The sequence below is a fragment of the Schistocerca cancellata genome, chromosome 5 (assembly GCF_023864275.1).
Source record: "Schistocerca cancellata isolate TAMUIC-IGC-003103 chromosome 5, iqSchCanc2.1, whole genome shotgun sequence".
NCBI lineage: Eukaryota > Metazoa > Arthropoda > Insecta > Orthoptera > Acrididae > Schistocerca > Schistocerca cancellata.
The window spans coordinates 125,763,532-126,051,889 of NC_064630.1; the positions used below are offsets into that span (position 1 = coordinate 125,763,532).

At 40.5% G+C, this 288,358-nt stretch overlaps 1 protein-coding gene and 1 non-coding gene across 8 annotated transcripts; one reads left to right on the forward strand and one right to left on the reverse strand.

Moving 5' to 3' along the window:
* Positions 1-995: 995 nt before the first annotated feature.
* LOC126187795 (glycerol kinase) lies at positions 996-229,503 on the reverse strand. Of its 7 annotated transcripts, none has more exons than XM_049929072.1 (11): positions 229,204-229,503; positions 171,128-171,204; positions 133,114-133,372; positions 99,600-99,817; positions 95,412-95,521; positions 69,789-69,891; positions 69,526-69,636; positions 51,596-51,852; positions 30,514-30,719; positions 3,662-3,799; positions 996-2,092 (listed from the first exon to the last, which is right to left on the reverse strand). In XM_049929072.1, the coding sequence occupies exons 1-11, from the start codon at positions 229,211-229,213 to the stop codon at positions 2,007-2,009; spliced, it is 1,575 nt and encodes a 524-aa protein (XP_049785029.1). In that variant the 5' UTR covers positions 229,214-229,503; the 3' UTR covers positions 996-2,006. The 7 variants fall into 7 exon arrangements, with proteins under 7 accessions (XP_049785029.1, XP_049785030.1, XP_049785031.1 ...); XM_049929073.1 differs by lacking the exon at positions 229,204-229,503 and adding an exon at positions 229,020-229,183; XM_049929074.1 differs by lacking the exon at positions 229,204-229,503 and adding an exon at positions 228,963-229,183.
* On the forward strand, positions 44,909-44,983 carry Trnas-cga (transfer RNA serine (anticodon CGA)). The gene has a single exon. It is a non-coding gene; the product is annotated as a tRNA-Ser (tRNA).
* Positions 229,504-288,358: the final 58,855 nt, after the last annotated feature.

Consider the following 288,358-nt stretch of genomic DNA (forward strand, 5'->3'; position numbering starts at 1 on the left):
TGACTGTACATATGAATAATATGTAACTAAAAGACACTGCATGTTACACACTGGTGATAGGATTATAAGGGCATAACATGCTGATGATGACTTTCTGTTTGCAAGTGCCTTCGTGCTGATGACTTTCTGTTTGCAAGTACCTTCGTGTGTTCACACCATTTCAACTGAGAATCAATATTCATTCCTAGAAATTTTGGATTTGTTTATAGAGGTGCCACCTACATTTAACTTAACATTGTCGTTTTTCCTCTTCAAACTGAAATTCATGGCATCATTTTTCTTTATGTTTAATGTCACTTTATTGCTTATTGACCAATCATAAATTTCCCTGAGAGTTTCATTTGCTTTCTCTGCAAGGAGTTCTCTTGTTTTCTCAGTGACTATAATATTGCTGTTATCAGCGAAGAGAATTTTTTCACCATAAGTAACACTACTGGGAAAGTCATTGATGTATATCAGGAATAGTATTCGTCCTAATATGCTACCTTGCGGAACCCCTATATTAATGTATTCTGGTTCTGGTAAGTGTTTTACTAAATGTTTAGGTCTATTTGAAGTACGTGTTATCTCTACTCATTGTACCCTATCTGCTAGGTATGATCAAAACCAGTCATGTTAAGTTTTTGTTCATATAATTAAGATCTCTAGCAGTGGAGAGCACAAAGTCCAAAGGATGTACTTCAGCTTGAAAAAGATTTAATATTTACACAAAGTTGTGGTCATTGTGCACTAAGAAATATTTTTCTCATTGGTTAAATGTTTGTAACTATATGAATTTGAATCATATGTCAGAGTAGAAGTGTAATGCAGCTATAAATGTTTGCACAGCAAAGAACTGCAATTTCTTCATAGTCAACTACCATAGTACTGTCGAGTTTGAGAGACATACTGCTGCATGAAGAACACCACCATTTTAGATTAATAATCAGAGTAAACACCAGTTTTCTTTGATCTGATAATACAGTTATAACCAAAAATAAGGCTATAACACACAGTTCTTTCCAACATTTTTATTAATCTGTACATCTGTACAAAAATCAAAGCTCTATGCAGTATAGTGTACATTTGTGCAAAAAATCAAAGCTCTATGCGTTATAAATCTGTATATGAGGACTGAAGCATAATTCAAGGAAATAAAATTTTTGCCTCAAATGTAAGTAATGTTAGCTCATTATCATATAATCTCTTGAAAGCTTTACTTGGGCACACGCAACATCATCTGACAGCTAAGTAATTCATGATTATCACGTGGGGGGTACAGATATGACAATGGTCAACCAAGTGTTGGATGGATATTAGACTTTGTGAACTCAGGGAGGCTGGTTGTTTAATATCTTCCACATACTTCACAGCCATTCTGCATGATGGTAAAAAAATCTGTGAGTTTAATCTCTGTACCTCTTATACTTTTATACTGCCAGTTTAACTTTGTCACTGATCCATCTGTAATACTTTTTCCATTTTTTTTTTTCCATTACAGTGCTCAAATGTTACACACACCATACACTACCCCATTCCATTAGATATTATTAATTTTCTCCCTGTTTCACATAATTGTAAATAAAGTCAGTAATTGGACTTGGGTGTCCGATGGCTATAAGAATGAAAGTAGGACTGAAAAACAACATATAGCAAAAACAAACACAGACCAAATTGAAATATAGAAACTATCATGTGTGTCTAGCACTAGATGTTGCTGTAGCTGATAATGAGAATTCGCATCATTAGATTCTATTCTTGCTGATTAATTCGCTTCTTATGAATACATTTCCTCTGATACCTAGAGACCTTTAAACTCAGTCGTCATATATGAAAAGGACACAGTATAAATCAGACCCTGAGAAACTACTACTTCTTCTTCTTCTTCTTCTTCTTCTTCTTTACTCGTTGACATTTAGTGATAGTTGCAAAAAACTTCAGCTGAAAACTACAGGTATCTCATGGCCTATAAAAGATTCACAAGCATATTAGGCCACATTAAACAATCCCATCTACCATTTTGATATCTATATTTCATCATTTGAGTCTGCCACTTGCCAACCAAGGCTTCTTTCTACTGCCATTTTCCATTTTGAATATCGAAGATTTCGTTCTGTAAACGAAAGTTTGTAATATTACAATATCTGTATTAAATATTGAAAATGAGTATATTAAACAAGAATATCAGGAAGACAATATTTCTTGAAATGAAACTATGATCACATGTAGACAAATGCTAGCTTTTGATATCAGAACTTCTAATGTCATTCCTGTCGTTTTAACACTTTTTCAAAACTTTCTTAATTTTTGTTTTTCATTACCTGTTGTCGGTTGATGTGTGCTTAAATTTTGTCTGTCTTTCACTTATCTCGGACTTCTCAATTTCCCTCCCTACCGTTATCTGTCATCAACAGTTCATTGTTGATTTTATTCTTGTCCTTTCCTGCTGAGTCTTGGGAGTATAGAATCTTTCTGTAATTTATAAATGGTTTCATTCACCAAATACTTTCATTTTTTCAGCAGAAAGAAGGAACCTCTGATTACAAAATCTAGCATTTGTGGCATCTTCTGTTTATGTCTGTTGTGTCACACCAGAAAAGTTTTGTACCTGTATTAGATTACTGTCTTTGATATTAATTAAATGCATAAAAAATAATTATGAGGAAGTCGATAAACTACTGAGCCTTTTGTAGAAATCAGCTGAAAAATAAATTAATTAATTAACCTAAAAAATATGTACTGGAAGAAATGGACTATACAAGAAAGTTATAAGAGAGTCATGCAGGTCAAATCTGCAGGGAGCATTCACTGTAACAACACTTCCTTACTGATAAATGTGAACACTTAACCAGGACTTAAACTAGGCAGTTTGCTTTCGTGATCAATCATCTTATTGACTTAATGTAATTGGATAGATAAAAAATCTACTCACCAAGTGGTGGAAGGAGAACACACATATAAAAAAAGGTTTTACTTATGCAAGCTTTCAGAGCCAGTGGCTCTTTCTTCTGGCAGAAGGGTGGAAGGGGAAGGAAGAGGGTGTGAAGGGAAAGGAACTGGAGAGCTTTAGGAAAAGGGGTAGAGTTCAGAAAATTCACCCAGAACTTCGGGTCAGTGGAGACTTACTGGATGGGATGAGAAAGAAAGATTTCCTTCTCATCCCATTCAGTAAGTCTCCCCTGACCTGGGATTCTGGGTGACTCCCCCCCCCCCCCCCTTTCCTAAAGCTCTCCAGTTTCTTTCCCTTCACCCCTCCTCCTTCCCCTTCAACCCTTCTGCCTGAAGAAGGAGCCACTGGTTGTGAAAATTTGCATAAGTAAAACCTATTTTTAAATGTGTGTTCTCCTGCTGACACTTGGTGCAGGGAAGCCCCTGAGAGAATTTGGAAAGTGGGGAGGTGTACTTGTTGAGGGGAGGAGTGATGAAAAGAGGGAACGAGAGTAAAGGATAGGCTAAAAGAATTGATGTAGGGTAGTGCACAGCTTTGTTTATGTAGTGCACATGCATGAAAATGAAAAAATTGTTTCCACTGGCTGAGAAAAGTAATATTTCAGAAGCTTTGTCTTTCTTAAGTCGTTCATAATTTTGATCCAATAAAAGGAATGAAATACCTATTTTCAAAATAACATTTTATCAAATATTTTAGTTAAACTTTTTTTTGAAAGTTATTCAAAATAGTTACCTTCGTTACTTATAGCAGGCTTAAATTCATCACAGAGCGTTGGATGAAGCTCTGTGGTGTCCCAGACCTCTATTCCTTCCGCACTGCCAGCAGCCATAGCTGCACCTAAGGCAGTTGTTTCACTCATCACTGGTCGTTCTGCAGAGATAAAAGAAAATGTTAAGCAGTTTCTTGCACAGCAACACATGAAATAAAGTATCGGTTTGTGAAATTGAGCACCATGAGCTTAAAAATATTTTATTGTGTTAATCGTTTGTCAATGGAGAGGGCTTGGCTTATGATATATTCTAAAGCAAATCATTGATCAGTATCCTCATTAGCTTAGAAACTTGGTTTTTGTTAAATAGGTTGACTCTAAACATATCTAAGTCTTACATGATGCAGTTCAACAGAGAACAGTCGAAATATGAGCACGTTAACATTATTCACAACAACCAAGATATAGAAGAAAATGATGACTGTCAAGTTCTTAGGATAAAATTTGCATAAAAATTTGAGCTGGCTGGCATATATCAAGTACCCAGCTAACAAACTGAGCAGTTTTTCATTTGCAGTTCAAATATTATCAAGTCCAGCTGGCCTGGACATGTAAAAAGTAGCATATACTTGAATACTTTATTATGTATGGTATTGTTTTTTGGTGAAACTTGGCTTATGTGGTATCAATACTCAAGATACAAAAATAAATATCATTAGGAATAGGTGCACTGTAGATCAGAAACAACCATGTTGCCTGTTATTTAGAAGCCTACAAATATTAGTTCTCCCACCCCTATATGTTTATGAAATTATTATCATTAGGAATAGGTGCACTGTGGATCAGAAACAACCATGTTGCCTGTTATTTAGAAGCCTACAAATATTAGTTCTCCCACCCCTATATGTTTATGAAATTATTATAGCAACTAATCAAACAGGAATTATTTCAAGGAAATTACTTTGTTCTTACATATGACGCAAGACACAAACAAAAACTGTTGCTTCCCATTAACTGTCACAAGCTGTATGCCTGTGCTCCTCAATACAAAGGAATCAAAATTTATCACAAATTAACAGGGATCAAATTAATGGATATGAAGTTAGGTCCACTGAAAAGAAAGCTATACAAGGCACTGATAGTGAAATGCAATTGCTCAGTGGACAAAGTAATGAAGGATGAACTTGTGACAATATGAGGTGCACTGACCCTCGTTGCACGAGCAAGTCTCTGGTAATGTCACAAACTGTTAGACTGAATTGGATGCAACTTGTTACATACCCTACTAAGTGTGTACAGCTGCTCACAGAAATATAATTTTAGTGTTATATTGTCATTTATTAGTGTAAAAATTATTGTTACTATAATGTACGTTTCTGACATGCCTCCTGTGCAAAAGACAAACAGAATGAAAATTTATATCATGAACTGAATAACATGCAATCCAAATCCACCCCCCCCCCTCCCCAAAAAAAGAAAAGAAATAAAAAGAGGGAGGAGGAGGAGGAGGAGGAGGAGGAGATGGAGAAGAAGAAGAGGATGAAGAAGAAGGAAATTGCTGCCCACGGATGACAACTAACCTCTGAGTTTGAGCTCTGACATGGCACCCAGTTTTAACTTAGCACTAATGGGAAAGAGTTAGACATTAGCAATCATAACATGGGGTAAAACAAATATCACAGAATTTAAATAATTAAACAAAGGGAAGTTCAGAATGGAATAATAAAAATATTATGAAAAGGATAGATTAATACTTGCCATATAGAGGAGACACTGAGTTGCAGACAGACACAATGAAAAAGCTGTTATACATTTAAGCTTACCGTATTTACTCGAATCTAAGCTGCACTTTTTTTCCGGTTTTTGTAATCCAAAAAACCGCCTCCGGCTTAGAATCGAGTGCAAAGTAAGCGGAAGTTCTGAAAAATGTTGGTGGGTGCCGCCACAGCTTACTTCTGCCGTCGAATATATGTAGTGCCACACAGGCATGCTTTGTAGGCACAAAGATAAATACTGGCGCCAAAACCTCTGCGTCAGGAAATAAATTAAAAAAAAAAAGGTGGAAGACGAGCTTTTTTCTCCGCCCCGAGTTTCGACCACTGCATTTTCATACATTATCCAACGAAGTATATACAAATTCCGTATTGTTCATCTTCGAATGTAGCAGCATTTCAGTGTACTACGAAAATCCGACTGGCAAGACTGTTTGGGCTGTTTGTCAATATGGCCAACTCTACGTTCTGAATTTTTTTCCTATCTGTGAGACGAGTTGGTTGCTAATAGGAACTTTTACAAATTGTGAATCACATGCAGTATTCTCGTCACCATAAGAATAATACGAATATAAACATTTTGCCATGTATTGTTTCATGTTGGCTGCTATCTCATTTAAGTCCTGTCTGCCTAATAAACTACGAAACTAGAGTGAGACAACAGCAAACGCGGAGGAATATACATATCATGTCATGTTTATATTCGTATTATTCTTATGCTTAATAGTGATACAGTCAGAAATGAAGCACGGCAATTGACTAGATTTTTAAATCTACGATGACTAATTTCTATGTAGAATGTAATGTACTAAAGAGGCGCCTGCAAAGATTTTCAAACGGAGAAAAATTTTCGCTAAACTCTCGTTCAGAACATCTTCTGTCATACGCAGTCTATTATTTGGTTCTTGTTGATCATTATCAAAGAAAGCAGCAGTGTAAGTAACAACAAACAGCAGTTTCTTGCCATTGTTTCGCTAATGAGACGATTCCTCTCTTTTTTTTTTTTTATTGTAAGCGGCGGTAGCGCGCACAAAAGCAAGCCATGCCGCGAGCGGCGACAGGCCGTAAACACGCACTATCAGAATGCGACAAACAATGCATGACATAGTACAGTAATGCATTTTCAGCTTAGAGTGATGTAAACATCTATAACAAAGAAAACTGCGCTTAACAGATCGAAAAAGAAATAAGCAATCAATTCAAACAAGACGAGGCACGTGGAAAAGGAAGGGTACCCGTATAAATATGGACGGAGTGCCTGACGCATAGCAATGGCTACCTGGTAAAGCTTAACTGCTAAGCTTACGACTCGAACCAAACTACTGTAGCTGTATCGTCATTCATTCGACCTAAATTGTGTCTCATATTACAATGGACCAACTTTGTTTCGATTTGGAGATGCGGCCTATAACTTCTCTCTCCCCTTGAATTTCGAGTCTCAAATTTCAGGTGCGGCTTAGATTCGGGAAAATTTATTTCCTTGATTTCGAGTCTCATTTTTCAGGTGCGGCTTAGATTCGAGTGCGGCTTAGATTCGAGTAAATACGGTATCCCTTTTCATAATATTAACTTAAATGATTAATATTCATCCATTTCTGTATGAGCTAGATTATTACTGACAAAATACTGCATTACTAAGTACTACAAAGTGATGTTTTTGTATGAAAAAATTTAAACACTTCACAGAGAGTATTAAGTATTAGACTTTAAAAGAAAAATTGTCATTGTAATTGGTCACAAATGGTTTTGCAAATAATGTATTATGCACTTCTAGGCTTTAATGATCATCTTTAGGTAGTTATGACCTAGATTTGATCTCTAGCACCTATGGTGGTGTCTATCTGGTGATATGATTACATCTAACACACCATCCAAAATCTACTGAGGACCTGTAATAACAAGCTGGCCATTTCCTGTGTGTGTGTGTATGTGCGTGTGTGTGTGTGTGTGTGAGAGAGAGAGAGAGAGGGGTGGGGTGGAACCTTAGATACTTCTTCAGGAGATGAAGAAAGAAACAAGTGTTTGTGGGGTAACAGGACAGAAAACAATGAACAATTGACACTGAATCCAGGACACAGAACTGGACAGAAAGGAGGAGGGCAGCTCAGGGAATTTGGTCAGAGCTGGCTGGATAAAGATTTGGCAAGCCACGGGTTCCAGCTATGGGTGTTAAAACACTGGCAGTCTTCTAGAAATATAAACAGTGGTTATTGTGTCAACTTCCAACTTGAGCTAAAGAGGTTGCCTCCTATCAAGCACAATTTGGTGACTGATGGACACATCTGCAAACCAGAGGCAACGCAGCACAATCTACAGGCAGCAAGAGCAGTTTGTAATGTAATGCAATGCACTGGACATAATCAGGAGTGCAGCAGTGATTCAAGTAACACTTTATGAAGTAATTCAGGCCATATCTTAAGTGACACTAACTACAGCACTATTTGGGTTTGCCTGCCATGTGTTTGGCATTCAGATTCTGATCTAGCATTATTGTGAATATTAATTTCATGTTTCATGGAAGTGCTGTGAAAGTAAATAGTGAATGTGGAGCACTACAACCATGTGTATGCTTCAGTTAGTGCTCTTTGGCACAATGGTGGAACAATGCATACCCTGACATGGGGGAAACTTGTCTTGAACTACCTGGATGGGGAGGATGGTACATGGCTAAGGAAGAAACCGCTATAACCCTGTACATAATACTTAGATATGCACCAAGGCCACCAGTGCACTACACTTAGAATATTCTGCCAAAGGCATCTGCTCAAGCTGGCCACAAGAGGTGATGTGCAGGGGCCACATGACTTGTGTGCATGGCATGGCATCCCCCACTCCATCTACTGGAGCCTTCCTCTTTATAACTGCTATGCAGCAGGCACTCGCTCTCATCATATGTTCTTACCTATTGTCAGTGCTTGTATCAGTACTTGGATTGTTTCTGTGTGTGTGGCTATTCCTCAACTGTTATTCGCTAGTATATAGAAGAATAAACTGCTTCATTGTGGCTATACTGTTGTTTGTGTCTTACATTACAACACAATTAGTGATGAGTGTGGCGTTCACTTCTGTGTGCTCAGTCTATTGGTTATTCGTTTGTTTCTTCTGGCCATGGAGGCAGTGCTCCAGTCTCTCCTTGAGCAGCAGCAGGCTCTTATGGCAGCTATCATGAACTTGTCAGCCACAGTGACTATGCGGGCTCCATACCTTCAGCTTACTTACCATCCTTTCCCCCTTATGAAGACTGAGAGGCTTATGAGAAGTGGCTTCTGCAACACTTCCTCGCCTTTGGCATCACTGATGTGAACATGTGTAAGGCTTTGTTCCTTTCTTGGATTCCTCCTCAGACCTACCAGCTGTCGGGCAAGTTAGTCCTGCTCTTTGCATCACTTTCAAAGAAATGTGTACATTGTTGTCAAATTATCACCATAAATGTGTGCATGTCATTGCTGTGCATATAGAGTTCTATCATTGTCAAAAAAATTCCCACCAGAACTCCACAGCCTGTCACAAATGACAGTTTCTTGCTGACATAAAGATATGGAAAGTAGTCAAGATGGTATTGATCAGATGATAAAAATGAGCCAGAAGTGGTAGTAATTGTAACTTGCGTGACAGGAAAGTCAGGAAAGGTATTCAGAGTAAATATTATAAATGGTGGTTTCATGAAAACTGTTGCAAAATAACCATAAAATTGGTGACTGTGGACTACTTATGACCATATGATGGCTGTGCAACTGAAACTGTGAAAAAGATATAGAAACATTATTAGAGACAAGGATTCAATAATTCAAGTTTTGCAAAGTGATATTGAAGCATTACAGATGAAATGCGCTGCTTTAGAACACAGATGGAAATTCTGGGGAACAGCAATAGTTTAAAAGTGGACAAAAATAAGTGTTTCGAAACATTTAGCTCCCTTGTCCTGCTTAAAATTATGTGCAAAAGTTGACTATCAAAAACTGATATGAAATCTGCGAAGAACAGTTCTACAGCAACACAAAAAAAGCAACATGGAATAAAAGTCAAAATATTTGGAGATAGCCATGCACACAATGTTTCAAACTTGGTATCAGACTCTACAAAAGAAAATGCAAGTGCCTCAGGTTTTATTAAGCCTGGAGCGAAGTTCGAAAATGTGATTACAGTGTCGAACAAGAATGTGCCATTTCTACTAAAACTGTGATCTCATGGAGGGATCAAACAATGTTTAGTACAATGAGGCCAATGCATTTCTAAAAAAAAAGATCCTTATCTTGCAGTTTTATTAAGCAGACTGGTCTTGCGTAAATAGTGAATTTTGACAAATGAATGAAAAACTTCCGTTTGAAGTTTAAAAATGTGTAACTTCTTGATGTCAACAATTATGAAAAATTTAGTTCTACAACACATGGACAACACTACAATTGATCTGGTACGAAGAGATTAGCATCAGATATAAACAAGGCTGTTGACAAAATAATGCATGAAAACAGCTGCAAAAGCAAATAAGGCTTAAGTGCCTGGAAGTGGGGAAACTAGTGAAAGGGGCCAAACCCAGTCGGATTTGGCCCACCTCTAACAATACAGAAGAAGTGCTCAATACATAGGTAGAAGTTCCTTTACCATGTAAACAAACTAATTTTAAAGTTGCTTTACCTGATAATTTATGCAATAGCAATTTCATTATGCATTTGAACATTGGAGGTCTGTCTGAAGGAATGATCAGCAAGCTCTATGATATGCAAATTCTGTTATAAAGTGTGAAACAACCAGTAAAGGTAATATGTCTAAATTATTATTAGCTTAAAACTGAAAATATCAACCATCTCAACAAACTTCCAGGCTACAAATTTGCCACAAGCTTTTGTAGAACTAAAGGGTATGGAGACTCTTGCATATTAGTTCATTCCTCAGTAAACAGTGAAATCAGACAGAATTTTAGCCATCTCAATGAAGAACTTGAAAGTAGTTGTATACAAAACTTAAGAGTGTAACGTGTTAATCATCAGTATATAATGCATCCCTGGGGTTCATATAAGCTGTATGTTCTTAGTTAATTTAAAACTCTGTTACATAAATTAAAAACTGAAAAACTGCATAAGAAACTACACATATGAAAAAAAGTTTTGCATCACCCTGGTTCCCAGAATTCCTGAAGATAGACGTTGACTGTGGATATTGTACCACAGACACAGTCCCTCTGACTGTTCAGAGATGCCACTAAACCCGCCGAAAGATGTAAACAACCATGCATGAGCAGCACCTATTAGATGGAGGGGGTCCGACAGCTGATCACTTCCAATCAGTCCATCAGCAAGGAGGTACACGGCTCATGTTGTCTGTAGTTCAACCATGCCTAGATGGTCAATACCACAGTTCGATTGCGTCCACATTGTTACTTTGCTCCAGGAAGAGCTCTTAACAAGGGAAGTGTCCAGGCATCTCGGAGTGAACCAAAGCGATGTTGTTTGGACATGGAAGAGATACAGAGAGACAGGAACTGTTGATGACATGCCTCGCTCAGGCTGCCCAAGGGCTATTATTGTAGTGGATCACCGCTACCCACGGATTATGGCTGAGGAACCCTGACAGCAACGCCACCATGTTGAATGATGTTTCGTGCAGCCACAGGATGTCGTGTTATGACTCAAACTGTGCATAATAGGCTGCATGATATGCAACTTCACTCCTGACGTCCATGGTAAGGTTCATCTTTGCAACCACGACACCATGCAGCGCGGTACAGATGGGCCCAACAACATGCCGAATGGACCGCTCAGGATTGGCATTACATTCTCTTCACCAATGAGTGTCACATAAGCCTTCAACCAGACAATCGTCAGAGATGTGTTAGGAGGCAACCTAGTCAGGCTGAACGCCTTATACACACTGTCCAGCGAGTGCAGCAAGGTGGAGTTTCCCTGCTGTTTTGCGGTGGCATTACGTGGGGCCGAAGTACGCCGCTGGTGGTCATGGAAGGTGCTGTAATGGCTGTGCAATATGTGAATGCCATCCTCTGACCGATAGTGCAACAATATCGGAAGCACATTGGCAAGGCATTCGTCTTCAAAGACAACAATCCTTGTCCCCATCGTGCACATCTTGTGAATGACATCCTTCAGGATAATGGCATCACTTGACTAGAGTGGCCAGCATGTTCTTCAGACATGACCCTATCGAACATGCCTGGGATAGATTGAAAAGGGCTGTTTATGGATGACGTGACCCATCAACCACTCTGAGGGACCTACACCGAATCGTCGTTGAGGAGTGGGACAATCTGGACGAACAGTGCCTTGATGAACTTGTGGATAGTATGCCACAATGAATACAGGCATGCATCAATGCAAGAGAATGTGCTACTGGGTATTAGAGGTACAGGTGTGTACTGCAATCTGGACCACCACCACTACAGGTCTAGCTGTATGGTAGTCCAACATGCAATGTGTGGTTTTCATGAGCAATAAAAAGGACGGAAATGATGTTTATGTTGATCTCTATTCCAATTTTGTGTACAGCTTCTGGCGCTCTCGGAACCAAGGTGATGCAAAACTTTTTTTGACGTGTGTATTTGTATGTGCTGACTTCAACACAGATGGAAGAACTGAAGACAAATTTGCTTCAAATTTAAAGAATCTGATAGCCACAAATGGACTAAATCTAAATTTTGACCAACACACAAGAGTTGCAGAAACTACTTCAACATATACTGATAATATTGTAAGTAGTTATAACTACAATGCCAAAGAAAAATGTATTTTAGATTTAGGAGGAGCAGACTATGCAGCACTATTTGAATCACTATCAAACTTAAATTTATGTAGCACAACAAATAGATGTAGGAACTTCAGCCAAGTTAATGTGGAAATATTTATTAAAAAACTAAGCCTCACCATATGGTCAGTCAACAAACACACTAAAACAAATGACAACTATAATAACTCTTTTCAACCAAATTCATGAGCTATTCAATGAATGCTTCCCTTTTGTAACAGTATGGACTGAATCTCATAAAAGTAGATCATGGGTAACAAAAGGAAGCACAGTGTCTAGCATTAAGAAGAGGAAGCTGCATCTGGAGGCAAAAGTTAATTGAAATCCTGAATTTCTTAAATATGTAAGCACATACCAAAAAAATGACAAAGTAGTTAAACTAACAAATTGACTGCAAACAAGACATTATTTTAAATGCAATAGAAGAAGTGGGGTTTGCAGTGAAATGGAGAGAAAAATGTCTCTCTAAAATAATGATTAATGGGAGGACCGTTACAGATCCCAGTGCCATATGTGAATACTTCAAATGTTTCTTTATTAGTTGTAACAAAATTGGTGACTGCTTGCCAGCTAGTACAATTCCTAGTATGACAGAGAGAAGTTGTTTGGGTTTTAAATTTTTGCCTGTTTAAAGCTCTGACGTCATTAGAATCATAATGTCCTTAAAATAATATAAACTCAATTGGTTGGGTTGAGGTTTCCATTAGAATAATGAGATCAATATGTTAATAGTATTGCATATTCCCTCTCCCTCATAATCAACTAATCTTTCAGAGAGGGATGTTTTCCAAGTTGGTTAAAATATGCCATTTCATAAAAAGGCCAAACATGAAACAGGAAACAATAGGCCAATCTCATTGTTACCAATTTTTTCAAAAAATATTTGAATGAGCTGCATGTGACCAGATAGAAAATTATAATTCATCCCATGACATTATTTTAAGCAATTAGTATGGTTTCAGGAAATGCTGCAACACAACCCATGCAATAAATGAATTTGTCACAAAAATTAGCTGTTGATTTGATAAAAGAATGTGTGTACCAGTGATCTTCTGCAATCTTACCAAAGCCTTCGAAGCTGTAAACCTAGACCGGCATCTTCAAAAACTGACTAGCTATGGTTGGTTGGATATCACCACACTTGATAAACAGAAAACGACGAGTGCTTATTAATAACAGTGGCTAGATATTCTTTTCTGCATGGATACACATACAATTAGGTGTCCCACAAGGCTCAATATTAAGGCCACTACTGTTTTTGTATTACATTAATGATATGCCATGCCAGGTTGAGATAGATATCATCCTTTATGCAGATGATTTAACAGCTGCTGTAAAATCAATTAAGACTTAATGTGCCATATTAACCAGACACTTGGGGAAGTGGGGTAAAAAGCAATAATTTGATATTACACTTTGCAAAAACAGAAATTGTTCATTTCACCATGAAACGATTAACATGATGTATAAATGAAATTAGCTATATGGAAAAAGAATTGGACACTGCAAGCTATGTCAAATCCCTTGGTGTATTAATAAATAAAAATATGTTGTAGAATGATTATGTAGATAGCATTCTTAGTCGACTGAACGGTCTTGTGAATATCTTCTCTAGTATCACTGATGTAGCATTGAAAAACTGTGTATTAATCACATTCTTTCAGTAAGTAAGTATAGTATAATTTTCTGGGGGTCTGAGAAAATTAATGCGCTCAAAGCCTTTAAACTACAAAAGAAGATCACCCGAGCAATGGTGGGAGCTAAAAAGAATCAACACTGCAAACCTCTATTTGAAAAACTGGACCTAGAGTCCATTCCAAGCATGTAATAGATGAGATTCTCATTTTCACTGAGAGAAACCTACAACTTTCTGAGGACAACTGCTTCCCACCAGTATGAGACTAGATATGGGGCAAGTTACATGCTACCTATCCACAGACTCAAACTACACTCCTGGAAATTGAAATAAGAACACCATGAATTCATTGTCCCAGGAAGGGGAAACTTTATTGACACATTCCTGGGGTCAGATACATCACATGATCACACTGACAGAACCACAGGCACATAGACACAGGCAACAGCGCATGCACAATGTCGGCACTAGTACAGTGTATATCCACCTTTCGCAGCAATGCAGGCTGCTATTCTCCCATGGAGACGATCGTAGAGATGCTGGATGTAGTCCTGTGGAACGGCTTGCCATGCCATTTCCACCTGGCGCCTCAGTTGGACCAGCGTTCGTGCTGGACGTGCAGACCGCGTGAGACGACGCTTCATCCAGTCCCAAACATGCTCAATGGGGGACAGATCCGGAGATCTTGCTGGCCAGGGTAGTTGACTTATGCCTTCTAGATCACGTTGGATGGCACGGGATACATGCGGACGTGCATTGTCCTGTTGGAACAGCAAGTTCCCTTGCCGGTCTAGGAATGGTAGAACGATGGGTTCGATGATGGTTTGGATGTACCGTGCACTTTCAGTGTCCCCTCGACGATCACCAGTGGTGTACGGGCAGTGTAGGAGATCGCTCCCCACACCATGATGCCGGGTGTTGGCCCTATGTGCCTCGGTCGTATGCAGTCCTGATTGTGGCGCTCACCTGCACGGCGCCAAACATGCATACGACCATCATTGGCACCAAGGCAGAAGCGATCTCATCGCTGAAGACGACACGTCTCCATTCGTCCCTCCATTCATGCCTGTCGCGACACCACTGGAGGTGGGCTGCACGATGTTGGGGCGTGAGCGGAAGACGGCCTAACGGTGTGCGGGACCGTAGCCCAGCTTCATGGAGACGGTTGCGAATGGTCCTCGCCGATACCCCAGGAGCAACAGTGTCCCTAATTTGCTGGGAAGTGGCGGTGCGGTCCCCTACGGCATTGCGTAGGATCCTACGGTCTTGGCGTGCATCCGTGCGTCGCTGCGGTCCGGTCCCAGGTCGACGGGCACGTGCACCTTCCGCCGACCACTGGCGACAACATCGATGTACTGTGGAGACCTCACGCCCCACATGTTGAGCAATTCGGCGGTACGTCCACCCGGCCTCCCGCATGCCCACTATACGCCATCGCTCAAAGTCCGTCAACTGCACATACGGTTCACGTCCACGCTGTCGCGGCATGCTACCAGTGTTAAAGACTGCGATGGAGCTCCGTATGCCACGGCAAACTGGCTGACACTGACGGCGGCGGTGCACAAATGCTGCACAGCTAGCGCCATTCGACGGCCAACACCGCGGTTCCTGGTGTGTCCGCTGTGCCGTGCGTGTGATCATTGCTTGTACAGCCCTCTCGCAGTGTCCGGAGCAAGTATGGTGGGTCTGACACACCGGTGTCAATGTGTTCTTTTTTCCATTTCCAGGAGTGTATATGAAAAAACTCCACAGTACATAGCCATGAAATTTGTACATAAAATCTGTAAAGGGAAAAGTGATCCAGATATAAAAAAAATATTAAAGGAGACGCAGAAAAATATTTTAAAAGTAAATTCTACTGTAGAATGAGATTTTCACTCTGCAGCGGAGTTTATTGAAGTGTGAGTGATGGACAAAGTGCACAGACTACAAGTGCACATGGGTGCAACCATGACTTTATTGAAGTCACAAACAAGTGTGGATTTGGAATCTATGGCATTATTTCCGGTTACTCGATGTTTTATGACTTACAATAAGCAGCATATTACAATTTTTGGACCCTTTATACTGCCACTGTGTATAAAGCTGTGGTTTGCTCCCCGACTTTTTTAGTAGGGGATGATGATGACACTAAAAATTTGTTCATCTGAATGTTTTCAATGATTTTGGTTTTTCCATTTCACATATGCTGATCTCATTTCTGACCAGATACCTTAGCAGCAGTTAGATACTCTTATGTTCTGAGTTCCCATTTCTTTTCCCAGATTGTGCCATTAATTTTGAGGCCCACACTACCTGGAAATGGCCACGTTTTTTCTGTGAGCACCCTAATGCAGTGGCTTTGTGTCATAAAATGAAATTAGAATTGGACAGGTTGACACTGTTGGTGGTCACATAGCCTGTTATATCGCGTGAGTGGTCTACACCTGCTTGTGACTGTAAAAAAGCCAACTGGTCAGCTTCGCTTCTGTGGCAACTCAAAAGTTTTATTTAATGCTCAATCTATCATTGACACCTACCCTTTCGATCCAGATGAGTTATTAGCTAAACTTGACAGGGAACAGTTTTTCTCCAAAATTGATTTATATGAAGCCTGTTGACAGGTCGTGCTGGATGAGGATTCTAAATGACTCCTTGTGGTTAACACACCCTTCGGGCTGTACCAATATCAGCACCTACTATTTGGTCTAGCGCACCAGCGATTTTTCAGCATTTTATGGAACAACTGATGATGTCCATTCTGGGGTGCATCGACTATCGTGATGATGTTGTCATGATAGGTGCATCCATGTAACAGCAATTACATAACTTACATACCTTGTTCACAGTCTTACATACGGCAGGGTTGAAATGCAACTTCGCCAAGTAACACTTTTTTCAGCCATTCATTGTGTCTTAAGGGTATCAGGTTTCTCAGGATAATGTTAAGTCTTTATGTCATCATGTTGCTGTGGTCACAGGTCTGTCTTGTCCGACAAATGATAAAGAACTTCAAGCATTTTAGGTGAAATTGCTTACTGTCACAAATTTATTCTGGATGTGGCCACATTGGCCCATCCCCTCCATAAGTTGCTCCCTAAGAATGTTCCTTTTCAGTGTACACTGGCCATCGAGTGAGTTCACGCTTTTGAATTCTAAATTACATTCTACTCCTTGTTTGGCTACTTTCCACCCTGGTGACCACACAATTTTGACTACAGACACCTCTTAGTATGGACTCAGGGCCGTTCTCGCACATCGACATGAGGATGGTCCAAATATCAGATAGCTTATGCATCAAAAACACTCAACTCTGCTCAGCAGCACTACTCCTGATTTGTAAAGAAAGTGCTAGCTATTGTAGACATCCTCAAAAAGTTTAATGTATTCTTGTATGGGTCTAAGTTCCGCTTCATTACTGATCACAAACTCTTGGTTTCATTGTTTAATCCTTCTGCTTCATTGATCGACAAAGCAGCACTTTACCTCCAGCACTGGGCCTTGTCTCTGCCTCGCTGCAACATTTTCAGTCTATCCCACAGCATGCCAATGCAGATGCACTGTCATAGCATCTGATGGGGCTGGATCCTACTTTTGATCAGGATAAACTCCTTTGTTTTCACTTAGATGTTAGTTGTTGTTGTTGTGGTCTTCAGTCCTGAGACTGGTTTGATGCAGCTCTCCCTGCTACTCTATCCTGTGCAAGCTTCTTCATCTCCCAGTACCTACTGCAACCTACATCCTTCTGAATCTGCTTAGTGTATTCATCTCTTGGTCTCCCCCTACGATTTTTACCCTCCACGCTGCCCTCCAATACTAAATTGGTGATCCCTTTATGCCTCAGAACATGTCCTACCAACCGATCCCTTCTTCTGGTCAAGTTGTGCCACAAAATTCTCTTCTCCCCAATCCTATTCAATACTTCCTCATTAGTTATGTGATCTACCCATCTAATCTTCAGCATTCTTCTGTAGCACCGCATTTCGAAAGCTTCTATTCTCTTCTTGTCTAAACTATTTACCGTGCATGTATCACTTCCATACATGGCTACACTCCATACAAATACTTTCAGAAATGACTTCCTGACACTTAAATCTATACTCGATGTTAGCAAATTTCTGTTCTTCAGAAACGCTTTCCTTCCCATTGCCAGTCTACATTTTATATCCTCTCTACTTCGACCATCATCAGTTATTTTGCTCCCCAAATAGCAAAACTCCTTTACTACTTTAAGTGCCTCATTTCCTAATCTAATACCCTCAACATCACCTGACTTAATTTGACTACATTCCATTATCCTCGTTTTGCTTTTGTTGATGTTCATCTTATATCCTCCCTTCAAGACACTATCCATTCCGTTCAACTGCTCTTCCAAGTCCTTTGCTGTCTCCGACAGAATTACAATGTCATCGGCGAACCTTAAAGTTTTTATTTCTTCTCCATAGATTTTAATACCTACTCCAAATTTTTCTTTTGTTTCCTTTACTGCTTGCTCAATATACAGATTGAATAACATCGGGGAGAGGCTACAACCCTGTCTTACTCCCTTCCCAACCACTGCTTCCCTTTCATGTCCCTCGACTCTTATAACTGCCATCTGCTTTCTGTACAAATTGTAAATGGCCTTTCGCTCCCTGTATTTTACCCCTTGCCACCTTCAGAATTTGAAAGAGAGTATTCCAGTCAACATTGTCAAAAGCTTTCTCTAAGTCTACAAATGCTAGAAACGTAGGTTTGCCTTTCCTTAATCTTTCTTCTAAGATAAGTCGTAAGGTCAGTATTGCCTCACGTGTTCCAGTATTTCTACAGAATCCAAACTGATCTTCCCCGAGGTCGGCTTCTACTAGCTTTTCAATTCGTCCGTAAAGAATTCGTTTTAGTATTTTGCAGCTGTGGCTTATTAAACTGATTGTTCGGTAATTTTCACATCTGTCAACACCTGCTTTCTTTGGGATTGGAATTATTATATTCTTCTTGAAGTCTGATGGTATTTTGCCTGTTTCATACATCTTGCTCACCAGATGGTAGAGTTTTGTCAGGACTGGCTCTCCCAAGGCCGTCAGTAGTTCCAATGGAATGTTGTCTACTCCGGGGGCCTTGTTTCGACTCAGGACTTTCAGTGCTCTGTCAAACTCTTCACGCAATATCGTATCTTCCATTTCATCTTCATCTACATCCTCTTCCATTTCCATAATATTGTCCTCAAGTACACCGCCCTTGTATAGACACTCTATATACTCCTTCCACCTTTCTGCTTTCCCTTCTTTGCTTAGAACTGGGTTTCCATCTGAACTCTTGATGTTCATACAAGTGGTTCTCTTATCTCCAAAGGTCTCTTTAATTTTCCTGTAGGCAGTATCTATCTTACCCCTAGTGAGATAAGCCTCTACATCCTTACATTTGTCCTCTAGCCATCCCTGCTTAGCCATTTTGCACTTCCTGTCGATCTCATTTTTGAGACGTTTGTATTCCTTTTTGCCTGCTTCATTTACTGCATTTTTATATTTTCTCCTTTCATCAATTAAATTCAATATTTCTTCTGTTACCCAAGGATTTCTGCTAGCCCTCGTCTTTTTACCTACTTGATCCTCTGCTGCCTTCACTACTTCATCCCTCAAAGCTACCCATTCTTCTTCTACTGTATTTCTTTCCCCCGTTCCTGTCAATTGTTTCCTTATGCTCTCCCTGAAACTCTCTACAACCTCTGGTTCTTTCAGTTTATCCAGGTCCCATCTCCTTGAATTCCCACCTTTTTGCAGTTTCTTCAGTTTTAATCTACAGGTCATAACCAATAGATTGTGGTCAGAATCCACATCTGCCCCTGGAAATGTCTTACAATTTAAAACCTGGTTCCTAAATCTCTGTCTTACCATTATATAATCTATCTGATACCTTTTAGTGTCTCCAGGGTTCTTCCATGTATACAACCTTCTATCATGATTCTTAAACCAAGTGTTAGCTATTATTAAGTTGTGCTCTGTGCAAAATTCTACCAGGCGGCTTCCTCTTTCATTTCTTAGCCCCAATCCATATTCACCTACTATGTTTCCTTCTCTCCCTTTTACTACACTCGAATTCCAGTCACCCATGACTATTAAATTTTCGTCTCCCTTCACTATCTGAATAATTTCTTTTATTTCATCATACATTTCTTCAATTTCTTCGTCATCTGCAGAGCTAGTTGGCATATAAACTTGTACTACTGTAGTAGGTGTGGGCTTCGTATCTATCTTGGCCACAATAATGCGTTCACTATGCTGTTTGTAGTAGCTTACCCGCATTCCTATTTTCCTATTCCTTATTAAACCTACTCCTGCATTACCCCTATTTGACTTTGTGTTTATAGCCCTGTAGTCACCTGACCAGAAGTCTTGTTCCTCCTGCCACCGAACTTCACTAATTCCCACTATATCTAACTTTAACCTATCCATTTCCCTTTTTAAATTTTCTAACCTACCTGCCCGATTAAGGGATATGACATTCCACGCTCCGATCCGTAGAACGCCAGTTTTCTTTCTCCTGATAACAACATCCTCTTGAGTAGTCCCCGCCCGGAGATCCAAATGGGGGACTATTTTACCTCCGGAATATTTTACCCAAGAGGACGCCATCATCATTTAATCATACAGTAAAGCTGCATGCCCTCGGGAAAAATTACGGCCATAGTTTCCCCTTGCTTTCAGCCGTTCGCAGTACCAGCACAGCAAGGCCGTTTTGGTTATTGTTACAAGGCCAGATCAGTCAATCATCCAGACTGTTGCCCTTGCAACTACTGAAAAGGCTGCGCCCCTCTTCAGGAACCACATGTTTGTCTGGCCTCTCAACAGATACCCCTCCGTTGTGGTTGTACCTACGGTACGGCTATCTGTATCGCTGAGGCATGCAAGCCTCCCCACCAACGGCAAGGTCCATGGTTCATGGGGGGCTTAGATGTTAAAGCACAACATACAGTGGAAGGGTTACCTATTACTGGTATCTGGATCACAGGTAGTGTCACTGCCAATCCGGTTTTACATCAAGTTGTTCACCTCGGTTCAGTATGGTTGGCCAGACAGGCCTTTGGGCAGGGCCTCTGATCCTCTAAGTAACTATTTTGCTCTCTACCACCACCTTTCTGTTTTTGATGGTGTTGTTCTCCCAGCTAAGGACAGGCTGTCACCTAGTGTTGTGATCCCAATGTGCTTCAGATCCAACATCAAGGACATTTCGGGGGGGGGGGGGGGGGGGGGGGTGTCTCGCATACTAAGTTGCTGGTCCATTAGCAGGTGTCTTGGCCTGGCACCAACAGTGCCATTGTCCGTATTCTTGCGGCCTGCTCTCAGTGTGCTGTACAATGTGTGGTGCTGTGGGCAACACTCTCTGTGTGGACTGCACCACGGCATCTGTGAGAATGTGATCATGCTGATTTTGTGGGACCCTTCCTACATTCTTAGTGGTTGTTGGCAGTCAATGCTTTCTCCACATTTCCATATGTTTCCACTGTCCCTTGACATCAGCTGCGGCTACAATCCAGGCGAGCTCCAAAGTTTTTTCTAGTGAAGGATAAAGGTCCACAGTTTGTGTCTCAGACCTTCCATGATTTCTGCGACTGTCAAGGTGCTATATGACTGCTTCAAATTTTCACACCAATCTAATGGTGAGGCAGAATGTCTCATTCGCACATTCAAGGTTCAAATGTAGAAGAACATCATGGACTCCTCCATAGACAATGTCTTAACACACTTCTTGAGTTTATACTGGTTTACACCAGTGGGGGATTGGACTCTGGCTAAGACACTCCATTGTCACCAGCCTCACACTCTCTTGGATCTGCTTATGCCACCCCACCAATGCCTGTAGGGTGCAGCCCTCATTGTGGCTGGCTCCTGATTTTGGCATTTGGGCTCGGGGGTTTGGATGCCCACTGAAATGGATTCTTCCCATGGTCCACAGCTGCTGTGGCTGCTGCCTCTGCGTGGCATGCACTAGTGATGGGCTGGTAGCATTTCAGCATAACTACCTGCATCCTTGCGCCATGGCGAGGGCCAGAATTCTCACTGTCGATGCTTCCACCACCTCCCTCAGTGCTTGTACCAGCCACATGGGATGCCCCTGCTGCCCTCCTTGTGGATTTCACTGCCTCGTGCCTCTTCTTGGGGTCCAGCCCGCCAGCACCAATGTTCAGTGTCCCTGGCACCCTCGATTGAGTTGCTAGCACCTTTGCCGTCAACACAGTTCTGTCACTTGTCCTCTCTCATGGTAGCTTGTGGGGGAGCAGCCACTGTGCATGTGTCCATGGCAGCACACCTTCCACCCCTACTCACTGGTTCTGGCCGGAATCTCCATCTGTCATCTCTGTCCTTCCCTGCGACATCCACCACAGAGGCCACAGATGCATAAACAGTTGCCCCCATGTGTACATTATTGGAGTGCCATTTCCACAAGGCGGAGGAGTGCTGTAAACCTTTATGTAATACTTGTCCACATGCCATGGCACCAGGCTGCCAGCATGCTACACTTAGAATATTCCACCTACGGCACCTTTACAGGCCGGTCATCAGAGGCTGCCTGCAGTAGTCCACAAGACTCGTGCACAAAGTACGGCATCTGCTGCTCCATCTACCTGAGCCTTCCTCTTTATAAGTGCTGTACAGCAGCCAATTGCTCTCATATTTTATTGTTACTTATTGTCAGCAAGTGCTTGTATCAGTATCTGTATTGTTTCTTTGTTGTATTTATGTTGATGTTCTCAACTGTTGTTCACTTGTATGTGGAAGAAGAATAAACTTTGGTTCATTGTGGCCAAACCGTTGTTTGTGTCTTACATTATGACAGACACCTCAGACTATGGTGACCGAAATGTGATATGATCAGGAATGTCTTTGACAACTGGCCACTTGGCCGAGGTGTTGATAGCAGGTCACCAAATGTAAACAGTAGGACTACAACAAGAGGATGGACAAAAGAGATGGTGCAGTGGAATAACAAGTCAGTAACTAACATTGACAACCTAAGACATAGCGAGTTCAGTCCCAAGGCAATGATATGCAACAAGATCAACACCAGAGTACAATGAAGTCACAACTGACTGACAGTCTGACTGACTGAGCTGCTGTGCTACTGGCAATAAAGCACAACTTTGAGTGCTAATAGGCTCACCAGATGGGCATGGCTCTATAGCTAGTGTTGCAGCTGCAACAGTATTGCTTGCAGCTTGAAGCAGTGTTACCTAAAGGTTGGCCTTGCCTTAGTGTGGGATTTCAAACTCCCTGAGCTGGGATACCAGACACTCTCAAGGTGATTGCATATCAGGGAATGTATAACAGTTGATGTGAAATACTCACTGGCAGGTCACCACTGGTACACCTACTGAACTCCACTTTTTTTTAGACTTGCCCAGATGAGCTGAGACAAAAGTGCAAAGCGTGTTGTTTAAATTAAATGACAGAGTAATGCCTAAAAGACAGTTCGTATGTTTGTGACCAATGGAGCATGTTAAACAAACACTTTCAAATTTCACATTCCCACACATTCTAATAATAAATCTAGAGGAAATAAATACTAAAAATGAAAGTATTGAAGAAAATAGTGAAAGTATTATCTGGGAATGTAAACATCCTAACTAAAAGAGATAATAATAGAGGATTAACTGAAAAAGAGACAATAATAATAAGAAAACTAGCTGAACACAAGAATACTAACTAGCTTTCTGGAGGCAAAATTGGTAGGAATTACTTCAGCTAACTAATGATAGGAAAAGTCTTACAGAAACAGTAGAAGACTTGAATAGTTAACATGAAACTGCTGTCTTGTCTGGGTTCTTGAATCCAGGCAGTTCCTTACTTGTTTATATAATGGGTTCATGTATCATTCCTTCACTGATAAAACTGACACTGCTAGAGGCAGCAATCTTGATATATCGATGATACATTGGAGGCTCAGTTTTCTTAGGCAGCTATATCAATGGAACCTCTATAGGGATTTACCCATCTACATATGGTTCTTCTAAGTCTGTTGGACTATTTCATATATAAGAACAGTGTTCCTCTTTGCCACCATCTTTGTCAGTGTTATTAATATCAGTACTTCCACTGTTAAGAGCCATTACATTGCTCATTATACACAGATAATATTATTGTATTTTGCTGTTCTTCCAATCCTGCAGACAGGCTGCATCAGTTGCAGCTACGAGGTTGGAGAAGTGGGCAGTTCATGACTTCTAGTTCTTGATGAAGAAGGATTTGTGGTCCTATTACAACCATGTTGACATATCTTCTTCTATTTGCCTGTTCTGTGACTGAGACACACCATTCTGAGGATGACAAGATTCAGTGATGTTTCTGGGTCTGTTCTCCAACCATAAACTTATATGGTTACCACCCCTCAGAGAGTAAAAGCTAGACGCTCTATAACATTTAATGTTGTGCTTAAGCCAAAGTATCAGAGGGCAGATTATATTTGCTCAAATTCCACAATACTTTCATGCAATTTGGACTAGGTTATCAGTGCCATCTACACTCCTGGAAATTGAAATAAGGACACTGTGAATTCATTGTCCCAGGAAGGGGGATTTTATTTATTTATTGACACATTCCTGGGGTCAGATACATCACATGATCACACTGACAGAACCACAGGCACATAGACACAGGCAACAGAGCATGCACAATGTCGGCACTAGTACAGTGTATATCCACCTTTCGCAGCAATGCAGGCTGCTATTCTCCCATGGAGACGATCGTAGAGATGCTGGATGTAGTCCTGTGGAACGGCTTGCCATGCCATTTCCACCTGGCGCCTCAGTTGGACCAGCGTTCGTGCTGGACGTGCAGACCACGTGAGACGACGCTTCATCCAGTCCCAAACATGCTCAATGGGGGACAGATCCGGAGATCTTGCTGGCCAGGGTAGTTGACTTACACCTTCTAGAGCACGTTGGGTGGCACGGGATACATGCGGACGTGCATTGTCCTGTTGGAACAGCAAGTTCCCTTGCCTGTCTAGGAATGGTAGAACGATGGTTTCGATGACGGTTTGGATGTACCGTGCACTATTCAGTGTCCCCTCGACAATCACCAGTGGTGTACGGCCAGTGTAGGAGATCGCTCCCCACACCATGATGCCGGGTGTTGGCCCTGTGTGCCTCGGTCGTATGCAGTCCTGATTGTGGCGCTCACCTGCACGGCGCCAAACACACATACGACCATCATTGGCACCAAGGCAGAAGCGAAGACGACACGTCTCCATTCGTCCCTCCATTCATGCCTGTCGCGACACCACTGGAGGCGGGCTGCACGATGTTGGGGCGTGAGCGGAAGACGGCCTAATGGTGTGCGGGACCGTAGCCCAGCTTCATGGAGGCAGTTGCGAATGGTCCTCGCCGATACCCCAGGAGCAACAGTGTCCCTAATTTGCTGGGAAGTGGCGGTGCGGTCCCCTACGGCACTGCATAGGATCCTACGGTCTTGGCGTGCATCCGTGCGTCGCTGCGGTCCGTTCCCAGGTCGACGGGCACTTGCACCTTCCGCCGACCACTGGCGGCAACATCGATGTACTGTGGAGACCTCACGCCCCACGTGTTGAGCAATTCGGCGGTACGTCCACCCGGCCTCCCGCATGCCCACTATACGCCCTCACTCAAAGTCCGTCAACTGCACATACGGTTCACGTCCACGCTGTCGCGGCATGCTACCAGTGTTAAAGACTGCGATGGAGCTCCGTATGTCACGGCAAACTGGCTGACACTGACGGCGGCGGTGCACAAATGCTGCACAGCTAGCGCCATTCGACGGCCAACACCGCAGTTCCTGGTGTGTCCGCTGTGCCGTGCGTGTGATCATTGCTTGTACAGCCCTCTCACAGTGTCCGGAGCAAGTATGGTGGGTCTGACACACCGGTGTCAATGTGTTCTTATTTCCATTTCCAGGAGTGTATATGGGTCAACTACACTTATATGCCTATCATCATCCCACTACCCATAATGAAACAATTAGCTGACCACAGGGGCCTCTAGTATCAGTCCTATAGCCAGTTTCTATGCTGAAGCTAGTGAGTTGCTTCGGTACTGCAGAGGGCACTTAATTTCCTCTCAATTTCTTGTCTTACCCATGGTGATCAGTGGGCCACCTGCTTAATCACTGACCCATGCAAGGGTATTTAATAACCCACCTGAATACCACAAAGCCATTCAGAAATTGCATGAAGCATCGCCTTGTGGCACAATGTAAGGACCAACTGCCAGTTATTACTCTGGGGTAGAATCAAATGCCTCCTTTGATGCTGGACAGGGACAGCAGAACAATACTCTTGCACACACTTCTTGCAATTCTGTATGCATGCTACAAGGCATTTTTAACACCCTTGTTGAGCATGCTCATCAAAACTGTCCCACAATAAGCTTGTGCGGCACCTGATGGGACATCCTCTAGTCTGCTCTCTTTACCCACAGTGGTAACAGTTGGAAGTAGTATAGGGCTACCATTGTACACCAATCATCCCATTTTGTTGCTGAATAACAGAAACTCATAACAAACAATCATAACATAACAAACTGGCTTTCTTCATTGCAAATAAGCATGAATTCCACAAACACTAATCATACAAAATGCAACTCAGGCTCTTCATTCATGGTATACTAAGAATCATAGGTTGAGGTAACCAAGTGGTGGCATGAATAAGGGGTTCTTAAATTCTGCTTTATACAAAACACAATGTATTTCTTTTTCTATTTCCAGACATGTTTCAGCACTTATATGTCATCATCTGTGGGTCTTGATTCGAACACACAAAGTTCATGGCTGTTTTCTGACTTTGAGCCTAAAAACTATAACATGTGCATTTTATTTTATTTTACTTCAATTGTGCACTTGAAACTACAGTACCTGTGGAAGTGAATTTCTACAGGCTGGGTTGTTTATATGCCTTTTATCATTTGACAGCACGTCACCTGCAAAGTAGCTGTGAAGATGGCATGCTGCCAAACAGTAAAGGGCAAATAAACAAACCACCTGTAGAACTCCATTTCCACAAGTAAAATAGTTTCAGGTTAGTCACCATTGTAGAAATGTCCCCAAACATAAATCCACAAGATGACCATAAGAGAAAGAAACAGACCTTAGAAATGAAATTTAGAATTACTGAAAAATGCAGACATGGTATGAGCGCTTCTGATTTAGCACACACATACAATTTGTCTACATCAACTATTTGCGCTGTCCTCAAGAACAAGGAAAAGATGAAGGAGATAGATAGAGTACAGCGAAGCTGCCAGCTCCAACACAAGGCAGCAGAGAACTTCATCAGCTACTTCAGGATGCTTGTAAATTCTGAGGATTATCTGCCACAATAGGTTTTTAATTGTGATGAAATGGGTCTATTTTGGAAAAAGATGCCGAAGTGTACCTTTATAAAAGTAGAGGAGAATACTTTGCCCGATCACAAGCCAATGAATGACCATCTACCACTGCTGTTCTGTGCCAATGCAAGTGGTGATTTGAAAATTAAACTGCTGCTTGTTTACCATTCAGAATCTCCATGAGCCTTCAAGAAGTGAACAGTCCAGAAGAACAGGTTGAATGTGCTGTGGAGGTCCAACAACAAGGCTTGGTGACATGTGACCTTTTTTGTGATTTGATCAATTAAGTGTCTGGTCCTTTGGTGACAAAATATTTGCTTCAGATGAATCTGCCACTCCATGTCTTGCTTGTTATAGACAATGCTGCTGTCCATTCTCCAAGACTACAAGACCACTTCCTAGAAGAATTTCAGTTCATCAAGATCCAATTTCTGCCTCCCAATACCACTCTGTTACTCCAGCCTATGGACCAACAGATTATTTCTAGCTTTAAGAAGCTCTACACAAAAGGACTCTTTCAGCATTGCCTTCAGTTGACTGAAGTTACTCGCAGAGAGTTTTGGAAATATCACTTCAACATTGTTGCCTGCATCCAGATGGTCAGAAAGGCATGGGAAGGGGTTACCAAGAGAACTCTCATTTCTGCCTCAAAGAAGCTCTGACTGGAGTGCATTGTGGAATGTGACTCTCTGGCATTTGAGTCAGTACCTGTGGTGCCTGCAGTCAATGAGATTGTCTCCTTGGCCAAGAGCATGGAACTAGAAGTGGATAGCAATGACTTCGCTGAGCTTATGGAAATCATAGCCAATAAATGACCACCGAAGAGCTTATGGAGCTATAGTGTGTTTCACGGCAGGAAGTTGTGGAGAGTTCTTCGGAGGAGGAGGAGGAGGAGGAGGAGGAGGCTGTAACAACAAAGTAGCAATCTTCTGATGCAATAAGAGAAATTATGAAAGCATGGTAATAGGTTGCATCATACATTGTAAATCATCACCCTAATGAAGCAGTGGCTATGTGTGCTACAAATTTATTTGACAGTAACTTAACAATGGAAAATCCAGGAAGGAATGTACAATATTATGAAAAGGATAGTTCCTACTCACCATATAGTAGAGATGCTGAGTTGCAGATAGGCACAACAAAAAGACGTCACAAAATAAGCTTTCAGCCATAGACAAGACACACACACACACACACACACACACACACACACACACACACACACACACACAGACAGACAGACACACACAACTCACACACATATGACTGCAGTCTCTGGCAGCTGACAGAGACTAAAGTCATTTGGTGTGAATTGTGTTTGCACTCGCGCACAAACACCCTGGTGTGTGTGTGTGTGTGTGTGTGTGTGTGTGTGTGTGTGTGTGGCGCGCGCACGCATGCGCGCGTGTGTGAGCTATTTTTGCCAAAGGCCTTGCTGTATCGCATTTTTGCCAAGTGTCAAAGCATTGGCAGAAACAAATGACTATAGACAGCATCCTAGTAAAAAAGAATTAGTTATGTATCATGAATAATAAAGTACATAATAAGGTATGTATTATTTTCTTTGAGTAAATGGCATGAATAAGATAAACTTTTAGAACTTTTGCTGCATGGAATGCATTATTGTATTTTACATTAATTTATATGGGATAAATTATTTCATTTAATGAGTGTTTCACATTACAATTAAGATTCTGGAATGAATTATGCTAATTGTCAAAGTTCCACTGTACTGCTATATGTTTATTTTTAATCCCTTTTCTGCTTGCAGTAGAGGACTCAGGTTGCCATGTAAATACACTCCTGGAAATGGAAAAAAGAACACATTGACACCAGTGTGTCAGACCCACCATACTTGCTCCGGACACTGCGAGAGGGCTGTACAAGCAATGATCCCACGCACGGCACAGCGGACACACCAGGAACCGCGGTGTTGGCCGTCGAATGGCGCTAGCTGCGCAGCATTTGTGCACCGCCGCCGTCAGTGTCAGCCAGTTTGCCATGGCATACGGAGCTCCATCGCAGTCTTTAACACTGGTAGCATGCCGCGACAGCGTGGACGTGAACCGTATGTGCAGTTGACGGACTTTGAGCGAGGGCGTATAGTGGGCATGCGGGAGGCCGGGTGGACGTACCGCCGAATTGCTCAACACATGGGGCGTGAGGTCTCCACAGTACATCGATGTTGTCGCCAGTGGTCGGCGGAAGGTGCACGTGCCCGTCGACCTGGGACTGGACCGCAGCAACGCACGGATGCACGCCAAGACCGTAGGATCCTACGCAGTGCCGTAGGGGACCGCACCGCCACTTCCCAGCAAATTAGGGACACTGTTACTCCTGGGGTATCAGCGAGGACCATTTGCAACCGTCTCCATGAAGCTGGGCTACGGTCCCACACACCGTTAGGCCGTCTTCCGCTCACACCCCAACATCGTGCAGCCCACCTCCAGTGGTGTCGCGACAGGCGTGAATGGAGGGACGAATGGAGACGTGTCGTCTTCAGCGATGAGAGTCGCTTCTGCCTTGGTGCCAATGATGGTCGTATGCGTGTTTGGCGCCGTGCAGGTGAGCGCCACAATCAGGACTGCATACGACCGAGGCACACAGGGCCAACACCCGGCATCATGGTGTGGGGAGCGATCTCCTACACTGGCCGTACACCACTGGTGATCGTCGAGGGGACACTGAATAGTGCACGGTACATCCAAACCGTCATCGAACCCATCGTTCTACCATTCCTAGACCGGCAAGGGAACTTGCTGTTCCAACAGGACAATGCACGTCCGCATGTATCCCGTGCCACCCAACGTGCTCTAGAAGGTGTAAGTCAACTACCCTGGCCAGCAAGATCTCCGGATCTGTCCCCCATTGAGCATGTTTGGGACTGGATGAAGCGTCGTCTCACGCGGTCTGCACGTCCAGCACGAACGCTGGTCCAACTGAGGCGCCAGGTGGAAATGGCATGGCAAGCCGTTCCACAGGACTACATCCAGCATCTCTACGATCGTCTCCATGGGAGAATAGCAGCCTGCATTGCTGCGAAAGGTGGATATACACTGTACTAGTGCCGACATTGTGCATGCTCTGTTGCCTGTGTCTATGTGCCTGTGGTTCTGTCAGTGTGATCATGTGATGTATCTGACCCCAGGAATGTGTCAATAAAGTTTCCCCTTCCTGGGACAATGAATTCACGGTGTTCGTATTTCAATTTCCAGGAGTGTATTTCTCCATATCATTTCTAATGTTCCAATACCTGTTTGAAAAAAAAAAAAAAAAAAAAAAAAAAAAAAAAAAAAAAAAAAAAAAAAAAAAAAAAAAAATAGTTACCGCACAGTGTACTATTGTACTTCAGAAATATCAAGCAGTTGCAAAATCATGTACAGCCTCAAAGCAGTAACTTACTGACAGGAATCCCTGTCAAATCAGCTTGCAGTTGCATTAATAAGTTGTTAGAAGTCATGCCACCATCTACTTGTAGCTTCTGTAGAGGAATTCCACAATCTTTGTTCATAGCTTCAAGGATGTCTCTTATCTGGAAACAGACGGCTTCAAGTGCAGCACGAATTATGTGCCTTTGTGTTGTATCTTCACTAATGCCACATATTGTTCTGTAACAAGGATAAAAATGATTGATATAGCCCATATGTGAATAAACTATTGCACAATAGTTGCCTATGTAGCATCACCTTTATTTGGAATTCTAATAAAAATAATGAAGAAGTATCCAACCTAAACTAAATTTAATTAGAAAAAAAAACATAAATTTTTTGTGAGGCAATAACAATGGGTATGACAATTATAACTGGAATTAGGTGTATTAATGTATGTAAAGATTTTCTTCAACCTGAAAATATTGGTTGGGAATAGTTATCAGACTGCACATAATCTTTCTGTCCCCTAATTCAGTATTTGGTGAAGAATCAAACTCTCTTGATTTTATCAAATGCAGATCAGCTTCAGCTGATTTTGCACAGCTTATGAAAATATCTAGGATACATTACAAAGACATAATCTTTGTTTTCTGCCAGAACAGGACATGAAATTGGGTCACAGTAAAGAGCTTTTAAACCATTTCTGAATGTCAAACACAATGATTCTGTAAAACTTATAGGAAATCCATCGTCATTTACAAGTCCAGTCCCTGATCAACTTTTTTATGCATGTACTGACTTGTATATTTAGTACTGATAAGGACGGGAAAAGCCACAAACAAAATCCAACAATGCAATGAAAACATTAAGCAGCATATACTGTGGATCTACTAAAACAAAAACTTACTCCCACAAATGAAATTTTATTCAAAAGTCTACAACATAAATAAAGTTTTCCAAAGAACATGCTTAATATAATATGTAACAGTATGCACCTTACATTTACAATAATAACATGTAGATGTGAAGAAACACAGTCACATGAAAAATTTGATGGAACCCTTAGTTTATAGAATCAAAAGCTCTCACTTCAAGTTATAAATAATCAGTGGATGTAAATAGCAGCAAGAAAAAGAAGGGAAAGACATAACTAACTTAAGCAGAACTTTAGGTAGAAGATGGTTTTACTGCAATCTCAATATCACAGTCATGTTTCTTTTGGCTGGTGTTCTAAAAGGCTTGTAGTTTCCATTACTATACAGGGTGAGGCAGCAAAGATACGCCACCACAAATATATCCAGAATGAGTAAGTATATTGAGGTGCATAATTTGCTAAGCTATACTAGACAGTGTATTGAATTTTCTTATGTACACTGATCAGCCAGAGCATTATGACCACTGACCCACTATTGATATAAACCCATCCAGGTGATAGCAGCGTCATCTGGTGAGAAATGACTGCTAGTGAGACACAAGCAAGGTACATGTAATATCAATGAAAGTTATTCATGTGTAGAATGGGAAAGGCACGCCATCTAGCTGAGTCTGACTGGTCCATCCTCACTCAAGAGTGGGTGGCAGACAGTGGTGGGTTCACATGTCACTGGGCGGAAGGCACCAGCTCCCTACGCCTCAGCAACAGGTATGAGTTGCTACCCACTGTTGGTGGTAAGCCTGAGCCAGCACGGGATGCCTCCCCCATTGGGCCATTAGCCGATTTTCCTGCCCAGTCCAGACAAATGCAGTAGATGGGTGTGCTTGTCACTGGGAGCTCCAATGTTAAGAGGGTGATGGAGCTCCTCAGGGAAATAGAAGGCAAGGTATGAAAGAATGCCAGTGTGCACTCAGTATGATTGGTTGGGATCTCGTCTGTGATGTGGAGGAGGCCCTGTCAGTGGCTATTGAGCACACTGGGTGCAACCGGCTGCGTATAGTGGCACATGTTGGCATGAATGATGCCTATCGCCTGGCTTTGAGAGCATCCTTGGCTCCTTTCAGTAGATGGCTGATTTGGTGAAAGCAACTGGCATCGCACGCAAGATGCAGGCTAAACTGTCTGTTTGTAGCATCATACCCAAGGTTGATTGCAGTCCTCTAGTTTGGAGCAGAGTGGAAAGTCTAAACCAGTGGCTCATATGACTCTGTCACAGTACTGGATGTGAATTTCTTGACCTCCACTATTGGGTGCAGAATTGTAGGGTTCCTCCTTAATATTTCAGGCATGCACTACACTTGGGAATCAGCTACTAGGGTAGCGGAGTACATGTGGCATGCATCTGGGGCTTTTTTAGGTTACAGAAATCCTCTCTTGGGATCAAAGACAATTTGCTGATAAATTAGCCACAATGTCCTCAGAGAATGTTTGTTGCTACAGATCATAGATAGAAAAGATTAATATGATTTTAATAAACTGCAGGAGTATCCCAGGAAAGGTCCCAGAATTAGTATCACTTACTGAAGGTTATAATGAACAGATAGTGTTAGGAACAGAAATCTGGTTGAAGCCGGACATTAATGACAATGAAATCCTAAGTTCAGATTGGAATGTTTGTCATAAGGATTGATTAGTCGCCAGTGTGTAGCGGTTCCACCTGCTTTATCTCTTCATTTGTTGATAGTTGTCCTCAGTGTTCGGGGGCTGATAACCTCACTGTTGTGCGCCCTAAAACACTAATCATCATCATCATCATCCTCAGTGTCAAAGTACTGCATTGCTACACTGGCTGAAAACTGGGTTGTGGATCCCAACACTAACTACTGAAAATTATGTTGCTGACAGGTGCACAGTTGTGTTTCATAGTACTTTAATTTCACTGTTCACAACCCGCCAATAATACACTGTTATATGGCCAGTGCACTATTGTTTAACTAGCGATAAGCCTCATTAATAGTTTGCAGGCAAAATTCCACATACTGCAACAATAGTTTACTGTTGAACATCTACAAGCAGTAAAAACATAAACACAAAGTCCACAGTTCTTGAAGAATAATCAGGTATGTATGGAGCAGTCACTGTCATTGGTTTTTACACACGGACTAATTGTTTAACAATTATTTCACAGTTAAATTGAAGCATTGTTGTTGTTCTAACCAGCACAAGTTACTTGTCTGAAACTCGGCTGTGGACTGACTGACTTGTGACCCAAAATTGGGCCCTTGTATATCATCACAAAAATAGGTGCCGAAATTACACATTGTTCTAAGTTTAATTTGCACTAATTACAATTACAACTTAACTCATTCGATTAACTGAATACATCAAAAAATTGGTTCTTTTTAACAGTTTCTTCTACTGCAAGAGTTCAGGTGAATTATTTGTTTAAATTGTGAAATTAACAAGTATAGGTATGCAAACAATACTTTTGACAAAACTGTTAATTGCTTTGGAATTAATGAAGGGCTGGTTTTGCTAACATGTTTTTTAATAGAGCCAAATAAATACTTTAAGATTACTAGTATTTCGTCTTCCAAATGTTTATAATTATTACAGAATTTATATTTGTTTATACATCAACAATATAATTTAAGTTATGAAACAATTACTGATTTTGTCCTATAATAAAAGATACTAACAAGGTATAATTGAAATAAATTAGAAAATCAATTACATACATAAAACTAAGCACAAATTTAGATCTGGTGTTATATTCCTTAAAACTGAGGGCCAGCCTTTCTCTTTTATGAAAATGCAGATTCTATTCACGTATGTTAATGGTAATCAGTTAAAATTGAAAGAAAAAAAAATTAGGGAGACAGATGGCAAAACAAGAGGGGAATTAAATTTATCCCAGCTTGCTTCATCACAAATGGTGGCAAAATATTTATTGTAGTAAAGAATCCAATAAAATGTAGTGAGGTTATCATGGATTCTGATTGTGAATTAATCAGGGTGAAGTTAAGTATCAAAGATTGATCAAAAATTGTAACTGAATGCTTTTATAGACCGCCTGGGTCAGGAGCTCTAGTGGTACAGCACTTCAGACAGAACTTGCAGAATACCATTAATAATTTTTATTTTCTTGCCACTGTAATAGGGGGTGTCTTCAACTTGCCAGGAATAGATTGGGAGTGTCATGCTATCAAAACTTGTGCCACAGACAGGAAGTCATGTAAGATTGTTCTGGATGTCTTGACCAAAAATTACTTTGAGCAGACAGTGAATCCTACTCATGAGGGTAATGTCATAGATCTTCTGGCAACAGACAGACTTGTAATTATTGAATCAGTTAATATAGAGGAAGGTATCAGTGATCCTAAGGCTGTGATAGCAACAATGACAATGAGTATTAGAAAGAATGTTAAGAAAAGTAGGAAGATTTTTTGCTTAGCAAGTGTGACAGGATAAAAATTTCGGAGTATCTGAGCAGTCAGCATCAAATATTCAGTGATGAGGACAAAGATGTGGAGAACAAATGGAAAAAGTTCAAAGGCATATGCAATATGCCTTAGACAAGTATGTTCTGAGTAAGGTCTTAAGGGACAGGAAAGACCCACCACTATTTAACAGCTTGTCAGAAAACTGCTACATAAATAAAGAGAACTTCATCTCTGATTCAAGAGAATTACAAACATAGATGACAAACAAAAGCTGAATGAAATGAAAATGAGCATAAGGAGAGCAATGAGAGAAGCGTTCAATAACTTTGAAAGTAAAATTTTGTCAACCATCCTAGTAAAAACTCTAAGAGATTTTGGTTGTATGTAAAATCAGTAAGCAGGTCAAAATCACCTATTCATTGACTCAGTGATGATCCTGGCACCGAAACGGAAGATAACAGAGAGAAGGCTGAAACAGTGATATTGGTTTTCCAAAACTGTTTCACCATAGAAGATCGTAACATTGTCCCTCATTTCAATTACTGTACAAATGTCAAAATGGCAGATATTGAGATAACCGATCATGGAATAGAAAAATAACTACAATCGCTTAGTAGTGGAAAGGCATCAGGACCAGATGAGATATCTGTAAGAGTCTACAAAGATCAAGCAAAAACCTTGCTCGCCTTCTAGTAGTAATTTATCATATATCGTTTAAGCAATGAAGGGCACCTAGCGAGTAGAAGAAAGTGCAGATCACTCCTGTTTTCAAGAAGGGCTGTAGGACAGATGCACACAATTATAGACCTATGTTGTTGATGTCAATCTGTTGTAGAGTTATGAAACATTTTTATGCTCAAGAATTATGAAGTTTTTGGAGAGTGAAAATCTCCTCTATAAAAATCAATGTGGATTCCACACACAGATATGCTGCGAAAATCAGCTCTCTCTGTTCCTCCATGAGATCCACTGTGCCATAGACAACAGTGCTCACGTTGATGCCACATTCCTTGATGTCAGGAAGGCATTTGAAACTGTCCTGCACTGCCATTTAGTGAAATAAATATGAGCTTATTGAGCATTGGAGCAGATTTGTGACTGGATTCAAGACTTCCTTGCAGATAGAACTCAACTCATCACTCTTAATGGAACAAAATCTACAGATGTAAAGGTAATTTGTGGAGTACCCCAAGGAAGTGTGATTGGACCATTACTGTTTACAATGTATATAAACGATCTAGAACAAAAGCACTGGATGCTCTTTAAGGCTGTTTGCAGATGATCCAGTTGTCTATAACATAGTAGCAATGCCAAAGATAGTAATGCTTTCCAGAATGACCTCCAGAGAATTGATGAATGGTGCAGGCTCTGGCAGCTGATACTGAATGTAAATAAATGCAACATATTGTGCATACCTAGGAAAAGAAATCAACTACTGTACAGCTACACAATTGATACAAACTGCTGGAAACAGTGTCTAACGTAAAATATCTAGGAGTATCTATCCAGAGTGACCTTAAGTGGAATGACTACATAAAACAATTAGTGGGAAAATCAGATGCCAGACTCATCTTCATAGAAAGAATCTTAAGGAAATGCAACTCATCCACGAAGGAAGTGGCTTATAAGGTGCTTGTTTGACCGATTCTTGAGTATTGTTCACATATCTGGGATCTCTAACAGATAGGAATGATAGAAGAGATAGAGAACATCCAATGAAGAGTGGCAAAAACTTTGTCACAGGACATTTAGCAGCCCGAGAGTGTTACAGAGACGCTCAACAAACTCAATTGGCAGGCGTTACAAGAGAGGTGCTGTGCATCACAGAGAGATTTACTGTTGAAATTTTGAGACAGCACTTTCCAGAGTCATACAACATATTATTTCCCCTCACATACATCTCGTTTGACAACCATGAGGAAAAAATTTGAGAAATTAGAGCCACTACATAGGCTTACCAGCACTCATTTTTTCCACACGCTATCTGTGAGTGGAACAGGGTTTGAAGGCTCAGTTAGTGGCACAAAAAGTACCCTCTGCAACGCACTATTAGGTGGTTTGTGGAGTTTGATGTGGATGTAGATGTAGATGTAGTTTGACTGAGGGCAGATTGTGAAGACCTGGAGGCTCGGTACAAGCATTTCAGAAACTGCTCGATTTGCTGGGGGTTCGAGGAGTACTGTGGCGTGAGTGTCTTCAATATACGGAAAAACCAAGGTGAAATCACTTCCAGACAAAATGGGATTGGGGAGCCACCCCTCATTATAGATGTCAGATGTCATAGGCTGGACAGACTAATAAAGCAGGACAGGCATTGAACTGTGGTGGGACTAACATCAGACAATGCTAACACAATGACACTGGCAACTATGACTGATATGGTCATATGACCATCAGCACTGGACATTGGCACAGTGGCAGAGAGTTGCATGGTCTGATGAATACTGATACCTTCTTCATCATACTGATGGGAGGGCACGAATCAATCGTCCCCCAGGGCAACAGCTCCTTGACACCTGTACTTGTGGTACACTTCATGTGCCACATAAAACAGCCTTTTCTCTGAGAAGACTATAGTGTTTGTAACCATAAAATATATTGTGTGCAGAAAAATACAAGTGGTGTTGCACAGTGGCTCAATAATCCAGTCTGCAACCTGTGGTTGTTGTGGACCGGCAGGAATGAGAATGAGTTTTACAGCTGACAATGATCAAATGGGGAGGTCTGTTTGTTTGTGTTAGCAACAAGGTACATTAACTGTACTGTGCAGCTATGACATTGAATACAATGAAATGACTAGATACTTATGGCATGATACTCTGACATACGTGTCTGTAGAAAATGTAGTGCAACAAAAAGCTGTTAATGTTCAAGACTGGATGTACGATCTTCTAGGTGATGATATTTGAATTCAGAATGACTTAACAATATAAAACTGAAAACTATGAGTACAAATGTGAAGATTAAGGATGAATTTATTAATGGAGTTAAATTTTAACATCAGGATAGAGTAAAAAGTGACATAATAATTTCTGTAATAGGAGAAGACATAAAACAAATTCACAAATTTTAATCTGACATTTTAAATAATTAATCAAGTTGTCAATGTATTCACAGTAACAGACATCAGAAGCAACACATGGGTGGGTAACATTAGATACTCAGAAGAAAGTGAGACATGAAACATGAAAGTGTTATTAGAGAAGCACATACCTTTCTACATAAATGTTGAAGAGTGTAGGGGTGTTGTAGTTATGATGGAAAATCCAGAACACATACATACTGAAATTCCCCCAACCACATCAGAGTGGATTCAAATACCAGAAAACCTGCACCACTACAACTGCAACTTGTTGCTTCAATAAAAGAGATTGAACATGAAACTGTGACACACATAATAGTCATTAGCCCTAATTATGTCCAACAAGGTTATCGGTTGGTAGGACATGTTTTGAGGCATCAAGGGATCACAAATCTAGCATTGGAGGGCAGTGTGGAGGGTAAAAATCGTAGGGGGAGACCAAGAGATGAATACACTAAGCTGATTCAGAAGGATGTAGGTTGCAGTAGATACTGGGAGATGAAGAAGCTTGCACAGGATAGAGTAGCATGGAGAGCTGCATCAAACCAGTCTCAGGACTGAAGACCACAACAACAAGATTAACAACCAGAAAACGATAAAAAAGTGTCCCAGAATGAACACACAGAAGTAAAAACTCATGGTCTAGGATATCATACACCAGTGAATGCAAAGTAATCTGGTATACATATGAGATCAATAATGAACAAACAAAAGACAAAAAGTACAGGATGCAAATGATACAAGAACAAAACACAAATGAACTGAATAGAGGGCCATGTAGAATTCTAGAAAAAGACAAACAATAGATGTGACAACCAAAGGCACAGAAAACACACAAAAATTAATCATTTAAGATAAAATTGTTACAAGAGTGGACCGTAACATTCAAGAAGAGGCCAATAATACAGACAATTTGGAAGAGGTAAAAGAAGAAATGGAGAAATGAAAGAGGGTTACAATACATGTCATGACAAGTCACTCAGATGGAACCAAACATTGGAAAATAATATATTGACACAATTACTGGTAATCAAAGATGTAAATCTGACAAAATGGTCATCAGTCTACAACAGGTATTAGCAACACAACTATCGAGGAGCCCATATCAATTTGGTTGGTCTCATTACAAGATGCATGCAATCAGGTGGATGAAAAATTGGGCTAGGTCACTTTAGATCAGGCAATTATAGAGAAGCTCTTTCCACATCCCAGAGACTCCTCACCAAGGGATCCATGGAAAATGATAAATGTAATGTAATGTCCATCTTTTCACATTTCATTAATTCAAAAGTTTGCAACTACAATACAATACAAGTCTAAGGATCTGTGCCTGAGAAACTGACATCAGATTGTCACAAGAAGTGCATACTGATAAAATAATCACTCTTCATGGATATACTGCAGTGTTCAACATTACAGACAGGGCATGTATAGCAGCTGTTTTGAAGGCTGAAATAAAGAATCATCTTACATGAATTACACAGAACAGGAGAGGTGTCAGGTGTGATATAGATGGTATCAGGTGTGATATAGATGTTACAGTAATAATAAACATGTAAGTGCCTTCAAGCTCAAATACTAATGATGCTAAACAAACCTTTTAGGGAGACAAAGTGATACAAATACAAATAGCAATTATGTGCAAATGGTCCCGTGTATAAGAAGGGGAAAAGAACAGACCCACAAAATTACAGTCCAGTATCTTCCAGTATCTTCTGCTGCAGAATTCTCAGGGATTTTCTAAGTTCAAATCTAATAAATTTCCTTGAGCAAAAAAAGTGTCTATCCTCAAATCATACTTTTTCACTCAAAATTCTGCAAACCATGGATGAAGGGTAACAGAAAGATTTTTGGAAAGTGTTTGAAATAGTGCTACACTGCAGATTATTAATGAGTATATGTAATAGATTCTCTGCTATGTGAGTGGCTCTAAGACTTTCTTTGTATACTGTGTACTGTCCTCGACAGGAAGTGTTCATCGGAGGCAAAGATATTATCGGAATTGCCCCAGGAAAATGTGACAGAACTCCTCTTTCCTCAGTATGATCTGACAAAAAGTGTGAGTAGCAAAACGTGATTTTGCTAATGACACTGTAGTGTATGGGGAAATGTCATTGTTGAGTAACTGGGAGCATACAGTACAAAATTTCTATTTGCTCTGATGAATGGCGGGAAAATTATAAGTTGATAGAGATGAGCAGGAAAAACAATCCTCTGCTGTTTCAATACTGTATTGCTGCTTTACATATTTACATCTATTAAATGCCTACGCATAACACAGAAAAGCAACACAAAATGAAGTAAGCACATACGGTCAGTTGTAAAGAATACAAAATCAGTTTATTGGGTGAAGTCCAGGAAAATATAGGTCATCTAAAAAGGAGACCACATACAGGACAATTGTATGACTCACTCTTGAGTACTGCTTACGTGTGTCTGAAATTAAAGGAAGACATTAAAGCAATTCAGAGGCATGATGCTGAAGTGGTTATCAGTAGCTTCAATCAACACATGAGTATTACAGAAATGCTTCACAACTCAAATGGATACGTGGAAGAAAGAAGCTCTGTCTATTAAACACTACTGATAAAATTTAGAGAACTGGCATTTGTGACAGACTACAGACCAACATATATCTTGTGTAAGGATAATGAAGAGAAGATAAGAGAAATCAGGGCTAGTATGGAGGCGTATAGATTGTCGTTTTTCCCTTGCTCCATTTGCTGTTGGAACAGGAAAGAAAATGACTGGCAATGGCAGGAGGTATACTCTGCGTTCACCCTATGAAGGCTTGCAAAGTATGTATTTAAATATAAATGATTATGGTGTCTAACTGAACACACTACTAAGTGGGATTTAGAGACTAAATACAGCATGTATTTACAGAAAAAATTATAACAAATGACAACAGAAACATGTAAACTGAGCCCAAAGCAACAAGTATAGGCCTGTACTGGACTTGTGGATGAATTGTTTGAAAAATAAAATAAGGAAAGTTCTTATAAAACATCCAAGACATGAAGATCACTGTAAAAAAACAGAATTCCTGTATTTCCATATAATTTGAGATTAAACAGTCGAAACAATAAATGAAACAGCAACGGGAAGTGTCTGAAGACATCGTTCCACTATGCTGTATTTTAAAACTGTATTTTATTCAGCACTATTAGTTTCAGGCATTTTCAAGTGCATCTATAACAGATATGGATACATTGCCCCGACGAACCATGGACCATGCCGTTGGTGGGGACACTTGCGTGCCTCTGCGATACGGATAGCCATACTGTAAGTGCAACCACAATGGAGGGGTATCTGTTGAGAGGCCAGACAAATGTATGGTTCCTGAAGAGGGGAAGCAGCCTTTTCAGTAGTTGCAGGGGCAACAGTCTGGATGATTGACTGCTTTGGCCTTTTAACACTAATCAAAACAGCCTTGTTGTGCTGGTACTGCGAACAGCTGAAAGCAAGGGGAAACTACAGCTGTAATTTATCCCGAGAGCATGCAGCTTTACTGTATGGTTAAATGATGATGGTGGCCTCTTGGGTAAAATATTCCGGAGGTAAAATAGCCCCCATTCAGATCTCCGGGTGGGAACTACTCAGAAGGACGTTGTTATCAGGAGAAACAAAATTGGCTTTCTATGGATCGGAGCGTGGAATGTCAGATCCATTAATGAGGCAGGTACGTCAGAAAATTTAAAGAGGGAAATGGATAGGTTACAGTTAGATATAGTGGGAATTAGTGAAGTTCGGTGGCAGAAGGAACAAGACTTCTGGTCAGGTGAAAACAGGGTTATAAATACAAAATCAAATAGGGGTAACGGAGGCGTAGGTTTGATAATGAATTTAAAAAAAATTAGGAATGCGGGTAAGCTACTACAAACAGCATAATGAATGCATTATTGTGGCCAAGACAGATACGAAGCCCACACCTACCACAGCAGTACAAGTTTATATGCCAACTAGCTCCGCAAATGACGAAGAGATACATGAAATGTATGATGAGATAAAAGAAATTATTCAGATAGTGAAGGGAGACGAAAATTTATTAGTCATGGGTGACTGGAATTCGATAGAAGAAAAGGAAGAGAAGGAATCGTAGTAGGTGAATATGGAATCGGGTAAGAAATGAAAAAGTAAGCCGCCTGGAAGAATTTTGTACAGAGCATAACTTAATCATAGCTAACACTTGGTTCAAGAACCATGAAAGAAGGTTGTATACGTGGAAGAGGCTCGGAGATACTGGAAGGTTTCAGACAGATTATATAATGGTAAGAAATAGATTTAGGAACCAGGTTTTAAATTGTAAGACATTTCTAGGGGCAGGTGTGGACTCTGACCACAATCTATTGGTTATGAACTGTAGATTAAAACTGAAGAAACTGCAAAAAGGTGGGAATTTAAGGAGATGGGACCTGGATAAACTGACAGAACCAGAGGTTGTACAGAGTTTCAGTGAGAGCATAAGGGAACAATTGAGAGGAATGGGAGAAAGAAATACAGCAGAAAAAGAATGGGTAGCTCTGGGGGATGAAGTAGTGAAGGCAGCAGAGGATCAAGTAGGTAAAAAGTCGAGGGATAGTATAAATCCTTGGGTAACAGAAGATGTATTGAATTTAACTGATGAAAGGAGAAAATATAAAAATGCAGTAAATGAAGCAGGCAGAAAGGAATACAAACGTCTCAAAAAGGAGATCGACAGGAAGTACAAAATGGCTAAGCAGGGATGTAGTGGCATATATCACTAGGGGTAAGATAGATATACTGCCTACAGGAAAATTAAAGAGACCTTTGGAGAAAAGAGAACCCCGTGAATGAATATCAAGAGCTCAGATGGAAACCCAGTTCTAAGCAAAGAAGCGAAAACAGAAAGATGGAAGGAGTATATAGAGGGTCTATACAAGGGCGATGATCTTGAGGACAATATTATGGAAATGGAAGAGGATGTAGATGAAGATGAAATGGGAGATATGATACTGCGTGAAGAATTTGACAGAGCACTGAAAGACCTAAGTTGAAACAAGGCCCCGGGATTAGACAACATTCCATTAGAGCTACTGATAGCCTTGGGAGAGCCAGTCCTGACAAAACTTTACCATATGGTTATCAAGATGTATGAGACAGATGAAATACCCTCAGACTTCAAGAAGAATATAATAATTCCATTCCCAAAGAAAGCAAGTGTTGACAGATGTGAAAATTACCAGAGTATCTGTTTGATAAGGCAGAGCTCCAAAATACAAACATGAATTCTTTACAGATGAATGGAGAAACTGGTAGAAGCTGACCTTGGGGAAGATCAGTTTGGATTCCATAGAAATGTTGGAACACATGAGGCAATACTGTCCCTATGACTTATCTTAGAAGATAGATTAAGGAAATGCAAATCTACATTTCTAGCTTTTGACAACGTTGCCTGGAGTACTATCTTTCACATTCTTAAGGTGGCAGGGGTAAAATACAGGGAGCAAAAGGCTATTTACAACTTGTACAGAAACCAGATGGCAGTTATAAGAGTCGAGGGGCATGAAAGGGAAGCAGTGGTTGGGAAGGGAGTGTGACAGGGTTGTAGCCTATCCCCGATGTTATTCAATCTGTATATTGAGCGAGTAGTAAAGGAAACAAAATAAAAATTCAGAGTAGGAATTAAAATCCATAGAGAAGAAATAAAAACTTTAAGGTTCGCCGGTGATATTGTAATTCTGTCAGAGACAGCAAAGGACCTGGATGAGCAGTTGAATGGAATGGACAGTGTCTTGAAAGGAGGATATAAAATGTAGACTGGCAATGGCAAGGAAAGCGTTTCTGAAGAAGAGAAGTTTGCTAACATCGCATATGGATTTAAGTGTCAGGAAGTCATTTCTGGAAGTATTTGTATGGAGTGTAGCCATGCATGGAAGTGAAACCTGGATGATAAACAGTTTAGACAAGAAGAGGATAGAAGCTTTCGAAATGTGGTGCTACAGAAGAATGCTGAAGATTAGATGGGTAGATCACATAACTAATAAGAAGGTGTTGAATAAAATTGGGGAGAAGAGAAATTTGTGGCGCAACTTGACTACAAGAAGGGATCGGTTGGTAGGACATGTTCTGAGGCATCAAGGGAACACCAATTTAGTACTGGAGGGTAGCGTGGAAGGTAAAAATTGTAGAGGGAAACCAAGATATGAAGACACTAAACAGATTCAGAAGGATATAGGTTGCAGTAGGTACTGGGAGATGAAGAAGCTTGCACAGGACAGAGTAGCATGGAGAGCTGCATCAAACCAGTTCCTGGACTGAAGACCACCACCACCACCACAACAACAATCATACAAAAATCACAATCCACACATAACTGTACATAGACAGTTGTCAAAAGTGAATGAGTGACCTCGGAGAATTGAATTTGAGAATTCACCTTTGGAGAAATAATTTTAATTTTTCTGTTTTTGTGGAAACATCAATTATTTGTGAGTCACTTTGTAACATTTTTGACACCAATTTAAAACATGAAGTAGACGTACAAACTTCACACTTCTTTTATACGAGGTGACTTACTTGAAATTCGCAGCCGATCTTCTTTGCTGGCTAGCTGGCTACTGGAAAACTCTCTTGACTTCTTCTCCGTAGAATGATGCCAGGTACAGGAATATTTTAGCCTCTCTCTCTACTTGTGAAATAAGTAGATACGCGAACTTTACTTTTCGTCAACCAACGGTATATTTGAACTCCATACAGATAAAATTTTCACTTTCCACATACGTATATGACTTCTAGTAAGTCACTTGCTCCGTCCAACATCAGAAACAAATTTAACTACATTTATAAAAGAGATGGCTTATAAGCATGACCCTACTTCACATGAATCATAAAATAGGTCTTGCCTCTAATAAGGCTGGATTACGAGTTCACAAGATTACTTTTTCAACTGTTCTTCTTTCACATAACTTTAGTCATGGACACAATAGGCACAGAGCTGCATATAGATTCCATGGTTCTTCTATACACACTCACTAACACATCTATGGATCTGGGTCATGAGTTGTGCTTGGGTAGCTCAGTTGGTAGAGCACTTGCCCTCGAAAGGCAAGGGTCCCGAGTTCGAGTCTCGGTCTGGTACACAGTTTTAATCTGCCAATAAGTTTAGTATCAGTGCACATTCCACTGCAGAGTGAAAATTTCACTCTGGAAACATCCCCTAGGCTGTGGCTAAGACATGTCTCTGCGATATCCTTTCTTCCAGGAGTGCTAGTTCTGCAACGTGTATGCTGGAGAGCTTCTGTGAAGTTTGGAAGGTAGGAGATGAGGTACTGGCGGATTTAAAGCTGTGAGGATGGGTCATGAGTCATGCTTGGGTAGCTCAGTTGGTAGAGCACTTGCCCGCGAAAGGCAAAGTTCCTGACTTTGAGTCTCGGTCCGGTACACAGTTTTAATCTGCCAGGAAGTTTCATTTATGTTTTGTCTGACAGGTACTTGTCGATGCTGTTTGACCGCCGCATCTACTTTCTTCTCATGAATGACTTTAAACTTCACACACAAACATGTGACACGCAGTGGGTAGGATTCTACCATCCCACACTCCTATTTAGAATATCGTGTGTTTGAGATGGTAGAAGGCTGAGTGGTTGTAGAATTTATACAGAAATTCTCGAATCACTTCATGTACACCCCCCCCCCCCCCCCAATTGAACACACAATATTTTATACATAATCATTATGCAACTAATATCACACATAATAACATTTTATATTTCAACAGTATACATTTATTTCCTTTCAATAATCATTAACAATGTTTCGCTTACTGTTTTGCTATTCATTCTTATTTTACTATGACATTAAGACATGAGCATTCACTCAAGGTTTTAGTCAGCTTTACTAATATTTAGGAATTGTGAGGACTTTTCTTTTTCTTTATTTTCTTTATCGATCGAAAACTTCAGGTGTTTATGACACACGAGTAATCTATTTTCTATTCTTAACTTTTTGTACTATCTTTTTCCTAGTATGTACTATTTTTATTAGTTGTAGCTTGGAGGTACTCTGGGCGAAATAAAAGTGTTCTTTTGGGTACTCATTTATTTACACGAAACTTAATATTGCTAGTCTTCCATAGATTCACCCTTTCCAAAATAATTCCTATAAAATTTGTGACTTTTGTCACAATACTGTCCCCTTCTCCTAGGATCAGTACCTATACCTTGCTTGTGGGTTGACCTTATGAGAGCACTTCCTCTTTCCATTCTGGTAGGTATGCCCCTTGTAAAACATCCCTATATTTTAGGCCACAGGTTATCCTATCTCCATGTAGGTATGCCTGAGCTTTATACTTAGTGAATGCTGGGTACGCCCCCCTTATCCTTTCTGAGTAGGCCTCATGGTTCATTACCCTAGTATACATTTCTGTGTGTAACATAATTAAGTATTTTCTGGTAAAGATATAAATCTATCTTAAGCTTGACATTTATTCTTTAATACATCATTTACTCCCTAGAGTCCTCCTCTACTTATCAACTTCTATACTTTCAAAAGATGTTATGTCAACATATATTATTCATGTCCCACTATCATTCACTTCATTAGAGTATTTATTATACTGACATTTATTATTGATCAGCATGATTAAAGTTCTCTCCTGCTTTCATTTTCTCTTTTTGCTCATGCCTCTTTTTTAGTTTATATATACCTTTTCTCGTGTATATCCAGTGTAGAACCATCATAGCTTCCTATATATGTGTACATATTTCTAGATGTACCCACATTTTCCCCTACAACACTTGGCGGTTCTCACATTGTGACAGGCTTTCTAGTCTGTAACTGTATGTTTGTGTCTAAGTGTATATGTGGATGTGTGTTTGTGTAGTCTGATTCTTCAGCCTTCGTATCTAAAGATAACATGTAGGTTATGAGAAACCATGGAAAAAAGGAAGGACTTCAGTGATAGAATTTTATGAATATGGAAAGAGGAAAAAAATAGACAGGTCCTCAAATGAGAAGTAAGAAAGGAAAAAATAGATGTGGATGCTAGGATCAAAGAAGAGAAAGAAGATAGCCCCAAAGACAGGAAACCCTTCCCACCCCCCTTCCCCAGGATCCCTACCTCTCAGGTACTTGAGTGAGATGCTGGAGGAGGTTTGGTGTTAAATCATCTCCTACAGAACGGACTTGTCCCACCTTCATCCTTTGAGGTCCCTGAAGGAAATCCTAGCAACCCTATGTAAACGGCAAATGATGAAGAATCAGGCACACTTGTTTGTGAGGGTTGTTTGAAAGATGTGCACTGTGTTTTGGGTTAGTCATGATTTAACTGTTCCTGTAAATCATGCTCTTATCTACAATACCCACCCCTTTCAAAATTTATACAAACCCTCCCATCTGTATCACATCTCATAAGGGATATAAAATATTCTATACAAAGAAGATAATCTATAAACTATGGTATCGCAGTTGTTTACCTAATCACATCTTATTACATTTTCCACAAATATAATCCTCTATACAGTTTATTTCGTTTGGATATCACTTTATTTCTGTGATTCTCTTAAGTTGTTCTCTATTTTATAGTCATATCCAGTTTTCTAAGCAATAAGACTCCAGGATAGTTCTAGATTTTAAAGGATTGATGACTGAATAGTTTAAGATTTCAAAGGAATTCAGTGCGGGAAGACTATTTTAGGAGAAACACCGAAAACAACTCGAGATCCGACGGTTGTCACTCCACCTGTTAACTCAGAATGTTAACATCCCTGGGGGGTAGATGACACTGCCCGGGTCCCATGGATCTGATATCAACTTTTCTTGGGCACTGGCAGACCAGTATTTCTCTTTAAATCTCCTTCGAAAGTCCTCCCAAGAGGAAAAATTCTCAATATTTACCATTCCCCATTCTGAGGCTTTCCCTAGAAGGTACCCCACAGCAAATTCAATTTTCTTAGAATCTTCCCAATTTTTGGCAATGCTTGGTTAAACCCTATTAAGAAATGGGTCAGAAGTACATCTCTGTCTGGCTTAAATTTAGGGAATCCCACACTCATATCTAGAATATCGTGTGTTCGAGATGGTAGAAGGCTGAGTGGTTCTAGAATTTACACAGAAATTCTCAGATCACTACAACTTCAAGTTAAAACTAAATATATTTCCATTTCTTTGAATTTAATTGTGCTCTAGAAACCATTCCATACCTATCTCTCTTAGGAAAAAAATCTCCTGAACACAAAGCCAATTTTATATCTTATTCACTATTATGAATCTGGACCTTTTACTCCTGTGCATTCAACAATATAATAGAAAATTTAAAAATAAAATCTTCTCCACATTTTAACCTTCTAAAATGTACACAAACATAATAATTTCTGAGGATTATTATACCCAAATCCAGTAAAATTTCTGAAGAAACCAAAAGACAGTGAGCTCGATTCACCTACATGGTCTTCTCACACTTTGTTTCTAACTAGAGTGAGTAAGAGTCTTTGGGAGAAATGGGGTGTAGCCTCCATTTCCAGAAAGTCTACTCCATGAGCAGAGCTAATTCAGACTTTCAGAAAATATATGACAGTTAGGACAGTGGAAATGGTTTCCATGTATGGCAAATGACATCAAACTGTTAGAACAGTGGTGCTGTTGCACACTGAAATGTACCTGCCCTCATAAACTCCAAACATAACAGAGTGTGTTATAGTTGATCCTAACCCTACGGTAATTATTTACCCAAGTCATTAATATCATTAGCAGGGTCCATATCCTAAGAACTAAGTATCATGTTGTGAAAAGAGAAATACTTTAATATAAAAATGATTAATATGCCAGAAAGGAAAGCTGAATTTTTCTCTTATATTGAAGAGCCATTTTTGCTAGTTAATCAATAAATTATTACATAAATCTTGTACTACAACAATATTAATTAACCTTTGAAAGCTTATTACATTTTGAAATTATTTAATCTGGCAAATGATTTAAAGTTTTTATATTCGTATTCACATTTGTTACTCAATTTTATGTGCTACCCACATGAACTGTACCTCAGTCACATGTTTGCTTACATTTAGTACAATAGGGCAATTGTTTGGGAGACTTCTTCTTCTGACCTAGAGACAGTGTTTTGTGGCACTGTTACCTTTTTACTATTTGCTCAAGTTCTGCATGCATTATATCACTCAAGATCCCTAGAAAGGTTCTTTCCAGTTTCATAAAAAAAATTAGTTTCACTATTTGGCATTACTTGTGTACATTAGAAAATTTGCCTCATCATCTGCCATAATCTAGTGAAAATCACACCTCAATGTATTTACTCATTCTGAATACCTTTTGGGTGGTCTGTTTCAGATGCCTCACCCTGTATACCGTATTTTATGGACTACAAGACGCACTTTTTTCTTTGAAAATTGCCTCAAAAATTGAGGTGCATCTTATACTTGAAATTAATATAAAAATGTCCAGTGTTTGGTTTAAAATTCCCACCATTCTTAAACATGACCATGTATTTGATGCCACAGGAAACCTATCTCTATCTGGCAACATTAGATTCAACTGGCAGCAGCAGTGGATCAATGCGATGCACATGAGTTGTGGGGATTCACAAACTTGCTAACACGCTCTCCCTCCCACCCCACCATCACAAAGCTGGAACATTGTCTAGCTTATGATGTGTCATTACAGTCAACAGTGCCAGTGAACTTGAATTAAAAGTGATTTGCATTATCGGTAATAGTACAATATTTTTGTTAGTAGCTAGTTTCAAAATGGAAAAGAATAAAAGGTGTTCATATGATGCAGACTATAAATTGAAAGTAATAGCATATGCAGAGGAACTAGAAACAGAGCATCTGAGTATCATTTTGGTCTCCACCAACAGAAAAACCATTCATGATTGGTGGGCTACTATAGAAGAACTGAAAAAAATGAGCAAGTCTAAATGTGCAAACAGAGGACTGATTGCAGAATGGCCAAAACTAGTAGATGATGTACTGAAATGGATTCACAGACACTGTCAAAATGGCATTGGAATTAATACAAAAATGATTCAAACACATGCTTGTAAGCTAGTGCTGCAGTGGGGTTATAAGGGGGGAGTTGGTTGGTTCTACAGGTTTATGTAGCATCATGGACTTGGCATGCAAACCAAAACCAAAATATCTCAGAAAATACCACAAGAGAATAAAGAGAAAATATTATCTTTCCATTGCTTTCATATTCCACATTGATAGAAAACCAGATGTGGAACCAAGCCAACTAGTGAACATGGATAAAACTCATCAGATTTGATGTGCTGAGTAACAGAACTGTTGCCATGAGAGGTGCTAAAACTGTAACTATAAAAACATACCTAAAAACAAAGATGATGTGACTTACCAAATGAAGGTGCTGGCAGGTCGACAGACACACAAACGAACACAAACATACACACAAAGTTCAAGCTTTCGCAACAAACTGTTGCCTCATCAGAAAAGAGGGAAGGAGAGGGAAAGACGAAAGTATGTGGGTTTTAAGGGAGAGGGTAAGGAATCATTCCAGTCCCGGGAGTGGAAAGACTTACCTTAGGGGGAAAAAAGGACGGGTATACACTCGAACACACACACATGTCCATCCACACATATACAGACACAAGCAGACATATTTTCAAAACATAAAAACAAGTGGACATGCAAAAATGCACTAAGCTGTTGTCCTTTCATGTTGTGCTGACAGTATTAAACTCAATCCAATGATCATTTTTAAGCACAAAACAATGCCAAAACCTCCTGAAATACTGCCAGGTGTTGTTCATGTACATGAAAATGGTGGGATGAAATTATGGATGAATGGAGTGTGGGAGAGAAAGAAAGATGCTTTATTGAAGATGAGTTCACTTCTTGTGCTGTATCAGTTTAGTAGTCATTTGAAAAATTCTGTGAAAGACAAATTGAGACAGGGAAATACAGAGCTTGCTGCCATTCTGGGAGGACTTACTTCACAACTGCAACCCCTTGATGTCTCAATAAATAAACCATTTAAAGTGTACATGAGAGAGGAACAGAACAAATAGATGATGGATGAAACCCAACAACATGAATTAATGCTGACGGGAGCTTTAAAAAACCTACAATCAAATAAGTGCGTCAGTGGATAAAACAGTCATGGCCTAAGAATGAAAGAAGACATTATTGTTAAATTTTTGAAGAAGTGTGGCATAAGTAATGCTCCTGATGGCAATGAAGACCATCTTATATATGAAGAGGACAATGATGATGATGAAGAGGAAGAAGAAGAAGAAGAAGAAGAAGAAGAAGAAGAAATTCAGATGACAATTTTCACGGGTTTAAAAGTCAGTACGGTTTTATAAACTAAGATTTTTTTTAGTCTGGCTTTGCAATCTAATAATAAAAATGGTAAAAACATTAGAAAAATGCTTGAAAATTAAGATGCATCTCATAGTCCATAGGAGCTTACAGTCTGTAAAATACAGTATACGTCTGGAGACACTCACCAATTGCTATATTCATTTTATTCTTTTTGGATTCCAGATAGGAACCATCTGTTCTACGACTTTAGCACTCTTAATAACATTTACAGCACTTTTTTCTGTGCTTCAGTTTATTTCCTTCATATGGACAGTTATGAAATCTGCATTTAAAGGAATTTCAGCCTCATGTTTGGTCTCTTTTTCTGGTCCAGTGCTATATGTATGTACGATACATTTCGGAAACTTATAGGAACACATAATAATGCAATAAACAGTAACAATAAAGGTTTTTACCCTCTCGCATCCTTCTGCCAATGTGGAGCATAGAGCCCTGAGAAGGCAGGAACAAAATAGACATCATTGGTGTCTTTCACAGTACTAGCAAGACTTTCAGTCTCTGACACGTCATGCAAGAGACAGACATTGTCACGCAACCAACTTAATGCAGCTCCTGCTACAGCGACGGACCCCTCCAAGGCATATACTGGTGCACGTGAACTGCCCATCTGGTATGCCACAGTTGTCACAAGGCCATGAGTTGACTCGACCAGCTCAAAAAGAGCAAAATTTTATTGTATTAATTCATTGTTACACAGCTGAATTAGTCTGTAATAAATGAGAAACAGAATGTGGATCTGTATAAAAGCACACTGAATAAAGATCACAAAAAAATTATATGGGCTATGTGAAATATACCATGCAGGACTATGATCCAATATTAGCCATTATTCTATATTTTAATGAAATATTTACACTTGGAGATATAAATTCTAGTTAACGCTAACATTCACACTGAACATAAATCCTAATTTTCTAGTAAACTGAAAGATCGTAATGTTTATGCTTTGTTTAAAGTATTAGGTAAAAGTGGTAGATGTGTAAAATGACAGGAAAAGCAGCATTTTTTAAATGTTAGGCACTGTAATAATAAATTAATTAGGAAGCAATTATTATATTTATCCATGTGAGCAGATCAGCACTAATTGTAGTTTGTTGTTAGTATACTTTACAGAAATAATCTGCAGAGGGCACTTCTACCAATTAATTTTTACTAATTCTGCACTTCCGAATGCTGTTCTTTAAGATGGGTTTTATGGTAGACAATACATGAAAGACTGAACAAATAATAAATTATGAGACACAACTGTTGGCTATTTCTTACCATCAGGAGACAAAACTTTCAGCACTGACAGAGACATATAAAATTAAAAGTTACACACTGCCTAACTTTCAGAACTAATGGTGCTTTCCTTATTGAGGAAAGAGGGATAGGTTGGAGAGCATTACAGATGATGGGCTGGTCATTCAGACACCAGGACAAGAGTGAATCACCTATAGTGTGGACAAGAGTAGACAAAGAAGGCATCAGATAAAGTATGTCAGAGATAGTATGTCGGCAAATAGTTTGACAAATTCAGTCTAGGAATGATAAGAACAGAGTGAGAAGTAAAGACAAATCAGGGGAAGAGAAATAAATACAGCAACTGAGAACAGGAAGGGAAAAATGAGCAAAAGGGGGGAGGGGGCGGGGTGAACATAAAAAATAACAACAACACAGAAAATAAATGAATCATAACAAATAAAAAAGTATAATGGAGAAACAGAGAGACAATTGTATTTATAGTGATTAAATCTTGGAGGCCATTAGGACAAAATGATGTGTTACAGGACTAGTTCCCATCTCCGGAGTTCAGAGAAACCAGTGTTAGGTGAGAGGATCCAAATAGCCCATGAGGTGTAGCAAGCACTTGTGTCTCTTGATCATGCTGTAGAACAGTTTTTCTATGCACATTCATGTGTTCTGCCAGTCTGGTAATGGTCATACCTATACACAGCGCTGTGGACATAAGTTAGCAGATTAACAATGAGTGATTTTGCAGGTTACTCTACCTCTGATATTGTTTGATTTACCAGTGGTGGACAGGAGTAGGTTGTAATGGATGGGTGCACCCAGCTGGTTCCACAGTGGGAACATTGCATATGTAGGGATCTTGGAATAGAAATAATGGTTTGGGGAAGTCATTAAGTTTAAACGGGACGTTACAGATTAGGAAGAGACAGACAGTGACAGTGGGTGACAGCCTCTCTGATTTGTTTGTACACCTGGGCCTCAAAAGTGAAGTAGTTAGGGATAAGAATGAAGACAGCTAAGGTGCCAATAAACAATGTTTTAGGGAGACAACACAGAATAATCTTGCATTAAATAAGTTCAGCATAGCATGTTTCAATGATAAAGTAAAACAGGCAACTGAATGAACGAGATAATCTACTAGTTACACAGACATTTATTCTGAATTTTAGAAATTTCTCACAACACACACAAAACAAAACATAAAGAACCATGACAAGATTACAAATGAACATTTTGCACACATCATATCAAATAATGACTTAGGGTAGTACTAAGAAGTGACTTGAAATGATCATGTAAACTCAGTATTACGGGAGACAAATGGAAGACAGATTTATTGGAAGGATTCCAGAAAAGTGCACTGAATATGGTACAGAAATTGCATACAAGACTAGTGTGATCAGTTCTAGAACACTGTTCTAGCATTTGGAGTCCTTATCAAATAGGTGTACAACAGATACTGCATGAATTCAGAGATGCACTGCTAGGATCATAACAGGACAATATGATTCACATGAAAGTGTAACAGAACACACAGGAAAATTAAACGGGAGTACTTGGAAGAAAGATGACATAATTCTTATGAAGCCCCATTGAATAAATTTAGAGAATCTATAGGGTGATTATAATTAAAGTTAAACTTTCAAACAGCTGTAGAAATAACACCACTGGTCAGAATTATGTTAACTGCAATGGCATATTATCAGAGAAGGGGGAAAATGTATGGCAGAAGAAAAATAAATAGTAACAAAATGCAGCAATGGCTGGCGGTGTAAGCATCATAATTTAATAGTGGTCGACTACAAATGAATAATACAACAACGCCTCAGGTGTATGTTTGACATTAAACAAACTGTACTACTCAATGTGCATGGGTGTACAGGTGTGATACTGTTAGTTACGTAAGCCCATCCACCATGGCAAGGTCATATCACATCGGATGCGAAAAATTGATTTTTAATCATCCTGAGGCCAAAACCACATAAAAAGCACCAATCACAGAGGTTTTTAATGGTCCTGAGGCTGAAAACCACGTAAAAAGCATCAATCACAGATTTTTAATTGTCCTGAGGCCAAAAAACACATAAAAAGTATCAATCACATTGGTTTTCAACTGTCTTGAGGCCAAAAACTGCATATAGAGGATCAACCAAAATCAAATTGGATTATTAATTTCTGTGTGACTGGCACAAAACATGTTCAATATGCTTTCCACCATTTTGTGGAACAACTGAAATCAAGAAACAGCATGTTCCACAACCGATAGAAGTATTTCCGGGGTCACATTCAGAACATGTTGCGCAATGCATGCCTTCAATGCAGCTAAGTCTGCAATTGGAACACTGAACACATGTTTCAGATAGACCCACAACCAGAAGACACATGGATTAAGATCAGGTGATTGGGACAGCCAGCCTGTAGGGAAATGGTGGCTGATAATTCTAGCATTTCTGAAATAGTGCTTCAGCAGCTGCTTAACTATATTTGCAATGTGTGGAGGTGCGCCATCTTGCATAAAAATGATCCCATCCACACATCCATGTTGTTGGAGAACTGGAATGACATGGTTGCACAAAAGACACTCATAGTGCTTACCAGTGATGGTACAGGTAATAGGACCAGAAGCACCAGTCTCTTCAAAAAAATATGGCCCTATGATAAATGATGCCCTAAACCCACACCACACAGTGACCTTATCAGGATGAAGGGGTACTGGTTGATTTGCATGTGGATTTTCTGTTGCCCAAATTTGACAATTCTGTGTACTGACATATCCTGTCAGATGGAAGTGGGCTTCATCTGTCCACAAAATCTTCCACAGCCAATCATTGTCCACTTCCATGCGAGCAAGAAATTCTAAAGTAAATGTCTCTCTTGGTGGCAGGTCAACAGGTAGAACTCGTGCACATGGATAATTTTGAATGGATACAAAGAAGGATGTTTCAGATGATTTTATGCACTGTGCTCACGGGTATGCCCAATGTTTGGGCAATTCTCCGTGCACTACACATTTGCACACCACCAATCGTCTCCTCCTGCACTGCTGTGGCCACTGCTTCCTCTGATGTTGAATTAATTTGTTTCCTCCCTCTACCAGGTTGCACACCAAAAGGAACCCATCTTTTTGAATTTCTGAATTATTTTCTCCACACCCACGGCAGGCATTGGACCAATGCCTTTTTTCATACCCTGCAGTGTCTGGAACTTCTGGAGAGTGATGTGTGCCCAGTCATCATTCTTGTAATACAGCTTTACAAGCAGAGCGCGATCCTGCATTGAGACAGTCATGGTGAACATCGCAGATGCAAAAGGAGGAAAAGCCGTGTACCCGACATGTTTATACCAACTTCAGTGGGTCATGCGCATGACAGGTGTTTTCATTTATGTATTCTGACACATACAGTGCCATCTATTGATCAATTTTCACACATTTTTTTTTCTTCTGCCATACATTTTTCCCCTTCTCCGATAATATTCCATTGCAATTTGACGTCATCCTGACCAGTTACCATTTTTCACCAAAATATTCTGGGATTGAAGAATAAAGTAAATGAGCTCCTGGTTTGTTTAGATGACACTGAATCTGATAATGTAATAGATATACTATGCCTGTCTGATCATCACATTGTGTCTGATATGGAAAAGGTAAATATCAGTGGTTATAAACTAACTGCACATATGAGTAGAGAGAATAAGGTGAGAGGAGGAGTTGCCATATATGTCAGAAGTTATCACTGTGTAAAAAGCTTAGATACAAAAAAGTTTTGTCTAGAGCAACATATAGAAGCATGTGCCTGTCAACTTAAACTGAAGGAGGGCTCTTTTAGAATTTTAACAGTATATAGGTCCCTTTCAGGAAACTTTCATTTATTCCTGGAAAACTTGGATGCCTTGTTGTGGTGGTGGTGGTGGTTAGTGTTTTACGTCCCGTCGACAACGAGGTCATTAGAGACGGAGCGCAAGCTCGGGTTAGGGAAGGATTGGGAAGGAAATCGGCCGTGCCCTTTCAAAGGAACCATCCCGGCATTTGCCTGAAACGATTTAGGGAAATCACGGAAAACCTAAATCAGGATGGCCGGAGACGGGATTGAACCGTCGTCCTCCCGAATGCGAGTCCAGTGTGCCTTGTTGTGCTATCTGTCAGATACGGGAAAGAAAATTATTATTTGTGGGGACTTCAATGTTGATTCACTGAAAGAGGGTAATAAGAAGAATGGCCTGGAAGTCTTGCGCGGTTCTTTCAATTTGACATCTGTCATTAATTTTCCTCCTTGGGTAGTAAAGGACAGTAGCACATTGATAGATAACACTTTTATAGACCAAATTAAGTTTAAAGACATAAATTCTTGTCCTGTTGAGAATGGCATTTCTGATCATGGTGCTCAGCTAGTTACAGTATATGACATAGCTCCATTCAGTAATTCAAAACTACCCTCCAAAGTTGTGCATTCAATTAATGACTCAACAATTAGAAATTTCAGAGAAAATCTTCAGCAGTTAGAATGGGATGAGGTGTACAAGGAACTTGATACCATGCTAATTTAAAATATAACTTATTTCATGATACACTTGTAAGAGAATTTGAAAACTGTTTCCCCAAGAAAGTAGTTAACTCTAATTATAAGAAACCACGCAAAAAACCTTGGCTTACTAAAGGAATAAAAATATCTTGAACCACGAAAGGGAACTGTATCTAACAACAAGAAAGAGGAATGACCCAGAAACAGCCAAATATTATAAAAAATACTGTGCTTCATTAAGAAAGGTTATTAAAAAGTCCAGAAGCATGTGCATCATGTCCGAGATTAATACCTCTGATAACAAAATCAAACCAATTTGGAATATTATTACAAGGGAGGCAGGGCAACCAAGAGTACAGGATGACGGCATTACCATCAAAGTGAATGGAAACTTGACAAACAACAAGCCGGAAGTCGGAAACATTTTGAATAATCATTTTTTAAATGTTGTTGAGAAAATAGGAACTAAATGTTCATTAGAAGAAGCAAGGCAGTTAATGGAAGAGGCCTTACCCATACCATTTGATTCAACTGAAATTCCACCCACCTCTCCTTCTGAAATTAGGAAGATAATAAACTCTCTCAAGAATAAAAGCTTACATGGAATTAATGGCATTTCTAGCAGGATAATAAAAGCTTGTTCCCAAGAAATAAGTGGGATTCTTAGCCACATATGTAATAGTTCTCTGAAGCAGGGTATTTTCCCAGATAGACTGAAGTATGCCATTGTTAAACCACTGCATAAAAAAGGGGATATGTTTGATGTCAACAACTACCGCCCAATCTCTCTTCTGACTGCCTTATCCAAAATTCTTCAAAAATTAATGTATTGTAGAGTAGCTTCACACCTTTGTAAAAATTAAGTTTTAACAAAATGTCAGTTTGGTTTCCAGAAAGGTTTTTTAATGTAAAATGCTATATATACTTTCACTAATGAAATATTAAATGCTCTGAGTAACCGGAAGTCACCCATTGGGATTTTTTGTGACCTCTCAAAGGCTTTTGAGTGTGTAAATCATGGAATACTTCTAGATAAGCTCAATACTTCTAGATAAGCTCAAGTACTGTGGTATTAATGGGACAGTGTTCAAATGTTTTAAATCATACCTAACTGGAAGAGTGCAGAAAGTTGAAATAAGCAGTTCGCATAAAATTGGCGATTTCTCAAACTGAGGAACGATCGAGAATGAGGTGCCACAAGGTTCGGTCTTGGGTCCTCTGCTGTTCTTAATATATACTAATGAATTGCCATTCTATATTCACGAAGATGCAAAGCTGGTACTTTTTGCCAATGATACAAGTATGGCTATCACACCCAACAGACAAGAATTAAGTGGTGAAATTGTAAATGATATTTTTCAGAAAATCATTAAGTGGTTCTCTGCAAATGGGCTCTCATTAAACTTTGACAAAACACAGTACATACAGTTCCACACAGTAAATGGAATGACACCATTAATAAATATAGACTTCGATCAGAAATTGGTAGCTAAGGTAGAATATTAAAAATTTCTAGGTGTATTCATTGATGAGGGGTTGAACTGGAAAAAACACACTGAAGATCTGAAACGTTTGAGTTCAGGTACTTATGCTATTAGGGTCATTGCAAATTTTGGCGATATACATCTCAGTAAATTAGCTTACCATGCCTATTTTCACTCTCTGCTTTTGTATGGCATCATATTCTGGGGTAACTCATCATTGAGTAAAAGAGTGTTCATTGCAGGAAAGTGTGTAATCAGAATAATTGCTGGAGCTCATCCAAGATCATCCTGCAGACACTTATTTAAAGACGTAGAGATCTTCACTGTAGCCTCACAATATATATATTCACTTATGAAATTTGTTATTAACAATCTGAACGAATTCAAAAGTAATAGCAGTGTACATGGCTACAACACTAGGAGAAAGGATGCTCTTCACTACTCAAGGTTAAATCTAACTTTGGCTCAGAAGGGGGTAAATTATGCTGCCACAAAAGTCTTTGGTCACTTACCCAATAGCATCAAAAGTCTGATAGATAGCCATACAGCTTTTAAAAGGAAATTAAAAGAATTTCTTAATGGCAACTCCTTCTAAGCATTAGATGAATTTTTGATATAGTAAGTGGGGGACACTGAATAGTGCACGGTACATCCAAACCGTCATCGAACCCATCGTTCTACCATTCCTAGACCGGCAAGGGAACTTGCTGTTCCAACAGGACAATGCACGTCCGCTTGTATCCCGTTCCACCCAACGTGCTCTAGAAGGTGTAAGTCAACTACCCTGGCCAGCAAGATCTCCGGATCTGTCCCCCATTGAGCATGTTTGGGACTGGAAGAAGCGTCGTCTCACGCGGTCTGCACGTCCAGCACGAACGCTGGTCCAACTGAGGCGCCAGGTGGAAATGGCATGGCAAGCCGTTCCACAGGACTACATCCAGCATCTCTACAATCGTCTCCATGGGAGAATAGCAGCCTGCATTGCTGCGAAAGGTGGATATACACTGTACTAGTGCCGACATTGTGCATGCTCTGTTGCCTGTGTCTATGTGCCTGTGGTTCTGTCAGTGTGATCATGTGATGTATCTGACCCCAGGAATGTGTCAATAAAGTTTCCCCTTCCTGGGACAATGAATTCACGGTGTTCTTATTTCAATTTCCAGGAGTGTATTTTGTCGTCTTTAATATTATTGGGTAAAGTACAATTCAACTGAAACAGATTTTTACTATCATGAAAATAGATCAAATATAAACAAGCATTTTGTTATTTTTTTTTATTAAGCAAAATTTATTCAAATTTAATTACCTGTAATTTTTCTACCGACCCATCCAACTTATTAACACAGTTTTTCCATTGGTTACAAAAATTTTAATGCTATTTTCAAAACAATTATGAGGATGTGACTGAAACCAGTAGTGAAGTAACTGTTGCACCTTTGTGTTGGCCATGAAGCACACTCTACCAGGAACTTACTTGAGTGACCTAAACATATGGAAGTCACATGGTGACAAATCAGTGGCTGCAGTCTAGATGTTCAAGGGCGGTACAATTGGATATTGGTCAAAAATTATTGAGATTGTCATGGTGTGAGTTGTAGCATTGCATTGAAGCACCAACACATCTGAATCAGATGCTGTGGCTTTTCCAGTGGTATGCAGCTCAAACTTGGCAAAGAAAACTGCATCAGGGGGCAGAATAAATGAGCCAGCATTCTTGCAGGAAAGTTATGAACAGAACAATTTTGCCTGTAGACAACTAAACTACCATCAATGTCCTATCACTGTTCTGCTCCCACACCATCCCATACTGGCCTTCTTCAATTCGGTGGTACAATAATAGACCAAGTCTCTTGATATGTGACAGTTTTTATCAAAAAAGCATCACCTTCTTCCTCATACATTGTGAAAAATGTGCAAGAAATAGTAACATGTGCAGCTCAAAATTCAGTAAATTAATGATTATGCAATCATTCTGAATGATAAAGACTGGATACTTCCATAACTGATTTCCATATCTGAGATATTTCAGGTTCAGATAAACGTCACTTTTTACAAGTTCACAAATAACCTTGATGTTTTACAGTGGGATGCTGGGACAGTGATGGTACAAGTGATCCATATTTTCAACACTGTCTCATTTTTTCCCAAACTTCTTATGTGCTTCATATGTGGCCATGAAAACATTCTTCCCCCAAACTGTGAGTGTAAATGGTGACAAAATACATCACTTTTAATGTTCTTGTTTGTGAGAAAATGTATTAGGCCATGTTGCACAGTGTACAACTTTCTCTTGTTTGCTGGTGCACCTGCAGGCAGAGCAAAGTGTAACAGGATCAATGATCCCCTCCAGACAACCCTTCGGACATAACTATAGATGCTACAGGTCACACACCCAGTAGGTACATAATTTAAATATGATCATTTACATGTGATTTCTCTCCTAGCAATCAATATCCAAAGTTTAATACATGCACAAAGTACTGAATAAAGCAAAAATTGTAGGGGAAGACCAAGATTAGACATACGCAACAAATAACTGAGTAAAGTATTCAAGTAAAGTACATAACCAGTTTTAATCAACTATTATTTCTAGGCCCCTCAGTTCTTTTCTACAGGTACAGACTTCACATTGTAACAGTTCCAAGAAGAACGAATGAATTAGTTGCTCTCTTATTTTAAAAATGCTAAATCTCTAAGATTCCGTATCTTCCTCAATAAGTCTGGCTGTACAATATGCATGTTCTTGTTTTCATTACTGCCAGCCTTTGTGATCCAGTAGGGAGAGTTAAGAAGAAATACACTTTCATTTCTGATTATGAGAATAAAATCTGAAGATACATCAGAACTAATAATACTGTAGTTGTCTTTGCTCATTTAGCTGGGAAGTAATCTAACTCAATTGATATTTTACTAATATGCTTATATAGATTATTTGAGCTTTTATTGCTCTACAAGAAGATGCAAATGACAGGGGATTTTATTTCATACTTTCTTTATTTTTCTGGTATATTTCTCCTGAGTTATAAAGTAGAGTCATTCTATGATGTAACTCTGATTGTTCTGTAATTGGTTTGATAATATTGATTTTTCTTGCATTAACAGTTAAGCATTTCAATAATATGAGAGTCCCACATTAGGAATGTTGGGGGAAAGATACAGCTTCATCAGTCACCTGAAGTATCTAAGAAAACCATATTAAACCCAAGTCTGGATAGCAGCTGTGGGAAGACTAAAACCAATTTGACTCTTTTAAGAATCGAGTGATTCATCTTGTGCAATCTTAAAGCAGTGTCCTGCCGATTCAACTAGACTTTACTCTGATGGAAGGGGAGTAGTTCATACAACTTTAATTAGGCACAGCACAGTGAGTGAATTATTTGTCTGATGACAGGTTTGACATGGCCCGACACAATTTTCTCCCTTCTGTTAATCTCTTCATCTTAGAGTAGCACATACAACAAATGTCCTAAATTATTTGTTGCCTATGTTCTAACCTCTGTCTTCCCCTACAATTTTTTCTTTCCAAAGCTCCCTCTAGCTTCATAGACATTAATACCTGAAGTCTTTACACATGTCCTGCAACCTATCTCTTCTCTTAGTTGGTGTTTACCATATATAATAGGCGAGGGCAAGATGGCAGCCAAGTGATAAACATGATTATAGTGCTTGTCAAAACATAAGTTTTGATCATATTTTCTGATTGTATTTTTGTTCTTTTCTGTCTGTTTTACTTTCTAAATACCTTCTGCAGTATATTTAGTGGGTATTATATTGAAGGTTTTCTCTTATATTGAAGTTCCGATAGTTGTTTTCTGTGTCTACTTTGGTTTACATACTAAACTCAATGCTTGTAATGAACTCTGTACAGTCACATGTATTGCACATATTTTTATAAAAAAAATCTTTGCTGTGAATAGCTGCACTAGTGTCTTTTTTTTCTTGTCACACAATGGGAGATTTGGCATCTCTGTGTTAGACTTATGAAACATCTCAAGTTGTTTTAAATTTCTATTAGAATCTACTTCTGTCAAATGTTTGTGTATGTACGTTTAACCTTATAGAACAACCTTGCGTCTGAATTACTGAACTTGCACTAGGTTACATTCTCTTCATTGTGAAATAAATGCAATAGATGTCACAATATTGCTTTAATATTTCAAATTTAAATTTCTTTTTCTTCACTATAGATATTATTTGACCATAAATGGAGACTGTGGGAGCTATAGTAATGGTTTCACTGGAGGGCAGCGGAATGTAGTGGAGAGGACTGTGGGAAGGTCGCAGAGGCCCTCTTCTGAAATTGTAAAATATGTAGCAGGAATTGGTTAATAGAGGAGCAAGAAGGGAAGATCTGTGCTTTTCATGCACAGTTGGATTGAGCTAGGATAGAACTAGGGAAGATCAGGAAAGATAGAAGTGAAGGGTATGGTTTGGAACTGGCAGTTTGTAGGAGGAGTAAACAGTCATACAGTTTTGTTCTGATGACCAGCAACAGGTTCCAGCTGCCTGAGCTGAGTGGAGAAAACCTTTGAGATGGTGATGGAGTGGGATATGTGCAGTAGACTCTGCCCATTAGTAGTAAGGATAGGAAAGGCACAAATATTAAAAAAAAACAAGACTACTACTGCTAGGCAGCAGTCATGGCAGAGATGTAGGCCGTCCATCACAGGAGAAATTAGGGGAGTAGTATCAGGTCACCAGCATTTTCAAGCCGAGTGCTAGGCTGGATCATGTAATAGAGGGTAGGCAGCCTTTGTGTAATGATTTTACAAAAGATGACCAGGTAGCGATAGTGGGTGGGGCAGGGACCAGATTGGACAGATGTAAGGTGTACAACGTAGATGGTGACCTGCATAAGATTGCTTACTTAAATGAAGGCACCGAGCTGTGGATAGGCAATGGGCAATGCAAAGCAGTTCAAGAGATCAGAAGCCTTGAAGCGGACTAGAAGGAAACAGCTTATCTCAAATCTCCAGAGTCTGATGAGAAGCTATGGAGAGAGCACATGACTGATTGATTGAAAGTGATCAGGAGGTGAGGAATATGTGGATTATGCAAAAGAAGAAGAAAAAGGAAAGACAAGCTGCAGAGACGAGGAGGAAGGATAAGCTGAAAGAGAGAGGAGTGGGCTTGTAAGTAGTTCATTTGTTCCTGCAGGATGGCAGACTACCATTAACATAGTCAAACTGGCCAGTCCTGGGAAGAGTCGGGAAGAATGTCACAGAGGAGAGGATGACCTTTTGAGTGGGGAGACTGAATTACTTGTAGATGATATCATAGTATAAGTTCCTGAGAATTTAAACTAGGCACAGAGTAATGACATTGTTGAAGTTAAGGTGAAAACTGTAGAAGTACCAGCTGTGATATCAAGTGAACTCATGGAGTTTGAAGCAGCCAGAACTAGTGTGGGCTGTAGCAAAGTGATTAAATGTGGGGATTGCAACATGAGTGATTTAAGTGCAGCAGTATGAGCCCCAGTGGGATTTAACAGATGCTGTGTTGAAGCCGGAGAGCTTGGGCCAGATGCACAAGAGAGTGCATTGTCAGTGATTTTTGCATCTTGCAGGGTGTTGTTTTAGATACTAAAGGGAATGTACAAGAAGTTGTTGATAGTTGGGAAGATGTGTCAGAAATGGTACAAGCCCACGTATTTCCTCAGAAGCAATTTGAATGGAGGTAAAAGAAGAGGTGATGAGTTAGTAGAGTGGACAATCTATTTGACAGGGCTGAATCTGTTAAAGAGTGTCAGCCAGAGATTCAGAAGATAGCATGAGTGCAAGTACTGGGTCACAGCCATTCAGGGCAAGCAGATGATGTGGACAGCAAGCTGTTTACAGCACAGTCACTGTCTGATACATGCAAGGAGTATGCAGTGGGTGAATGGTAAAATGCAAGTCTGAAAATAAACATTCTGACTGAATATCATGCCAGATTTAGCATTTGATGACAGAAAGCTGTTGCCAGTGAAGAGCTGTCACAAGGAGCGTCTGTTGTACAAGACAAACCAGTTATACCATGTACAAATGAAGTAAGGCACAATTGGTGTGGCATAGTGCCACCAGCCACCAGGAAGTTATTTTGGGTGAGCAGGAATACCAGAAAACCAATTCACTTTGTGATGAGCACTACAGTGGGAGAGATAAGTAGAACTACCTGTCAATGTGTTGTGAATGGTAGCTGTGTATGTGATTCTCTTGTGAGAATAGTTTTGGGAATATGGTTCCTTGGGAGGTATAGGGGAAAACTGTTCCCATAAGGGAAACGTTCCAAAGGTTACTAAAAAAGGGTTAAAAATTACAGTTAAAAAACTAAAGGATAAACAGACAAGATGCCAAGTGTAAGAGTTTAATCAAGCCAGTCCATGTTTTATTGAGGTGAAACATTAAGGTAATTTGTTAAGAAAGAAAGAATGTCATTTTTGCTTTGTAAGTGTGGAAGGGACAGTTAAAGGCTGGTTGTGCATAAGCACGGCAAGAGGTCTAGCAATGAAATATCCCTTGCAGTATCTGAGTTAATGAGCAGGGCAAAAGACCCTTGAGTGATGTGAGATTTAGCAATACAAGGAAAGATTCCAAAGTGATGATAGTCAAAGTAAATGTGTGAGAATTGTAATAGCACAAATACATAAAAAGAAGAATTTCAAGTGCTTGAGGAAGATGGAGTGCAGCCATAAAGGTCAATGCATTAAGTTTACAGCATTTAAGAATAACCAGTCTAGTAGCATGTGCTGATTTTATAGGTCAAGGGTGGACATAGTTATGAAATAGAACCAGTCCTGATTAAGTCCCAGACAGCTGGGTCTTCCCCATGGAGGAGGGCAGTGTAGTATCACTACCCACTTTTTGAAATTAGTAATACAGATAGGAAAGTCACCACAAAGTATTGTGGTACCAACCACAGGCCAGGAAGTGCAGTGTGGTGACATGTGGGTCAGAATAACCTGTGTGCAAAAGGATCCTGTATCAGGCTAGCCATACTCAGTGGAAACTTGCACTACGCAACAGTAATAGCCAAAGGAGGGACAGCGATGTCACCACACCAGAACAAGACCCTTGTTGTGAGTTATGTGACCAGGTGCCAGATCATAATGCAATGAAGGCACTTCATAGCCATTTAAATAGGTTCAAGTTTTGAGGCAGATTGATTCAGGGTACAGCAGCACCACCATGAGTCCAGGACCACTTCAGACGGCAAGAAGACTGGGCACTGCCAGCTGCCACCATTGATTCAATGACAGGATGGGCCAGCCATCACCAGCACAAGGTATCTTTGTAGGAGTTGATGCCACAGCACCACTGAACTGCTGTCCATGCATGTCATTGCCAGACTACCGCCAGAGGGCAGAGGTTGTGCCCTGTCCATAGCAGCCTCCACCATCCTCTGCAGTGGGCACGTGTGCGGGGCCTGAGTCAGTGAAAGCAGCAAAAGCAGAGGGAGGCTGCTGTTGTCAACTTCATGGCCTATTGCCAGGCCACCAGTCATCACTTGGTCTGATATCACCATAGCAAGGTGCCTCAGCTGGGCGGAAGCAACTGTCCATGACCCAGTGCTGGATGGGGTCGCTGGAGTGACATGTGTTTTCTTACTAATGATGTAATGTGTATTCAAAATTAATAAAACATTTCTCTTGGTCAGCAGTGTGTCTTTAGGGCCATTGGGCAATCACCACCACCAATAACTCCGCCAAGTGCCATGTGCACTCTAGACCATTTTCAAACTGTGTCATGTGCTGGTAATACTGTCTTACACAACTATGTGGCATCTCCCCATCCTTTACAGTGATCACTCAACATCTGATGCCATTCACAGTCCTCATATCTGCTTACAGGCTTGATACCATCACTAAACACAAACAATACTACTGCACTCTATTGGTCATTTTGTTTGTCACAGAGAATTGCAACTGTAATCATTTACATACCTGCCAATGGTGTGTCCATGTACCTGCTCATAATTTTCTCATTTATGAATTTACACTGACATCTGACCATGTCCTCTGTATGCTTCACTTTTTTGTTAGGCAGCAAATATAACACACTATCATCTGCAGCAACCAACTGATGTCCACTGCTGTATAAAAGCCTCCTCCAGACATTTTCATGCATTACAGTGTTCAGGACATGAATCAATGTTACTTTTGCCTGTCTTCTAATGTCATCTACCTACTGTCCGAAAGTTTGTACTCTAGGTATTTTCCCATTTCTTGGAACTCAGGAAAGATATTCCTTTGGCAACCTACTGTACAAGTTCCTGAGTACTGTCCAGCCAACTTCCACTTTTTTAATCATTATGATAGTTGTCTCTCATTCTAATCTGTTCCCTAATCCATTTATTTTCATTCCTGTCTCTCCTAATAATTTGCAACATGTTTTTTCCATAAGTCAAAGAGCCACCATCAAATTTTGGATAATCTTTGTTTTAAAAGATCATGTTTCACTGTTATGAGTCACAACAGTTAATATGAAGTTCTTGTTAAATGTTCAGTTTCATTACAATAAAAGCTTCATTTTGAATATTAATTTACCAACAGCACTCAGGGTCAGCTTTACTTTTTATTGTTTTTGTGTCCATCCAGTGATAGTAACCACTTGCCAGTATGAAATTCCAATAGTAACAGCCTGTCACCAACACATCTGTGGTGACAAGCAGTCCCTCTTGAAGTATACCAAGGGTCTCACTGAAGTTTTCACAGACCTTAATTACCCTCCCAACATAGTACAGAAACAGATCTCCTGTACCTTATATACTCTCACGTCAACCCCCACCTCCCAAAGTTCCACTGTCCAGCCAAAGAGGAGCATTGCTGTCATGACTCAGTACCACCCAGGACTGGAACAAATGAATCACATTCTCCACCAGAGTTTTGACTATCTCTTGCACAACCTGAAATGAGGAATGTCGTACCCACTATCCTTCCCACCTCTCGCACAGTACTATTCCACTGCCCACCAAACCTACACAATATCCTTGACCATCCCTACACAACCCTTGCTCCAAACCCCTTGCTTCATGGCTCATATCCCATAATACACCTGGATGCAAGACCTGTCCCATACATCCTCCCACCACCACCTACTCCAGTCTGGCCACAATCATCACTTATACCATCAGAGGCAGAGCTACCCATGAAACCAGTCATCTGATCTATAAGCTAAGCTACAACCACTGTGCTGAGTTCTACATGAGCATGACAACCAACAAGTTGTCTGTCAGCATGAATGGCCACTGACAAATTATGGTTAAGAAACAGCTGCACCACCCATCTACTGAGCCCACTGCCCAACACCTAACCCTCTTAGCCTCAACCTTTGTCAGACATTGTCCTACACCCACCTATCCCATTCCTTGTTCCCACTACATCCATACACATGCCTCTATTTCACCAAGGCACCCACAGTTTCTTTACTTCTCTCCTTTTCCCCTGCCCCCCCCCCCTTCCCCCTTGCCATCTGTCTAACCTCCCAACTGCACCTAGTTGCCCTACCCTCTCTCCACCTCACCCCTGTAGGCTCCCACAGGCAGCACTTTACCATACCCTGCTATCTATCCTCCTTGCCTCCACCACCCAGTTCCTTCTCCCATCATGTGCTGCTGCTTGCAATATGGCCTCCCAGAGACAGTGGTCATGTGTGTGTGTGTGTGTGTGTGTGTGTGTGTGTGTGTGTGTGAGAGAGAGAGAGAGAGAGAGAGAGAGAGAGAGAGAAAGAGAGAGAGAGAGAGAGACGTTTGCATGTCTGCATGTGTGAGACAGCATCTCCACTATATGGTGAGTAGCAACTATCTTTTTCATAATATTGACATTATTCCATCCTGGGTTTCTCATTGTCAGGTATAAAAGTTGATCATATAGAGCAAGTCCATTAAAATTGCTTGGAGGGGCACTGCATACTGCACCAGCAGACATCAGGTTTGCCACTTTAGCTGTTAGAGAGATCACAAAAACCATTGCTTTTGTGAAACATATGGCATAATTGCCAGTTCATAGAAAATTGTGACTAAAAAGATTATTTTTTTCTTTTATTATAACTAAGAACAATTACTGATTTTATTTTTACAATGACAGGTGTCATCTGTTTTATAAAGCTTCTGACGCAACACTGCTCTGCAGATGGCTGTAGAGCACATAAAAATCCAGTCATTACTAAAATAAACCTATGACTCTATCCAGATATAATACAAGAAGAAAAAATCATTAGCTCATTGAAGAGCAGTAGCTCTTCTGACTATGATGGTGTTTCAGCCAAAGCACTGAAATATTGTGCCAACTTTATAGTGTCCTACTTGAGTTACCTTTGTAGTCAGTTAATGTAAATTTCCTGGGGCCTGAAATATGTAGTGGTGAGACCTATTTATTAAAGTTGAGCTATGCAAGTAACCTATAATTATAGACCAACTTCAATCTTGCCATATTCTTATATTCCAAGACATTTAATTCCTAATGGTCTTTAAGTTAATAATTAATAAGAATGAAATTAAGAACAATTGTAAAATTCACAGCTACAAAGCTACAGGTATAAATGATTCCCATACAGACTTTGCAGCCCTGTGTAAGATTCAGAATGGAATATCATATTCTGGTGCAAAAGTCTTAAACAGAAATCAGGAAGGATATTTATGTTTCCAGGTATTCAAACATGATGTGTAATACTGTCCTTCTATGACTAAACCAAATATTTGAGTTTCCCTAAAATAGTTATATAAAAGTAATGTAGAAGGGTTATTTTCATAATTATCAATATGACTGAGTTGCCTGTAGTCACTGCTGATTGTTAGTATACTTTACACGTACAGGCTGCCAAGGCTGCTTCTGCCTGTTAATCTATAACTAGATATATTTCTCATCCTTTACAGGACATGATGAGAATGAACAAGTGTGAGTGTGAGTGTGTGTGTGTGTGTGTGTGTGTGTGTGTGTGTGTAAGAGAGAGAGAGAGAGAGAGAGAGAGAGAGACTAGTAAGTGATTAAACTTATTCTTATCCAACAATTCCAAATCAAGACCTTCTAGTGCATATCTTTAGTTTGAAAGAGTTTGTTGCATTTTTTGACAGTTCCTACACTACAATATTTATTTTTGTGAGGATGTTTACCTTAGTCCCAGTGTTATACAGAAGAAAACACCCAGTACCATAAGTGCATTTTGCTTGTCCTTCTTTTAGACACATCTGACCAAGCAATGCAGACTGTTGATCACCTAGACACTACAGAAAAATAGAAACCAATGGTTATAAAAAGGAATGTTCTGATCTTACCAAAATAATACCTTAGCTAAAATATAAAAGAAAAATAAATTACCATTTCTTGACTATTATAATTTAACATATGAAACATGCATGTAATATTAGCTACCCACTCCAGATATTGGTGTTCCTTTTAGTGGTCCATCAGATATGTGTCCATAAATTTCTGAAGAACTGTGTATTGCAGGTAAAAGGTTTATTGGTATGTTGAAAAATCTGAAATCAATTGAAACATTCTTAATTTCCAGTAATTAAATGTGTTTGTGTGTGTTTGAGGAGATTATTAAACCTAAACTGAAGAAATTAAGAGGGAACAAGTGTTAATGAAAAATATTTGAACCACCTTTCTTTAACACATGGCATTGTGCCATTAGCATCAGGTGCAGATAAAATTTAACACTTACTGGAAAAAATTACCAAAACAGTTTGAAGGTAGGCTTAAAAATCAATTTCAATATGACTAAAATACTGTATAATCAATATATGAAAAATATTAGTAGCACAAAAAAAGCAATCAATGACTTTTTGTATAAAACCAACTGAAGACAATATCTAAACGAACAGAAAAAAAATATGAGCAGAAGAGTATAAATAGTCTGCAGTGCAGTGGGTAAATCAAAAACCAGAAAGTGACGTTAAAATCAATTTGATTGACATACTACCAGATAGCGATACTGTTGGGAATGCAGGAGGATGGCGTAGGTTGTTTTTTATCAGAAAGATTCCCAACAATTAGTAGTAAAATGATATTTATTAAATGTAAAGAAATACTCAACTTAAATGATGCTGCTTCATGTGAAATGTCCAGAAATTGATGTTTGAAATTATTACAAGTTCTCTAAAATATTAAAGTCCTGTCACTGTGCCTCTGAGAGATGCCTATGTAGTTTGCATGGCTGGCCTATGATGCCTACAGAGCTTAAGTCTCAAAGACAGCGGACAAACAATGCAGCTTGTAGACTCAGTGGTAACTGGAGACTGTAAACAGCTTAGTGTACTATTTGCAGTAGCTCAGTGCTCCAGTATTTAAAACGGCATCAAGCAATCACTATCCACACACAAGATGGCCATTGGTTGGCAGCTGCTGCCCCTGGCGGACTTCGATACAGTTCGTACTGCCAACCCATGCAGCTGCCACGTTATGAGTGTTTCAAGTGCAGCTTATCGACTGTGGTGTGGTACTCTCTAAAGTCATGCGTACTGTCACCACAGATACCAAGATACATAGCCCTGATGATATTATGCAGAGCAGACACTTACTGATATGGAATTACACAGGCTGAGGCCACTACAAGGGAGTACAATGTGTACTCCCACTGACAAGCATAATGTAGAAAGGCAGCCAACTCCAACATTCCACACTTGGTTTATAGCGTCTTATGAAGCCAGTAATAACCTCCATTCAGTTTTCTATGATTATGATGCTGCTGTGTTCATAGCTGTGTTCTTGTTCGCAATTGGACTGTTAATGAGTGGACTATAATGACTGGGCTAATGATTCATTTAAGAGTGGTTTACAGGCTATGTATTTTTGCTTATTTGTGACACCCCTGTATGAAATAAATTTCATTTTATTCATAGTTTAACTAAACTCAGTGACCCAGTGATTAAAAATGATTAAAGCTGTATCATGATTAATGACTGTGTCCAGTGACATAATATAATGGAAAGCCAGTCAAAGACAATGTGTAGTTCAGTTAGAAATGGGGAGATGCATATTTGTCACTAATAGCAAATACAGGAAACAAGCAAATTGAACAGGGAGCAGACTAGAGTAACAGACATAATTCTTACTGTGACAAAAACAAAACTGATGTGGGAGGAACATGTAGCCAGGTGTTAATTCATTCATACATGCATCGTGCTCTGTAGGTCCCATTAAGATGCAGAACCTTAGAGGATGTAGAGTGAGTCAAGGTATATATTAAAACAAGTAAATCACAAAGGCTTAACCTATACACTCTGATAATTAGAAAAATCACTAAACTATACTGCTTAATAATATTCATGCTATGCCACTTCAATTTAAAAGAAAGCTGCTGTTGCCAGTTATATTAAATATCAGCTCAGTATCTTCCAAAGGTAGCTTAGCAGAAATAGTTATCTGTATCCATAAATACAGAAGTCTTTATACACTCCTGCTTGTAAACAGTGAAACACTCAGAAGCAGAGATATGCAACATGCCACAATAAGGAGATGTGCAGGACAGCAGAACCATAATAAGTGATTTAAATGGCAGAGAGATGGTGAGACATACATCCAACAGCATCCTCATTTATGTGACCAGACAGGGTCAGTTGGGGTAGAGCCACTGTACAAAGTGGAAACACGTAACCAAGTGCCAATATGCCTCACTGACATCACAGGGTGGAATAGAATGATTGGTATCCAGGAGGTGGGGCTGTCATTCCATGACGCTGCGGCTTGTACAGGGCATGCTGCTTCAGTAGTGAGGCTTGTGTGGAACCTGTGGAGTGAAGAAGGTTGTTCACAGTCCCAACAGGATACCGGATGACATAATGTGACAACAGCTTGAAATGACTGCCATCTTGTCCGCTTGGCTCTAATAGACAGAACAGCTCCAGCCAGAGTGCTGGCGCAATGTTGGAGCACTGCAACAGGTGTGAACATGTCTGGATTGATGGTTTGATGCCATCTTCTGCAGGCTGGACAGGTGGCACACTGGCCATTCAATTGACCAGAACCCACTAACGTCACAGACGGCAATGGGCATGTGAACACCTACACTGACATGCTGAGAGGAAAAATGTAGTGTTTTTGGATGAGTTGCACTTTAACTTGTCCTACAGTGATAGCCACATACGCGTTTTACACCACCGTGGTGAACACAATTGAGCAAACTATGTTGTTGAGCAGTATAGTGGACAAATGTCAAGTGTGATGGTTTGAGACACATTGCCTATAACGTGCAATCTCGCCTCCCACATCCAGGGGGTAATTTGAACAGCTACCATACATCAGGGAGGTTTTATAGCCCAAGGCACTGCACCTCCTGCAGGCCATTCCACATGCCACATTTCAGCAGAACACCACCTGGCTGCATGTAGCAAGGAGTGTGCAAACCCTGTTCATAGAATGACAGTATCACTGCTTCCCTGGCATGCCCATTCACTGACATGTCACTCAACAAACATGTGTAGGATATGGTCAGTCAGCAACTTGTTCATTCATGTCCTCCTGGAGCCACAGTTGATGCTTTGTGGATGCTTCCCCAGCAGCATATTCAGGTGCTCTTTGAGTCTGTGCCACAATGCCTAGTGGCTCTGATTGCAACATGCGGTGATGCTACTCGGTACTGAATTTCCACAGTCACAGTGCATATATAGGTCTATAACGGTAACCATTTGTGTAGTGCCATGTCCCTTTTGGTGAAATAAATTTCTCTGTGATCACATCTCTCAGTTTTGGTGTATCACTTTTTCGAAGTGTAGTGTATAGTACAATATACTTGCAACACAATTTTACAATGAGCACTGCTATTTTGCACGTAGCTAACGAAACTTTTCACTTCTTGAATCTATTCAAATAATCTGTATCTGTAACTCCAAATTTCTTGCTTTCTGTTAGATGGGAATTTGTTGAATATGTCTGCAACCACAGTATATAATTCCACTCTGAACCTTAGAAAAGGAGGAAAAACTTGAGTAGAAGGTATTTGTGTGTCATGTATTGTAGATCACATGTGTCATGTATTGTAGATCACAGCTCAACTGAAACTTGTTTTTACTGTCAGCAATATAAACTACTGAGAAGTAAATATACTGGGAAGTGACAGTACAAACTGCAAGACGTTCGATACAGTTCCCCACAGTCGTTTAATGAACAAAGTAAGAGCATATGGACTATCAGACCAATTGTGTGATTGGATTGAAGAGTTCCTACATAACAGAACGCAGCATGTCATTCTCAACGGAGAGAAGTCTTCCGAAGTAAGAGTGATGTCGGGTGTGCCGCAGGGGAGTGTCATAGGACCGTTTCTATTCACAATAAACATAAATGACCTCGTGGATGACATTGGAAGTTCACTGAGGCTTTTTGCAGATGATGCTGTGGTGTATCGAGAGGTTGTAACAATGGAAAATTGTACTGAAATGCAGGAGCATCTGCAGCGAATTGACGCATGGTTTAGGGAATGGCAATTGAATCTCAATGTAGACAAGTGTAATATGCTGCAAATACATAGAAAGATAGATCCCTTATCATTTACCTACAAAATAGCAGGTCAGCAACTGGAAGCAGTTAATTCCATAAAGTGTCTAGGAGTACGCATTAGGAGTGATTTAAAATGGAATGATCATATAAAGTTGATCGTCGGTAAAGCAGATGCCAGACTGAGATTCATTGGAAGAATCCTAAGGAAATGCAATCCAAAAACAAAGGAAGTAGGTTACAGTATGCTTGTTCGCCCACTGCTTGAATACTGCTCAGCAGTGTGGGATCCATACCAGATAGGGTTGATAGAAGAGGTAGAGAAGATCCAACGGAGAGCAGCGCGCTTCATTACAGGATCATTTACTAATCGCGAAAGCGTTACGCAGATGATAGATAAACTCCAGTGGAAGACTCTGCAGGAGAGACGCTCAGTAGCTTGGTACGGGCTTTTGTTAAAGTTTCGAGAACATACCTTCACCGAAGAGTCAAGTAGTATATTGCTCCCTCCTACGTATATCTCGCGAAGAGACAATGAGGATAAAATCAGAGAGATTAGAGCCCACGCAGAAGCATACCGACAATCCTTCTTTCCACGAACAATACGAGACTGGAATAGAAGGGAGAACTGATAGAGGTACTCAGGGTACCCTCTGTCACACACCGTTAAGTGGCTTGCGGAGTATGGATGTGGATGTAGATGTAGATGTAGATGTAGACCAATGAAAAGTCTTTTGGAAGAAGTGTTGTTATCTACTAATATATCCATTTTAATTTTTAAAATACACTCCATTTAAAATAATACATTGAAAACCTTTCGCTCCACAGTCAAACTAAAAGCAGTTATGACTTTTGTGATTTCATCAAACATAACCTCAGTCATGAGGCAGGATGTAACATCATTGAGTCTTCATCGACCCTTTTATGCCCACTTGGAACAGTGTATCCCAAGTTACAAGCCTGTCTCAAGTTATCAATTAAACTCATAAACTTTTATATATTTTCTTTACTGAATTTCTGAAAGGACACATTGTACATAAATTTTATTCTTAATTTCATTGCAGAAAAAATTGATAAATTACCACACTCTGTACCTGTTGGTACCTGGACTTACAATGATTTTATGGATGAAAATTTGGAAAAAGCAATGGCACTTGTAAAAGCTGGATCACATTATAGGAAAGGAGCTGATAAATATGATATTAATAAGCCAAGAACTGAAAGACACATAAAAGGAAAAAAGACCAGAAATTTGACTTAGCTTATGATTTAATCGAAGAAGACAAAAATATACTGATAGAGTACATCAATGTATCTTCAGATTGGGGTTTTCCTTTCACATAAATTGACATTCATTTGATAGTAAAGCCTTTTCCTGGCCAAAAGGTTGTAGTAAAGAAATGATTCAAGAATAATATGCCTGGAAAAGCATGGGTTCTTGGGTTCCTCAAACAGAAGATAAGATTTACCGAATCCCTGTGTTGAAACATCAAGTGTCCCAGAGCAGAAGTATTGAATGCAAACATAGATGAATATTTTAAATTAGAAACTTCTTTGCCTGGTGTCTTTCCAGAACTGACAGTGAACTATAACAAAATGAATACCACTGATAAAATTATAACCATACAAGGATGTCATCATTCAGAGGAGATAATTGACCATTGTCAGACTAGTTTGTGTGTCTCCACCACATATAGCATATCAAGCAGAAAACATGTGGAATTTATGGACTGTAAGGAGACCCAAAGGTATGCCATAAAACTGAAAAAAAATGAATGGTTCAATTTTTACTCTCTTTTGTTCCCTTTTTTTGTTTAGGTCTTTACTCTCTTTTGCTCCCTTTTTTTGTTTAGGTCTTGGCGCTTTGCCAGAATTAATGAGACTTTTTTTTCCCCAGGACATTAAAAATGAAGTGGGTTGAAGTTTGAAATCAATGGAAATCCAAACATGGAGGAACAATGCCTCAAGATAAAATTCCTATATTGCTCAAGGTGTATCCTGATGGCTTAGGACAGGCTCGTACAAACTGTACCCCTGGGGCGCTAGTGCCCCGGGCGAATTCTTGTGTTGTCACAGCTGGCTGTGTTGTCGTTTAGCTGGCTGTGTGGACCGCCCACCGAGCCTCACTATGCCCCTGTATGCGCATTTCTTACGGATGACAGACCGTCGCAACAGCAGTGGTCAAAAGCATTGATACGAAACAATGCCGTTACTCAACAGACGTAAGGCTACAGTGGATTGAGATGGATGGTCAACAGCAGCAGACGAAAAGAAAGAGGAGCGGTGCGTCCACACTATTTAAAACTGAGTGGGAAATTAATTTCCTTTGTACTGCTGTCGAAAATCATGCCAAATATTTAGTATGTCATCAGAACCTCATGTATTTAAAAAAGTATTCGATTGAACAGCACTTTAATACCTGTCACAAATATCAGTTCGAAAATTTGTTGCAAAGAGGAACGCCAGTGAAAGCTTGAAGAACTTACTGTATCTCATTGCTACCTATCAGAACCCCTCGGAGAGCATCAAAGATAAACACCAGTCCTAATTGCTCAATTGTAAAGTGACCTGTTTCCAAATTACATTAAAAAAAAACACTATTTCAGTATACATATAATTCGAAAATGATGCTTTGCTGATTAACATTGTTCTTATGTGAGAAACACAATATAAATGTGAAATTAATACTGTAACTAATCAAAAGAAATAGAGCACATGGTCAGGATGTACCAGTAAACCTATCATTATAAAATTACTACAGCAAATTAAATAGAACATATAAATAAAGCACATTAATTGAATCTCCGATATATGTTAGCACTAAACTTCAGGCACTAGTTGATTTGTTATAAACAAATTTAGAAATGTAATTGTTACCTGTAACATAATTAGTCAGAAAATGTTATATTAACTCGTAACTAAGTTGAAAATAGGTTCACCTTGTTCAGCACTGAGATTGTAAATTTTTAGCAATGTGTAGCTCATATTCGGTTTAACTTTTAATTGTGATTTTACATACAATTGTAATTTTCATTGTAGGTAATTGTTAACAAAAGTATAAATAGAGGTCACACAGGCGCCTTGGGGCACTCGTTTTTTTGGCTAGGGTTGCGAGCAAATGTATTGTAGGCTCACTCGTTTGTTGATTGTTGTGAACTCTGTGTCGTTTGATGTCAACTTTGGGTACACATGATGTAACCGGTACAGTTCACCAGGCTCAGACACCAGAGTCCTGGAAATATATTGGTATTAAAACTGCACTGTACTTTGGAATTTATTTGGGAGTCTTCCGCAATCCTTTTCATAAGCTGCACAGCGACGAGACATGAATCCAGGAATTTTACAAAACCCCGAGAACTAAACAACCCTCAATGTTGGTAGAATTGACGTGAAAACAACAGCGCAGTGACTGGGCATTTCACTCAAAACATTTGCAATGCGGAGGTGGGAAAATTTAAACATCTCAACGTGGTGGCGGAGCTGGGATCAAGTGGAAGACTGTGCAGAGAACAACTCGCAAGAATTCCATGTACAAGAGGCAGGAACCATAATCTTGTACGTTGCAGATTTCGCCACGGATGTCGCCAGGAGCAAAAGTGAAATTCTGGAATGACACCAAAAATGAATCAGATAAGTACCCTTTTTAATTGTTTTTATTTCAGTCGCAGACAGTGTCCTACAATTTTCTGTTCTTGTTTCATTGTGTGCGTGTGACAATTTCACCTGATAGGCAGGAAAGTGTTTTGTCTAGTGTTTAGCCTCTTTGATCAAAATGAGCGAAACTCAGTTAAATCAAATAGGCATGACCACGCGGTCAGGCCGTCAATTTCATGCTTCTACTCCAAATGTACACTTAAACAGTGAAGCAAATTCCGCGAGCAGTAGTTGTTCGCCTTTTCATTGTTTTTTGGGAGCAAATCAGCAACCGAATTTAATTGATCAGATATCTCAATTGTTGAATGATAAACTAGAACAACTGGTAACTCAAAATAACCAATTAGGTAGAGGTCACAGAAAAGCTGGACCAAAATTTGAAATCATTGAGAGAAGAAATCAATGCAACAAATAACAAAGTACAAATTGTTGCATGGGACATAGAAAGGGTAGAAACCAAAGTTGACTGTTTGGAGGCTTGCACAATCTCCGAATTTAAAGAAACAAACAAAAGCATTGAATTAGTTAACGAATGTGTCAAAAACACGGAAGTAGTCATTTTAAATGAATTAGTGAACCGAAAAGATGAGTTATAAATGTTGCAGGAACTCTTTGTTTCAGAAAAACAATTCATAGGGGAAAGATTGAAATTAATTTCTGAAGTTGTTTCTGATAAGATCTCTCGTATTGACGAGAAAGTAGAAAGTGTAACAATAGAACTGCAAACAGTCAGCTCTGAAGTTTCAAAATTGCAAAATAATATAATGTCCAATTTTGATTCAAACCAGATGTTTGTGCATAGTTGTAACAATGTTAGTTTGAAATGTTACCCAGGTGATGTGAAATTGCATCCAGTTGACTTAGTGCATTAGTGCAGAGACAGTTTCCAACCTAACCGCCACACACCGTTGGGTGGCTTGCGGAGTATAAATGTAGATGTAAATGTAGATGTAGATGAATATGCCAGAGTCTGCTAAAGTTAAATTTGCGAAACGTGTTTTGGATGGTGAAGCCCTTACATGGGCGAACCAAAACATTAATACAAATACTACGTCTTTTGCCAATTTTGAACGCCAATTCTTGGCTAAGTTTTGGTCAGAAAACAAACAGGCAAGAATAAAATCTGAATTTCTTAATGGTAGCAAATATCACACAGGTCTTGCAATCAGCATGCGAGAATTTTGTGAAAAACAGTTAAAGACATTGTCACATTTGAGCAAACCTTTGGACGAACTGATACAGATTGACACTCTGAAACGGCGCCTACCACACCGTTTTCAGTGGGGACTTGTATATGGACCAGATGACAGTGCTGACGAATTTTTACGTTATGTAGACAAAATTGACCGTGCATGGCAGAATGATGACAGACAGTACAATCAAAACCTCAGAAACACTCACAATAGGAATGGGGGGTCACAACAATATAATGGACACAGAAATAATAACTGGCATGGTAACCAAAACAGTAGTTACAACAGACACAAAACCATCAAGAACAGAGAAACAGTAACCAGTTTCACAACAGCAATTCCAACCAGGAAAACAGGTAACTACCTCGTTGGGAGCCTGTCAATTCAAGATGAATAATTATGGCACAAACCAGGCAAATAGGAGGTTAAAGAGACCGAAACATAGAAGCAATCATAAATGTAGTGTAAATAGGGACTACTACTTAGATGATACTAATTATAAGCAAACCTTTCGGGATCACATGTTGAGTGAATTGAATAATGCACATACTCAAGCATGACCACAGTTTGAACTTAATGAACATGACTTAGCATTAATTGATGACACATTAACACTTGATGTAGACAGAACTTATGATATGTATGGTATCACTAGCTTGTTTTCTGATGAAGGTAAGGATAATGAGGTATCTATATTAGTAGAAATTGGTAGCCAAAATCAGGAAATAACACCTGACTCTGATAATGAAACAGGTAGCGATTTCAGTAGTGTAACTTCAGATGTTGAACACTTAGTAGTTAAGGCAGATGTGCATGCAGAGGCATCACCCACACATTATTTTGATGATGATTTTGGTAAAGGTAGACCTGTGAAGGATGATGTATTTGATGATATATGTACACAAGAGGGATTAGATGGCATTATTTACGCTGAAGTTATTGATAATGGTGTTGCAGCTGAAAGTAACTCTGAATGCGAAATTGGTTCATGTGAAAATGTTAAGAGTGCAAACAATGTATTGGTACCAATTTGTATAAAAGAAATCTTAAGTAAATCTACTAATAAGAAGGAACAAGCTAAGTTAATAGGTGAGAAGATTTTGGAATCTATTATCAGTGAAAATGAAGTTTGTTTAGAAAATAATAAGGAAAGTGAAGTCATCAAATCAGATCCATCCATGAAAGATAATTTTAAGTATAATGAAAGAAAGTTATCTGTCTCATGTGTATTTAATTCCAGTCATAATGACACTCAATCTTGTGTTGATTCTGACATTGAAACTTGTAGTGAAGAAGTATGTAACAACATTGATACAACTGAATTAGAAAGTGACTTGTTGGCAGAGAATGTGAATAGTGACCCAAACATTACCTTAGGTAGCCCTTATGTAGAAATAAGCATTAACGATTGGTCAGGACTTTGTTTGATTGACAGTGGCAGTCCTATTAGTAGTATCTCAGCCAAGTTGAGGAACAGGATAAAAGACACTGAAGTTACATCGAATTTCCCATCACAGGTGTACAGATTGAAGGTGCCACTGGCAAGTTTAGTAAGTTAATAAATAAACAAGCTTTAATTAAATTTTCTGTTGGCAACATTAATTTTGAACATGGTTGTTTAGGTATTCCTGACCTTAATGAGCAAATGATTTTAGGGATGGACTGGTAGTTAAAGCAAATGTGAGTTTTGATTGGCAAAATTCAGAATTACTGTTCACTGAACCAAAGGCCAGTATTCAAGGAAAAGTAGTGATCCAGTTAAATTCAAGTACAAAAAGTAGTAACCATATTAGGGAAATAATTTATCCAGAGTGTAGCCATTACATGGAGGAAGAGGAAAATAGGGATCACAATAACCAGAATTTGGTTGATGATAGTTACTCCCTAACCATATCAGAAAATGTAAAAGAAGTAAATGACTTGACTGAGTCTGAAAAGCAGGAATTAGAAAATTTTCTCTGGGAAAACTGTAATATTTTTAGTAGTCAACCTGGTAGGGTCAAAGATTATGAATGTCATTTGAAGTTAAAGCCACACGAACCCTTTTTCATTAAGCCTTATGGGGTATCCATCTGTGAAAGGAAAAAAGTGGAGAGGGAACTCCAGAAAATGCAAAAATGGAGAATAATAGAGAGAAGTCAAAGTCCATATAACAGCCCGATGGTCTGTATTTCAAAAAAGGATGGTGGTGTTAGGCTGGTATTGGATTCATGTCACCTGAATAATTTTTTGTAGAAAGAGAAACAGATCATCCTGAATCCATGGAGGAACTCCTGTACAAATTAAATGACACAAAATATTTTTCTAGCCTGGATTTGACCTCAGGTTTTCATCAAATCACATTAGCACAGGATTCAAGGCAGTACACAGCCTTTTTATATAATGGTAAATGTTTTCATTATTGTGTTGTTCCGTTTGGGCTGAATGTGTCTGTAGCCGAGTTTATTCGAACTTTGGATCACGTGATTGGAAGTGAACTGCTATCTAAACTATTTACGTGGATGATATATTAATAACCAGCAAAACTTGGGAGGAACACCTTGATACTTTGTACAAATTAGCCAATGAGTTCAGGCACGGCGGAATGACCCTTAAATTAAGTAAATGCAAATTTGGAGTATCAGACTTGAAGTTTTTAGGCCATATAATTAACAGAGAAGGCATTCTACCTGACAGTGATAAAATTTCTGCAATTGTCCAGTTTCCATGTCCAAAGAACAAGAAACAGCTGAGGTCATTTTATGGTCTATGTAATTTTTATCGTAAGTATGTCAGCACCCAAGCTTTAAATGCACCGTGTTTGAGAGAGCTATTAAAAAAGAACACCATATGGTGTTCTTTTTTTGGAATGGACAGATCAATGTCAAGCAGCATTCGATGAGATCAAACAACAACTAAATAACAGTCAATTACTCCACAGACCTGACCTTTCACGACCATTTTGCCTAATGACAGATAGTTCAGATTACGGATTGGGTGTACATCTGTTTCAACAGAAGGAAATTAATGGAAAAATAGAACATCTTTCAATCAGTTTTGCCAGCCGAGGTCTGCAGAAACATCAACGTAATTACACGGTGACAGAAGGAACTACTCGCCATTGTATGGGGTTTCACTAAATACAGGAACTATCTAGCACGCCATAAAATCATAGTTTTCACGGATCACAAAGCTCTATGTTATATTCAAGACTGTAAACTTTTCAGAAGTAGATTAACCAGGTGGGCCATATTTTTGCAACAATTTGATTATAGCATTCAGTATATAAAAGGGGATCAGAATGTAATTGCTGATGCGTTGTCTAGATCACCTGTGGGGGGTGGTCAGGAAGAAGAACTATTGGATAACAAAGTGTTTAAAATAATGTATATGAGAGGGATTAAGGGTGAAAAGGGAAATTACTAACATTTGCAGTCAGCTTAGGAGATACCAGAACCAGGCTGATGATTTGAAACTTGTGAAAAGCCTTATTGGAAAAAAGGGTTATGAAAAGGTTGGCATGTATTATCAAAACTTTAAAGGTATTTTATTCAGGAGACATAACACTGACTCTGACATCTGGAAGGTTTGTTGGCCTAGACAATGTGTTGACGTTTTAATTACATACACACATGAGAGCTATGGACACTGTGGAATCATGAAATGCACTGACAAACTTAAGGAAAATGTCTATTTTAATAATATGTTTAGAAGAGTGAGACAGGTTATACAAAAATGTGATCAATGTCAAAGAGTAAAAGTCACAAATCAGAAATACCAAGGTTATTTACATAGTATTGTGCCAAAAGGCAAATTGGAACTGATAGGAATTGATTTGTTTGGCCAATTGCCGAGAACTAAAGAGGGTTATACATATTTGTTTGACGTTGTTGACTTATTCACTAAACTAGTAAAATTGTATCCACTAAAGATGGCAACAAGCAGGAAAATTTTAAACTGTTTCTGTAATGATTACTTCACACAGATTGGAAAACCAAAAGCCATTCTTTCAGACAGTGGGAGCCAATTTACATCTAACATTTGGAAAGATTTCATGAAAGATGAAGACATACACACGTTCTTATTTCTGTTTATTCTCCATCTTGTAACCCAACTGAGCGCTATATGTGTGAAATAGGCAGGCTTTGTAGAACTTACTGCTCTAAAGATCACACAAATTGGTCAAGTTAAATATGTGATTTTGAAGATGTTTTGAACACCTTACAACATACAACAACTGGCTTTATGCCTTATGAAGTCCATTTTAACAAACACCCACAAAACATCTTGTATGAATTGATCAATTTCCCTGTCTGTAATGATTTAACACCGGACGAGATAATGGAAATAGTAAAGAAAAATATTGAAACACACTGTGCCAAGAGAAAGCTTAAAGATGATTCAAAAGGAAAGTTTACACAGTACAATGTAGGTGATTTAGTCTTAACCAAAAGTTATAAGAAATCCAAGGCAATCAACAGAGAGATCAAGAAATTTTTCGATATTTACATTGGTCCATTTGAAGTTTATGAGAAACCACAACCAAATGCCTATCTACCCCAAATCAAAAAAGCTATTTGGTTTAAGAAATGTCACTCAGTTGAAACCTTATGTGCAATAATTGCAATCCCTCAGGGGGGTACACAATCTTCGTGTACTATGCATGTGGCTTGCACAAGGTACCCTAGATAATATGACATCTACTTCTCAGAAACACTAATGTCATGTTCAGCAACACTCTTCTAACACACAACTATGAAACACACACACACACACACACACACACACACACACACACACACACACACACACACGCACACGCACACAAATACACTATAAGTTATTTTTTTTGGATTGGTCATGGCTGACAATGTAATATCTTTAAGCTTCCTCATGTGGTAATTTAGGTAGAAATCCTCAGGGGAGTATACAATCTTTGTGTACTATGCTTATGCAAGGTGCCCCAGCTAATGTGACATTTTCTTCTCGAAAACACTGATGCCACATTCTACGATACTTTTCTGACATACAAACTTCCAACAATACGTATGTTAATTTTTTGTACCTACGTTTGCTTATATTTGTTATGTAAGATATTTTCGTGTGATTTAATTTGTAGTATAAGATACATTTTGTTTTGATCTGCATCATCAGATGTATTGATAATTTGACATTTACATCCTACTGATTGTGACTATTACTGATATGTGAGGACTATGATTTGAACTTGCGTTGCCAGGAAAAACCTATATGTATTTTCTAGTGAGGAATAGTTACACATCTTTACAGACAACAGACCATACTCTATTTATATCAGCTTATCCAGAAATGAAAGGTGAATTGTGTGAAAATACACTAAGCTTATTAATACATACTTACAGATTTTATGGTACATTTGTGCAGTTAAGAAGAACTATATACATCTTTTCACTGTTTTTATCTTACATATATTATTCACATGGAAGGAATTACTATGTTTTGCTTCTCATGCCATTATGCGATTGACAACTGAATTTGTGTGTTACTATATATAAGAACGCATGAGATGTTGAAAGACGTTGTGATTTATGAAAGGGCTGAAGTGATTTATGCTGTTAAGAAGGGACTATCGCCATGATATACTATATACTTGTTTCACTCAGTTATGTACACACGAGAGAGATGTTGAAATTGCTGAATTGTTGAGGATTGTCTTGAAATAAGGTAAGTGATGTTGTGATTTGCATTTGTATTAAGGATTTGAGGTTGCATACTCATTCCTGTTCCTGATTCACATGAATTGATGTTTACGGTTTATTGATGGAAGATGGTTTGTTTTGGCTTGCATTTTCGTAGGGGTATTTGAATGATGATGATGATGATGGTGATGATGATGATGATAGGTTTAGGTTATATGATATGCAATGCTGCTGAGGTGGTTTGGTGGTATTCAACCCTCATTTATTAATGGTTTTGATGATTTGTGTAATTGAGATGATTATGATGGTGATGATAGTACTGTGCAGTCACACATAACGGAACTTATGAATCATTTGAATCGAATGAAATTGAACTCTTATACATTTTGATTGAAGGAAATGATGATGTGAAATTAAACTTGAGAGTTATTTTGAACAACTACGACAACACATAGCACACAAATCACTTTGAAAAACTATTATTTTACATTACCCACATCTCACAAGACACAATCTGGAGACTAGTTTGGTATTGAGGGGTAGGAAATGACAACTTTAATAGACAGACTGAGGACTTTGACGAAATGAAATATAATATGCCATGTGACAAAGTTCTGGATTTTTGTTTTTACAGAATCTCCTTACTGCAAGGTTGCTAACTATAGCACAATTACATTTTCACTTACTTAAGTGTATCTTGCCACTTTCAGGAATTTTATTAACGTAATACTTATTTTGTCACAAGTTATAAAATCTTGCAGCTGTTTCTCAGTGTTAATATGATCTGACTTTCTGGATGTCTGGTAAACATTTTGAAACGTTATTGCATTTGATGTACAAAGCCAAGAAATATTCACTATACATAGTATATTCAGATACTTGTGACAACTACCCAGATTGGATATAAATGAACAGTTTTTATACTGTCACAATATAAATATACAAATATAATTTTGAATATTCATGTTTTATAAGATTTGTAAAATATTTTATGGTATTGCAAACTGTTATAAATTTTATTCTTCTGTCTTTTATATGATAATATTATTCTAGAACATGTCATATGGACACTTCAAAAGTGCAACGTAATCAATCCAATCAAATTTGTGATTTGTTATCTTAGTTGTGTTTGAGTGTTTGAAGGAGGGAAAATTAATGGATGCTCTAGAAGTGACAAAAACAAGAACGCACTAGAAGTGATAGTTTTGGAAAAACATTCATTCAGAAAATTTGATGTAAATATTGATTTTGTAAAAGTTTGGAAATTTCTTTGTAATCTCATATTTCCACTTCTTGTTTTCTTGATGTATATATTTGTAGCTATTTGGAAAAATTATCTATATGTAAAGTTTCATGATCCAATTTTGTACCTTTTAAGATATATGCAGTTTATGTTATTTTGTCCAACTAGTACTGCATCACATCAATCACACTAATATTTCTGTGAGAAGAGTTTCGTCTATCAGGCTAGGCAAAACTCTTTGGGGGGTATTGAAATATTACTGTATCTCATTGCTACCTATCAGAACCCCTCGGAGAGCATTAAAGATAAACACCAGTCCTAATTGTTCAATTGTAAAGTGACCTGTTTCCAAATTACATTAAAAAAAACAAAACACTATTTCAGTATACATATAATTCGAAAATGATGCTTTGCTGATTAACATTGTTCTTATGTGAGAAACACAATATAAATGTGAAATTAATACTGTAACTAATCAAAAGAAATAGAGCACATGGTCAGGATGTACCAGTAAACCTATCATTATAAAATTACTACAGCAAATTAAAATAGAACATATACATAAAGCACGTTAATTGAATCTCCGATATATGCTAGTACTAAAATTCAGGCACTAGTTGATTTGTTATAAACAAATTTAGAAATGTAATTGTTACCTGTAACATAATTAGTCAGAAAATGTTATATTAACTCGTAGCTAAGTTGAAAATAGGTTCACCTTGTTCAGCACTGAGACTGTAAATTTTTAGCAATGTGTAGCTCATATTTGGTTTAACTTTTAATTGTGATTTTACATACAATTGTAATTTTCATTGTAGGTAATTGTTAACAAAAGTATAAATAGAGGTCACACAGGCGCCTTGGGGCACTTGTTTTTTGGCTAGGGTTGCGAGCAAATGTATTGTAGGCTCACTCATTTGTTGATTGTTGTGAACTCTGTGTCGTTTGATGTCAACTTTGGGTACATGTGATGTAACCGGTACAGTTCACCAGGCTCAGACACCAGAGTCCTAGAAATATATTGGTATTAAAACTGCACTGTACTTTGGAATTTATTTGGGAGTCTTCCGCAATCCTTTTCATAAGCTGCACAGCGACGAGACATGAATCCAGGAATTTTACAAAACCCCGAGAACTTAACAACTCTCAATGTTGATAGAATTGATGTGAAAACAACAGCGCATCGACTGGGCATTTCACTCAAAACATTTGCAATGCGGAGGTGGGAAAATTTAAACATCTCAAATTGAAATAATATTTCAAGCAGCATCACTGTGAACTAAGTGTTTCCTATCGTATGATTCTTTATTATTTATAAAGATGACAAATAAAACTATATTTTATAATCTGATATGTCACTTAGCAATGTGCCAGTAATCGAATATCAGATTGTCAGCAACAAGGAAGATTTCTTTTCGGTTAATTTTTATATTTGGTTTGCATTAAATCGCGTCGCACAGACGTAAGAAGTTTCAGGTGCATTATTTTTTGCCACTTTCTGAAAACCCTTCACAAACACTCTCTCAGGCAGCAAAGTGTCATTAAGAGTCATTCTTTGTTTTTGTATATTTGTGTTTTTGTGGATAGGAAAACATATGTTGTAGTTTCATCTATGTTTTAAATTAATTAAAATGCAAATATTCCAATAGATAAAAATTTATTTTGCAACCACATTTCGCCAGCGTCTAAGGCCACTTTTCAGAGGAACTGGGGGAAAACGCACCTAAAACCAATTTTTTTTGTTAGTTTTTATTTGAGTTTCAATGAATGAAACAATTAATTGTTAAAATGATAAAAGTGTTTTAAAAAACAGCATTGTACAAAATTAATTGTATGTTCTTTTTTGCTGTGGTAGGAGCAGGAAACAGGTGGGCAATGTTTGCGTGCAAGCTACAAATGCTGGCTGAGAATTGCAAACCCTTTGCGGCTGGGAATCTCATCAAGGATTCCCTGGTCAACTCGGCAGCTTATATTTGTCCAGCAGACCTCATGGAAAAATTTGAAGAAATAGCTCTTTCGCCTCAAACTGTTGCTCACCGAGTTAAAAATATGGCCTCAGATATGGAGCAGCAATTAATGGAGAGAGCGGTGCACTTCATTTCATTTTCCATCACCCTTGACAAGTCTGCAGACGTTGCAGACACATCTCAGTTCGTCATATTCATTCGAAGTGTCGACGACAATCTGCATGTCACAGAAGAATTTCTTGACCTTATGCCATTAAAAGACACAACCATGAGTTTGGATATTTTTCTAGCTGTAGAAAACGTATTAGAGTCAATGGGTTTAAAATGCGAACGCCTGACCAGCGGATGGAACCCTTGTGCTACGAGGGATACACACTGTATTTCTGAGTTTCGTCAGGTCAAAAATGGCTGAAGTTGGCTGTTCCTAATTCATGGCAATCCATTGTCTGATAACCCACCAGGCACTTTGTGCGAAGATTGTCAACATAAAAAATGTTATGGGCACAGATCTTCAAACGGTTATTTATCTGTGATCGCGTGGACTCACACATCGCCAATTTAAAGAATTTCTGGCTGATATCGAAGCGGAATACCCGGACATACCGTCCCACACTGAAGTAGATGGCTGAGCAGAGAAAAGGTGCTCTATCGGTGTTTCTCCTTGAGGGGCGAAATAAATACCTTTTTGGAAATGAAAGGACATCCAGAAGAATTACTTTGTGATCCTAAGTGGGTCGTGAATTTGGCTTTTTTGAGTGACCTTACTGGTCATTAAAATACTTTGAACATTTCACTCCAAGGCGAGAATCACTCTGTTGTTGATTTAGTGTAGACGATTCAAGCATTAAAAAAAACTTATTTGGTGGGATAAACAGTTGCGAGAGAAGAATTGTGGGCACTCTCCTGCACTAGACAGCATTGAAGAAGATGTGGATTTTTCAGATTATGATCAAAACATTTGCGAATTACAAGAACAGTTTGAAAACAGATTTTTGGAGATAAGTGAGCTTCAACTGTCCTTAGATATATTTGTTCGCCCATTTTGAACTTCCGGCAGAGGACGTCTCACAAGTGCTTCAGCTAGAGCTGATTGACCTGCAGTGCGATATCCGCCTGAAGGACCGCTTCCTTACGTGTAAAACTTTGGATGACTTCTATAGCTGTCTTCCATTAGAGAAATATCCTCTTTTGCACAAGCACGCGGCTAAAGTTCTCTCACTGTTTGGCTCCACGTATATTTGAGAGCGCTTTTTCTCTCTTTTAAAGCTTGCTAAAACTACGAACCGTTCATTAGTTGGCGATAAAAATTTGACTAATTCATTGAGGTTAGCAGTCTCACAGAATGTTGTTCCAAGCCTAGTCAAAATCGTTTCCTCGAAAAAGAAAAACGTGTAAAATGTTAACTGTCTTCTTTAACAAAAATGACTGTAAGAATTAAAGAGCTTTATAACCTTAATTCTATCTTTAATAAGTTTTCAAACACGGTCAGTGAAAATTATTACATACAAAACAGCAAACTAAGCATCCGATTTCTAAACTCTGAAAAGGGATACAAAAAGCTGTAGCATGAAGTACAACAAAAAATATTGTACATATGACGAGTGTGCTTGTGCAGTAGTAATAGAATCAACCTGGGGGTCAGAAAACTACTAAGCTATTCTTCGATTCTTGTTTTGGATATTGTTTCCTAAAGCTTTGCGCAGTAATTCTGCCACATGAACATTAGTTGTTGCCTAGACAGTAAATGGTTTGCTTGTTTTACCGCTCATTGACCTCTTTTACAGGGGTGCGCCTCCTCTGTTATTTTGTTTACGTTGGATATGACCGCGGGACAGTCCAGAGCAGTACTGTGCTGTCTCACTCGCTCCGCAGCTCTCTCTCTCTCTCTGTCTCTCTCTGTCTCTCTCTCTCTCTCTCTCTCTCTCTCTCTCTCTCTCTCTCTCTCCCCCTCTCTCTCACTCCTATGGCGACACCAGCAACACACAATTGTGGACGGGGTGCTGAACTACACTGCCTTGTGCCCGCAGGGCGCGGGCGCACCCGCCGGGCACAATTCTTGGATGAGCCTGGCTTAGGAACTGCTCAAGGCAGCAATTGATCTATAGAAGAAAACATCAAAGGTGGTTTTGGAGGAATTGGAATTTATTATCTCTATAAAACTGATGTGCTGAAGAGAATACTGACTACTGAAACGCAACATGAAGTTGGACGTCCACAAACTTGGAAAAAAGCCTCCACCAACTACCTGCAGGATTGTGTGCAATAGAAACTCAACCTCTGAAGAAAAGGAAGAAGAAACTTAACATCTTACCTGTCAAAAGCACTGATTCTTTTATTCTCTCTGATGATTAGCAAGAGGAATTCAATCTCAGAGAATAAGAAAAGGCATCTGAACGTTATATGGTTATAATGAACGTGAATGGGTCATTTCATTGCATGATCAGAGTTCTGGGTTGGATGACTGCTTGTCAGATAGTGAACTAGAAGACATTGGAACATCTGTACAACTACTCAAGAAGCCAAATGATGACACAGATAAAGCTTTTAGAATAGAAAGTTTATTTATTGATTCTTTTGCTGTTGCAAAATTTGAATGCCAAAACATAAGTGCAAGAAAAAAAGGCAGCTATGGGTAGTAGAATCAAAAAGCTCACCAATCAAGTGATGCCATCCCTAGTGAATTTGGCCTCATCAGTGAACAACACATAAGTGGGGCATGCATGTCTGTCACTTTATTGTAGAAACCACTTTGCGAAACACAAGTGCGCAGGATATTCATCGGTGCTGTAACTGCATCCTTTGGAGATGGAAGGCATGTAAGGGCTCAGTGCTCAAAGCACGCTGGACACTGCTATGAAACATTCTTAAGTCTGAGACAGTGTCACATATGCTGGTGCTTAGATTAGTTCAATGGCATCCAACACATCTTCTCCCTAATTACTGAATGCACCAATCATAGCATGCCCTCAATAGCCCTGCCACTTCTTAATGACACATATTTGCACAAATTTTGATACAAACAAACTGTGGTGTGGTTGATGTATATCTTGGAAGCATTCTCAATAAATGCGTCCTCCAGCTTGTCCACTGCACTCAGATATTCCATACATTAGATGCATGTCTGTAAGCTCACAATTCATATTCCATTCCATGCTCCTCATATGCTGGCTAGTGCTTGACTGAGGAAATCCTCTGTTCCCGATGAGTACTCTCATCTACAGCACCATATAGCAGCTTTCCCCTCCAGTACCCTCATATATAGCACCACCTAGTGGTGTTCCCTTCCAGTGCTTTCATATACTGCACCCACGAGGAGCATTCCCCTCCAGTACTTTCGTGTACAGGATCATCTAGAGGCATACAACAACGTTTGCAGCTTTGGGTTGCTATGCAATTCTCAATCCTTATGACATGACCCACCTCCCCTACAAATTTGTCACATTGTATTTGGGATACCTCGTATATACAATGAGAAGTCCACGCCGGAATAACAACATATTAAAAGGATAGATTGTTATTTGCCAGTAGAGAAGTCATTGAATTTCCAGGCAGACAGAATGAAAAGACTGCTAAACTTTTAACTTTCAGATGAAGTTCTCCTTCAAAAGCAGAAAAAACACATTACTCTCATAACAGTATGATATACACATGCATGGTTAATGTCTATACCAACTTGGGTCCTATGTGAGCTGCATGTACATCTGCTGAGAGCAGCAATCTGGCATGGATGGTGGGGGTAATGAGGAGGCATGTGGCAGAAAGGGGGAGGGTTAGCAGGGTAGGGGGAGGATGACAATGTGCTACTGTGGGAGTGAGCAGGGACATGATGGGGACAGGATAGGGCTGCTAGTAGAAGATTTGGGAGGCAGTCCGGGGGAGAGGGAAGTGGAGAGGTATAGAGAAAGGAAATGACTAGTAGGTGTATTGGTGGAATACAAGGCATGTGTATTGTTGGAGTGAGAGTAGGGAAGGGGAGTGGGTAGATGGACAGTGACTAATGAAAGTTGAAGCCAGAAGGGTTACCGGTACATAGGATATACTGCAGAGAGAGTTGTCACCTGTGCAATTCAGGAAAGCCAGTGTTGGTAGGAAGGTTCCAGATGGCAAAGACTGTGAAGCAAACACTGAAGTCAAGCACATCATGTTGGACATAATGTTCAGTAAATGGATCATCCAGCTGTTTCTTGGGCACAGTTCAGTGGTGGCCAAGACAGTTTGTTGTTAGTTGTCATGACCCCTTAGAAAGCTGCACAGTTGTAGCTTAGATCACAGGGCTGCCTTCACAGGTAGTCTTGCCTTCGATGAAATAAGAGATGCCTGTGACAGGACTGGTGTAGGTGGTAGTGGGAGGATGTAAGGGACAGATTTTGCATCTAGGTTCTATCATAGGGATATGAGCTTTAAGGTCAGAAGTTGGGAATAGGTGTGAAGTAGGGCTGGACTAGGATATTGTATAGGTTCATTGGGTGGCAGAACACCACAGCGAGAAGGGTGAGGAGGGGGGGGGGAGGGGGGGAGGCAGTGGGTAAGGTATTCCTCATTTCAGGCCACAACGAGAGGCAACCGAAACCTTGCTGAAGAATGTGATTCAGTTGCTCCAGTACTGGATGGTACTTGGTCATGAGAGGAGTGCTTCTTTATGGTCAGACAATGGGCATGTGGGAAGCGGTAGGTGACTGGAGAGGCAAGACATGGGAGATGTGTTTTTGGACAGAGTGGGAAGATAATTTTTGTCTGTGAAGACCTCAGTGAGACCTCTGGCATATTTGGAGAGTGACTGCTCATCACTACAGATGTGAAGGCCATGAGTAGTTAGATTGTATTTTCATGGTATGAAATGGGTGGCAGCTGTCATGTTGGAGCTATTGTTGGTGGTTGGTAGATTTGATGTGCACAGAGGTATTGACGCAGCCATCCTTGAGGTGGAGGTTAACGTCAAAAATTGTTGGGTTGATGGGTTGAGTTCATGATCTGGATCGAGGGTGAGGACACCCTATCTGCATTCCTTCTACCCCTTTCACTTCATATAGAGAGAGAAAACATAGTGTCTTTGTGGAGAATACCCAGCATATAGGAGGATAACGAGAAAGGGAAAAGGTTCCCTAGGCTCTTCAAAGCATTTCAGTTAAGATTAATGTCAACATACTTCCAGAAACTGCCAAGAAAAGCAAAGACTTGGATATCTCAAAATGCCAACTTAGAAGACTTCCAACTGGGCCATGTGACAATAACCAGGACAAGTACCAGAGGGATAATCACTGTCAAGATGATCAGAAATTTTGGATTCAATTCAGACCAGTACCTTAAAAAAAATTCAGAGAATAAATCTGTACCACTGGCCAACCCTGGCAATGCCTTAGCATAAGGATTAACAAAGTTGCAAAGAAGGAACTCAGGCTAGCAAAGAAGAAATGAGCAATCTGATGGAATGCGGAATATGAGGACATACTTGTGAAGAGATCAGAGCAATGCAATGAAAAGAAGGAAATGTTCTGGAAAGATGGAACATCTGGAACAATTTAAACAACAAAGAAATAAATGTCCCAGATACTTCCAAGAATACAATTAACATTTGAAAAACTGCAGTTTCAAATCTCCAGAAGAACTTTACCAAAAACAATTCCAGTGATTTCTTCCACGCTGTTAAGAACAAATTTTGAGGGTATCAAGTGTCAAATGTTAGTTTCAGAAATGAGTGGAGCAAAATGAGACTGCACAACCAAGAAAAAACTAAGAGATCCTTGTCACATATTTTTCATAATCTCCTCAACTGCCCAACTCCAAACTCCAAACTGAATCTTTGGGCACCACAGGAGAATCCAAGAGATGATATACTGCCAAAGAAGGAAGAAGTTAAAGGAGCCATTGACAGCCTTAAAAACAAGTTTCAACAATGGCAGAAATGTTGAAATGGGCAGAACCAAAAATTCTAGATGACCTACAATGAATCTTTGAGACACTATGGGAGATCAAGAAAATACCAGAAGAACAGAAAATAGTACTTATTGTCCTGCTTCATAAGACATGGAACAAACATGACACTGACAACTATAGAGGTGTATCTCTCCTCCTGGTCACCTATTAAATCCATCAGAAATACTTCTCAATAGAAAAGAGGTGACTATCTAAACACCTAGAAGAGTAGGGAAAAATCTGAAGGAATTAAAGGCAACTGCCTGGTCTTTTCAGACAACATTGCAATGCTCTAGGAAAGTCCAGAAGAAGTGAACACCCAAATCAACCTCCTGAAAGGGAATGCCGGCAGAATGGGGCTGAGGATCTCGATAGAAAAGACCGCATGCATAATGAATGAGAGATATAAGCTGAACTTCCTTGAAACAGACATAGGTCAAATTAGGAGGATTAAGGAGTTCAAGTACCTCAGTGAAATCATACAAGAAAATGTAATAGAAACAGCTGCAATAGGCAATCAGATCTCAAGAATGGAGAGAGCAAAAGGGCTAACTAAACAAGTTGGAGGCATTGAAAAGCAGAATCCTACCAAAAAATCATAGGTATAACAAGACTTATGTTAGGTGGAAACTGAGGAGCAACAAGGAAGTGGAAAGAAGCAGAGAGTATCTCGCAGAATATGAGGAAAAGGCGGCTGGTATTTCTGGACACCTGTAGAGAATGGACAAAAATAGACTGTCCAAATAAATATCTGATTGCCTCTGGAACTAGAAGACAACCAACACATGGATTGAAAAAGCTCAGAGAGACCTTGAGAGGTCCAACACCCCAGAATCCCTCCCTCGTTTTAGAATGGGAGATGTTTTGAAAAAGAAAACAAAGTTGGAAGTATCTCAAGTTGAAAGAAGAACTATAAAGACCAGAAGAACATGGACAGAATAACAAGATCAATCAAAGCTACCATACAAAGGAACATTGTAAACACACAAAATTCTGGACAAAGAGAACATAATGAGATGTAGTGTGATCTTAAATGGCAAAATTCACCAATTAAAAATAAATAAAAGACAGGAATTTTTCTAATAGCTGACAGATTTCTAATGCACACTTTTGAGAGGTGTAAAAAATTAATTTTTATAATACCTGTGGCTTTGAGAATTGGAATGTTTGTGTTGTTGAGTGGCGCTAAACGAAATATGTTTGCCGTTTTAATTCTCTAACCTAGATGATGATGATATTTAGTTTGTGGGGTACTCAACTGCGAAGTTATCAGTGCACATACAAATTACCAATCGTTTCACTGTCCTGTCTCATTACTTTCCTAAATAATGATGAAATGATGAGGACAACACAAACACAAGTATCTGGGTGGACAAAATCCCTGACCTGGCCAGGAATCGCTGTGACCCAGAGGCAGCAATGCTAGCCACTATACCATGAGCTTTGGACACTCTAATTACGTTAGCATATTCAAAGCAGTTTTTACGCTCTTGCCATGGAGGGTGGAGCTGTGTGGAAGCATTGACTTCAGATTAAGATGCAAACTTGATTTTATTTGTTCACTGGATTGCAGGCACATCTTACTGCTGTATCTTACTGCTGTTATTTTTACTCTTTGTTTTTATGTTTGAAAAGTTCCTTGCTCGGTTGAGTTTTTAACAAGTCTGTAAACTGCACAAAATAAAATAATGAAATTTAATATTGCTGACTCACTGAACTAGTATTATCAAATAATGGAACATGACTACAAAGTCTTATGTATTAATATTTTCTGTAACTCTAAATGGTATTACAATAATTTGTAAAAAAAAAAAAAGTAATTTTTTTCATTATTTAAGCAACCTTTTCATTTAAAACTTCAAATGCAGGCTGAACTGCACATCAAATGACTTAACAATATTACATCACAAGAAAATACATTTTATTCACTTTACACACCTGCTTAATTCAGGATCCCACTTTAATGTAGCTATGTTCATTAACATTGTCCGGGAGGCATTTGTGACATCAGTTAGATGCAGACCACCATTACTACCACCAGTGAGATTCTGAAATTATTTAGATAGTACTTCTCAACTGAATCAAAGACTTCTTACTGAACAATAATGAATACAACATGTCAGGCAATGTTCTAAGTTTTAAATTTAGGAGATATAAGTGAACAAATAAAAAATCATTTTACATGAGGAGTGGGCATGAGAAAGTCTTGAATAGGAAATTCATTAAAATGAGGGACTTAGCATCCATCATCACTTTATTTTATGGTACAGGCCACCAGAAAAAGTTTAGGATTACTGTGTGACATGGACTGGGCAGGTACACAATTATTGAAATATCTAGTAAAATCATTCAGTCTGGAGATCTCTAGATGAATCCTGTTATCTTTAGCTGAGTGTATGCTGTAATGGAATTTCTTGACAGATTAAGAACTGTATGTCAGACAAGGAGTTGAACCAGGACTCTCATATTTTGTAGACCATCCCCTAGTTAGCTATACAAGTCTAATGACCAAACTCAAAGCTTCAATGCGTCAGTAATTCCTCTTCTTTTTCCCACAGTCCATGGAGGTTAGGCTGCCGAAAGTAACTAAGCCAATGATGTAGGAATTATTTTGAGAACGAATCAATAACTTTTACAGAGGAACGTATTCTCCATGCTAACTTCCTGACAGATTAAAGCTGTGTGTTGGACAGAGACTTCAATCCAGGCCTTTGAATTTTGTGGCAAATTCCCATACCAGATGAGTTATGTAAGTGAGTCTAAGAACCTGACTGCAACATCTAAACTGCCAGTACCTATCCACTACTTAGCATTTACGATAGAAGAAACTAAATCAACAGCAGATGCTGCATTAATCAATCATTAATTTCCTTAATTATAAAATCTATAAACCATGTAACATAATTATGAAGAAATGAAAGTAATACAAGTACCTGTTTTGTCTTGATCCCTTTTTAACTACAAATGTCTCAGATAGTTGGCAAATGAGTATCTGATTCTCATGACATCATTTTTTTTTCTAACAACAGGAACATAGTTACATAAAGACCCTATTATTGTCAGCAGTGCATTCACAAGAAATGGAACAATAGATCAGTTTTGAAAAGAATGGGAGAGGAACTGGCAGTATCTTTCATGGAGCAGCTATACTGGCACTCCTGTAAATACCCTAAGAAAGCATAAAATACATACATGAATAACGGTAGGCTGCAAAATATATCTGACTTTGGTCAACAAATTCTGTTAAATTATTTTTACTTTGCCCCTGCTGTATCACAATGGCAGAGCATAGTGTTTTGTGGAGCAGGCCAGCCCGCACAATGGATGATAATGATAAACTGTAGTGGAATTAGAATTTACATTAGAGCATCCTTCTCTGAATCAGCACCCAGACTGGTGGCAGAGCAATGTGTGTCCTTGGGACTTGCTGGCACTGTTTCAGCAATCTCTGGAGGATGTTATCCTGGGGTGTCTGGCTCATGTAATCACAGTGTCTGGCTGGCAGCAGTTTGAGCTGGCAATTGGCGTAGACAGTACAACGGGCCTTGCTTCCCAAGATGGAGAGTGCATTTTTATCAGAGAGCTCAAGTAGACACTGAAGGGGTGTGCTCACGTAATCTCTCAGCAACTCTGCACAGTGTGAAGATGAGCAGCACCAAAGTCTTTCCACCAAGGAAGGGCAGAAATGTCGATGACTACTTACAGGCACTAGCTGGGCACAGCAGCGGTTAGCGCACCTCCCAAATTCTGTGACAGGTGGACAGTGCATCAGACACCATCAGTTTGGCTCAGAAAGCCAGAGGCAGAACTCTTCAAGTCCTCTCATCGGTGGTTGCGAGATCAGCAGCTCACATCAGCCACGTAAGGCAGACCAGACAAGCAGCAGTCTCAAAGATGGACGTCATCTTGGCAAATGGTAACAGCACATCACAGGTTCAGCTTCATAGGCAGTGTAATGCAAGGTAAAAGATGGAGACCAAACTCGAAAGAATGAATATTTATTACTGCTTATCTGATGCAACGACATTACGTCTGGCTGACAATGACCAAGTGTAACGTCCTCCCTGGGACTCGTCAGTGCTCTTCACCAGCCCTCTATTTTGCAAGAAAGGGTTTGAGGGCTTCAGCTTGTTACCTTTCAAGCAGCGGGCTGATACGTGCTCTTGTGGAACTTTTACTCTCTCTTACAAAACCGAGCTGTGCTGTTAGAATGACATGATGCCTTCTGCTCACTGGAGTCATGTTGCTGGTCCCTCTTGCTCATGTGAGCTGAGGCTATATTTTCTGGGTTTGTCCTGCTTTCCACAATATTGGCTTTCCTCACTTGGCTTAGTTTGGTGTTTGTTGGAGAAGACTCAGAAAATTTTACATTTGCCCATAATACATTTCTGTTGTGTAACACTTCCTACATAAATTAGGTAACAGTTCTTTTTATTTCTCACAATTTATATTTTCTATCAGGAAGCCTGATTTCCACTCTTAATGCTGATTGTTCTTCACATATAAGTGTGTGTATTTTTTCCTGTCAAATGTAAAATGTCATTTTGCTGTTTCCATACCCAGCATTAGTTCATATCACATCATTTTCCCTCTCTCTAGCCTGAAAGTGACTTCCATTATTCCATTCCCCTTTCTTATTGAAAGCTTTTTTCTGCCATTATCAAACTGTTTTCTTACTTATTTTTCACTTATTTTTCTTATTATTAAAAAAATCACCTACTGTAAGCAGGCAATTACTTTGCTATTCATATGTACCCTTGGCAGTAATGTTCGATATGTATCTTTATACTGTCATCACTATCTTTGTTGTCATCTTGGAGAAATTGTTTCCGTTGAGAAGCCTGTTACCATTTCTTCATTGTTGTATATATCTTTTATGAGTATTACCTTTTACTTGCCAGTTCTTAAAAACACACACACACACACACACACACACACACACACACACACACACAATAAATAAAAAAACACTGTTTGTGTGTGTGTGTAGGGAGGAGGGTGTATGAATGCATGTACACTCTGTTAAAGCTTGTGATGTAAGTGACATATTAGGAAATAATGTGCTGACTGATACCGATATATAATGAACTATTTGATACCTGCAAATGTGTGATTGAAATATTGTCTTTCTATTATGTCAAATAATAAATATCATTAATAATTTAATTGGACAGATACAAAATCTACTCACCAAGTGGCGGCAGAATATACATATAGAAATTTTTTATCTATACAATTAAATTTTTTATTTATCCAATTAAATTATTTTGTCAATGATTGATTGTTTTCGTTGTAATAAATATCATTAGATAGTTATCGTTTAGTAGCTTAGTTTCAATCTAAAACACATTTTCATAATAAACGTAGCAGTTAATGCTGTATTCATAATGTGAAGATCACTGTTTAAAACAATGATGTTCTGTATGCTTTATGATAATAATCACACGGTTTGGCAAAATAATTTTGCAGCTGTACAAAACATTTTGAATAATTCTAGCTTTTATGTGGACAGATCTTGAATACCAATACCGGGTATTAAATCAATACTGGAATGGATGTATATATAAAAAATAAATAAATAAATCAGCAGTAAAAGTACAATTTGCAATATGAACAATCAAGTAAAATTTTTGTTGAATAGCACAACCAGTCTGCACATTCTTTCTTTTGTCTTTATTGAATAAATGGAATTTACCAGAAGTGGCAAGTTATTCATTCAAGTGTAATAACCCAGATGAATAAATCTTGCAGTCAAGATACATAGGGGTTATATACCCAGAAATTCAATTTTTAGAATTTAACATTGCTATTATCATTGCTGGAATGTGGTGTTCTATTTTAGGTCTGATGTTATTATTTCTTTTCTTGGATATATTACATGGGCCAGGTATGTGAGAAACTGAACCAAGATATCTGATTAAAAACATGCATACACAGAAGAAATAATTACTGCATACACATATCACTGGTGGGTAAATGAATTATCTATCTGAAGGTCTATATGCCATTCAGAAGTTGAAATATTCATAATAATATCTCACATCATCTTTACAGGGAAAAAGTAAAAAAGAGAAATCTGAACATCAGATATAGTTTATAAGTAGTATCTAAAGCAAAGGTCCATACCCATATAAGCCATGAATCTATGGTTCCAAAACAACATCGATTGCCTTTTACTGCATCTTTAACTTCTTGGATATTTTCCATAAGCCATCTCATTTTCAAAGCACTGAAATAAGGACTTAGTGGCAGACCACATAACTGTTTTAGGCAATTCTTATTCTTCTTGGGTACTTTGGATAATAATTCATCTACTGTGGAAGTTGTGCGCATGTCTAACCATACTGTAAAATCAAATAATAATTATATAACATTAACAGAGCTGGAGACATTTCATTACATCTGTTCAGGTAAAAAGTTTATACAGATATGTTCAAAAATGCCTGATATAAATGCATGGTATAATACTGATACCACAGAGTGACAGTTTTAATTTAAATAAATGCACATAAAATGCAGAGAAGTAATACGTAAAAGTAATTATCTATGAGTCAAAAAGCAGAAAATAGGGTCAAACATGTACAATAACACACATAAAAAAGAAAAACAATTGCTTACTGGCTTTTATGAGAACAAGTTAAAAATAAAAGTCAATGCTTTTAAAAGAAACTTTTTATTGGCAAAACAACATTATATGTAACATAATTTCTCTATATGATTTCTGCCATTCTCTATGAATTTGGTTCATCCCTTGACAAGTGTCATAATTTCATCCTGTAAGTAGCTTTGTGGTACAATTCATGCCAATTCTTGCACTGTCTACACACTTCATCATCTGACAAAGCCTGAGATTCACACAGGTAATTCTTCATCAGATCAAATTGGTGAAAATCACTTGAAGGTAGGGCAGTACTGTATGGTGAGTACCCAAGCAGCTCAAACCAATATTTCTGAATGCATTACATTGTTTTCCCAGCTGTATGAGAACAGGCATTATCCACAAGCAAAATCACACATTTTGAAAGCTTTTCTGTCCTCCTTGGTTTGAATTTGAGTTTCAGATATTGCAGTAGCTCACAGGAGCTACTGTTATTAACTGTCTGACCCTCCAGAGTGTAACAAATCACTAGTGAACCTTACATACCCCAAAACATTGCCATCATCAACTTTCCTGAAAAAGCTTGGCTTTTAACTATTTCTGTAAGTGCAGATGCCTTTTCTCACAACATGCTCTCTTGCTTACTCTGTGGTTCATAGTGATGAATCCACATCTCATAAATGGTTACTATACAGCTGAGAAAGTATTCACCTTTCTCTTCAAAATACCTTAAATGTGGTTTTGATATTACCATATGTATATACCTGGCGTCTGTTCTTTTGGACTTGTCCGAAAGAGCAGGCACAATTTTTTTATCCAGCATCCATTACTAATTAAGACACAAAGGAATTACAGACCTTTGCTGCAATTGGGCATTGATTGAAATCAATGGGGAAAGTTGAAAATTTATGCTGGACCGGGGTTTGAATCTGGATCTCCTGCTTACTAGGCAGATGCTCTGACCACTGAGCCATCCATACACAGTGGTCATTGCAACTGGACAGACTGCTCTAGCTCACTCCCCATCAGACCCAAATTCTCAACTTATCCAAACACTATGAATGTACCGAGCGAGGTGGCGCAGTGGTAGGCACACTGGACTCGCATTCGAGAGGATGAGAGTTCAATCCCGTGTCCTGACATCCTGATTTAGGTTTTCGGTGATTTCCCTAAATCGCTCCAGGCAAATGCCGGGATGGTTCCTTTCAAAGGGCACGACCGAATTCCTTCCCCATCCTTCCCTAATCCGATGCGACCGATGACCTCGCTGTTTGGTCTCTTCCCTAAAAACTACAACACTATGAATGTAATACCCCTTGCCCATTATCCTCATTACTTGTGGCATTTTGCTGTTTCCTGCAAGAGTTCAAGCCTTGTGTGCACCTGCACTGGTCAGGTCGATAGACACACAAACAAACACAAACATACACACAAAATTCAAGCTTTCGCAACAAACGGTTGCTTCGTCAGGAAAGAGGGAAGGAGAGGGAAAGACGAAAGGATGTGGGCTTTAAGGGAGAGGGTAAGGAGTCATTCCAATCCCGGGAGCGGAAAGACTTACCTTAGGGGGAAAAAAGGACAGGTATACACTCGCGCGCACACACACACACACACACACACACACACATATCCATCCGCATATACACAGACACAAGCAGACATTTCGTTTTAGATATATTTTTCCCACGTGGAATGTTTCCCTCTAATATATATATATATATATATATATATATATATATATATATATATATATATATATATATAATGTCTGTTCTTTTGCTCATGTCCAAAAGAACAGACACCACATATACATATTATCCCAGAAGAAGCTGAGTAACACAATCACTGTAGTGTAGTGGTTATGATATTAGATTGTTGCATGGAGGGTCATGAGTTCAAAACACCTGAACTGTAAAATTAGAATTTCTATATTCGGTTCAAGTACATTCTAGAAGTATCCACAAATAGCAAGAATCATTGTACTGGAATGTTCTGTAGCTGCATATATACAGTTATGTGATCTGGCCGGAGGCAGTTCACTCTGTGTTGTTGTATGTGCAAGTGCTGAATGAACCTTTGTTAAGTGAAGTTAGTGTTCATCATTCATCTACTTACACCTTCCTCTATGTGACATTATACTGGTGGAGATGCTGGGTATTGGAACTTGTGATACCGTACATTATCGACGACACAGTGGCTCCCATCAGGCCACAACAGAACCGCCGTTTATGTGGCAAGAAACCTGAGTTCGAGCCATATTCAACATATCACAATCTATTGGAGACAGAAGAAGAAGAGGACATCACAATGACAGCAACTGTGTGCCACCACATGAGACATCCTTCTGGGTTCTCTGGTGATGAAGGTCAAGATCCAAACATGTGGCTGGAGGTATATGAGCGTATAGCCAAATTTAACAAATGGGATGACACCGTGTGTTTGGCTAAAGTATTTTTCTACTTGGAGAGCACTGCCAAGCAATGGTATGAGAAAAACGAGGAGAAGTTCACAAGCTGGGAAGTATTCCAGGTGGAACTGCACAAGTATTTTGGTGACACACAATGGCAGAAATGCAAGGCTGAAGATAAATTAAAGTGCAGGGCAAAGCAAACACAACAAATCCTACATTCAAGACGTCTTGGAGCTGTGTAAAACAGTGGCTCCTAGAATGAAGGAGGAAGATAAGGTTGCACATCTCATGAAGGGTGTTGTTGAGGACATGTATCAAGCCCTACTCCTGAAGGAGGTTTCGACAGTAGACGACTTCACAAAATGGTGCCAGTATATAGAGACAATGCATCAAAAAAGAATTACACGCAAGAAGTTTGAACGGCTTCCAAACATCATATTGATGACTGTGATGGAGGAAGAAACTGCTTTCACAAGTATTCTTCATCAGACAGTGAGAAAGGAAGTTCAGAAAGCACTTGGATTGCACGGCGAGCAAAAAACCGAGACGCTTCAAGAGGTCATAAGGAAGGAAGTGGAACAGACATTGAACCCAATCTCTCGTCCTTCATTTAACTTTAAAATGGTAAAAAAGTCAAGACCCAGGCAAAGTTATGTTCCTACAATGCCGCATGAGGAACCTGTTTGGGCACCAAGGAAGACTGATGTTTGGAGGACCCAGGATAACCAACCAGTATGTTTCCATTGTGGACAAGCGGGACATGTGGTGTGCTATTGTCGAGAAAGGTGGCGGATATTTGATGGTGCCTGTGCCAGAAGACAGCAGACCAATCTTAGCCGACGCCAACTCTGGGACGACGAAGACAAACCAGAAGATGTGTGTGCAGGATGACGTAGATCATCATTGCTGCAAGCTAGCTGCTGGAGAGGATGCTCCCCAACACACCTATCAAGGTCTGCATCGCTGTTTAGAAGCTCCAGCTGATCACCTAGCCACTGCAACCTGGAAAACTAAAGGGTGCAACCTTCCTTGGAGGTGAGACCACTGAAGAGAAAAACCCTCCGCCGTCGATCACTACAAAAATGATAGGAAACTACGTCAATATCCTCATGGATGGCTGACCAGCCCAAGCTCTTGTGGACCCTGTAGCATCATATTCAGTCATTTCTGAGAAGTACTGTCGCCAGTTGCAGAAAACCGTATTCGTCAACAACAAAACATCTCTGCTGAAGGTCGCTAATGGGAAATATGTAAAACCTACAGGAAGATGTGTCATTCGTGTGGATATAAACGGCCATATACAGCCCTTAGAATTCATCATCTCACAAGAGTGTAGTCATGACGTCATTCTCGGATGGGATTTTTTGAAATCTTCTGAAGCAATTATAGGCAGTGGTCGCTCAGAGATTATGCTAGACGATATGAGATATTGTGGACAGAAAGATGCGCATCTGAGTGTGTGGAGACTGTGTGCTGGATGAAGTGATCATTCCTGCAGTCGGTACTAGAAAGGTGGCTGTCATGTGTCACGTCACACATCAACCCATGGATCTTGTAGTGGAATGTAAGAGAAGCATACCACTGAAGAATAACTTGGTCATCCCAGCCTCTGTCATCTCATCTAAGAATGGATTCGGTGAATTGTGGATACTTAACTGTTGCTGAGAACCCCAGATCCTTCCAAGACGCATGTGCATAGCAAACGCTGAGCCATTAATTGCAGAACAGCTGAGTATCATAGAAACCTAAGACAAAATCTTCTAGCTCGACTATCACCAGATTTCATTAAACAACAACAGAAGAAGCTACTTGCCATTCTTCAAGAGTTCTCTGAATGTTTCAATCCACAGATGAAGAGAAAATTAGACAAATAGACAGTGAAGCACCAGATTAGCACTGGAGACCATCAAACAATAAGCCAGAGAACATACCATGTGTCAGCATCAGAACGTTGAATAATTCATGACGAGGTAGAGAAAATGATGAAGAATGACATCATTCAGCCTTCGCAGAGCCTGTGGTCGTCACCAGTGGTTCTCGTCAGGAAGACGGATGGCAGTTGGAACTTTGTGTTGATTACAGGAAGCTTAATAAGATAAATAAAAAGGACATTTACCCTCTTCCACAAACTGATGATACACTAGATTGTCTGAAGGGGGCTAAGTTTTTCTCAACCATAGACATGTACTGGGTTACTGGCAAATTGAAGTAGATGAGACTGATCATGAGAAAACTGCATTCGTCACCCCTCAGGACCTGTAAGAGTTTAATGTAATGCCATTTGGTTTGTGTAATGCACCAGCAACTTTTGAACGAATGATGGATAATCTTCTAAGGTACCTGAAGTGGATGATGTGTCTTTGTTATTTAGATGACATTGTAGTGTTCTCAGAGACATCTGATGAACACATAAAAAGACTGAGGTCCGTTCTTAAGTGTCTCCAACAAGCCGGACTGAAACTTAATCAATGAAAGTGTCTCTTTGGAACGAAAGAAATCAAAATACTTGGACACCTTGTGTCAAACGTAGTTGTGCGGCGAGGCCCAGAAAAGGTGAGACCTATAATCGAATTTCCTATTCCTAAAAGTATTAGGGGTGTGAGAAGCTTCTCAGATTGTGTTCTTATTACTGTTGTTTTATCAAAGACTTTTGTATCAAAGCCAGGCCACTCCAAGAGTTGTTAAAAGCCGATGCTAAATTTATCTGGGGTGGTGCACAACAAGATTCTTTTGATGTGCTGCGAAAAGCTCTGACGACTGACCCTGTACTTTGTCTGTACAATGAGAGAGCACCTACAGAACTACACACAGATGCCAGTGGGTATGGGATTGGTGTTGTTCTGGTGCAGATTTCGGATGGAAAAGAGAAGGTTATAGGCTATGCTTCTAGAGCACTTACAAAAGCCGAGAGAAACTACTAAACTACAGAAAGAGAATGTCTTGCTGTGAACTGGGCCATGTGCAAATTTTAACAGTATCTCTATGGAAGGCCATTCACAGTTGTTACAGACCATCATTCACTTTGTTGGTTGACAGGTCTTAAGGATCCACAGGATGATTCGCCAGGTGGGCACTATGTCTTCAAGAGTATGACGTTACCATAGTGTACAAAAGTGGAAGAAAACACCAAGATGTAGACTACCTCTCAAGAAACCGTGTGCAAGACCATCAAGACTTTGATGAAGATAGTGACTGTCTCACTGCACTCCAGGATCTCTCTGCTGAGCAGAAGGAGGACGCAAAGATATCTCAAATTATGCTTGCCTTAAAACGGTCAGAGGATGTGAAAGGACAATTTAAGGTAGTTAATGGATTAATCTGCAAGAAAAACTTTGATCCGTTTGGAAAGAGGTGGCTACCAGTGATTCCTAAACATATGCACTTAGATGTTCTACAGAAATACCATGACACACCTGAGGCTGGACATTTAGGATTTATTAAGACATACAATAGGATCCGCAAGAGATTTTTCTGGTCAGGTTTATTTAGGAGTGTCCATCACTATGTGTCACACTGTCAAGAGTGCCAGAGGAGAATGTCAGTTCCTAAGAAACCACCTGGCCGACTCATACCAATTTCACCAGCCAAAATGCCTTTCAAGCATGTTGGGATTAACCTCCTCGGACGATTTCCAACATCTGCTAGTGGCAATAGATGGATTATTGTTTGCACTGATTATCTGACATGCTATACCATTACAAAAGCCGTGAAAACAGCCGAAGCATTCGAGGTAGCCAAATTCATTGTAGAAGACATTGTATTACAACATGGTGCCCCACGGTTGTTAATTACAGATCGAGGGAAAGTTTTTCAATCGAATCTTGTGACAGAGATAAACCGTTGGTGCAACATTACAAATCACATGATGACTGCCTACACTCCGCAAACTAACGGGCTTACTGAATGCCTTAATAAGACCTTGGCTGACATGCTATCACTGTTCGTCAATGTTGAGCAGAGCAACAGGGATGAGGTGCTACCTTTCATGACATTTGCCTACAACACCGCCAAACAAGACACCACAGGATTTACGCCATTTTTCCTGGTGCATGGGCGTGAGGCAACTACGATGATGGACACCGTGTTTCCGTTACATCCTGATGATATGGACGATGACTACATCGGCCAGGTGTTAACCAGGGCAGAAGCAGCTCAGCAGTTAGCTCGCCTCCGCACGCTGCAGGCTCAAGAAAACGATCGTCAAAGGTATGACGTGAGCCACCGCCCTGTTGTCTACCAGCCTGGTGACCTTGTCTGGATCTTCACTCCTGTTCAGAAGGTTGGTCTCTCAGAGAAGATCCTCAGGTGCTAATTTGGACCTTATAAGGTTGTAAGACAGTTGTCTGATGTTATTTATGAAGTTGAAGATTTCAACTACGACACAAGACAACGAAAGTTCAGAGATATGGTCCACGTCCTTCGAATGAAGCCCTATAAGGACCCTGCAACAGAGGGTAAATTCGAAGCTCCAGCGACAGGCAACAAGCGGAAAGGTGATGAAGAATGTAATGGTGACGGAAGTTCTAAGAAGATCACCACCAAGGCAAACATCAGTCATTGGGAGTCGGAGTATGCAGGACTGATGACTCATTCCCGGACTAGGAGGATGTAACACCGAGACGCTGTTCTCTTCAGGAGGGAGCAATGTCGCAGAAGAGGCCGAGTAGCACAGCCACTGTAATGTGGTGGTTATGATACTAGGCTGTTGCATGGAGGGTCGTGAGTTCAAAACTCACCTGAACTGTGAAATTTTAATGTCTATATTCGGTTCGAGTACATTCTAGAAGTATCCACAAATGGAAAGAATTATTATACTGGAATGTTCTATAGCTGTATATATACCGTACGTGTTCTGGCCAGAGGCAGTTCACTCTGCGCTCTTGTATGTGCAAGTGCTGAATAAACCTTCGTTAAGTGAAGGTAGTGTTCGTCATTCATCTTCTCACACCTTCTTCTACGTGACATGTTTGGCCACCAAGGAAGACTGATGTCTGGAAGACCCAGGATAAGAGAAGACAGCCAATGATCTCTTCAGTGCAGATGCACACCAGGGTCAAACTCTTATGGTAAACAGCAAAATGCCACGAGTTGTGATGATAATGGACAAGGGGAGCTACATTCATAGTGTGTGGGTAAGTTGAGAATTTGGGTCTGACGGGAGGTGTGTTAGGACAGTCCGTGCAGTTGCAATGACTACTGTGTCTGGATGGCTCAGAGGTCAGAGCATGGGCCTAGTGAGCAGAAGACCTGGTTTCAAAACCTGGTCCGGCACAAATTTTCAACTTTCTCCACTGATTTTAATTGATGCCTGCTTGCAGCCAAGGTCTGTAAGTTCTTTGTGTCTTAATTTCCGTATGTTCCTGTTTGTGTTTTGCTGACAGTTGATCAAGATAGTACAGAATTTGGCAGAATTAAATTTTGGAAAATTGCTTATACAAATTAATGATGTTAAAATTTCTTTACCCTAGTTGTCTATAATTGTCCAAGTATGTGTTAAAACAATAATATCATCTAATTTAATAATAGTGGAAAGAGATCAAAATTTGTAAGTAGTCTGGGAAGCTGTCATTTATATGTGGATAATATTTTTCATATCTTCGGATACTTGTAGTGTGTTTTATTATTTTGAATGAAATACTCCATGGATGGCAAATGACAGACAAAGTTAGTCATTAATCCTGGCATCAGAGCACATATTACTCAGAGCTATCAATGCCATATGGAGTACCACACATATTCAGTTCCAGTGTACTTCTGTTGACATCCACAATAATAATTACATATATATTGAGTATAGAAATTGAAATGGGTTAAAATTGTATTAGTATTAGTATAGATATTGCTCATGAGAAAACAGCAGATGATAAACCACTATACCTCCAGAAGGAGAATTCAAATAATAGCAATTGTGTATCTCCTCTTTTTTATTTTGTCCCCAACACACAATGACACAGCCTTTCATGATGTGCTGCACAATAAGCACAAACTTTCTAATAATTTAGAGATTCATGTATGTTTTCAAAAGTTGAACTATGGATAATGACAATATTATGAAAAGGATAGATTGCTACTCACCATATAGTAGAGATGCTGAGTCTAAAAGAGGCACAACAAAAACACTGCTAAACAAGTAAGCTTTCGGCCAAAAAGCCTTCCTCTAAATTAGACAAAACACACACACACACACACACACACACACACACACACACACAACTTGTGTACAATCTTGTGCACTATCTCTGGCTGCCGAGACCAGACTGCAGGCAGCAATGCATGATGGGACAAGCAATCTGGGTGGTGGGAGTAAGGAGGAGGCTGGAGTTGGGAGGGAGAAGGACAGCAGGTGAGGGGTGGGGGACAGTAAAGTGCTGCTTATGGGAACATACAGGAACAGGGTGGGAGAGGGTAGGGCAGCTAGGCAGTCGGGTGGTTAGATGGACGGCTGGTAGGGGGCAGGTGGCAGAAAAGTAGAGAAATATAATGACGGTGGGTGTGTTGGTGAAATAGGAGGCATCTAATGCAGGAGTGGAAACATAAAAGGGGACAGATGGGTGAAGGATAGTGACCAATGAAAGTTGAGACCAGCGGGGTTAAGAGAACGTAGGAGATATTGTAGGGAGAGTTCCCACCTGCACATTTCAGAAAAACTGATGTTGGTAGGAAGGAACAAGGTGGCATGGACTTTGAAGCAGTCATTGAAATGAAGAATGTTGTGTTGGGCACCATGCTCAGCAACTGGGTGGTCCAACTGTTTTGTGGCCACAGTCTGTTGGTGGCCATTCATGTGGACAGACAGCTTGCTGGTTGTCATGCCCATATAGAATGCAGCACAATGGTTATAGCTCTTGCATCTGTATCTATTACAAGAATATTAGCAATACGCAAAAGTTTAGGAGCAGGGGCTGAGTAGGGATGAGTGAGGACACTGTGTAGGTTCAATGGGTAATGTTTAACACATGCACATATCATCAGTTATGGTCTGATGATCATCACAAATAATTCAGTCATTTGTTTTGAAGTTCAAGCACATTTTCAAAGTAAATTTCTCGATTTATGGCTTGTCTTTTCAAGATTTTGGACATTTTCATGTTGTTTTGAGTGAATAGTTAACATTTCTGGTAGTTATTATGTAGTTTGCTCTTCTATTTGTAATTATAACTCATAACTGGTGAAGTTAATATTGTACAATAAAAATATGCAAGGGCCAGGTTCTTCATTGTTCTACACAATACAAAAATAATGATGATCATAAAAATTGAACAGTCTATCATTATATTCAACTACTGATTACTGACAATACGTGGATATCTGACAAAGTACAAAATAACTAAGAAATTTTGTGAATATTTTATTCACACAAAACAGATTATGTAATTGTATCAGAGAGGTCAAATTTGTAAAAGATAATAGTGTTGATAATTTAATGTAAAAATTATTTACTGCAATAAATCTCTATTGAAATTATCTGTGTATAATTAAATCAAATGTAATGGATATTGTAACAAAGAAGTGCAAAATATCTACTGTTTAGAAACTATACATATGTAGGTGTCAAAGGCCATATGGTCTTCGCTTGTTACTTGTTGGAGCAGTCTCACTCAATATTTTGGGTTGAGTGGGTGGAAAGAAACTGTAATGAAGGTACCCTTATTTAAGGGAGGTTTCTCTAACAAAGGAACTGCCTTAAAAAAAAGGTCAGGTATCTAAGGAATGAAAGGATTAGTGTATTTCATCAAAATATAATAGGTATTACAGGTAATGTCAGTGAACTGCTTGTTGATGTTGACTCCAACATTATTGGTATATCAAAGCACAACTTAAACAATAAGACAAATTGGAGGTTTCCTATACTGGAATATATACTAACTGGCTGTTATTCAAGGAGCTCTTTGCAGGTCGGGAAATAGCCACATTTGTGAAAAATGGTTTTCCATATGAATCTACTGATTTATCAGAGCTCTGCATTGAACAGGTCACTGGATGCTGTGCAGGGGCAGTTCAATTGAGTGAATCTGCATTTTTAATTATAGTTACCTGTAGCTCATCTAATTCTGATTTGAGGACATTTCTGTTCAAGCTAGAGTTATTGGTCCACTTTATAAAAAGTACCAAAAATTAAGGTGTGTGTGGTGTCTGTTATATTAATTTTAAAAGTGATTGTGCAAAGAAAAGATTGTTGGAACATCTCCTAAATTCATATCATCTGATTCAGACTGTTTTTCCAACCAGGGTGCAGGGGAACAGTAGTGTAACTATGAATATATTTTTGTTCATTCTTCATCACTACAAGAGACATTCTGTTAGTAAAATATACACAGATTTTAACATTAAAAGAAATCCGTGCACACACACACATGTTGAATGCAATTACAAACTACTAAAATGTTAATCCACTGATAACAGAGACTTTCTTAAATCTTATTACAGCACAATAGAGGTAGGAAGTTTATAGCGCAGATAACATAGATGATAATTATAATGCTTTCCTCAAGACATTTCTCATGCTCTTTGAAACTTGCTTTATATTAGCACATTCAAAACAGGGTACTGGCACTAACAGGCAATCTGGATGCTAACTAAGAAGGCGTAAGGACATCACATAGAATAAAGTGGGAATTTTATCGAAAGATTAGGACAGTCACAATTGAGGTGCAGTACTCCATTGCAGACAGTACTGTAATGCTACAGATATCATTATGAAGGCAAAAAGCATGTCATATGGAAAAAGAATAGCTAATTTTCAGGATAAAATTAAAATGATATAATCAAACAACGAAAACTTCAGGTAGGAATACCAACACTATAGGAAAAGATACACAATGTGATCAAAAGTATCTGGACACCAGGCTGAAAATGACTTACAAGTTTGTGGCACCCTCCATCGGTAATGCTGGAATTCAATATGGTGTTGGGCCACCCTTAGCCTTGATGACAGATTCCACTATTGCAGGCATATGTTCAGTCAGGAGCTGGAAGGTTTCTTGGGGAATGGCAGCCCATTCTTCATGGAGTGCTGCACTGAGGAGAGGTATTGATGTCGGCCAGTGAAGCGTGGCAGAAAGTCAGCATTCCAAAACATCCCAAAGGTGTTCTATAGGATTCAGGTCAGGACTCTGTGCAGGCCACTCCATTACAGGGATGTTATTGTTGTGTAACCACTCCACCACAGGTCATGCATTATGAACAGGTGCTCCATCATGTTGAAAGGTGGAACTGCCATCCCTGAATTGCTCTTCAACAGTGGGAAGCAAGAAGGTGCTTAAAACATCAATGTAGGCCTGTGCTGTGATAGTGCCACACAAAACAATAAGGGGTGCAAGCACCCTCCATGAAAAACACAACCATATCAAGGCACGCCTGCCTCTGAATTTTACTGTTTGCACTACACACGCTGGCAGATGACTTTCACCGGGCATTCGCCATACCCAGACGTTGCCATCGGATCGCCACATTGTGTACCATGATTCATCACTCCACACAATGTTTTTCCACTGTTCAGTCATCCAATGTTTATCCTCCTTACACCAAGTGAGGCATCGTTTGACATTTATTGGCATGATGTGTGGCTTATGAGCAGCCGCTCGACTATGAAATACAAGTTTTCTCACCTCCTGCTTAACTAACATAGTACTTGCAGTGGATCCTGCTGCAGTTTGGAATTTCTGCATGATGGTCTGGATAGATGTCTGCCTATTACACATTATGACCCTCTTCAATTGTCGGCAGTCTCTGTCAGTCAACAGACGAGGTCGGCCTGTACACTTTTGTGCTGTACATGTCCCTTCACATTTCCACTTCACTATCCTATCAGAAACAGTGGATCCAGGGATGTTTAGGAGCGTGGAAATCTCGCATACAGATGTATGACACAAGTGACATCCAATCACCTGACCACGTTCAAAGTCCGTGAGTTATGCAGAGCATCCCATTCTGCTCTCTCATGATGTCTAATGACTACTGAGGTTGCTGGTATGGAGTACCTGGCATTAGATGGCAGCACAATGCACCTAATATGAAAAATGTATGTTTTTGGGGGTGTCCAGATACTTTTGATCACATAGTGTAGATTGCTACTTACCATAAAGAAGACACATTAAATAGTAGATTGCACAAATAAAAGAAACTTATACAAAGCTCTAGGCCACAGCTTTCATCAGCAGAAGAGAAACACACACCATTCATACTCAAAAGCAAGCTCACCTCAAGTGCACATGACTGACAACTCCACCATCTCGGTCCCAAATGCAATTATCACATATGGTGCAAGCAGCATCCCACGTGATAGTTGCATTCTGGCCTGAGATGCTGGAGTTTAGAGTTGTGTGCATGAGGTGTGCTTGCCTGTGTGTAGGAATGGTGTGTGTTTCTACTTCGCTGGTGAGGGCTGTGGTTCAAAGCATTATGCAAGTATCTTTTAATTGTGCCTGTCTACAACTTAACGTGTCTTCTTTATGGTAAGTAGCAATCCAGCTTTTCCTACATTGTTGATACAACATATGGTGAGTCACGAAGGAAGTGTCTGTCCAACAGCACAAGGTCGAGGATATAAAGTCAATACAAAGCACAAAACGTTTTTGTTACTGATAAGTCAGATATGTGCAGTATTTAACATTCAGTTTCTGAATACAGAAGGTGAATTAAATAAAAACTTAGTTTCTACAGGAAATCACACAACTCTATTTGAAACAGGCTTCCCAAGACTTCTATCCAAAATACTCCTTCTTAATATGACAAGGGGGAGACTGAGCCAATAATTAAATCACTGAAGAGTAAGGTCTCTCACAGATATGACGGGATTTCTAGCAGGATACTTAAGCACTATGCTGCATATGTTAACATTGTACCTGGCCACACTTGTAATTTTTGCTTTAGGAATGGTCAGTTTCCCAAACAATTAAAATGGTAAAACTGCTTAAAAAAGGAGACAGAGATAATCTACACGATTTTAGGCCTATTCCTAAGCCTTCAGTGTTTGCATAAGCTATTGAAAATGCTGTATAAATAAGGGTATTTGATGGCTTCATTTCACATAATTTGCTGTCACATGTACAGTTTCATTTCAGAAAAGGCTTAACTACTTGAAATGCTATATTCTCTTTTCTTGGTAAGACATTGTGAATACTAGTCATCTTATTGACTTAACAAAGGATTCTGACTGTGTGAATGACAAAATACTACTGCAGAAGTTGAGCCATTATGGTACAAGAGGAGTAGCTTACAATTGATTTGTTTCATACTTCAAGAAAAAATGGGAGAAATTAAATCTCCACAGTAATGAGATTAGGCATGAGATGGCATCTGATTGGGACATGGTTAAGTGGGCAGTGCCTCAGGTTTCGGTGCTGGAACCACTACTCTTTCTTTTATTGATATGCCTTCTAATATGATTCCAAAAATCTTTCTTTTTGCTGATAACAACAGCTTGGTAGTGAATGACATTGAGTGCAACATAAACAATGTATCAAATACTGCAGTTCAAGAGAGAAGTCCATGGCTTGCAGAATATAAATGGATGCTCAATGACAGTAAGACTTAGTTTCTATAGTTTGTAACACAAGATTTAACTAAAACTGACATTCTGACAATAAAGAATGGGGATATGATTTGTGAGTCTTCAAAGTTCTAGGTTTTCAAATATAACAGTATCTGCAATAGGTGAGGTCCAACATGAATATTAGTCTACTTTGCTTATTTTAATTCACATATTACATACAGCATTATATTAAGGGGTAAATTTTCCCATTCATATAGAATATTTTTTGGTCAGAAATAAGCAGTTTGAACAATATATGGTGAAAGTTCGCAAACCTCTTGGCGTCCCCCATTCAGATGCCTAAAAACTTTAACATTTCTTTCATATTGTTTGCTGTTAACAATACAAGATTATTCCTAAAAATTAGCAGCTTTCACTTGGTTAATACTAGGCAGAAGTCCAATCTGCATTTGGATCACACCTCTTTTTATTGTACAGTAATTTTCTGCATCCATTTTCAATAAGCTACCATAAGAATTTTGAAAATCTTAGCAGCCTCCTTACACATTCAAGTCTAAACTCAAGAATTTCCTTATGGATCACTCCTATTCTGCTGGGGAGTTCCTGAAAAAATTAAGCTGATTCCTGTGTTATTTTGTTGATTATAGTAATACATACATGCAGCTTGTCATCTGAATGTGATTCATGTACATTTTATTTTATCTATGTTTGGTCTTACAGAACTAGATGTAAAAATTAACTGACTCAATAACTGTGATCCTATTCAGAGCAATCATTCTCTCCTGTGATTGCTTGCATGGAATATTCAATTTGCCACCTGCTGACTACTGACTTAGTTTCCACTCTTCACTTTGTATGAACTTTGTTTCCAGCCAGCTGCATTCTATTTGTGTTACATTGAAGTTACAGGTGTTTGTATTAATTGTGTGTCCACAACATATCCCCCCCCCCCCCACACACACACACACACACACACACCAGTAAACTGTGCTCATAACTGCTGTGAGGACGGGGCGTGAGTCGTGCTTTGGTAGCTCAGTTGGTAGAGCACTTGCCCACAAAAGGCAAAGGTCCCGAGTTCGAGTCTTAGTACGGCACACAGTTTTAATCTGCCAGGAAGTTTCATATCAGCGCACACTCTGCTGCAGAGTGAAAATCTCATTCTGTGCTCATAATTGCAGACTTCAATAGAGAGAAGATCTTTGACAAGCCCAGCATGATTGATTTTGGGAGGCCTTCATTCAACACCTAGAATTCCCTTCCAAACAGCCTTGCCACCCATTGTTGTTGCATCTATAGTGACTGCAGTTTCTCTTCAAATATACCAAGGCTCTTGCTGTGATCTTCACAGGCCCAGATTAACATCTCCTACCTTATCCAGCAACAGATCTCCCATGCTTTGTCTGCCAAGTCACATACCAATGCCCATGCCTACTAACTGGCCACAAAGGGGTGCCCCCCTTGTGATTCACTACCACCTAGGACTTATGCAACTGAATCATATTCTATGCCAGGGTTTTGACTACTTCTTGTTACGTCCTAAAATGAGAAATATCCCTCTATCACCACCCAACCTATGCAATATAGTTGTCCATCATCATTCCACACCCCAACAACTCATATCTCTGTAGCAGATGTAGACGCATAACCTGTTCCACACATCCTCCCACTATTATCTACTCCATTTCAGTCACAGGTATCTATTACCCTCTCAAAGGCAGGTCCACTAGTGACAGCAGCCATTTTGTCTACCAACTTAGCTGCAAACACTGTGTGGTATTCTACACAGGCATGAGCACTGACCAGCTGTCTGCCTGCATGAATGGCCACTGCCTAACTGTGGCCAAGAGATGACTGGACCATCTAGTCACCAAGTATGCTGCACAAAATTGTGTGCTTGACTTCAACAACTGGTCCACAGTCTACCCCACTAACCCACACATCTTATTTAAGCCCCCCCTCCCCCCAGTCAAAAACATTGTTCACTGCTTTCGGACTTCAGTATCTGGAGGAGACAACAGAGAGAGAGCGCATGTATGTGTGTGTGTGTGTGTGTGTGTGTGTGTGTGTGTGTGTGTGTGTGTGTGTGTACCTCTGAGGCAGAACTATGTCTACTAGCTTAGCCTACTTTTAAATGTGACTGATCACCACTCAGTGCTGTCTCTGTGTGGTGAGGCAATCTATTCTCATATTTAATTAACACATTCATGATTTCTCACAGATAAGGGTAGCATTTTCCCTCAATTGTTCATTGATGGTGCTAATCTCTACAGAAATGTATGTATCATCACTGGATGACTGTATGGAAATGTAGAATGACTTACACAATATGCCAGTATGGTGTACTGAATGTGGCTTAATAACAAAATGTTAAAACATGTGTGAATTCCTAAGGGACTAAACCGCTCAGGTCATCAGTCACTAGACTTACACAAAATGTTCAAATGTGTGTGAATTCCTAAGGGACCAAACAGCTAAGGTCATCGATCCCTAGACTTACACACTACTTAAACTAACTTATGCTAAGAACAACACACACACCCATGCCCGAGGGAGGACTCGAACCTCTGGCGGGAGGGGCCATGCGATTTGTGACAGGACGCCTCAAACCGCATGGCCACTCTGCGCAGCAAGACTTACACACAACTTAAACTAACTTAGGCTAAGAACAACACACATACCCATGCCCGAGAGAGGATTCAAACCTCCGGCTGAAGGAGCCACACAATCCGAGACACGGCGCCTCAAACCGCATGGCCACTCCACGTGGTGGTTAATAGCAGATAACACACACGACAAAGGGAAAGAATGCAGTAGTATCTGATTATAAGAAAAGTGGTTAACTAATGCAAGTTGTCACATCCCTTAAACAAGTAAGAGTGATACTAAAAAGAGGTATGAAATGAGACAAACTCAAGGCACCAGCCATTCTCACAGCACAGTCATATGCCCAATCTGGCAGTTGACACCAGTACTGGTGTTCCTTTCCATAACAGCAGACCATGCCATCAACAGCTATATAGTGACTTGCAGAACTGCAGCAAGGTGACGACTGGTATACTGACCCAGTGGGAAGGTCACAGTACGTGTGGTGCCTAGTTACATTTACATCATGACGTTGCTGGCTCATGGAGCTTGCTCGTGATAGTGGCCCACTGTATTACGAAGACAGGATGGCCGCTGTTGCCACCAGTGTGCAAACTCAGTGGAGAGGCACCAGTATGAAGATGGCTAGCAGGAAGGCATAGCAGCTAGCAACTATCTAAGAGAGCAACCAGCTGGATGAGGCAAAGTGTAAGTTCATGCAGCAAAGCAGCAGAAGCAGCATGGTGGACTCTGCGATGTGGACATGTGGTGGCATGCTGTCAACATGGGGCATCAGTTCCGGTCTGGACAAGCAAATGGTGCTCAGTTTTGTGGATCCAAGGAATGTGGTGCTGCCAGTGTACAAGTTGGTATTAGCTGCAGCATGTGCTCAGCTATGACAGTTAAAGGAGGCTGCACCAGTTCTGTTCAGTGCAAACCCTGTGCTGATCACTGTGTCTGCCTTTGACAATTTAAATTGTGCAAGAGGTCATATTGCCAGTACAGTGCAGACACTGTACGGCCTAGTGTGTTAAACTCTGACAATCTATATTTTATTGCTTATTGTGCTGTACAAAATTTCGATCTTGTTTTACTGCTGGCCTTGACTGAAATGCTCTCTCATTTATTGTGGATTGTGGTTAGCAATAGGTGACTTTGTTAATGTTTTATTAATTGTGCTGTGTTCTATAATTTGCAGCTGCTGTATTATTTATAGTATATTGTTTTGTGCCCTTTATCTGTAAAACTGAAGATATTCTGAGGGGTAGAAGCTTTACCATATGTTATAGAGTGCTGGATAGTAAGATGGTATTTGTAAACTGGGTGCTGGATTATTTGCTTATGGCCATCTTATGCATGCACTCTGATTTGGTGAATTTCATTAATAAATGTATGTAAAACTTGTTAAAAGATTCATGCCATCACAGCACTCCACCCACTTCCCACTCTCACTGTTTCTTGTGCCACACACGGAAGCTGAATGGAAAACTCAGATTTGATCTAGTAAAGTGCAATACATCTGTAAAGGAAGCTACATAAATACTGATGTCACTAATCCTTATGTTTTAGTTTTTCTAATTAATTTACACATTGTGTTCCATAAATCCCATAATGAGGGAGAGCCTTCAGGGATGTGGAATGAGTCGAGGTACACATCAACAGGCACAAGTACCCTCTGCAGGTTACTTCTGTAAAGTACACTAAGAACAAGATACAGTTAGTGCAAATAAACTTGCACTGATACTTATGGGAATTAATTTATATCAGCATACTACGTGGAAGAAAGGTACTATGAAAAAAGCAATTGCTCCTCCTCTGACTCTAATCAACTTCTGACTCTAATCAACTGGGAAATCCCATAATGAAGGAGAGCCTTCAGGGATGTGGAATGAGTCGAGGTACACATCAACAGGCACAAGTACCCTCTGCAGGTTACTTCTGTAAAGTACAGTAAGAACAAGATACATTTAGTGCAAATAAACTTGCACTGATACTTATGGGAATTAATTTATATCAGCATACTACGTGGAAGAAAGGTACTATGAAAAAAGCAATTGCTCCTCCTCTGACTCTAATCAACGGCTGTTTTTATCAAACACTTTAACAAAACATTTTTGTATAAACTACTATCCTGTATACTGCAAACACCAGATTTGTTTGATGCAAATAGTAGAATTAGGCTTAAGGTAAAGTTACATTCCTGAGTTCTAATATTCCGATAAATTGTAGTAATGGTTAATGATGTATTCTTTTATTTTGTTTTTGGATTACTGTGGATTTTCAATATACTGTCTGAATGTGTATTGGCAACATGTTATCAGCCTGTGTGAATGTGTCATATTCAAGTTCTTTTGATCACAGACATCAGGGGTGAAGTGCTTTCAATAGTCCTTTCCATACCTACTGGAAAAATGGGCACAATGTAGCATTCCTGTAGTACTATGTCAAAATTTAAACATAATGCAATTCACCCAGCCCAGATAATTGAGTAAATTGGTTGCTTATTTTACTTTAGATGTGGTCTAGGATGGACCTTTGGAGCTTATAACAGCACAGTTTGTTCATGGGTGGTTCCTGAGAAAACTTCCAAAAACTATGATTTTTGGGTATCAAAGGTACCAATTTGGGATAGCCACTTCTACAATTTCTATTCATGGCAGATCATCAAAATTTCTACCATATGTTCTTAAGGTGATATTTTCAGGAAATTTTGAAACTTTGAAGCAATAACAGAAATAAATGAAAGGTTCAAAAGAAGGATTAAAATTCAGGGTTAAAGAATATCACTGATATGATTTTCGCTATCCTCAGTGAAACTGGGGAAGAATTACATGATTGCTCAATGGAATTAACAGTTCAAGGACTACAGAACATGGACTTAAAAAGAGCAAACGAAAGAAAGATGGAAGTAATGAGGAATAACAGAACCCATAAACTTAACATCAAAATTTGTGGCCATAAATTAGTTGAATTTAAGGAAGTCTGCTAACTTGTACGCAAAATAACACAACAGATGAAGCTAGGAGGATATAAAAAGGAGATGAAGCTAGGAGGATATAAAAAGTAGACTTGCAGAGGACAAGAGCATATCATGGCAAACTAGCATCAAACATAGTCCTTAATTTGAGGAAGATCTTTCTGAGAATGTATGTTTGGAGCACAGCATTGTATGGTAATGAACTGTGAGTGTGCGAAAACCATACAAGAAGAAAACTGAAGTGTCTGAGATGTGATGCTACAGAAGGATACTGAAAATTAGGTAAACTGGTAAGATGAGGAACGAAGAGGTTCTCTGCAGGATTGGTGAAGAAAGGAACATACGGAAAACACTGACAACAAGAAGGGATGGATGACAGGACATGTGTTAAGTCATCAGGGAATAATCTGTAGGGGAAGACAGAAATGAGAAGACATCCAACAATTATATGAGGACAAAGGGTGCAAATGTTCTTCTGAGATGAAAAGGTTAGCACAGGAAAGGTATTCATTGTGGGCTGCATCAAAACAATCGGAAGACTGATGATTTTTAAAAATGTTTTGCTTTCTCAGTAAAGAAGCCTTTACAGAAGCTAAACCGAGCTTCTGTTAAAAAATATCCTCAGAAAGGTACTTCAATATTGTGCTTTAAGCTCCCTTCTGAAACATTATCAAGAATACAGACAGGTGGGAGATCAGCCTATAATTGGAGAACACTTGCTTGTCTCAACTTATTTAGATTTTACTAATACCTACTTCAGTCTGTCAGGAAATACAAACTGAATCCTCATCTGGTTACAATGGTAACTCAAGGGGGGCAATATCACATTAGCAAAAGACTTTAGTACTTTAATTGAAATACCATCACAGGCAAAAGATTTAGTTCTTATGGCCTATATGACTTTTATGATCCCCTTAACATGTGTGGTGGTAGAGCATCCAATGCCTGAGTAAGTAAATCAAATGGTCTTGCCTTTAATAGATGACTCTTTGCCCCTGTGTTTTCCTAAGCATAGGGAGCATAAGAATATTAAAAGATATAAGTATGCAAACGAAGGCAAACAGATAGTCATCTTTTCCTTCCTCTAAATGCAAGTATGCAGTACCCTCTTTCACGCACTTTACAGGAGCAGGTCAGGCAAATATTTAGATATATAATAATAAGTAAAACATTTTCTCCTGTGTTTTGCTTCTATTTACAACAGATGGTTCCTATAGGAATCATTTGGCAAAGAAGCCATTACAAGAATTTTATGAGAATCAGTAAGCTACATACAACCACCGCAAGGAGCTATGGAAAGAAAGTTGACCCAGACAGATAGCTTATCAGGACAAGTCGAACATAAACTGATTGGGGTATGTGTGCTAAAGGCTTTCTGTTAATGACTGCTTCATCCCAAAAGTGCCCTCATGATCCAGTGTTTAAGACAGATTCATTACTGTAAGAGAAGTAGCCATAAATATTAACAACAGCATTTCATCTAAAAAAAAAATCAACTTGAGCTGGGGAATTTTGTGGAGCAAAAACACCCCCTGGTTAGTTTCTCACACTGCTTCATCTGGAAGGCCTCAGAGTTATAGTTATACACCCAGCACCCATCTTTAGTAATTAGGCAGCTAAAGAAGTCATCTGGATTGGCCGCACGTAGTTGCAACATTTCCGTTGCTACCCCAGTTCTGCGGGCTTTTCAGATAGGTACAAGTGGTTGCAGAACCAGATGGGCAACAACTTTTGTCATAGAATGCTCTGCAGCTGCGGAGTGATAATCTCATTCTGGAGACATCCCCCAGGCTGTGGCTAAGCCACGTCTCCGCAATAGCCTTTCTTTCAGGAGCGCTAGTTCTGCAAGGTTCGCAGGAGAGCTTCTGTAAAGTTTGGAAGGTAGGAGACGAGGTACTGGCAGAAGTAAAGCTGTGAGGACGGGGCATGAGTTGTGCTTGGGTAGCTCGGTTGGGAGAGCACTTGCCCGCGAAAGGCAAAGGTCCCGAGTTCGAGTCTCAGTCCAGCACACAGTTTTAATCTGCCAGGAAGTTTCAACCTTTGTCATGTTTGAAATGTGGTACAAGATGCTGACTGATTTTCATTTTTTCCACTGTCATCTCAATTGTGATATACTGGTCATTAAGCACCAAGGCCTCCACTTCTCGTGCGATTCCCAGTTCTTCACATAGAGATGGTCTACCACTTTGTTCTTGTTCATTCAGATTTATCTGACCACACTGGAAGAGCTGTGCCACCTATCATAGTGCCAGATGATGGTGCATTGTTGCCACATATTTCTGGTAACTCAGCCTGGATTGTTGTAGTGTTGTTTCCCTTCAAACGTGAAAAAAAGAAAAATGTTATTTCACGATAGTCCTCTTTATCAATGGGCCGCACCATTTTGTTTTGGCTCCTCAAGTGGTATGCTACAGAACTGTGGCATGGGGATTTCAATGTGTACTCGGATTGCAGACATAGGCCTACAAATAAATTAAAAATTACTTATACAACTTTTCTTTGAGGTGATAATTAAGACTTTAGGACACACTGTCTTCCACCATAATGGCATTGTGGACATTTGTCCTTCCATACTGCTGCCTAGCCACTCCCTGACAACTGTAGATGAATTCCTGCCTTCCAATCCTGTCTCATTAAGTCAAAAAGCACAGCTATGTATCAATTGGCTATTTGTGACTTAAAAGCCAATGCTAACCTAACCATTCTTCTTGCTACTAAGGACTTAATCACTCTGGTTAAGAATCACAATGATTATTTGACAGCACATCTTCGACTTCCACAGACCCCTCGATCTAAGACTCTTCTTGTTCTTGTCCTTTGGCACCACATTAACTCTCTACATTCCACTGACCTCGTTCTTTCCTGATGTAAATACTCACCCCCCACCCCCAATTATTCCCCCAATCTGATATTTTACCCCATTACCCCTCTCCCTTTCACTCTGTTTATCACACATAAACACATTATCATTTCAGTCTTTGATTATTTGTAGATTTGACCAAAGGCCCCCTGTGAACCATGGACCTTGCCGTTGGTGGGGAGGCTTGCGTGCCTCAGCGATACAGATAGCCGTACCATAGGTGCAACCACAATGGAGGGGTATCTGTTGAGAGGCCAGACAAACATGTGGTTCCCAAAGAGGGGCAGCAGTCTTTTCAGTAGTTGCAGGGGCAACAGCCTGGATGATTGACTGATCTGGCCTTGTAAAACTAACCAAAACGGCCTTGCTGTGCTGGTACTGTGAACGCCTGAAAGCAAGGGGAAACTACAGCCGTAATTTTTCCTGAGGTAATGCAGCTTTACTGTATGGTTAAATGATGGTGGCATCCACTTGGGTAAAATTTTCCGGAGGTAAAATAGTCCCCCATTTGGATCTCCGGGCAGGGACTACTCAAGAGGACGTTGTCATCAGGAGAAAGAAAACTGGCATTCTATGGATCGGAGCGTGGAATGTCAGATCCCTTAATCGGGCAGGTAGGTTAGAACATTTAAAAATGGAAATGGATAGGTTAAAGTTAGATATAGTGGGAATTAGTGAAGTTTGGTAGCAGGAGGAACAAGACTTTTGGTCAGGCAAATACAGGATTATAAATACAAAATCAAATAGGGGTAATGCAGGAGTAGGTTTAATAATGAATAAAAAAATAGGAACAGCATAGTGAACGCATTATTGTGACCAAGATAGACATGAAGCCCACGCCTACTACAGTAGTACAAGTTTATATGCCAACTAGCTCTGCAGATGATGAAGAAATTGAAGAAATGTATGATGAAATCAAAGAAATTATTCAGATAGTGAAGGGAGACAAAAATTTAATAGTCATGGGTGACTGGAATTCGGTAGTAGGAAAAGGGAGAGAAGGAAACATAGTAGGTGAATATGGACTGGGGCTAAGAAATGAAAGAGGAAGCCGCCTGGTAGAATTTTGCACAGAGCACAACTTAATCGAAGCTAACACTTGGTTCAAGAATCATAAAAGAAGGCTGTATACATGGAAGAAGCATGGAGATACTGACAGGTTTCAGATAGATTATATAATGGTAAGACAGAGATTTAGGAACCGGGTTTTAAATTGTAGGACATTTCCAGGGGCAGATGTGGACTCTGACCACAATCTATTGGTTATGAACTGTAGACTAAAACTGAAGAAACTGCAAAAAGGTAGGAATTTAAGGAGATGGGACCTGGATAAACTGACTAAACCAGAGGTTGTACAGAGTTTCACGGAGAGCATACGGGAACAATTGACAGGAGTGGGGGAAAGAAATACAGTAGAAGAAGAATGGGTAGCTCTGAGGGATGAAGTAGTGAAGGCGGCAGAGGATCAAGTAGGTAAAAAGACGAGGGCCAGTAGAAATCATTGGGTAACCGAAGAAATATTGAATTTAATTGATGAAAGGAGAAAATATAAAAATGCAGTAAATGAAGCAGGCAAAAAGGAATACAAACGGGTCAAAGATGAGATCGACAGGAAGTGCAAAATGGCTAAGCAGGGATGCCTAGAAGACAAATGTAAGGATGTAGAGGCTTATCTCACTAGCGGTAAGATAGATACAGCCTACAGGAAAATTAAAGAGACCTTTGGAGAAAAGAGAACCACTTGTATGAATATCAAGAGCTCAGATGGAAACCCAGTTCTAAGCAAAGAAGGGAAAGCAGAAAAGTGGAAGGAGTATATAGAGGGTCTATAAAAGGGCGATGTACTTGAGAACAATATCATGGAAATAGGAGAGGATGTAGATGAAGATGAAATGGGAGATATGATACTGCGTGAAGAGTTTGACAGAGCACTGAAAGACCTGAGTCGAAACAAGGCCCCGGGAGTAGACAACATTCCATTAGAACTACTGACAGCATTGAGAGAGCCAGTCCTGACAAAACTCTACCATCTGGTGAGCAAGATGTATGAGACAGGCAAAATACCATCAGACTTCAAGAAGAATATAATAATTCCAATCCCAAAGAAAGCAGGTGTTGACAGATGTGAAAATTACCGAACAATCAATTTAATAAGTCACAGCTGCAAAATACTAACGCGAATTCTTTACAGACGAATGGAAAAACTAGTAGAAGCCGACCTCGGGGAAGATCAGTTTGGATTCCGTCTAAATATTGGAACACGTGAGGCAATACTGACCCTACGACTTATCTTAGAAGCTAGACTAAGGAAAGGCAAACCTATGTTTCTAGCATTTGTAGACTTAGAGAAAGCTTTTGACAATTTTGACTGGAATACCCTCTTTCAAATTCTGAAGGTGGCAGGGGTAAAATACAGGGAATGAAAGGCTATTTACAATTTGTACAGAAACCAGATGGCAGTTGTAAGAGTTGAGGGGCATGAAAGGGAAGCAGTGGTTGGGAAGGGAGTGAGACAGGGTTGTAGCCTCTCCCCGATGTTATTCAATCTGTATATTGAGCAAGCAGTGAAGGAAACATAAGAAAAATTCGGAGTAGGTATTAAAATCCATGGAGAAGAAATAAAAACTTTGGGTTTGCCGATGACATTGTAATTCTGTCAGAGACAGCAAAGGACTTGGAAGAGCAGTTGAACGGAATGGATAGTGTCTTGAAGGGAGGATATAAGATGAACATCAACAAAAGCAAAACAAGGATAATGGAATGTAGTCGAATTAAGTCGGGTGATGCTGAGGGAATTAGATTGGGAAATGAGACACTTAAGGTAGTAAAGGAGTTTTGCTATTTGGGGAGCAAAATAACTGATGATGGTCGAAGTAGAGAGGATATAAAATGTGGACTGGCAATGGCAAGGAAAGCGTTTCTGAAGAAGAGAAATTTGTTAACATCAAGTATAGATTTAAATGTCAGGAAGTCGTTTCTGAGAGTGTTTGTATGGAGTGTAGCCATGTACGGATGTGAAACATGGACGATAACTACTTTGGACAGAATAGAAGCTTTCGAAATGTGGTGCTACAGAAGAATGCTGAAGGTTAGATGGGTAGATCACATAACTAATGAGGAGGTACTGAATAGGATTGGGGAGAAGAGAAGTTTGTGGCACAACTTGACTAGAAGAAGGGATCGGTTGGTAGGACATGTTCTGAGGCATCAAGGGATCACCAATTTAGCATTGGAGGGCAGCGTGGAGGGTAAAAATCATAGAGGGAGACCAAGAGATGAATACACTAAGCAGATTCAGAAGGATGTAGGGTGCAGTAGGTACTGGGAGATGAAGAAGCTTGCACAGGGTAGAGTAGCATGGAGAGCTGCATCAAACCAGTCTCAGGACTAAAGATCATAACAACAACATTGACCAAAGGTATTGTAAGGTGCTTAAAATGTTATTAGGAAGGCAAAGAGTATGTGGCATGCAAAGAGAATAGCTAATTTACAGGATAAAATTAAAACCATATGGTCAGTTGTGAAGGAAGTGTCTGGTCAGCAGCAGGAGGTTGATGATATAAAGTCAGTTCGTAGTAAAAATATTTCTGTTACTGATACATCAGATACACGTATAGTATTTAACAATCATTTTCTGAGCATTGCTGGTGAATTAAATAAAAAATTAGTTTCTACAGGGAATCACATAACTTTCTTGGCAAATGCCTTTCTGAGATTGATGTCTGAAGCACTCCTGTGTGTTACAGACAAGGGGGAGATTGAGTCAATAATTAAATCACTGAAGACTAAGGACTCTCATGGTTATTATGGAGCACCTAGCTGCACAGTACTGGATGGGTTAAACAAAAGGTTTCCAACACTAAGCATATTTTTTGATTTAACTAATGGGTTTGATTGTGTTGATCACAAAATATTGCTTGAGAAGTTGGACCATTATGGAATACAGGGAGTAGTTCACAAATGGTTCACCTCTTACTTTGGCAACAGAAGGCAAAAGGTCATTATTAACAATGTTGAGACTGGCTGTGATGTGGGGTCTGAGTGGGATACAGTCAAGTCAGGGGTGCCCCAGGGATCAGTGTTGGGGACACTCCTGTTCCTTATTTTTATAAATGATGTGCCTTCTAGTATTACAGGTAATTCTAAAATATTTCTTTTTGCTGATGACACTAGCTTGGTAGTAAAGGATGTTGTGTGCAACACTGGCCCAGTTTCAAATATTGCAGTTCATGACCTAAGTTCATGGCTCGTAGAAAATAAACTAATGCTAAATCACAGTAAGACTCAGTTTTTACCGTTTCTGACACACAATTCAACAAAACATAAAGTTTTAATTTCATAGAATGGCCATATGATTAGTGAAACTGAACAGCTCAAATTTCTAGGTGTTCAGATAGATAGTAAACTGACATGGAAACCCGCATTTGGGATCTTGTTTATAGACTTAATGCTGCCATTTTTACTTTTGAGTGGTATCTGAAGTGAGTGATTGTTGGGCACAAAAATTAGTCTACTTTGCTTATTTTCATTCACTTATGTTATATGGTATTATATTTTGGGGTAACTCTTCCCATTATAAAAGGATTTTTTGCCTCAGAAGTGGGTGGTTTGAGCAATAAGTAGTGTAAGTTCATGAACCTCTTGTCAACCCCTGTTCACAAGTCTGGGTATTTTGACATTGGCCTCTCAATATTAGTATTCCTTACTGTCATTTATTGTTAACTATATTAGCTAATTCCCAAGAATAAGCAGCTTTCACTCAGTTAATACTTGGCAGAAATCAAACCTGCATTTGGAGCGGACTTCCTTAATTCTTGTGCAGAAAAGTGTGCAGTATACTGCTGCATCCATTTTCAATAAGCTACCAATCAAATTCAAAAATCTTAGCATTAATCCATGCACTTTCATATCAAAACTGAAGAGTTTCCTCATGGGTCACTCCTACTCAGTCGAGGAGTTCCTTGAAAACTTAAGCTGGTTCTTATTGTACTGTTGATTGCATTTACTTAAACTTATGAATTGACTTTTCTCGTGATCATAAACATTTTATTTTTATCTGTTATCACTTTTATGTTGTAATTTCATGTACTGACATGTTCCACGACCTTGGATATTTGCTCCTCAGTTTGGTCCTACAGAACTTGGCACGTAAATAAAAATAAATAAAGTCTTTTCATAATCATTAACAACTGTATGTTTTCTCTCCCAAATCTCTTAGCAGTTTCTGGATGTGCCGCCCCCATCGCCACTCTCACAGCACACACATACAATAGTTCCAACTGTTTCCTCTTTCAAATGAAACCATATGGTTCCAGAGGCCTTTTCAGGACTCAGACATGTATGATGTACATATGAAGACTGAAATGACAAATCAAAATTTGTACTTAAAGACTTGAAAAGATCTCTGGAACCATATAGTTACATTTGATTAAAGCACCTATGCCTAGGTTTCATACAGGATCCTGTTGTGACAGTGCCACGAGATTTAAGTGCCGCTACGCCAGTTCGCGAACACGGCGATAGAGGCACTCTGCAGCTCGGCTGAGCGCGGGAGCGCCACCTGGCTATGAACGGCGCCGGCCGCAGGTCACGGCACGGCAGTTGAGTGACAGATACAGAGTTGGTAGCATGAAACCCAATATTGTTTCTACGTTTGTATATCCACGCAATTTATTAGTGAATTAAAGGTTATAACACTTTTTGGCGACGAGGTCGGATATTTTTTTTTCCAGCGTTGGAGTATTGTTCGTTCGTGTCTGGGCGGACATGGAACAGCTTATGCAAGTGCTCATTGAACAACAAACACAGCTGACGGCTGCTATTCAGGCATTGTCGACGTCGCTTACTCATCGTCTGTCGTCCTCTTCTCCGCCTCCGTTCCCCCTTACGACGAGGCCGCTGAAGACTGGGAGGATAATGAGAAGCGTTTGCGGCAACACTTTTTGGCTTTCGGCGTTGTCGACGCTCCGATGTGTAAGTCGTTATTTCTATCTTGGATTTCCCCACGGATCTATCAGCTGCTATCTCAGTTAGCACCTCTGCGGGAACCTGCCTCTCTGTCCTTCAAGAAATGTGTGACTTATTGTCTAACTATTACCGAAAAAACACCCACGTCGTTGCCGCCCGCGTGGCGTTCTACCGGTGTCGTAAACAGCCCCATCAATCTTACCGGGCTTGGGCGGCGGAACTACACGGTCTGAGTAGGAAATGTCAGTTTGTCACGGACACTCATCATGAGTCTTATGCTGATTCAATGGTTAAGGATGCTATTCTACGGCTTGCTCCTGATAAAGAAGTTCAGCAACATGCCCTACAACTGCCAAACCCATCGTTGTCGGAAGTTCTAAGCATCGCTCAATCCTTTGAAGTGTCTCATGCTGCTGGCGCGCAAATAGACGCGTGGTGTGATGTAGGCGCTGTACAGTCAACTTTCGACACGGACAATTTGCCTGTTTCCCAGGAGAACGATGAGGTGGCGGTGGTTCACTCGCGTAAACAACGTCGCATTGGGCTGCAACGCTCGCAGCGAAAACAGCAACCACAGAAACAGGTTCGTTCCGCCCTTCCTTCTTGTCCACGTTGTTTCGTACAGCATGACAGGGCCGCGTGTCCAAAACGTTGGGCCACGTGTAATTCATGTAGGAAAAAAGACCACATTGCTTCTGTGTGTCAGTCCCCTCACGTTCCTGTCGACGAGGATGAGGCATCGGACATGGATGTTAACTGTGTGCTTTCTCAAACGAAATAAGTTGTTTGTTACTGTTCGTGTTCTGGACAAAGAGATTCGCATGCAAGTGGACACTGGCTCTGCAGTAACTCTCATTAATTCTCGCACGTATTTGGAGTTGGGCTCCCCTCCCTTGTCTCCAGTTACGCGAAATCTGAGAACTTATAATAAACAGAAAATTCCTATCGTTGGCCAGTTTGATGCTTCCACTGCTTACAAGTCTGTTGTTCAGCCCCTCACGTTTTATGTGGTGGATCATGCGGGCACTGAAAATCTGTTCGGTAATGATGCTTTCCAGTTGTTTGGGTTCTCCATTGATGATGATGTGCACCTCATATCTGAGGATATTCCGTATCAACAGCTGGATGGATTGTGTTCTGAATTCTCGTCCGTGTTCTCTGCTGGTCTAGGTCGTGCCAAGGATTTTGAAGCCCACATTACTCTTAAACCTACAGCTCGCCCTAAGTTTTTCTGGGCACGCCCTATTCCGATGGCGTTGCATGCATCTGTCAAGGCTGAGATAGACAGGTTAACAGCTTCAGGGATTCTCCTTCCTGTTACCTCCAGCGAATGGGCATCGCCTATCATGGTGGCTTCTAAACCAAACGGGAGTCTGCGATTGTGTGGCGATTTTAAAGCCACTGTCAACGCTCAGAGCCTCATTGACACTTATCCTCTTCCCCGTCCTGAGGAGTTATTTACCAAGCTCGCTGGGGGCCAGTTCTTTTCCAAAGTTGACTTATCGGAGGCGTACCATCAGTTGCCGTTGGATGCGTCTTCCAAGGAATTTCTCGTCATCAACACTCCTTGTGGGTTGTATCAGTACCAGCGGTTACCATTTGGTGTCGTTAGCGCGCCGGCCATTTTTCAGCGGTTTTTGGAACAGCTCACGGCTTCCGTGCCTGGCTGCATCAACTACCTGGATGACATTGTTGTCACGAGGACCTCCACTGAGGAGCACCTTCGCAATTTGCGTTCATTATTTCGGGTTCTGCATTCGGCTGGGTTGAAGTGCAATCTGGACAAGTCACAGTTCTTCCAACCCTCCATTGTGTATCTTAGTTTCCACTTGTCCCGTGAAGGTATACGTCCTCTACGTCAGCACGTTGCGGCCATCACCGCTCTCCCTCGGCCGTCTACGGTCAAAGAACTTCAGGCGTTTCTAGGCAATATTGCTTATTATCACAAATTCATTCCATCCGCGGTGGCTGTGGCTCATCCTCTGCATCAGCTGTTACGCAAAAACGTTCCTTTCTGTTGGTCCGATGAGTGTGAGCAGGCTTTTGTTCGCCTGAAGGCTCATTTGCAGTCGGCGCCTTGTCTTGCCACCTTCCGTCCGGGTCAGCACTTGGTTCTGGCGACTGACGCGTCACAGTATGGCCTAGGGGCTGTTCTCGCCCATCGGTATGAGGATGGGTCAGAACGACCCATCGCCTATGCTTCAAAGACCCTCAACGATGCCCAACGGCGTTACTCTCAAATCGAAAAGGAGGCGCTCGCTATCATTTATGCTCTAAAACAGTTCAGTGTTTTTTTGTATGGTTCTAAGTTTCACCTCATCACCGACCACAAGCCGCTGGTCTCTCTGTTCAGCACCTCGGCGTCACTTCCGGATAAGGCAGCTCACCGCCTGCAACGTTGGGCCTTATACTTGTCTCGTTTTCACTATGAGATTCACTATCGCCCCACGGCCCAGCACGCCAACGCTGACGCGTTGTCGCGTTTGCCGATGGGCCCCGACCCGGTTTTATATCGAGATGAACTACTCTGTTTCCACATTGATGAGGAAGAACGTCGTGTGGTCGAGGGTTTTCCGCTTACAGGTTCGCAGGTCACGTCGGCTACTGCGCGGGACCTGGTCCTGCGTCAGGTGATTGGTTTTGTTCAACGGGGTTGGCCGGACAGGACCAAGGGCCGGGCCTCGGATCCCCTTCGCAACTACCATGCCTTGCGCCTTCGTCTGTCTGTTCGTGAGGGTGTTGTTCTTCTGGCCACGGATGGCGCATCTCCACGGGTCGTGGTGCCAGCTTCTCTTCGCAAAGATGTTCTCAAACTGTTGCATGAAGGCCATTGGGGGATTTCTTGGACTTAAGTCCCTGGCCCGCAGGCATGTTTATTGGCCCGGTATCGATTCAGACATCGCCCACATGGTCGCTGCGTGTGGTCAGTGTGCTCAACAACTGGCTGCACCCCGTACAATGCCCTCTCCGTGGCCTGATCCGGCGCAGCCGTGGGAACGGGTGCACGCTGACTTTGCCGGCCCCTTCCTCGGCACTTATTGGCTACTGTTGATTGATGCCTTCTCGAAGTTTCCGTTTGTGGTTCGATGTCCGTCGCCCACCACTGCGACGACGACGCTGGCTTTGTCCAAAATCTTTGCGCTAGAAGGTCTTCCCTCCACGATTGTCACGGACAACGGCCCTCAGTTCTCTTCGCAGGCCTTCCGTGATTTTTGTACTGGACAAGGGATTCATCATGTTACAGCACCGCCCTTCCATCCCCAATCGAATGGGGAGGTCGAGCGCCTTGTCCGCACTTTCAAAAGCCAGATGAACAAATTCCTTACTGATTTTTCTACCGATGACGCTCTGTTGCAATTTCTGAGTTCTTATCGCTTCACGCCTCTGGGTGATCGCAGCCCTGCTGAACTCTTGCATGGCCGCCAACCGCGCACTCTACTGCACCTGCTTCACCCTGTCAGGCCTAGTACTGTGTCCCCTAGTGCGGGAAAATACTCGGTGGGCGCCGACGTGTGGGCACGAGGGTATGGATCTCGCCCTAAATGGATTCCAGGGGTGGTCAAGGCTCTTCGCGGCCACTGGCTTTGTGAAATACGTACGGATGACGGCATGGTTGTTCGTCATTACGACCAGATGCGCCCACGAGTGGTGGCCACGCCGGTGCCACCGCCCCTTCTTTCGCCTCCACCAGCCCGAGAAGCCAGTCCTGTCGCTGCTGCCGATCTCCCATGCGTGTCGCTGCAGCCAACGTCGTTGCCACTTCCGAGTACGCCGGAACCGACCCCAGTCGCGACGCCGCCTTCTCCGGGACCCATCTCGCTGGAGCACACCCCCAGGTCCACTACACCTATGGATGCTGCTCCGGAGTTTTCACCCATCATCTCGTCCAGGAGGCACGTTCCACGCACAAGCTTCCGTCCTGGACATTTTCGACCATATTCTCGTGTTTCTCCACGGGATCTTCTCGGGGTCTCCCAAGAGGCCATGGATGTCTCCGCACTGTCCGTGTCTCCAAGGAAGTGAGTGTTTATTTTTTTCAAGTGGGGAAAAGTGTTGTGACAGTGCCACGAGATTTAAGTGCCGCTACGTCAGTATGCGAACATGGCGATAGAGGCACTCCGCAGCTCGGCTGAGCGCGGGAGCGCCACCTGGCTATGAACGGCGCCAGCCGCAGGTCACGGCACGGCAGTTGAATGACAGATACGGAGTTGGTAGCATGAAACCCAATATTGTTTCTACGTTTGTATATCCACGCAATTTATTAGTGAATTAAAGGTTATAACAGATCCCAACATCATGTTCTACGCTGAGGCACTATTCCAGTACAGTTGTAGAGTCTCTGCAATGTTGTTCAAGGCTATGGGGAATACTAAGTGGGCTGAGGCATGAATGGGAATTTGGACTGAGGAGGCCTGCTACAGTAGTCCAAGCAGTTGCAAAGCCACTGTGTCAGAGTGGTGTAGTGGTTAGTGCATCTGCCTACTGAGCAGGAGCTCCAGGTTCAAATCCCAGCCTTGGTACGAATTTTCATTTGGTGCTTCAGTCTGCATATATGCATCTATCCTCTTTGCTGACAGTCATCTCCATGCATGGTGCCTGGTCAGAAGTTGTATATTTATTTGTGTGTGTGTGTGTGTGTGTGTGTGTGTGTGTGTGTGTGTGTGTGTGCATGTAAGTTACCTATTCTATTTAATTTTCAATTGTTAATACAAAAATAAAATATTAAAACGCATAACAACACAACATACTTATAGCATTATAAAGAGGTTTCCCAGTGATGGAATCCCAGGCTACAGTACTCTCCCTCTGATTAGTTATACCAATGGTAACTATATCACTTGGTTCTATTTCTTGCTCTTGAAGTTCTTCTGCCACTTTTTCAATGCATATCTTAACAGCATCTAATATTTTCAGTGGATCTTGCTCCACCCATCCTTCTTGTGGAAATATGTATGATGATTCTATCTGATGGGAGGCTATTACTTCAGATGTTCGAGCAGAGAACACCTGGGAAAGAAACAATAGATATAATCTCCTTACAGAAGTTGTAGCAAAGTAAAATATGCATGCTTCATCTTAGTGTTAATTTGTGGTTGGTTCTATGACATAATGCAGGCAATGTCCCATGAAATACGTTATTCCACTACTTATTGTCATAAAAAATGTAAATGAGCAATGGTTACAAACTAAAACATAAAAGTCTCAGTTCCACTTGCATTCATGTGACCAACTACACCCAATCACAAAGTTCCTCCTACGAACCATGGACATCCACCCGCCCCCTCCCCCCTTTCTTCCCTACTGTCTTTCTTTAGAGAACAAAAAAGCTGAGATCATAAAGCATCCAAATCATAACCTAAAAATAAAGAATTCCATGGTTCTTGAATTCAGTAGCACATAGGAACCTAAACGGTGGGTAAAACTATAAGGACTAATGATGCTGGACCTGGAATGCTACTTAAAAAACAACAGTCACAATGACAGGTGTAAAGAACATTTAGTACTACTTACCCAGTTGAGAGGTTGCCTGATTAAATTTTTTAAGACTAGTGCCTATTCTCAAAAATTAAATCTCCTCTGCTATGTTGCTATGGTGAGCATAAAGAACACATTCTATAGCCTGTGTTGTATCTGCTAAAATCTCAAAATCTCAGATAGCTTAGACAACGAACACACATTAAAATGTAGGAAATTAAAAAACTAAAAATAGGTTAGAAAATAGTGCACACTGAGTACAAAGTGGTTGCAATTAAACAGATGACAATGATTGCCTAATATATTGTCTAGCCAAAATTATTGCTTCACACTGAGATGGACAAAGAGAAGTCACTCAAACTGTAGGGCGGGATTTAATCTCTCTGAGTTCATTTCCACAGAGTGAGAACCAATGATTCATGCCAGAGCAATGTAGTGTTCCTATGTTACTCAACACAGAAATCCTCAGAGAGGGCAGAATAGCTCCAGGCCTGAGCAGTAGGGTTGCAGCTTTCGCAGTAGCATCAGCATCTATGCTGTAGGCACTTCCACATCAAAGGAGTACCTGTAAAGAGACCAGACTAATGGATGATTCCTGAAGAGGGACAACAGCCTTTTCATTATTAAAGGAGCATTTTTTGCAGCCCTGGAACAACTATCTGCCAGTCCAACTAAATCATCTGAATTTCATTGTCCAGTTCATGACTGACATTTGGCACATACTGGTACCAAAACTGTGGTTGTACATCTACACTGATACTCTTCTATCCACTGTATGACACATATTGGAGGGTACCCCATACCACTACTAGTCATTCCATCTTATGTTCCACACCCAAATAGAACATGGGGAAAATGACTGTCTATATGCCTCCGTATGAGCCCTAATTTCTTGTAGCTTATCTTAGTGGGCCTTACATGCAATATATCAGGTGACAATTATTGAATTATATGCAAAAAAAAACAACAACATAAATTAGTTACAAATTATGGCATGCACGCACTTTATTCAAGATGTAAATGTCACTACAGATATTCAGATTTAGGTTATGACATGTTTGATACACCAGTCAACATTGGCCATGATGTGTTGCATGTGAATAGTGAAATTTTGCATCACCTGCTGAAGTTTCGAAACATTGATGCTGCCGATGACCTCCTGAATGGCTGTTTTCAGCTCAGAAATGGTTTTAGGATTACTGCTGTACACCTTGTCTTTAACACAGGCCCACAAAAAGGAACCACATGTGTTCATATCCGGAGAATGTGCCAGCCAAGCGAGGCCCATACTGGTGGCCTCTGAGTACCCCAGAGCCAGATTGCAGTCCCCAAAGTGCTCCTCCAAGACATCACTCTCCTCCTTCGATGGGGTTGAGCTCCGTCTTGTATGAACCACATCTTGTCGAAATCAGGTCATTTTGGATAATGGGGATGAAATCATCTTCCAAAACCTTCACATACTGTACAGTAGTCACCGTGCCATCAAGGAATATCACACCGATTATTCCATGACTAGATATTGCACACCAAACAGTCACCTGTTGAGGGTGAAGAGACTTCTTTATTGTGAAATGCGGATTCTCAGTCCTTCAAACATGCCAGTTTTGCTTATTGATGAACCCATCCAAATGCAAGTAGGCTTCGTCACTAAACCAAACCGTATTCACATACTGATTCCCATCATGCCCCATGGCCAACCATGCAGTTTGAATGTCCTAATGCAAACCATTCAGAAGTTATGATGTTTTATTTCATACAGTTCAATAATTGTCACCATGTATGTTGGTGTGAATAGAATCATTCTGCAGTCAGCTTCAAATGCTGGTTCTCTAAATTTTCCCAATAGTGTTCCTCAAAAAGAACATCACCTTCACTTCATGGATTCCCATTTGAGTTCTTAAAGCATCTCTGTAACACTTGTGTGTTGTTTGAATCTAGCAGTCTGCCACTGAATTGCTTCAATGCCCTCCTTTAATCTGACCTGATACGGATCGCAAACACTCAAGCACTACTCAGAAATAGATCACACCAGTATTCCATATGTGATCTCCTTTACAAATGAACCATGCTTTCCTAGAACTCTCCCAATAAACCAAAGTTAACCATTTGCCTTTCTTACCACAATCCTCACATGCTCGTGCCATTTCATGTCGCTTTGCAGCATTACACTCAAATATTCAAATGATATGACTGTGTCAAGCAGGACAGTAGTAATGCTGTATCTGAACATTATGGGCTTTTTCTTCCTGTTCATCCGCATTAACTTACATTTTTCTATATTTAGAGCCAGCTGCCATTCATCACAACAACTGGAAATTTTCTCTCTGTCATCCTGTATCATCCTACAATCACTTCAACACCTTACACTGCTACCCATCCGGTTTGCCAGTCGTTTATGTATATAGATAATAATAGCAGTCCTATCACACTTCCCTGGGGCACTCCTGGTGATAGTTTCGACTCTGATGAACATTCGCTGTTGAGGGCAACATGCTGGATTCTATAACTTAGCAAGTTTTCAAGCAATTCACATATCAGTGAATCTATTCCATTCTTCTTTAACATTCTGCAATGGAGCACTGTGTCAAACGCTTTCCGGAAATCTAGAAATAGGCAATCTGCCTGTTGCCCTTCATTTATGAATCGCAGTATATCATGTGAGAAAACGGCAAACTGAGTTTTGCACACACACAGAGCTTTCTGAAACTATGCTGATTTGTGGGCATAAGCTTCTCGGACTCAAAAAGATTTATAATATTTGAATTGAGAATATCTTCAAGAATTCTGCAGGAAATCCATGTTAGGGATATTGGTCTGTAATTTTGTGGGTCCACTCTTATACACAGGAGTCTCCTGTGGTTCCCCCTCCTCCCAGTCACTTGGGCTTTCACACTGAGTGACAGATTTGAAATAAATGCAAACTAAGTAAGGGGCCAGTGCCATAGAGTATTCTTTGAAAGACCGAATTGGGATTCCATCCACACCTGGTGACTTATTTGTTTTCAACTCCTTCAATTGTTTATCACTGTAAGGGATGCTTATTACTATGCCATCCTTACAGGAGTCTGTCTGATGGTCAAATGATGATATGTTTGTACAATTCTCCTGTGTGAATGATTTCTTGAATATGAAATTTAAAACTTCAGCTTCTGTTTTGCTGTTGTCTACTGCCACACCTGACTGGTCAATAAGTGACTGAATGGAAGCCTTAGACACACTAAGCAATTTGACATACCGGTAGTTGTGGAAGACAAGCAGCAGGTCAATGACTCCTACATGCAGGTCTCAAAATTGTGCATCAGGAGAAACCAAATTTCCAAGTGATGGCTATACATGGCGTGTCACTTTACTCTTATTATAGGGCACACATTCCTGGGTTAATCGGCAGTAGCTTTTCTGCACACTAGACCATATAAAGCACTGTGCCTATAGTGCCCTTTTAGTATGGATGCCTGGAACGTTAGTGCATGCAAGGACTTGAGCATGTCTGACTGTAGTGATGTGAGTTCATATTGCTGCAGCTGACATGTGGATTTGTTGTAGTGTACTGCTATATTAGTGCACATGCCACAATTGGAGGGCTGCAGATCCTTCACGTCTGCATCATCACTCTACACCATTATTAGTGCACTGAAATCGGCTGGCTGAAATATGGCACTGGCCCTGACCACTTGGAAACTTCGTTAGTCCTGATGTACAATTTGCACACCTGCGTATAGTTTTCATTGACTTGCTACTTGCCTCTCACAACATATGTTAGTGTCTCACAGTGATTTATTGGTTTATGATGGGGCCACTACAAGGTCAGATAGCGGAGGGTGTGAACAGTGCACAGTGGCAGCCCAGAAAAGTTGACATCCAGGAAAGACTGCCAAAAGGAGGCTGAAGTAGATTGCACCATGTTATTACTGCCTGGCATCCACCTCAGAAGAATGATGCCATATCACACTTAATGGTATGGTGGAATACCTACATAACTTTCTTAAGGGTGCTATCATGTGCCATGCAACTGGGTCTTTGTTAGACAGACTCTTGCTGGTACTCCTCAGGCTGCACACTGTGCTCTCTGAGGAATGGCAATTGTCTGTGACAGAGCCTGCATATCGTGAGCTCCTGCAGTTGTCAGATGAATTGTTTCTCCCATCCACCACAGCTACCTATACAGCAACTGGATTTGCACAATAGGTTGACAAGGCACTGACTTTCCAGGAAAGAACGGAAATGAGAATCGTGTCCACCGATTTATGTAAACTGGCATACCTGAGTGCCAAAACTGAAACTGAGATGATGGCCACTTGCACACAGTACAGAAAACCTTTGAAAAATTAAAGAACTGCTCAATGACAATGGTGAGATCCATGTCAGAAATTAATAAGATTAGTAAGAGGATCAGGGCAAGAAAGAAATATATCAGGGGAGAGAACATAGTGGAAAATGTCATGAAAATGAAGTGGAGGTTGGAGGACATGTTGTCAGGCAAATGTACTTGGGAAGTTGCAGAAGATAGAAAAATACTGAAATGATAATCTAGGAGGTCGGTAGATGAAACTAGAAAACATAAAGGAGCATTGTGGATGAATATCACTGAAAATCATAATGCCTGAAAAAGTCTTGAAAAAGTCTAGAGAAGATCTTATTCTGCATGAGATTTCCAATGCTTGATGATGATATTAATTCCTGATTTTGTGCCTTACATGTTTGTTTTCTTCTTGTTTTGCATTTGTTTTCCTCTGCACTCAGAAGTCTACATAGTCTATGATTACAGTGATTGAAAGTCAACACAATTTAGAACTGTCATATCATGTACTATTCCTTGTAGTCTAACAATATAGTATCACCTACAATTTTAGTTTCATTAAGACTTAAGAACTTAGTCTTCTCAGCAAATTCTACTACTATATGATCTCTGTCATTTACGGTATCATACTAAAAGTGTAATGTTGAAGCTTCACTTCTTACTTTTCATTCCACTGTTGCATTAAAATATCCAAATATCACCTTGTAGTGGGATTTGTTATCATTTATCAGTTTCTGTAACTCTTCATACAAGATTTCTAATAGCTCTTAGAAATGTGACCAAACTGGTGTACAGAATACATTGATTTCTATGGAATATCTTATATTCACTTTGAAGCAAGTCTTCTCATTCAGTCTGAGATTTCTTTAATATTATCAGCAACATTGTTTTTAATTTCATTGTTTACAGCTTGTCTACAAATTGAATTTCTACCATTGTCTGTAGCTCTACAATAAAACATACTTTCTGGTTTTGATTTTATTTGTCTTTAGTTTTCTTGCTATACTTCAGACATCCAACTACATGTTATCTGATGTTAATCGCTCTTTCTACTCCACTAACGTATCTTCAGTTGCTTAAGTTGTACAGTTTATTATCCTCAAACAAAAGTTAGCATAACAGTTAGTAATATAAATTATTGTTTATTTACCCATATTTTGCATAGAAAAGTATATCCACTTAAGTAACTTGGCATGCCTTGTGGCAAACAGCAAATGCCTAAAGAACCTCAGACCACTACTTTCAACATATTTTCAACTGGGCTGGAATACCAACATTCTAGGAACTCACACAAAGTAGGGTTACCAACAACCTTACCCAAGGTACTCTAACTGGCACAAAGACAAAAAGTTTGAGACACATGGAACACATGAACAGTGCAATCCTCATGGATGCCATGGTCACTACAGCCACAGCCCAGATGTCATAGCATGATTTTAACATGACCAGATCTACATCTACATCTGCAAACCACTATGAAATGCATGGCAGGGGGTGTGTGTCATTGTACCATTTATTAGCGCTTTTTCCAGTTCCATTCACATAAGGAGTACAGAAAGAATGTTTGTTTAGCATGATGGCTGCTGCAAGGCCACCAATGGCCACAGCATACACTTACACCTGAGGTCATAAACCGCTGACGGCCACAGAAGAACCTGATGCCATGGCCTGGCCTGGCAATGAAACACCCACCACTGCGCAAGCAGCAGTCAAAATGTTAAGGTCCTCCATGCACACTGTAATTGATTTAATCTTGTCGTTGTGATCCCAACAGGTGTGATACATAGTGGGTTGCAATATATTCCTATAGTCACTTAGAGCTCGTTCTTGGCACTTTGTAAGTCTCCCATGGAGCAAACTTATCTGTGCCCATTTGTGCTGCCCTTCTCTGTACATGTTCAATATCCCTTGTTAGTCCTGTTTGGTATGGGTCACAAACACTTGAGCAATGATGCAGAATGGGTCACATACGTGATTTGTAAGCAATGTTTGTAGACTGATTGCATTTTCACAGTGTTCTACCAATAACTTGCAGTCTACCACCTGCTTTACCTATCACAGACGATGTAATGATTGCATTTCATATCCCTTTGAAGTACATGTGCTGTTTATGTGTTAACAGTTACCTCATATCAATATTGCCATAAACTATCAATCAATGATCGAGAGACTCATAACACATTTAACTATAAAGTGTTGTAGACACTGAATTATTATGCTGTCTACAGTTCAGTTTGGAGAGCAGCCAATCTGTATCTCCATCTCCACATAAATACATACTCCACAAGCTACTGTGCAGTGTATTGCAGAGGGTGAATGGTACTAATATCAGTTTTCCCCCCTGTTCCACTTGTGTACTGACCAAGGGATAAATTGTTGACCATACGCCTCTATGTTGCATATGCTTGGTAGCTGCGATTTTTCTTTGATGTATTTCACATGTGTGCGTGCCCATCCACTCCACCCCCCCCCCCCCCCCCACACACACACACACACAAACAGAGAGATACTTACTGATGCTTACCTCCATGTCTATTATTGCTCTGGAGGTAAGTGTGTGTGTGGACTGTTAAGTATGCCCATGAGCTACTCATTTACCTGCAGGTGAGAGTGTGCTTCCACTCATATTTCCCTTTACATCATTTACAGCCCAAATTTCTTATTAACACAATATTATATAACTATATTTCATTTCTGTGTGCTCTCTGCTTCCTGTTTCAAAACTGAAATTGTTACCTTTACCTACATGCTTTTGTCTTTCCTTTAGTCATTCTATAGTCTTTCTTCTATGTAGTGCACACTACCACATTGTTTTGCTTGTTACCTCTTACATCACTTTCCTTGACTGAATTAGATCTGCAAATTCAGTTTTTATTCTACAATTAAACAATACTGTATATTTTGGCTTTCATATTTGATCTCATCACCAATCTAATATCTTCATTCATTTGCAGATATCTGTTTATGGTTTTGCAGCAACCTGTGATCTCTGACTCTGAATATGACTGTCACAATTGGTTAAAGGAGTAATAATATTTTATTATTGATATTTTGAAATAACAAACTCCAAATTCTCTCTTTATTTTTATATTTTCTAATAACTCATGGGTGCATGGCTTGAAATATTTATTATTATTATTATTATGTTAGAGAGAAAAAATGGCTTTCCTCACTTGTAAGGAAGATCAATTTTTGAAGCAACGAAAATAAATTTTTTACAGTTGTCTTTAAAGTTGGATTTACCACTCTGTGCTGTATTTTCACATGTCACTCAGCTGAAATTGTAACTGGTTTTCAATAAAGATTACCTTTTCGAAGTTTTTATTTTCTCTGGAGGTGGTAGATTTTGCCATTCTTCTAATAAGATTTTCTGCAACATGAAGTTCTACTGGAAGATGATCATACTTGTTTGGGGTGCTATCTTCTCTTCTGTTGCTGATTAATATTTGCATGCTGGTTTTAAATAACTCACAGAGACAATATTTCAAACTTCGCTTAAGTATGTTTCAGTTAGATATACAAATTTTGTCATTAATTATTCTGACAGGCACTACTTTATGTGCAGCTCATGCAAGTGCACAGAATGGATCAAAGAAGATAAAGTAGACTGAAAATGTTGATTTTAATTAAGATTCCTTTGATCCCTTCAGCAATATTATATCTTAACTTTACTGTACATCTTTATACAATATAACCACAGACTGTCAATAAAAATTTGTTTCTGTCATCTACCACTGTATCATTTGTCATTAAAAATTATCAATTCATTTTTCCACACATATGTTAGAGTACATCACATATGCCCCCACTGTCTGCTGGAAGCAAAAACCTCGGTCTCGTCGATGATAGCAGACAGTAGTTGGATATCTCTCATGAAATTACAAAGGTTTGCATGTACCATAACAATGCCATAAAACAATGACATAGGTTTCAAATTAGTTTATATAGTTTTTATACTTACAAGGTACAATTTTGACTTTCTTGTGTCCTTGAATACCATTGGATTAGGATCATGGTCTTGGGATATAATTTCTTTATTACTGGACCAAGGATAGGTATGGGGTTGTCAGGAATTGTTTTATACCTTCTCTTTATTATTATCATGTTGTGACGAAGCAAGCTGGGGTAATTTTACTTCCCCTCTTGTTTTGCCATCTGCGTCCTTAAATTCATTTTTTCACTTTTAACCAATTACCACTTACATACGTGGATATAATCTGAATTTACATAAGAGAAAGGCTGGTCCTCAGTTTTGAAGAATACAACAGCAGATCTAATTTTGTGCTTAATTTATCTATGTAATTGGTTTTCTATTTACTTCGATTATGCCTAGCTATTATCTTGTTATAGGGTGAAATCAGTAACTGTTTCATAACATAAATTCTATTGTTGATACATAAACAAATATAAATTCGGTAATAATTATAACCATCTGGGAGATGAAACAGTAGCATTCTTTAAGTATTTGAAAACATGTTAGCAAAGCCAGCCCTTAATTAATTGCAAAGTAATTACATCTACATCTACATAATTACTCCGCGATCCACCATACGGTGTGTGGCAATGGGTACCTCGTACCACAACTAGCATCTTCTCTCCCTGTTCTACTCCCAAACAGAACGAGGGAAAAATGACTGCCTACATGCCTCTGTAAGAGCCCTAATCTCTCTTATCTTATCATTGTGGTCTTCCTGTGAAATATAAGTTGGCGGCAGTAAAATTGTACTGTAGTCAGCCTCAAATGCTGGTTCTCTAAATTTCCTCACAAGGGAACCTCCCCATCGCACCCCCCTCACATTTAGTTATAAGATGGCACAGTGGATAGGCCTTGAAAAACTGAACTCAGATCAATCGAGAAAACAGCAAGAAGTTGTGTGGAACTATGAAAAAATAAGCAAAACATACAAACTGAATAGCCCATGCGCAAGATAGGCAACATCAAGGAGAGTGTGCAATCAGGAGCGCCGTGGTCCCGTGGGTAGCGTGAGCAGCTGCGGAACAAAAGGTCCTGGATTCAAGTCTTCCTTCGAGTGAAAATTTTACTTTCTTTATTTTCGCAAAGTTATGATCTGTCCGTTCGTTCATTGACGTCTCTGTTCACTGTAATAAGTTTAGTGTCTGTGTTCTGCGACCGCGCCGCAGTACTGTGCGATTAGTAGACGAAAGGACGTGCCTCTCCAATGGGAACCGAAAACATTTGATCGCAAGGTCATAGGTCAACCGATTCCTCCACAGGAAAACACGTCTGATATATTCTATACGACACTGGTGACGGCATGTGTGTCACATGACAGGAATATGTTGTCGATCCACCTAACTTGTACACTTGGCGAATGGGTAAAAAGATTCTTCTTCCTTGCCCGATTTAGGTTTTCTTGTGGATGTGATAGTCACTCCCAAAAAAGTGATGAAAACATAAGAGTTTGTCATGTAAACCGGAAACAAAAAATTAAAATTTTCACTCGAGGGAAGGCTTGAACCAAGGACCTCTTTTTTTCTCTCGTTCCGCAACTGCTCACGCTAACCACGGGACCACGACGCTCCTCTCTTCACATATTCCTTGATATTGCCTATCTTGCGCATGGACTACTCAGTTTGTATATTTTGCTTGTTTTTTCATAGTTCCACACAACTACTTCCAGTTTTCTCGATCGATCTGTGTTCAGTTTTTCAAGGCCTGTCCACTGTGCCAACTTATAACTAAATCTGAGGGGGGTGCGATGGGGAGGTTCCCTTGTCAGTAGCAATTCACGAAAAGAACACCTCCTTTTCTCCAGAGACTCCCACCCAAGTTCCTGAAGCATTTCCACAACATTTGCGTGATGATCAAACCTACCAGTAACAAATCTAGCAGCCCGCCTCTGAATTGCTTCTATGTCCTCCCTCAATCCAACCTGATAGGGATCCCAAACACTGAAGCAGTACTCAAGAATAGGTCTTATTAGTGTTTTGTAAGTGGTCTCCTTTAGAGATGAACCACATCTTCCCAAAATTCTACCAATGAACTGAAGATGACTATCTGCCTTCCCCACAACTGCCATTACATGCTTGTCCCACTTCATATCGCTCTGCAATGTTACGCCCAAATATTTAATCGACGTGACTGTGTCAAGTGCTACACTACTAATGGAGTATTCAAACATTACGGGATTCTTTTTCCTATTCATCTGCATTAATTTACATTTATCTATATTTAGAGTTAGCTGCCATTCTTTACACCAATCACAAATCCTGTCCGAGTCATCTTGTGTCCACCTACAGTCAATCAATGATGACACCTTCCCATACACCACGGCATCATCAGCAAACAGCCGCACATTGCTATCCACCCTATTCAAAAGATCATTTATGTAGATAGAAGACAACAGCGGTCCTAACACACTTCCCTGGGGCACTCCAGATGATACCCTCACCTTCGATGAACACTCACCTTTGAGGACAACATACTGGGTTCTATTACTTAAGAAGTCTTCGGGCCACTCTCATATTTGGGAACCAATCCCATATGCTCGTACCTTAGTTAGGAGTCTGCAGTGGGGCACTGAGTCAAACGCTTTCCGGAAGTCAAGGAATATGGCATCCGTCTGATACCCTTCATCCATGGTTCACAAGATATCATGTGAAAAAAGGGCGAGTTGCGTTTCGCAGGAGCGATGCTTTCTAAACCCGTGCTGATGCATGCACAGCAACTTCTCTGTCTCAAGGAAATTTATTATATTCGAACTGAGAATATGTTTGAGAATCCTGCAACAAACCGATGTTAAGGATATTGGTCTGTAATTTTGAGGATCCGTCCTTCTACCCTTCTTATATACAGGCGTCACCTGCGCTTTTTTCCAGCAGCTCGGGACTTTATGTTGGGCAAGAGATTCACGATAAATGCAAGTTAAGTAAGGAGCCAATGTAGTAGAGTACTCTCTGTAAAACTGAACTGGAATCCCATCAGGACCTGGTGATTTATTTATTTTCAACCCATTCAGCTGCTTCACAATCCCAGGGATGTCTATCACTATATCCTCCGTATGGGAATCTGTACAAGACTCAAACGGTATGTTTGTACGATCCTCCTGCATGAAAGATTTCTCAAATGCTAAATTTAAAATTTCAGCTTTCGTTTTGCTGTCTTCCATTGCCAGGCCAGACTGATCAGTTAGTGACTGGATGGAAGCCTTAGACCCGCTTAACGATTTTATGTAAGACCAGAATTTCCTTGGGTTTTCAGCAAGATCTTTTGCTAAGGTATGATGGTGGTAGTGGTTGTATGCTTCGTGCATCGCTCTTTTTACAGCAGCACGAATCTCTACTAACTTTTGCCTGTCCTCATTCTCCCGATCTTTCTTGTACCGCGAGTGCAACTGTCTTTGCTTCCTGAGCATTCTCCGAATTGTGCTGTTAAACCACAGTGGGTCTTTTCCGTCCATAAACCACTTTTTTGGCACATACTTCTCCAATGCGTGATTTACAATGTGTTTAACATTTACCCATAATTCTTCCACATCCATCGCACCAGAAGTAAATGAAGTCGATTCATTTACTATGTGGGATGCTAAAAACTGCTTATCTGCTCTTTCTAGTAAGAATACTCTCCTAGCCTTCTTGACCAACTTTTTAACTTTCGTAACCATAGTCATAGTGACAGCATCACGATCACTAATCCCTGTCTCAACACTGACACCGTCAATGAGGTCTGGTCTGTTCGTGGCTACCAGACCTAAAATATTTCCATTGCGCGTTGGCTGTCGATTTAGATGCTCAAGACAGTTTTCAGATAATGTGTTCAAAAGTAATTCACACGACGGCTTGTCTGTACCACCTGTAATGAATCCATAGACATCTCAGTCTATACTAGGTAGCTTGAAGTCGCGTCCGACTAATATAGCTTGATCCGGGTACTTCTGCGATACAGAGTGTAGACTCCCTTTGAATGATTCTAGAATTGTCATGGTGGAACCTGGTGGCCGGTAATAACATCCAACAATTAACTTTATTTCTCCTAGCCCTGTTAAACATGTGCAGATAACTTCACAATCACACTCTACTTCGACCTCAGTAGACACAATATTTTTGTCAACTGCAATGAAGACACCACCTCCTATGGTGTCTAATCTGTCTTTCCGATACACATTCCAATCCTCACTAAATATTTCAGAACTTCCTATCTCAGGGTTCAGCCAGGTCTCAGTCCCGAGAATAATTTGTGCGCCACACGCTTCCTGGAGGGCAGTAAATTCAGGAACTTTATTTCGAACACTCTGAAAATTTACTGCTAATATCTGGATAGCTGAAGTGTCTTTACACTGAGCGCGTCCTGATTTCCCTGCCTGCACGTCGACTGGTGAGTGTTCATCAGGACACCTCACACTACTGCCTAGCCTAAAAGACCCCTATTTGCACGCCACAAGTACTCTGCTACCCGAGTAGCTGTTTCCTTTGTGTAGTGCACCCCTGACCTATCTAGGGGCGTCCTACAATTCCCCACCCAATAGCGCAAGTCTAGAAATCTGCAGCCAAGACAGTCACAGAGTCAACGAAGCCTCTGGCTGAGACCCTCCACTCGGCTCAAAACCAAAGGACCCCGATCAACTCTGGGAACGATGCTACAAATAGAGAGCTCTGCTTGCACCCCACATGTGAGGCCAGCGGTCTTCCCCAAATCCGCCAGCCGCCTGTATGAACTGAGGACTGCCTCAGAACCCAAGCAACAGGCATCACTGGTGCCAACATGAACAACTATTTGCAGACGATTGCACCCCGTACGCTTGATAGCCGCAGGCAAGGCCGCCTCCACATCTTGGATGAGGTCCCCCGGCAGACAGACCGAGTGCACGTTGGAATTCCTTCCAGCCCTGTACGCTATTTCCCTAAGGGGTTAACGTTGGAGCTCCCAATAACCAGCAAGCCTTTGCTCTGTGTGCCTGCTCGGGCCCTTCTGAAGGAGCGGGCACCTGCCCACTGACAGGCTGAACGGGCGAGGCCAGCCTCCACATTCACCCTCCGTCTTGAGCGACGTGAACGTGTTGCAGTCCGGCACTCACCCTGAGGTGAGGGCAGCCCCAACGCGCCGGGTACACTAGAAGGTGCCTCGGCAGCTGAGTCAGTTTTGTCAAAAGTATTGTTTGCATAGCTATATATGTTAATTTTAGTTTGCATAGCTATATATGTTAAATTTATCATTTAAACAAATAATTCGGCTGAACTCTTGTAGAAGAAGAAACTGTTAAAAAGAACCAATTTTTCATGTATTCAGTTAATTTAATGAGTGAAGTTTTAATTGTAATTTCTGTAAATTTAACTTCGAACAATGTGTAGTTTCGGCACCTATTATTGTGATGATATATAAGGGCCCAATTTGTGGTCACGAGACAGTCAGTACACAGCCGAGTTTCAGACAAGGATCCTGTGTTGGTTAGAATGACAACAATGCATCAACTTAACAGTGTAATAAGTGTTATACAATTAGGTCATGTGTTAAAACAGTGACTGTGTCTACTCCATACTTACCTTTCTATTCTTCAAGAACCGTGAACTTCGTGGTTAGGCTTTTACCGATTGTAAATGTTCAACAGTAAACTATTGTAGCAGTATGTGTATGTTTGCCTGCTAACTATTATGAGGCTTATGGAAAGTTAGAACAATAGGGCACTGGCCATATTTACTTTGTAATATTGGGGGTTATGAAAAGTGAAAGTAAAAGACTGTGAAACACAGCTGTGCATCTATCAGCTACATCATTTATGGTAGACAGTACTGCACATACACCCTCCCTATTTTTTTTTCAGCCAGTCCATCGACACTGAGGACAACAAATGAAGAAACAAACCGCTACATGTGGTGCCCCGGGTAAGGACTATTGTACGTGGGCACAAGAAACTAAAACTCATGAAATTTGACAGTGAAGTGTGAACACTAGCAGTTTACAGTTTTAGAAGGAAGAGATGCTACAGCCAATAAGTGCTGGCATTTCATGGCCACAGTAAGACAGCAGCCAACCAGCGAGTGGGTTCTATGGAAGCAGCCACCGAGTACAGGAGCAGCTAAGCACTGCTGATTGAGATAAACAAGACGCCTTGCCAAGAGAATTACAACTAGTTGCAGCCTTGCAGATCCAGATAACAACAACAACAACAGCAGCAGCAGCAGCAGCAGCAGCAGAAGAAGAAGAAGATTGAATGAGAATAAGAAAATTTCATGGCAAAAGCTGTTTTGTATTAAGAGGTACATAATGAGTGACCTTAATGAACATGACAGTGTAACTGAGGACAAAGCTGTAGAGGTTAAGTTTTTAAATAAACAGAAAGACTTAATAGGGACTGATCCACAGAACAACAGCTGTCACAGAAAATTGCAAGCCAAGGTAAGGCAAATTATAAATAATATGGCTATGAAAGAAGACATTATTGGACAGTGGTAATGATTTGAATAGCATTTCAAAGGCATGTTTTGAATCTATTAAGAACACAGAGGGTACAGTAGTGATGCATGTATCTGGAATAAAAATTATTGGTGCTACTAGTAAGCTATCACTGAGTGTGACACAAGAGGTAGTATTAACTGTGGAATTGGCAGGACAGCTGTTGGACTGCAATTTCTAGGTAATTCAAAATCTCAGCAGTGATGTAATATTTGGGACTTATTTCTTGTGTAATTAGCAAGTAGGGGGTTCAACATTCAGTGTTGGATTAATTATGTGGCGACAATGCTTACCCCAGCTGTCTGTCTCATTTCTCATGTTTCCTGAGGCAGTCAAACTCTTCTCTTATCCTGTCTATAGTTCATAAGTAGATCAGAATCATTCTATCTTCTACTTTCATGTGATTTTGTGCAGTAGGATACTTAAGTATAGAAATACATTAGAAAAAGTTTCTCTAGTGTTATCTGTGTGTTTATCTATATTATGTTGTGTTAGTTCTAAGTAATGCAATCATAAGAGGATGGAAGAAAGTAAATTGGTACAATGGTTAAAGAATTTCTGTCAAGAGAGGTAAGGTAAACAGAAAATACGAAGTGTCAGCATATGTGGAGGAGAAGGTGCAGTCTAACTGAAAACATTACCATCTGAAGCAATCAGCTCACTGGTACAGCAGTGGAGGCAATATTCAGTATAAAAAAAATCTTAAATATGAGATCTTAATATTAACTGAAGTATAACCGAAGTTTTTGTGTTTAGTGCAATCCGTATATGGAGATAACTATCTATCTGTGTCATCATACAGCCTTTTCTAACATTAAGGAATTACAACTTTAAACATAGTTGCCTGGAGTAATGTGTGGAAAGAATAAGCAAGCCCTTTCAGGCTGTAATATTAAGCAATTTGATGGAATACAGTGAAATAGTAGTTTTTCTAAGTGATAATTTTGTCTGGTCAGTAATGAGAGTTAAGTTTGCCTTAGCATAAGGATCTGTTACCAGGGAGTGTTTTTCAGCAGAGTAATTTTGCACTGGATAAGCAGAGCAGGTGTTTATTTATTAGATAATGAAACAATAACGAAATAATAAAATAATGAATAATTTTAGGGTCTTAATGGTTAGGGAGAGCCTTTCTCTCCAGTAGGAATACTTTTTGAGTATGCACTCCACTAGCTAACAAGGTAAGAAATGAAAGTAAAATAATGGAGCTGACAGTCAAGATTGAGTAATGAAAAAGATAACTGCATACAAACAAATGTGGTGTAACTGTACTGGTGATCTAAATTTTAAGCTAAGCAATCTTGGGTACTGTTTATATTGTGCAATTCATGACACTGCAGCTGGGAATGAGAGCTTAACAGAAAGAGCAATATTTTAGTGAAGTACAAGTAATATAATGCTGGATAATTGGAGCTATAGGTTATCTGAAAAATTCTGTTTGTATTCTGAGAAATTATGAGCTTGAGGTGATAATACTGGAGCAAGGAAGGGTAATTTTGCTGATTAACTGATAACTGTGGTGCTACACTGATGTGAATATTCTGACAGGTAAACTATTTGGTAACATTTTGTGAGGATTTAATTTTCTGGTTCAATGAGAGCAGTACTCAGAGTGGAGGAACGGGGCAATGATTTGGTACAACATCCATCCCTTTAATTTTGAGTTGAATAGTAATTAAGCTAGATAACGGTGACTACTCTTTTTTCATAACATAATGATTAGTAAATTTATCCTACAGCACATCTTGAGTTTTTGCTTCAGCAAATGGTAAGGAGACAAAAATCTTTCAAGTTTAACCAGTTTCAGCAGAGTTATGGCTTAGATTAATGTTTAGCAGTGTAATGTGCAGTTGATTTTGAAATTTTACTCGCCCACACCTTTTGTACTAAAGTAAATTTTAGTGCTAATTATTGTAATGTTATGAGAACTATGTAATGTACTTACTTATGATGTAATGTATATCATTTGCCATTAGTGTTAAACATTTTTTTTCTTATATTTAAGTTACAAGTAAAAGCAAGTGTACTAAAGTACGGTATTTTGTCTGACTTTTTCATGTACTGTGGAGGACAGCCACCTCCAAGGGAACTAATAGTGGTGCATGTCCTTACTGACTACCACTTGGACCTGTTGAAGGTGTGGACAATTTGGTGAGAAAATGTGTAAAAGCTCATTGAAAAATTGAATGTGCTTGTGAAAAATACTAAACATTGAGCAAGTGAAATTTCTGTCTGTTGCAACCCACGAGGACTTATTATTTGAAGCAAGACAGGACTTGCATCAAATGATATGTATCTTTAAATGTAATCTTCGCTTACCCAAAAAGGACAGCACTTATGATTAAGATGTCTAATTCTCTGTTAAAAGTATAACATGTGGATTTTTTGTGACATTCTCCAATACACTGTATGTAAATATTTTGTATGGGGATTTTTGTATGGCCACTTCACATAAGTATAAATTTGAAAAAAACATACGTACAGTGTAGTTTTGATAAGATTTCTTACGTAATTTTTGTGTGTGTGGATTTTAAACCCAATTTCTGGGTGACCACTAATTGCCCAGTTAGTTATTTGCAATATGTATCTGGGCAATCCAATGAGGGAGTGATGTGACGAAGCAAGCCAGGATAATTTTACTGCCCCTCTTGTTTTGCCATCTGCCTCCTTAAATTCATTTTTTCACTTTTAACCAGTTACCACTAACATACGTGGATATAATATGCATTTACATAAAAGAGAAAGGTTGGGCCTCATTTTTAAAGAATATAACACTAGATCTAATTTTGTGCTTAGTTTTATATATGTAATTGGTTTTCTAATTTACTTCGATTATGCCTAGTTACAATCTTTTGTTATAGGGTGAAATCAGTAATTGTTTCGTAATGTAAATTCTATTGTTAACGCATAAACAAATATAAATTCTGTAATAATTATAAACATTTGGGAGATGAAACAATAGCATTCTTTAAGTATTTATTTGGCTCTATTTGAAAACATGTTAGCAAAGCCCAATTTTTGGTTACGAGACAGTCAGTCTACGGCCGAGTTTCAGACGAGGAACCTGTGTTGGTTAGAATGACAACAATGCATCAACTTAACAGTGTAATAAGTGTTATACAATTAGGTTGTGTGTTAAAACAGTGACTGTGTCTGCTCCATATGTACCTTTCCATTCTTCAGAAACTGTGTATTTTGTGGTTAGGCTTCTACTGCTCGTAGATGTTCAACAGTAAACTATTGTAGCAGTATGTGGGTTTTTGCCTGCTAACTATTAATGAGGATTATGGGAAGTTAGAACAATAGTGCACTGGCCATATATAACTGTGTATCATTGGGGGTTGTAAAAAGTGAAATTAAAAGACTGTGAAATGCAGCTGTGCATCTGTCGGCTACATCATTTACAGTAGACAGTACTGCATATTCACCCCCTATTTTTTTTCAGCCAATACCTCGACACAGAGGACAGCAAACGAAAAAAAAAGTACATCTACATCTACATTTATACTCCGCAAGCCACCCAACGGTGTGTGGCGGAGGGCACTTTACGTGCCACTGTCATTATCTCCCTTTCCTGTTCCAGTCGCGTATGGTTCGCGGGAAGAACGACTGTCTGAAAGCCTCTGTGCGCGCTCTAATCTCTCTAATTTTACATTCGTGATCTCCTCGGGAGGTATAAGTAGAGGGAAGCAATATATTCGATACCTCATCCAGAAACGCACCCTCTCGAAACCTGGCGAGCAAGCTACACCGCGATGCAGAGCGCCTCTCTTGCAGAGTCTGCCACTTGAGTTTGTTAAACATCTCCGTAACGCTATCACGGTTACCAAATAACCCTGTGACGAAACGCGCCGCTCTTCTTTGGATCTTCTCTATCTCCTCCGTCAACCCGATCTGGTACGGATCCCACACTGATGAGCAATACTCAAGTATAGGTCGAACGAGTGTTTTGTAAGCCACCTCCTTTGTTGATGGACTACATTTTCTAAGGACTCTCCCAATGAATCTCAACCTGGTACCCGCCTTACCAACAATTAATTTTATATGATCATTCCACTTCAAATCGTTCCGCACGCATACTCCCAGATATTTTACAGAAGTAACTGCTACCAGTGTTTGTTCCGCTATCATATAATCATACAATAAAGGATCCTTCTTTCTATGTATTCGCAATACATTACATTTGTCTATGTTAAGGGTCAGTTGCCACTCCCTGCACCAAGTGCCTATCCGCTGCAGATCTTCCTGCATTTCGCTACAATTTTCTAATGCTGCAACTTCTCTGTATACTACAGCATCATCCGCGAAAAGCCGCATGGAACTTCCGACACTATCTACTAGGTCATTTATATATATTGTGAAAAGCAATGGTCCCATAACACTCCCCTGTGGCACGCCAGAGGTTACTTTAACGTCTGTAGATGTCTCTCCATTGAGAACAACATGCTGTGTTCTGTTTGCTAAAAACTCTTCAATCCAGCCACACAGCTGGTCTGATATTCCGTAGGCTCTTACTTTGTTTATCAGACGACAGTGCGGAACTGTATCGAACGCCTTCCGGAAGTCAAGGAAAATGGCATCTACCTGGGAGCCTGTATCTAATATTTTCTGGGTTTCATGAACAAATAATGCGAGTTGGGTTTCACACGATCGCTGTTTCCGGAATCCATGTTGATTCCTACATAGTAGATTCTGAGTTTCCAAAAACGACATGATACTCGAGCAAAAGACATGTTCTAAAATTCTACAACAGATCGACGTCAGAGAGATAGGTCTATAGTTTTGCGCATCTGCTCGACGACCCTTCTTGAAGACTGGGACTACCTGTGCTCTTTTCCAATCATTTGGAACCTTCTGTTCCTCTAGAGACTTGCGGTACACGGCTGTTAGAAGGGGGGCAAGTTCTTTCGCGTACTCTGTGTAGAATCGAATTGGTATCCCGTCAGGTCCAGTGGACTTTCCTCTGTTGAGTGATTCCAGTTGCTTTTCTATTCCTTGGACACTTATTTCAATGTCAGCCATTTTTTCGTTGGTGCGAGGATTTAGAGAAGGAACTGCAGTGCGGTCTTCCTCTGTGAAACAGCTTTGGAAAAAGGTGTTTAGTATTTCAGCTTTACGCTTGTCATCCTCTGTTTCAATGCCATCATCATCCCAGAGTGTCTGGACATGATGTTTCGAGCCACTTACTGATTTAACGTAAGACCAGAACTTCCTAGGATTTTCTGTCAAGTCGGTACCTAGTATTTTACTTTCGAATTCACTGAACGCTTCACGCATAGCCCTCCTTACGCTAACTTTGACATCGTTTAGCTTCTGTTTGTCTGAGAGGTTTTGGCTGCGTTTAAACTTGGAGTGAAGCTCTCTTTGCTTTCGCAGTAGTTTCCTAACTTTGTTGTTGTACCACGGTGGGTTTTTCCCGTCCCTCACAGTTTTGCTCGGCACGTACCTGTCTAAAACGCATTTAACGATTGCCTTGAACTTTTTCCATAAACACTCAACATTGTCAGTGTCGGAACAGAAATTTTCGTTTTGATCTGTTAGGTAGTCTGAAATCTGCCTTCTATTACTCTTGCTAAACAGATAAACCTTCCTCCCTTTTTTTATATTCCTATTAACTTCCATATTCAGGGATGCTGCAACGGCCTTATGATCACTGATTCCCTGTTCTGCACTTACAGAGTCGAAAAGTTCGGGTCTGTTTGTTATCAGTAGGTCCAAGATGTTATCTCCACGAGTCGGTTCTCTGTTTAATTGCTCGAGGTAATTTTCGGATAGTGCACTCAGTATAATGTCACTCGATGCTCTGTCCCTACCACCCGTCCTAAACATCTGAGTGTCCCAGTCTATATCTGGTAAATTGAAATCTCCACCTAAGACCATAACATGCTGAGAAAATTTATGTGAAATGTATTCCAAATTTTCTCTCAGTTGTTCTGCCACTAATGCTGCTGAGTCGGGGGGTCGGTAAAAGGAGCCAATTATTAACCTTGCTCGGTTGTTGAGTGTAACCTCCACCCATAATAATTCACAGGAACTATCCACTTCTACTTCACTACAGGATAAACTACTACTAACAGCGACGAACACTCCGCCACCGGTTGCATGCAATCTGTCCTTTCTAAACACCGTCTGTGCCTTTGTAAAAATTTCGGCAGAATTTATCTCTGGCTTCAGCCAGCTTTCTGTACCTATAACGATTTCAGCTTCGGTGCTTTCTATCAGCGCTTGAAGTTCCGGTACTTTACCAACGCAAACTGCCACAATTTGTCTGCCCATAATGAAAGCTAAAGCTTCCATTCGACAGAAAAACAAAATTTATAAACATCAATTATAAAATATTTAAGACTACATGCTTTTGAACAGCCTTTTTTTTTTTTTTTTTTTTTTTTTTTTTTTTTTTTTTTTTTTTTTTTTTTTTTTTTATTATTAATAATGCTTTACAGGAGAACATTTACTATAGAAACAATGTCTTTTAGTTATTTCTTAGTGAGTGACTCCATATATTTCCATTGATTCATACCAATCAACACTGTACATTCAGCTTTATGATTGCAATGTTTCTAACACCATTTTCCTATATGATGCATTGTTTTGTACTAACCATTGGACTTCAGAGAGAATGTCAGTACATCATTTCACATGAGTGAATAGCTGGCACAAGTAGACTACACTGTAAACCAGTGTCTGCCTTGTGGCTTCATGATATATCACCAGGATATTATGACAGTTCACTCGTGGCCTGGTGGAAACGGAAAATGACACAAGATATGGCATTTACAGCCAAGACATCAGTCTGATAATTTTGCCAAGTAATTGTAATTTACTTTGATGTAGTCCACCTTATGGCAACAGAGCTTCACTCGTACCTGAGATTCTGCTTTGAAGCCTACACTTTACTGCACAAGTCACTTTAATACATTAACTGAAAACCATTGTAGACTTGTATAACTTTTCCTTTCTACAAACTTCACTTTACACGAGTCCCACCGAGCGGGGTGGCGCAGTGGTTAGACACTGGACTCCTGGACTCACATTCGGGAGGACGACGGTTCAATCCCGCGTCCGGCCATCCGGGTTTAGGTTTTCCGTGATTTCCCTAAATCACTCCAGGCAAATGCCGGGATGGTTCCTCTGAAAGGGCAAGGCCGACTTCCTTCCCAATCCTTCCCTAATCCGATGAGACCAATGACCACGCTGTCTGGTCTCCTACCCCAAACCAACCAACCAACCAACACGAGTCCCATTTATCTCTCACTGAATGTTATGATGATAGTCCTAGTTAAGTTTGTCTTCCATATATGCTTTCACACTGCTCTTTAAATTCTCATTTTAAAGACACATTATTATCAACACCACACTGACTATTGGAAAATCTTAACCAAAAATCCATATTCCACAAAAATGCAATTAGGTTCAACAGTGTCTATGGAAGAGTTTACTACTTTATCTTCTCAGAAGCTGTCTTCCAGTCACAGAAATTAAGATAAGATTCAACATTATACATATTCTACTACAAAGATAAGAGGCATGACCAAACTACAATGGGAATATGTCATTGAGACAGACATTAAAATAGACGGTGTGGTGTAACATAACATTTACCTACTTATTACTTATAACATGTATATGTAAACATATAGATGTCTCCAAATAGGAGGTGACATAGTATTTGCACTACGAGGTGTGGCTAGAAAAAAACCGGACTAGTACTGGTGAAACAATAAAACGAATGCAATAAGGCTGAAAGTCGAGTGGCCTGTCACGTGACTCTCGCTCCGCCTACTGCTTGAGTTTCATCTGCCTCCTGCACTCAGTCTGCCCGTGGCGTCTGTTTTAAGTAGTTGACGTTTTGTCTGTGCGTCGGAAAATGTTGAGTGTACAGAAAGAACAGCATGTTAACATCAAATTTTGTTTCAAACTAGGAAAATCTGCAAGTGAAACGTTTGTAATGTTACAACAAGTGTACGGCGATGATTGTTTATCGCGAACACAAGTGTTTGAGTGGTTTAAACGATTTAAAGATGGCTGCGAAGACACCTGTGATGACACTCGCACTGGCAGACCATTGTCAGCAAAAACTGATGCAAACATTGAAAAAATCGGTAAACTTGTTCGACAAGATCGCCGTCAACTCCTGTTAACTCAGACACTGCTCTGATTGTTAAACGGCGATCTTGTCGAACAAGTTTACCGATTTTTTCAACGTTTGCATCAGTTTTTGCTGACAATGGTCTGCCAGTGCGAGTGTCATCACTGGTGTCTTCGCGGCCATCTTTAAATTGTTTAAACCACTCAAACACTTGTGTTCGCGATAAACAATCATCGCCGTACACTTGTTGTAACATTACAAACGTTTCACTTGCAGATTTTCCTAGTTGGAAACAAAATTTGATGTTAACACGCTGTTCTTTCTGTACACTCAACATTTTCCGACGCACAGACAAAACGTCAACTACTTAAAACAGACGCCACAGGCAGACTGAGTGCAGGAGGGAGATGAAACTCGAGCAATAGGCGGAGCGAGAGTCACGTGACGGGCCACGCGACTTTCAGCCTTATTGCATTCGTTTTATTGTTTCACCAGTACTAGTCCGGTTTTTTTCTAGCCACACCTCGTATGTTGTGTCAAAACGTTATTTCAAATTCGCACTGGTGGTATTGTTTGTACCTCTCCTACTTCAATACTTTTTAAATATGTGCAGATATATGTTCATCATTGCAACAGTAATTTTACCTTTTGAATAGTAAGACAAGTATGTACCTACCTTTGGTCATTTTTACACCAGCCATTCTTATAACTATATTTACATAGTTAATCTTGTTCTCCTGCATGGATTCATATTTCTTTGACATTCTTATATGGATATGTGTGAATATTTTACTAATGTACTGTATTTATGGACAACCAACATGGAGTATTCTACTTAGTATTTATGTTGTGAATGGCTCACAAATGTATTTTCTGCAAGTATTTTACTGTCTATTACTTGTTCTATATTAAATTCATGTAAAATGCAAATGGTTGTAAATTGAGTGATGGAAAGTGAAGTGTTAGATTTGCTTTATATTGTTAAATATTTTTACGTTATGAAACCTCCTGGCAGATGAAAACTGTGCGTCAGACTGAGACTTGAACTCGGTACCTTGCCTTTTGTGGGCAAGAGCTCTACCAACTGAGCTACCAAAGCACAACTCACACCCCATCCTCATAGCTTTACTTCTGCCAGTACCTTGTCTCCTAAGTTCCAAACTTCAGAGAAGCTCTCCTATGGACCTTGCAGAACTAGTGCTCCTGGAAGAAAGGATATTGTGGAGACTTGTGGCTAAGCCAGGAAGTTTCATATCAGTGCACATTCTGCTGCAGAGTGAAAATTTCATTCCAGATTTTTACATTAGCAGGTGAAAACATATGCTGTCAATTGATATATAACTTGATACTTCAGTCATTCTCCTGTAACTCACTGTGTGTATCAGAACACTTTGGCATACATTTTCAGCTCTTATGTCACAGTTATCATTACTTTTACACCCACAGTAATGAGTATTCATGTATGCCTTGCTACTCCATGTATCATTTGTCTTCATACACACTCATACATTCATACATAAGTATACCTCATATCAGTGGGGTCCTTCCAGATGCAACATAAGACCTCATTTTTCATAGAATTTTGAAGCTAAATTAGATTATATAATTAACTGTTGTGTCATTAGGTAGGATCCGTTTAAGTAATTTCACCTTTTGAGCTCTTTAATGTAATTTTCAGCAGCTTTTCGAATAGAGCCAAATAAATACTTACAGAATGCTATTGTTTCGTCTCCCAAATGTTTATAATTATTACAGAATTTATATTTGTTTATACGTCAACAACAGAATTTACATTATGAAACAATTGCTGATTTCACCCTATAACAAAAGATAGTAACAAGGCACAATCAAAGTAAAGTAGAAAACCAATTACATACATAAAACTAAACACAAAATTAGATATGATGTTATATTCTTTAAAAATGAGGCCCAGCCTTTCTCTTTTATGTAAATGCAGATTATATCTATGTATGTTAGTGGTAATTGGCTAAAAGTGAAAAAAAAATTCTACATCTTTATTATTCATGTCAACATATTTGCAGCCCTCTCCCACTTTTATAGTGTGTAACACAGCGGTGAATAGCATAAATACTTCAGTGCAAGAGAAACAGCATGCTCTAGTTGAGTTTCTAGCCACACAAGGGTTCATCCACACACAGAGCACACTCTCCTTCAGCATGACAATGCCAGACCACTCACAAGTGATGTGACATCTGCAACAATCCGCCACCTTGGGTTCACTGTCATTGATCATTGGCCACAAAGTCCCATCTTGGCCCCACCTGATTTTCATCTATTTCCAAAAGTTAAAGAACACCTTTGAATACTTCATTCTGATAGTGAAGATGCAGTGCAAATGGAGGTGAGGTTCTGGCTTTGTCAACAAAGTCAAGCATTGTACAGAGTTAGTGTCAACAAACTGCTCTCTCGTTGGGAGTCATTGTTTGAGTGACTTTTGTAATACTCTGAGACATTATGTGACACATGTCATAATTTCTAGAACAAGGAATGTGAAAATTGATTTTTTATGACAACAGATTATATCTGTAATATGAATATTAATTCTGGATTGAATAATATGTCACGCATAAAATATGACGGTCATTTGAAAAGATCTGCACACTGTAAAACAGAGCTGAAGAAAACAATTTGTTTAACAAAATTCCTTTATAGGCCTTCAATATAATCTCCATTCTTCTTTATGACAGCTTCCCAGTGTTTTGACAACTTTTGTATTCTGGATAGGGCACCTTCACTGCTGAGCTGTCTCATTATTTGGGTCACATTACTGGAAGCTTCATCAATTGTCTCAAAACATTTTCCATGGAGTTGTTTCTTCAATTTGGGAAACGATTCAAAGTGTGGTGGGCTCATATCAGGACTGTACAGTGGGTGAGGAAGTAGTTTCCATTCATAATGTCGAGCATTTCTCTACATGATAGAGCAATAAGCGGTCTCTCATTATCATACAAAATGAGGACACCAGGTGCAGGCATGTCAGGCTTTCTCTGCCAAACTTTCAGACACAAAAAACTTTACAGAAACAACTTGTAGCATACACCTGTTACAAACGTCCCCTGTGTCACTCTAGCTGTAGCTATGACTCCATTCATGGCATATGCAAAGATTGTCATCAGTTTCATTTTTGATGGTTGGTGGCAGAATTTTTTTAGGTATGGAGAGTCCAAACTTTTCCGCTGTGATGACTGAGACTTCAGTTCTGGCTCAAAATATCCTATCCAGATTTCATCAAGCACAACAGTCCTTTTCAGAAACTGTTCTCCTTCTGTTCAATACGATTAAAGAAATTTTTCTGAGATTCTTTTGCAACTTGCTTTCTGCTCTTTACTCAGATCATGAAGAACCCATCTGGAAGCAACTTTTCTCATCTTCAACTTTTCAGTTATGGTTCTGTAAACTGAAGTGACAGACATTTTGGCCTCATGTACAATTTCTTCAGATGTTTTCTGTGGATCCTCTCTCAAAATGTCATTAAGAATAACCTGAGAGGTGTAGTCTGTTGCAGTTTGATGGCCTTCCACTTCTTGCACTGTTCTCAGTGCTTACTTGATCTACACAGAAACAAGCAGACTACGTGATACTGTGCTGCGATCTACACTATTACCACACACCTCTCTCAAAGCATTGTAAATTGCAGTTAGGCTCTTTCCATATAGGGATTCGATTTTCATGTAGAAATGCTGGTCACTACTAATGATCTGACAGGACTCAGTTTCAGCTTCCATTTTAAAACACAATCATGACACAGCCATATGAACCAGCAGACACAAATATGACCATCACGCCTGAGGTCCCACTCACAACTGACATGAATTTCAACTTTGTAATGACACTGTAATGGTCAGACAAGTGCAGTGTGCAGAACTTTTGACATAACCGTTGTTGATATGTAATACATAAGTTGCAGACAGTGACATTCTACTGTAGTCAACCTTTGCATAATAACTAAAATAAATGTGGGCCATTAGTAATGGACCTATACCAATTAACTATGAACATAGAACAAAAAAATATTCAAACATATCTTGTGAATTTTTATTAAATGTTTTACTGAAATTATTTCATGTAAATTCAAGTTATGTTCAGCTGTATACTACTGTAACTACGATAAAGGAAACTGAACAGAAATATGTCAAAGAACATGGTAATGTAAAATTTGATGTATAACCTCACCTTGAATATTATCGATAGGTTTGCATCTCTGTTGCAGGGATGTACTGATCACATGGAGGAGACACAAAGTTAGTGCACATGCCAGAAAGCAGTCTTGAAGTAGGCCATTAAAAGAGTGAGATGCAGTTAGTGTAGTCTGCAGAGTCAGAACTTTGAGGAATTAATAGTTCTACTGTAGTAAATTCAATATGAAAAGAGCCATACTAAGTCAGTAAAAGATTGACCAGTGCTAAATGTGAATTTTATTTTGTGTATGAAGTTCATTTTTCATAACTACCATTTGAGTGCAATTGTGTGAAGTACTTTCATGTGCGCTCAAGTAAAACTGTATCTAATCTATCATCTGACACAAGATTGATATTAAAGTAGATGTACTGTGAGGTTAGTGTTAGCACAATGACTTATTCACGTGATATTCATTGGACTGTTGCCTGGAAACATGTGTCCTGTCAATGCTCTTGGAAGAGAGCTATGGCGGTAATGTGGCTCTGTTGTTGTTTCCACGTAGTGATTTGCGAAGATGGAAAAAAAATCAAGATTTGAGCAGTGATTAAGTACTTCATAAAGAAAGGTATGAAAGCAAAGGACATTCATGCCGATTTCCAGAATACACTGAGGGATTCTGCTCCTTCATATTCAACTGATGCCAAGTGGACAAATGATTTTAAATTTGGTTGGGAGAGCTCAGATGATGATCCACGCAGTGGTAGGCCAAGATTTGTCACTACTCCAGAAATCAATGCGAAAGTGCACAAAATGGTCATGGAGGATCGCCGATTGAAAGTGCATGAAATTGCACATGCTTGCCAGATGTCATCTGAAACAGTATATCACGTTTTAATTGAAGAATTAGAAATGAAAAAGTTATCTGAAAGACGGGTGCCACGACAAGCCAATGTGCGTCCGCACACATGTGCCGTCGCCATGGCAAAATTACACGAACTAAGTTATAAACTGTTACCACACCCGCCTTATTCACCTGATATGGCACCGTCAGACTTCCATCTCTTCCCAAAACTGAAAATTTTTCTTGGTGGGTTAAGATTCACTTCAAATGAAGAACTGATAACCGGAGTTGAGAACTATTTTGCAGGCCTGAAGGAAATTCATTTTTGAGATGGGATCAAGGCACTGGAGTATCATTGGACCAAGTGCATTAATCTACAACGAGAAGTTTCAGTGGTGTAAGTACATTTTTTCTATTCTGTTCTGAGAACTTTTCAAACCACCCTCATACCAGCTACAATAAATTGTCTACATCACATGCAGTGTGCAGAGTATACACTGAAGTGATAAAATCGATGAGATATCTCCTAAAATCATTCAGATCTCCTTTTGCCCGGCATAGTTCAGCAGCTCAACATGGCATGGACTCAACAAGATGTTGGAAGTCCCCTGCAGAAATATTGAGCCACACTGCCTCTATAGCCATCCATAAATGTGAAAGTTTGGCCGGTGCAGGATGTTATCCATGAACTGATCTTTCGGTTACGTCCCATAAATGTTCGATGCGATTCATATCAGGCGTCCAGGTGGCCAAACCATTTACACAAATTGTCCAGAATTTTCTTCAAACCAATTGCGAGAAATTTTGGCCCAGTAACACAACATCTTTATACAGGAACATGAAGTCCATGAACGGTTGCAAATTGTCTCCAAGTACCCAAATACAGCCATTTCCAATCAATGGCCAATTCATTGGACCAGAGGTCCCAGTTTATTCAATGTAAACTAGCACACACCATTATGGAGCCACCATCAGCTTGCACAGTGCCTCGTTGACAACTTGGGTCCATGGCTTCACTGAGTCAGTGCTACACTTCAACCACAGCCCATTAAAGACAAAGTTTGCTGCACTGCCCTAATGAATACATTCGTCATGTGTCCTACATTGATTTCTGTGGTTATTTCATGCAGTGTTCATTGTGTCTTAGCACTGTCAACTTAACACAAGCACCACTGCTCTCAGTCTTTAAGTGAAGGCCATCAGCCACTGCATTGTCAGTGGTGAAGGGTAATGCCTGAAATTTGGTATTCTTGGCACACTCTTCACGCTGTGGATCACAGAATATTGAATTTCTTAATGACTTCCATAATGGAACGTCCCATGTGTCTAGCTCCAACTACCACTCTGCATTCAAAGTCTATTAATTCCAGTCATACAGCCACAATCACATCGGAAACATTTTCACATGAATCACCTCAGTACAAATGACAGATCCACCATTCCATTGCCCTTTTATACCTTGTGTACGCAATACTATCACCATCTTTATATGTATGTATTGCTATCCCATGACTTTTGTCACCTCATTGTAAATGCATGTAATGGTACATCAAGAGGATAACATGTATACAAGTACTTGATATCTGTTACATGGAGCCATATTTAAGAGCAACCACAAATCGAAATCATAATTTATTGACCATGTACACTAAAGGCCAACATTGAATTCTTGCATAGTTATATTTTTGTAATAGGATGCAGATAATTTAAGGTTTTTCTAATTTGAACAATACAAAACAAATATGTTTACTGTTTACTGCTGAATGAAATCTTCTCTTTTGACCCTTCCATTTTACGTAAATTTATTTGTACACTGTGGATGTCCCATACTGTAGCGCCTGGACACGTTTCCTGTCTGCTGGAATCATTGCCATAATATTGAGATAACACTTTGTGGCACACAGAGGGCCCGTACTACGACCTGCTGTGTTTGTCGAGCCTCCAGTCGCCCTAGTATTCTACCCCTCATAACGTCATCAATATGTGTTCTTTGAACCATTTTCAACACACAGTCACCATTAGCATGTCTGCAAACGTCTGCACACTTACTCGCTGCACCGTACTCTGACATGCACCAACACACCTCTGCGTATGTGGACTGCTGCCAGCACCACTGTGTGATGACCGCAGGTCAGATGCACCGCATGGTCATACCCCGAGGCGATTTTAACCCGTAAACCGCCCACCAGAGTGTTGTTTCACCATGTATCAGCATCATCCTTAAGCATGAGTGTAGGGTTAATAGTTTATTAGATTCATGCAGACAGAAAACTTTAAAAACTGCACAGTATTTTAACTGGTATAGTATTACCTTTAACACTGTATATTGGTGCAAATGTGCATGGTGGTCAATGGGAGTTGGTGATGTGAACCGTTACTGCTGATTTGAGATTGTGAGATCATGTGTGTTTGTGTTTACAGAAGATATAAAAGGCTGAGAGATGAACTGTGAAAGACTAAGTTTAAGTAACAATAGATATAGACAAAAGGAAATTAGATTCTGTTTGGGTTTGTGTGGCAATTTATGTTGGAGATATTCTGGGGATACCAGACGGCTATTCGTGACATCAGAGTAGGTGGGGCTCAGAGTCTGCAGAGCAGTGTGGCATGCCATGGAGCTCCATCCATGGCAAAGTTCTGTGATTGTGGGACTTGGTAATGAGGGAGACACATAGATAGTACAGAATTCCATTTGACTCAGAGGCATCATGAGAGTCTATTCATGTTAGTGGCTGCAAGAAGATATTGGTGATCATAAGTTAAACCAATTTGTAACTGGAAAAATAAACCATTGTCTGCAAACCTACCAGTGTCTGTTACTGTGCAATAGTAGTCATTTCACAAGAGAAGTCTGGTGGAGTCCGAAACAAGTAAGAAGATCATAGCAGAAAGGAGAGAGCCCTCGCAACTGACAATAACAACTCATATTTTAAGATACTATAAGAGCTTTCCAAGTTAGAGTTTATGCTTTTATCCAAAGGATCTGCATTACTTTTCAAAATTTAAGTTAACTACTACTACTTCTAGGTCAGTACAGATTTCAAGTCAAAGACTTTCACAATATCATTAAACTTCCAAGTGGATGATTTAATGGTAAGTAATGGTTAGCTGGGTGTATTGCACTACCACAAATTGTACTAAAGAAGAAGGAAAATCAGATATAAAGAGTTGGTGTTCATCAACAGCCAATCTCTTATGTGTCATTATGTCTTCAGTTACTAATTGCCTATGTGTTGTAACTGCAACCGGGAAGGTCGCGGGATAACAATGACGGAAAGCGCGGCGGGAACCGCGGATAGGCCCGTGAACAACAACACAACGGGAGAGGACGGACACGACCAACAAAGGACAAAACGAATACAACAAGGTCGAACAACAGAGTCACAAGGAAACAAACACATCCACTTGTACACAGAACAAGGAAGCAAGCTGTCTAACGCGAGGTGAGGTGTCAACCGACGTAGTCGAGATTAGACTGGCTGGCTGAGCGAGAGGCAAGCGCTTAAGTACGCTATCGAGGGCGCTGCTATTGTCCGCTGGGACCACGTGTTCCACTGTGGCACTCTCACACTGAAAGCGGGCCAGGAGGCGCACGCCGCCACAGCTAACGGCGCGATGGTGCAGAGACCTCTATGGGTCTTCGACGTCCATGACGTCTGGCGCGGATTCAAATTCCGCGGTACACGGTACCAGACTATGTATTACCTAAGTCATGGTTTTAGGCACACGTGATCATTTCAGGAATTCACTGGTTAGTTATTGTGTACAAGAAACAGTTCTTATGTATTTAATTTTTTCGTATAACCAAAAGCAATTAACTGCCTTACTTTATTTTATCAAAGTAGTTTCTTCAAAAAAGTATTTATTTAAATTAATGAGAGTGATTAATTAACTCATTCATTCAAATGCATAATACTACCTAGCTGATTGAGATTTAAAGAAAATTTAAGTCAGTGTCAAAGTGACTAGGAGGAAGCGAGTAAGGACTTTTACACTCAGTTTCTCGGTGACAAGACTTATTATAACTAATGTAAGTCTGATCAGACTTTTTGCCTTGTCAATTGGGAAAACTAATTCACAAGTTGGGTCATGGTATTTTCACTATAGATTTTGGTGATATGGAAGTGAAGGGTAAGAGCCATTAGAGTGTTCTCAGCATTCATCTTTGATGGTGCACACTGTTTATCCAAAATATGTCTTACCACATTGCCAAGGACTCTGATATACCCCACCCCCCCCCCAAAAACCAAGGTCATCTTTGGTGCTTCCCAGTAACGCTCATGTTTTATTGGGTGGGTGAAAGACAAGCCTTATTCAGTGATTTTTCAGTATGCCCCCAATTTTTCCTGACATTAAGCCAGTGAACAGTATAAACGCAGAGATTGCCACTTTTTCCACAACTTATTCGATCTCCACAGGTTCTGCTGTAGTGGTAGGGTGCAGAATGCACCTAATCTGCCATTCTGAGTAACCATTTTTCCAGAACACAGTTCCATACACTGTGACCAAGGGTGTCATCCGCTCTTGATCTCCAGGAATAATAGACTTCCCTCTGTCTCAGTCTCCATAGTGAATCTGATGTTGGGATGTATGAAGTTTAGATGTGCAAGGAACTCATTGAGTTTTGTCTCTTCTATGAGGCCAGATCACAAAAGTGTCATGAACATAATGGAAATCCAAGTGGATTTCCATTTGGATGGCTTCAGGACTTCTTCCTCAAAGGGCTCCACATACAGATTTGTAACCACAGGTGAGACTGGGATGCCCATTGCTATTTCCTCCATCTATTCATAGTATTGTATAATAAGTAGAAAATATATGGAAGCAATGATGATATGCCTGAAAAAGTCAGTGGTCTCTGAGTCACACTTCTGACCAATGACTTCTAGCAACTCTCATAGAGACATCCTGGTGAATAGCAAAATGACATCAAACCCCACTAGGATGTCAAAGTCCTTCAGCTTAAAGTTGTAAATATTTCACAAAATCCACAGATTTGCAGACATGAAGCAAGCTTTTACCCATAAAGGGATTTATTATGCTTTTTAGATATTATGCTAGCAAATACACTCCTGGAAATTGAAATAAGAACACCGTGAATTCATTGTCCCAGGAAGGGGAAACTTTATTGACACATTCCTGGGGTCAGATACATCACATGATCACACTGACAGAACCACAGGCACATAGACACAGGCAACAGAGCATGCACAATGTCGGCACTAGTACACTGTATATCCACCTTTCGCAGCAATGCAGGCTGCTATTCTACCATGGAGACGATCGTAGAGATGCTGGATGTAGTCCTGTGGAACAGCTTGCCATGCCATTTCCACCTGGCGCCTCAGTTGGACCTGCGTTCGTGCTGGACGTGCAGACCGCGTGAGACGACGCTTCATCCAGTCCCAAACATGCTCAATGGGGGACAGATCCGGAGATCTTGCTGGCCAGGGTAGTTGACTTACACCTTCTAGAGCACGTTGGGTGGCACGGGATACATGCGGACGTGCATTGTCCTGTTGGAACAGCAAGTTCCCTTGCCGGTCTAGGAATGGTAGAACGATGGGTTCGATGATGGTTTGGATGTACCGTGCACTATTCAGTGTCCCCTCGACCATCACCAGTGGTGTACGGCCAGTGTAGGAGATCGCTCCCCACACCATGATGCCGGGTGTTGGCCCTGTGTGCGTCGGTCGTATGCAGTCCTGATTGTGGCGCTCACCTGCACGGCGCCAAACACGCATACGACCATCATTGGCACCAAGGCAGAAGCGACTCTCATCGCTGAAGACGACACGTCTCCATTCGTCCCTCCATTCACGCCTGTGGCGACACCACTGGAGGCGGGCTGCACGATGTTGGGGCGTGAGCGGAAGACGGCCTAACGGTGTGCGGGACCGTAGCCCAGCTTCATGGAGACAGTTGCGAATGGTCCTCGCCAATACCCCAGGAGCAACAGTGTCCCTAATTTGCTGGGAAGTGGCGGTGCGGTCCCCTACGGCACTGCGTAGGATCCTACGGTCTTGGCGTGCATCCGTGCGTTGCTGCGGTCCGGTCCCAGGTCGACGGGCACGTGCACCTTCCGCCGACCACTGGCGACAACATCGATGTACTGTGGAGACCTCACGTCCCACGTGTTGAGCAATTCGGCGGTACGTCCACCCGGCCTCCCGCATGCCCACTATATGCCCTCGCTCAAAGTCCGTCAACTGCACATACGGTTCACGTCCACGCTGTCGCGGCATGCTACCAGTGTTAAAGACTGTGATGGAGCTCCGTATGCCACGGTAAACTGGCTGACACTGACGGCGGCGGTGCACAAATGCTGCGCAGCTAGCGCCATTCGACGGCCAACACCGCGGTTCCTGGTGTGTCCGCTGTGCCGTGCGTGTGATCATTGCTTGTACAGGCCTCTCGCAGTGTCCGGAGCAAGTATGGTGGGTCTGACACACCGGTGTCAATGTGTTCTTTTTTCCATTTCCAGGAGTGTATGTACAAGCCCTAATGATGCTGACTATAGCGCATAACTGCGGCTCCTCTTTGTGGACCTTATGAAGTTCCATAATGCCTTGGTGGTAAAGGTCCTCATCATAACAAATTCTTGATAACTCTCTCTGGTAAATCCAAGTCCTTGAGAAGTGGCCTAGTCTTGTTTTCCACGTTCTTGGAGAAGTCTGTATCGATCTGTTAGTAGGAGTCATAGCTAACAGACCCTCCATTTTCTCAGTGTAGCCCTTGTGCCTGAGGACAACAGGAGTTCAGTTTGTCAGCACACCTGACAGTGTCGACATGCCTAATCATTGAAATATTTTGCCCATTGGACAATAAAAACAGGCAGTCCACCCTTGGACTGTTTTATCAACATTAACTATGAGGGTGTGCTGAAAAGTGGTGCCCCCAAATATTTTATTCTGTTCTCAATATCAGTTGAGGTGGTACACATCATGCATATTACTTTGTCAAGTTCCTCACACTGCTGACCCAAGTTGCAATCCTCTGCTGCTAGAGGGCTCTGAATTGTAGTGCATAACATGGCGGTGTGTAATGTAAAAACATTTGTGTGTGAGAAACAGCATGCTGTAATCGAGATTCTAACCACATAGGACAGTTCATCCCCTTCAGCATGACAATGCCTGACCAAACACGAGTGCTGTGACATATCCAATAATCTGATGCCTTGGGTTCACTGTCATCAATCATCCTCCATACAGTCCTGACTTGGCACCACCTGATTTTCATGTGTTTCCAAAAGTTAGAGAACACCTTTGAGGACTTCACTTTGATAGCACTGAAGCGGTGCAAGTAGAGGTGAGGTTGTGGCTCCACTGGTAAAGTCCAACATTCTACTGTGATGGTATCAACAAACTGGTTTCTCACTGGGAGAAACATGTTCATCATCTGGGTGACTATGTTGAGAAATGAAGATGTGGAATGTTAATAAAGCATGTTTTATTTAAAAAGCTTTACAAGTCTTCAAGTAAAAAAATTTGAGGCATTACATTTCAGCATGCCCTTGTACTACTATCATTACATCATTATACAGATGATTATAATTAAAGTTAAACTTACAAAACGCTGTAGATAGAACACTACTGGTCAGAACAATGTCAAATTGCAACGGAATATTATCAGAGAAGGGGGAAAACATATGGCAGAAGAAAAAAAAGAAGTGTGGAAATTGATCAATAGATTGCGCTGTGTGTGTCAGAATATGTAAATGAAACATCTGTCATGTGCACAACCCAATGAAGTTGGTATAAATACACTGGGTACACGGCTCTTCCTCCTTTCGCGTATGCGACGTTCGCCATGACTGTCTCAATACTGGATCACACACTGCTTGTAAAGCTGCATTACAAGAATAATGACTGTACACACATTGCTCTGCAGAAGTTACGGACACTGAAGCATTTGAAGAAAGGCTTTGGTCCAATGACTGCCGTGGTTCTGGAGAAAATGATCCGGAAATTGGAAAAGACGGGTTCTTTTGGTATGCAAGCTGGTAGAGGGAGGAAACGAATTGGTTCAATGTCAGTGGAAGCAGGGGCCACAGAAATGCAGGAGGAGATGAGTGGTGTGCAAATGTGTAGTGCATGGACAACTGCCCGAACATTGGACATACCCGTGAGCACGGTGTGTAAAATCTTACAAAACATCCTTCGTTGCAATCCATTCAAAATTAACCATGTGCATGAGTTGCTTCCTGTTGACCTGCCAGCAATTTGCTTTAGAATTTCTTTATCGCACGGAAGTGGACACTGATTGGCTGTGGAAGATTTTGTGGATGGACGAAGCCCACTTCCATCAGACAGGATATGTCAATACACAGAACTGTCGAATCTGGATAATGGAAAATCCACACACAAATCAACCAGTACCACTTCATCCTGAAAAGGTCACTGTGTGGTGCGGATTTACAGCATCATTTATCATAGGGCCATATTTTTTTTGAAGAGACGGGTGCTTTCCTATTACCTGTACTGTCACTGGTAATTGCTGTGAGTGTTTTTCACGCAACTACATCATTCCAACTGTCCAATAGCGTGGATGTGTGGATGGGATCATTTTTATGCAAGATGGCACACCTCCGCACATTGCAAAATCAGTTAAGCAGCTGCTGGAGCACCATTTTGGAAATGCTACATTTATCAGCTGCCATTTCCCTACAGCCTGGCCATCCCAGTCACCTGGTCTTAATCCGTGTGACTTCGTGCTGTGGGGCTATCTGAAAGATGTTGCATTCAGTGTTCCAACTGCAAACTTAGCTGCATTGCACTACTCATTCTGAACATGGACCCAGAAACACTTCGATCAGTTGTGGAACATGCTGTTTCTCAATTTCAACTTGTTGCAGAAAACAGTGGACAGCATATCGAACATGTCTTGTGCCAGTCACGTGGAAACTGATAATCCGATTTGATTTTGATTGATGCTTTTTAAGCAGTGTTTGGCCTCAGGACAGTTAAAAACCTATGTGAGTGATGCTTTTTATGCAGCTCATGGCCTCAGGACAGTTGAAAACCAATTTTTCCCACCCAATGTGATATGCATTGCCGTGGTGGATGGGCTTATGTAACTAACAGTATCACACATGTAACACATTCACACTGAGTAGTACAGTTTGTTTAACATCAAACATACACCTTAGGCATTGTTGTATGATTCACTTGTCATTTTTAGTCGACCACTATTAAATTATGATTCTTACAGTGCCATCTATTGCTACATTTTGTAACTACTTATTTTTCTTCTGCCATATATTTCCCCCCTTCTCCGATAATATTCCGTTACAATTTGACATCATTTTGACCAGTGGTGTTATTTCTACAGCGGTTTGAAAGTTTAACTTTAATTATAATCACTCTGTATTATCTGACATTGTTTCTTTTCTTTAGTAAATGTACTGAAATGACTTTCATTTACATCTTCGGCAGCAGTAAAGTGAACTGGAGTACTAAACACTTATTCTCAAGGCTTTCACTCAGATGTAAGCATTAAACAATATTACTCACCAAGAATCTTGCGCTGCTTGTTCCTTCATCAATTGCTCCAACTAAAGGACCTAATCTTCCCGTTCTACCCATACTGCCTGAAACAAAAATTGAGACTTTCATTAATGTGTATAGCCCTGCAATACTATCTGGAAAAGAGTAATGTCAAAAACTGCAGCCTCATAAAAGTTTTAATTGGTAATTTTATTTTAGAGCAGAGCACAAGTTATCAAGTTATTACTTCAGTTGCAAAAAATGTGCGCTATCATGCTTCTTTATTACCCCAATTTCTGATGTTGCAGTCAATGATGATACTAACAATTTTTTTTTTTTTAAGCTTGCCTAAAAGTCCTCTTCATGTGTGAGTACAAATCTCATATGCTCATTGGCTGGACTCCAACCAAACTGTGAACTAGACAGACTGTGGACCACCTTTTATGTATGTGATTGTTTCCCAGCATTTACAATGGTATTCAATTAATAGTATGCTCTCTAAGTGCTCTCTTTATTGGGACAATGTCCACCCAATACAAAAACTTATTGAAACAGATTTGCAATAGAACTTTACTGTCAGTACAGCCACTGTTATAAAAGGTAGCACACAGCTTATCCCATTCAAAGCTGGTTGGCACCAACACAGGAAGTACCCGAAAGCTGTGCTTGACACATGTGAGGAAGAGAGCTAAGCAAGCAGTCAAAATCTCATGAGAAAATAATAACACCAGCTTTACTGCAAACGCAGAAATCTAAAGATATGAAAAAAAAATTGGTATGCCACTAAGAAAGGAATTCTAGAGAAGAGATTACACATCAAATGGAACTGAATGATAACCATGCTCCACACTTAAACTACCTGGATAGTAAGATAAACGATATACTGAAATAGACTGAAAATGCCACCCCCTTTCACCCACTGACCTAACACTGACAACTTTTACAGACATAAAAATTTGTTATTGTGTTACCTGTGTTTCCTTAGAGACTGTAATCTAGAGAGTAAGTAACAAAATGTACTGAAGGGGCTCCTTAGAGAGAGTTTTTAATGTTTACAATAATATACCAGTATATGGACTCACTAAGTTTGTTTGGTGCTGCCAACAGAATTTCTTTCTTTTTTTTTTTTTTCCGACCAACTCTGATAGCCAGAGCACAACAAGGAAATCTGTTTTTCATAAAGATTTTAGTGTTTCCTCAAAATCAGAGTCTAGAGCTGTTACACACTGAAAATGCTTCCCTTCTCAATGTATGAGGAAAAATCAACAACACATATATTTAGGAAGTGAAACCTTCTACATAATTACTGTATTTTTATGTTGTAAATTAATATCTCAATCTAATTACTAGTTTTGAAAGAAATTCACCACTGCTTTAATGAAAGAAAAGACATGAACATAGTATAAACTAAATTTGGCTATATCTGTTAATATGCCACAATTCTACTCACAACAAAACCAGCAATCTGTCTGCACCTCTACACACATGTATACACAAAATGACAGGTGCTAAATTTCTATCATTACTTTCGTAGTTCAATGTGATTGCAAGTCAAGCTTATTAACCTGTTATTTCATTATCCTGAAAAGTACTGCAGTGTTTTTTATACTTTTATATTCAAGTTATTTACTTTTTCTTGGATTTTTTTGCTTGATAAGAGCTATAAAATTAAGCTTTGTGGTATGTGAGAGCATTACTCAGAAAATATATATTTTCAACAAACATAGGAGATACTGAGACAGATATATACATTCTTGAAATTTGTGCCAACAGATGCATGAGAATGTAGCAAGACCAGTTGTGTACTTTTGTCAAAATGGCATGGCCAGACATATATCTGTTGTCAAAATACTAGCACACAAGGTGCAAGTGAAACATGCTCTCTACCTTGTTGCTTCCCTTTTAAATATTCCCACATGTGTTTTACGAAACTTGTCATTTTTAAGGTTCCCTGAAGAGATTAAAAATATAACAGAAGTAACTCATGAAAATCAAGAATGTCTCACTTGTGTCTCAGCTGAGAGCAAATGTAAACATGTACTTTTATCAGTATGACCTATAACCTTGGCATTTGCCAAGAGATAACTTGTATGTTATTAGACTGGTTCTGCTGATTAAGTGTTCACCTATGACAATGAATGAGGGATAGACAGCAAAAAGTGTTACAAAACATTTTAAGGTGAAATTGATGAGATCGTATAATAAACAAACACATTAAACATGACTGAGCATCAGCAAAGAATGAGTGAGGGATAGAGTAGGTACGGCAAGGCTGACAGATGTAAAACATAAAAAAATCTTTCCATTCAAATACCATTGTCCACAAGAAGTAGACAGAAATACATTTTTCTGTTATAAGCTATATGACATGAATTACAAACTATGTGATTTCTAGCATTTTTGTTTTGCCATTATTCTTGGAAGAAAATATTTCTCTGTGCGATTAGAAAACACTTTTTTGTCTCCATCTGGTCACCTGTACACACAAATAATAATTGTATTTTGCCTTGGTGATTCAACTATAGCGACTTCTATAATCATTTTTACTGAACAGATTGTGACATTTAGTTACAATGTTGAATTCAACATTTTTTTAACACACACACAGGTGTCCCCATGAATAAATATTTTTGTGCAATACGTGCTTGCAGAGGTACATCAACTCTTCACACATCTTGTTTAATCCAGTGTTAGATAAAGCATAGGGCAGAAATATCATTCAGATCATTTAACATTATTTCTGTCTCATTACATTTACTGTACAGTGATTGAACATTCTAATGGAGCAATCTAAAATAAGTTACATAGAACACATCATTTTTTGTTCGATCACTTACCCTACTTTTTGCACTATCATCTCTAATGGAAAAAAAAAAAATCAAATATTTTCTATGGATGGGTTTCATGGTGTTTGACTTTTTGCTTGTTGTTCTATTTAGAAATGATAGGTTCATCCTCAGATGGGTATTCATGTATGTATTACATTTCTTTGCTGTTGGCATTAGTTGCTACCAGTTTTCTCCTTCCAACAGTTAACATTAACAACAACAAATGTAATATAAATGTGAACAGCAATCAGTTCGAAAACAGTAACAGTGCTATTTGCATAAATAAATAGTAAACACTGGCTGACTGCTGTTTTCTTCTTTACAAGCATCAATATGTGTTTTTATATACGGTACCCATGGTCTCAATTATGTCAGTTTTCAACAAAATCAAATGTTTGTTTCAAGTGCCATTAATACTGAGGCTCTACATTTTACTTGTGATAACGTAAGCATAGAAACACAGCATTAGGTTTTTAACAAGTAGAACTGTTGTCAACAAAAACTGATTCTCATTTATTTTAAATTACAGAACTCCACAGGGAAGCATAGCTTGGCACAAAGACCACGCAACATTTACTAACATATATTTGAAAGACTTTCTCTGTGTTAGGCACATGGATCAAGCCTAGGGACATGTAATAGAGTACTGAGAACACAATAGCACTTAATAAACATATATTGAAGAAAAAAAATGACACTTTGAACAGGAACGGAGTAGGAAGCGTAAAGTAGGAAGTGCTGTATAGGTGGATCGGTCAGGTTCCCAAATCTATCCAGCTGGCGCTTCCTGCTCCAGTCCTGTTACACGCTTATCCTATCCTATCAGGGGGTGCAGCACTCGTGAAAGTAGTCATGTCATATATCAACTTTGCTGGAAACACTAGTCCACTTTTGAGTCAGTATGGCTTCCAACCAGCTGTCCTGGCAACAAATTCTGGTAACCCAATGTTGTCACAACCTCCCCACAGTTTCCCCTCTCTCTATATTATCATTCCTTCCAAATTCATGTCCCTACTTCACCTCCAGTGTGCACCACTCTCCACCGGCTCCTATACCCATGCATCATATGCCTAGCTTGTGCACTTGCCTCTTGCCTCCTGCATTCCTAGCCAGCAGACTGGCTACCTCCCTCTGAGCCACTAGCCACCCACCCCCAGCTCCTCTTTCTGCCTGCACCTCTCTCTCCCTCTACCCACCTCACCTGATACATCCCCAACTCCAACCTAGTCTATCAGCCATACTGCAGCACTGGCTTTGTGCATCAGCTGATGCCATGTTGTAGGGGCATAGAGAGAGAGAGAGAGAGAGAGAGAGAGAGAGAGAGAGAGAGAGAGAGAGAGAGAGAGAGAGAAAACGAATGTGCACTTTCACTTGAAAGCTAGCAAGCTTTCTTTTGTGAGTGGTCTCCTTTACTCCTAAAGAAGTTATCTTATTCTAGCCATTCATTCACACATTGTTTTCTGTACATCCCATAATGAAGAAAAGCCTACAGGGCTTAGTCATGTATGCTAAAGCATGCAGATGTGGTAGTATCTAGTAGAGCTGGGTTGGGTTGTTTGGGGAAAGAGACCAGACAGCGAGGTCATTGGTCTCATCGGATTAGGGAAGGATGGGGAAGGAAGTTGGCCGTGCCCTTTGAAATGAACCATCCTGGCATTTGCCTGGAGCAATTTAGGGAAATCACGGAAAACCTAAATCCGGATGGCCGGACGCGGGATTGAACTGTCGTCCTCCCGAATGCGAGTCAAGTGTAGAATAGCTGGTGCGGGAAGCACGTATATTTTATTTACTGTAATAATGCCTAATCACTGAAATATTTTGCCCATTGGACAATAAAAACAGGCAGTCCACCCTTGGACTGTTTGATCAACATTAACTATGAGGGTGTGCTGAAAAGTGGTGCCCCCAAATATTTTATTCTGTTCTCAATATCAGCTGAGGTGGTACACGTCATGCATATTACTTTGTCAAGTTTCTCACACTGCTGACCCAAGTTGCAATCCTCTGCTGCTAGAGGGCTCTGAATGTAGTGCATAACATGGCAGTGTGTAATGTAAAAACATTTGTGTGTGAGAAACAGCATGCTGTAATCGAGATTCTAACCACACAGGAGAGTTCATCCACACATGGAGCATCATCCCCTTCGGCATGACAATGCCCGACCAAACACGAATGCTGTGACACATCCAATAATCTGAGGCCTTGGGTTCACTGTCATCAATCATCCTCCATACAGTCCTGACTTGGCACCACCTGATTTTCATGTGTTTCCAAAAGATAGAGAACACCTTTGAGGACTTCACTTTGATAGCAATGAAGCGGTGCAAGTAGAGGTGAGGTTGTGGCTCCATTGGTAAAGTCCAACATTCTACTATGATGGTATCAACAAACTGGTTTCTCACTGGGAGAAACATGTTCATCATCTGGGTGACTATGTTGAGAAATGAAGATGTGGAATGTTAATAAAGCATGTTTTATTTAAAAAGCTTTACAAGTTGAGGCATTACATTTCAGCATGCCCTTGTACTACTATCATTACATCATTATACAGATGGTTATAATTAAAGTTAAACTTACAAAACGCTGTAGATATAACACTACTGGTCAGAACAATGTCAAATTACAACGGAATATTATCAGAGAAGGGGGAAAACATATGGCAGAAGAAAAGAAAAAGTGTGGAAATTGATCAATAGATGGTGCTGTGTGTGTCAGAATATGTAAATGAAACATCTGTCATGTGCACAACCCAATGAAGTTGGTATAAATACACTGGGTACACGGCTCTTCCTCCTTTTGCGTCTGTGACGTTCGCCATGACTGTCTCAATACTGGATCACACACTGCTTGTAAAGCTGTATTACAAGAATGATGACTGTACACACATCGCTCTGCAGAAGTTACGGACACTGAAGCATTTGAAAAACGATGTGTATAGGTCAACGCACCTGAAACAAAAAGACATTTTTCTTTGAAGCATTTCAATGCAATATCATGTAACTAAGAATATTCAACAATCTAAAGTTGTATTGCATTATAACAAATATTGTAATTTTAAAATTTAGTTACCTCTCATAGAATGTACTCTTCATATGTAATCTTGGTGGAATATTTTCTTTGTGCAACGACTAAGAAACGCGCGTGCACACGAACAATATGAACTGTAATACTGTTCCGCGTGATCTAAATTTACGATATAATGGCAGTGCCGGAGTCACATAGATGCTTCTGTGCATCTGCACACTCTATTTTGCCAACATAAAAACGTTTACGGTGCACACGCGTCATTCAAATTTTGTATATAATATACTGTATAATGTATGTCATGTAAATAGTTGTAGATAACTTAGATTCTCTTGTGCCTTTAGGTGAATCGCTCGCCTGCAGGTGTGTCCTTTTGCCTCGCAAAAGGGGGGCAATATAAAGGGGGCAATATAAAGGCACATTTGCATGCCGTGCGTGAGTTTCCTCGGAAACGCGAAATCTTAATTAAATAATTAATCTCTGACAAATAAATAAAGCCTATGGCACAGAACTGCAGCGCTATGCCTCTGATAAAACAAAATACAATTACGACACTCTTATGTTTCATTAAGAAGAAGTAGGTCTAGTAGAATAGCTGGTGCGGGAAGCACGTATATTTTATTAACTGTAATAACGACACAATGTGTATAGGTCAACGCACCTGAAACACTGCGCCACCTCACTCGGTTGGTAGTATCTAGTATCCCCATATATATGAGATATGATCTAAGTTTGTTTGAATGAAGAAATCAGAAAAAAAATCAATTGTGTAGCCAATACAGAAGCAGGTAAAATAAATGACATAGCTGAATTGGTTCACACTGCAACAGCAACTTCACAGGTCCCTGCAGCTACCAGCGGCTACCTTGACAGCACTAAAATTGTGGTCACAGCCACCACTGCAGGCAAGAGGAAGGATACTGCTGGTACTCATACGTCGGTCAGAAACAAGAAAGTAAGTATCAAAAGCAATGATTTATTTTTATGGACAAGCATGTCAAAGTCAAAACCACTAAAAAAGAACTATCAGTCATGCAGCAAAATATTCAGTCTTTAAGGTGTAAAGTTTTAATCCTACACGCACTATTGGGTGCTGTGGATAGTCCAACAACGGTGTGTTTTACTGAACCGTGGCGACTGAACCATGGCTTCTGTGTAACACGCAAAACTTTTCATTGGAATCACACTTTTGTTGGTCAGATTATAAAAATCGTAGTAGCTGTATATACTGAAAGAGATTTCAAGCATTCGTCAATTGAAACTATAATTAATATTGCAAGATACATCATCATTAATGTGTGCTGTTCACCTGATAGTAGCACTTAAGACATTTTTGAAAAACTAACTTTTGTGCTAAATAAGGCTAGCAGTTGCAAAGATAGTTACAACACAATACAATGTGCTAATTGTAATATTGATTATACAGAGTAAGATTTCCAAATTTAAGAGGATCTTTACTCACTAACGACCTTGTAGGTCAGAAATCAGACACACATATACTTAGAGACATTTATTTACTTGGATTACAATTGGAAGTCCAGCTCATTATCAAATGCTGAATGTGTTCTGTTCATATTTTGTATAACCCATCACTGTTCATTGCCAGGTGAATATCCACATCTTCGACATCACTATACAACAGCACTACAGTACCATACAGTACCTTACTTCACCACATCACCTATCTTGGCAGGAATAACATTTGTTACAAAACAAAATTGCCACATCCTTTTATTCACAAAATTGCCACTTCCTGTTTTTCAAGTTTGTAATATTGACATGTTGAAATAATATTGATGAGCATTAAATTTAATAACATATTGTCTGTTTAATTTCTTCAGTTTCTTGAATGGAATGAACTAGAAACAGTAGTTGCATGATGCAATATAAATACTGTAAAAAGTATAGGCAGATCCACAATGGACGTCAACAGAACAGAACACTTCACTGTCAGATACTTTTCTAAGGAATAAACTTCACTGGTCAGTCTCTTGTTCCCACAACCTCATAGAATTCACATAACACAGTCAATGACTGTACTAGAATAGCTACAAACAGTGCTACTCCTATAGACTATATTGTCACCAACATACATGTAGATAACTGAGAATTATCAGTCTAATCACAGAGAAGAGGTACCCTCTGTAGAATAAAATTTGAAGCCTAGGAAGCACTACAGTAAACACAAAGCAATGCATAATAGTAACATAAGTACCTTCAACCATAATCTGACTGATGAAGGCTACACTGATATCCCAAGTGACAACTGCAGTGTAAACAATTTTAGTTTCCTCATAACTAGATATTCTGAATATTTTAAGGAGCCATTCTCCATCAAAAATATATGCGAAACAAATGGAGAAAGACAAAACAAATGGATAACAAAGAGCAGGGCAGCATTGTTTCAAGCAAAAGGTTTAAAGCACTACCCAGAATCAGTACATATAAAACCAATTGCTTATACTTTCAATGGTACTGCAAGGAATATATATAAAAAAAAGTCTACATCAAAGTCTTAAAATTTGCAAAGAAATGGATATAGAACAGGTCATTATCAATTCAGACGATAAGGCAAAAACAGTGTGATTGATAATAAATTCAGAAATAGAACAGACCAAAGCCACAAGGAAATTAGCTGAAATAATTCTTTACAAAGAAACCCAGGAACTACAGCTAAACCATTTAATGACTATTTCATAAACATATGCAAAAATCTATATGGGGCAATCAAAAAGTTCCATTTGAGAGAAGTGCTGCAGCATAAAAGCAACGTAGCACAACTCCAATGAAGATATATAACCACCCACATGTAGGCAACGGATTAGCATAGCATTTGTATCTATCTGGCGTCTGTGCGGTAAATGCGGAAACATGCAATCTTATTACCAAATACACCTCAACAGGGCAAACTTACTGTTATTCTTTGATTGGATGCTGGAGGACAAACACCAGTAGGCATCCATCAGACAATGAAGAATGTCTATGGGGCAGCTTGTCTTTCGGAAACCACCATTGTGCAATAGTGCACAAAATTCTGTGCTGGTCGCGATTTGACACAAAATGCTGGTCGATTAGGTAGGCTGAACTCTCAGCACTGGGACACAAAACAGCATCCGCCCTACACACCTGATCTCTCCCCATGTGATTATCACACGTTCAGTCATTTAAAAAAGGTGTCAGAGGGTCGACTAGTCCTGTCAGATGACGATGTGCAGCAGGCAGTTACAGACTTCTTCATACAGCAGTACTTGATATTTTACCATCTGGGTATCTTGATCTGGTGCATCAGTAGGATGATTGCCTCAATGCTCACAGTGACTCTTCCTTCGACTGAAAACTTTTGATCACCTCTTATAACAAAGGATATGCCAACTCCAAAAAGTGCTATAAATGTTTTACTACAGGAAAGATGCCCACTAAGAAATTCCATATACCTGTTTCCAGCAAGTGAGAAAGGAATAACAAAAATCATAAATAAGTTGAGTACATCAAGACCAAGGGCAGCTATGGTATTCCAAATAATATTATATAACTATCTTCTAAATTGATTGTTAACCCTCTGACTGACATGATTGGTGAAGCCATCGCATGAGGATTGTATCATGAGAGTTTAAAATTGCTGCTGGTTACCATGTACAAAAAAGGTGATTCAATATAAAATGAAAACTACTGACCTGTTAGTATAATAGCATTAATATCAAAACAATTTGAACATATTCTGACAATATTATGAAAAGGATAGAGTGCTACTCGCCATATAGTGGTGATGCTGAGTACAGATAGGCACAACAAAAGACTGTCAAACAAAAGCTATGGCTAAAAAGGCCTTCATCAGAACTAGACAAAAAACCATATAAACATGTAAATGCAACTCGCACACACATGACCACAGTCTCTAGCTGCTGAGGCCAGACTGCAAGCAGCAGTGCATGATGGGAGAAGTAGTCTGGATTATGGGAGCATGGAGGAGTCTGGGGTGGAGAGGGGAAGGGGGAAGGAAGTAAAGTGCTGCTTGTAGCAGCATAGAGGGACGAGGTGAAGAGAGAGTAGGGCAGCTAGATGCAGTGTGGAGGCTAGATGGAAAGAACGGGGGCAGGGCAGTGGAAAAGAAGTAAAAAAAACTGTGGGTGCATTGTTAGAACAGAGGGCTGTGTAGTGCTGGAATGGGAACAGGTGGGTAAAGAACGATGACTGATGAAGACCGATGCCAGGAGGTTTACGGGAAGGTGGGATATATTGCAGGGAGAGTCCCCACCCACGCAATTCAGAAAAGTTGGTGTTGGTAGGAAGGATCCAAATGAGAGGCTATGAAGCAGTCATTGAAATGAAGAACACTGTCTTCAGTTAAAACTTCCGGGCTGAGAGGCCGTGGTCGATGTATAAAATTTCCTATATACATCGACCACAGCCTCTCAGCCCGGAAGTTTTAATTGAAGACAACACCGGCCGTGAAAGCCTACATTGTATGAAGGACATTGTGTCGGGCAGCATGCTCAGCAGCTGGGTGGTCCAGCTGTTTCTTGGTCACAGTTTGTTGGTGGCCATTCATGCGGACAGTACTAATTAAAAGAAGCTGCTGATCAAAACAAAGACCATTGTTGTTGAATATCAGATACAATTGGATTCCACTTCTTAGTTAAAGGGAAAATCTTATCCCTATTAATCCTACTGTCAAATTTACGATGGAAGATGAAAAGGCTGGAAAACTGCCTCATCTTGATATTTTGGTTCACAGAAATGACGGTGGGATTTTGGGGCATGGTGACATAGTGTATATCATAAACGTATGCTTACTGATTGTTATCTTCATGCAACTAGCTGTCATCCACCACACCAAAGCAACTGTGGTCTTGCAGACTTTGGTGAGGAGAGCCTATGCTATTTACAAAACAGAAAATTCAATACAGAAATTGGACCATCTTAAAGCTGTTTTTGAGCAGAATCTACATCTACATCTATATCCATACTCCGCAAGCCACCGGACGGTGTGTGGCAGAGGGTACCCTGAGTACCTCTATCGGTTCTCCCTTCTATTCCAGTCTCGTACTGTTCATGGAAAGAAGGCTTGTCGGTATGCTTCTGTGTGGGCTCTAATCTCTCTGATTTTATCCTCATGGTCTCTTCGCGAGATATACGTAGGAGGGAGCAATATACTGCTTGACTCTTCGGTGAAGGTATGTTCTCGAAACTTTAACAAAAGCCCGTACCAAGCTACTGAGCGTCTCTCCTGCAGAGTCTTCCACTGGAGTTTATCTATCATCTCCGTAACGCTTTCGTGATTACTAAATGATCCTGTAACGAAGCTCGCTGCTCTCCATTGGATCTTCTCTATCTCTTCTATCAACCCTATCTGGTACAGATCCCACACTGCTGAGCAGTATTTAAGCAGTGGGCAAACAAGTGTACTGTAACCTACTTCCTTTGTTTTTGGATTGCATTTCCTTAGGATTCTTCCAATGAATCTCAGTCTGGCATCTGCTTCACCGACGATCAACTTTATATGATCATTCCATTCTAAATCACTCCTAATGGGTACTCCCAGATAATTTATGGAATTAACTGCTTCCAGTTGCTGACCTGCTATTTTGTAGGTAAATGATAAGGGATCTATCTTTCTATGTATTCGCAGCACATTACACTTGTCTACATTGAGATTCAATTGCCATTTCCTGCACCATGCGTCAATTCGCTGCAGATCCTCCTGCATTTCAGTACAATTTTTCATTGTTACAACCTCTCAATACACCACAGCATCATCTGCAAAAAGCCTCAGTGAACTTCCGATGTCATCCACAAGGTCATTTATGTATATTGTGAATAGAAACGGTCCTATGACACTCCCCTGTGGCACACCTGAAATCACTCTTACTGCGGATGACTTCTCTCCATTGAGAATGACATGATGCATTCTGTTATCTAGGAACTCTTCAATGCAATCACACAATTGGTCTGATAGTTCATATGCTCTTACTTTGTTCATTAAACGACTGTGGGGAACTGTATCGAACGCCTTGCGAAAGTCAAGAAACATGGCATCTACCTGTGAACCCGTGCCTATGGCCCTCTGAGTCTCGTGGACGAATAGCGCGAGCTGGGTTTCACACGACCGTCTTTTTCGAAACCTATGCTGATTCCTACAGAGTAGATTTCTAGACTCCAGAAAAGTCATTATACTCGAACATAATACGCGTTCCAAAACTCTACAACTGATCGACGTTAGAGATATAGGTCTATAGTTCTGCACATCTGTTCGACGTCCCTTCTTGAAAACGGGGATGACCTGTGCCCTTTTCCAATCCTTTGGAATGCAACGCCCTTCTAGAGACCTACGGTACACCACTGCAAGAAGGGGGGCAAGTTCCTTTGTGTACTCTGTGTAAAATCGAACTGGTATCCCATCAAGTCCAGCGGCCTTTCCTCTTTTGAGCGATTTTAATTGTTTCTCTATCCCTCTGTCGTCTATTTCGATATCTACCATTTTTTCATCTGTACGACAATGTAGAGAAGGAACTACAGTTCAGTCTTCCTCTGTGAAACAGCTTTGGAAAAATACATTTAGTATTTCGGCCTTTAGTCTGTCATCCTCTGTTTCAGTACCATTTTGGTCACAGAGTGTCTGGACATTTTGTTTTGATCCACATACTGCTTTGACATAAGACCACAATTTCTTAGGATTTTCTGCCAAGTCAGTACATAGAACTTTACTTTCGAATTCATTGAATGCCTCTCGCATAGCCCTCCTCACACTACATTTCGCTTTGCGTAATTTTTGTTTGTCTGCAAGGCTTTGGCTATGTTTATGTTTGCTGCGAAGTTCCCTTTGCTTCTGCAGCACTTTTCTAATTCGGTTCTTGTACCATGGTAGCTCTTTTCCATCTCTTACGATCTTTCTTGGCACATACTCATCTAACACATATTGTACGATGGTTTTGAACTTTGTCCACTGATCCTCAACACTATCTGTACTTGAGACAAAACTTATGTGTTGAGCCGTCAGGTACTCTGTAATCTGCTTTTTGTCACTTTTGCTAAACAGAAAAATCTTCCTACCTTTTTTAATATTTCTATTTACGGCTGAAATCATCGATGCCATAACCGCTTTATGATCGCTGATTCCCCTGTTCTGCATTAACTTTTTCAAATAGTTTGGGTCTGTTTGTCACCAGAAGGTCTAATATGTTATCGCCATGAGTCGGTTCTCTGTTTGGTAGTTTTCAGATAAAGCACTTAAAAAAATTTCACTGGATTCTTTGTCCCTGCCACCCGTTATGAATGTTTGAGTCCCCCAGTCTATATCCAGCAAATTAAAATCTCCACCCAGAACCATAACATGGTGGGGAAATCTACTCGAAATATTTTCCAAATTATCCTTCAGGTGCTCAGCCACAACAGCTGCTGAGCCAGGGGGCCTATAGAGACATCCAATTACCATGTCTGAGCCTGCTTTAACCGTGACCTTCACCCAAATTATTTCGCATTTCGGATCTCCGTCAATTTCTTTCGATACTATTGCACTTCTTATCACTATAAACATGCCTCCCCCTTCACTGTCCAGCCTGTCTCTGCAGTACACATTCCAATCTGACTTTAGGATTTCATTACTGTTTACATCTGGTTTCAGCCAACTTTCTGTCCCTAGTACAATATGGGCGTTGTGACCATTTATTAATGAGAGCAGTTCTGGGACCTTTCTATAGATGCTCCTGCAGTTTACTATTAGCACATTAATATTGTTATTCCCTGTTGCATTTTGCCTACTCCTACCTTGCCGCGTCTCAGGAGGCATCTCGTCGGGCCTAGGGAGGGAATTCTCTAACCTAAAAAACCCCCATGTGCACTCCACACGTACTCCGCTACCCTTGTAGCCGCTTCCGGCGTGTAGTGCATGCCTGACCTATTCAGGGGGACCCTACATTTCTCCACCCGATAGCGGAGGTCGAGAAATTTGCACCCCAGATCTCCGCAGAATCGTCTGAGCCCCTGGTTTAAGTCTTCCACTCGGCTCCAAACCAGAGGACCGCGATCGGTTCTGGGAACAATACTACAAATAGTTAGCTCTGATTCCACCCCACGAGCGGGGTTTTCTGCCTTTACCAATTCCGCCAACCGCCTGTACGAACTGAGGATGACCTCTGAACCCAGACGGCAGGAGTCATTGGTGCCGACATGAGCAACAATTTGCAGTCGGGTGCACCCAGTGCTCTCTATCACCGCCGGCAGGGCCTCCTCCACATCTCAGATGAGATCCCCTGGCAAGCAGACAGAGTGAACACTGGCATTCTTCCCCGACCTTTCCACTATTTCCCTAAGGGGCTCCATCATCCGCCTAACGTTGGAGCTCCCAATAACTAATAAACCCCTCCCCCCGTGTGCCTGCTTGGACCTTGCTGAAGGAGCAGCCACATGTCCACCCACAGGCAGAGCGGGCGATGCCACACGGCCAGCCTCTACATTTACCCTCCGCCTCATGCGCCGCGAACACCGCTGAACCCGCCACTCCCCTTGGGGAGAGGGTGGCCCAACCGCGCCCGGTACCCGCAAAGATGTCTCGACAGCAGGGACCATGGGCGAAGCGTGTAACACCTGGGGTGTACCACATGATGCACCAGACTCCCCACTGCCGCTACACTCTGAGGCAGCAGCTTGAAGACAGCTGACTGCGGCCATCAACACGCTCAGCCGTTCGCAAGCAGTGGCCAGCTCCTCCTGCATCCATACACAGCAGTCACAAATCCTATCAATCCTAAGAAATCAATTTACTGTATAGAGTTAATCAACTTTTAACTAGACTGCTAATTCACTAAAGGTGGCTGATTGTTGACTAAACTGTGATTGCTAGCCACTTCTTGTAGAAAACAATGAAAATAGCACTACCTGTCTCTGGAATGTATTGAAAACAAACACTAGCACTACTGGCACTATGGTTGACTAAAGGGACCCTCTCTGACTGTATTCAAAACAAACACGAAATCTATGGAACACTATTACTAGCACACAACAATTAAAGCTTCCTAAAAGCAAAAGTTCATGGAAGAAGAAGTGACAAGTAAGAAAAATACAGTTAATACTTAAATTACGGTAGCTCGCTGCACAGCAGACGTGAAGCAGACGGCAGTTACGACAATGGTTATACTGACCAAATCTGTTACTTTTTTTACCCTTTGCTGCAAGTACATCCTGGAAAATTTCAATAATTTTAAGAAGATATGACATCAAAAGTGTATTTACACACATCAAAAAAAGTTTTGCATCACCCCGGTTCCCAGAACTCCTGAAGATAGACATTGACTGTGGATATTGTATCACAGACACAGTCCCTTTGACTGTTAAGAGATGCCACTAAACCTGCCCAAAGATGTAAACAACCATGCATGAATAGTGCCTATTAGATGGAGAGGGTCCGACAGCTGATCAGTTCCAGTCATTACACAAGGAAGGAGATACACGGCTCATGTTGTCTGTAGTTCAACCATGCCTAGATGGTCAATACCATGGTTCGATCATATCCACATTTTTACTTTGGGCCAAGAAGGGCTCTCAACAAGGGAAGTGTCCAGGAGTCTCTGAGTGAACCAAAGCGATGTTGTTCGGACATGGAGGAGATACAGAGAGACAGGAACTATCAATGACATGCCTCGCTCAGGCTGCCCAAGGGCTACTACTGCAGTGGATGACCGCTACCTATGGATTATGGCTCGGAGGAACCCTTACAGCAACACCACCATGTTGAATAATGCTTTTTGTGCAGCCACAGGATGTTGTGTTATAACTCAAAATGTGCACAATAGGCTGCATGATGCGCAACTTCACTCCCGATGTCCATGGAAAGGTCCATCTTTGCAACCACGACACCATGCAGCATGGTACAGATGGGCCCAACAACATTCCGAATGGACCACACAGGATTGGCATCACATTCTCTTCACTGATGAGTGTTGCATATGCCTTCAAAGAGACATGTTTGGAGGCAATCCAGTCAAGCTGAATGCCTTATACACACTGTTCAGCAAGTACAGCAAGGTGGAGGTTCCCTGCTGTTTTTGGGGCACTATGTGAGGCCAATGTATGTCACTGGTGGTGATGGAAGGCGCCATAATGGCTGTACAATACGTGAATGTCATCCTCCGACCGATAGCGCAATCCTATTGAGTGCATATTGACGAGGCATTCATCTTCATGGACGACAATTCGTGCCCCCATCACACACATCTTGTGAATGACTTCCTTCAGGATAATGACATCGCTCGACTAGAGTGGCCAGCATGTTCTCCAGACATGAACCCTATTGAACATGCCTGGGATAGATTGAAAAGGGCTGTTTATGAAAGACGTGACCCACCAACCACTCTGAGGCACCTACGCCGAATCGTCATTGAGGAGTGGGACAATCTGGACCAACAGTGCCTTGACGAACTTGTGGATAGTATGCCACGACGAATACAGGCATGCATCAATGCAAGAGCAAGTGTTACTGGGTATTAGAGGTACCTGTGTGTACAACAATCTGGACCACTACCTATGAAGGTCTCACTGTATGGTGCTACAACATGCAATGTGTGGTTTTCATGAGCAGTAAAAATGGCGGAAATAACGTTTATGTTGATTCTATTCCAATTTTCTGTACAGGTTCCAGAACTTTCAGAACTGAGGTGATGCAAACTTGTTTTGATGTGTGTATATCACTGGCTAAGATAAGAGCCCTTCTTGGATCAGTACAGGATGACTTGGGGCTGAAGGAACCCAGAGAATACAATATTCCTTGACACTATGGGATGGCTTATACTGGCCAAACTACCCAGACCGATGCATAGAACACCACTGTCACACTTACAGAGAAATTAGCAATTGCAGAACACTGTCTTAATGAGGGACATAAGATGATATGTAATGTGGCACAAATGATCATTCCTTCTTCTTGCTACCAGGAATGTGTTCTAAGGAAATCTACTGAATTTTGATTATTTGATAATATTATTAATAGGGATAAGAATTTCCCTTTAAGTAAGATGTGGAATTCAATTTTATCTTATTTCAACAACAACAACAGTCTTCATTAAGTACAGCGGTTTCTTTTAATTAGTGTTCTGCTAGCGGTATATCATTCTGCTTATTTCTTCCACAAGTGTGCTACTGGTTCACATGCGCATCCAGTGATGCTAGCTGGTTGAGGATGACTTGGTCATCAGTTGATACTGTTGGGTCTTCCAAGACTTGCTCAGAGGGTTTTAATGCAACACAGTGCCTGAATTTGGCAAAGTTTATCACAGTTCTCTTTCAACACCTTGCAACATTGTATATTGTGAGTTTCCTCCAAAACTGGCCTTGTTTATGAACACAGGCGAAATTGGCTATCACCTCTTAATGCAGAGAAATTTGTATTCATTCACCATAATTTGCCTCTACTTCAGTATGAGTAATAATTTATTATTTTGTCAAAATGTTAATAAATGGTGTTTTGATTTGAACATACTGTGATTTTATTTGTGTTTGGAGCATTGCACATGTTAATTTTATGAACTTTTCATAATTTATTGAACTCTTGTATCCACCACATGTTGACCTACTAATTGGTATCCAACTGGGTAAAATTAGGCTGTGTAGTCCAGAAACCAGATAGTTGCCAGATATCTGTTTCATCTCTAATATTTATTACTCTCCTCATCTAATATTTCTATTTTTTGATACCTGTTCACTAAGTAAGATTTTATATATTGAATTTTGTGCCACCCATACCCAAGAATTTTAGCTTTTCAAAATGAATCTTGTGGTTAACTAAATCAAAAGCTTTTGATAGGTTGCGGAACACACCAATTACTGAGTATTTCCTGTCAAGTGTTTTGTGAACAAAGCCAATAAGTTCTTGCTTGATACTCTTTTCAGGTATGTAGCTGGATAATTTAGTCATCTTGACATAATATTTCAATGGACCAACTGGCTGTCATCTTCAGATGAGAATGCTGATGTGCAATCTCACCAGAACTGAGTTACAGTTTCAAACAGAATAACATTAGGTGATCACCAAATATAAGGCTTGAGATTCCTTTCGATCTGAACTGTCTTCAAATGACAGTCACCCTTGCCACAATTGCAAACGTTTCTTGATTCTCACACTGACTGTTATTCCAATTTTCATTTGCCACCTTGTTAAAGCAATCCCAGATCATGTCGCGACCTTCACAAGTAAAAGTTGATTCAGATTCATCTCTTCTACTTCTTTTAGCAGGCATTGGAAGATTCTTTGCAAAATATGAAAAGGAACTTCTGCTAAGCTCTTTCATCATTAGCAACCTCCAAGTCTTAGGTCTAGACATGTTATAATCCAATAATTTGGATCTTCATTTAAGGAGAAGAAACAGATTTCTAATCCAACTTTCAACGAGGCCATCGTGTGGTAACTCAAGGGATCTTGGTGCTGTTTTGTCCTTATTTAAACTGTTATTTAATGCTACAACATGTGGTATTACTTCAGATATACAGGAGAGATCAGAATTTATTTTTGTAATTTCTGCAAAGGACTTTAAAGGCTTAATGCATTGTTCCATCAAACACCACTGATGAGATATCAAATTAGTATGCATATTGCAATCAGCGACATAGTCTGGTCTTGTTTCAACAGGTGCTCTACCACATAAAGGATGGGATTCCACCTCATACTGATACCTTGCACCATGTTTGGGTTAAGTTAGCTCCTTTGGAATTGCTAACTCTTTTCTTGAGCTAAGCTTGAATGACTTAAGTACATTATGAGATCTCAACCGGTAGTGATCCTCATTACCAACAAACACTGTCTGCCTGCGTCCATTCATGTGAATGGACAGTTAGCTTTCTATGTGGGAATGACCAGCAACAAACTGTCCATTCGCATGAATGGACACAGGCAGACAGTGTTTGTTGGTAATGAGGATCACCCTGTGACTAAACATGCCTTGGTGCACGGCCAGTACATCTTGGCACAGTGTTACACCGTCTGGGTTATCTGGATACTTCCCACTAACACCAACCTGTCAGAACTCTGGAGATGGGAACTTGCTCTTCAGTATATCCTCTCTTCTCGTTATCCGCCAGGCCTCAACCTCCGCTAATTTCAAGTTGCCGCCGCTCATACCTCACCTGTCTTTCAACAACATCTTTGCCTCTGTACTTCTGCCTCGACTGACATCTCTACCGAAACTCTTTGCCTTTACAAATGTCTGCTTGTGTCTGTGTATGTGCGGTAGGATAAGGGTGTGTGTGCGCGCGAGTGTATACCTGTCCTTTTTTCCCCCTAAGGTAAGTCTTTCTGCTCCCGGGATTGGAATGACTCCTTACACTCTCCCTTAAAACCCACAACCTTTCATCTTTCCCTCTCCTTCCCTCTTTCCCTCTTTCCTGGTGAAGCAACCGTTGGTTGCAAAAGCTTGAATTTTGTGTGTATGTTTGTGTGTCTATCGACCTGCCAGCGCTTTCGTTTGGTAAGTCACATCATCTTTGTTTTTAGATATATTTTTCCCACGTGGAATGTTTCCCTCTATTTTTTAATATATATATATATATATATATAAAAAATAGAGGGAAACATTCCACGTAGGAAAAATATATCTAAAAAGAAAGATGATGAAACTTACCAAACAAAAGTGCTGGCAGGTCGATAGAAACACAAACAAACACAAACATACACACAAAATTCTAGCTCTCGCAACCAACGGTTGCCTCGTCAGGAAAGAGGGAAGGAGAGGGAAAGACAAAAGGATTAGGGTTTTAATGGAGAGGGTAAGGAGTCATTCCAATCCCGGGAGCGGAAAGACTTACCTTAGGGGGAAAAAAGGACAGGTATACACTCGCACACACACACACATATCCATCCGCATATGTGTCTGTGTATATGCGGATGGATATGTGTGTGTGTGCGAGTGTATACCTGTCCTTTTTTCCCCCTAAGGTGAGTCTTTCCGTTCCCAGGATTGGAATGACTCCTTGCCCTCTCCATTAAAACCCTAATCCTTTTGTCTTTCCCTCTCCTTCCCTCTTTCCTGACGAGGCAACCGTTGGTTGCGAAAGCTAGAATTTTGTGTGTATGTTTGTGTTTGTTTGTGTGTCTATCGACCTGCCAGCGCTTTTATATATATATATTATAAATATGTCTGCTTGTGTCTGTATATGTGTGGATGGATATGTGTGTGTGTGCAAGTGTATACCCGTCCCTTTTTCCCCCTAAGGTAAGTCTTTCCGCTCCCGGGACTGGAATGACTCCTTACCCTCTCCCTTAAAACCCACATCCTTTCGTCTTTCCCTCTCCTTCCCTCTTTCCTGATGAGGCAACAGTTTGTTGCGAAAGCTTGAATTTTGTGTGTATGTTTGTGTTCGTTTGTGTGTCTGTCGACCTGCCAGCACTTTCATTTGGTAAGTCACATCATCTTTGTTTTTAGGTATATTTTTCCTACGCGGAATGTTTCCTTCTATTATAACCATATATATATATATATATATATCATTGGGTTTAAGATAGGTTAGGTTTTTCTATTAGTTGGTTTTTTGTAACTACATCTGCTCATCTACATCGTATCATGACTCTGAAGACATTGCTGTTTGTAACTCCCCACAGATGTTCCTCTGCTCCCTGGCCAGCGATGCGTGTCACTATCAATATGTCCAAAGTGCCAAAGTCTAACCATTGCATTCATGCAACACCGCGTGAGCTTGTCGTCATTGCAGGCAATTTGGCACAGGTCATTATCAATGAGTCTGACAGTAATGTCATCTGGTTTGAAGTTCTGAGAGCGAGCCTAATGATAACAGGGTGTGTTGCGTTGGGAGTTGGCTGCCTATGCACTGGATAGTGGCTGGTTGTAACCATCGTTGTTATTGTCATTTGGAACAATGTTCTCCAGGAGAAACCAGCCTGGTTTCGTGTGGTTAATTGAAGCATTTGTTGATTTATCATTAATTAGAATGTCACACACAGGACTTTGAAAGGTCCTCTGTACAGTGGCTACAGTGCCAACTGGACCATTTCATCCAATAACGTGACGTGTTTGCAATGTGAGAGAACTTTGCCCCTGAACCAGTGCAAGCAGGTCCATTTGCTCAAGGTCTTGTGTGGGTAGAATGATCTCAGCATGAAGCACCAGGGATTCGCCACATAATATCTCGGCGAGGGACAAAGCTCCTTCTTGAAAGCGTTTCAGATGCCGAGTACTACCCACGATAATGCTTCAGTCCATAACCTGCCAAGGCACATGAGGGCTGCTTTGAGAGTCCTTTTGCACCACTAGACTAGCCCATTAACTCTGGGGGCGACAGCCTGTAGGGCAGTTGTTTTTGATTCCACAAAGGTTACACAGTGCGCCAAAGAATGTTGACTTGAACTGGCGGCCTTGGTCTGCAATTATTATGTCTAGTGTGCTAAAATGCACTATCCATGTTTCTACAATGGTGTGGGCTGTAGACTCTGCCATGACGTCCTTGAGGGGAACCGCTTGCACCCAATGGGACACACTATCGTTGAGAGTAGATATCTGAATCCCTTTAACTCTGGAAGAGGTCTGAAGAGATCGATGTGGACATTATGGAAGCAAGCTTTTGGACTAATTGTTGTTGTGCATGTCTTGTGACTTTGCTGCATTGGCACAGTACACCTATGTGGAACAGCCTGTAGAGTTAGTCAAAAATTGTTTGATGCATTGTTTGTGGCACCAAAGGTTGTAACACGTTAAGAGAGACATCACAGAAGATCGGTGTTTCACTGCTCAGAACAGTGCACCGTCCAATTTGTAGGTTGGTAGCATCAATGTGCATCAATATTGCATTGCTTACATTGTTGCACTGGCTCGTGACTAGTTTCTCATAATCAAAATGGAGGGAAATGAAACTGATTCAGGATAAGTAGTCAGTGGTAAGATCGTCAGGTGGTGGAAGTCCATAGAATACTGGACAAAATATCCAGGCATTGATAGCATTGGGGGGCTGATGTCCTCCGATGGATGGCATATGACATCGGCAAGAGGTTTATGGTCTGTAAGCACTATAATATGTCAATCTTCAATATCTTCACGGAAGTAGATCACCACCTCAAATGACAAGAAGTGTTCTGTCAAATGTTGACTATTTGAACTGGGAGGATGTAAGTTTTCGCAAGAAGACTCGAAGGGGCTGTGCCCCCCCCCCCCCCCCGCCCCCCCCCCCCCCCCCCGCCCCACCCCCCAGCCACTAACTGCTGCAGTACGGCACCAATTGCAGTGTCACTTGCATTGGTGATCATTAGGAGTTGTGCATTTGGGATGGGGTGGGCCAATGTGACTGCATATGTAAGGCAATCTTTAGTGAGTTCAAATGCATCCTTCATCTTTGGAGTCCACCCAATCTTCCTTCTCCCTTGCATGTTAGATTCTGCCAGTGCATTGGTGAGGGGTGCTTGTACAGCTGATGCTTGCAGCAGGTGAACCTATAGAAGTTCAAAATTCCTAACAATCGATGAATCTTATGACAAGTCTGGGAATTTTGGGGAAGGGGAGGCTGTCTTATGGTGTTGGCTTGACCTAGGGTCGGTCTCATCCCTGCAGCACAAACTATGTGACAAGGAACGTAGCTTCCGTTTTCGATAACTGGGAGGATTTGTCCTCATCGTGCATAACACTCCCATATTTTATGGCATGAGGAACTAGTTCAAGGTGTCAGTTATGGTCTTCAGGCACAGCCGAAAAATGAGAATGTCATCCAGACAGGTGTAACAGAAATCAGACCGAGAAAGCTTCCGGTCATTGAAGTGCTGCCTTTTTTTGCCATGTGCTCAGGGTCACTGGCCATGCATGTGCTAGCAGGGTGAGCAGAGAGTCATGGTCAGTTGGTGAGAACAAGACTGTGCCTGCCTCCTTGGGCTATATGGAGTGGCAGGTGCATGGGAAGACTTTTGGTCGCTCATGCACTAGACCGAGCAGTGGATGTGTCCTCGATGCGCCGTATGAATGTCATCTTCCTGGCACAGAAAGCACTAGAAGCTGCACAACAATTGTTATAATGCTGATCTGCAAATGACAGTTTTTCTGATGTAATGACATACTCCCTGAACGTGTTGACGTATGTGAAATCATCATAATGGGCAGTGCGTTATGTTGTGTAAGAATGAAATTGTCGGTGTGAACAGCCCTTGAATGCAGCAACCTGTACCGTGGTACAGGAGCATAGCATTTTGTACATCCAGAGAGGAATGGAAGTGATGCAGGAATTTGATTCCCATTACTGGTTCCATGAGATCCAGGCAAGTTGGTGATGAGGAGCCAGTTGTAAGGTACATGTGGTAGATCCGTGCAGTGTACTCTTTGATTTATTATCCACAAGCAATTGTGGGCGCTGACATTTCATCAAATGTCAATGTCCTCTTCAGTGGTATTGAGCTAATGTCAGATCTGGCGTCCACCAAAAGTGCTTTCTTGAATTGAGGGTGAAGATGTACAATCGGGATCCCAGATATGCAATCAAGGGCACGTGTGCTTGAGTCATCTTAAGTGATGGTCAGAGATTTGACAGTCCAAAGCAAGCCAATGCGCATACTGCAGCCCATGCATGAAGTGTGGGAATGCACAAGGTGCTCAATAGTTACATACAGTAGTGACAGACTGACAATGGTACCAGCACAGCTGCGGCTTTGAGGCACCTGCAGCATCTGTGACTTTGTTGGCAGGTAATGCTGATGTGGTGTGTAGGCTGCTCACTGTTCCTTTTGGGCAGGAGGCAGTGACATCACCTTCATGCGTATCTGTGGAGGATTGAGTCAGATCAATCAGCAGGGAGTCCGGCAATGGTCATGTACTGCATGGTGTGGACTAATTCACATTGTTGATTTTCTGGTTGGGCAGTAATATTGTAAATATTCTGTTTGTCTGAGTCAACTGTTCCTCCAGGGATTCAGCTTCATGTGATATCACAGCCAATTGTAGTTGTGGTGGAAGTTTAGCAATCCAGAGTGTCAAAAGGGCAGCATGCAGCATGGGATTAATGTCAAGTATAGCTCAGAGTCATCACCAAAGCTGAGACAGTATTCAGTCATCCTATTGTTCATCATAGATAGCTCAGTTTTCTGTGAGTTGTGACAGTGCAGATTTGGTTGCATCATGCTTGTTTTAGGTAGGTAGTGTTAATATAATGACACTGATTAGGTTGGTATGTTCCACCAGATGACCGAGATCACATTGACAAATCGGATGTCATCATCTCGAATGCCTAATGAACTGAATACATACTCCATGGCAGTGAACCATGAAGCAGGTTGTTCTGGTCGTAAAGGTGGCAATTTACGCTGGGAACAGTGTCTGTGAGGTAGGTAATGGCTGTGATACGGCTTGATTACGGTCAGTCAAAACACTGGACTCTTAGCCATGGTAAACTCGTGTTTTATCACAGGTCAGTGATCTACACATTGACTGCACTGTCAGCACATGATGTTCTGTGGAGCTTCCAGAGCTGCATTTACAGCAAAAGATGGCCACAATGTTAACATGTCTTAAAATGATTCATACAAAAATTTGCATGACGCATCTTGCAGCTCACACAAGGTCACCACTATGGAAGTATTTCCCTATCAGGTGACACAGAATGTACACATACACAGAATTGAGAAGCTTGATGGTGAATACACAGGCTGGTTGCATAACTTTGTAGTGTTTTTTTTTTTCATATTATTAATAAACACAAATGGTACACATAACAGAAACTTTAGTCATAAATAATATATTATCTTTCACTTTTTACAACAGTCTGCCAACACTGGGGTAATTTTTTGATTCCGCAACTTCTGGTTTTGAGGTGATTAACTCACCAAGCCATGTTCAGAGGACATTTTCATCTGCAAAGAAAGTTCCTTTAAGTTGTTGGATACAGCGGAAAAGAAGAAAATCTGAGGGTGCAAGGTCAGGTGAATAAGGTGGGTGCAGAATGACTTCCCAACCCAACTCCTGTATAGTGCTTTCTGTCAGACCAGCAAAATGCAGATAGGCATTATCGTGAAGTAGCATCTCTTCACACAGTCTTCCTTGTCATTGTTCTTTTCAGCTGCAAGACATCTCAGTAGTTGACAATAAATGTCAACAGTGATGGTTATATCTCGGGGAGCAATTTGCAGTACACCACACTGTCGCTGTTCCAACAGATGCATAACATTATCTTTTATGGATGCATGCAGGTTTTTGTACAGAGAGCTGCTGCTTTGTTTGGGCTCAACCTGTCTTAGTATAAAGACATCATTTCTCATCACCAGTAATGATGCAGGATAGGAATGGTCGGTGTCGTCCATGAGCCAACTGATGACAAACTAGCAGAGATGCATGTATTTCCACCTCCTGATTTTTGTGATTTTGACTTAGAGAATGTGGTACCCACACACCTAATTTTTTAACCTTCTCCACCAGTGCAAATGTTGGACAATGATGGAATGAACACAGTTCAACACATTCACCAGTTCTCAAGTACATTGATGGGCATCATTGTGGATTAATACATGGCGCAAATGTTTGTGGCTGCCGTCACTGTGTCACCCCTCTACTGAACTCAGAACAGAACCATATGTTGGAAATGTTATGCTTTCTCCACTTGGCACTCCATTCTGTAGTGTCCACAGCTCAAACTGGCAATACGTAAACTCAAATAGCAACACTGAAAATTGATAAATAAACCCATATCAACCAGAATACCAACATGCAAAAGAAAAATGGTACAAACTTATGTACCAACCTAATACTTTATTCACAAAGCATGGTACATCAACATGCCTACATCATATCATGACTCTGAACACACTGCTTTCTTTGACACGCTCATAGGTAATAGATATTCTTCTGCTCTCTGGATAGTGATGTGTGTCACTATTGATTACCCCCCCCCCCCCCTCCCACCTCACTGATCAGTTTAATTAAAAAATTCAAAACAAAAGCTATTTCCCTCTGCATCATGAGAAGTTTGAACTCAGCACCATAAGCAAACAGCAAACTTCATTATTGTCATTGTTTATATAAAATATACCCAAACAGGTGAGGTTTTTTTTACCAATGCTTTTTTCGTAATTTATCTTTCAATAAATTATTTTCAGTACAAGCATTAAGTAACAAGTGAAAGTGAGAACTCCAAAATGTGAAATTTGAGCTCAGCATCAAAAACAAACTTTTTATTATCGCTGTTTATATTAGAATATTCCCAAAGGACATTTTTTTTAAATTTATCTTGTAATTAACAAATTATTTTCAGTAATAACCTCAAATAACAACAACTGAAAGTGATCAAATTCCCAACAAATCTAATAGCTAAATCAATCACTCAATACCTCATTTGTTTATTTATTTATTTATTTTATTATCCATCTTTAGGCATTAAAAAATGCAATTGATGTCATTTGTGTACATATACAGTTTACATAACTAACAGAAGTGGTAATATATTGTAGATCATTACTGTCTAATAAGATACAAAAATTTGTCCTTGATGCTGCACAAGGTATTTGCATTATATTTACATGTATAAGTTTAATCTAAGTGAAACTATATTAGTACCGGTACTTAAGATCATCTTTAATGCACTTCACTCATGAATGACAATACCCGAATTTATCAGAATTCACCTGAACATCTGCATCTGATCTTTGCAAGCTTGTTCAGACATACACGTTATGACATGCTCTGTGGCCTTGTTCATCTCAATATCCGGCCACTAGATATCCAATATGTAGATGGCTGGACATCTGATGTGTGTGTCCAACTAATCAGCTATCCATTTAATCTTTAATAAATATTACTCAGACATGGGGAAGATTCTAAATGATATATTACAGGGAAGAGTTCTATGGCTACTGCTTTTCTTGGTATATATTAATAACCTTCCTTATGAAGTTCAACAGAAATCCATCCTATTTTTGGATGGCATCAATATTTTAACTGTGGGTGTGGATCTGGAAGAAGCTACAAACAGAGCTGAAAGAGTTTTATTTAGGCTAGACAGTTGGTTTGGAAATAATAAATGGATACTACCCTGGAAAAGAAGGGTCTCCACCTTGATGATAAACTAACATTAATGAAGCACATCAACAACATAAGTAGTAAATCAAATTCAGTCTCTTATGCATTATGGTAGTTAGCCAAAACTGTTCGTACAATAGACCCTCATTTAGCCGAATATCAAGGGACCGAAAAATAGCCCAATCTGGTTTAACAAAGTTTGAATTAATGAGGGTTTTTTGTTTTGTTTTGTTTTGTTTTTTTGAGTAAAAATGTGTGACTGTTGAGTTCTTTTTTTCAATTGCTACGGTCACTAACAAAGAGTCTAGTGTGAGCAGCCAAAGATAACAGTCACGTGTGTGTGTGATGTATGTTTACTTGTGTGAAAGCAAGAGTGGTTTTTTCTTATTTGATTAAGGCTTTGGCTGTAGGTTTAATGAGTAACCATTTTTTTCTTTTTTCATTGTGCTGTCTACAACTCAATGTGTCATCTTCACAGTGAGTGCAATCTACCCTTTCTATAACTGTTGATATTCAAACCCAGAAATTCCCTTTTCCTGGACAATTTTGAACCTATTCTTGAAGCATGGGGACAGGCAATGGAATCTGTGAGTGCATGTGTTGGAACCATTTGAACCACAAATCCCCCATTTCTTCGTGTTTCACTGGTCTCGTGCACTTGCTCTTTTCATTAAATGAAGTGCTTGTCAGGTATGCCTCTATTCTCTGTCTTCAAACAGTCAGCAAGCTCCGTATGTTGTTGCATGTCGTGCTGTGTATGGTCTGCTCAGCAATTCCTCTTTTCTCCTGCCCTTGGGTCTAATGCTGTGCAAAGTGACACATGATCAGCAAGCAAGTGATCTGGTCACTGGTGCAAAATTACAGTACAGTGAGAAAAATTGTGTGAAATGTGTAACGGAAAATACTGTCGCGCACAGCACTACATAAGTACATACTTATTTGGTTTACACAAAAAATAAGATATGAAATTTGTAAGTTTGAGACCAAATTTTAGTTTGCAGTACAAATTATCTGAAATTCAGTATAAGCAGTAGATTTTTCAGTGTACTTCGACCGGACCCGAACAGCTAGTACGGGTTAACCAAGTTTTCGGTTCATCCAGTTTCATAATAACAAGGATCTACTGTATGGAAGTCCTTAAAAGGTTTTACTCTATAGCTCTGAATCAATTATGTCATATAGAACAGAGTTATGGGGAAGCTCAGTAAATATGAAGAAAGTATTTATCATACATAAGATGGCTATTCACACAAGGACCAATGAGGAGCACTGAACGAGCTGCAGACCAAAATTCAAACTTATAGATATTTTTACATACACACTAAGAAAAACATTAGCCAGTTAAAGGAAAATGAGGAAGTACATCAATAAGGAACAAGAAGTTGTTCGAAACTAAGAGCAATTCAACACATGACAGGTCATTATGAGAAAAGCATAATATACATGCAGATACATGGATTATCTTCCAAACAATACCAGCCAAATAAAGAACATTAACTCCTTTAAGCATACAGCCACATAAATACTGCATAAAGATCCATTTTATTCATTAAATGAATTTTCTGATTGTTGGAAGTTAAATCCAAAAATATGACACACACAACAGCATGAAAACAGAAGTAGCATTCATTCAATTTGGTAAACATATGAATGTATGTTAATTTAAACATTATGGAATTAGTCATAAACTACAAGGGAGAACTTAAAACACTGCAAAATGTCATATTCTTATTGTGCTGTAATCTGTTCTCTCTATAGGCTATATAGTAGAGTACACCTTGTAAATGTCACTTTACAGAGAAAATGTCAGAGCCTACATGTAATGATTCAACATGTATCAACTGTAAATATCAAATGATGTAATGAGTAAATATACAAGCAAATAAATTATTCCTCTTACAAATCTATTAAGTACATAATTCAATGGTTGATATGGGATAGGCAATTTTAGTACAAGAAAAGTTAACATACGTTGTGACTTATAGAAGAAACAACCATTATAGAATTAAAAAAAACTACAATGGACATACTGAGCCATCTGGAATTCCCACAAACATTTCCTTAATACTTACATGTACATTACATACATACAAATATAAGGGTGGTTTCATAAATCTGGCAAATTTCCATGGAAGAATGGCTCATTTTTGTTCTACCTTGATTATTTCAAGGATCACGTAAGGAATTTCAACAATGTACACTGAATAGTTCATTATTTACATCCATCTGAATTGGCCAGACTGAAAATGGAGAAAACCGAGTTTTGTGCTATTACTGAAGATTTTCATCTGAAGGGTTGGACTGCTGCAAAAATCAAATTTGGAAGAAGCTCACGTAGACTCTGCATCATCATAAAAGACCGGTTACTTTTGGATTAATGAATTTAAAAGTGGTTGGACAACTAATAAAGACTAAGTGCACTCTGCTCATCCAACTGGGGTCACCAAAAAGGAAACCACTGACAAATGCAAGATTATCGAAAAAAAATTCAGCAGACTGATGAGGCTGTAGGCATCTCAACTGAATGAGTGCATAATATCCTGCATGGGAGAACTGGCTATGAAGAAGCTGTGTGCCATGATTGCTCACAGTCGACCAAAAGCACATATGGCACAACATTTCAACACAAGGTCTGGTGATGTTTAATCACAGATTGTAAGACCTTTTGAGCTGATCTATGACTTGACAAAACCTGATCCATCATTACACACTAGAGTCAAAACGGCAGTCAAAACAATGGACAAAGACTGGTGAAAGTTCACCGAAGAAGGCAAAGACTATTTTGTCAGCTGGTGGCCAGTTTTTTGGGATTCCCAAGGAATAACCCTCACACATTACTTGCAAAGAGGCAGAACCATAACTGGACTCTACTGTGCTTCATTGTTAGATCATTTGAAACGTGTTGGCTGAAAAAAGAGTAAGGTTGACACACCAAAAAGTGTTCTTTCAGCAGGGCAATTCACTATCCCACACTTCAACAATAACAATGGTGAAAGAGTATGAATTGGGCTTTGAATTGGTTCCTCATCCACCGTACTCACCAGGCTTAGCTCCAAGTGACTTCTTTCCCTTCCCTAACTTGAAACTTGACTTGATGGGAAGAAATTTTCGTGAAATGATGAAGTGACAATTGCAGTCAATGAGTAATCTGCAGAGTTTGACAGAAAGTATTTTTTTCATAGGATGAAAAATCTGGAAGATTGCTGGACCAAGTGTATAACCGTCAAAGGAGACTATCTCAAGAAGTAAGGTGATTTGTTTATGAAAAAAAAAAAAAAATCTCTTCCTTTTTTACCAGATTTATCAAACCAGCCTCATATAATACTCTGATTTAAAGCATTAGAACTTCATTTTATAGAAGTATTTCCTGATGGGACTCCAATAATTGAGACAAGATGGTTAATTGTACAAATATTTTCTTCACAAAGTGCGATACAATAGCATATCCACAATGTATCACAGCTCATAATGCACTGAAGTCTTTGACTCATACACAGATGTTTCTCTCCTCATTCGCCAGTGATGCATATCACAGTCGATATCCCCACAATTTCTTGAAATTGCTTAACAGTGTAGAAGCACTGATAAAACAATAGTTGTCCGAATTTGACTTTCATTTCTATTATCGGTCTGATTGGTATGAAGTCCACTGAAAGATGGCTATATACAGGCTAACTATAAAGTCCATGAAATACTTCAAAAAACTGATACAGATAAGTGGCCAAGCACAACATAGTAAATGATACAGGATACGAAGTACAAACTCTCACAGCTTTTTACAATGTTTATAAATGTTCTGTGTGTCCACCCTTCATTGCACAGCACACATCTAACCAGTAGTCTAATTCTGCCCATATCTGGCAGAGCATGTCAGGAGTGATGTTAAGAACAGCTGCTAAGATGTAATGTCACAAGTCATCCAGGTTATGTGGCAGTTGGTGAACATAAACACTATCCTTGATGTAACCCCACAAGAAAAAGATCACAAAGCATCAAGTCTGGCAACTTCACAATGAAATAGCACAAGGTCAGCAACTGCAACACACCTATCTTGTGATGTAGCAATGTCCCATTTAGTTAATGGCATACACAATTGCGGAAATGTGGTGTGGTTCCATCTTGTTGAAGGGTGAAATCCCAGTTATCAGTTTCAAGTTGTGGCATGAGTCACAACTGCAACACATCAAGATAGGTGATACCATTGACAGTTTTCTCAGTGAAGAGGAAGGAAGACTAGAATTTAATATCCCACCAACAGTGCAGTCAATAGAGATGGAACACAAGCTCGGATTGTGAGAGGATGGGGAAGGGAATCTTGCATGCCCTTTTCAAAGAAATCATCCCAGCATTTGCCTGAAGCAATTTAGGGAAATTGCAGAAAACCTAAATTTAGATGGCTAGAGAGGTATTAGAACTGTTATCCTCCCAAATATGAGGATCCATAGACTGTCTTGTTAGACAAGGCACAGAATACATCAATTTTCTTGGAATTCCAGATGATTTCAACAGTACATGTTTCCTATACGAATATGTTGGGTCTGCTGCCTTTCCTAAATAATGAAAAGTGGCTTTGATACTGAAGATCAACGTGTTTGTGAAGTCATCACTTTCAAGATGATTCTGCATATCAATGAAGAGCTGCAGATGGCACAATTTATCATCATAGCTTATGGTTTGCAGAAGCTGCAGTTTGTACAGCTTCACTCTTATTGCACTTACGAAGGATTTTCCACACCATTGGCTGAGGACTGTTCAATTCTGCACTAGCTTGATAGATAGAGTCTGTGGAACTTCAGACCATCAGATCCCTCACATGGCCAAATGTCTGTCCTGACATGTCTGGGTGCCCCAAATGTTTTGCATTGCACAAACCTTTACCCTCTTTGTACCATTTCACTACACTGTTGTATAAAGTGGTGGTGTCTCATGAAACTTACAATGAAAAGCTCTTTGTACACTCACTACCATAAGACAACAGGCAAATTCTATCCCATAAAATACTCATGTATTGTATGTTTTTTATGTTCTGTTCAGTACCCATTTAGCAATATTAATTTTTAAAAAAAAGTCCCATGGATTCTACAATTACCCTGGATTTTGATCACCAAACTTTACACAATTGTCATATAAGTGACTCTTGTTTTTATATCATAGGATTGGCCATTAATGCTGCATTGTGAAACAAGTTAAGTATGTATAGAGACGCTAGGGCCAGGATTTTAAACTGCTAAAAAAGTGCCTCCAATGTAAACATTTTTTTTTAAATGACATTATTTTCTCTGCCTGGTTCTTAATATAAAAACAGTATGAGACCTGGATACATTCCCAAAAAATCAGATCACAGCTCGAAACAGAATCAAATATATGAGGGCTATTCAGAAAGTAGGGAGCGTTTCTGACTGAAGCCGCTAGGCGTGCACCGATCGCGTATATTTTGGTATGTGCGTGCTCGGCAGCTCAGTCCGCATCCATCCGTGACAGTGGGAACGTCTCTGCGCAACTGGTTTTTTCAATATTCGAATTTGAAATGTGCGCTGCAATCGAAAATCCCGTCATTTGTGAGGTACAGTCTGTAATACAGATTTTGTTGGCAAAAAACCTAAAACCTACAGAAATTTATCGTGAACTGTGTGAAGTGTACGGAAACAACATAATGAGTGAATATTCCATCCGGAAATGGTGCATTCGGCTAAAAAATGGCAGAACTAATGTTCATGATGAAGAGAAGAGTGGATGCCTGAGCATTGTGACTGACGATCCAGTCGCTAAAGTTGATGAAACAATTCATGAAAACTGTTGCTTCACAATAACGGAGCTTTCACTTTCTTTTCCACAAGTTCCACGGACTTTGTTGTTTGAAATTGTCACTCAAAAGCTAGGCTACCACAAATTTTGTGCACAATGGGTGCCCAAAATGCTTACAGATCACCATAAAGAGCAGCGAATGGGAGCAACGTTGACATTTTTGGAGACCTACCACAAACATGACGATTCATTACGGGATCAAATCGAAACCTGTGATGAGACTTTGGTGAAACACGTCAATTGCGAGACAAAATTACAGTCCATGGAGTGGGGGCACACAAGGCCCCTCCCAATAACCAAGAAAATGTTTGCAAACATGTTGATGGCACAGTGTTTCGGGATAGGCAAGGTGTGCTTCTTACTGGTTTTCTCGAATGTGGAGCAACCATAAACTCTGCCCAGTACTGCCAAACTTTGCACAGCCTTGGAAGAGCAGTTCAAAACTAACACCGAGGAAAGGTGACGTCTAAAATTTTGTTTTTGCATGACACTGCCTGACCTTACACGGCAAACCGCACTAAAGAACTCCTTAATTCATTCAAATGGGAAATTTTCCTTCATCTGCCCTGCAGCCCCCATCTTGCAACTTCCCTATTCAGAGCACTCTCATATAAGACACATACAAGAATGACCTAGAACGAATTCAGCAACATGAAGCAGAAGGCACCAATACATCGGAGCACTCCAAAGACTTCACCTTACATGAGATCAATGCAGCACTCAAAGAAATGAAAAAAAAAAAAAAAAAAGAAATAATAATAATAAAGGCTCCCGGATTTGAGTGGGTACACCCAGAGCTCCTCATCAATTGCGGAAACAAGACACACACATGGCTAGTGAATTACTTCACCAATTTATGCTTTCAGGAAACATTCCAAAAACCATCAAAAGAACAAAAATTGTAGCTATGCTAAAGGCTGTTGAACCAGCAAATAAAGCTGCTAGCTATCGTCCAGTCACCCTCCTGAGCTGCTGCTAAAAGCTTTTATTGCAAAAATTCATCCTTAACAGAATCAGTCCAAAGATCCACGAGTTACTCCCACCTACCGAGCAGGATTGAGACCGGCTGCCTATGATATAGTATGGAAACAGGGACTCCTATACAAACTTGCAAGTGTTATACAGTGTCAAGCAATAAATAGGCTCATAAATAACATGTCATCTGAGAGGTACATATCTAAGTGGTCCTCAGCAATCAATTAAGCAGACAGAAACTTAATAATTGTCTTCTCCTTGATTAAGGTTTAGCACTAGTTCTTTTCAACTTATGTACATCTGATCTCTCTGAAACAGAGTTGAGGAAATTCATCTACATCTACATGGATACTCTGCAGGCCTCACTTAAGTGCCTGACAGATGGTTCATTGAACCACCTTCACAATAATCCTCTATTATTCCACTCTTGAACAGCAAGCAGAAAAACGAACACCTATATCTTTCCGTATGAGCTTTGATTTCCTTTTTTTTATTATGACGATCATTTCTCCCTATGTAGGTTGGTGTCAACAAAATATTTTCGCATTTGGGGGAGAAAGTTGGTGGTTGAAATTTAGTGAGAAGATTCAGCTGAAACGAAAAACGCCTTTGTTTTAATGGCATCCATAACAAATCCTGTATCATGTCGGTGACACTCTCTCCCCTATTTCGTGAAAATACAAACCTTGCTGCTCTTCTTTGAACTTTCTTGATGTACTCTGTTAATCCTATCAGGTAAGGGTCTGAGACTATGCAGCAGTATTCCAAAAGAAGATGGACAAGCACAGTGTAAGCAGTACCTTTAGTAGATCTGTTACATTTTCTAAGTGTTCTACCAATAAAACAGTCTTTGGTTTGCCTTCCCCACAACATTTTCTTTATGTTCCTCTAACTTAAATTGTTCATAATTGTACTTCCTAGGTATTTAGTTGAATTTACGGCCTTTAGATTTGACTGATTTGTCATGTAACCAAAGTTTAACAGACTCCTTTTAGCACTCATGTGTATGACCTCACAGTTTTCATTATTTAGGGTCCATTACCAATTTTTTCGCCATTCAGATATCTGTTCCAAATCGTTTTGCAATTTGTTTTGATCTTCTGATGAGCTTACTAGACACTAAATGACAGCATCATCTGCAAACAACCTAAGATGGCTGTTATATTGTCTCCTAAATAATTTATATAGGTAAGGAACAGCAGAGGGCCTATAGCACTAACCTGGGGACACCAGAAATCACTTCTGTTTTACTCAATGACTTTCTGTCAGTTACTACGAACTGTGACCTCTCTGACAGGAAATCACTAATCCAGTCACATAACTGAGACGATATTCCATAAGCACCCAATTTCATTACAAGGTGCTTGTGTGTTACAGTGGCGAAGGCCTTTTCGAAATATAGAATCGATTTGAAATCCCTTGTCAATAGCACGCACTACTTCGGGTGTGTAAAGAGCTAGTTGTGTTTCACAAGAACGATGTTTTCTAAATCCATGCTGACTTTGTGTCAACAGACTGTTTTCTTCGAGGTAATTCATAATGTTCTAATGCAATATATGTTCCAAAATCCTGCTGCATATCGACATTAATGATATGGGCCTGTAATTTAGTGGATTACTCTTGAATATTGGTGTGACTTGTGCAACTTTGCATACAGATCTTTTGTTGAGCAAGCAGTTGTATACAATTGTGAAGTATGGAGCTATTGCATAAGTGTACTCTGATAGGAACCTAACTGGTATACAGTCTGGACTAGAAGACTTGTTTTACTGAGTGATTAAGTTGATTCACCACCCCGAGGACATCTACATCTAAATTACTCATGCTGGCAGTGGTTCTTGGTTCAAATTCTGTAATATTTACTTCTTCTTCTTCTTCTGCTTCGGTGAAGGAATTTTGAAAGGCTGTGTTTAGTGACTCTGCTTTCACAGCACTGTCATTGATAGTATTTCCATTGCTATCATGCAGAGAAGGCATTGACTGCCTTGCCACTAGCATACTTTACAAACCCTTCATTTGTTAATTTATTTGGCACAAATCTCTCAATTGCTGTTGATACTATATCTTTGAATTCAAGCCACATCTGGTCTACACTTAAATTGATAATTTGGAAGGAGTGGAGATTCTCTCTTAGGAAGGCATACGTATATTTTTTGTTTATTTTTGGAGGGTCTGGCGGTTACAATATTTAGTCTTGCTACGACAACCCTGTGTTCACTAATCCCTGTATCCGCTTTGATGCTCTTTATTAGCTCATGATTATTTGTTGCTAAGAGGCCAAGTGTGTTTTCATTTACGTGAATGTCTGGCTTTGGCCATTCAACAGAAAAGTCTCAAAGCTGGTGAAGAGATGCTCTCTGCAGCTCTAAGTGCAAAGGATGAATACTTCAAAAAGTGGAGGTTAATACCAAATCCAGTGAAGACACAAGTTAGTTGCTTTATTTTAACAGTGGAATGGCCAATGCAAAGCCACATGTCACTTTTAATGGTCATATCCTCTATCACCAAGACTTCCCAAACAATCTATTGTGTTTCAGTGTGATTTAAATATTTCACATGTGAGAGAAATCCATTTTCAGCCAATCACAGCAATGAGGACAATACAGCTTGCATCAGATCTACCCCTCTTCACTGGCTACCAACTCTACGACACATTGTGTCGCCAGATCTTCGAAGACACAATGCCCTTTTCAAGGAATAGCACAAATTAATTAAAAATCCTCAGCTTTCAATTCACTCTCACTTGCCTGCACTTAAAATGAGCTGATTTAAATCAGGCAGTCACCCATCACATTGTCAATATCGGTATAAGCAGTGGATTCCAACATGAGCAGGAAATGGTCAAAAGCAAGGAAAAATATTGCCCATGGGGAATATGAGACTCTCTTAAGACCCAGCACAAGACCAGCTGGGATGGAATTAGCACAATGTGCTTGGAAAACAACTAACAGAATTTGTACAGGCCGTGGCATCTGTGCAGAAAGCCTCCACCAATCAGGAAAGGCTAAATCACCTCAATGTGACACTCACAATAAACATCAGATGATCAGACACATTGTAACAAGCTGTACCAGACAAGCTTACCATGGAGATCTAGAAGATTTCTTTGAAATGACAAAGGCAGACCTTGAAAGGATTGAAAATCTGTAAATCATACTCTGGAGAAGTACGCGCTAAATAAATGGATGAAAGACGCAAAGAACCACCATGACTTAATAACAAAACTTAGAAAATGCGAAGAAAACAGACTGTAGCACACATTGTTCAAATATAAATGCTGAAATACCCACAGACAAAAGTTAGTAGAAATCCATGCACCAAAAAAAAAGGTCTGTGCAAAGCACACAACTTCCATTGTCATACGTTAGTGAAAGAAAGATAGTGCCAAGAATCTTGGGAAATTCTAGACCTACATAAAATCACTAAGCAGGTTGAAGGATTCTATTCATTCTCTTGTAGATATGTCTGTTGTGGCATAAGAAGACAGCAAAAGGAAAACTGAAGTTTTACATCTCACTTCTGAAAAATCATTCACACAGAGTATTGCAGAAATCCAATCATTTGACCACCACGCAAACTTCCCTATGGATGACAGAAATAGGCATCCCTGATAATGAAAAGCATTGAAGAAGATGAAATCCCAATTCAGTTTCACAGAGAGTACATCTGCATGTATACTCTACAAGCCACCTTACAGTATGTGGCAGGGGGAGGAAAAGGAGGGGGAGGGTACTTTGCATGCCACTATCACTCCCCCCTCTTTCCTGTTCTACTCATGAACGGTTCACAGGAAGAACAATTGTTGGCAAACCTCCATTTGGTTCCCCTTAAATCACTCCATATGCATACTCCTCGATCTTTTATGGATGTGACCACATCTAGTAATTGTTCTGCAATCGTGTAATCCTTCTGCCTATTTATGCACAGAACATGGTATTTGTTTATGCTGAACGTCAACTGCCAATCTTTGCACCAACCATCAGACCGATGTATGTCTTCCTGTAGCTTGATACAGTTTGCTGGTTGTGACTTCTCTGTATATAAAAGCATCACCATGGCAAGCCTCATAGAACTTTTGATGTTACCCACCAGGTCATTTACATGTACCGCGAAAAGCAATATACCTACAGCTCTCCCTGGAATAACCCTGATGTTACATCTACGTCTGAAGTTTTCTTCTCCATTTTGAGCGACATGCTGTGGTCTGTTTGCCAGAAATTCTTCAATACAATCACACAGCCGGTCTGATACTGTGTACAGTCTTAATTTGTTCATTATGAATTGGTCCAGAATTGTATCTAACGGGTTTCAGAAATCAAGTAACACAGCATCAACCAGTATTTATTGTTTCTGGATCTCGTAGACAAACAGAGCAAGTTAAATTTCACATGTTGATTCCTACAGAAATGTCATAACATACAAGCATAAAACATGTTCCAAAATAAAACAGACCAACATCAGAGATATGAAGCTTATAGTTTTGTGCATCTGTTCAATAACCCTTCTTGAAAATAGGAATGATCTGTGCTTTTTTCCCCATCATCAGAAATACTTCATTCCTCCAGCAAACTACAGTACTCTGCTGCTAGAAACAGAGCAAGTTTTTTCGCATACTACATGTAGAATTGTGCTGGTACCCCACCAGAACCAATGGCCTTTTCACTGTTCAGTAATTTTAGTAGCTTTTCTATCCCATGGTCACCCGTTTTGATATCTGTGATGCTGACATTCATGCAACAATTTAATGGAGGAATCATAGTATGAACTTATTTAGTGAAACAGTTTTGGAATAAGGTTTTCAACCTGACAGCCTTCCCTCTATCACCCTCCACTTCAACGTCATTATGGTCACAGAATGTCTGGACAGATGGCTTCAATCCATTTACTGTTTTAACATACGATCGAAACTGTGGTAACCCTATGTTATCACATCTACTGTGCCACCACCACACTGACCACAAACATAACAAGGTGTTGGGCACTGATTCATCTTGTTACAATTTAACTCATCTGCACCACCTTCTGGCAGATTAATAACCTACCTATTACAATCCTGGAATTGGAGGGGGTGGGGGCTCTCTCTCATTCTGTTATGGTTCATTCATGTGTTCACTTGACTCCCCTCTCAGGCCACTTGTTATGATATAGGACTTGGCTTAGCTATGTGCATGGACTTTGTATAGAACTTCTAAACCCTGTTCTCACTAAAGTAATTTGGTTACTCTATGTGTTATTAATTGTGTATGTTGCTACCCAAATGGCAACAAGTACAGTTCGTTCTTCATGTCTTTTTTGACAAAGTTCCAATGGAGATAGGTGCATCCTTGGAACTTGTTTTTCAGAGTTTACTACAACAGCAACTGGAAAGCAAAAGGAGGCTGGAAATGCAGCAGAAACACACGGCCATGCCGGAAAGGGAGTTGACAGGCCTGTTAATGTGGCCTCAAAATTTTCTGTCTTATCCACCACCTTCCCCCACTTATGACGAAGCTACCAAAGACAGAATCATATGAGAAATGCCTACAGGAACACATCATGGCCTTCAAGGTAACAGACACTGACACTCTTAAAACTCTCTTTCTGTCATGGATATCTCCCTAAATGTACCATCTGTTTGGGAAGTTATGTTCCCTTCAGGATCCTGTGCCTCTATTGTTCAAGAAATGTGTTGTTTGTTGACTTAATATTATCACAAGCATACCCATGTGGTTTCCATGAGAGTGGTGTTTTATCAGGGCAGGAAGCAACCCTGTCAATCTTATCAGACTTGGGCTGTGGAGATGCAATGTATAAGTTGAAGGGGTCATTTCATTACTGCTCAATCTAAGGAATCTTATGCAAACACAGTGGTTCGGGACACTATCATTATGTCAGCTCTAATAAAGAGATCTGCCAATGGGCACTGCATTTTTAAACCCCCCCCCCCCCTCCTCTCTCGAGAAGTAGTACCAAAGATAGCACAAGCATTTGAAGTTTCCCGGACCACAGGCCATCAGTCAGATTCCTGGGCTGATGGGGCTGCTGTCACTTGAGTGACAGCAGGCACTCATTTCATCATGCCTTCAGGGGCTTAACTCACAGTAGTACAGCAGCTCCAGTTGTTGCACTCCACACAAACTCGGGAGAGGCAGACAAACTTCCGCAAGCCCCTGCCTTCCTGCCCTACTTTTTCTGTTCAATATGCTCAGTCATCCTGCCTCCAGCATAGGAGAGCACTGTTGAAAGAACGGACGCTTAGCAAATGTGTGCAACTCTTGGTCGGTTCCATCTGTGACTTCAAACCCTCAGCCTAAGGACATTACAGTTATTGGCCTCACATGTATTAATTTTGCAATTTTTTCAACAAAACTGTTAATCAATGTGTTTGTATATAATATGCCCATTCCACTGTATATGGATATGGATGCGGCATCATCATTTCTGAACTCTTAAGACTTACCTGTGTCTTGGTTCGCCTCTGCTGTTTCCCACTTCATGCCATCTTGCCAGTTATAACCTACAACAATTTCCTATTCTGGCACAATTTACAACAGAGATGACAAACAAGCTGGTGGTGTGTTCATTGACATTCCTTGTGGTGAACAGTGCCTTTAGGAAAATGTGCTTGGCTTGGATGCTTTCCTCACCTTCAGAAGCACAGCCACCGATTCAGTAAATTTAATGTCAGACCTTGTGCCCTTTCGAGAATTGGATGACCTGTGCAAGGAATTTTCCGTACTTTTTTTTTCCTTCGCTAGGCACGGCCACATATTTCATGGCACATATCACCCTCAAAAATGGTGCACAACCTCCTTTGACCCCTGCCCCTTCCCCTTCTGTTGCCTGGCCATGGGTGACCAAGTAAAAGAAGAACTAGATAGGGTGTTATGGAACCTATACTGTCCCATCAATGGGCTATGCCATTAGTGATTATTAAGAAACAAATGGGCAAGCTCCTCTTTGATAGTGATTGCAAGGTGATGGTCAATTTGCAGTCTTTGGTTGACACATACCCCATTCCCTGACTGGAAGAACTCATGACAAAATTGGTGACGTGCAGTATTTTATGAAATTGGATTTGTCAGGAGTATATTTGCAACTGTCATCTGATGAAGAGTCAGCCACGCCAGTTGCTTTTTGCCAATAAGCCATATGGCACCTAACAGTACCGTGGTTTGTTTTTGAAGTTGCTAGCGTTCTGGCTCTTTTTCAGCATTATTTGGAACAACTCATGCAACAAATACCTTGCCTCAACTACCTTGATGAGATTGTTGCCACAATCCAGCCACTGAGGACTATCTTCGCAACCCACAGCTTCTGTTCCAGACACTGTGGGACGCCCATCTCAAGTGTAATGTAGATAAGTCAATTTCTTCCAACCCTCTATTGAATATCTGGGAATATGTCAGTTCCCGTCAGGGTATACAGCCAGTGAGCAGTCATATTGTGGCTACTGAGGCCCTCCAAAGTCCTACTAATGTGAAGAGGCTCCAGCATATTTAGGCATACCGTATTTACTCGAGTCTAAGCCGCACTCAAATCTAAGCCGCACCTGAAAAATGAGACTCGAAATCAAGGAAAAAAAATTTCCCGAATCTAAGCCGCACCTGAAATTTGAGACTCGAAATTCAAGGGGAGAGAAAAGTTTTAGGCAGCATCTCCAAATCGAAAAAAAGTTGGTCCACTGTAATATAAGACAATTTAGGTCAAATGAATGACGATACAGCTACAGTAGTTTGGTTCGAGTCGTAAGCTTAGCAGTTAAGCTTTACCATTGCTATGCGTCAGGCGCTCCGTCCGTATTTATACGGGTACCCTTCCTTTTTCACGTGCTTCGTCTGGTTTGAATTGATTGCTTATTTTTCTTTGATCTGATAAGCGCAGTTTTCTTTGTTATAGGTGTTTACGTCACTCTACGCTGAAAATGCATTACTGTACTGTATCATGCATTGTTTGTCGTACTCTGATACTGCGTATTTACAGCCTGTCGCCGATCGCGGCATGGCTTGCTTTTGAGCGCGCTACCGCAGCTTACAAATAAAAAAAAAGAAAAAGAGAGAGAGAGAGGAATCGTCTCATTAGCGAAACAATGGCAAGAGACTGCTACTTGTTGTTACTTACACTGCTGCTTTCTTTGATAATGATTAACAAGAACCAAATAATAGACTGCGTATGATAGATGATGTTCTGAACGAGAGTTTAGCGAAAATTTTTCTCCGTTTGAAAATCTTTGCAGGCGCCTCTTTAGTACATTACATTCTGCACAGAAATTAGAGTCATCTTAGATTTAAAAATCTAGGCAATTGCCTCGCTTCATTTCTGACTGTATCACTGTTTAGCATAAGAATAATACGAATATACACATGACATGATATGTATATTCTTCCGCGTTTGCTGTTGTCTCACTCTAGTTTTGTGGTTTATTACGCAGACAGGATTTAAATGAGATAGTAGCAAACACGAAACAATACATGACAAAATGTTTATATTCGTATTAATCTTATGGTGACGAGAATACTGCATGTGATTCACAATTTATAAAAGTTCGTATTAGCAACCATCTCTTTTCACAGATAGGAAAATATTCAGAACGTAGAGTTTTTTGGCCATATTGACAAACATCCTAAACATTCTTGCCAGTCGGGTTTTTGTAGTACATTGAAATGCTGCTACATTCGAAGATGAACAATACGGAATTAGTATTTACTTTGTTGGTTAATGTATGAAAATGCAGTGGTCGAAACTCGGCGCGGAGAAAAAAAGCTTGTCTTCCACCTTTTTTTTTTTTAATTTATTTACTGACGCAGAGGTTTTGGCGCCAGTATTTATCTTTGTGCCTACAAACAGCACCCTAAAAAGCATGCCTGTGTAGCGCTACATATATTCGACGGCAGAACTAAGTTGTGGCGGCACCCACCGACATTTTTAAGAACTTCCGCTTGCTTTGCACTCGATTCTAAGCCGCAGGCGGTTTTTTGGATTACAAAAACCGGAAAAAAAGTGCGGCTTAGATTCGAGTAAATACGGTAGTTGCATATTTGCATCATTTGTTTGGACCCATATCTGTAAACAAATATTTCAGAAAATGAAAGATGTTTTGTATTCCACACTGTTTATGGCCACATACTACAAGGGTCACCAGCCTATGGTGGCTACCAATTACCGCAGCCCACCATGGGGTCCATACTGTCTCGCCATAATACAGATGGTTTGGAAAGGCCCATCGCCTTTGCCTCGAAGGTGCTCAACTTGGCACAGAAAAATTACTTGCAAATTGAGGAGGTGGCCCTCATCATTATTTATACACTCAAGAAGCTTCATGTGTTTGTCTATAGTGTCAAGTTTCACCTGGTTGCAGACCATAAGCCTTTATCTTCCATCTTTAGGCCTGTGACCATGGGGTCCATACTGTCTCGCCATAATACAGATGGTTTGGAAAGGCCCATCGCCTTTGCCTCGAAGGTGCTCAACTTAGCACAGAAAAATTACTTGCAAATTGAGGAGGTGGCCCTCATCATTATTTATACACTCAAGAAGCTTCATGTGTTTGTCTATAGTGTCAAGTTTCACCTGGTTGCAGACCATAAGCCTTTATCTTCCATCTTTAGGCCTGTGACACATCTGCCAGACAAGACAACACGCAGACTTCAACTTTGGGCTCTGTTCCTCAGTGGTTATCACGAAGTGACCCACTTTCGCCCAACGGCTCAACACTCAAATGCTGATGCCCTCTACTGCCTTCCCATGTGTCTCAAGCCCAGCTTCAACCACAATGATTTTCTCTGTCTATACTTTGATGACGAAACTCAACAGACAATAGATGGGTTTCCTATTACTGGCTCCTGCTTCACCCACATGGTCAGCCTGATCCTGTGTGTTAGCCAAGTGTGGCACTGTATTTAGCAAAAGCATGGGTGGCCAGAACAGCTTGCAGCTCATACATCAGATCCCGTTCATAATTATTTTGTGCTGCACCACAGATTGACGCTCGTTGATGGAGTTATTTTGTTGTCTACGAAACACAGGACATCCTTTGCCTCCAGCAACTGGTCACTGGTCCGCATCACAAATGAGGAAGTTGGTCCACCAACATGTCTACTGGCCACAGATAAATAGTGTATTGAACATTTCATTGTTCCTTGCTTTAAGTGTGCAAGCCACCCCGATGCAGTGCTACTCTCCATGGTGGAACCTTCTCAGCCTTGGTAATGAATCCACGTTGATTTTGTGGGTCCCTTTTCTGGACGCTTACTGGTCAGTGCTCACAGATCCTATCCTTGGTTTCCGTACATCATAAACTGCCTCTTGACATGGCAGAATCGGCAGTGCAAGACCTAACCTGGCTCTCCTCTGTCACAAGTCTCCCCCCATCCTGGCCACCAACAGTGACCCACAGTTTATCTCTTAGACTTTTCACAATTTTTGTGCACAACACGGTATCCAACAGATCAAAACAACCCCATTTCACTCCAGTTGAACGACGAGGCAGAATGCTTTGTCTGAACTTCCAAGACACAGATCAAGAAATACATAGGGGATGCCCCGGCTGAGGATGCATTCACCCATTTTCTCAGTTCTTATAGGTCCATGCCCCTGTGTGAGAAGAGCCCGGCTGAACTGCTGCGAAGATGCCAGGCACACACAGTCCGCAACCTCCTGCTGCCTCTCCCAACCCCCTCAGATGCCTCCATTGCTATAACACACACCTGGGCTCGCACTTTTGATCACCATGAGTAAGACCGAAGCAGTTGTCCAAGGCCTGCAGGGCTGGAGAGTCTTCTCAGTGGAGACGGAGGACAGGCTCGTGGCCCACCATTGCAATCAACTTTCTCCACAGGTGGGGTATCGGCCTCTGCCGCCCCTGCACATGACTACTGCATCCTCAAGATCCTCCCATTCCCCACCATCCTTCTGGCCCCCTTCTCCATTTTTGCCCACACCTGCTACACCAAGCCCAATCTTGCCTAATTCACAACCTGCTGATGTCTTTTCTAGCCCTCCGAGCGATCATCAGGGGCCGAGTATGTATGATCTTCAGCAGTAAATGGTGGGGCTAGATAGTCAATGGGTGCCACACCAACCAGCTCCTGCCCACTCCCCCTAAGTCCCAAAACCGAGCGAGGTGGCGCAGTGGTTAGCACACTGGACTCGCATTCGGGAGGACGACGGTTCAATCCCGTCTCCAGCCATCCTGATTTAGGTTTTCCGTGATTTCCCTAAATCATTTCAGGCAAATGCCGGGATGGTTCCTTTGAAAGGGCACGGCCGATTTCCTTCCCACTCCTTCCCTAACCCGAGCTTGTGCTCCGTCTCTAATGACCTCGTTGTCGACGGGATGTTAAATACTAACCACCACCACCACCACCCTAAGTCCCAAACCACCCATGGATCCCATACAGCGTTGGCATTCCCTACAGCAAGTATCTGCCCAGCGCACATCCCCAGGTAATGAACCTGTCACTACCAGGGTCATTTCCCGCCCTATTCTCCAGTGCTGGCTGACAGGACTTTTGGTTCTCCATGTGCACCTGTGAATAGAGTCCCAGAAGATATGGATATCACTTTTCTTGATTCTGCATGCCATCCCATGCTGTGGGGGAGGGGCCATCAGAGGTGTACAGTCTCACTGTCTTCCTACTAAGGGGGCGGACTGTGCTAACTTTGCATTACATCGTTGGTGCCAAGGTGGCCGTGAACCTGACAAGACATGTTGGCACCAGCTCATCTTGTTACTTGCCTGCACCAGTATCTGGGGGCAGGGTCCAGTTGACACGACAGTGGCATGATCAAATAGCGACGGCAGCATCATAGCCAGGTCAGCACGCACTGCCCATTGACAGTGCCACCTTGTGAATCAGATTAGCAATGTAGCTGTTATAATCCTGTAGACGGGGTTGGATTGGCTGTATGGCTTACTGGCTCTCTCTCTCTCTCTCTCTCTCTCTCTCTCTCTCTCTCACCCCCCCCCCCCCCGATTTATAGTTCATTTCTGCGCACACCTGGCAGGGCACGGGGCACTAGTTATTTGTTTGGAATCAGCCTAGCTAGTACAAACTGGGTTCTCACTAAAGTGATCTGGTTATTCTATACATTCTTATTTGTTTGTGAGGTTTTTGCTATGTTTAAATTTGCAGTGAAGGTCTCTTTGCTTTTGTAGCAGATTTCTAAAACATCTGTCCAACCCTGGTTGGTCTTTCCCATCCCTCACATCTTTACTTGTCACACACTTGTCTAACAAGAGGTCATCCCCTGGTCTAAATAAATGATCTTGATGAAACTTGGTGGGTATGTAAAGGGATCAAAATAGTGCTGTACATATTTTGTTGTTTTTGCCCAATTTCCCTTTTAAGACGTAAAACACAATCCAAACGATACTTTGGCATATTAGGTTTAGAGGTAATATCTTCAAAACCATGATATATAAAAAGGGGTTTCAAATAAAAGTTGAAATGCAATTAACTTTCTTTAAAACTGTATAACCAACTATTGTAATAATGTGAAATTTTTGCAAAATGTCCCACCACCATTAATTACTGATAAAAAATGAAAACTTTTCTTATAACGGAAGTTACAGAATCTTTCTCACCACATCCACCCATGTGCAATAAACATGGTTTTTATAATATCATTTTACGAAAATAGGCTGTACACAATATGCTGTTGGAGTATTTTCAATGTACCTTATTAAAATAATAATCTAAATGTTCACTGTTATTCTAATTATTTTGACTTATATTTGTTTTTCATTTTAAATTATTATTTCACATATTAAATTCATGATTTTTTGTTTTTAGTTTAATGATTGTCTGTAAAGAAATGCTCAAAACAAGTTTTTTACACCATTCACATAAAATAAATGAAATTTCTCCACATAATACACACAATGGACAATACAATATAAAACAAAATTCATCAGAATGTGGCGGGTAAGACCCTTAAGTATCCTGAATTGTACCAGGCATATTTCAGGACACTGGAAAACCTTGGCGAAAAGAACTGATTATGTACTACTAATTGCTGCTTGATCATATTATTTCTCATCACGAAGCTCTTCCAAAATCGAATGCCAAATATCCAATGGCAGTACCTGCCCCTATCACGGTTTTTGCGATCATCAGATGAATTAGTTCCTTGTCCTCAGGAACAGTGCTCAAAATGGCTTTTTTGCACTGACCACCAACCTTTTCATAGTTTTAAAAGAAACCATTGGACAGCTTTAATGATAATTTAAATTCTATTTTTGCACCCCTACATATTCTTGTGATGACATTAAAATCTGGTAAACTAATGTCTGACCATGTCAAAAGATATCTGCCAAAGTTTTCAGTCCCAGAGTGGGAGTAAAACCCGTATCATTGTTAGGTTCTTGGAGTGGTCAAAGTGAAAGAACCGTTTTGAGTGTTGTATCTCAGGACAAGGTACTTGTCCATCTGGTGATGGCAAAAGGCTCAACGGGACATGTTCAGCTGTTAAGATAGTATACAGCATTCAACGTTATAAAACTCTAAGAGAAGATTTTCAAATTTAGTTCTGCTGAATGATTATGATGTAAATCTCCACTTGAGAAACAATATAATCAATCTACAGTCACTAGTGCATAACCAGTTCTCTTCATCAAGGTTTTTCCAAAGTTCTAAAAAATGCCCAGTACAATTCAAGATATTTAGAGGATCGTCCGCCATAATTTGAGAATTCTGAATTTTGTTTTATATAATGTCCATAATGTGCATTAAAAAAAGAAATTTAGTTCATTTTATATAAATGGTGTAAAAAAACTTTATATTTTGGTCATTTCTTTACAGATAATCATTACAGTAATGATTTTATATCATAATACTGAGTTACCTACTATTTTCAATTAACAAAACACGCAACTGTGAAATAGTAACCTAGAAAACAAAAAAATGTTGTAATTCAAAACACAAAATAACAATTAAAAACATAAAACAAATCATTAGAATAATAATGAACGTTTAGATATTTTAATTAGGTATGTTGAACCTACTCTAACAACACACTGTGTACCGTTTAGTTTCCTAAAATGATATTTCAGAAACCAGTTTATTACACATGAATGGAGGTGAAATGAAAGTTTCTTTAACTTATGATGTAACAAAAGTTTTCAATTTTCAAAATTAATTAATGGTTGTGGGGTATTTCGCAACATCTCAAATTATTACAGAAGTTGATTATACAGTTTTAAAGAAAGGTAATTACATTTCAGCTTTTATATGAAACAAATTATTTCACATATCATGGTTTTGAAGATATCCCCTCTAAACCTAATATGCCAAATTACCTTTCGGAGTGTGTTTTACACCTTAGGATGAAAATGACAACATACATACTGCATTATTTTGACCCCTTTACATGACTGTCAAGTTTCATCAAGATACTTTATTTATATCTTGGAATGTTAACTTGTAGGGCCTGATGCTCTTCATTTTCGGTCCTGTGGATGAAATTTTCAAGTTGACCACTCAAGCATGCTACACAGACATTTCTTCTTACATTTTTTTACATTCTGCTCAAGGTAATTTTCGTATAAGGGATTTACAACAATTACACACAATTTCTTGTCCCTTCTACTCATATTAATCACTAGCGCCTCCCAGTCTACAGTTAGAGAGTTAAAATCTGTATCTAATCCTAAATTATGACCAGGAAATTTACAACAAAGCTTCACCAAGTTTTCCCTCTAAAATTCCACCACTAATACTCCTGAGACAGTGCTTTTATAAAAGCATTGGATGATGACGACGATGACTGGTCCTCCTTTAACACTTATCTTCACCTAAATTATTTTGCATTCATTATCTGTACTAACCTCACTAGATATTGTTTTTTTTATCTTTATGATATACATTCTAATCAGAATTTAAAACATCTCTGCTATTAACACCCATCTCCAGTAATACACGGGCATTGTTGCTATTTATAAGCGAGACAAATTATGGGATCTTTCCACGGAAGCTGCTACATCTAACTCTGTCTTAACATTTACTTTCTTCAGTCTGCCATGATGAATGCTACTTTCTTTAATTAATGGACACAATATTCTTCCATGTCTGAAATTAGAACTTGTATCAGGCCTGTGTAGGGATTCCTCTATCCTAAAAAATCCAAGTGAGAACCCAAAAGCAGAAGTCAAGAAATCTGCATCCGATTTTGTCACAGAATCATAAAAGCAACTGATGTAAGACTTCCACTCAGCTCTAAACCAAAGAACGAGGATCAGCTCTGAAGCAATGCTCCACTTACACCCCAAGTGTGAACCTAGCTGTCTTCATCAAAACAGCCCTGCCGATATGTCGTGTGACTAGAGCCTCCCGTCAGGTAGACCGTTCACTGGGTGAAAGTCTTTTGATTTGACGCTGCTTCGGCAACTTGCGCGTCAATGGGGATGAAATGATGATGATTAGGACAACACAAGACCCAGTCCCTGAACAGAGAAAATCTCCGACCCAGCCAGGAATCAAACCCAGGTCCTTAGGATTGACATTCTGTCACGCTGACCACTCAGCCACCGGGGGCAGATAGCCCTGCCGATAGGAACTTAGGATGGCCTCAGAAACCTAACAGCATGCACCCTTTCATGCTAACATGGACCACAATTTGCAGCCGAGTGCACCCAGCGTGCTCAGTCACTGCTGCAGGATCTCCTCCACATCTGGGACGATGATGATGATGTTTGGTTTGTGGGGCGCTCAACAGCGTGGTTATCAGCGCCCGTACAATTACCCAATCTTTGCTCAGTCCAATTGCGCCACTTTCCTGGATGATGATGAAATGATGAGGACAACACAAACACCCAGTCATCTCGAGGCAGGTGAAAATCCCTGACCCCGCCGGGAATCGAACCCGGGACCCCGTGCTCGGGAAGCGAGAACGCTACTGCGAGACCACGAGCGGCGGACGTCCACATCTGGGACATGAACTATTAGCAAGTAAACAGAGGGGACATTGGCCTTCCTTCCCAACCTGCCAACTATTTCCCTGATGGGCTGCTTGACTCACCTAGCACTGGAGCTCCCAATGACAAGCAATCCCACCCTCTGCACTTGTTCAGACCTTGCAGGAAGATTGGCTCCAATCTCAACAGACAAAGACATTCCACACTGGATCGGATGTACTTTTGGCAGTGGACAATACCTCAAACCTGTTTTTAAGATGTAAGGAGACAGGTGCGCAGCTAGAACACATTTTTGTATATCGTCCAGAATTTTCATCGCCAGCAATTTTTGTCATTCACCTTTAGGATGAGAAGACTGGAGGGTGCTGTGACATCAGGTGATGCTATAGGCACAAGATATGTGAAAGTATTCATGTCTGGTGCCCCAATGCCACTACCACCCAGAACAGCAGCCTCAAGTTTACCGATCATGATGAACGCAGGTACCAATTGTTTACAGATCATGGCCAATTCCCCCTGCATCCATACACAACAGGCACAATCCCTATCCATCTTTAATCAAAGTTCATCTGTACCACAAAGAATATAGCACTAACCCAAGCAGTTGTTGGTTGCAATCTAAGTAAATTAGCTACACTGCTTCTGGTTTATGCTACACTCCAAAGTCAACTATGTAAAAACTTAGGATGAAGTAGGACACACTAGTCAACACAGTAAAATACGTAGATATACTTTACTTCTTTGCAGAGACTCATGTGAACAAAAACTAAAGTAAATCCTGTGTGTAAATAGAAACGCCTGTTACTCCTGGTGCATCCACTCGGTTCCCTGGTTGAGGCATTGGCCCCATACTTGGCTTGCATTTATCATGAATCTCTCACCCAACAGAAAGTCCCAAGCACCTGGAAAATTCAGGGGATTCCCGTGTCTAAGGAGGGCAAAAGAATGAACCATCAAAATTACAGACCAAATCCTTAATGTCAATTTGTTGCAGAATTTCTGAGTACGTTTATGTTCAAATATAATAAATATCCTTGAGTGATAAGCTTATATCAACATGGATTTAGAAAGCATCAATCTTGTGAAACTCAACCTGCACTTTTCTCACACGATATCCTGCAAACTGTGTACGAAGGGCAACATGCAGCTTCCATATTCCTAGATTTCTGGAAAGCATTTGACACACATATCTGAGTGGCTGGAAATTTTTTTTGTGTAATAGAACCCAAAACGTTTTCTTCGGCGGAAAATGTTCATTGGAGACAAAGGTAACATCAAGAGTTCCAGGGAACTTTAATAGGACCCCTCTTATTCTCTATGTGCATAAACTATCTGACAGAAAGGGTGAACAGCAATGGGTGACCAGCAATGTGTGAATGTTTACTGATGACACACTAATGTATATGAAAATATCATCTTTGAGTGATTGTAGGAGGATACAGGCTGACTTGGATAGAAATACTTTTTTGTGTGATTAATGGCAGTTTGCTCTAAATGTCAGAAAATTTAAGTTAATGAAAATCAGTAGGAAAAACAATTCTGTAATGTTCAAAAACAGTATTAATAGGGTACCGCCTAATACAGTCATATCTCTTATAAACATCAAGGTGTAACATTTCAAAGCAACATCAAATGTAGTGAGAATGTAAAGTCGATTGTAGAAGAGGTGAATGATTGACTTCGGTTTATTGAAGAAACTTAGGAAAGTGTAATTCATCTATAAAGGAGACCCTATTCAGGACACTTGTGTGACACACTCTTGAGTAGTGTTTAAGTGTTAAGACTAAATATGAGGTTGGATTAAAGGAAGTTATAAAAGCCAATTCACAACCCTTGTTATCAGCAGGTTTGATCAAAACAAGAGTCTTACGGAATTGTTACACGAACTCAATTGGGAATCCCTTGAAGGAAGAAATTCTTTTCACAAGACAAAATTGAGAAACTTTAGAGAACTATCAGTTGCAAAAGACTGCAGAATGATTCTACTGCCACTAACATACATCTCACTTAAGGACCAAGATGAAAAGGTGAGAAAAATTAGAGTTCATGGAGTGTTTATTAGATGACAACTGCTGTATTTACTAGTGGGACAATGCTTTGACTGCTTGAGCATGGTCTGTTCTAGACCTATTACTCCAGGCAGCTATACCTAATACCACCATCTTAATACTCCTTTATTAGATTGGTGTAGATATTCAGCCTTGCAACTCCATTGATTTACCTCAGGGTCCTGCTATGCTGTGCCCTGTTCTTCCTCGGAATCGAACTTCTTTCTTCCGTGCAGATTTCTGAACATGAAGTGGCTATAAAACAAAACACTGCTTCTCTACTTAATGAAGGGTAGAATGGTCCCAATTAACTTTGTATATTGTCACAAACTTTCCAAAAGGTTACATGGGAACCAACTAAAATTATTGTCTCAAAGACTTCTTGTTGTTAACATTCTGTGAATAGCATATAACAACAGTCACTTATATACAACATATTTGTTTTCCTTGGTGCCAGAGCTCCTTCATTCCTCCTTGAGAGATTACAAATGTTCTCCAGCAGGTAGATTCCACAGCTGTTGAATAATACTTTCCCACAGTATGTGGCCTGATGTTCACAAACTAACTGTGATTGCCCACTTATTTACTCTGAGCTCTACGTTTGACATAGATGATACATGCCCTTCCAGGAATGGCATGGCTCACTACACTTGTATGGCAGCATACAGTCAGTCATTTTTCCCTTGCTCCATTAGCTAGTGGAACAAGAAAGGGAATAACTAACAGAGGTACAGGGTATCCTCTGCCATGCACCACATGGTGGCCTGTGCAGTACAGGTGTAAATGAAGAAAAATTATGAGGAACTAACACACATATAAAGCTTTACTTTAAGTCATTTGCTGGTATTAGTCAAACAAATCTAACTAAAAAACTGGGTTGTTTTGAAATATTACCCAGACATGGGTCGACACCTATGTGTCATCATCCGTGCGTCAAATTTTTATTTCTTAAAATTACATCACTAACTGAACTGTATTATTATACATCCATTTTAGTGCTTTTTTTTTCAGCATGTCATCTGCAAATTTTTTTGTCCTGTTTCGTGTCTCTGGTTGGTGTCTCGATCAACTGCTATTTAGTGCATTGTTTTCACTCAGTTTTCACAAATTTCCACTCTCTACTTCACCTAACATGCATTTTCACAAAATGTGACAAAACGTGATCTGAGCAGACACTTCTGACAATGTACTCAAGCAGCAGAGCAAATACGTGTAAGTTCTGTATTGTTAATAAACAAAGGGAAACTATATTTACTTAGAGTATCATAAACAGTTTGGATAAAGTGTTACCTTCCTTCATTGCCACTGTCTCTGCAGGATCAGGAAAGAGGCCATCACAACATACTTGAATCGCTCAGACTAGAATGTTGTTCTACTGGCACAAACAAACAAAGTGGAAATAATGAAACTGAAAGTGATCAACTTGATGGGAGTAGTCAGAAAACATCTGAAAAATAATTTGGTCAGCAGCACAATTCGGTCTCCTTATTAGTGGCATGTTCTTAGTAATCCACTAGCTGTTCCCAGCGACATTATACTGTGGCACAGTCTGGTTACACGAAAAAGAAAGAAAACAGAAAAGAAAACATGCATTTCTAACATGTCTGGGGATTGATTATATCTCCTTCTCCTCTCCCTATCCCTGTCCTTGTCCTCCTCCTTTCTCCCCCTCTCCATATAATAAAAATATATAGCTCATTTTTGTCTGACTTTTCATTAGAGCATTGTGCAAAAATTTAAAGTAGATCGGTCATGACCTTTGAGATTTTTGGTAATAACATTTTCCCCTTATGAAGTGCATCAGCCAGCACCCTCCCACCCCCCCACCCCCTTCCCGTCTCTAGTCTTTAGCCGCTGTGGGTGCGCACACAACAGCCAGAGACAGTAGTGGTCATGCATGCATGATGAGGTGAGAGTTGCGCTCGTGAGAATGTTGTGTTTTCTATTTTGGGAGAAGCAATCTCTTCACTGTGCCTGTAGGCAAGTCAGTGTCTCCCCTACATGATGAGTAGCAATCTATCCTTTTCATAATATTGTTATATGTTCAGTAAACTAGATTAAGAAGTCTTAGTGTCATAGCTTCAGACATTTGGACTGAGTCACATCTGATTTTCTTCCAAACTAGAAAGGTTCCCAATTTGTTGCTTTATGTTAGAGGGGAGCTTGTTGAAGACCTTTGCACCAGAGTGCAAAACTCCACTCTATATGGGTGCAATTACAGCATATTTAAGTCTGTCAGCAAATATGTGCCGAGTCATTTACCGATTACAAAGGTAGCTTACCAGTGTTCTACCAAGTCTACTCTCATAGAAAAGTCATGCATGTTGTCTGGAATCTCACACTACATGAAGCTTTAGTTCAATAGATGAAAACTCCCAGTTGTGAATTACATGTGATTAAACAGATTTAAGAATCTGGATAACAATTCTGAAATGTCTTTAATACATCTATTTTTGTAACGTCCAGCTAACTGCTGTTTTGTCAATGGACTGGATTTTATCAAGAACTGTTTTTATATGGTTGTACATAAGTTTCTTTGTTACTTTCAGTGAATATTCAATAATAGAAATTTGCTGAGAATCGACAACTCTCTATCATTTACTTTTTTCAAATACTGGGATGGTCCTACAGCCTTGAATACTTACAAGAAGCATTCTCGGCTTAATAAGATGACAATTACAATACATATATGGCTATTTTCACACAAGCATCCTTTATTATGTGGATTTACCATCAACTTCAAATGAGAGAAGTTATTGCTCTTGTGATTTACAGTAATCACATATATCTAATCTAATACTATTTTACATTATACGGGTTTTATGTGATGAGTTTTCATGGAAGCTAGACAGGAGGATACTTTATCACAAGAAGAGTGTTGTCTGCAAAGATTGTTTACAGGTGCATTTTTTAACACACTGTCCATACGACTTCACTGTAGTACTGTAATAGTGTCCAGATTATATAACTGCCCAGCTTTCTTACAAATATTTGGAATATGATACAAGGTGCAAAAGCAAGACATTCTTGAAATGGTAAAACATAATAAATTTCTTAAAAGAGAAGGCACTGAAAGTCATATCATGATAAGATTTCAAGTTGGTGCAAATGTTGGCAACTTGTTTCAAATGTTCAGAAATGTAAAATTGTGCACTTGACAGAACATAGTACCCCATGACTACAATATCAGTGAATCACTGCTGCAATCAGTCATATCATACAAAGACCCGAGTGTCACAATCTGTAGAGATACGAAACAGAATGATCCCATAGTGTCAGTCATAGGTAAAGCAGGCGGCAGGCTGCAGTTCTTTGACAGGATACTAGGGAGATGCAATCAATCTACATATGAGACTGTATACAAAACACTCACACAACACATCCTAGAACACCCCTTATGTGTATGGGACCAATACAAAATAGGACTTACAGGAGATATTAAACAGAAACAAAGAAGGGCAGCACAAATCGTCACAGGTTTGTGAGACCCTTGGGAGTGTGTACTTGGAAAGTTTCTAGAAGCAACTTTACGTGATAAATTTAGGAATATGTTACAGCCCTCTGTTTATTGCTTCCATAGGGATTGCAAAGACAAGATTAGACAAATTAAATCACACACAGAAACAGTTATGGAATGGAAGAAAGCCCAAATAATCAATGATAAGCACCATATGCCATGCACTTCACAATGGTTTGCAGAATAATATCTGTAGACAAACAATCTTTTAAATATTGTAGTACTTCAATTATATTTTACAGTTCTGAAATATAAACCATTCACAAAAGTATCAAAATATATGCAAAGGATTTAAATTTACAAGGTAACTCTGAAGATCTTACATCATTGCTCATATCCCTAATAACAAACAAAAAAAGCTAAATATGAAGCCAGCTCTATGTTTCAGCTCAGAAAAAAAGCCATGTGGTTACAAAAGGGACACTGTCTAAAGTAATAACAACACAGTGACCAAATAGGAAAAAAGAGAAGTAGCTGAAAATTCCAAAGAAAGCAGGTGCTGACAGATGTGAAAATTACTGAACTATCGGCTTAATGTGTCACAGTTGCAAAATACTAACATGAATTCTTTAAAGAAGAACTGAAAAACTGGTGGAAGCTGGCATTGGGGAAGGTCAGTTTGGATTCAGGAGCAATGTAGGAACAAGTGAGAAATTCCACAGAAGATAGGTTAAGGAAAGGCAAAACTATGTTTCTAGCATAGGTAGACTCAGAGAAAACTTTTGACAATGTTGGCTGGAATACTCTTTTTTACATTCTTAAGGTCGCAGGTGTCAAATACAGGGAGTGAAAGGCTATTTACAATTTGTACAGAAACCAGATGGCAGTTATAACAGTGGTGGGGCACGAAAGGGAAGCAGTGGCTGGGAAGGGCCTGAGGCAGCATTGTAGCTTATCCCCGATGTTATTCAATCTGTATATTGAGCAAGAAGCAAAGGAAAAAAAAGAAAAATTTGGAGGAGGAATTAAAATCCATGGAGAAGAAATAAAAACTTTGATATTTGCTTACGACATTGTACTACTGTCAGAAACAACAAAAGATTTGGAAGAGCAGTTGAACAGAATGGATAGCATCCTGAAAAAAGGGTATAATATGAACATCAACAAAAGCAAAACAAGGATAATGGAATGTGGTCTACTTAATCCAGGTGATGCTGAGGGTATTAGATTAGGAAACAACACACTACAAGTACTAGATGAGTTCTGTTATTTAGGAAGCAAAATAACTGATGATGTTTGAAGTAGGGAGGATATAGAATGTAGACTGGCAATGGCAAGAAAAGTGTTTCTGAAGAAGAGAAATTTGTTAACATCAATTATAGATTCAAGTGTCAGAAAGTCCTTTCTGAAAGTATTTGTGTGGAGTGTAGCCACATATGGAAGTGAGGCATGGACAATAAACAATTTAGACAAGAAGAACTTTGAAGGTTAGATGGGTAGACCACATAACTAATGAGGTGGTACTGAACAGAATTGGGGAGAAGAGAAATTTGTGGTACAACATGACTAGAAGAAGGGATCACTTGGTAGGACACATTCTGAGGCATCAAGGGATCACCAATTTAGTACTGGAGGGAAGTGTGGGAGTAAAAACAATAGAGGGGAGGCCAAGAAATGAATACAATAAGCAGATTCAGAAGGATGTAGGTTGCAGTAGATGAAGAGGCTTGCACATGATAGAGAAGTGTGGAGAGCTGCATGAAACCTGTATGTGCACAACAACAACAACAACAACAGCTGACAACACACAACAGACTGTCCAGTGTAACTGGAATAGTGACAAGTTGAAAAATTTGAGTTCATTTATATATCTACAAGCACATCATTTAATTGATAGCATTTGTGTGCAAGGCCTGAGCATTACCAACGTAAATGAGTTATGCCCCACACACATGGTCCACAACAGAAGAACAAACACATTCAGAAGTGCATTATATTAACAAAACGAGCTAGGGCAGCATTAACAGGTATTATCCCCTCTTTTACCCTTCTAAAATAAAAATGTTGCCTCTACTGCTTTTGTTGGGTGTTTCTGAAGGCATTCAATGACACTCCGTACACTTGAGTCTGGAGGCTACTAAAGAGATTTATCATTACATATATGTAACTATCTTTGTTTCTTTTTGAGTCAATCACCTCTCAAGGCACATTGGTTTTATGCACACTTTTGTAGTTTTTCTTAGTTTGCATCAAATACTTGTGTGTACAGAACGTTGTAACTTAACACTTTAGATCCTTAAGATATACTCAGCAAGAACGGTTTTCTACCACACAGATTCATCTGATTTCTTTTTTACTAAGGGAAAATTGGTTTTGGTTCACAGAGAACGACCCGTTAACAATAACAATAAAGGTCTACTGTACAAAATCGGTGGTTGTTAGCAGTTGATTAATAGCTTGTCATTTATGAAAGATCTCAGTCAATTTTGCGAATGGCTCACTTACGATAACTTTACATACCAAACCTTAATATACTGTACATCTGCTAATCGCATTAAGATATCGGTGTAATTCTTTAGCCCAGCCATTCATATGTTCCATCACGGGACTACCAGGGTGAAAAGTCGTACGGAAATTTTCCATTTTGTCGGGTACAAGGAGATTCGCTTTCCTTTACCTTTTTATTCACATGCGCTTAGATAGGCACTTATGGCACCTTACGAGGCATTTATGACCTTCTCTGGTATTAACCGAAGAACTGATGTGGAAATACTCTGATAACAACAAGATCATAAGGTAATCTGTAATTACTGTTCAATATAACCACCACTATGTACATAGCGTCCACGACGGCCTACCTTCACTCAACGAACGATTGCACACAGCAACAACACAGCCAATTTTCTAATAATCACCTGTTGAAACTGTACGTCAAAGCCGTTCTCCGCCGAAGTGAGGCCAATTAACACGATTTGAGTGCAATGGTGTCACATTACTCTTAATTGGTGCGTAATACCATTAACGAACAATACCAAACTAGACAAAAGTGTGACGGCTAAGTGTGCTTATGGCTATTCTATATTAATATGGAACTATCACCTTGAAACATACACACTACTGGGTCCACAGGCAAGCCACTTTATTCAAAAACTTTTACACACACCTATTTCGAAAACTTTGCCAAGAAAAATTAAGTCTGTAGATAGTAGTACATAAGCAATGCCCTATTAAGCTTGGATGAAACATGAAAATCACCGCTTCGATATCATTTAACTATTTGACGTAAACATAAATAATACACATATGCCTCATCTTCATGGTCAGCTTTGTTGTAATTAAAGGCCACAAAATTTTTTTGAGCCTATTGGGCAAAAGACCATGACGTTCAATTGCTCTTAACACCTGGTAACAGACTGTTTTTGCACGTTTTCCGCTTTTGATTCAAAACCGAGGTAGTTCCAAATACGACAAGGAAACAAAAAGACAACAGCACTCCTAGTGGTCTGGCAGCGAACTCTAAATGTGAGAACATACGAACCAGAAAATCCGTATTTTCAATTCGAAGTACGCGATTTTGATGACTCGTAGTCTAGAAGTAAAGTGTTATTAATTTCTTGTAGCCTATATATTTATCCACGTTTAAGCATTTGCATGCAACCGATCACCCCGTTTAGATGGGGCTCCCTAGTTGCCGATTTTTCAAAACTGCAATCGATTGTTGCACGCATGTAAACACAGCAAGTTTTGGAAAGTGCTGGGCTGTCAGGTTTCGTCTTGTTTTTAAAAATATTCGGCTAATATGGACGAGTGACATTTTGTACACTGAAGGATAAGTAGATACATTTGACTGAAGCTGTTTACACCTCGTCTAACTGAAGAGAACCAGTGATCGTGCTGACTAAATCGGAAACTGTAACAGCTGTTGTACAGGCGCCATATTTAAATGGGCTAGCAAATCCTTTTCACACCTTAACATATGAACTAGACAGCGAAAAACGGTTTTGTAAATTCGGTTTTCGTCCTTCGGTAGATGTGTCGCATGTAAATGTGTAGATGTCGTCATGTATGTATATCTAAGCGCAACTTATAACTGGATTCACACATACACACACTAAAAACTAAAACCAAACTTCTCCACAACATGCGATGAAGGCACAACGGTACCGACCAGCCGCCGTGTCATCTTCAGCCCATAGGCGTCACTGAATGCGGATATGGAGGGGCATGTGGTCAGCACACTGCTCTCCCGGCTGTATGCCATTTTCAGAGACCGGAGCCGCTACTTCTCAATCAGGTAGCTCCTCAGTGTTGCTTCACAAGGGCGAGTGCACCCCTGTCAACAGCGCTCGGCAGACCGGATGGAAACCCGCCCAAGTGCTAGCCCAGCCCGACAGCGCTTAACTTCGGTGATCTGACGGCAACCGGTGTTAACGTTGAGAAAAAAAAAAATGGTTCAAATAGCTCTGAGCACTATGCGACTTATGCCTAGAACTTAGAACTAAATAAACCTAACTAACCTAAGGACATCACACACATCCATGTCCGAGGCAGGATTCGAACCTGTGACCCTAGCGCCCGGAACCGCACAGCCACGCCGGCCGGCTAACGGCGGACACACACACACACACACACACACACACACACACACACACACGCGTATCAACATGGTGGTGCTTCAGGCAATTGGTAAAATATCGATATATTTTCCGAAAGATAACGATATATACCGGCAATATTATTTCCATCGTTATGCTGATAAATCAATAATAAAATGGCAATATCGAGTGCCGATATTTTTATTTTATAGGCCGGTATTACACTATCGAATTTCATTGTCCAACATCTTTGTCAAAGAAATTTTATGGTGTAATAGGGAACTTTGTCCAATGTCGTCAAATATTTGATCAAATCTTAGGTCTCGCTGTAAATTTGATCAAAGAAGTCGCTTGTCTTCTTTTCACTGCAATGTGACATATTACCACATTGAGTGCTAACATTGCTGCAGAGTTCTGTCATCTTTAGTATTTTTATAAACATTGCCGGTAAATACAATTGGTGTGTACAGACAACTACAAAATTAATAGAGCTGTATGAGTCTGATGAGGCGCTTTACAACGTGAGGTACCCTGAATACAAAAATAGATTAAGCAGATTGGAGACCTGACCTAACCTAACCTATGTGTGTGAAATCTTATGGGACTTAACTGCTAAGGTCATCATCAGTCCCTAACCTAACCTAACTCTCTCATGTAGCAAGGAATCTGAGTGTTGCAGTGAGCCTGTCTTGCAGATATAGCAGTTCTTAAGTGAGTATTGTGCTTTGTGATATCAGAATACACTTCACTGAGCACATACAGAAACGTATGCTTATCCACTCTTAAGTAATTGATGTATGACTTGACGTCCTCATGTAACAAGTTTTGTTGAATGCTTTTATCGTGTCATCGTAAAACCCATGGCTTCACCCAGGTACGTTTCCTTTTTAATTCCCCTGTTTCTCTTCCGCATGTCCACACAGTGCGATTGTGGTACATGCAACTGCTGCAGCTAATAACAAGTTGTTGTTGTTGTCAGCCATCTTGAACCTCGACGAAAAATATGACAGTGTAATACCCCTTTTTAGCGCCACATCAAAGATCTTTGTCAAATATATTTCACGAATATTTGATCACAACTTTGATCAAATCTTTGACAAAGAAATTTTATAGTGTAATACCGGCCATATTATTTTTTCACAATTTTCGGTACAAATTTTAAGTTGTTCTTCTGAAACTGTAGTAGAACAAAATTTTACTTTGACTATGTGAAGGAATCTTTCTAGTTTTTGAAGTCCAGCATGTCCAATCTTTCTTCACACCACAAAGCACGCTGACTACAAAAACCGTATTAAGCAGTTGCAATCTTATAGCTACAGCAATCAGCTACATTCGAAGTTGCTGCCCTGTTGATGATATTGAACTTACATGTAAAAACAAAGGATATGGAAGGAGATGGTGGTGTGAAAGAAGTAGGGGAGAGTGGGTCACTCTGAACCACAGGGCACAATGAATCAGGTAGCATAGTTTCAGTATAAGGTGGTAAATTATTTTTTTCTCTGTGCATGTTGTTGTTGTGGTCTTCAGTCCTGAGACTGGTTTGATGCAGCTCTCCATGCTACTCTATCCTGTGCAAGCTTCTTCATCTCCCAGTATCTACTGCAACCTACATCCTTCTGAATCTGCTTAGTGTATTCATCTCTTGGTCTCCCTCTACGATTTTTACCCTCCACACTGCCCTCCAATGCTAAATTTGTGATCCCTTGATGCCTCAAAACATGTCCTACCAACCGATCCCTTCTTCTAGTCAAGTTGTGCCACAAACTTCTCTTCTCCCCAATCCTATTCAATACCTCCTCATTAGTTACGTGATCTACCCACCTTATCTTCAGCATTCTTCTGTAACACCACATTTCGAAAGCTTCTATTCTCTTCTTGTCCAAACTAGTTACCGTCCATGTTTCACTTCCATACATGGCTACACTCCATACAAATACTTTCAGAAACGACTTCCTGACACTTAAATCTATACTCGATGTTAACAAATTCCTCTTCTTGAGAAACGCTTTCCTTGCCATTGCCAGTCTACATTTTATATCTTCTCTACATCGACCATCATCAGTTATTTTGCTGCCCAAATAGCAAAACTCCTTTACTACTTTAAGTGTCTCATTTCCTAATCTAATTCCCTCAGCATCACCCGACTTAATTTGACTACATTCCATTATCCTCGTTTTGCTTTTGTTGATGTTCATCTTATATCCTCCTTTCAAGACACTGTCCATTCCGTTCAACTGCTCTTCCAAGTCCTTTGCTGTCTCTGACAGAATTACAATGTCATCGGCGAACCTCAAAGTTTTTACTTCTTCTCCATGAATTTTAATACCTACTCCGAATTTTTCTTTTGTTTCCTTTACTGCTTGCTCAATATACAGATTGAATAACATCGGGGAGAGGCTACAACCCTGTCTTACTCCTTTCCCAACCACTGCTTCCCTTTCATGCCCCTCGACTCTTATAACTGCCATCTGGTTTCTGTACAAACTGTAAATAGCCTTTCGCTCCCTGTATTTTACCCCTGCCACCTTCAGAATTTGAAAGAGAGTATTCCAGTTAACATTGTCAAAAGCTTTCTCTAAGTCTACAAATGCTAGAAACGTAGGTTTGCCTTTCCTTAATCTTTCTTCTAAGATAAGTCGTAAGGTCAGTATTGCCTCACGTGTTCCAACATTTCTACGGAATCCAAACTGATCTTCCCCGAGGTCGGCTTCTACCAGTTTTTCCATTCGTCTGTAAAGAATTCGCGTTAGTATTTTGCAGCTGTGACTTATTAAACTGATAGTTCGGTAATTTTCACATCTGTCAACACCTGCTTTCTTTGGGATTGGAATTATTACATTCTTCTTGAAGTCTGAGGGTATTTCGCCTGTCTCATACATCGTGCTCACCAGATGGTAGAGTTTTGTCAGGACTGGCTCTCCCGAGGCCATCAGTAGTTCAAATGGAATGTTGTTTACTCCCGGGGCCTTGTTTCGACTCAGGTCTTTCAGTGCTCTGTCAAACTCTTCACGCAGTATCTTATCTCCCATTTCGTCTTCATCTACATCCTCTTCCATTTCCATAATATTGTCCTCAAGTACATCGCCCTTGTATAAACCCTCTATATACTCCTTCCACCTTTCTGCCTTCCCTTCTTTGCTTAGAACTGGGTTGCCATCTGAGCTCTTGATATTCATACAAGTGGTTCTCTTCTCTCCAAAGGTCTCTTTAATTTTCCTGTAGGCAGTATCTATCTTACCCCTAGTGAGACAAGCCTCTACATCCTTACATTTGTCCTCTAGCCATCCCTGCTTAGCCATTTTGCACTTCCTGTCGTTATCATTTTTGAGATGTCTGTATTCCTTTTTGCCTGCTTCATTTACTGCATTTTTGTATTTTCTCCTTTCATCAATTAAATTCAATATTTCTTCTGTTACCCAAGGATTTCTATTAGCCCTCGTCTTTTTACCTACTTGATCCTCTGCTGCCTTCACTACTTCATCCCTCAGAGCTACCCATTCTTCTTCTACTGTATTTCTTTCCCCCATTCCTGTCAATTGTTCCCTTATGCTCTCCCTGAAACTCTCTACAACCTCTGGTTCTTTCAGTTTATCCAGGTCCCATCTCCTTAAATTCCCACCTTTTTGCAGTTTCTTCAGTTTCAATCTGCAGTTCATAACCAATAGATTGTGGTCAGAATCCACATCTGCCCCAGGAAATGTCTTACAATTTAAAACCTGGTTCCTAAATCTCTGTCTTACCATTATATAATCTATCTGATACCTACTAGTATCTCCAGGATTCTTCCAGGTATACAACCTTCTTTTATGATTCTTGAACCAAGTGTTGGCTATGATTAAGTTATGCTCTGTGCAAAATTCTACAAGGCGGCTTCCTCTTTCATTCCTTCCCCCCAATCCATATTCACCTACTATGTTTCCTTCTCTCCCTTTTCCTACTGACGAATTCCAGTCACCCATGACTATTAAATTTTCGTCTCCTTTCACTACCTGAATAATTTCTTTTATCTCGTCATACATTTCATCTATTTCTTCATCATCTGCAGAGGTAGTTGGCATATAAACTTGTACTACTGTAGTAGGCATGGGCTTTGTGTCTATCTTGGCCACAATAATGCGTTCACTATGCTGTTTGTAGTAGCTAACCCGCACTCCTATTTTTTTATTCATTATTAAACCTACTCCTGCATTACCCCTATTTGATTTTGTATTTATAACCCTGTAATCACCTGACCAAAAGTCTTGTTCCTCCTGCCACCGAACTTCACTAATTCCCACTATATCTAACTTTAACCTATCCATTTCCCTTTTTAAATTTTCTAACCTACCTGCCCGATTAAGGGATCTGACATTCCACGCTCCGATCCGTAGGACGCCAGTTTTCTTTCTCCTGTGCATATGTTGTCAGTACTGCTCTACTGACTGCCATTTGTTTTCTGTGGGATCTAGTTCCCACCATTAGTGTTGTACTGGTGATATGTTAGTTTCACGATAGTGAAGTAATTTTTGGAGACGTAGATAGATTGAATTTTCTCCAATCCTTTGTCACCAAATTTTAGAGAAAGTAAGTCATTCTAACAATATCAATACCTTATTTTAATGATATAGATCTTCAAATATTAACAATGTTCATACATAACCTCACGTGAGTTTTGTTTGAAATATGTACTGTTGGGGCTTATTGAACCAAGCTCTCCTGGGCCACAATGAGCCATGGTTCATTGTGCCCCAGGGTGGTCCATTGTGCCCCAGGAATATTTCAATTGTCCAATACAAGCACTCTGTACTTTGTTTCCTTAGCATGGGTAAAAACATATGTGTAGGTATTTAAGGTTTTTAAATTACTGACAATCAGCAGTCCTGTTTTATATTATCGGGTTTGAATATGGTTCATTCATACTGCAGGAAGACAGACAGAGGTAAAACTTACCATCATGTTATGCAAGATGCTGAATAGGATGTTATTAATAAGGGCATGCCAGTTCGCCTAGCAGCTAAATCTCATTCCATACCTTACCCTACTCTTTGACAATATGTTCAAAACATTAAATGTGGTTCCAGTGAAAGACTGACACCAAACTATGACAATCATAAGGTATTTTCTGTGGAGCAGGAGAAAGAATTAGTGAAGTATTTGTTGCATTCTTCTAAGATGTGCTTTGGTGTTGACACTGAAACATGCAGTCACTTATCAAGTGAGCTGGCTTTGAAAAATGGTCTGAAACGTTCTGAGAACTGGATGGAGGGAATGGCTGGGGTACACTGGTTCTATGGATTCATGAAACGAAATCCCAGTTTAAGTATCCAAACCCCAGAGGGCTGCAGCTTATCCGGAGCAACGTCCTTTAATCGGTATACTGTTTCAAATTTCTTCTAAACTTAAAAGGCCTTTACCTGGGATACCCTACTTTCGATGATGGTACAAGGGTTTTCAATCTGGATTAAAGCAGTACCAGATAGGCTTCCGAAGGTAGTACCACAAAAGGGAAGTAAACAGATTGTTCAAGCTACTAGTGGAGAATGTGGTGTCTTAGTGACCACCTGTTGCATAATCAGTGCATGTGCTACTTTCCTGTCCCCAGCAATGATTCTTCCTTGAGTACATTTTAAAAAACATATGATAAGTAATGCACCAACAGGCACCCTGGGTTAGCAACAAAGACTGGCTGGATGAATAGCAAAGTTTTTGTGGATGTCATAAAACATTTTATCCACAAATCCAATAGTAGCAAAGAGAATCCTACGCTTCTAATTTTAGACAGTCATGAATGAAAGTCCTTTTACTCGTCCACTAACTGGATCTGCCAATGCATAACAACCAACAAGTGGCTTCCTGACTATAACAAACGGTCCTTCGTATAGGTGTTGCCACTTACGATTTTTACGTAAGATGAGAGATGGTTTGAAGTGTGTCCTCAGAACAACACACTCGTTCAGGCGATACAACAGAACTTTACTGACATGCTTGTAAATGCCTTTTTTCTTAAATTGCTATGAGTTGTGAGTGAGATCAGGGCTTGTTTTAACTTATTATCTAGGTTGACTTCTGGACCTTGTATCTTGGGGATAGGATCAGTCCATTCATTGCTTTCCTTTTGGCTGGAGATTAGCTCTGAAGGTGTGAAACTGGTCGAAGTGTGCGGAAGATTATTTACAATCTCTTCAAATGGAGTAACGAAATCGACCCACCGTGCTTGCTAGTTCGGTACATAGGTGAAAATAAAACGATTAAATTCTTTCAAGACTCGTCCTGTCGGGTTACTTTGCGGTCTAAATCTTGCGATTAGAATCTGTCTAATACCATTATTGGCAAGAAACTGTCTCCACTCTTTTCCAACAAAGTTTGAAGCATTATCAGACAACATGGTTTTCTGGCTTACCAAAACGAGGAAAATAATCCTTTTCTATACGTCTTATTAAAGATTTTGCACTGGAAGACTTCATCGCGTATAAATGCACGTGCTTAGCGAAGAGGTCTTGCAAAACAGCAAGGTACTCAGCACCTCCTCTTCCTCTCGGAAGTGGACCTGCATAGTCGAGACTGACTATTTGGTTAGGACGCTCAGTGTAGATAGGATTCAAAGGTATGACATTCGAAATATTGAAGGGCTTTGCCTTCTGACAGATTAAACAAGTGCTTAGTAGTTTATGAATTCTCTTATGCAGATTGGGTACATAGCAATAGGCAGAAATCTTTCTTTTACACCTCTCTGGGCCATAATGTCCCCAGGATAGGTGAGTGTACCATATGAGATATTCAACGTACTCCTGAGGAATACAAACACACCACAATATTAAAGGGCACAATGAACCATTTACCAAATTTTCTGCAAATATACAGCTTAAAATCTATTAACGACAATGCAATCATATAAGGCCATTTGATACTTGAATGATTAAAGTGTAACATCTGTAAATCACAACTCTGTAATAAAATTATTGGATGAGTAACACAGAGAAATATTTTTTATGGTTCAATGTGCCCAACTCTCCACTATGTGTGTCACAAAAGGGGAAGTCCAATTCAATGCTGTTGGAAGGAGGGGGAAGTATGAATGGAATAACAAGATTTCTGATATGAAGAAGTAGCACACCAGTTACGTTAAAAAGCAATCTTCAACGTAACTGGTGTGGTACTTCTTCTCATCGGCATTCTTTAAAAACAGTTGCTGAAAATTATGAACAAAAATATAAATGACGAGAATGGTCTTTGCGGTTGGATGGAGACGTGTGAGGGGAAATACTGACGTAATTGGCGCTTCGCGTTACCAACAGAAACTGCAGCGTTTAGCTTCACCATGCTGTTTTGACACTACAACTGCTAGATCGCTAGCGTTGGCAGAAATGAAAAAAATAAAACAGGGAAGTAGACATGAAGTGTTTCGGACAAATCCGATAGGTGACGAAATCGAGCGTTGGACTTATAGGACACCTTTTATTATGCCACTTACATGCAGTTACTGTTGTTAGCAAAGTGGTTATCACCATGTGTGAATGTGCATCGTTTTCCTCTCAATGCTTATACTAAGGGTGTTAGGCAGGCTGCTAGTTTGATGATGTACAGAATATCTAATAATAAATCAATGCTTAAATATACAGCTATATAACCGGCATTATATTTACAATTTGAAGCCGATATTTTTATGGGCCGGCACGTCAAAATTTTTCCATCGATGTGTCGACATTCTTTCTGACATTTAGAGATTATACATTGATATTTTTCAATATAAATATATCGGATTCCCCATATTTTTAAAATATCAACAGCCGAAATGGGTACCACCACAGTGATCGTTGCAAAGTACGAAAAATACGAAGTTCTTCACACCAAAAAGCAAGCTGACTACAAAAACCGTACTAAGCGGTTGCAATCTTATAGCTACAGCAATCAGCAGCATTCGAATTTGCTGCCCTATTGATGATTTATTTATTTATTTATTTAGTCCTTCAAAGCCTACATATATAGAATATATAGAAGGATATTGGACATGGTTAGGTCTTTACAAGATAAAATACAGTTTGTATTGTAATACTAAGGACTAGATATTGAAGTAATTTAGCAAAGAAACAAACATTAGAGGCAACATACAAAGTAGAATATTTATAATGCATCTTTGTTTTTGTTGTTTAGTTTCTAGGTACTCTGCCAGACTGTAAAAGCAATGATCAATTAAATATGCCTTTAGTTCAGCCTTAAAACTACTGAGTTTCCTTACTGAATTAATATGGTTAGCCAGATTATTGTAAATTTTTATCCCAGTATGTAGAGTGCCTTTTTTTGCGCAGTGTTATCCTCACCTGTTTCATATGAAGGTCAGATTTTTGCCTTGTATTGTATGCATGTATATCTTCATTTTTAATAAGATATATGGATGTCTATCAACATATTGTTTGATGAAAATTGATTTTTCGTAGATAAAATGCAAGGAAGAGGGAGAATTGACAGTTTTTTGAATATGGGTCTGCATGATTTCCTATTGTTTACCCCTTCAATAATTCTTAATATTCTCGCTTGCTTCCTGAAAAAATTAATATTTGTTGTTGCATTGCCCCAGAAGAATATGCCATATTTAATTACAGAATGCACATAGGAGTAGTATACATTTAACAGGCTGGCTTTGCTGCAACAAGTTTTTAAGATCCTTATCATGTAGCAGGTTTTGCCTAGTTTTCTTTGCAAATATTCAATGAGTACCTCCAATTTTGTGTTGTTCTGGAGCCAGAGTCCCAGAAATTTGGTGCTGTCAACACTTTCAAGAACTCTGTCTCTTAGTTTTATTTGTATGTTTGGATGGTGTCTTCAAAATGGTTCAAATGGCTCTCAGCACTATGGTACTCAACTGATGAGGTCATTAGTCCCCTAGAACTTAGAACTAGTTAAACGTAACTAACCTAAGGACATCACACACATCCAAGCCCGAGGCAGGATTCGAACCTGCGACCATAGCGGTCTCGTGGTTCCAGACTGCAGCGCCAGAACCACGTGGCCACTTCGGCCAGCGGTGGTGTCTTCCTTTTAGATTATAGAAGTTTAGTGCTACTGACTTTTCTTTGTTTATAATTAGCTTGTTATAGCTGAACCACTGTTCCATGTTGCTCATTGTTTGGATAGCGGTGTCTTTTAGTTTTTCTCTTGTTTTACCACTAATAAGGAAGCTTGTATCATCTGCAAATTGGAGGGTAGTTTGGCAATATTTGTTGTACATAAGATCATTGACGTAGAGGAGAAACAGAATGGGCCCTAATACTGATCCTTGAGGGACGCCATATTTCACATTTTCACATCCTGAATAGTAGTAGCTGATTTTGTTATGGTCAGTATATTGCACTTCAATCACCTGTTTGCGACCTTATAGGTATGTCCTGAGCCACTCATTGGATATACCTTTAATTCCTAATTGGTCAAGCTTCTGATGAAGGGCATTATGGTCAATGACGTCAAAAGCTTTGGATAAATCAAGATATATGCCCATCATAAACTCACTCACATCCAGTTTAGTATAGATTTCATTAAGAAATTCAAATATTGCACTTTCAGTTGAATAGCCTTTCCTGAAACCATGCTGTGAGGGGGAGAGAATTTTATTTTTATTTAGGATATCAGACAATCTCTTATTAAAAAAAATCTAAAATTTTTAGAAATACAGGCAGTAGGGCTATTGGTCTATTGAAACATCTTCTGGATTTCCTTTTTTGAGCAGTGGTTTCAGTTTTGCTGTTTTTGAGCATGAAGGGTGGGTTCCTGATGCCAGTGAGCTGTTGCACAAGTGTGTCAAGGGTTCATCTAAGGCAAGACAGCATTTTTTTTCATAACTGCGTCTGGTATTCCATCAATTCCGCATGAGTACCCTGTTTTCAAGGTTTTTATAACTGATAAAATCTCTTCAGTATTTGTGGGTGAAAGGAACAATGATGGAGACACATTTCTCAAGCTAATGGATGATGGAGGTGATATTTTGGTGTGTTCTTCCAGTCCACTCACCAACTGTTCACTTACGTTTGCAAAATATTAGTTGAAGGTCCCTGCAATTTTTGTTGGGGAAGAAATCATTTGTCCTTCATAACATCAGTTTATATTTTTATATTGTTTGGTTTCACTTGTTGTTTGATTTTTTTTATAACTTCACATATAGCTTTAGATTTGTTTTTTGAATTTTCAATGTATTTGTCATTTGCCATTTTTTTTTAGCTTTCCTTACAATCTTTTTGAGGATTCTCTTGTAATTCTTCAGGTACAAATGAAATTCATGAAGCGTGATCTGTGTCTTTGCTATATTGTGTAATCTTCTTTTCTCTGCACAAGAGATTGTAATATCTGTTGTAATTCATTTGTTGTTTTTGAAGTTAAGTTGACAATTTTGTTTTTTAATGGAAATCCAGCTTCAAAGAATGACATGAAGATTTCCATGAATTTTTCAAACTTTTTGTTGGTGTTTTCACAAGCATACACTTCATACCAGGTTTCTTTACTTAGTCTCTGTATAAAAACATTTATTTGTTTGTTAGTGAATTTTCTTGTTAAGCTTACATGTAAAAATGAAGGATATGGAAGGAGATGGTGGTGTGAAAAGCCAAGGGTGTTCAACGTGTACATAAGCGACATAAAAGTGTTTATTTGTACTCCAAATAACCTAACATAATATTCATGAATTTCTCATTGGGTGATTTATATATTGGTTCACACTTTCCTGGAATAATATGTAAAATGGTACATTGTGGGAGCTGAGGACTATATTGAAAGCTTGAATAGCTTTCCCCTGTTGCTAAAAATCTTACATTAGCAATAAGACCATATTTAGCAGAATGAGCATTTATGATTTAGAGAATGAAACACTGCACCAGTTACATAATTTCTTTTCTTTTTATTTACGATTTGCACAAGGCTTTGCCAACTTTTATGATCATAATCAAGAGCAAGTATTTAGATAGGTATTTTATATGATGTTTCGGAAAATCGCCCTGAGGAAATCTGTCCGACTGTAGTTGACCATAATAACAACTGCAGGACAAGAGCGCCGAACAACACACACACAAACACTACATAAAATACCTATGTGCATATTCCCTAATGAGAAAAAATTCTCTAAAACCGTCATATTAAGCATGAAAAATACTTAACTAGCATAGTATTTCATTACTGAAGTCATAAAAAACATCGATTACAATGAATGAAATTAAGAAATGGCATTTCTTAAATGACTGTTGTGTATGCAAATATTAGAGACCACTTTCACGAGGGCAAACTGTAATGTTTGTTCGCTCATTCTCAAATAATTTTCGTTGTTCTTAATGTCCTCGCACTGTAGTTCACAAAGCAAATTCATGTGAACACTTTGAGCTTCTCTACTCGCTGTCGATAGTTTCACGCACAATCGTTTGCATTTCTGTGTTTTCCAGCAACGTGCTCACCACCAATATATGCTGTTTGTTACTGTTTGTCATCCGTTCCCAAACAACTATGATTTTTACGATCGTGTGATAGCTCCATTGGAGTAGTTTGGTGAAAGAAGTTTCACAAAATCTTTGACTAAGCATGTGTTTGTGTCGGCCAGCTGTTAACACTACATTGCTGATGTCACACTTACATATGCTTTGCCTGTGTTTATCTTAGGCCATACACACAACTAATGTGACATCACAGCTTACAGCGTACGTTAGTGGCATCATGAGCTACCGCTCTCACAGGACGTCACAAATTCTAAGCGGTTGGTGTGAACGGAATTCATAATAGGTGGGTGTCAATTTTATAGTGTAGGATAGCTATGACAACAGTTAAATACAAGGAAGATGAATACAAATATTTTAACCAAAAATGTGTTTCTCACAGCAGTAAATCAAGGGCCATAAACACATTTATAAAAGAAATAATAATGATGAAAATGCTGTTTGATACTGCAGATTAACGAACATCTGGTGTGTAAATATTATCTCCTCTCTGGGGGACACCATCTTGACAAAGCACTGTCTGTGCAGCTGGAGAGGCTTGGGTATCTGCATGAAGCTGAGGGCTATGCCGAAGATAGAGGACCTACTGCCGGAAAGGCTTCAGCCAACGGTTCAGACTAAGAGCATCCCACAACGTCCCATCTTCCCTGTCCACTCCTAGTCCTACCCAACTCCCTGACCCAACCCAAGGTGTGATGCAATCCATGCCGAAGGGTGCATGGCACATGGGAAGATGTGTCGCAAATGAAGCCTCACCGATACTGGGTGACTTCCCTGAGTAAGTAGCCTTACACCGTGTAGGGTATTCGTGTGGACCTTGTAATCCCCAAATCTAGTGGGACCAATATGGACATGATTAAAGAAAACATAGAGAAACAAACTGACACCTCAGAAATCCAAACATCGTGATCAGTACTGATGGAAGACATTCCCACTACTGAATCAGGGTCTTGATCTGATCCAAAAGTGGGAACTGTAACTGAGAAGCTAACCAGATTAAGATCAAAGGCTTGTCTGGGGCCCAGAGGAAGAAACTACTCAGGGAACAAAGGAAAAAGGAAGGGGAAATAATGGCTTCCTAAAGACAAGTGGAGGGAATTAAAGGGATTTGAACCTAAGAACCCCAGGAAGAAACTGTCTCAGGTTGAAGGGGATAAGCAGACCCCCACTACATCAACTACAGGTAGCAAGCGGATAAGGGAGGAATCAAAGACTCCCTCCTCCTTGGATAAGCGAGTCCACAAAAAACCGAGGCAAGAAATAGGGAAACAGACCTATAGTACTGCAATCTCAGTTTCTAGCATGGTACATATCCAGGAAGGCTATCAACTGGTGGCCATCACCTCTCAGCAGGAGGAATTGGTACAGGTGGCCCCCTTTGAAAAGATTGGGGGGGGGGGGGGGGAAAGCTAGCTCAGGACCCATCTTTAGGAGGGTCTATCTAGATAGTGGTCTGTGAGGGGGTGCACACGGTGGAATGGCTTAAGGACAAGGTGCCCATGATATCCCCGTGGGAAGATGGTAAGCTGCTGGTTAAGACAACAGAAGAGCTTCTTAAGACCGCAAATATATCAATATGGGTACCAAAGATCCTTAGGAAGTCTCTCCTAAGACACTGTTCGGGAAAATAGGGGCCCATAACCCAAAAGTCCGACAGAATATTGAGAGTGATCAACAAGAAGGTTGAACTGGAAGGACAAACCCTGGTTGGAGGTCAGAGAAAAGTCCCTGAAGGCAATGTGGGAGTAGGACCTCAAATTTATTTTAGGGTTCTCGCAGGTCACCGTCAGGGTTCTCAAAGACCTCAAAGATGGCAGCAAGTTGGAGACTGGAGGTGCTGCTGATTATCTGTAGCACAGTAAAGGGGCCTCTGCTGCCCTAAGTCGCTGCCTGGGGAGGCAGGAAGTGGACGTGGCCATGATATAAGAACCCTATTTATATATAGGTGGTGTTTCGGGCCTCGGTGACACTGGAGGTAAGCTGATCTATGCTAGAAATCTAAGAAGCTCCAGAAAATGCATCTATGAAAGAAATGGAATTTCTTTCATGCTAATGACGGATTTCTACTCTAGGGATTTAGTGACCATTAAAATGGAGCAATGTGAGGAAGGTATCACGAGGGAAATTGTTTTGGCCTCAGCATACCTCCCTTACGAAGACAGCTCTACTCCTCCCTTGGAGGTGAGGAGACTGGTAGTGACTTGCCATCGGCAAGGTGACCAACTGCTAGTGGGATGCAATGCCAATGTCCACAACCTAGTGTGGGGTAGCAAGGACACCAACAGTAGAGGTGAGTACCTTCTTGAATTACTATTGGTTAATAACTTTGAGGTCCTGAATTGGGGCAATGAACCTAAATTCAGGAATAGCAGAACGGAAGAAGTAATTGACATAACCTTTTGTTCCATGATGATGGGCAGCTATGTCAAACAATGACATGTGGTGCTGGAGCCAACCTCATCAGACCACATGTACATTAAATTCAAGGTTGAAATGGGAATCAGACAGACCAAGATCTATAGGAATCCCAGGAAAACAGACTGGGAGACATATAGCAGGGACATCAATTTAGGCTTATCGAAAATTAAAACCTCGATAAGGAATCCAGTAGAATTGGAGGATGCTGCATAGGCTGTTACCTCTGTCATAGTAACCTTATATCAGGACAACTGCACAATCACCAAGAAGTGCACAAATAGGAGTGTGGCTTGGTGGAATAACAACTTAGAAATGCAAAGAAAACAGGTACAGAGACTGTTTAATTTTGCGAGACGTAAAGGACAATGGGCCCTTGTCAGCTACAATCTTGCAATCAGACAAGCAAAGGAGGCATCCAGGAAGGTATTCTGTGAGGAAGTGGAGAGCACAGCTGCACAATCCAGACTGCACAAGATTCTCACTAGAGTACCAACCAATCCAGGAGGTATGTTGAGGAAGGAGGATGGGGAATATACAAAGACAGCACATGAGATGCTGGAACTGCTCCTCAAAACTCTCTTTCCTCAATATGCTTTGACAGACGACACAGTCCAGAATGTGATCCCAGAGAGACAACGGTTCTCAGGCACTCGAAGAGAGGACTGGGAATCAGCCAAGGAGTGTGTGAACTTTAATAAAATTCAATGAGTGGTGGGAGCATTCCATCCATTCAAGTCACCTGACCCAGTTGGAAGTTTTCCAGCTCTCCTACAACAGTCAGGAGAGAACCTCATAAGAGTCCTATGCAGGCTATTCAGGGTTAGCCTAGCAGTAAGAATTATTCCCAGTGCTTGGAGGGAAGTGAAGGTTGCCTTCATTCCAAAGCTAGGGAGAATTGATCACACCAAGGCTAAGGATATGTGACCAATCACTCTGTCTTCCTACATTCTCAAAACATTGGAAAAACTGGTTAATGTATATGTTGGGGAGAGGAGGCTAATTAGGGCCCCTTAAATTCAAACCAGCATGCATATCGACCAGGTAAATCATGCGAGTCAGCTCTCCGCCATCTCGTCGGGAGGATGGAGAAAGCACTCCACTTCCAAGAAATAGCCCTCTGCAACTTTCTGGATATCGAGGTGGCCGTCAGTAACACGACCTTCGATTCCATGGTAAGGGCAGCAGAGGTGCATGACCTGGGGACCACTATATGCAGGTGGACCAGGGCCATGATTAGTGGAAGGACGGTAGAAACTACCATGATGAATGAAAACATGGTAATTAACACCACTAGAGGCCGCCCACAAGGAGGAGTTCTGTCCACTCTATTGTGGAATCTAGTGGTGAACGAACTCATTGAGGAACTAAATTCCAGACAATACTTCTGTCAAGGGTATGCAGATGACCTTGTCATAGTAGTACTTGGCAAATTTACTGACACAGTTAGAAATATGGCATAAGGAGGATTGGACATTGTGCAAAATTGGTGCATTAAACAGGATCTGAGGGTTAATCCTAAGAAGATTGTTGTGATGTCATTTACAAAGAGACATATTCAACACTCAAGTTGGAATCTAAAGCTCTTCAGTGGAACTCTGCCTGTGAGGGGGATAGTGAAATATTTAGTGGTAACCTTAGATGAGAAGCTAACATGGACCCCTCAGATTAACAGTATCTGCTCAAAGGGAAAAAGTACTCTGGTGAGTACTAGATGGGGTTGTGGCAAAAACTGAGGCCTAATAAGCCCCAGGGCTATGCACTGGATATACACCACAGTGGTCAGACCTAGGAATTCCTACAGGGCTGTAGTGTGCTGGAAGAAGGTAGAACAGTGGGTTGCAGCTAAGGAGCTTGCTAAGGTGCAGAGATTGGCCTGCTTAGCCATAACAGGCGGAATTAGCACCACACCAACCGATGGAAAGGAAGCCATGTTGGACATGCCTCCACTACACCTTTGGTTCGAGATGGAGGCAGCAGCTGGGGCAAACAGACTTAAAACTGGCAAAAACTGGGTCTCATTCGGATATCCAGAAGCACACACTAACATAGTGAGTGAGGTAAATATAGGAATGGCTGGGGAAATGCCTGCGAACTATATAATAACTCCCAACTACTTTGACAAACCTTACACTATAATAATTGGAAGCAGTGAGCAGTGGGAAAAAACAGTTCAACACCGTACAGTGGACATTGTTTGGTTCACCGATGGGTCGAAATCAGACCAAGGTGTTGGGGCAGGGGTGTATGGGATTCAGACTGGAGGGCATCATCTCTCTAGGAAAACTGGCCTCTGTATTCCAATCTGAAATTACTGCAATCAGGGCATGTGTGGAGGAGAATATGCGTAGGTGCTACAAGGACCATAGCATCTACATCTATTCAGACAGCCAGACAGCTCTGAAATCATTTGCAGCTCCTGCAACAAGATCTAAGATTATTGCAGAATGCCACAGGGCTCTGATGGAGCTAGGGGGAAGCAATAGCGTAAACCTAGTGTGGGTCCCTGGTCACTAAGGGATCTGTGGCAGTGAGCAAGCCGACAGGTTGGCTAGGATGGGGGCAACAACTCTATTTGTTGGACTGGAACCTGTCCTGACAATCACCAAGGCTATGATTAAATTAGAACTATGGAACTGGCTTAGTAAACAACACGTAGGATATGGGATGAAGGTCCATAAACAGAAACATGGTAAGGTAATGTGTCCAAGCCGTGTTTTAAAAAAAGCTCTGTAATCATGGGATTGAACAGGAAAGAGATCAAACTCATGACTGGACTGATGACTGGCAATGGCAATTTCAAAAAACACCTACACACAATGGGTATAACGGAAGAGAACCCCAAATGTAGGATCTGTGATTAGGGTGAAGAAACTGCATCACACCTAATCTTCGTATGCATGGCACTGGAGAGTAAAAGATACAGAATCTTCGGGACAGCTAGACCTGAAGCAATTGTATCTAACAAAAAACTGGTTGAGCGACTCCTTGCACTATTTAAGGGCACTAGTTGGCTTTACTAGATAGACAGGGAGCGATAATACATAATAAAATTAGTTTTGGTGTGGTCAGTGGTGGGTTAGACCTAAGCTGTTTTAGCTTCCCTGTTAAAAGCAAATCAAATATTATCTGCAGACACGCCACACTCCCAAGATTTTAGAGTCTTATTATATCTGTTGATGTAGGCATTTAAAATAACTAATTTTTGGTTTAACAGTTGCCACATCACACTCAGGAACTATCACAAAATCCACAATTTACACAGGACTTGGTCTCACAAATCACAAAGTTTGTATGACTCGCATTCATGGTTACATTTTTATGCTGGCAGCAGCTTACAGAAGAGTTAAAAACAGAACAAGAAGATACCAAACAATAAAAAACAGGCGATAAATAGGTGACTTTTTAAAAACTGTAAAATGGCAGACAGTTGTGGAAGTTAAAATATAAAAATATGGGGTTGACGATGCTACTGAAGACACACAGTAAGTAGACAGGCACAATTTCAAAAAAACATGGCACCAGTCTGGTTTCTGTTTGCAACACTTAAAAAGGGGACGCACAACACTAAACACTCACTTAAACACTGCACTATAGAGTAGACACAAAGATAACACACCTAGCCTAAGGCAGATAAGTGTGTGTGGGGGGGGGGGTGGACCCAGACAGATGAGGGGAAAAAGGGGGAGGAGAGGAAAAGTAAAAAGGGGGGAGCCAACGGAGGGATAGGATACATAAAACGGGGGGGGGGGGGTGGCAGGGCGGACGCCGAGAAGGAGTGGGGAAGGCAGGAAGGCAGAGGAGGGGAACGCAAAAGGACTCGGGGGAGAGAATGGAGTGAAAGAGAGGGTAGGCATAGAAAACAGGAGAAAGTGTGTGTGTGGGGGGGAAGAGGAAGCCTGGGAAAGGGGCAGATGTAAGGAGGGGGAGGTGAGGATCAGAGTTGATAGAAGAGATAAATGGAGGGGGAGAGGGCATCATCCGGAAGGGGGGGTTTACTGAAGCCACCTTGGCAAAAAAGGAGATGGAGCGTGTAGAGGTGGAGGGTAGGGGGACACAACGGTGAAGGCGTGGCAGTGGGTAGGAGTTGGAGAGGAGAGGAGCAACCAGGGTATGGGGAGATCAAGTCTGTAGAAGGTGTATAGGACTCGGATATGTTCAAGGAAAAGAAGCAGATGGAGGAACAGAATCAGGTCATAGAGGATCCACATGGGGGATGAGAGGCATATACAGAAGGTGAGGCGGAGTGCATGGCACTTGATGATCTGGAGGGACTTATAGAATTTGGGGGTGGGGGCGGATATCTGGGCAGGACTGGCATAATAGAGGATGGGATGGATCAAGGATTTGTAGGTGTGGAGGATGGTAGAGGGGTTCAACCATCGAGTCCGGCCAGAGAGGAGTTTAAGGAGATGGAGGCAGTTGTGGGCTTTGGTTTGGACAGAGCAGAGATGAGGGATCCAGGTGAGGTGACAGTCAATGATGAGTCCAAGGTAGGTGAGGGTGGGGGAGAGGTGGACAGGAAAGGTGCAGATGGTAAGGGAAAAATCAAGGAGCCAGAAGAAGCAAGTGGTATGACCTACGATTATTGCCTGGGTCTTGGAAAGATTGATTTTTAGGAGCCACTGGTTACACCATGTGGCAAAAAGGTCAAGATGATTCTCGAGAAGGTGTTGGGACTGTTGAAGGGTAGGAACAAAAGCAATGAAGGCGGTGTCATCAGCATACTGCAGGAGGTGGACAGGAGTTGTGTGTTGGGGCATATCTGCTGTGCACAGGAGGTAGAGGAGAGGGGAGAGGACAGAGCCATAGGGCACACCTGCTGAGAGGTAGAAGGTGCAGGAATTGGTGTTATGGAGGGGCAGCGGGAGAGGAAAGAGGCAATCAGACGGACATAGTTGACAGGAAGGTCGTAGGTCTGGAGTTTAAACCGGGATGCCATATGCGATTGTAGGCCTTTTTGAGGTCTAGGGAGACAAAAATAGTGAAGCAACGGGAGTTAAGCGGGAGGGAGAGGAGATGGGTAAGGTGTAGGAGTTGGTTGCAGCAGAGAAGGAAGTCAAAAGCCACATTGGGTGTTAGAGAGGGGATGGTGTCAGTGGAGGTGGTGATGGTTGCGGCAGGTAAGGATGGATTCCAAGAGCTTGCTGAACACCGAGGTGAGACATATAGGTGATATGAAGAGGCATCAGGCAGAGGCCTATTATGTTTGTGGAACATCAGGATACAGGAGATTTTCCACAGGTCAGGGTAGAAGCTGGTGGCAAGGATTATGTTGTAGATGGCGGCAAGCACTGCAAGGAAGGAGGGAGGGCAGTGTTCGAGATGGCGTTAGGTAATGTGGTCGTTGCCGGGGGCGGTGTTGCGTTTAGTGCAGAGTGTGAGGCTGATGTCCTGTTTAGTAATGGGAGTATTAAGATCTGATGGTGGTTTGTGGCCCAAGTACTGGAAGCTAGAAGCAAGGGGAGGAGCAGAGGTATCGATGACGTCGTGGAAGAGAGAATAATCGAAATGGGGATCATCTGGAATGGAAAAGACGTCAGATAGGTGGGAGGCAAAGTGGTGGGCCTTACTGTGGTTGTCAGGAAAGGGGCAGTCATGAAGGAGGAGAGGATACTATTGGGTAGAGCAGTTTCCAGTAAGGTGGTGGAAAGCACACCAATACTTGGAAGAGTTTACTGGGAGCGTGGCTTTGAGTTGGGTGCATGTCTTTTGCCACGCACGGCGTTTCTTCACAGTAAGCATGTTGCGGATGTGTCGTTGTAATTGCTGGTGGCGGGTGAGTGTGTCCCTTCACAAGCAAGGGGGAAGGATCGGTAGAGGCGATGGGATTCACGAAGGAGAAGGACAGCCTGTGGGGGCAGGGCTGGGCAGGGAGGTTGGATGGCGTTGGTAGGGATATGGGTGTCTGTGGCATCAGTCGAGGTCTGGTGAAGGAAGGTAATGGTTCTGGAGATGTCATCGGAAGATTGGAGGGTAGGGTTGTGGCATTTGACCTGGGTGTGTATGGAGTCCCATAGACATCCCAGTTGATGTGGCAGTAATCATGGACAATTTAGAAGGAATGTCAGGGTAAGGAACGGGGTGGGGACGGCGACCATCAGAGATAGTGAGGAGGACAGGGCCATGGTTGCTGCCAATTAGGTAAGGACTTCTGTGGTGATGCGCCCAAGGAGGTTGGGAGAGGCTAGGATCACATCAGGAGTGGTGTTATATTTGGGTTGCATGTGTTGGTGGAGGAGAACCAGGTCCCCCTGGAAGGTGGTGATAAACCAATGCCACTGCTGGAGATCGACAGGAGCATGGCTGTGGACATTGAGGTCTGCAGCAATAATGTAGGTGGAAAAGGTGCGGTCAGTGTGGGACAGGAAATCGTTTGGGATGGGGGTATGAGAGTGGATGTAGGTGGTGGCACAGGAGATGGTAAGTGTGGGGAAGAAGAGGCTCATGGTGAGATGCTCGACGGGACTGTTGAGAAAATGTTGGGGCCAAACAGGGAGGTGTTTAAGGTGGCTGATAGCAACCCCGCCACATGCTAGAGGGTATGGGTTATCAGTGCGGTGGAGGGTTTAAGGGGCTGTGGAGATGGAGAAACGGGTTGGAGCAAGGTTTCATTTAGGCTGGAGGCATCCACATAGTGTTGATTGAGGGTGTGGAGGAAGTGGAGTTTGTGGGTGGGTAGGGAGAGGATATTATGGTAAAGGATACTGTAAAATTGTCACACCATGGTAGGGGAGGTTTAGACAAGGGTGGCGGGGGATAAAGATGAAATGCTCCTGGTTGTGGGAGTAGGTGGCATAGGTGGAAGATGGAATGGACAGTGAAGGCGATCTGGGAAAGGGTGTGGGGGCGTTGGAGGTGTGGATGTTTTGTAGGACAATGGTGACAAAGTGGATGACGTCCTCTGCAGTAGGAAGAGGGCAGAGTATGTTGTTGGGTTGGATGGGATTATATATGGGGCAGATAGGGTTGGTGAGCTCTGGGGCGACAGGAGGAGGTTTGGCTTTACATTTAGAGGAGTAGGTAGGATGGGGTTCATTACAAGTATTACAGGAGGGGGGGAGAGGTGAGTTTGGGACTCTTCTTCAGGAAATGGGAATCTTTGGAATGGGGTCAGATTGGGGGACTCTTGCAAGCAGCAGTCACATGGTCGTTATACTTAAGGCAATGTTGATAGTGGTAGGATTGGAGGGGCGAATGGGAGGGATCCACTTTGTGACATCTATTTTAGATGTGGGTTCCCCTGTAAGGAGGCGGTCGATGGAGGAGGATTCTGTGAATAGTCGCATAAGTCGGCCCGGCATCATTAAAGATGCGACGGGCCGAGCAGATTTCAATGTCGGGATGGGAATTGAGTTCTGCCAGCACCTCACCCTCCATGATCACAGGGCTAAGCTTTGCAATCACGGTTGTGAAGATCAGTGGACGGCGGAGGGTGAGGCTTTTGGGGAAAGGAGAGGTGTGGTAGGGGACAAGGGTGGCCTAAGGGTCAAATTAGATATGTGGGAGTTTGGAGGGGAGATCGGTGTAGGAGGAAGCATTGAAAGATTTGGTGAGGACTGAGTCCTTGTGAGGAATGAGGAGAGAGATGGGGACACTGGAGGAGTATTTACAGATGGCCAGGGTGAGGGTATGGGCATTGAGGAATTGAAGTTCAGGATTGGAGATGATGAAGGTGTGGGTTGAAGGAGTTGTAACAGTTGGGGATGGGGTCGCATCCATGGGAGTGAGTGGGTCATGGGGAACAGGGTCTTTTTATGGTGAGGGTGGGGGTAGGGTCAACATTAGGGCGTTTAGTAGGTTTCTAGGACAGGACAGGTTGGGAAGGGGGCTTGGGGATGTGTTCGAGGGGGAGGTGTCAGGAGGCATGTCCTCCCTGAGGGGCAGGTGAAGTAGAGGGTGGGGGCATGGGTGTGGCAGAGATTGTGGCATAGTGGACTGAGATCCGTGCTGGCTGGGAGCCTGATGTAGGTGGTGCAGTGAGTGGTGGGAATTCTGAAGATAGTGACAGGTTGACAGCTAAGGGTGAGGGAGAGTCAGAGGAAGTGACTGCTGAAAATGGCGCAGGACTGGGGCAGACAGGGAGGGAAGGGAGAATGGGGATGGGGTCTGTGGTAGGGCTCCATTTGATGGTGCTTGGAGCAACTGAGAGGGAGGTGAAAATGATGGAGGCAGTAGGGTAGGCCACGTTGGTGGTGAGAAAGTGGGGGGGGGTGAAGATGGTGATGGTGACAGTGGCAGCAGCGGCAGTGGTAGGGATGAGAAACGGCAGTGGCAGCGAAGGACTATGGCGATGGTAGCAGCAGCAGCAACGAGGGAGCCCTCAGCGGGTGGGCGGGGGGGGGGGGGGGGTGACTCAACCAGGGCAGGATGGCAGCCCCTCCAGCAGGCGGTAACAGTCTCAGGCCACTGGCTGGACGATGACAGCACCAGGGGTGGCCAGGTGTCCTCAGCTAGCGGATGTGGCGGACGGATGGGCCGACAGGTGGATGGACCTTCGGACCGATGGCTGGCTGGCTGGCTGGCTCCCACTGACAGCGGCGGCGGCAGCAACAGCAGCAGCAGCAGCAGGGGCTGGGGTCTCTTCCAAATATGTTGACTCCATCCAGGGTGTTGCCCAGGCAGTGTAATCCTCCGACTTGGAAGTGACGGGATCCAACCCTGGAAAATGACCTTGGTTACATACACACACACACACACAAACACAGACAGAAAATCAAACAAACGTTGTTATTCTTGTAGTTCTAGAAGCTGCCAACCACTGTTTTCTCTTTTTTTTTTCAGTAATAAAATGAAAACACACTGGAAATGAATGGAATGCAGCAGCAACTACTTCACAAGAAATGCAACAAAATGCATGTGTTTCAAAATACAGCCACCAGGGACCGGTGGTGGAAGCAATGTGGTGCAGTACAAGTGTCTGGTATGGATGGGCCAAAGTGGCAGTGTGGGAAAGAGCCGAGTCCAGGGCATCGAAAGCCTGATTGATGCATGTCTTTCATTTAAGGAACCTTCCTGGCATCAGAGATGTTTTTGCTGTTAAGGGCATCAGTGAGGTGGGCCTGAAGGGATGCAGCATGAAGAATGTGTTGTCAGTAAAAGCTGATAATGCCAAGACATCGGTAGTCATTGGGAAGAGAGAGGTGTTTAATGAAATCAACCCAGTCAGAGGTAGATAGATGCCATCCACCAAAAGTGTGTGGCCAAGGAAGGTTATGTCTCCTTTGTGCAGCTGAGATTTCTCGTGGTTTTTCTCAATACCGTTCCTATGTAGTATGGTCAGAACATGAGCAAGGTGTAATTCCTGCTCAACCTCAGATGAGGAGAAAATGAATGTGTCGTCTAGGTAGGCATACAAATATTGTGCCTTAAAAGGGAGGGAATTAATAAAGCGTTGCCAGTTCTGGGCAGCGTCTTTTAAGCCATATGGCATATAACAGTATTTAAAGAAGCCAAAGGATGTAATCACGATGGTCGGCAGAATGTCCTCTGGGTTCATTAGAATCTGATGACAGGTTTTGCAGGAATCGAAAACACAGAACATCCATGCACTACTAAACAGCTGTGCAAAGTCTTGTATGGTGTGAGTGTTAAAAGCCCTATAATCACCACAGAGCCTGGCCAAACCCATTTCTTTTGCATGAGGTTTATGAGAGAACATCAGTTGCTATCTGATTGGCGAACGATGCCCGAACTACTGAACTAAGCAGCTCATTAACGATGGATTTGGCCTGACACAGTGTTTTTGGACTTGCCAACGGGCTTTGTGACGAACAGGAGGCCCTTCAATAGTATTGATTGTATGATAAGTGCTGTTACTGATGCCTGATTGGCGAGAGTTATCTGTCACCACAAGGGAACTTCATGGTCGACTTGTGTAAGGGGAAAACACTGTAAGTTGGTACCAAAAGGAATAGTGTTTTCTGGTAAACCTTCCGGAATGTAAGGTCATGGTCCATGAAACTGTTCAGCTCCTAACGTTTCGTCCAGAGCTGCGCTGGACATCTTCAGAGGGGTGTTTCTCCCCACAGCTTTGCAGATAAGCAATTGAAATATATAAACACAGGGATAATTTTAATCGGAAAGAAGAGACCATAAAACTTAGTGATATTTGGACAGTAGCACTACAGAATTGCTAGACAGTTTTATCCGTAACGAGATCACGATCGATAGTTAAGTTTTATCTCTGACAAAGATTATCTCTGCATATCACGTGTAACTCTGGCCACGCCCACTTTCTACGATATATAAGTCGCTCTCAGACGTCCTACCCGTCAGTCGGCAAGACTCACCGGAGGAGAAACACCCCTATGAAGATGTCCAGCGCAGCTCTGGACGAAACGTTAGGAACTGAAGAGTTTCATGGACCACGACCTTACATCCCGGAAGGTTTACCAGAAGATATGTCATCCGGTCGTGAGAGCCTTCATACTATGAAAAGGAATAGTGTTACTGATGTGAGTAGTTAAGGCAGCAGTTGTGAGGCCCACACTCGGTACTGGCGGGATGAAGTGGTGACATCGTTGTGTATATAACAGTTGTTGCAGCAGCCGATGTGCCTGAGCTAATTCTCAGATGCAGCGTCGATCCATTGTCAGAGGACGTTGTTATGCTTACAGAAAGCATCGGTTGCAGCGCGATGGGCGGTAAAATCGAAAGTCCAGCCATTAGAGATGAGCAAGCGACCAAAGAGTGTGTGAGTGGAAGGCAGGAAGAACCGCCAAACGAGCTGGAATTAAAGTTCTTGAAGCATGATGGAGCAAGGCAGCTTCGTGAATATGTTGTAGAAAGTTCATGCCTAGAATAGGTTCGTCAGTGTCTGCCACATGGAAAGTCTACGTAAAAATGAGTCCAGGAGCAAGCTGTACCGAAAGTTCAGCTGCAGTGAGGATTTTAGTAATAGTTATTCACAGCGCATAATGTCGATTTAGTAGGCATCGTTTTTGCTGGAGCTAGTGCAACGGTTATCATACTGGTCATAGCATCTGTATTGTCCAAAAAAAATTATAGCTGGAGAAACTGTTCAATAAGCAGAGGCAGCCGCCAGTGGCTGTCATGGCAGATGGTGACTGTTGCATCTGTAGTCCTCGAGAGGAAGTCACACAGTTCAGCACGCCTAAGCCGTACCACGTATGGAGTTTGGGTATGTGCAAGGTGGACGACAGTCACGTGCAGCATCTGTGAACGTGGAGTAAAACCAGTATAGCAGGTACACTGTGAATGAATCCTATCCACCAGAGACACTTCGTGTATAATTTGGCAAAGCACTGCCGATGGAGCATGGAAAGGCACTCGATAATTGTGTTCTTCGTGATTGAGTATTTGTGATGAGAGGGGAGACAAAGCACCAAGTCATTAATTAGGTCCTTGTAGTAGTGGAGATGTGTGTTTAGGTACACCAAATGAGAATCATCGTCCAATATACCATGCAAATTGAATTAGTTCTCGACGAGAGCAAACCAATTGCGTCAGTTGTACATTAAGAGTAGAGGCAACTTCGGCAATTTGCCCCTGAGCGAGTGGAGTGAGTAAGCGGCCAGTGTGGGAGGTAGAAGGTCGACTTGCGTGGTAGAAGATGCCACCATCATCAGATGCGACAACAGAGAGCATGCAACATATTGTGGGGTGCATCGCCTGTAGTCTCACTGTGGTGATAATGATGTGAGTCGCCATCGCCATCGCCATCGCCGGATGCGAGTAGGGTGAAAGTGTGAGGACGATGTATGTGGCATATGGTGTGTCTCCCAAGGTCCCAATGCTGGGAGAGGAGGTGCACGGAAATGCGGCCGCCTGGCGTGGGAGGCACAGCCATGGCTGCAGATAACGAAAACGAGTATGTGATGTAACAATTTGTGGGACCCTGGCCACAAAATGTCTGTTCACACTGGAGGAACACGTATTCGAGCCACACTGTGTGGTAAGGTCAGCTTCAAAACACACAAGAGGTGAAAGTTGAGGCATCTGAGCAGGTACGCAGAATTCAGTCTCAGAAGAGATGTGGAATGTAAGAAGCCAAAAACACACTGTTGTGGAGTCGTATAGGTTAGCCATGTGGATATGACGAAACGACGGATGCACTTTCCATTTTAATGGTTGTTGCAGCGTATGTTGCACTGGTGTCTCACAGTCTTGATGTTAAATGCCTTGTGGAAGCACTTAGAAGTGTGTTGATAATGGCGGAAGATCCATTGTGCGTAGTAAACAACACTACCGATCGAAATATTTTCGCAGAGACGAACGCAGTCTGGCGTCAACAATCCGCATATTATATTGTAGTGATGCAGACCACACTAGTAACAGTCAACCACGTAAAGATTTGAGTAGATTTATTCAAAATGTTAAACATCTGAGAAGATCGACAAATCAAAGAAGTCAGCGTAGAGGAAACCAGAGAGTATGCTGTTCATATTCCAGGCCTTGCAAAGGATAAAGCCGAAACGTGTATGGCATGAAAATTGTGTTTCATTCAGTTGTAATTAGATGATCTAAAAGTAAATATTATCAACACACCATAATATTATACGCCAGTAAGGACAACAGGTCCATAGAAGTTGAAGATAAAAGTAAGGTCATGTTTGGCAAATTTACAAACGCAGGACTACATTACTCATTAGATTATATAACTCAAATAGTAAGAGAAACATTATGGAATCGACGAAATGGAAGAAAGTATTGTAGCTGAAGTAAGAGAGTCAAGTGATGGGCAAGAAAATAAATCTGACGAATTAGATATGGAAAGTGATGAATAAATAACACTGATACCAGAAAAACAGTAACAACAGCCCAAAATGGCAATGAAGACATTAACCCAGATAGGATCCAAAGCAAACAGTTCAAGCCAAGTGACACACGGTGTACAAGAACCTGTGCAAGAATGGGTGGAAAAGACTCTAAAGGAACAAGTAACAGACGATAAATGGCAGTCCACAACAGTTTCTACTGCAAAGTAGATGGCAAAAAATGCTAGAAACGCATCTATGGCAGAATTAGTGTGAAGAAGCACAATCAAAAAGTTCTGATCTAAAGAAAACTTTGTCTTGCAAAGAGAAATCGAAGGAATCAGTCTTTCGACGTGCCGAATGACAAAACCTAGCATACTGGACAGTGCAAGAACTTCGACACAAAATACACAGCTTTCGAACAGAAACCATAATAGCAACAGAAGTAAACAAACAAGGAAAGATTCGCTTTTGTAATAGGCTTGCTTCTTTCACACAGATGGCGAAAACTGAAAAACGAAGTACTGGTGCAGGGAAGAAGCATACGCTAACGGACAATCAGATAAAAAATGCCAATCTTGAAGTGAAAGAGCCACCCACGAAAAAACGGACAGTTATGGACCAGTATATAACAAAAAATAAGCTCAAAGAAAGTCACAACAACACACTTAGTACGTTAAATTTCAAGCCATCAGATACAGCAAAGCTGTCGTTGATGGACAGATGGGTGAAAAAGGACGAAAAAGAGTGGAAATTGGAAGAAGAAAGGCAGGAACCCATATATGGTGATCCAGCAAACCATACATCAAACACCATGACTGCCATCCCTGGGAAAGGATTTTTTCCTACCAAGTACTCTAACTCAAATAGTGAGGCAAGTGGTACTTAATTTTAAATTACTCCATCAAAATGTTCGATCAATCTCGAGTAAACTAAATAAGAAATAGAAATAACGTTAAGCGACCTAAATGATGTTTCTGTACTATGCTTTACAGAACACAGGCTCAAACAAGATGTATTAGAGCAAACATATATTCCTCAGTTCAAACTTGCAAGCATGTTTTGTAGGAAAATATCGAGTCATGGGGGTACCTGTGTATTTGTTAGAGAAAAATTGAATTCAGTAGTGTAACTAAACACCATAAACTATCCTGTAAAAAAGATACAGACTTTCTTTAGCTGAACTACCAAGGCAAAATATTTGTGTATACAGGTCACCAAATGGAGACAAAAAGTGTTGTACAATCGCATGGAGGAACTCTTGGAAGAAATTCACTCTCCCAAGAAAAATATAATTATATGTGGTGACTTTAATATTGATTTCTCGAAATCCAATAAATTCAGAGATGACGTTAAAAAATCTACTACAATCGTTAAAAATCAATGCTATGGTAATTGAACCAACTCGAAAAACACCAACCTCCTCATCTATTATTGATCAGATCTTGATAAATAAATGCAAATGTGGCTATAACATACAAGTGTTTTAGGGATCACAATGCTCAAATTCTTGCAATGAACATTTCATGACACTCAATTCCCAGTAGAATACGACACACTGTAAGGAATTTCAGTACAAAAAATGTGGAATATTTTTGGTCTCTCCTAAAGGTTGAAAGTTGGAAAGATGTATATGACTGTAATGAACCAATGAGAAAAATGATAAGTTTATGACAACATTCAAACATTTTTTTGTAATGGCTTTTCCCAAGAAAATAACTTCATTTAACTCTACTCAAAAAACAAACAAGTGGATTACAAAAGGGATAAGGATATCATATCAAAATAAAAGATGATTTTATGAGTACCCCAAGCAAAATACTAAGCCTGACTTTATTACATATTTCAAAAGATACAAAAGAATACTAACTCAAGTTATTTGAAAACCAGAAAACTAGAAAATGACAAAATATTGTGTAATTCCAAGAATAAAACTAAAGCAACCTGGTAAATTGTAAGGAAATAAATGGTTACCAGGCCAGTTAATAGCAGTAATATAGAGCTGATTATAAATAAAAACATACTGACCCCAGAAATGTGACTAGTGCTTTCAACAATCATTTCTCTAATGTAACACAATAGTTAATAAATACACTCCTTGACAAACAGCCAGACAGTCACTCAGATCAAAAAACGTTTCAAACACACTATTCATGTATCCAGGAACACTTGAGGAGGTGTCAAGAATCCTAAAAGAATTACCTAATAAATATTCAGTGGGTGTTGATGAGATACCAAATGCTATTATCAAAGTTAGCTCAACATTTATTGTGGAACAACTAACAGACAAGTAAATTCATCTTTTCAGTGTAGTGTGTTTCCAAATACTCTAAAAACTGCAAAAGTAACACCTTTGCATAAGAAGGGTGCAAAAAGTGATACTGCTAATTATGGGCCAGTTTCAGTATAGTCAGTCTTCAACAAAATTAAGGAAATATGTTCCTTAGGAGATTAACAGTTTGCTTAAATAAAGAGAGGCTGATAAGCGACTCCCAACATGGGTTCAGAGCTGGAAAGACAACTCAGACAGCAAATTTTGCCTTCTTAAATGAGGTATTAAAAGCAGTGGATGATAAGCAACATGTACCTAGGATCTTTCTGGATCTAAATAAAGCCTTTGATGTTACTGATCATGGCATTCTCTTGAGTAAATTAAGCAATTATGGAATTAGAAGCCAGTCTGAAAGGTGGCTTCAGTCTTACCTCAGTAATTGTCAGCAGACTATAGAAATAAAACACAAAGATAGTGAAACACAATTAATTTCTAGGAGGAGAAAATTAAGTATGGAGTCCCACATGTCCTCTTTCTGCTGTATATAAATGACTTGGATGGTAAAATACTTGATGGATCCATTGTACTATTTTTCAGATGACACTAATATTCTGATCAAATCACAGAATGAGGCAAAGCTGCAGGAGGCTGTAATATCAGTTATGCATACCTTAATGCACTGCTTCAGGACCAATAGGTTCATCATAAATCCTGAAAAAACTGTGGCAGTTAAGTCCCACAGCACACGAAATCTCCACCCTACAAACCCTATTTTCACTATCAAAGGAAAAACTGTGTCAAAGCTCAGTCATACAAAATTTCTAGGCATTCATGTTTAGGCAGATCTGAAGTGGGTGGTACACCTAACCAATTTAAATAAGAGACTGAATTCACTATCATATGCTGTTAGGATCCTCACTCAGAATACAAGCTGCTCATCAATGCTGACAATGTACCATTGTAGTACACACTTGCTACTTATGTATAGAATAATTATTTGGGGGTATTCCACAAATTCTACAAAAACATTTAAAATACAGAAACAGATTATCAGGGTGATAAAAAAACCTAAATGCAAGGATCTCTGTAGACCCCTTTTTAAAACTCTCAAAAAATTGCTGCCGTCTTGCTTGTATTCATACAAAATACTTATTTTCACAAAAGGCAGCATCTCAAAAAAGGAAAACCTCTTCAGGCAGAACTATGATATAGACACATGTGAAACTAGGCAGAAATGAACCTGCACATGAACACAGTAAATACAAACTTATGCAGAAGAGGAGTGTATCATACTGGAGCTATGTTATATAACAATCCGCCTTCTTACCTAAAATGCATACCAACATTAAATGCACTTAAAATAAAAGTTAAAACAGTTCTTGCTTGACCACTGATTCTATTCTTTGTCAGAATTACTGGAACACCGTAATAAGTAAAGCTCACTTACCAAATTTTACTAATTGTCAATTCATAATATAGTTTACATTGTGCTTATCATGAGTTCTCACTTAATAACTGTTATTATCACATGCAGAAGCACTGTAGTACATCAACCTACATTATTATGCATATTGATTATATCAACAATGTAGTCAAAATGACTATTGTATTGAAAATTAACTAGGGTTACCACTGTCCTATATCACATGTTCAAACAATGTACTAAAATGATTCTTGGACAAATAAAGTAAATAAATAAATAAATGCCAATAGAACAAGTACAAGTAATATTCACCACCCTGATCGAAAATGAGATTTGCAGCCTCCTAACAGAGAAGACTGTAAGAACAGTGGCACCAGGAAGAATAGTATGCCCACAGCAATGACACATAAAGGGACTGCTGATCATGCAAAGTAATGTCTTTGATATCGGCAGACATAGTAAAAGAATTCGTTGCAGAGTAGAAAGAGATAGTAAATTTGGTGAGTGCAGCAGATATCATTTCGGATGAAGCAGCAAAGGGAAGGTAGTAGGCAGAGGATGGAGGTGTGTGGTCCAAGTGGAGAAGAGTATGACGCAGGGAGAATGGATGCACACCAGGAAGTCAATCAGAGGCAGGATTCTGTGAGAAGAGAAGTTTAAATGAAGTACAAGAAGGTTAGTTACAAGAATTAAATGCATTTAAACAAGAAGGCAGTAATTATGCAAATATTAAGATTATACTATATGGGTGAACAATAGTATGATGGTAGTAGACATTTTTGATCAAAATCCTGAATCAGCACTTTTCAGAACATTTTTCAAGTGTCAAATTATAGCTGAGACAATTGCACATGTATTCCACTGATGTCAGCTTCAGCCGTTCCTGATCTCCAATGTCATTTCAGGAATCGTGACGTCCTGCCACATTCCAGGGTCAAAGAAGGGAGGGAGGGTCGGGGGGAGGGGAGGCCTCTCCTGCCTTCCCTATGCTTCTGCAGTTTGCATGAAGCACACATCCAACCTGAGCAACCCCACTCTGCAGCCAAACAAGGTGAAGTATGTGAACAGCCGAAAAATTTGTCAACCTTGTTTGCAAAACTGACTTCCAAAGTTTCATTCAAGGACTCACTCATCAGTTGCATTGGTAACATTGATTTGAAGTTGTATATGATGCCCCATAGAACACTGAAACGAGTAGACAGGATATTTCTCTGTAAATAATTCATTACTATAATTTGCTTGTAAAATATAAATAAGAAACAGGAATTCGCATTTGTTGAAAATGAGTTTTATGTTCAATACTATTTCACAAGCCCTGGAAACACGAAGCAAGATCAAGTCCTGTTTCACTTCTCAATTCCTCCTATCACCAGCAGATAGCTCTGCTGAAAAATCGATATTTCTCTATAAATAATTAAAAACCAACATTTGCTTATTAAATACAAGTACCAAATTAGGACTTAGTATTTGTTGAATACGAGTTTTACCTTATATACTACCCCACAGAAAACGCGAAATAAAAGGAAGTCTTGTTTCGCGTCCCATGTCATCCTGTAACTAGCTTATGTTTGCACCGAAAAATCGAGTGTAGTTCGATCTTTGTACCACGCCAATAGATGGCTCCACTGTTGAAATCGTCCTAAGTTCATTGGTTGTACCATGAGTAAGTAGTTCTCACTGTTACTAACAGATGACTCTACAGTACAAAATATAACAGTGTCATAAATTTATTATTTTCTACAGCTAATATGTTGCAATATTCTAAAATGTCCAAAAGATACGTCAGCAGCGCGAAAAGTGCACTGTTTACATTGCTGGTTGAGGTTAATAGATGAAAAACTACAGTGGCAGTCAAATCAATCTATATGATGTCACAATATTGCAAAAATACTTCTGCACTATAAAAGGAAGCAGGATTTGAGTTCCATGTATACACAATTTCTCCAAAATACTGCCCAAAACTCTAAAACATACACCCCAGTGCTATATTTTAGCCCCTAGTAAAAGATGACATTTTACAATGTAGGGCTAATAATTCTATGTCGTAAGACTTACCAGACCAGGCTTATAACCGCAGAAAAACACATGCTAGCTGAAAAAGTACTGTCCTAATTGGGAAAACAGACAGAGTGAATGTAACAAATTAGGCTTACTCCTGATGGAGGTCACCACATATCCCCAAAATATATATTCCAACACTTAAATTGCCCTCAAACACCATTTTAGGAGAGATAAAGATAATGCACCAGTAGGTATTCAGGAGCTGGCCATTGTGGTCAAGTGGTTCTAGGCGCTTCAGTCCAGAACTGCGCTGGTGCTACAGTCGCAGGTTCGAATCCTGCCTCCGGCTTGGATGTGTGTGATGTCCTTATGTCAGTTAGGTTTAAGTATTCAAATAACTTATGGGTTTGCTGCCGGGTGACGTCGTCGAACACCGCCGATATTTCGACCGGAGCACACCCTGCCATTCTCAAGGCTGCGGGTAGTGTTTATGATGACAGTGTTGGGAATGTCCAAAAAGGATGAACACTCCTGAAAACATCAAGAAGACACTTGTTGTGGTTCAAACCAGCCCCAGAAAATCGATCAGACGAGCTGCACAATAGGTGTGAATGAATCGTAAGACACAGCGACATATCGTTGTTGAAGAGCTGCATCTCTTCTCATAAAAAAATTCAAACCCAACAATCATTAAGCCTCATGGCTGTGGAACAGCGGTTGTTGTTCGCCATCACTACTGTTCACAGAACAGGACTTTGATGTGAATATGTTTTGGCTTAGCGATGAAGCTCATTTACATTTGGATATGATCGTCAATAAGGAAAACTGGCTCATTTTAGAGACTGAGTATCCGCATTTCGCGTTTGAAAAGTCTCTTTATCCGCAACAGGTGACTGTGTGGTGTGCAATGTCCAGTTACAGAATGATTGATGCAATATGCTCTGATGGCACAGTGACTACCGAACAGTTGTGAAGGTTTTGGAAGACGATTTCACTCCCATTATCCAAAGTGACCCTGAGTTCATCAAGATGTGGTTCATGTAAGACAGACCTAGACCCTATCGAAGCAGGAGAGTGTTTTATGTCCTGGAGAAGCACTTTGGGGACGGCATTTTGGGTGTGGGGTACCCTGAGGCCATTGGCAAGGGCATAGATTGGCCGCCAAATTCTCTGGATCTGAATGCATTCGACTCTTTTTTGTGGGGCTATATAAAAGACAAGGTGTACAGAAATAACCCCAAAACCATTGCCAAGCTGGAAACAGCCTTTCAGGGGGTCATCGACAACCTCGATGTTGCGTCATTTCAGCAGGACACGCAGAATTTCGCTATTCGTCTGTGCCACATCATCGCCCATCATGGTAGGCATATCGAATGTCACAACCTAAATCCAAATATCTGTAGTGACGTTTACTTGTTGAATAAAGTGTGTGAATGACGTAGTTTGTAACTAATCTACGGTTTTTTTCCATATAATTCAATAAGGAAAGCTCTGATGCTGATGTCAGCACATTCACCACTTGTATTGACCCTACTCCGCTATTGCCATATATACAATGATGATCACTAACCAATGCAATGGAATTCTGATGTATGAAGAAGAATGAAAGGAATTCAAACTTCGAAAGATAAGATGTGCCAGGAAGTAATTGATATCACGAGTCTGTAACAGAAGGAATGAAGAAGACTAACAGAATTATAAGCAGTTTCACCAATTCAGCTGAAGTTAGGAAAGAGCCGCTATAAGGAAAGTAAAATGAAACATTGTAAGGTTATTTTGTACCTATGCATTTTGTATAACAAACAAAGACAAATACAGGAAGTAACAATGACGCACACTAGCTGCAGTATTGAAAGGGACGCCATGGACAACATTTTTGAAAAGAAGTATAGTGCAGATAACACGTCCTAAAGTAAAATAATGCGTGAAACTAACACAATAAATACATATGATTAAGTTAGATGTGTTTCTTTTAGAAGCAGTGCTATGTGTTTATTTTGACTATGTTAATGAAACATATTCAGGAAGTGATATACAGGAAGTCCTCCTAATAGCCATCAGGCGCATTTTCTTTGATAATTCAGCACATATATGAAATTCTTTTTTAACACTGAGTGGCTGTAGTCAGCCCAACCAAAAAGGGCTCATAATGTCTTTTATGCGACATCTAGTGTCAGTGAAAAGTGTTGGTTTGCTTCCTGTTAAGAATAAAATGAATTGCAAAGCGGAATTGTATGTACCCATTATGGAGAGCGGTCCCAGATTAGTTTAGTGTGACATTTGTTTTGTTGTTGTTGTGGTCTTCAGTCAAGAGACTGGTTCGATGCAGCCCTCCATGCTACTCTATCCTGTGCAAGCTTCTTCATCGCCAAGTAACTATTGCAACCTACATTCTTATGAATCTGCTTAGTGTATTAATATCTTGGCCCCGTCTACGATTTTTACCCTCCACACTGCCCTCCAATACTAAATTGATGATCCCTTGATGCCTCAGAACATGTCCTACCAACCAATCCCTTCTTCTAGTCAAGTTGTGCCACAAATTTCTCTTCTCCCCAATTCTATTCAGTACCTCCTCATTAGTTACATGATCTACCCATCTAATCTTCAGCATTCTTCTGCAGTACCACATTTCAAAAGGCTCTATTCTCTTCTTGTCTAAACTATTTGTCGTCCATGTTTCACTTCCATACATGGCACTTCCATACATGGCAACATACAAATACTTTCAGAAACGACTTCCTGAGACTTTAATCTATACTCGATGTTAACAAATTTCTCTTCAGAAACGCTTTCCTTGCCATTGCAAGTCTGCGTTTTACATCCTTTCTGCTTCGACCATCATTAGTTATTTTGCTCCCCGAATAGCAAAACTCATCTACTACTTTAAGTGTCTCATTTCCTAATGTAATTCCCTCAGCGTCACCTGATTTAATTCGACTGCATTCCATTATCCTCGTTTTGCTTTTGTTGATGTTCTTCTTACATCCTCCTTTCAAGACACTGTCCATTCTGTTCCAAATCCTTCGTTATCTCTGATAGAATTATAATGTCATTGGCAACCCTCAAAGTTTTTAGTTTTCTCCATGGATCTTCATTTCTAGTCTGAATTTTTCTTTTGTCTCCTTTACTGCTTTCTCAATATACAGATTGAATAACATTGGGGATAGGCTACAACCCTGTCTCACTCTCTTCCCAACCATTGCTTCCCTTACAGGCCCCTCGTCTCTTAGAACTGCCATCTGGTTCCTGTGCAAATTGTAAATAGCCTTTCGCTCCCTGTATTTGAGCCTTGACACCTTCAGAATTTGAAAGAGAGTATTCCAGTCGACATTGTCAAAAGCTTTCTCTAAGTCTACAAATGCTAGAAAAGTAGGTTTGCCATTCTTTAATATATCTTCTAAGACAAGTCATAGTGTCAGTATTGCCTCATGTGTCCCAACATTTCTACAGAATCGAAACTGATCATCCCCAAGGTCGGAGTCTACTAGTTTTTCCATTTGTCTGTAAATAATTCATGTTAGTATTTTGCAGCTGTTACTTATTGAATTGATAGTTCGGTAATTTTCACACATGTGAACACCTGCTTTTCTCATACATGTTGCTCAATAGATGGTAGAGTTTTGTCAGGGCTGGCTCTCCCAAGGCTATCAGTAGTTCTAATGGAATGTTGTCTACTCCCAGGGCCTTGTTTCGACTTAGGTCTTTTAGTGCTCTGTCAAACTCTTCACGTTGTATCATATCTCCCATTTCATCTTCATCTATGTCCTCTTCCATTTCCGTAATATTGTCCTCAAGAACATCGCCCTTGTATAACCCATGTATATAATCCTTCCACCTTTCTGCTTTCCCTTCTTTGCTTAGAACTGGGTTTCCGTCTGAGCTCTTGATATTCATACAGGTGGTTCTCTTTTCTCCAAAATTCTGTTTAATTTTCCTGTAGGCAGTATCTATCTTACCCCTAGTGATATATGCCTCAACATCTTTACATTTGTCCTCTAGCCATCACTGCTTAGCCATTTTGCACTTCCTGTCGATCTCATTTTTGAGATGTTTGTATTTCTTTTCGCCTGCTTCATTTACTGCATTTTTATATTTTCTCCTCTCATCAATTAAATTCAATATTTCTTCTGTTACCCAAGGATTTCTACTAGCCCTCTGCTTTTTACCTACTTGATCCTCTGCTTCCTTCACTATTTGATCTCTCAAAGCTACCCACTCTTCTTCTACTGTATTTCTTTCCCCTGTTCTTGTCAACTGTTCCCTAATGCTCTCTCAGAAACTGTCTACAACGTCTGGTTCTTTCAGTTTATCCAGGTCCCATCTCCTTAAATTCCCACCTTTTCGCAGTTTCTGCAATTTTAATCTACAGTTCATAACCAATACGTTGTGGTCAGAGTCCACATCTGCCCCTGGAAATGTCTTATATATTTAAAACCTGGTTCCTAAATCTCTGTCTTGGCATTATATAATCTATCTGAAACCTTCCAGTATCTCCAGGCCTCTTCCACATATACAACCTTCTTGCATGATTCTTGAACCAAGTGTTAGTTACGATTAAGTTATGCTCTGCGCAAAATTCTACCAGGCGGCTTCCTCTTTCATTCCTTACTCCCATTCCATATGCAACTACTACTTTTCCTTCTCTTCCTTTTTCTACTATCGAATTCCAGTCCCCCATGACAATTAAATTTTCGTCTCCCTTCATTATCTGAATAATTTCTTTTAGCTCATCACACATTTCATCAATCTCTTCGTCCTCTGCGGAGATAGTTGGCATATAAACTTGTACTACTGTGGTAGGCGTGGATTTATGTCTATCTTGACTACAATAATGCGTTCACTATGCTGTTTGTAGTAGTTTACGCGCATTCCTATTTTTTTCATTCATTATTAAACCTACTTCTACATTACCTCTATTTGATTTTGTATTTATAGCCCTATATTCACCTGACCAGAAGTCTTGTTCCTCCTGCCACCGAACTTCATTAATATCCACTATATCTAACTTTAAACTATCCATTTCCCTTTTTAAATTTTCTAACCCACCTGTCCAATAAAGGGATCTGACATTCCATGCTCCGATCCGAACAACGCCAGTTTTCTTTCTCCTGATAATGAGTCCTCCTGAGTAGTTCCCACCTGGAGATCCGAATAGGGGATTCTTTTATCTCTGGAATATTTTAACGAAGAGGACTCCACCATTATTTAACCATACAGTAAAGCTGCTCAGCCTCGGGAAAACTTACGGCTGTAGTTTCCCCTTGCTTTCAGCCGTTTGCAATACCAGTACAGCAAGGCCGTTTTGGTTAATGTTACAAGGCCAGATCAGTCAGTCATCCAGACTGTTGCCCCTGAAACTGATAAAAAGACTGCTGCCCCTCTTCAGGAACCACATGTTTGTCTGACCTCTCAACAGATACCCCTCTGTTGTGGTTGCACCTGCAACCTATCTGTGCTACTGAGGTACGCAAGCCTCCCCACCAACGACAATGTCCATGGTTCATGGATATTTTGTTGATATTTATTAACAGGGACTGTAAAACTCGAAGAATAAACAACAGTCCAATAGTAACTTAGTAATTTTGTGTGCCTGGAAGCAGCCGTCATCTCAAGCCAGGGCAGTGTTGCCACTTCTGGAGTACTGCTTAATCTTCGAGTTTTACTGCCCTTTTAGTACATACCGATAAAACAAGTCTTGCACTAGACTAATTTTGGATCGCCCTGTTTAATAGGCACGTAAAATTTCGCTTTGAAACTCATTGTATTTGTAACAGGAAGCTGACTCCAGCCACACTACACAGAACCGAAACTGGAAATATCTGCTGAAAAACCAGAGAAAATGCGCCTGACTGTCCTTAGGAGAGACACCCTGTGAATGTATATTCGTAATTTGGTCTAGGATCACTTGCCGTGGATGTGTTCAGTTACACATAATTATATATAGACTGTCGCATCAAAGAACTGTTATTTCAGATTATGTGTAATGGGTTTAGCACTTGAGATATTTATTGGGTTGTGTGGCATGTGCAAGTGGCTGTAATGTATCTGTTAGCAGAAGCTGGTGGCACCCTTGGAGCGTTGTTATTGTTACATGTATTGGCGGCTTTAAATTCCAAATTCTAAAACCCACACAGTCTACCAGAGCAGGCGACACTATCTGCACAGCCAGACCTGCTCTTCCTCCAAAGAGGCCATGCATGATAGGCAACAGCCAACGGGAGTGTCTTTTCCCCCACCACCATGTGGAAAAATTTGTTTACCGAACAAGACTAGTGGCATACCCACTGGCATGAATTATGCAGCTACCTATACCAGGACCGTAAATTCCATGTCAAAAAGGACATGAACAGTAGAAACGGATGGTCGAACAGTTTATTAGTAGTTTTCGTTTGTGTATAGTTTGTGCTTAAGTAAATAATCGAGTGGCTAGATTTCTACCCTCCTGCATATTTCCAAGATAAGCTCTCTGTCCCATTGCAATCCTAACTACTTTTCCTTTTAAATTAAGTGGTAAGACGCGCCGTGCTATAAGCACTGAGGGCACGGCATGCATACCCACAACGTTGCGAGCCGCAGGTGAGAGAATGCAGCACTCGGCCATTGCAGTGGAGACAGCCGAATGCTGCACAGCAAGGAACGTTTTGGGAGCGTCTGGGGCTTCAGGAGGTGGACGAACCTCATCAGCTGAGCACTACTGATGTGGAACAGACAACCAGAGGCTGATTAGTCGTTACGCTCTGCAACACAGCACTGTACCAGTAGCGGCATGTGGGGTGAGCAAGTCCGCAGAGCATCACAATGGCTATGCGCTGAGTGTGTGTGAGACCCGTACTACCCAGTAGTGTCCCACTGCGAGTAAAGTTATTAGTGGAAAGATCTGCCCTTAAATGCATGAAATCATTTGGTGTTTCTTTCGTTATTTCCTTCCTACAATACTAACTTTTCCCAAAATTTTCATTTTGTCGAATTCTGTCTTTGATGTTTACTTAATTTTCAAATTGTTCTACTATATAAGGCTGCTTGGAAAGTGGCTGACTAATACCTTGGCACACAGAAATATACTTTACCATTAAAGTGAACGATTTGTAAGCTTCGCAACATTAGTTGATGTCTGTATTTTAATTCTGTTATAGACATACTTAATGTGATGTTTTCTTTCACTTTGGGAAATAATATTCCAAGAGAAATAGATATGATCCAAAACTAAATAATATTTTATTATGTCACGATTTTTCTTAAACAGTTAATGTTGTGTATAAAGAAACTTGGTAAGAAATATAGTCTGGTAGGGATGGATGAAAGTGAAGTGTGTGCTTATAAAATATTGACATTCAGATGATTGCTAAGAATAATGAGGAAGCCATTGCAATCCCCAATTAGATTTCTATTGCTGAGATATTTCCGTTACCTTTTGAGTTCAACTTTGCTTTTTTTTCACATCATTAAACTGGATGACTTTTCTTTTCTTTCCAAATATCCTTTAATTCTCATTGGTTTTGGAAAAATTTATTGAGGGGATGTAAGGGTACAGATACCAACCCTGTCATGGACAGACCCAATCTGCCATTACACATCCTTGCTCCAGCGAGTTACCTTCGCTGTTGGGGAAGCCCTCGTTTACTAGAAGGTTTTACCTATGGTTTGTCACGGAAGTGAGGAGGCGAGCTTGAGCAACACTGCGGGGCAGGAACTGGCTGCTCGCACACAGTGTGATCGTGCATAGAAAAGAAATAGTTTGATACTATAATATCATTTCTAAGTCCCGCCTGAGTCTTCATAAAGAAAAGCTCATGAATGCGCGCGTTATGCACGACAGGGCATAAAAATTAATTCGTATAACTGAAGGTATTCAGAGAGTCAGGAAACGTCTCTTAAATTAAAACCGTCAGTAAAGTATCTGCCAACAATGGAAAACTCTATTCCAACAGTGTTAAGTGCATGAATGTCTGCAGAGGAAGAGTGATTAGTCCCGTGGTGAGCATCTGGCCTGTGTTTAAATTGTAATAAAACGAGCGTTGTCAAATCACCATGAGTTTCATTTAACTTCGTCATATTAATGTCAGTATTTTGGTGGCAGCTGTGATCAGAATTATTGGAGTTGTAAATATGGGATGTTTCAGCAGGCATCTGGTTAAGAACTTTCTTGAATTAACATTAGTAACTTGGATGCGAGTTCGCCCTCCATGCTGCCGTAACCATCTAGACAGATTGCCTATTAAATTTCAGACACCAAAATTTGCGCAAGTTGGCTTATTAAAATGGAAGAGTGATTTACATGGTGGACACATGTAAGTATTCTTTCCACCATGCCACACTGCTGAATATAATATACACTCCTTCAGAAATAACAGACATGATTTTGATAGTGAGTTAATGCTAATAACGTTTTCTTGTACAAGCATCCTGCTTAATTGTTATTACTATAGTGCATCCCACTATGAATTTTATATGTTTAAGCACGCTTAATGAGGTTGCCAGGGAGGCAGCTCAGGTGCTTGCTGAAAGATATCTGGAAGTCATCCTTGCGCAGACACATTTTAGGCTGTAGTACAACGAGTTAGAAACTCAAGGTACTTGCGCCTGGTGAAACGCCAGCGAAGTAGGGCAGTGCGAAATTGAAACAATACATTGCGTTGGGTTGTGGTGTACAGTAATCTATGCAACAGTACAAAGCTTCTCGCTAGGGAGTTATAGATCTCACTCTGCATGTTGCATCGCGTTTTGAAAGACTCAAATGTGCACCCTAATACCAGCACATGCACCAAAGGCATTCAAGGAAAGACAAGGCCAATCTCTTTATTTCTTGTAAGTGGGCATTAAGCCTACCTATTGGGTTTCTCAGAAACTAAGTTCATAGACGAGCTTACTTTTTCAGCAAAGGTGTGTCAAACCGTACTGCCAAACAATACTGGGCTTTAGTGAACCCCCAATGGTTGTGTGAAGCAGATTATCAACATCAATGGATCGACAGACCACCAGTTACTGGGGTGGAATTATAGGAAAGTATGGGATGCCCTCCCCCTTTTTTTCTTACGACGGATTGAATGGGAGAATGTACACGAATTTCTTTCAGCATGAACTCTGTCTACTCTGTTCAACTATACTGATGTAAGAATGAGGCAAATAATGCAGATAGTAGAGGGTAGTGCACTCGGCCACTGCACTGTATCTGCACACCGAGCTGCATAGGATCTTTTTCTCAGAAAAACAATGGGCAGCCATATGGATGTTGAATGGTCAGCTAGATCGCCTGATCTGTCTGTCTTCGATTTCTACGAGGGTCACTCCAAAAGAAATGCACACTATTTTTGTAAAAATACAGTTTTCATTCTGCAGGTGTGAAAGTTTTACAGTGTGTAGATACATCCTTCCCGCTTGTTTTCAAACATAGTTCAACCTGTTCCCGTGAGTGGCGCCGTCACAGCATGTCTTCAAGATGGCTGCTACACTTGACGTTCGTCAGAAGCAACGTGCTGTCATAGAATTCCTGTGCTGTGAAAACGAGACAGTGGAAAACATCCACAAGAGGTTGAAAAAGGAGTATGGAGATGCTGCTGCCGATCACAGTACAGTTAGTCGGTGCGCAAGCAGGTTACGTGATGAAAGTGGGCACGGCAATATTGAGGATTGTCCTTGCAGCAGCAGGCCTTGTACTGCACACACTCCAGACAATGTCCAGAGAGTTAACGAATTGGTGATTGCTGACAGACGCATCACAGTGAACGAATTGTCATGCTACGTTGGGATAAGGTAAGGAAGTGTCTGCAGAATACTGAAAGTGTTGGCGTTAAAAAAGGTTTGTGCCAGGTGGGTTCCCAGGATGTTGACAGTGACTCACAAAGAAACAAGAAAAACGGTATGCAGCGAACTTTTGGAACAGTACGAGAATGAATTTCTTGGAAGAATTGTGACAGGTGATGAAACATGGTTCCATTTTTCACCAGAGACGAAGAGGGAATCAATGAAGTGGCATCATGCAAATTCACCCAAGAAAAAAATTCAAAACCACACCTTCTGCTGGAAAAGTTATGGCTATGGTGTTTTTCGATTCCGAAGGACTCTTGCCTGTGGGCTACATACTAAGGGGAACCACCATAAATTCTGATGCATATGTGATGACACTGAAGAAAGTTCAAACTTGACTGCGTCGTGTTCGACCACATCGGCAAAAGCAGGATGTTTTGCTGTTGCACGACAATGCACGGCCACATGTCAGTCAAAAAACCATGGAAGCGATCACAAAATTCGTATGGACAACACTGAAACACCCGCCTTACAGTCATGACCTGGCTCCATGTGACTATCATCTCTTTGGGGAACTGAAAGGCTCTCTTTGTGGAACAAGGTTTGAAGATGATGACTTCCTCGTGCACGCTGCCGAACAGTGGTTCCAACAGGTTGGTCCAGAATTTTACAGTGCTGGTATACATGTGCTGGTTCCAAGATGGTGTAAGGCAGTTGAGAGGGATGGTAATTATGTCGAGAAATGAAAATATTGTTCCTAAAGGATGTATCTACACACTGTAAAACTTTCAAACATGTAGAATAAAGGCTGGATTAAAAAAAATAGTGTGCATTTCTTTGGAGTGACCCTCGTATTTGTGCAGTAAAATATGGTGTACATAAAACAATATGAAAACAGGCACACGTTTTCTACACTTGATGGCTCATATGATGTACTGCGTGCTACATCTATCATTTGTTCTAGATTGGAAAGATGTCGAGAACAAAAGGGCATTTTGTTTGAACACCTGCACTAAGGGGCGCAAAGAAATCTGATTAATCTGGGGTTCCTTTTATATGTTTGTTGTTTTGTTTTACTGTAAGCTAGCGGTTCTAGGCGCTCAGTCCGGAACCGCGCGACAGCTTTGGTCGCAGGTTCGAATCCTGCCTCGGTCATGGATGTGTGTTGTCCTTAGGTTTGTTAGGTTTAAGTAGTTCTAAGTTCTAGGGGACTGATGTTAAGATGTTAAGATGTTAAGTCCCATAGAGCTCAGAGCCATTTGAACCTTTTTTACTGTAAGCATTTGTTGGCTGCTTTGAGAAGACTTAAGGATTTTTTGTTTATGTGGACTGTTAATAATTAACGTATCCCCAATGCAGAATGAAAAATAAAATGGCAAAATAAGCTCATTGTTGATTATGGAACGCAAATCAGTTACAGAAAGTTGCTTTGGTAACAACTAAATAATTTGTTGACTGTTTAGTTGGTCAGTCACTGCTTAGCTAATGTATAGCCTAGTCACTCATTAAGTGCAATAGATCGTTATGTCTTCCTTGCATGCTGTGTGGTTCTTTAGTGGATACATGAGCGAGGGACAGATGCCATTTATGAACAGAGAATTCAGATATTAATTTAGGCTACATCTAATATCAAATACAAAAAACAAAACATAACTCTGTTGCTGAAGCAGCAGCATCGGTTGCTACAGTAGATTTGAATGTAGAAAAACACGTAGCTACAAAAAATTTATAATTCTGTCACTCTTCAATATAAAGTCTGTTTAGAAGTTGTCATGCCATGGTCACTATGAAAGTCTGTAAACGATATTCAACTAGCAAACACACAAAATGGGATCAGTGTACAAATGTTCCAACTTAAGTACATCCACCACTGGAGCTTCATATAGGGGATGCTTGCATCTCATTGGCAGCGGTGTAATCGTTAGTAGCAGCGCCTTCATGCTGCGGTGCCAACTGTAGGAAATGCGGTTGAGTATCTGGCAGTGTGTGTATTTGGAAGTGTGGCCAAATGGATAGGAGCCATTTCCGCACACATCCATACCCAACTTGGAAGGTACCAGGTGGAGGCCTCTTGCATGGATAATGATGAGGCTGGTTGCTTTGGCTAGGGCAGAACAGACTAACCCACATCCTGACACTGCATCTTGTGAGTGCAAGAGAAACTGTCCCAGAAAGCCAGGCACAGGACCCATCGGACGGCACAAGTAGCAGCATAGTGGTGCTGCAGAGGGTGCTGGCGACTAACTAACGGTGCCAGCGTCGATATGCGTGGGAGAGGCGGTGTTGACGGCAATGGTGTCACCGATGCGCAGGTGGAGATTCCATCAGTGAGATGGCTGCGGGTAGAGGCACCCGCTCGGTAACCTGCAAAGGAGGCTGTGTTGCCGAGGACAGATGAGGCTGCATCACGGCGGCTAGACATCCGGTGGTGAAGAAATCTGAAACAGTTGGTCTACGGCAGGATCACAGAATTCATAGAGCTGAAGTTGATTTTGGTGGCGCTGACTCGTTCCTGCACTGTCGCAAATAGTATACTGTGTTCTGCCGGCTGATAGAGAACAACACCAGATTCCCATTAAAGTGGCCTGTTGTACACTCGATACTGAACTCTGACGTTTGAGTGAGACTTCTGGTGAGTTCTTAAGTTGGAGCATGGCAGTAAGGATGAAGCATAGTCAGATGGCGTCTCCCAAGCAGATGTTCTGCTGGTGAAATGTCAGGAGATGGCAAAGTACGATATGAACTCAGAAACATCAGTAAGACATTAGCACGTGAATGTGGTGGTTGAAGTTATAACATCTGCATCTTGAAGGTTCGAACGATAGCTTCGCGCTCACTGTCAGACTGTGACGAGAATGGAGTTGTTCTGACATTCTGTACTGCACTGTGTTTGCAATATTGTGCAAATTTCTTAGAAGAAAAGGGAGGTCTATTGTCGGAAACAGTTGTCTGTGGCAAGCCTTCGAGAGAAAATACAGAAGCGAGAGCCGTGATAGTGCTGGCGACATTCGTCAAATGCATTGGGATAACAAAAGTGTATTTGCCGCTGGCATCAACGATAGTCAAGCAATGTGGTGCCAAAAGGGGCCAGAATGTGGCCAGGAGAAAAATTCCTGGTGCAGAGCAGCCTCATTCTCTGTGCAAGCCTGGCGCTGTTTTGTCACACTTATCGCTTATCTAACCCGAACCACATACGATGTTGGTGCGCCAGCTGCTTAGTGCAAACTGTTTTGCAATAACCTCTGTCTAGGAGACTTAACACCTGCTGCTGCAAAGAGGTTAGGATAGCACTCTGGTCTGTTCATTATGTGTGTGAAGCAGATCACATCGTTCAGAAGAGATAAATTGTTGCAGTGCATGAAGTATCTTCGCACCAAGGGTTCAGGAATACATTCCTGAGAGCGTGGCCAACGTTTGCAAACGTAACGTTTCAGCAATAGAAGTGATTCGTGATGCTCCATGGCTTGTGCAATCCACCGTGAATAAATAGGGAAAGAAACCAGTGCTTGCGAATCAGAATGTGAAAAATGTGTAAAAAAGGAGCTTCTGATGATGTGCTGAATGCTGCAACTGTGCTGACAAGTAAACAAAACAATGTGTCGGCGTTAGCACATTTCACCATCGGGCAATACAGAATTTTGCACTGAGTTTAGACAAGAAGATAATATAACCTTTCGAAATGTGGTGCTACAGAAGAATGCTGAAGATTCTACATCTACATCTACATCTACATGATTACTCTGCAATTCACATTTAAGTGCTTGGCAGAGGGTTCATCGAACCACAATCATACTTTCTTTCTACCATTCCACTCCCGAACAGCGCGCGGGAAAAACGAACACCTAAACCTTTCTGTTCGAGCTCTGATTTCTCTTATTTTATTTTGATGATCATTCCTACCTATGTAGGTTGGGCTCAACAAAATATTTTCGCATTCGGAAGAGAAAGTTGGTGACTGAAATTTCGTAAATAGATCTCGCCGCAACGAAAAACGTCTTTGGTTTAATGACTTCCATCCCAACTCGCGTATCATATCTGCCACACTCTCTCCCCTATTACGTGATAATACAAAACGATGTGCCCTTTTTAGCACCCTTTTGATGTCCTCCGTCAATCCCACCTGGTAAGGATCCCACACCGCGCAGTAATATTCTAACAGAGGACGAACGAGTGTAGTGTAAGCTGTCTCTTTAGTGGACTTGTTGCATCTTCTAAGTGTCCTGCCAATGAAACGCAACCTTCCCCACAATATTATCTATGTGGTCTTTCCAACTGAAGTTGTTCGTAATTTTAACACCCAGGTACTTAGTTGAATTGACAGCCTTGAGAATTGTACTATTTATCGAGTAATAGAATTCCAACGGATTTCTTTTGGAACTCATGTGGATCACCTCACACTTTTCGTTATTTAGCGTCAACTGCCACCTGCCACACCATACAGCAATCTTTTCTAAATCGCTTTCCAACTGATACTGGTCTTCGGTTGACCTTACTAGACGGTAAATTACAGCATCATCTGTGAACAACCTATGAGAACTCCTCAGATTGTCAACCAGGTCATTTATATAGATCAGAGACGATATCCCATAGGCCCACAGCATGATTAGAAGTCGCTTGTTAGGAATGGTGTCAAAAGCTTTCCGGAAATCTACAAATACGGAATCAACTTGTGATCCCCTATCGATAGCGGCCATTACTTCGTGTGAACAAAGAACTAGCTGCGTTGCACAAGATCGACTTTTTCTGAAACCATGCTGATTACGTATCAATAGATCATTCCCTTCGAGTTGATTCATAATGTTTGAATACAGTATATGCTCCAAAACCCTACTGCAAACCGACGTCAATGATATAGGTCTGTAGTTCGATGGATTACTCCTACTACCCTTCTTAAACACTGGTGCGACCTGTGCAATTTTCCAATCTGTAGGTACAGATCTATCGGTGAGCGAGCGGTTGTATATGATTGCTAAGTAGGGAGCTATTGTATCAACGTAATCTGAAAGGAACCTAATCAGTATACAATCTGGACCTGAAGACTTACCTGTATCAAGCGATTTGAGTTGCTTCGCAGGCCCTAAGGTATCTACCTCTAAGAAACTCATGCTAGCAGCTGTTCATGTTTCAAATTCTGGAATATTCCATTCGTCTTCCTGGTGAAGGAATTGCGGAAAACTGCGTTCAATAACTCCGCTTTAGCGGCACAATCGTCGGTAACAGTACCATTGGCACTGTGCAGCGAAGGTATTGACTGCGTCTTGCCGCTTGTGTGCTTTACAGTCCGCAGCTCATGGTCGTGCGGTAGCGTTCTCGCTTCCCACGCCCGGGTTCCTGGGTTCGATTCTCGGTGGGGTCAGGGATTTTCTCTGCCTCGTGATGACTGGGTGTTGTGTGATGTCCTTAGGTTAGTTAGGTTTAAGTAGTTCTAAGTTCTAGGGGACTGATGACCATAGCTGTTAAGTTCCATAGCGCTCAGAGCCATTTGAACCATTTGTGTTTTAGAAACGACCAGAATTTCTTCGGATTTTCTACCAAATTTCGAGACAATGTTTCGTTGTGGAATCTATTAAAGGCATCTCCGTGCCAAATTTCGCGCGTCTGTAAATTTTAGCCGATCTTCGAGATTTCGTGTTCTTCTGAACTTCGCATGCTTTTTCCGTTGCCTCTGCAACAGCATTCGGACCTTAGGAAGGCTTCTAGTGACACTTTATCCGCTTTTTTAAAGAAAATTATTTTGGTTTGTTTCTGGTGGATTTCGAAGAAACGGTATTGAGCCTAGCTACAACGACCTTGTGATCACTAATCCATGTATCAGTCATGATGCTCTCTATTAGATTAGATGGGTAGATCACGTAAGTAGTGGGACAAAATTCGTGTCACCCCACTCAGCATTGTTGCCAAATTTATTCAAGATGGCGGTGGTATATATGGCAACATCGCATTTATGTCATGGTGGGAAGTTCAAATTTTGGCGGGAAAATAGGTCAGTTGGGCTACCTCCAATAACCTAACCCCTTCCCTATCCCTCCTGCACCCCCTACCCCAGAAAATGGCAAGAAGCACGACAATGCTACCTCCACTGACCTATAAAAATGGAGAAAAAGGTCTTTTACGCAACTTCCACTAACCTTAGTTATCCAACAGCCACCTCTTCCATGGAATTGGTGGGAAAGGACTCACCCTGTGCTGGGTTGCTGAATAGGATGGACGTAAGTCTTTATTTAAACAGTCTTTATTTAAACAATTTGATGCAGTGGGTCCATCCAGTGTGTGCACCGTGCGGCCTGCAGTCCAATTGATGTAGTACACAGTACTGCCACCAGAAGGCACTGTTGTCCATAGCCAGTCCGGGAAGGACTCAGCTTATTCTGGGCTGCTGGAGAGAGAGGAAGGAGTGCACTTTATTTATTTTGGAACAATTAATTTAGCGATAAACTTCATGTAGTTTATTTATTACACTGATTGATACAGAACATTCGCTCTGACATGTTTGGAGTCACTACACACAGCCTACAGACTTGCAAACTACACATAAATTATCTAATTAATCAGTACACTGATGTACAGACACGCAAGCAACTCGTAAATTACCAAAATAATCCAGTACACTGATGAACAGACATGCAAACAACTCGTAAATTACCGAAATAATGCAGTACACAGCATACAGACATGCAAACTACTCTTAAATCACCGAGATAATGCAGTACACTGATGTGCAGACACGAAAACAACTCTTAAATTACCGAAATAATGCAGTACACAGCATACAGACCTGTAAACTACTCGTAAATCACCGATGTAATACAGTACACTGATATGCAGACACGAAAACAACTCGTAAATTATTAAAATAAGGAATTTAAAACACTCTGCAGACAGGCTCACTAATTCTAAAGTGTCCAAATAATGCAATACATAGCCTAGAGACCTGCAAACTACTCGTAAATCACCGAAATAATGCATGTATAATGCTCTGCCAACACGCTCACAACATTTAAAATCGGAAAATAGTGTAGTGCACAAACACTCATTTCACGTAAACAACGCTTTCTAACTATCATCAGCCGCAACACATCAGAGGCTCCAATGCATGTACATGCCAATGCCACTGCGAGCCTCTGCTGGAGAGACGAGCACAGGGAGCATGTGCCATTGCTCTCAGGCTACTATTGCCTACAGCCAGCAGGTGGAAGTCATGTCTGTTTTCAAATATACAGTTAGAGTTCTTTGAGTGTTATACTGATGTCACATGTCAATGTAAATAAGAGCCAAGTCACCCTCTGGGTGCAAGTTTACCGTTGCTAGTGCGATACCTCTCTACCTGTGGATACTGATGTCACAGGTCGTGCTATAGAAATCTGTTCCAATGCTTCCCAGAATAGCACAGGGTGCATTGTTCCTACCGATCCTAATGGGACATGTGAGATGTCTCTGGCCGTGCATGAGTTTACTGTGACCGACGTCTACCAGCAAGTTCAGCATCAAGTGAGAGTTGTCTGCATAGCGGCTCATCCATACGGGTGCATCTAAAAGGTTCTCAATGTTATACTGATGTCACATGAATATGTAAATAAGAGCCAAGTCGATCTCTCAGAAATTGTAAAGTGTCCCAGAAATAGTTAACGGTCACTTTTTTAGGAGCTTTTGTGATGTCTCAGCTTGTCTGCAGGGAAGTTCTTGCCCAAACAGGAGCTGTTTACGAAAATAGATCAGAATAACGAGTGCATTCTTTCTGATGGTGCTAACGTGACACCCTATATGTTATGTGTTACCCTTCCTGGAAGTCATTAAGTCCTGCTTTCAGAAAACATCTCCAAAACAGCAAACATTCTCACCGCTATGTAGAGGCTCCAATGTTCCAGCACAATCAATGTCTTGTTAATGGATGGAGATTTCTGATTGGCTCTTACTGAATATATCCGCCAAGCTGCTGCTGCTGTTGGTGCTGGAGCACTGTCTCCCTTTTTTCTGCAGATGAGGCTTTCAGTGGCAAAATTATTTTGTACAGATCGCCATATTGCACTGACAGTTAAACCCTGCGAAAGTGACATGCAGTTCGTCAAATACAGAAAGACACTTGCTCAATTACACTGCTCTGCCACTGAAAACGGAAGCTTGAATATTAGAGAGTGAAATCGATCTCCAACACAGCAATATATCACCATGGACAATTCGTATCCTGCACCATACTAAATCGCCCTTTTGCATCATGCATATAGCTATCGAATGCCACACACTCTTACATATACCGCGAAGACAGGCAGCACCATATACACTCCTTGTAGCACTAGATATTTTGTCACAGCTGACAGTCAGAAGTCATCCACTTCTGACGTGTGACCAGAAGACCCTCAGCGAACCAAAGTCACTCTCTGAACTGTTGTAGAAAGACAGGCTAGTTTCCCCTCAGCACCAAGGTGTCACTGTTTCTGGTTCCGCCCTTCTTGCTTGCTTGTTTTCTACACCAATCTCCAGACTTTGGGATTACAAGAACACATGTATTTTCTCATGGTTTGCCAGAATATTAACCATTGCAACACATGCATATACACAGACATACAGAAGAGCAAATGCACTGACAATGTGGAATATGTGGGCTGGAGGCGACTGGAAGCAATCGAGTACAGTGCTATACTAAGCCTCGTGATCAGTGCATTTGTCCTAGGTGTAGGCAACTGTACTACATTTACAAGCAATTTTAGAACACAGGAAGAAACATCATGCCATGATTGCATGGGTAGAAGTGATATTAAAAAAACAGATAGAATTGCAGAAAATACTTATAAATTGAGAGAAAATTCACTGAAATGTGGAGAAATTGACTATGTACTTATGTGTCTTCTGGTTGGTGCAGAAGAATTCTTGTACTTGGGAACGAGTGTGCGACAGCAAGAGGACTACGAAAAGACGCTGACATGGAAGCATCAGGAACCAAGGAAACCATCGCTTTTTCGTTGAGGCAGCATTCTACTGTATGTCTGTTGAGGTAATAGTGATACACATCAGTTGACTGCTGTCTCTGAGCTTTCCTGAAAAAAACAGAGAACTTACTTGTGTCTGTGTTAAAGGATGACATTTAATGGATGGAGTGGTCGGTTGAGGTGGAGTTGTAACAAGGTACGATTTAATGGTAGACTGATGATGCATTCTAGAGAGAGACAGAGGGAGAAGTTGCTGCAGGTCATTTGACCATTTTTCCCAATTTTCTGTCAGGATGCATCAGTTGCGTGACATAGTGTGCGTTGGACTCATATACAACCATGTGTTCTGTGTGGGTCCTAGAGCAGTGTCTACTTGTGATCGTTAACAGTAAACCTCTTGGTCATCAGAGGACTTCCACCTTATGTGTGATGATTTGTGACACATTCCTCTAAACAAATGAAGATTTATGCGATGTACTTCATTCCCCTGTCGAATTGTGGGTATAAAATCAAGACTTCAGCTTTGTAACTAAGATGATTCCAAGCTAGAGATAGGTGTTTATGAGGCACTGCAATCCCCGTATATACATTTGCTTGACAGGTGTCCTGTTTACATAGTTAGTGGCTGCATGATGTCTAATATCACATTTCAAACATCACTGCTATGCGTTTATCTGTTTCCTTCTAAGAGGTATTCTCCATTACTAACGACCATTTTCTATAGGACTGATACGGGCATAGTATAATTTCTGAACCATGATCAGATGTAAACAGTGGATGGTATACATCTCTGGAAAGCTATATTGTGCACATATCACACAGAATCGATATTTTAAGGAAGTAGTTTTTTCTTTTACTTTTTGTTAACATAGTTTATGGTAGAGAAACAGCAAGAAGTATGTATGTCATGCGTTGTAAATATATTCCTTACATTGGAATATTAACAGCGTTACATTCCATACGTCTAATAGGTCATAAACTGGAATGATCTAACATTATAGCCTGTTTTAAGTGCAGATCATTGTAGCCTTAGGAGTGCCTGTGTTTATGTTCTCTCTTACCCATACCTTCCAGGTACCGATCCCAGCCAGCCGCTGTGTCCAAGCAGTTCGAGGCGCTTCAGTCTGGAACTGTGCGACCACTATGGTTGCAAGTTTGAATCCTGCCTCGGGCTTGGATGTATGTGATATCCTTAGGTTAGTTAGGTTTAAGTAGTTCTAAGTTCTAGGGGACTGATGACCTCAGATGTTAAGTTCCATAGTGGTCAGAGCCTTTTGAACCATTTTTTGTACTGATCGTAGACTCTAGAACAATACTTTAGAATTGCTAGTGTGGTTCATTTATGTAAAAATGCTTTGAACTCCATCCATCTGGAACTCCAACATGCATCAAAACCAGCCATTTGTTGTTCTTCTTAACTGTCTGCTATTACATCACAATGCTTTCAAATATTTTGCTATACACTGACAAGGGGTGGTAACCTTCTCGACTAGGACGTATCTGGAGAAATCTTGTGTACATGGATGGGTGAGGACTCGGCTAGCTCCATTCATTCATGAGATGTGGAATGTAGCAGTCTACTTCTGGTCAGCTGCAGATTAAATCAGTAACAGCGCTGCAGTGTGGGCTGGTCAAAGACAGTGCGAAGGGGTCTTTCTGTATATAATTTTATCCTAAGACTGCGAGAATGCTCTGTAACTCACATATGCATAGAGATAGATCGTAAATTATGCACTATGCTCGGGGTGCTACAAATATGAAGATTGCTGTCTGGTATACTTCGATGATATATGTGTTTGAGAATTTACTATGAGTGAACATACTGCACAGTCATGTATCTATATTCGCAATGATACTCGCAAAGTAGAGAAGGGATGGTTTAGCTATGATACTGAAATTAGGAAACATGCTGTCTCATCATTGGCTGGTGTTGAAATTACTGTAAAGTTGCTAAAATTGTTCGCACTATCAACTGTGATGCTTATTATTACAATATATTGATGGTGTCTTTTCCATCCCATCTCTCCACTGGTATGCTGTTGGTTACCACATAATTATCGACTGACATCCCTTGTTTGAGTTGGAGAAAGAGTTTTGGTGGAGGGGCAACACATTCTGGGGATGGCTGGCACCGAAACAGTGATCGAGTACATGACTGCAATATGAGGAATCAGTCAAAATGGAATACAGAGCCATCAGCTATTCCGTCACTGTGACAGATAAGTTTAAATGTAGAGGTCGTCAATCACGTTCGGACAGAGCTTTGGAAACTCTCCACAATGCCGCCAAACTCTTCCAGTTTCCTAATGATGTAACTGTCTTTTATTTAAAATCATCCATTTATATGTTATGTGGTGTGTTATGGCAGCAGCAGTAACAACATGACTTATACCGGTTGATGTCTAGTTTTCTGTGAGAAGCAGTGGACCAGAACGTGTTAATGTTACTTTACAACAGGACACAGACCTCGAAATCATGGCAGAAAAAACAAAATGTATGGCAGTATACAAAGCGTTGTACAGCAGAAAAAAAACAATGATTCAAATAATGACACAGGGCCACAGGGAGGGCCTCTTCTACTTATAGTATAGTTTTTGGGATATGGTCATCCTCCTACAGGCGATGCAACTTTACACTGGTCCATGCAATGAATCAATAGCTGTATATTTAATAGGATCCTCACATGTGCTCGATGCTGGCATGCAGACGGTATTTGTTTTCGATATATGGGAGGACAGAGATGCGGTAAAATTATTATCCAGTTCTCTATCTGTTGGAGTTAGTGGATCTTTTATAGTTCGTAATTTTTCTCTGTTGGATAGTACAGAATAACGAAGATAGCAAGTTAGGGGGTTAGAAGTGAATGGGTCCTGAGGGACACGGATCTGCTTTGGACAGCAGTACTTGTATGTAGTTTGCGGATGCACCACATTGTAGTAGTAAAATCCTCGTCCTTTCCGCAGTTCCCATACTGCCTTTTATACTACCTCGTGTTGCAGGAGCAGGTTTCGTTTGGCACTGACCTTACACATCGTACACTGTTGGCAGAGCTACGACAACATGTTCACATTTCCACCAAATGGTCAAAACACGGTCCTGTCACACTAACTCAGGTATATCTGTTTCTATACAGGTTCCAGAAGATGCTAGATACAGCTCTCTTTGGCTTCTGCTCAGTTCCTACTTGAATTGGAACAATCACATGTGCAAAGCTGCATAAATGGCAGCACTTGCATGAGTCATAGGGACTATCTAAATTTTTACCTTAGCTGATAGGCTCGAAAAAGGTGAATCGTTTCAGAATATGAGAGTGCCAGAAATATGACTCACAAGTGGCTGTAATCTTAAAAGGACTTCTCCATAGGATCCAAAGCAGTTATGTGGTTGAATGGAAAGACTTGATTGCAAATCCCGGACAGCATTTATACCGGAGAGAGTAACATTAGAGATCTGAAAAGCTAGTGTACATTTCTGACGACCTCAATCGGTGCACCATCTACTGTTTGTGGTACTTCTCAATCAACCTTCGCCTATAACTCAGTGGATATATTGCAGAACCTCTGACCTGGCATCAAGACAGAATGCTCTACAAATACTGGAGAAATATGTAGCAGCGGCATGAGGAAGTTGCAAATACTGGTTTCATACCACATTCCTTACCAAAATCACTTCCTAAATTCAGAGATTTTATAACGAGGTTGCATCATCAGCTACGGGTAACCGCACTGTGGGTCTGATAACACACACTCCAGCGATCAGCGTCTATATTCAGTGTCGTGGTATTTGGAAAAACCACTCCATTCAGAGGTAATGCAATGCCTCGATTTATAAAGCCATTATAGCTTTTAACGTGGGTACTTGTGTGTGCCTGTAGAACCAAGACCGCTTGTGATAGTAATATGGTCGTTGCGATCATGTATTTTTTTAACATATGGTAGTTTGTAAGACGATTATGCCTCTCTTTCTAAGCCATGGTGGTACCACTTGCAAGAAAAACTTATGAGACATGTCCACCCATCGCTGATTTTTGATCAGTATTATTTCGTATCGCCAGCAATCAGTTATTGGCCAAGTATTATACTTATTAGTAGGGGATGGATGAAAGGTTCGCGTTGAGTATCAGACTTATAAAGTATGTGTATCTGCATGTTATGACATGTGCAAAGGAAATGACTATGTCCAGTCGTAAGGAAGGTACGGATTTGACATGGAATACTGTGACAGCAAAGGGAGGAGAATGTCAAGTCATAAGAATGGTACAGGTATTTCTATTTCCAGAGCCACAGCCGTCAGCAGGGTGTATTTCCGATACCTCGCTCATTGTCGAATGTCGTCCAATTGAGACCGCGATCTTAATAATTAATTGTAAGTTGTTGTTGTTGTGGTCTTCAGTCCTGAGACTGGTTTGATGCAGCTCTCCATGCTACTCTATCCTGTGCAAGATTCTTCATCTCTCAGTACCTACCGCAACCTACATCCTTCTGAATCTGTTTAGTGTATTCATCTCTTGGTCTCCCTCTACGATTTTTACCCTCCACGCTGCCCTACAATACTAAATTGGTGTTCCCTTGACGCCTCAGAACATGTCCTACCAACCGATCCCTTCTTCTGGTCAAGTTGTGCTACAAACTTCTCTTTTCCCAATCCTATTCAATACTTCCTCATTAGTTATGTGATCTACCCATCTAGTCATCAGCATTCTTCTGTAGCACCACATTTCAAAAGCTTCTATTCTCTTCTTGTCCAAACTATTTATCATCCATGTTTCACTTCCATACATGGCTACACTCCATACAAATACTTTCAGAAATGACTTCCTGACACTTAAATCTATACTCGATGTTAACAAATTTCTCTTCTTCAGAAACGCTTTCCTTGCCATTGCCATTCCACATCTTATATCCTCTCTACTTCGACCACCATCAGTTATTTTGCTCCCCAAATAGCAAAACTCCTTTACTATTTTAAGTGTCTCATTTCCTAATCTAATTCCCTCAGCATCACCCGACTTAATTCGACTACATTTCATTATTCTCGTTTTGCTTTTGTTGATGTTCATCTTATATCCTCCTTTCAAGACACTATCCATTCCGTTCAACTGCTCTTCTAAGTCCTTTGCTGTCTCTGACAGAATTACAATGTCATCGGTGAACCTCAAAGTTTTTATTTCTTCTCCATGGATTTTAATACCTACTCCGAATTTTTCTTTTGTTTCCTTCACTGCTTGCTCAATATATAGATTGAATAGCATCGGGTAGAGACTACAACCCTGTCTCACTCCCTTTCCAACCACTGCTTCCCTTTCGTATCCCTCGACTCTTATAACTGCCATCTGGTTTCTGTACGAATTATAAATAGCCTTTCGCTCCCTGTATTTTACCCCTGCCACCTTCAGAATTTGAAAGAGAGTATTCCAGTCAACATTGCCAAGAGCTTTCTCTAAGTCTACAAATGCTAGAAACGTAGGTTTGCCCTTCCTTAATCTAGCTTCTAAGATAAGTCGTAGGGTCAGTACTGCTTCACGTGTTCCAACATTTCTACGGAATCCAAACTGATCTTCCCCAAGGACGGCTTCTACTAGTTTTTCCATTCGTCTGTAAAGAATTCGCGTTAGTATTTTGCAGCTGTGACTTATTAAACTGATAGTCCGGTAATTTTCACATCTGTCAACACCTGCTTTCTTTGGGATTGGAATTATTATATTCTTCTTAAAGTCTGAGGGTATTTCGCCTGTCTCATACATCTTGCTCACCAGATGGTAGAGTTTTGTCAGGACTGGCTCTCCCAAGGCCGTCATAAGTTCCAATGGAATGTTGTCTACTCCCGGGGCCTTGTTTTGACTCAGGTCTTTCAGTGCTCTGTCAAACTCTTCACACAGTATCGTATCTCCCATTTCATCTTCATCTACATTCTCTTCCATTTCCATAACATTGTCCTCAAATACACTCCTGGAAATTGAAATAAGAACACCGTGAATTCATTGTCCCAGGAAGGGGAAACTTTATTGACACATTCCTGGGGTCAGATACATCACATGATCACACTGACAGAACCACAGGCACATAGACACAGGCAACAGAGCATGCACAATGTCGGCACTAGTACAGTGTATATCCACCTTTCGCAGCAATGCAGGCTGCTATTCTCCCATGGAGACGATCGTAGAGATGCTGGATGTAGTCCTGTGGAACGGCTTGCCATGCCATTTCCACCTGGCGCCTCAGTTGGACCAGCGTTCGTGCTGGACGTGCAGACCGCGTGAGACGACGCTTCATCCAGTCCCAAACATGCTCAATGGGGGACAGATCCGGAGATCTTGCTGGCCAGGGTAGTTGACTTACACCTTCTAGAGCACGTTGGGTGGCACGGGATACATGCGGACGTGCATTGTCCTGTTGGAACAGCAAGTTCCCTTGCCGGTCTAGGAATGGTAGAACGATGGGTTCGATGACGGTTTGGATGTACCGTGCACTATTCAGTGTCCCCTCGACGATCACCAGTGGTGTACGGCCAGTGTAGGAGATCGCTCCCCACACCATGATGCCGGGTGTTGGCCCTGTGTGCCTCGGTCGTATGCAGTCCTGATTGTGGCGCTCACCTGCACGGCGCCAAACACGCATACAACCATCATTGGCACCAAGGCAGAAGCGACTCTCATCGCTGAAGACGACACGTCTCCATTCGTCCCTCCATTCACGCCTGTCGCGACACCAC

Coding starts and splice junctions, on each gene's coding strand:
- LOC126187795 (XM_049929070.1), bottom strand. CDS start 173,039: ATGACAAGTTTCGTAAAACACATGTGGGAATATTTAAAAGGGAAGCAA. Junction 69,637..69,788: donor AAGGAACACCAATATCTGGA/GTGGGTAGCTAA, acceptor ATTTTTCTGTAG/TGTCTAGGTGATCAACAGTC. Junction 3,800..30,513: donor TTTGACAGGGATTCCTGTCA/GTAAGTTACTGC, acceptor TTATCTCTGCAG/AACGACCAGTGATGAGTGAA.